Source organism: Chrysemys picta, chromosome 16 (assembly GCF_011386835.1).
Source record: "Chrysemys picta bellii isolate R12L10 chromosome 16, ASM1138683v2, whole genome shotgun sequence".
Lineage (NCBI taxonomy): Eukaryota > Metazoa > Chordata > Testudines > Emydidae > Chrysemys > Chrysemys picta.
The window spans coordinates 28,369,954-28,658,311 of record NC_088806.1 but is presented as its reverse complement, the minus strand read 5'-3'; the positions used below and the strand labels follow the sequence as shown (position 1 = coordinate 28,658,311).

The 288,358-nt window shown below is 47.3% G+C and overlaps 3 protein-coding genes and 6 long non-coding RNA genes across 12 annotated transcripts; 2 read left to right on the top strand and 7 right to left on the bottom strand.

Moving 5' to 3' along the window:
* Positions 1 to 4,540: 4,540 nt before the first annotated feature.
* TMPRSS5 (transmembrane serine protease 5) lies at positions 4,541 to 68,530 on the bottom strand. Of its 3 annotated transcripts, XM_065570653.1 has the most exons (13): positions 68,131 to 68,512; positions 66,376 to 66,502; positions 65,246 to 65,353; positions 64,546 to 64,668; positions 62,908 to 63,043; positions 60,221 to 60,334; positions 59,263 to 59,306; positions 57,108 to 57,270; positions 56,781 to 56,959; positions 56,141 to 56,239; positions 55,609 to 55,751; positions 54,362 to 54,514; positions 51,965 to 53,205 (listed from the first exon to the last, which is right to left on the bottom strand). In XM_065570653.1, exons 1-13 carry the CDS (start codon positions 68,131 to 68,133, stop codon positions 53,197 to 53,199), a joined length of 1,401 nt encoding a protein of 466 aa, XP_065426725.1. In that variant the 5' UTR covers positions 68,134 to 68,512; the 3' UTR covers positions 51,965 to 53,196. The 3 variants fall into 3 exon arrangements, with proteins under 3 accessions (XP_065426727.1, XP_065426726.1, XP_065426725.1); XM_065570655.1 differs by lacking the exons at positions 51,965 to 53,205; positions 54,362 to 54,514; positions 55,609 to 55,751; positions 56,141 to 56,239 and adding an exon at positions 4,541 to 4,989 and having other exon boundaries at positions 68,131 to 68,528; XM_065570654.1 differs by lacking the exons at positions 51,965 to 53,205; positions 54,362 to 54,514; positions 55,609 to 55,751; ... (1 more) ...; positions 56,781 to 56,959; positions 57,108 to 57,270 and adding exons at positions 4,860 to 5,626; positions 5,775 to 5,937 and having other exon boundaries at positions 68,131 to 68,530.
* Positions 8,757 to 17,152, bottom strand: LOC135976100 (uncharacterized). 2 transcript variants are annotated; one of them, XR_010593335.1, is made up of 3 exons: positions 17,005 to 17,152; positions 13,068 to 13,165; positions 8,757 to 9,056 (listed from the first exon to the last, which is right to left on the bottom strand). It is a non-coding gene; the product is annotated as an uncharacterized LOC135976100 (long non-coding RNA). The 2 variants fall into 2 exon arrangements; XR_010593334.1 differs by having other exon boundaries at positions 8,766 to 9,012.
* On the top strand, positions 17,205 to 35,486 carry ZW10 (zw10 kinetochore protein). Its single transcript, XM_065570651.1, has 16 exons — positions 17,205 to 17,468; positions 18,182 to 18,316; positions 19,824 to 19,925; positions 20,827 to 20,904; positions 21,058 to 21,217; positions 22,843 to 22,992; positions 24,118 to 24,309; positions 25,252 to 25,415; positions 26,584 to 26,766; positions 27,310 to 27,548; positions 28,922 to 28,993; positions 30,092 to 30,261; positions 31,471 to 31,601; positions 32,130 to 32,261; positions 33,764 to 33,966; positions 35,296 to 35,486. The coding sequence occupies exons 1-16, from the start codon at positions 17,352 to 17,354 to the stop codon at positions 35,414 to 35,416; spliced, it is 2,349 nt and encodes a 782-aa protein (XP_065426723.1). The 5' UTR covers positions 17,205 to 17,351; the 3' UTR covers positions 35,417 to 35,486.
* On the bottom strand, positions 33,885 to 35,383 carry LOC135976099 (uncharacterized). The gene is made up of 2 exons (XR_010593333.1): positions 35,248 to 35,383; positions 33,885 to 34,875 (listed from the first exon to the last, which is right to left on the bottom strand). It is a non-coding gene; the product is annotated as an uncharacterized LOC135976099 (long non-coding RNA).
* On the bottom strand, positions 41,603 to 46,875 carry LOC135976098 (uncharacterized). The gene is made up of 4 exons (XR_010593332.1): positions 46,735 to 46,875; positions 45,778 to 45,846; positions 44,114 to 44,215; positions 41,603 to 43,523 (listed from the first exon to the last, which is right to left on the bottom strand). It is a non-coding gene; the product is annotated as an uncharacterized LOC135976098 (long non-coding RNA).
* A 70,176-nt stretch (positions 68,531 to 138,706) lies between the features above and the next one.
* LOC135976079 (uncharacterized) lies at positions 138,707 to 205,511 on the bottom strand. Its single transcript, XR_010593297.1, has 3 exons — positions 205,028 to 205,511; positions 191,261 to 191,335; positions 138,707 to 143,957 (listed from the first exon to the last, which is right to left on the bottom strand). It is a non-coding gene; the product is annotated as an uncharacterized LOC135976079 (long non-coding RNA).
* A 3,298-nt stretch (positions 205,512 to 208,809) lies between these two features.
* On the bottom strand, positions 208,810 to 213,868 carry LOC135976084 (uncharacterized). The gene is made up of 3 exons (XR_010593304.1): positions 213,805 to 213,868; positions 212,159 to 212,226; positions 208,810 to 210,703 (listed from the first exon to the last, which is right to left on the bottom strand). It is a non-coding gene; the product is annotated as an uncharacterized LOC135976084 (long non-coding RNA).
* Positions 213,869 to 216,384: 2,516 nt separating this feature from the next.
* DRD2 (dopamine receptor D2) lies at positions 216,385 to 288,111 on the top strand. Its single transcript, XM_005291348.5, has 8 exons — positions 216,385 to 217,173; positions 266,560 to 266,872; positions 280,346 to 280,455; positions 280,899 to 281,035; positions 282,130 to 282,320; positions 283,936 to 284,022; positions 285,827 to 286,166; positions 287,173 to 288,111. Exons 2-8 carry the CDS (start codon positions 266,591 to 266,593, stop codon positions 287,364 to 287,366), a joined length of 1,341 nt encoding a protein of 446 aa, XP_005291405.1. The 5' UTR covers positions 216,385 to 217,173; positions 266,560 to 266,590; the 3' UTR covers positions 287,367 to 288,111.
* LOC135975924 (uncharacterized) lies at positions 217,409 to 249,205 on the bottom strand. The gene is made up of 3 exons (XR_010593126.1): positions 248,941 to 249,205; positions 222,975 to 223,084; positions 217,409 to 220,185 (listed from the first exon to the last, which is right to left on the bottom strand). It is a non-coding gene; the product is annotated as an uncharacterized LOC135975924 (long non-coding RNA).
* Positions 288,112 to 288,358: the final 247 nt, after the last annotated feature.

Here is a 288,358-nt window from a genome sequence, read left to right as displayed (position 1 = left end):
TCTATGTGGGGAAACCCCCACTTCTGGAAGACGGAATGTATAATGTCCGGACGGATAGACCACTCGTGCGTTTGAAAGGACCTGCTGAGCCGGTCCGCCAGAGTATTCTGGACTCCAGGGAGGAACGATGCCGTGAGATGGATTGAGTGGGCGATGCAGAAGTCCCACAGGCGAATGGCCTCTTGGCATAGAATTGACGAACGTGCTCCTCCTTGCTTGTTGATGTAAAACATGGCCGTGGTGTTGTCGGTGAGAACTAACACACAGCGGCCACGTAGGAGATTGAGAAATGCCTGGCACGCCAGGCGCACCGCCATTAGTTCCCGAACATTGATGTGTAGGGCTAGCTGAGGTGCAGTCCACAGGCCCTGGGTATGGTGCTCGTTGAGATGGGCGCCCCAACCCAGAGATGAAGCGTCTGTGACCAGGTGCAGAGAGGGTTGTGGGGCGTGAAACGGCATCCCCTCGCAAACCACATTGTGATCTAGCCACCATGTGAGGGAGGTCAGGACCGAGTTCGGGATTGTGACCACCATATTCAGGGTGTCCCGATGTGGGCGGTATATTGATGACACCCAGGTCTGGAGTGGGCGAAGCCGAAGTCTGGCATGCCTGGTTACGTACGTGCATGAAGCCATGTGACCCAGGAGGGTAAGGCACGACCTCACCGTGGTAGTTGGGAAGGCCTTGAGTCCCTGGACGAGGCTCGTGATGGTGCAAAAGCGATTGTCTGGCAGGACGGCTTGTGCGCGTCTGGAGTCTAGAACCGCACCGATGAATTCTATTCTCTGGGTAGGTTCTAGAGTGGATTTGTCCTTGTTGAGTAGGATACCCAACTTGTTGAATGTGCGCACTATTATGTGGATGTGAGCGCGAACTTGTTCCTTGGTACGACCGCGTACCAGCCAGTCGTCTAGGTACGGGAACACCTGTATCCCTTGCCGACGAAGGTACGCTGCCACAACAGCCATACATTTCGTGAACACTCTTGGGGCCGAGGATAGGCCGAAGGGAAGGACTGCAAATTGATAGTGCACTTTGTTTACTAGGAATCGCAGGAAGCGTCTGTGAGGCGGGTAAATTGCGATGTGAAAGTATGCGTCTTTCATGTCGAGGGCGGCAAACCAGTCTCCAGGATCGAGGGAAGGGATAATGGCCCCCAGAGAGACCATGCGGAACTTCAACTTTACTACGAATTTGTTGAGTCCGCGCAAGTCCAAGATGGGTCGCAGACCTCCTTTGGACTTGGGGATGAGGAAATAACGGGAGTAGAATCCCCTGCCCCTTAATTCCACTGGAACCTCCTCTATGGCCCCCATAGCGAGGAGCGTAGAAACTTCCTGTATAAGAAGTTGCTCGTGAGAAGGGTCCCTGAAGAGGGACGGGGAAGGGGGGGAGGAGGGGGGGGTAGAAGAAAACTGGATAGCGTATCCCCTCTCCACCGTGCGGAGGACCCAACGGTCCGAAGTTATAAGGGACCAAGCACGGTGGAAGTGGGAGAGGCGATCCCGAAAGGAGGGGGCTGGATCCTGGGGGATGACTGGGGCGCCGTCCTCGACCGCACCTTCAAAAGTTCTGCCTGGGGCCTGAAGGTGGTCGAGGTGGCCCCTGGTTCTGGCCGGGTTGAGGGCCGGTCCACCTTCTTCTACCACCTCGCCCTCGCCTCCGGGCCGAGTCTTGTCTCTGACGAGGCGGGGGGGGGGTAGAAGCGCTGAGGTTGCGGCCTAAATGGCCTGCGCTGGGGGCCCACAACATGCATCCCCAGGGAGCGCATGATTGTTCTCGAGTCCTTGAGGCTCTGCAGGCGGGAGTCCGTCTTATCCGAGAACAATCCATGCCCCTCAAAAGGCAGATCTTGTAGGGTTTGCTGCAGCTCCGGAGGCAAACCCGAAACCTGAAGCCAGGAGATCCTGCGCATAGCGATGCCCGAAGCCAGGGTCCTCGCCGCTGAATCTGCAATGTCCAAGGAGGCCTGCAAGGAGGTCCGAGCCACCTTCTTGCCCTCCTCTACCATGGCTCCAAACTCTTCCCTGGACTCTTGGGGAATCAACTCCTTAAACTTCCCCATAGAGTTCCAGGAGTTGAAATTGTAGCGGCTCAGTAACGCCTGTTGGTTCGCCGCTCTCAGTTGTAGCCCTCCGGCTGAGTAGACCTTACGGCCAAACAGGTCGAGCCGCTTAGCCTCTTTTGATTTAGGCGCTGCAGCCTGCTGGCCGTGGCGCTCTCGTGCATTCACTGATTCCACCACCAGTGAGCACGGTTGGGGGTGGGTGTACAAGTACCCATAGTCCTTAGAGGGGACAAAGTATTTTCTTTCCACCCCTCTCGCTGTGGGTGGAATGGAGGCAGGAGTTTGCCATATCGTATCCGCATTCGATTGGATCGTGCGGATCAGAGGTAACGCCACCCTCGATGGGGCATCTGCTCCAAGGATGTTCACGATCGGGTCGTGCACCTCCACTATCTCCTCCGCGTGCAGGTCCATATTACGGGCCATCCTACGCAGGAGATCCTGGTGAGCCCGAAGATCTATCGGAGGGGGACCCGTACATGAAGTGCCCGCCACTGCCTCGTCCGGAGAGGAGGAAGAGGATGCCTCCGGTGGTACCGGATCCAAGGGGGGGTCCTGATCCCCTTGCTCTTGGGCCGGGGCATCACCTGCACTTGGGTCCCTGGTGTCGGGTGGCGTGGACACCGAAGCCTCCATGCCTCCTGGCGGAGGCCGAGAGATGGTGGATTCTGGGGCCCTTCTAACCGAGTGACCCGAGCGAGAGGTCGATGGTATTGGAGCCCCTTGTTCTTGGTGGTATGCCCACGGGGTCCAAAACGACCAGTGAGATGGTCCATGAGATTGGTCCTCTGCCATCTCCTGCCAGTGGCCGAAATTTTGTTCATCGGCGCGCCCTTGAGGGGGGTATGCCGATCTCGACAAGTCCTCCGAGGAGCGAGACACCGATCTAGACGGCCATGGCGGTGCCGAGAGAGATGAAACCATCCCGGTGGGCTGCGGTGCCGCACGGTGCCGGTCCGGAGATGATCTATCTCTGCGCGGTGCCGGCGATCGGTGCCGGGACCGCGACCGGTGCCGATGACCTCGTCGGTGCCGGGAGTCGGATCTAGACCTCGACGAGGACCTGGAGTATGCCCGGTGCCGGGAGCGACCCCTCGACGTCGAGCGCCGACCGTAGCGGTGCCGAGAACTACGTCTCGACGTTGATCGGTGCCGACGATCATAGCGGTGCCGAGACGTAGAACGGTGCCGCGAAGTAGACCTTGGCCGCGAGTACGACCGGTGCCGAGACGATATTCGGCGCCGGGACTGCGAGCGGCGTGGGGACCTGCTTCGGGACCTGGACCGGTGCCGAGGTTCCAGCCCTTGTGATGGTGGGCGCATCAAAGCAGGTTTCCCCCTCGACTGGACCGGGCGAGTCAACGGTGCAGTCGGTGCCGGTGGCTGAGGCGGTGCCGGCTCCGTGAGAGCTATTAAGTCTCTCGCCGCCGCGAAGGTCTCTGGAGTCGACGGGAGGCACTGTATCACCGCCGGCCTGGGGGGAGACGCTATTTGCACCGGACTCAACGGCCTCGGCGCCGGAGTCGACGGTGCCGGAGGCAACTGTTTCCGTTGCTCCACCGGTGGACGCGGCTCTACCCCCGACACTGGGGGAGCTGGCGTCTTCGGCACTGATGTCCCCGTCTTATGGGCTTTTTTGTGCCCTGGGGATAAGGACCGGCGCCGAGGCACTTGCTGTGTCTGCGGTGCCGACGAGGTCCGGTGCCGGGGAGGCTTGTCTGACGCCACTCGCGTGGTCGTCGCAGCCGGTGCCGCCGGGGCACTGCGCACCGAGGTGCTAGGTGCCGGGGCCTTGCTCGTGGAAGGAGCGTCCGGGCTAAGAGCCGCCTTCATCAGAAGTTGCCTGAGCCGAAAGTCCCGCTCCTTCTTCGTTCTCGGACGAAAGGCCTTACAGATTTTACACTTGTCTGTCTGGTGTGACTCTCCCAGGCACTTCAGACAAGATTCGTGCGGGTCGCTCGTGGGCATAGGTTTAGCGCAGGAGGCGCACAGCTTGAAGCCGGGAGCGTTGGGCATGAGCCCGGCCCCGCGGCCGGGGGAGAAAGGGGGGAGACGACCCCCTTAACCCCCTGGACTATTTAGAACAACTTTAAAACTACTTAACTAACTTACAACAAACTCTAAAACTATAACTATAACTACAACTATGATACAACAAGAAAAGCTAGGGAAAGTGGAGAACAGCTAAGCAGCGCTCCACAGTTCCAACGACCGTCAGGGGCGGTAAGAAGGAACTGAGGGGGCGCCGGGTCGGCTGGGGTATATATTCAGCGCCATGAAGGCGCCACTCTAGGGGGCTCCACAGCCGACCCGCCGGTGTTGCTAGGGTAAAAATCTTCCGACGATCGTGCACGCGGCGCGCACACACCTAATGGAATGGATATGAGCAAGCACTCGAAGAAGAACAATAGCTTCCTTCAGCAACAGGAACTGGATGTGAGGAAAACAAACAAGAGAGACAGTTTAACCTGCAGCCCTGGTGGCTAGATGCTGGGGTTTGCACTCAAGGCACAGCGGGACATGGAGTATTACAGACACACTCTATCTCCAGGGCTCTGGGTGTTGGGAGGAGGAGAGGGGTCATTGGAATAGCAGTGGGGATTGGGGGGATCAGCAGAGCTGTGGGTGTGTAAGGGACCCCAGCCTGCAATAGCAGCAGGGGCTGGGGGTTGGGACTGAGGACTGCAGTAGGTTTGCAGATCAGAATTCAATACTCCCCTCTAGACTCAAACATCCCCTCGGTGAGATGCAGCCTTCGCTCGTCTTTCTTTTAAAAGGGAGCTACGAGAGAGCTCTCCGTGCCTCCTGGAGCTGCTCACCGTGTTCAGGTCTGGTGTAGCCCCAGCCGGAGATCCAGCAGTGGGTGCCGTGGGGGAAATCCTGCTGGTACAGCGGTAAACACACTGCACGGACGGCATCTGGGGAGAGAGACACGTGTTAGAGCAGCGCCAGCTGGGGACGCCCCTCCCAGTGCACAGCGCAAACAAATCGAGAGCGGCTCCCAGGAGCAGATGGCCTGGAGCAAGCAGGGGTGATCTAGTCCTGAGACGTGCAAGTGAAATACCCTTGCAGCTCTGCTCCCTCTGGCTCCAGGGGCCGGATTCTCCAAAGAGCTCGGCTCCCACTGTGACCTTTACAGCCAGATCCCAGCTCTTTACAAAATCTGCCCACTTATTTCACTGCATCCATGGGAGACAAGGTCTTGCGAGCGTTCTAGCCCATGTGCCATCAGAAGAGGCCCCGGGACTTGCCTGGGGAATGTTTTCTCTCTGCTGCCCCTTCCCTCCACAGCTGGACCAACCCCCATACTGGCACTGCCCCTGGGATCGACACAGGCCACCGGCGTGGGAATCAGACCGTTGGTGGGTGGTTCCCTTGCGAATGGAAGCCATGGGGCTGCTCTGGGGGGATCCTCTGTCCCCTCCAAGGGGGAGACGGCTGAAGAGAAGGGTCTCACCGGAGGAGTTCAAGAGCGCTGTGAGTTTCATCAGTGCGATGTCATAGTCATGACTCCTGTCGTCATAGCGGGGGTGGTAGACCTCAGGCTGCCTGTAACTGAGCAGAGACATGGCCAACCTGTTCCTCTGGGGCTGCAGTATTGCTGGGGCGGCCAATTCCCCCCTCCCTCCCCTGCTGGGGGAACAGCCGGGCTCTGCGCTAGACCCCCCGCTAAGGCCTCCGGCTCTGCCGTTCCCAGACTCACTTGTGCACGCAGTGAGCAGCCGTGACGATCCAGTCGTGCGCCACCATGGAGCCTCCGCAGACGTGTCTGGAGTTGAGGTACAGGCTGACCTGCCACGGCCAGCGTCCCAATGGGGCATCGCTTCCGCCCACGATCCGGGCTGCCCTGGAGCGCACGCTGCACTCTGCAAAGGGGGAGACATGTGAACCCGGTGCCCCCAAACACCACCTGAGAGTGGGGGAGGGATGGGCAGCAAAGGGTGTCCAAGAAACCCGGCCCTCTCCAGGAGCTGAGCAGAGCTTTGCCTTGGGGCCCAAAGGAGAGAGGGAAGGTCTTTGAGCACCAAGCCTACGGGAGCAGAAGAACAAAGAGGCTTTCTCCATTTCTTTTGCCACCTGTGCTGTTCCCCATGTGAAATAACAGAGAAACCCACTCTAACCCCTTCTGTGTGCTCCGAGCTAGTCCCAGGACCTCTGCCTGCCCACCCAGTGACATAAATCGAGTCTGCTTCCCAAGCCAGCACCACTAAGCCAGAGTGGAGAGGGAGCAAGAGAGAACAGCGAGGAAGGCAGGAGTCCCATCTCTCCACCTGGGCCTTCTCTGGGCTTGCCGCTTGCCCGGCAATAGCCCTGGGCCTCAGGGGGGAGTTCCGCCCCACAGCTGCCTTCCCTGACAAGAAGGGGCTGCTGAGAGCATTAGGGTTTTAGATACTGCGGGGGGGGCGGGGGCATTGATTGCATGTGCTGTTAATTACACAGTAGCTCCTATGCCATATGGACAGGGGGGATTTGGGAGCTGACTGTCATGTTGCTGCTGCCGCTGCAAACAGATCCCAGCGATATAATCACACGGACAAAGGGGCTGCTCCGGGGGCTTCAAAACCATATATATATTTTTTTGCTACTCAGCCGGCTGGGAAGCTAAATTTTCCTCCCACTCAGACCAGCTGGTTTGTGCTGGCTTATTACTGCAGGGTTGCTCAAGAGGGCTGGAGCTGCCTCACTGAGTAACGCTGCTGCTTGCAGACCACTGACACTGGGGCTGCTGGATGGGGGAAGAATGACACAGGCTTTGCGAAAGAACACCAGGGTTATGCTGAGGACAGGGCGCTCTGTGTCTAGCCGACCTGGGGCTTTTGCTAATTAACAGAGGATCTATAATAGCACAAGGAATGCAAGAGACCCCAGTGCAATGTGAGGACAGGATAAAGCACTTACCGGAGCACTTCAGAGCTGCTCCTGCACAAGAATAAAATCAGGGTTCGAAATAAAGCTCTCCCAGAACTCTGCAGCCAGGAAACACAGAGATGGCCCATCACAGGGTTCTATGGCAGCTCCCCTAGGAATGGCGACTGGCCAGATGCACCCAGGAGGCCCGGAAAGTGGATTCTGATAGGAATAATCATCGCGCCCACAGAAGGCTTTTCACCTTCCCAGCACTCTGCAAACATGAGCTGGTGCGGGGCAGAACGCTCACATGTGCAATGACCCTGGTTGTGTTGCTGCGACAGCAAAGCAGAGTTATTCTAAGAGGGCTAACGGGCCTGCCTGAAGGTCGGGAAGTCAGCTACCCTGTTGGCTCTGAGGGTATCTCTGCTCTGCAATCAGAGGTGTGATTGCAGCATGTGTAGACATACCCCAGTGCCTAGCTCAGGTACCATTAGCCGTGAAACACAGACTGTGCAAGCCCGTCTGGGACCCTCTTCTGGTTGGGCACAATCTGAACAAACTCTTGCGTATCATTCACCTTGACATCTGTCAGGTTCACTCCTTTGTGATGGGCGAGTCTGCAGAAGCAACAGCAAATATCATCACCTAAACAGAGAGAGAGAGAGAGATCAGAGAGCTCACCTGTGCTTCTGACATGATCACTTTCTAATGAGCACTTCCTTCCTCTCTTCTGCATAGAACCATTGTACTCTAGTTTATACATGCTAATTCTGGCCACTGCTCACAAGAGATGAAAGGGTTAAATATAATAGCCATCACCCACTGGGAGGACTAAACCTTTACCCTGCCATGTTTCATGGAATCACAGTCTTAAACAGGAGGGCTACCAACTACAGACACACAAAAGCAGGCTTCCACGCACACAACTTGAGTTCCAGTTTAGTCTCTCTCATTTACCAAGGGCAATGCCCTGTCTGGAACTGTACAGCACACAGGGACATCTAGTGGCTAAACAATAATACTGCAAATGAACATACCCCAGCCCTTACTTTACACTCTAACGCCAAAATCAGGAAATAGGTTTGCTTGCATCACAAAAGTATCTTTTCAGATGCTACCATCCCTTTGCTAGCCTTGCAATGTCGACATTGTATGAGTACAAAAGGATAAAGTAATAATAGGGTGTCCTTCGCTAACACCTTCCAAGTGCGGGTCTCAAAACACGCTCCAAACATGAACAAGTTCATCCTCCCCTGGGAAACAGGTGAATATTATGATCCTTGTTTGAAAGATGGGGGAAATGAGGCACAGAGAATAGAGGTCACAAGGGAGTAGAGGAGATACAATTAGAACCCAGGAGTCGTGCTTCTCATTTATGCCAGAAAACCATCCTCCTCATCTCTATGGTGATGTTCAGGGGAAATGCACAGCCACAGAACAGCAGTGGATAGGAGAACAGTGACATTATATCTGGGAGAGACTCTATAGACAGGGATGATATAAGGGCTTAACCCATCTTCTCGGGAAGCCGATGGAAAGATAATTCCACAGTCCATGATTCTGTAAGCTTGGGAAGCTGCTATAAAAGTTTCGTGAAATAAACCCAAGCTACAGTACATCTAGCGTGGGTCAAAAAAATGCTTTGTTTTTTCCCCCCACAGGAAATTTTTTCATTTAAAACAATATATCAGGTGAAAAAATTTAAATTTTGCAGTGAAAATTCCAACCCCCAAATGGTTTGATTTGGGGGGTTTCCTCCCTTTTCCAGTGGCAAAATAGAAAAGGGGTGAGAAATGGGACTGGCACAAGGGGACCCCATCCTCAGCTGAACCTAGGCCCCAGTATAATGCAAATAAATGTCAGTAACTCTACGGTCCCTGGCTCCCAGTCCTGTGCCCTGATCACATTACTTCTGCAAGATCTTCATAAAAATGGGAAATCAAAGACCTGTACCTGAGACTGGCCGACTAGGTCTAAGCTGAGAGGAGCATCACTTACTGGAGATATCCCAGCTGCCTACAGATCAGAGTCCCCAGGGAGAGATTCCACCGCTCGTGACATGCCAGGAGCCAGCCGGGCCTGCCTTCCACCTGCACTTCCAACAAGAAGTTTCCTGTGTTTATTTTGAAAGATACTAAAACCATTTTATTAAAAACGTCTGCAAGCGTCCTTGCGACCAGCTCTTTGCAAAGGCGAAAGCTAAACACAATAAAGTCCCAGTGACTAACGAGGGACGCAGGAAAGTCATTTACACCATCGTTGGCGTCACTGCTGAATTTGAACCACAGCTCACAATCTGCTCACCCCCACTTTAGGGGGGGTCAAAATCAGGGGGTCAGTAAGGAGGGGTCCAACTCCCTGCTCCTCTGCTCAGAATGGAGAGCGCGCGCCCCCTCCTTTCCCTGGCTTGGGTAATCAGCACTTCCCCCCCCACTGCTCTTCCGCCTCCTGCTTCGCTCCCCTTTAACCACTGGGCTCAGCTGTCAAGTTGCTACTGTGATGCCGCAGCCCCAGAGATTGGACCAGTCCACCCATCACTTGTACTGGGACCACCTGATGCTTCTCAGCCGAGCTGAACGATGTCCTGCAGAATGAGGGTCCCAGTGAGGAAACCCTGGCCAGGCTGGGCATCCCCAACATCACAGAGGAGGAAACGAGTGCCGAGTTCCAGAGCCAGATCGGTGTCTGAGCTCCTCCCCAACACAGAGTGACAGGAGACACCCCAGTGCAGCCACTTGTCTGCCCCAAGTACGAGTGCTGCTGCTTTGCATCCGGAGATGTCCCTGGTGCAAGCGGGGGGAGAGGCAAGGGGAAAGGGGCACTGCTGCTCTCCGGCCAACCTGAGCGTGCATTGATGTCTTCACCAGTGAGCTCTGTGGTGGAGCCATTGTGCTCTCTCTTTCTCCAATACAGGCAGTTGATGCTACCTTCCTATGGAGGAGGCGGTGGGGTTAGAGACCCCTGTAGCTCCCTTCTCCAGGTTGGGGTAAGGGACCAGGGAAATGTGGAACAAGGGCTTGGGCCACACAGCCAGGAGGCTCATCAGCCATTGACTGTTATGTGGAGGAAATGTCACCTTCCCTGTGCGTATAAGGTGCTGCCCCGGGGTAGGTCATAAGCAGCAGAGATCAACTTGAGACCTGTAGATCTTACGGCCTGTGCTAAATGACCAGCTCTGCTAGCTCAAGGGCTGTAGCAGAGAGTGACTGAGAGCCCCCCTGGGTGGGTGTGGGTCACATGACACAAGAATTAACAATCCCACCTTCAGACACCCCAGGGAGTGCCGCTCCAAGGGGGACAGGGAACCCCTCTCCACAGTCTCTGGTTCCCATTATGTCCACATCAGGCACTTTAGGGTTTGTGCAGCCCTTTTGGTTTCATACATTCTCCTGCCACCATGCCATGTCCTTCATGGACTGTAGGTACCCGGAGCTGGTGCTTCCCCCAGACGCAGCTCGGGCACTCACGTGGAAGTGTCTCCTACTGACAGTGCCATATGGAACTCTCTCTCTGTACGGCGTATCCCTCCCCCCTCCTTCTCTGCATCCTCTGACCGCTGTCCCTAACCTCTCAACACATCCCGCGTCTCCAGGTCAAGCTGCAGCTAAGTGGAATTACTTTTGCAAAGTCTTTTGTAATAAGGTCATGGAAAAACAAAATTCAGCAGGTGATTAAAATCTCAGAAACCCATAGAGAGCGGTATTTTGTGGGTGAGTATAGGCACTGGGCATGTATGTGTTTGCATATGCGGGCAGGTTCCTGCCCAGTCTACAGGGCCACTGCCTGTGCAGGGGGCTGAGAATGGGAACGGGAGCCTTTTACCAGTTGGATATTGTTTCAGATCTGAGCCCAAGTGCTCGAAAATATTAGGCACCTAACTCCCACTGAAATTAACAGAAGTTAGGTGTGTAAAGAGCCTGAAGCAGGGGTTCTCAGACTTCTGTACTGGTGACCCCTTTCACACAGCAAGCTGCTGAGTGCGACCCCCCCTTATAAACTAAAAACACTTTTTCATATATTTAACACTATTATAAATGCTGGAGGCAAAGTGAGGTTTGGGGAGGAGGCTGACAGCTCACAACCCCCCCATGTAATAACCTCATGGCCCCTTGAGGGGTCCCAAGCCCCAGTTTGAGAACCCCTGCCTTGGAGGATCTGGCCCTTAGTCCCTCACTCCCATTCTTAGGGGTGAACAGGCTGGAGCATGGACGGGGCATACCTGCAGGGCTTTGTGGGGGGGGGGAAGAGAAGCACTTCTGTAGCTGCTGTGCATGGTGCACCATTCTAGGAATACCAGAATCTGTTAGGCTCCAGCACTACAATCTGACACCTTTCACCAGCATTGTGAATTTGCTTGTGATCAACTCTGTGCACAACCCCAACTCAAAGATCTATGGGAAGCATTTTCTAGCCTCTCTCTCCATCTATTAATAGCAACAGGATTGCCCCCCCCCCCCCTCCAGTGAATTAAAAAGGAGCAAGTTAATCTGTATTGCCCCTTCCATCTGCCACCAGCCTCTCCAGGTCCTTGATCTTATATTACCAGTGGGAATGAGGTTACATTTTTCATCTTGTTTAATAACAATCTGGCTGTTCAGGCCAAATGTATAAAGCCAACAGGGAAAGCCATCAGCTGCCCAACTTTGTCTATTGCTTGGCAGCTAGGGCTGTAGACTGTTTTTCAGCTGGGGGTGATCCTGCTGCTAGAATACAGGGTTGGGAGATTAGCTCCTACCAGTTATTTAATGAAAGTTCAAGGGAGACAAAGATACCTGCTGATAAAATCTTACATGCCCAAAGCACGTGAGAAAGACGGCTGACGGCAGTATTAAGACTGGTGACTTCCCCCTCCAAGCAGTGTGGGAAGGCAAAGCAGCTGGGCTTGCCTGCTACTGCTTGTCTGGGCTGAGATACTTGGCCTCTCTGCACACTCAGTCTGGTAAATGCAGCAGGGTCACGGGCAGCTGTCCAGATTAACTCTCTGCCTCTCCTGCATCCATTGCAAAGCAGAAATGCAGGGGAGGGAAACTGCCAGCTGTTCTCGGGAGAGTTCCCTGCAGTTGCATAACAGAGCATGGAAAGTGGGTTAATCTGTTTCCTTTCCTGCTATTTCATAAAATGAGAGATTGCGAAGGGTATTATCTCAATCATATGTTCCTTGTTGTGATTAGCTCAAATACTATTCAATCAGCCAAAAAGAACCCCATTTACCACTCACTGATCCCAGGTTTATTTTGAGCTGTTTTTAGTATTTAATTGTAGTGAAGTCTGCAGGAAAAGAATTGCCAGTCTGTGATACAGCTACAATCGGTGCAGAGTCTAGCCAGTGGTCAGCTGGCTCTCTTACCTAATCCCCCCATTCAGCTCCCACTCCACCTGAATAATATACTCCCACCAGCTGTGTATTATTGCTTTACTGATAGACATGTGGGGGAGCAGATAAAATGCAGGTTAAAGACTTGCTAGATCTCACTACTTTTGAAAGGCAGTTTAGCAGCTCTTTTCTGCATCCAGGCATAGAATCACAGGCTTACAAGGGCTAAATTACTACACACACCTCCAGTGTAGTTATGGAAGGAGAAGACAAAAGGAACAAACTAACTGGGAATGGTCATCACATTATTTCACACTGGTTGATGGATTAGCTCCTATTTTGTGTGTCAGCAGATGAAGACAGCAGCAGGTTCTAATGCAAGCTTTTCTTCAGCAGACATGCTGTGTTGCTTCACCTCTCAGAGAGAGGTCTGAAGAAGGGTGAATGTTAGCTATATTTCTACCTTTACCATAAGGGTGCAGGGCCTATTCTCCCTTTCAGGATGTTCTGCAGAGAGGACCAGGCCAGTGCTGGCAGTTCACATGGGCCTTAGTTCCAAGCAGTCATAGTTTTGGATTACTGAGGTACAGGCCTCTTGCAGCTTGCCATCCTGAATCCATCTTTCTCTGCAGCTGTGTTAATAAGCATAGAGCAGCAGCCATTTGAGTTTAGAGGCTAGCAGTGTAATTTCCTTAGATGGTGGTGGCTTTGTGCAAGCAGAAAAGAAATGATATAATACAGGCTTAGCTATTTACAAGGAAAGTACTCAGGTTTCCTCCAGAAGTGCAAAAGGAGGGTACACATTCATTTATATAGCACCCAAACACCTACCTTAGGGTATTTGTGTTGTGGCAATGGTGGGGGACAAACCCACACAATGTTTCTGCTCTGAAGTGCAGATAATTTTAGATATGTCAGGAACACCAGACCTGGTGGGAGAGGGAGAACAGCTAGTGGTTATCCTAGGAGATCACTTTGGTAGAGGGCAGTAGAACTGATTTCTACTATCAAACAGGTAGTTCAACCCTAAGGCTTCCAACTCCTGCAGCCTCATGCTTAATGAGGTGTAGTCCAGTGACTTTGGGAAGGTCCATTTACTGGAGCCCCCTATCTTCCTGATGGCCTTGCAGGGTAGCAAGCCCATGCTCTTTGCTCAGCAATCTACTACTACTTGTCAAGTCTCCCCCACCCCTTCTCTGGGGCCCCATCAGCCCATAGCCCAGTTCTCTGCTCTCCCTGTGAGAGGCAAAGGTCAACCAGCATGTAAAGGTTACCTATAGAGAATCCTGCATCCTTCACTTGCAGGGTATACCATAGCCTCAAAAGTTTAGCTCTAGAGCAGCAATACTCAGAACTCAGTGGTTCAGAAGCCAAATTAGCAATCATTACTATAAAAAGCCCCAGTGGTGTGAATTCATTGTTTCATTTACTGAAAATTCATATTTAAACATTATGACATGGGAAAACTTTAGTTTTTCTATGTTCACAGCAACATCAATGGCTCTGTACAAATCAATATAGGAAAAGCATCCTGAGTGATTAATTAAATCCGTGTTGTAATAGGTGCTGCAAAGAGCTGCTTGCAGTCTGAGGATATCTGCTCTAGAGTTTGATGTCTCAGAACATTGCTTCCCTGACCCATGCTAGAGATCCAGGGGGACAGTGTTCTCAGGGAGGTTGGCCAAGCAGCTGGGAGGGATTTAAAATCAAGCTCCAACTCAGACCTTCATAAGCAATGGGAGAATCACCACATTATCCCAGGTTGGAAGTTTTGCTACAAGCTTCTCTCCCACCCCCCTCCCCTGCAAAAGAAAAATCCAACACACTTGTGATTAAGTGAAAGCTTTTATTGGAAAACCAAAGTCCCTCAAAAACCATTTATTCCTCTTGTTCTTGCCCTTTCAAAGAGTGAGAAACAGATGGGAAAATAAAGTTTGTCTGGAAGGTCCCACAGTAAGTCAGATACATTTCCCAACCAGATCCCCCAGAGAGCCAATCTTCTCCAGGCAAGAGGAAAGGAAGCAAACATTCAGGTCTCTGCCCCCTCCTGCAAAGAAAACAGGTGAGTGAGTCTTGGATGCAAAGCAGGAGTAGACCTGGCTGGGGCAGCCTCTGGAGCAGGTGCAAAGCGCTCCCCTGTCACAGACAGCTTTTCAGAAGCCTCCAAAGGGCTCTTCCCCCCGCTATGGCACCGGCACCAGCCCAGCTTCCCCCCCCCCACTATGGCACCGGCACCAGCCCAGCTCTCCCCCCCCCACCGCTATGGCACCAGCCCAGCTCTTTTCTTCCCCCCCCCGCTATGGCACCAGCACCAGCCCAGCTCTTTTCTTCCCCCCCCCCCGCTATGGCACCGGCACCAGCCCAGCTCTTTTCTTCCCCCCCCCCCCGCTATGGCACCGGCACCAGCCCAGCTCTTTTCTTCCCCCCCTACCGCTATGGCACCGGCACCAGCCCAGCTCTTTTCTTCCCCCCCACCGCTATGGCACCGGCACCAGCCCAGCTCTTTTCTTCCCCCCCACCGCTATGGCACCGGCACCAGCCCAGCTCTTTTCTTCCCCCCCACCGCTATGGCACCGGCACCAGCCCAGCTCTTTTCTTCCCCCCCCACCGCTATGGCACCGGCACCAGCCCAGCTCTTTTCTTCCCCCCCACCGCTATGGCACCGGCACCAGCCCTTCCCCCCCCCCCGCTATGGCACCGGCACCAGCCCAGCTCTTCCCCCCCCACCGCTATGGCACCGGCACCAGCCCAGCTCTTCCCCCCCACCCAGCTCTTCCCCCCCCCCCCACCGCTATGGCACCGGCACCAGCCCAGCTCTTCCCCCCCCCCCACCGCTATGGCACCGGCACCAGCCCAGCTCTTCCCCCCCCCCACCGCTATGGCACCGGCACCAGCTCCCCCCCCCCCACTATGGCACCGGCACCAGCCCAGCTCTTCCCCCCCCACCGCTATGGCACCGGCACCAGCCCAGCTCTTCCCCCCCACCCAGCTCTTCCCCCCCCCCCCCACCGCTATGGCACCGGCACCAGCCCAGCTCTTCCCCCCCCCCACCGCTATGGCACCGGCACCAGCCCAGCTCTTCCCCCCCCCCACCGCTATGGCACCGGCACCAGCTCCCCCCCCCCCACTATGGCACCGGCACCAGCTCCCCCCCCCCACCGCTATGGCACCGGCACCAGCCCAGCTCTTCCCCCGCCCCACCGCTATGGCACCGGCACCAGCCCAGCTCTTTTCTTCCCCCCCACCGCTATGGCACCGGCACCAGCCCTCCCCCCCCCCCCGCTATGGCACCGGCACCAGCCCAGCTCTTCCCCCCCCCCCCACCGCTATGGCACCGGCACCAACCCAGCTCTTCCCCCCCCCACCGCTATGGCACCGGCACCAGCCCAGCTCTTCCCCCCCCCCCCCACCCAGCTCTTCCCCCCCCCCCCACCGCTATGGCACCGGCACCAGCCCAGCTCTTCCCCCCCCCCCACCGCTATGGCACCGGCACCAGCCCAGCTCTTCCCCCCCCACCGCTATGGCACCGGCACCAGCTCTCCCCCCCCCCACTATGGCACCGGCACCAGCTCTTCCCCCGCCCCACCGCTATGGCACCGGCACCAGCCCAGCTCTTCCCCCCCCCCCCAGCTCTTCCCCCCCCCCCCCCACCGCTATGGCACCGGCACCAGCCCAGCTCTTCCCCCCCCCCCCCCCCCACCGCTATGGCACCGGCACCAGCCCAGCTCTTCCCCCCCCACCGCTACGGCACCGGCACCAGCTCCCCCCCCCCCCACCGCTACGGCACCGGCACCAGCTCCCCCCCCCCACCGCTACGGCACCGGCACCAGCTCCCCCCCCCCCACCGCTACGGCACCGGCACCAGCTCCCCCCCCCCCCCACCGCTACGGCACCGGCACCAGCTCCCCCCCCCCCCACCGCTACGGCACCGGCACCAGCTCCCCCCCCCCCCCCACCGCTACGGCACCGGCACCAGCTCTTCCCCCCCCCCACCGCTACGGCACCGGCACCAGCTCTTCCCCCCCCCCCCACCGCTACGGCACCGGCACCAGCTCTTCCCCCCCCCCCCCACCGCTACGGCACCGGCACCAGCTCTTCCCCCCCCCCCCCACCGCTACGGCACCGGCACCAGCTCTTCCCCCCCCCCCCCACCGCTACGGCACCGGCACCAGCCCAGCTCTCCCCCCCCCCCCCACCGCTACGGCACCGGCACCAGCTCTTCCCCCCCCCCCCCACCGCTACGGCACCGGCACCAGCCCAGCTCTCCCCCCCCCCCACCGCTACGGCACCGGCACCAGCCCAGCTCTTCCCCCCCCCCACCGCTACGGCACCGGCACCAGCCCAGCTCTTCCCCCCCCCCCCACCGCTACGGCACCGGCACCAGCCCAGCTCTTCCCCCCCCCCACCGCTACGGCACCGGCACCAGCCCAGCTCTCCCCCCCCCCCACCGCTACGGCACCGGCACCAGCCCAGCTCTCCCCCCCCCCCCCCCCCCCGCTACGGCACCGGCACCAGCCCAGCTCTCCCCCCCCCCCCCCGCTACGGCACCGGCACCAGCCCAGCTCTCCCCCCCCCACACACACCGCTATGGCACCGGCACCAGCCCAGCTCTTCCCCTTCTCTCCCTCCCCCTCGGGCCGCTCCGGCACCAGCCCAGCGCCCCTGCCCGAGCCCCCCTCCCCGCAGCCTCTGGGCGGCTCCGGCGTTCTAGCCCCAGCTGGCCCGCGGCACCCCCGGCCTGGGCCCCTCCCCCGTCCGCCCCACTTACCGCCTTCGCTGCGCGGCCCAGCGGCAGCCCCCGGGTCCCCCTGGCCGAGAGGCAGCAGGTCTGGGGGTCCCGGTTTATATTCCCCGCCCCGCGGCAGCGGACCAATCAGACGGGGAGCTCGTTCACTCGCTCGGCGGCTGCGGACCAATAGAATGGCGGGGAAACAGCAAAACGTTCGAAATAGGTTTGTCCCACGCCGCAGCTCGTAGGCCTGTCCTGCGTGGTGCACTCTGGGAGTTGGAGTCCCGCAGTAGCGGGCGGGCGGACTCACTTTCCCGTGGTGCCGCGCGGTGGCGGGCCGCTGATGAGGTGGTGGCCGGGGGTCTGTGACCGAGCGCTGGGTCCCCATGGCTGCCTCGTCCCCCTCGCTGGTGGCTGCGGTGCTGGCGCACTCGGGCCGGCTGGAGAAGGAGGATCTGGGCACGCGGATCGCCCGGCTCTCCCGCCGCGTGGAGGAGCTGAAGGTGGGCCCGGGGAGGAGATCGGGGGGCTGGATGTGGGGCGGGTCTGTGGGGTCAGGCGGGAGGCAGGGTAGAGGGGGGATCTAGAGGTCTGGGTGTTGGGGGGGCAGGGGCGATCCAGGCACTGGAGCATGGTGGGACCCCAGTGTGTGTGTGTGTGTCGATAGGGGCAGAACAGGGGGGCTGGGAAGGGGGGAGGAGAAAAGGGGACTCTGGACAGGGGGCTGCCTATGGGGACCCTGGACAGGGCGACTCCAGGGGGACAGGGAGCGCTGGGGGCAGGGGATGAATCTGGGATCATGGGCGGGGGGGGGGCAGTTGGGGAGTAAATGAAGGCGGGTTAGAAAGGCTGTCGGGGGGCCCGGAGAAGGGGAGGGACAGGGTGTGAGCATGGTGGGGGTGACACTGCCCATCTCAACCGTGTCGGGCTGCGATGGGGGTGGGAGGCTTTGGCCCCGTGGCCACGGCCTTGGGGTGTCTGTCTGTGGGTGTTTAGGGTTGCCAACCCTCCAGGATTGGCCTGGAGTCTCCCACAATCGGCATCAATCTCTTGGTGACTATTGAAAACAACCCGGGAGGTTTTAATAGGATATTTTAAGAACATGACATGACGTCATGGTGGGGGAAAAAAAATATCTCCCCGAATAGCTTCAGTCAGAGTTGGCAACCCTATGGGTGTTTGTTTTTCTGATCCCGAGTCCATCCCTTCTACCTAGGGCGAAGTCTGCAACATGATTAACAAGAAGTACAACGAGTTCCTCCCCAGCATGCAGAGCGCTGAGGACTTGGTGTCACAAGTGGACAGTCTGTCCGGCAACATCGACCTACTGAAATCCAGGATCGAAAATGAGGTGACGCAGCAGCGGTTTCACTTTATCTGTATCTAGCAGCTTTCATCCTGCATCATCCCAAAGCAGTGCAACTCCACTGATGTGCAGCCATGAGCATGCTGGCCAGGAAGGCAGGGGAGGAGGATCTTGGCTAAGGATTCCAGGATGAATCGCCGCCTCTTATAAAGAGTGCCCTTGATTGAAACATACCGATGTATGATGTATCAGACCTGGGATATAAATAAAGGCGGGCTATAACTTATTCAGTAATTATGTAGCTGAATGGTTTTCCGTGGTGCTCATCACAGTAGTTTCAGAGCCCCTTGTGTATATTAATGCATTTATCTTCTAAGCCTCACCGCATTGAGATAGGGAGGAATCATTCTTATTTTGCTGATGGGGAAACTGAGGCACGAAGAAGTGGCATGACTTGGCCAAGGTCACACGGAGATTCTGTGCAGAGCTGGGAACTGAGCCCAGATTTTCTGTATATTGATTGCAAGATTGTCCTTCCCGTGGCCTCCTTATATTTTTTGTGTGTGTCGTCCTTTCTATACCCCTGGACTAATTCTCTTAGCTGTCCTCTGCCTTGCCACTCTGGCTTTGAAATCTAAGTTAGAAAGGCTCTAATGCAGGTGGGATATAAATCTGGATTTTTTCTTTGCAAAGGAGAATGATCAACTCAAAAATTATACGATGTGAAAATAACTTTTACATCTGATACCAGTTATGCTATGTTAAAAGTGAAAGAATCTTAAACATCCACTTTACTTGTCTCTGTTTATTTGTTGCTGTGTATTTAATTTATGTTTCTCAGAGTATACAATAACAATCAGTGACGTCAGTTACACTTGTCTGTAGTCAATTTCAGCTTTGGGTTCCTAGTGCTGCAGTATTTAAGGTACAAATGATGCAGGAGATTGTTTGTTTATTTATTTAACAGTTTGGGGATCTTTTTTTAAAAAAAGGGAAACACATCTATTGATCTTGCATGCCTATGGAACCGTTTAAAATGTATACTTAAACTTTACTTTTGGTTAAGTTCAAATTGACATTTATCTAATTTAAAATTGGAGAACTGTTAAAAGCACTCTGGAATCTTTTGACTTGAATAATTTTTTTTTTTAAGATCTGCAATTTGATATCGCCATGTTCTACTTTTTTTCAAAAATTCCCGTACAATAATGCTTTTAATTTTTTTTTACGAGATTTTTTTCTCCTCTGCTTTTTAAAGGTGTCTTTCTAGTGAGATTAAAACAGTCTGATCATACAGAGAAACTGAATATATACACATTTCTGTCAACTGCACTAGGTAAATACACTGAGGAAATAGAACCTTTTTTTCTTTCTAATTTCTTTCCGTTATAATAACCTTAGGTGTTGTTTGTAACTTTTGGAGGTAGGTACGTTTCAGGCAGCACGCTGGTGTTGTCATGTCGGTGTTACTTTTGAAATAGAAATGGCTCTCCTAGCCTTTGGTTACTGTTAATGAACTGCTGAAGGCTTGATGTCTGTGCTGCTGTTCTAGGTCCGGCAAGATCTGAACGTGGCCATTGCGGAATTTACTGAACTGAAGCAGCAGCTGGAGCGAGACTCGTTGGTTCTGAGTGTGCTGAAACAGCTGCAAGAGGTGAGGAAGGAGTCTGGGAAAATGGCTTCAGATGGCGAAGTGTTTCTGTACTTTGTTCCACTGACCTCTTCCTGGCTCTCCATAGTGAATAAATAATCATGACTCTTCTATCTCTATTCATATCATGTTTTTAAAAAGAGCTCTGTAATCTTAGAGCTGAAACTTGTTTGTGTGTGATTACCGAATCATAGAAATGTAGGACTGGAAGAGACCTCAGTAGGTCATCTCATCCAGTTCCCTGCACTGAGGCAGGGCCAAGTATTATCTAGACCATCCCAGATAGGGGTTTGTCCAATCTGTTCTTAAGAACACTCCAATGACAGACGTTCCACAACCAGCTAAGGTAATTTGTTCCAATGCTTAACTATCTTTACAGTTAGGAATTTTTTCCTAATGTCCAACCTAAATCTCCCTTGCTGCAATTTAAGCCCATTGCTTCTTGTCCTGTCCCCCTTCAGCCTTCTCTTCTCCAGACTAACCAAACCCAGGGTTGGGTTTTTTTTTCCCAATCTTTTCTCATTGATCATGTTTTATTGACCTTTAATTATTTTTGTTGTTTTCTCCAAATTGTCCACATCTTTCCTGAAGTGTAGTGCCCTGAACTGGACACAGTACTCCAGTTGAGGCCTTATCAGTGCTGAGTAGAGCGGAGAATTACTTCTCGTGTCTTGCTTACAACACTCCTCCTAATACATCCCAAAATGATGTTCACTTTTTATTTGCAACTGTGTTACACTGCTGACTCATAGTTAGTTTCTGATCCACTATAGCCCACAGATCTCTTTCTGCAGTACTCCTTCCTTGGTAGTAATATCCCATTTTGTATTTGTGCAACTGATTATTCCTTCCTGAGTGTAGTACCTTGTATTTGTTTTATTTAACTTGTATTGAACTCTTTCAGTTTGATAGGGCTATTAAAGACTATAACACTGCATTACTGGAAAAGAAGTATGTTGCAGCAGCTCGCCATCTGGAAAAGGTAGTAACAAGCTTCTCAAATATATGTAAATATATCTCTTATGAATATCGTCAATAAATATCCCGTGATTCCCTTATGTTAGCACTTGCATGCCATCGGATCAATTTGCCTGGTCCCGTGCTCTGGGCATAACTGTCTTCCTCTTATTGCTAGGCACGAAGTAGTCTGAAAACGCTAGAATCCCGCAAAGGCTTTGAGCTGAAGGTTCTGAAGGCCCTAGGCACGGAGCTGACGGTACAGACACAGAACATGCTCTATCACCTGGGAGAAGAGTGGCGGCAAATGGTTTTGTGGAAGCTTCCTCCATCAAAAGGTGCTGAACATCTTAGTTTGGTTCAGTGACAGAAATGATCCTGGCTCGAAAAGCTCTTCAGAGCTAAGAAGTTAGTTAACATAGGTGAGCTAGGATGGATTCAGCTAGCCCTTCCTGCCCGCGGCATATTCCTAAGTGAGTAGGATTGACTGGAGGCAGCGCTCTTTGAATTTCACACCATATGGGGGTGGTTTGGAGCTATCCCAGGCAGCTTGATACATTCAGTGGCTCTTAAAATGTATTTGAAATGTTTCTTCTGGCGCATACAGCAGTATTTCCTAGTGAGTGAGACAGAGAAGCCCGGAGAGTTCTCAGCCTCTAGCTCCTTTCTCGGTCATGATGCAAAACCTGAGAGGTTGTAGGATTTCCCCATATCTAATGTGTTGCTCATCTGCTCCTGAGGAAACCAGTTTGAACAATATCAGATTGTGCGTTATTGAGAAACTGGCTTGGCCCATTACCTGGGTGAGGCTTCTGAAACCTTTCGTCAAGATGAACGTGCTCACCCAGCATAGACTCGTTTGGCAAGTTACACCCCCCTCTCCTGTTCCTTGGAGCCCGCTCTAGTCCCAGGGTGAGGAGGCAATGAGGGAATAATGAAGTGCTGTTTTGAATGAAAAAGTGTAGTTCTGTTGAGGAATAAAATAGAAAGGATTAGTTTCCTCTGACCTATTTATGATAGAGATTGGGTTTACCTGTGCAACAATCTGGCAAACTAATTGAAATGGAAAACTGTTGGTAATTGAAGCTATGTCTAAAGTGATACTGATTCTTTAATCCCTGTGGGGTGTTACAGCTTCCTCTGTGCCATGTAAGGATATCCCCTCCATACCCACATATTAGTGTCTCTGTTCGGAGCGAGCTGTGAGTGTGCAGCATGCCTGATGCACAAGGATTTTTCCAATTCGGTTTTCTGAGGAAGGTCTCATCAGTTGATCTTTCAAGTGACAGTTTCGTTTTCTTGTATATAACTATAGCTCCTTGAGCATATCAGGAAATCCAGACTGCTTTAGCTCAGCCTTGCAAATTCATCATGAATTCGTTCATCACCCACTCTTACCATGACAATTATGAACACACTAAGGATATTTGAATTCCGATGAGTAGAGTTTTGCCAAGCTGCTTTAGATATTTAGGAAGATGTAAACAACTGACACATAGCCAGTGCCCAAATGTATGTATCTCAGTACCCTCTGTACCACAGAAATTCCTCGTTTAAAAAACAAGCTCATGCCTCAGTTGAGTTTATAGTGGAGGAGGGAAAGTAATTATGGCCAAAATGTTCTTTACATCTTAAATTTGCACAGAACTTGAAATAGGGAAATTGCATCAAGACCCGTGTAAAAGACCAACGCAAGCAGTTTGCAATATGCTGACATTCAGAAGATAATGATTCCGGTGCCAACTCCCAAGGCCGGCAAGGGCTGATCATTAGATGGGGGCCAGGAGCGTGACACTGTATCCCAGCCACCCTTGAGATCTCCCTGGCTTATGGTCAGGGAAATGAGGTGAAGAAAGAAGAGCTTAATGGTTTGTTTTAGCGCCAATCCAAGAAGTCCTGTAGACTGTCAGCTCCTCTCTAGCCCAGTTCGCATTGTAATGGAGATGGTTATGCTCTCTCTTAGAAATCAGCAGTGCAGAGACAGTGATGCAGACGGAGTTGCACTTACGCACCATGCCATTGAAGGAAGATCAGATCGCTGGATCACCTGTTGCTTCTGTGCTCCAGGCATTTGCTGTCCTAGGAGAACTGCACACCAGGCTTAAACTTTTTGGTAAGACAGGCCTTTGTGTCCCATTAAAACGAGCTATAGAGAGGCCTGCTGTTAGATAGTGAATTTGTTTCAAGAATCTGCCAGCGTGGGACTGGGTCCCATTGTCAGTTCAAAATACGGAACAGAATGTGGGAAGAGGGAGGCATTTAGAGTCATAGACTTTAAGGTCAGAAGGGACCATTGTGATCGTCTAGTCTGACCTCCTGCATAACACAGGCCACGGAATCTCATTCACCCACATTTTGTTGATGGCCTTAGGCCTTGGTCAGATAATTCAGCCCTTCCCTTGTCACACTGGCCTCTTCCCAAGGTCTGGGTTGACTTTCAGCAGGCAGCACCTCTCCGAGGAGTCACTCTCTCAGGTAGGATGTATGTTTTGTTTTCTTCCTCTGTCACATTTTTATTGTCCCCCTCTCCCATCCCCTTGCCATTCTCTTTGTCCAGCGCTGCTGCTGGTGGTGGTAGCAGAAGTATTGCTACCCTAGTGTGACAGCCCTCTGGGCTGGGCAGAGTTGTGGAATTGCAGGTGCACAGGGATTCCCACACCGAAATGAAGCCCTCAGATAGAAGCATCCTTCCACATCCTCTAGGACCAGGTTACCCCATGGCACCTGAGAATGGAATCCCATGGCTCCTATTCATGTGCAATTGCCCTGAATTATTTATCCCTCCCTGTCAAGTTGGTTTATTACTTCATTTTGATCTGTGGTTTTGTGGCTCGATGGGCTTGTATATAAAACTGTTTCCTGGTTGTAGTCCCCTCCCAGCCAGGCGTTAATTTCAGGCTGTTCCAGGTGATTATAACCGCAGGTCGTAGTAAAGCAATTAGCGAGCTCTGCCAGTTGCCGGCATACAGTTTCACATGGCTGGTTTTGTAAAGAGTTTATCATTTGATTTATAAAATCATAGGCTCTATGCCTGAGTCCCCAGGCTTAAACCAAACACGCTGCCTCAAGAACACTCCTGATTTTACAGCTACCCCAGGGGAGTGTTCCTCATCCCGAATTTGGGCAATCCTAAAACCAAGGTGCCGCTCATAGCTAGTCCCTCTTGGGCTCTACTGGGGCAAACAGCCTACTTGACTGCATAGTGATGCTGAAGATCATCTTTCTCTTCCTTTGTCAGGCCAATTACTGCTGAAGTACATCCTCAAGCCACTGATTTCTTATCCCTCCCTTCGCCCCCTGCTGGAGGAGCAGCCTGACACCGTCGTCTTGCACTTTGAGTCTGCGGAGCCTAATCTGGAGCATCCATCCCCAATGGAGGTTTTTGGCAAGATCACGCTGGTGCTTGAAGTTCTTCACAAACACTTGCTGAGTAGGTAGTTCGTCCCCTGAGAATTAGCGTGAGATGCTGCTCTCCACAGCTGGCTCACCTAGCTGTTGTGGAGAGCTCTTGGAATGGTTAGCAGTAAAGCAGCACTGGTTTACGCCAGGGAGCCGCTGCTCTCTGTAATACTGCTGTGGCAGTGCCCTGGGATGGGCTGTTGTAGCTCAGTGAGGCTTTGCAATGCTTGGGCAGCTTTGAACACTGCAAAACTGCCCTTGGTTCCCTCTCCTTTGGGACCCTTTAATCTTCCCCGCTCTGTTGTGCTTCCTCACTGTGGCTCTGCAGACTGTCTTACCTCCTCTTTTCATGAGAAGTGTGTGATACTACAGGAAGATGGGAATTCCTGAGCGAGGAGTCACTTCTTGAAGGCTCATTTAATTTCCTGGTCTCTTTGAGGGAACAGCCAGCAGCACTGAAATGAGAAAGTGGGGTTTGAGTGACTCTGAGCATTCGGGAGAAACCCATACCATGAAAATGAAGCACAAAGAGTATTTAGCGTGTAGGCCATCGAAGAAATGCTTTATTTCTCTGTAGAAAGAGTTGTTCTCAGAGGACCAGTATTGCTAAATCATTGCTTTGTGAGAAGCTCTGGGGAACTTGAGGAAAAAAGCTAGAATGCATGATACAATCTGCGGGAAATTCTGTCTAGGACTAGTCACACTGGAGGATCTCTTCACAAAGCGTGAATGGGGCACATTCCAGGCACTGAGCAAACTCACTGGGGACACAGGTTCAGTCTCCATTTAAAATCGGTGAGTGGTTCAGGAGGCAGGGAATTCCTGTACGTGGCCCGAGACCAGAGACCATCTGCTGAAATGGAACCATTGACAGTTCCTGTTCTGAGCTCCCAATGGGGTGTGGAAGGGATCGAGAGCTTTGCCCCCGGGAGCATATTTCAAAACCCATTTGTGTTCTTTCTTTTGAATCCAGATGTGTCCCTCGATGAGTGTGGGGAAAATGACAAGGATTCCAGAGTGGTATTGGCAGAGATGCTGGGTGACATGGTCTGGGAGGAGGTATCTGGCTGCCTCATTCAGGAATGTCTGGTGTACTCGATTCCAGCAAACAGCAGCAAACTAGAGCAGTACGTCGAGGTAGGACTCAAAGCATTTAAAATCCATGCAACATAAAGCCTGGAAAGGCAGATTCTGCAATAACTGGAATTGTCTCTGATCTTTATCCTCTGCCACAATGGGAACTTTCAAAGTCAGTCTCTGCCTTAAGCCGTGTCTCATATTCCTGCGGTGCCAATAATGGTGCAATGTGTTTAACTATGTATTTTCTGCTACTCTGAAACCTATGTATTTTCTGTATCCCAGCATAAAAATCAGTCAGATGCAGTTGACGATAGCAGCACTGAGTCCGAACAGCAGCTCAAACTAGCTTAAGACCTCTTGCTTTTGCTAAACAAGCTGCAATCAGCACAAACATTCTCGTTATAAAGAAGAGAGGGTGGCAATGAGGGCTGGGACTTACTCCCTCCTTGGTCCAAAATAGACCAGATTTGGTGACTCGCAGGGCATGCTGCTGAGGGCATTCTTCCTAGACGATGAGGAATATCGGTAGCTGGCTGACTGGCCAGGTTCCTGTGGAACTGATTTCAGTGCTGCCGAGACTTAATTTAATTGTGTTTACTGTATGATTAATTGTGTTACAGCTCTTAAAGCCCTAGGCAAGGGTCGTTATTATTTTAAACCTAAATAAATAAAATAGAATTTGGTCCCAGTTCACAAATGGTATTTAGTGTCTAACTCGTGTTGAAATCAATGGGAGTTAGGCACCTAAATACCTTTGAGGTTCTGGGCCCTAGTGCTGGTGAAAGGTGCCAGACTGACAGCTGGACTTTGGAGTCTTTTTCCCAGAAGTGCCAGTAGCAGCAAAGCTTCTCCCAGGCCACTTTTCCACAGGGAGCCCCTCTCTTTTCCGTTTCGTTCACTCCTTGGCACTGCAGTTGAGATTGCCAACAAAGGGGGGGACAGTTAGTGTCCACTGTAATATTTTTGTTCTGGACACATGTTCATGGGCCCTCAACTGAAACAGACACCTCACAAGGGCCACTGAAGCGCTGTCGAGTGGTTACAGTTTGGGGTCATTACTGACTGGAACCAGATTTAAAGCTCTTCCAACCCTTGTACTTCCTTTGTATCCACTCTGTGCTTTCCGTTGAGCTGGAGAATGTCTAGCTGCTTTTGATCCTGCTTCTTGATGATTATAACTCCCAATAATAGCGTGGAAACGATTTATGTTTAACTCTCTTCTCAGGTGATTAAATCCACGGAGGAATTTGAAAAAAGCTTGAAGAACATGGGGTTTTTAAAAGGAGATGCCACGGACTTACTGAAATACGCCCGCAATGTCAATTCCCACTTCGCTAACAAAAAATGCCAGGACGTGATCGTGGCAGCCAGAAAGTTGATGACCTCAGAAATACACAACACTGTAAAGGTGCTAGAGATCGCAATTTACAATGCGTATTTGTAAGAAACCATCTAGCTATTGAAGGAGAACAGCTTAAAAACACTGAGTCTGGTTTTTATAGATTGGTTTGTTCTTGTTATCTGTGTGAACTCTGCAGGAAATGGTTGCTTCTTAAAACTTTGGGAGCCCTCAAGTGCATTTTCCGTAGGGCTGATATTCTAACTAACAAGCTGAATATGATTTTTAAAATAATGGAATGAAGCCTTCCTCAGAACAAGATAGCTGGTTTTATGCATTTTTCTGAGGATCATTATAACTAATAGAAACCTAAAGAGAAAAGATCCTTTAGATGGTGCTTAAGAATGAGATAGTTGCCTACTATGAATTACACATTCAGCTGTTATCATGCCATATACATTTGTGAGCTCCTCAGACTAGCTCCGGTGGAGTCCATGGAATTCACAGCCTGGTGTGCACATAGGGTCTGTGTAATTCACTGTTAAACTGCCTTATGCTGTCTCCATTCTCTGGGAACTGAGTTGTGATGTGTGCCTCTTGTTTCCTCCTTAGATCACACCTGATTCCTCGGTAGCGATACCAAAACTGCCTGACCCTGGGGCAGGTGATAATTTAAAAATGCAAAAAGCCTCCAAAATGCTGCACAACGAGCTGATAAATTTGGAGAATGAGACCAAACTGAGCCAGCAAACATTCTCTCTGCCTACCTGCCACATCAGTGTGTCTGTGGAGAAATTGATGGAGTTGGCTTATCAGACCCTGGTGGAGGCTACAACCAGCACAGATCAGTGGTAAGAACTCTGAATTGGTGGGTAGAGCCCAAGGGACGCTCTCAGTGTCAGGACACCTGATTACAGGCACAAATACTAGAAAGGGCAGAACATGTAATTCACTTAAAAATAATCAAGGTTAAATGGTTAATGAAAGCTGCTGATTTGCCACTTGGAGACTGAATCCCCGGATTAATCCAGCAAACAGGAACAGCTGCCATGCAGCCTTTCTGGCAGCCCTCATCACGCAACGTCTAGTGGTGATGGCCTCTAAGGGTGTGTTGAAATGGGCTTTATTTAGCTAACATGGTAATTGACACATGGTAAAATGCTAGTGTGGACGAGGCAGTTCGTAGTTTTCAATCATGTTAGCAGATCAGGATAAAAACCGGTGCCTTGTCCATGCTAAAATCTTACCATGTGTTAGCTGACAATTGGTGAAAAGCTTTTTTTTTCCCAGCCAAGACAAGGTGTAAGGGTGTCATTGCCAGGGAGGGTGAGTTGCCTGTTTTCCTACCACATCATCACCCGAGTGAAAGCAAAGAACCCGAGCTGTACATTTGGCAGGGATTTCGAGGAGCCAAGTGTCCAAGGCTGTATTTGTCTGGCCTGATAACTGGAGACCATGGCTCTGGTTGGGGAGGGAGGATTGCGTACAGAGTGCTCACCATACTGCTACAGCAGAGTGTTAATTTTTCAGGCGCGTGTGTGTGGGCAGGGGAGAGAAGGGAAATGCTGTCTCCCTGGTTAAAGATGGATTTCAGAGGTTCTTGGTGACTGCTCTTGAAATTAAATGTACAGCTAGGTCTCCAAGTGAAAAGGCAGAGCTAGTGAGGGCCAGGGGTTTACCATATCTGCCTTGACCAAGCATCTCAGTCATCTCCTCTTCGCAGCCTCAGGTGGGATTTTCAGAAGTGTCTCTGGGTGTGTCTACACTGGAGCTTGGGGTGTGAGTTCCAGTGCAAAGAAGCAGTCTCGCTTGAGTTCCGATTGAGTTAGTGCACTAAAAAGAGCAGTGTAGCCACAGTGGGACAGGCAAGCCGCCCGAGCACGTACCCAGAGTTTCAAAGGGAACGGCTAGCCCATCCTGTCACCTGTGCAGCTGTGATCAGCATGCTATCTTGATCAGCGCTGGCCCAGATGTGTCTCTCCAAGCTGGGAATTACACCTCCAGCACGACGCCCAATTGGCTTCCAGTGGAACTTGTGCTGCTAAGTTACTTAGGTACTTCTGAAAATCGTCCCTTAGTCTCTGCTGGTTGTATTTGACGTCAGGGTCCAAAACCCAGCCATTGAATTCTTTCTCCTTTCAGCACTGCATTAAGAATGCGCCGCTTGCTGCATGCATTAGTTCCAACTGGAAGATTGTTAACATGAACTTTATTTGCCTTGCAGTTGTATCCAGCTCTTTTACTCTGTGCGAAACATCTTCCATTTGTTCTATGACGTCGTGCCAATTTACCACAAGTAAGTGTGTGAGTGTTACACAGGGGCCTGCTTTTTTGGGTGGGGAGCCAAGCTATTTATTTATAATACTCCTACTCACTCCTGTGCTTGTCCTGGGTGGTCTTTGGTTTGGTGGACGGATACTCCCTTCTCCTTTGGGAAAAATAGCACTCCATCTCTTAAAAAAAACCCTCATATAATAATAATACATAGCTTTTATATAGTGCTTTTCATTAATAGAATCACTGCCCATAGCCTTTCAACCCAAGTGTGGCTTGTAAGACTGTTTCATGGTGTGCTTCCCTGCCCCCACTTGCTGGTGTCTTTCCCTTGGGGAGAAGCAGTGGTAGGAAAGGGTTAAAATCCAAGGCTACAACTGGATTTGAGGACCCTTAGCTCTGGTGGCCCTGCCACAACCCAGTGCTTTCCTCTCCTTTTGACACAGGTGAGAGTTTCTTGTCGCCTCCCTCTTGATTTCACCTTCCTGCTATTATCAAATGGCTTTCCTGCTTCTAAGTCTTCACATTAACGATCATTTGAATCTAGACATGGCTAGAGTGTGGGCATGACTACACTGAAAACACTACAGCCGCAGACCTGGGCCACTGCAGTGCTTCAGTGTGGACACTGCCTACCGGATGGGAGGGGTTCCCCTGTCGGCCTGGGTAATCCACCTCCTCGAGAGGTGGTAGCTAGGGTGATGGAAGAATTCAACCTAATGCTGTCTATATAAGGACTTAGGGCGACTTAACTACACTGCTCGGGCGTGTGGACTTTTAACCCCCCGAACATCGTAGCTATGCCGAGACCAGGCCTACAGAGGTGATGATGTTGTGCTACCCTCTCAACATGTAATGTCCATGGTGTGTGAGAGTCAAGAGGCCACATGCTTTTATTCTCGCTAACTGTCCCCCATGATGCATGTTGCTTTTGATTAGTTAGCAGCAGCATTGATCTAAGAGTGGAGGTAGCCTCTTGCCTATTGAGTGTCTGACCTGTGGAGCATTTCTGAAGTCTAGAACAATATTAGGATATTTATTTTATTTTTAGAGGCCCAGATCTGATTAAAAAAATGTCTCTTTATTTCTTCCCTTCTCTTCCTCCTCCTTCCTTGGGTAGAGAAAACCTTCAGAAACTACCCCAGCTCGCTGCCATTCATCACAACAACTGTATGTACATTGCCCACCACTTGCTGACCCTGGGGCATCAGTTCCGATACTGCCTTACCAACATACTGTATGATGGAGCAGCTACTTTCGTAGATCTGGTACCTGGCTTTAGGAGACTTGGTAATTTTACCTTTGAAACTGAAACATACTGACTAGCATCTCATCCCAGTATTTGTAACTGAGCGATTTATAATTTAAATCTGACTTGGTGGTAAAAGCAGTGGACTGGGCATTAGGAATCCTGGCACTGTGTGACCCTCAGCAAGTCACTTAACTTCTTTGTCCCTCCTTTCTGTTATCTGTGTAAGGAGGCAATGCTTCAATGAGAGAGGGGGCTGGCTCTGAGGTTTATAGAGCATTAGACGAAAGGTGCTACAGAAGTGCTGAGTATGATTAATGTTACACAGAGTAATATTGGTCATAACGTGGCTTATTCTACATCACTATCCAATGTGATTTGTTAGTCCTATTGATTTCAGTGGGAGTTTGCGTACCCACGTTTACATTTTCAGTTCCCTGATGCTGTCAGCAAGGAAGTTGCTGTGCCAGAGCCAACTTTCAGGTAGCATTTGAGATATAGTGGAGGAATTCCCAGAGTGCAGAATTCTAACGTGGTCTGTGGCCATTCCGGTAATGCCAAGGGGTGGTCTCCTGCTCTGCTCTGCTCTGGCTTGATTAGAGCAGCCTTCTTCATTGGCTACTGGTGGTATGAATCCTTATTCTGAGATTACATATTATACCCCCTGCATGTGATGAGAAGGCGGCTCTGTCTGCTAGAGCCCTCTGCCACTTCACAAGGTGGCAAGATAGCCTTGATTGTCCCTTTCTGTATAATGGTGCACAGTTCCCGGAATGATTTTTTGTACAGTGAAATCCCAAGCTCACATGGACACTCTGGAAGCTGCTGTCCTCTGTTCTGGGCATTTGCTAGATTGTTGTAAGAAGCCAAAGAAACAAAATGCAGGAAAAAACCTTTCAATGTGTTGATCTGACAAAAGCAGGGAATCCATAGTTAATGCTGCTGTTGTTTATTTTATCTTGCACTGTAGGAATCAGAAATGTGTGAGATCTCACATGCTGTGGGTGGGTGGATTACGGGTGCAGTTTCCTCTTCCCTGGCTGTGTGTGCCTGGCAGAATGGTGCCATGTGGCTGTTCTATGAAACTGGAAAAGGCAAATGTATTAGTCTTATCAAACTTGATCCTAATTTTACGGCAAGTTTATGATTCCAGTGCTGAATGTCTCAGAATAGGCAAATCAGATTTAATGCTGACATCATCTGAGGCTGTGGAATAAATGGCTTCTTCCTCCTCTCATTTGCTCCTGCAGGCCTGGAGTGTTTTCTGGCCCAGATGCGTGTGCAGAAAGGAGAGCTCCTGGAGAGATTGTCAAGTGCAAGGAATTTTTCCAATATGGACAATGAGGAAAACTATTCTGCAGCAAACAAAGCAGCAAGGCAGGTGAGTGATACCAACCAAAGGGCTGTACAGACCCTAGTGTAATGTATCTGTGTGGTTTTCCCCTTTTAGTAGCAGTAAGAATTCTTAGCACGGATATAATGCCTGGCATTCAAATACAGTGGAACCGAAATAACTTTTTATTTATTTATTTATTTTCTCCCCATGCTTTTTTTCCTTTTTATAAAAACTGAAAAATATTCATTTTGATTCCATTCACTTCAACTCAACATGAAAGATTTTTTTTTATTTGAATTGCTTTCTCAAAAAATTTGAGGATTTTGGTAAAATTTTCGATTTTATTTTTTTCATTTTGTTTGAAAATTTTCCGGGAAAAGAGCTTTTTTGGGGGGGTGGGCGGGGAACCACCTCTAGATCCAAGCTTAAAAATACTAGTTTTTTCTTAATATGATACCTTAAATTGCCTTCTCCTGCCTTTGAAAGCTAGTTTATAACTGTGTAATTGCCTTATCATCTTTACTGTCTATCTTCGTTTGTGATTCGGGATAAGATGGAGTTGTTATCTTCCAGGTTCTGCACCAGCTAAAGAGACTTGGCAAAGTATGGCAAGATGTGCTTCCAGTCAACATCTACTGCAAGGCCATGGGGACCTTACTGAACACAGCACTCAGTGAGATCATTAATAGAATCACTGCCCTGGAGGTAAGGGGGGATTGCATGGACTCTGCATACCAAGGATCAAATGTTGTTCTAAATAAGGCGCTTGTTTACTTTACAGATGAGCTTTCAAGAACCAACTTTCAGGGCCACTCTTGACTTTCACTGATATCTAGGATCCAGTGCAACAGAAATACTTCAAGCTTCCATCATCCAGAACCAACTGCGACCACACACACAAACAAGGTGAAATCCTGGCACCATTGCAGCCAATGGAAAAACTCCTATTCGCTTTAGTGGAGTAGCTGGATTTCACCTTTTAGTGTTGAACTGAGTGTGTGGTGCACCTTAGGACTTGGCAAAGTGTAGTAGGATGATGGCGTTTGCAACGTTTCAGGGTGGTTTATCTGAGTCTTGCTTAGAGCAGATTTAGTCATTTTGAAAGTTCCTGCAAACCAGGGAATCTGAAAATCTTTGGTCCAGAAACATCAAAAACACAAGGATTCCAAAATGAAATATACTTCTGGGATCTCCAGCAGCTGCTCAGAGAAATGGACATAAATCACGTCAGTTTCACTGCTGCCAACTATTGAATAGCAGCTGTTAATCTGATATGAATCGTATCAGCTACTGCTGGGTATCCCAGGGTCTGCTGGCTCCGGGGACCCCAGGGCTGCCAAACTCCCAGGCCAGCTGGGTCACCAGCTGCCCAACTCATGCAGGGTGGGGCGCCAGCTGGCCTGGGAGTCCTGCTCAGTGGCAACCCTGAGAGCCCCAGCTCCCTGCTGCAGTGCTCGGGGGCCATACATGAATCTATCTTCATCCTATCTAGGCACCGCATACTGCATGATCTCCATCCCAAATTTTGCTCTGCTTAAAAAATCTGGTTGTTTTTACCTCTTTTTCTCTCTTTATTTCCCTATTCTGTGTCTGTGAAGCGATTGGCAGGTTATGCTGGGACAGGTAGTAAAATGAACATATTAAATCGTTTAAAGGAAATACCATTTCATACCAAATGACTGAAATGTGTTCATCCATCTGATCCAATTGTGATCTGTACACAAGTCTACCAGAAAAGAATTAAACCGATAATGCATCTCTTCTTTGTATGAGCTTCTTTACAGGAAGACTGCTACGGCTGTGTCTGTCAATAAACATAAAGCTTACATTTATTAGGTCGGCATAGTCTGAGCGATTTCCCTATAACGTGTTCAAGCCTTTATAATAATGTTCCTTGCTTCTCAGCAAGATGTTCTGCATTCCATTAAGACATATGTGCTCCTTGAAGCAGACACAGATACTCTGCTGAGCAGACACCAAGAGCTTGTTGAAATGCACACATTCATAAACAAGTCCTTTCGGCCTAGGAAGAGTGGCAGATAGGAAGCTGAAGAAACCTAGTGTCTCCCGTGGTATGTTAAGTATGGTTCAGATCACTGATTTATCTTCACAAAGCTTTCTGGTCCTTTCATGTCACTTTCTGCTGTAAGCACCAGAAAATGCTTAATTGTTCCTTTGAATAGTGCTCCCCATTTGTGCAATTCCAGGATATCTCTGCTGAGGACGCCGACAGATTGCACTCCCTGTGCAGGATCATGCTGGAAGAAGGACCTCTGGTGTTCACTCCATTACTGGAAGAGAACAAAAATAAGAAATACCAAGAGGAGGTTCCAGTCTATGTGCAGAAATGGATGATGTTCAAAGAGCTGATGATTATCCTGCAGGCCAATCTCCAGGAAATAGTAGATCGGTAGGTGTCTTTCCTTTCTTCTAATACCCACAGGAATTCTTTCACAAATGTATGGGGTTGATAGGTAATGTCGTCACACCTGCAGTGTTCTCAGTTGAAGGAACGCTGTCCGCTTGAAATCGAGTTAGTTTTAATAAACACATGTAAAGTACTTTTGGATATTGCACCCGCCAATATTCCCCCCTTTTTGTTTTTTGTGATTTTTGTGCATTTTCCCTGTTTCTGTGCAAAAGACCAACCCAAATGGGAAAATGACAGACTGTACAGGAGAGGAGTGAAAGTGACTATCCACAAAATACTGCCCAGTGCCCAAAGGCAGAAAAGTGTAAAACCTGACCAATACGGTTCTCTCTATTCTCTCATAAGTCAGCGTAATCTTAGGCCTGCCTTGTGTGTCTCATTGGAGTCACCTTGGCGCTCTGCCCATCGCTTGTGATGTTATCTGTGCCTACTTGCTGTTTACTGCAGTTTTACCAAAGAGTCAGGCTTTCCTGTGTGGCCAGGCTTGCTCCATTAGACTGGCATGGGAGACTCGCATGAATTTTACATGAGGGTGGGGCCCACATACCTCTGAGTGCAACACTAACTGGCAGTAGATGTCTGGAACCAGACAGTCCCCGTCCACAATTGCGCTACGAGCACCTTTGAGGGGTGTGGATTGCTTACTGTCTTCGGCAGCCTTCGCTGAGAGGCCCAAAGCGTGTGGAGAGCAAACAGAAAAATCAGCTTCTCCCCTGTATCAAAGAGCTCTGTCACAGTCTGCACTGTGAGCTACTTACAGCTGCTGTCGGAACAACTGGAGATCTTTCAGAATTCTCTGGTTCCACCCCAAGCCTGGCAGTCCCAAGAGATGCTGACTTCGTTGGACCCAGTAAATAGATGCAGAGCAGGCTGTAAGTTTATTCTGAGCTAGATGCAAAGCAGAGAGAGCCCTGTCCGTAGTGAAAATCCCCAAGAGCAGGTCCTGCTGTTACATCAGTTGCTTTATAAATGTGACTGTTTTAATAGTGGACAGGTGGTTAGCGGGTCAGTAATCGGATACATTTGAAGCTGTTGGAGCAGACAGTGGCTCCTTGCCCTAGAATTAGTTGTAACAATACCCAAACTTCATATCACTGGAGTGAGAGGAAGTTATGCAGGCGAGAACTGTGCTTGTAAACTAAGCAGAGTTGAACTAGTCAGGAGTGTAGGACTGGTTGTGGGGAGCAAGCTCCGGAGAACTGCATTGGTTTCATTAAAGGGGTCAGAAGAGCTGTGGTAGAAATAGAGATTGGTATTAACCTGTAGCTGTACAGCTCAGTCAAACGATTGCCTTTTCCTCTCTTCCAGATGGGCGGACGGCAAAGGGCCCCTTGCCGCTGAATTCTCCCCCACTGAGGTAAAGAGTTTAATCCGAGCCTTGTTCCAGAACACCGAGAGGAGAGCGGCGGCCCTTGCGAAAATTAAATAGCCTTGTGTTTACTCCTGTACAATAGACCTTTTCCTGGAAAAGCAACAGTAAATCGGGTTTCAAACTGTTATTTGGAGTTAACCCTTTTTTCTAATACGTTTAGCTTTAAGAAAGCACTTCCTAAAGGCCTGGCCAATGGGGAAAAACTTCACCCAGCTCAGCATCCATACAAGAAATGGAGCAATGTAATGCAGCTTGGCCTCCAAAAGCAAAGGAGAGTAACTCCTTGGCACTCGCTGTTGCTCCTTCGTCCACTCCCCAGAGAAGTGCTGTGCTGTAAAACTCTGGCTCCGGACATGTAGTCTACCAGCCCGGACCCATGTTGGGCAATAAGGGGTAACTTATCAGCTAGGAAAATTTCATTGCTACCATGTAAAGCACATTTGTGGAGGTCATCACTGTGGTGGCGGTAGATTCTGGAAGTGGTGCCGTTTTTCTAGATCACACAATGTTTAAATGGGACCGGGCACCAAAGTTGAAAAAATCTGAAAATCACAAAAAGGGCCGTAACTCAGATGCATAGTTTAATTTTGACCAAAACCGTCAGTCTTCTCAATACAAATCATACTGTTTTGGAAGGTTTGGGAAACATTTAGCCCCAGGTGATCAGTTTTATGCATGTCCCTGTACTCTTTTACCTTTGGTTAAAGCAAGTCTGTAGTCACGCGACAGTAAGAGCTTGTTTGTACCATATAATACATCAAAATATTTGTCATTATTTGTAGAATAGACTGATCTGAGAAGTTCTTTCTGTCTGCTATTTTTATTAAGTTACACAGATGACAAGACCCCACCCTCTAATTATAAAACATAGATTGATGATGTTGTCTGCTCGGCCAGAGACATAAGCCTAGAGCACACATGGTAGATATAATTTCAATAATAATACATGTGAACTCCTTAGAGAACAGTAATGACTCTTAGTAGAAGGGCTGTAGAATGTGTTGTATGAATCTGTCGTGGAATAACACAGCATAGCCATGTGCTGTCAATGTAACCCCTACATCTAACAAGGGGCTATTGACTGGCTAATGCAGCACCCCTTCAAGCTCTATTTACTCACAAACAGTCTCAGTAATTTGCAGATAGTTAAAACATTTCTGCTCCCCCAGCAGAGTCTCTGCCGTGTTCAATACTCTGCTGCTACACTCGTGCCTGTCGCGGCTGCGTGCAGGGGAGCACAGCAAATCTTCCCTACGGCGGTCGCATCTCCTCGTTGCACGGGGGCTCTCTCAGCCACGCTGCACAAAGGGGAGGTGGCTTTTGGAGCCGGCGGCAGCACCACCATGGTAGGGACGAGACGTCCCCTGCTGTCTGTCACCCACAGGGAGTGCCCCAATCATTGGGTCCTGGGCTGCTCGATGGTGCCTGTTGAAGCTGTTCCACTTTATTTAAATAGCACTGGGGTGTGGTGAGGTGAAACATGAGGCTCCCTCTCTAATCCAGTGGTTGGGCTCCTCCTGCGGGCTGTGAGAGCTGCTTGTTCAAATCACCTTTTCTGCCACCCCCGGAAAGGGGTGTGCAGGAAGAGCGACCTGCTGCAGCAGCCCAGGTGTGTGTCCTGGTTATACAGCTAGAGCGCTGGAGGCTGTGTCGCTGTCATTAAAGAGCAACTGGGAAAGGTATTTACTATGAATCCCTCTGTAGTCCAGTGGTTTGGGTCCTTACCCAGCGTGTGGATGATGCAGGTTCAACTCCTTCCTCAGCTTGCTGAGAAGGGACTTGAAGAGCCATCTCCTGCCTCCAAGGTGAATGAACATGCAGCTGCTGGACTAAGAGGGGTTCTCATTGGGGCCTGGTGATGGCATCCAATTTTTCTGCTCCAGTTGTTCCACTTTCGTTACATATTCATTGGGTCGCAAGCTTAGCAAGCAGCTATGTGTGGTCTAGTGGTTTGTGGTTGTGGCTGCCCTGTGGGAGGTTGGGGTTCAAATCCCCTTTATGCTGGCTGAGATGGGATTTGAACCTTGATCTCTTACCTGGCAAGTGAATGGCTTAAGTGCTGGACTAGGCAGTATTCTGCGCCTGGGGCTCCCTTCCTCTTTTCTGGTGAAGGTGCTGCACTTTCATTACACAAGGGGAGTTCAAAACTCCCCTTGGTCTGTGATAAAACGGACTTTGGATGGATGTCAAATGGAATCTTGCTGCACGTCCTCTGTGGGGCTTCGTCTTTCTTGCTGGTTGAAGTTGTTCCACTTTAATTAAGTGCTGTTTTGGCCAGTGGTTTACTCAGAGTCTCTCGGTAGCCCAGCGGTTAGGCTATGGGCTTGGCCTGTGAAAGATGGGGGTTCAAGTCTGCTATGGTCCCTGTGCCTTCCGCTTTGGGGAATAGGGCTGGGCTTGCTCTCCTCTTGCCGGTTGAAGCTCTTCCACTTTAGTTAAATGTGCTCTGGGCCAGCCTCATGGCAACCCTCACTCTCTTGTCCAGTGGTTAGGATACTCGCCTGGGTTGTGGGAGATCCTGGTTCAAATCCCCCAGCTGCTTGTTCGGCAGGGATTTGCACAGGGATTTCCTGCCTCCTCGGCGACCGTCCTTTAGGGTGGGCCATCCTTGTCCGAACCCCCTCTCTTTCTCAAGAGGCCATTGTCTTCTTGGGCCGGAGAGGGGATTCGGACAGGGATCGCTCACCAGTGACTCTCCCCAGGAGGTGGAGGCCCCCAGTTCACACCCCTCAAAAGAGCAGGGGAGTGCCCTGGGGTCTGCCACAACCTGGGCGTGTATCCTGATCATGGTGGACAAGAGAGAGAGGGGGTTTTACTGCTCAGCAGCAAAGCCCCTTTAATTAAAAGAGCAAGAGGCCCAGTGACAGGCCTCTTGCTCAGCTAGGAGGGGTCTCCTCTCACACCTCAGAGGCCCTCCTGTCCCCCAGAGCGGGGAGTTGAACCAGGGTCACTCACAATCCAAGCGAGTACCCTAACCCCCGTACCATAGAGGGACTTGAAAAGTTCCCTTGCTCCGGTTAATATATAGTTAAAGTGGAAGGCTTGAGCGGTAAGAAATTGAGACGCCCATCCCATCTTAGGGAAGGGATTTGAACCAGCACCTCTTTGCTTCTTGGGGGAGTACCCAAACCACAGCACTACAGCAGGACTCACACACAGCCCTTGGCCCAATTCTCATGTAATATTTACTGAATGGGTCCTACCTTCAACAGAAAGGACTGAGCGAGACTCCTCAGCCCACTACCTCCTAGGCAGGCACTTAAGCCATTCGGTTGAGAGGCAGGCCATCAACCTGCAAATCCCTTCTCAGGGAGCATAAAGGGGATTTGAACCGGCATCTGCCCTTTTCTAAAGGCAGGTAGCCAAACCACTGTACCACAGATGGACTCACAATATAATAGGGGCCCAGTGACTATTTAATTACCTAATGACATTGGCCCACCTTCAATAGGAAACACTGAGGGAGCCAGCACATTGGAATACCTCCTAGCCCAGCACTTAGAGCATTCACTTGCCAGGTAAGAGATCAAGGTTCAAATCCCGTTTCAACCAGCATAAAGGAGATTTGAACCCCAGTATTCCACTCGCTGGGCACACAGCCCAACCACTAGACCACTCTAGGCTGCTTGTTTGGGTTTTGGCCCAATGAATATGTAATGAAAGTGCAGCGGCTTCAACAGAAAAGAGCAAGGGAGCCCCCGGGGCAGAATACTGCCTGGCCCAGCACTTAGAGCATTCACTTGCCAGGTAAGAGATGAAGGTTCAAATCCCGTCTCAGCCAGCATAAAGGGGATTTGAACCCTAAGCTCCCACAAGCTGACCCCAACCCCAAACCACTAGGCCACACAGGGCTAGTTGCTAGACTTGCTTCCCAATGAATATGTAATGAACGTGGAACAACTGCAGCAGAAAAATGAGACGCCATCGCCACCAGGTCCCAACTAGCACCCCTCTTAGTCCAGCAGCTGCATGTTCATTCACCTTGGAGGCAGGAAATGGCTCTTCAAGTCCCTTCTCAGCAAGCTGAGGAAGGAGTTGAACCTGCATCATCCACATGCTGGGTAAGTACCCAAGCCACTGGACTACAGAGGGATTCATAGTAATGTGTCTGCCCAACTGCTCTTTAATGACAGCGACACAGCCTCCAGCGCTCTAGCTGTATAACCAGGACACATACCTGGGCTGCTGCAGCAGATCGCTCTTCCCGCACACCCCTTTCGGGGGGTGGCAGAAAGGCTGATTTAAACCAGCAGCTCTCACAGCCCGCAGGAGGAGCCCAACCACTGGAGTAGAGGGAGCCTAGCGTTTCACCTCACCACACCCCAGTGCTATTTAAATAAAGTGGAACAGCTTCAACAGGCACCATTGAGCAGCCCAGGACCCAATGATTGGGGCACTGCCCGGGCGATAGGTGAGGCCTCTTCAAAGCCCTTCTCAGCAGGCAAGGAGGAAATTAAGACCATAAGAACGGCCAGACTGGGTCCGAGGCAATGAGCTGTCTCGCCCAGTCGCCTCTCTTTCCACAGTGGCAGATGTTTCAAAGGCAATGAACAGAAGAGGGCAATTAGCCAGTGAGCTATGCCACGCCCACCGTCTGGCAGTCCTGAGGTCTTGGGATGCCTGGCGCACTGGGCTGCGTCCCTGACCGTCTTGGCTAATAGCTGTTGGTGGAGCTATTCTCCACAAACTCGCTCATTCTTTTTGACCCCCACTTACAGTTTGGCCTTCACCACATCAACTGGCAACGAGCTCCACAGGCCGACCGCGCGTTGCGGGAAGACGTGCGGCCTTTCGTTTGGTTTAATGTCCTTGGGTCACCCCGACTCGGATATAAACTGGCCGTGGGGAAGTTTAGGCTTGAAATTAGATGAAGGTTTCTGACCATCAGAGGGGTGAAATATTGGATTGGCCTTCCGAGGGAAACGGTGGGGGCGAGGGACCTGTCTAGTTTTAAGATTAAGTTAGATAAGTTTATGGAGGGAATGGTTTAATGGTAAAACATATTAGCTGAGGAATACCTAGCAATGGTAGGTAAACAGTATAATGGCTAACAAGGGTCAGGCTGGAGACTCTTGCCTACATGCTCGGGGTCTTACTGATTGCCATATTTGGGGTCGGGAAGGAATTTTCCTCCAGGGTAGATTGGCTGAGGCCCTGGAGGTTTTTCGCCTTCCTCCGCAGCATGGGGCAGGGATCTCTAGCAGGAGGGTTCTCTGCCAATTGAAGTCACTAAGACACAGGATTTGGGGACTTCAACAGCAGAGTCAAGGAAGGGTAGGGACGGTTTTGTGGCCTGCAGCATGCAGGGGGTCAGACCAGATGATCATAATGGTCCCTTCTGACCTTAAAGTCTATGAGTCTCGTGTGCTACGTGCAGCGGTAACTAACACATCCTTAGTCACTTCACACCTTTTATAGAGCTCTGTCATCGCCCGCTTCGGCATGACTCATCCAAGCTGAAATGAGACCAGGGCCCCCTCCCACAATCAAAGGTGAGGCCCCTAACCACTAGGCTGAAGGTTACATGATAGGCCTCAGCCTCCTTCCCACTCTCTCTTCAGCTGTTTGGTGGGGCATTCGCAGGTACCGAACAAGCGCAAAGGAAACGGTTTAGTCCCGAGGGGTTCCTGGCCGTGGCTGGCAAGCAGCGTTGGTTACCGGGGTGGGGTAAACGCTGGTTCAATTTCCTTCTCCCTGCCCGATGAGATGGGATTTAAATAGGGCTCTGCATTGTTGCAAGAGTGAGCCCCAGTCAGGGCCGTAAGGGCTGGTCGGAGGTGGGTTGCCCTTTGTAGCAGCTTGAGGTTGTGCCACTTTCATCAAAGAGCAGTTGGGCAGAGGCGTTACTATGACTCCCTCTCTAGTCCAGTGGCTTGGGTGCTTACCCAGCATGTGGATGATGCAGGTTCAACTCCTTCCTCAGCTTGCTGAGAAGGGACTTGAAGAGCCATCTCCTGCCGCCAAGGTGAATGAACATGCAGCTGCTGGACTAAGAGGGGTGCTAGTTGGGACCTGGTGGTGATGGCGTCTCATTTTTCTGCTGCAGTTGTTCCACTTTCATTACATATTCATTGGGAAGCACGTCTAGCAACTAGTCTTGTGTGGCCTAGTGGTTTGGGGCTGTGGTCAGCTTGTAGGAGCTTAGGGTTCAAATCCCCTTTATGCTGGCTGAGACGGGATTTGAACTTCGATCTAAGTGCTGGGCCAGGCAGTATTCTGCCCCGGGGGCTCCCTTGCTCTTTTCTGTTGAAACCGCTGCACTTTCATTACATATTCATTGGGCCAAAACCCAAACAAGCAGCCTAGAGTGGTCTAGTGGTTGGGCTGTGTGCCCAGCGAGTGGAATACTGGGGTTCAAATCTCCTTTATGCTGGTTGAAACGGGATTTGAACCTTGATCTCTTACCTGGCAAGTGAATGCTCTAAGTGCTGGGCTAGGAGGTATTCCAATGTGCTGGCTCCCTCAGTGTTTCCTATTGAAGGTGGGCCAATGTCATTAGGTAATTAAACAGTCACTGGGCCCCTATTATATTGTGAGTCCATCTGTGGTACAGTGGTTTGGCTACCTGCCTTTAGAAAAGGGCAGATGCCGGTTCAAATCCCCTTTATGCTCCCTGAGAAGGGATTTGCAGGTTGATGGCCTGCCTCTCAACCGAATGGCTTAAGTGCCTGCCTAGGAGGTAGTGGGCTGAGGAGTCTCGCTCAGTCCTTTCTGTTGAAGGTAGGACCCATTCAGTAAATATTACATGAGAATTGGGCCAAGGGCTGTGTGTGAGTCCTGCTGTAGTGCTGTGGTTTGGGTACTCCCCCAAGAAGCAAAGAGGTGCTGGTTCAAATCCCTTCCCTAAGATGGGATGGGCGTCTCAATTTCTTACCGCTCAAGCGTTCCACTTTAACTATATATTAACCGGAGCAAGGGAACTTTTCAAGTCCCTCTATGGTACGGGGGTTAGGGTACTCGCTTGGATTGTGAGTGACCCTGGTTCAACTCCCCGCTCTGGGGGACAGGAGGGCCTCTGAGGTGTGAGAGGAGACCCCTCCTAGCTGAGCAAGAGGCCTGTCACTGGGCCTCTTGCTCTTTTAATTAAAGGGGCTTTGCTGCTGAGCAGTAAAACCCCCTCTCTCTCTTGTCCACCATGATCAGGATACACGCCCAGGTTGTGGCAGACCCCAGGGCACTCCCCTGCTCTTTTGAGGGGTGTGAACTGGGGGCCGCCACCTCCTGGGGAGAGTCACTGGTGAGCGATCCCTGTCCGAATCCCCTCTCCGGCCCAAGAAGACAATGGCCTCTTGAGAAAGAGAGGGGGTTCGGACAAGGATGGCCCACCCTAAAGGACGGTCGCCGAGGAGGCAGGAAATCCCTGTGCAAATCCCTGCCGAACAAGCAGCTGGGGGATTTGAACCAGGATCTCCCACAACCCAGGCGAGTATCCTAACCACTGGACAAGAGAGTGAGGGTTGCCATGAGGCTGGCCCAGAGCACATTTAACTAAAGTGGAAGAGCTTCAACCGGCAAGAGGAGAGCAAGCCCAGCCCTATTCCCCAAAGTGGAAGGCACAGGGACCATAGCAGACTTGAACCCCCATCTTTCACAGGCCAAGCCCATAGCCTAACCGCTGGGCTACCGAGAGACTCTGAGTAAAGTGCTGGCCTAAACAGCACTTAATTAAAGTGGAACAACTTCCACCAGCAAGAGAGATGAAACCCCCCATAGCTCAGGGGACGCGCAGGAAGATTCCATTTGACATCCATCCAACGTCCTTCTTAACACAAGCCGAGGGGAGATTTGAACGCCCCTTACGCACAGCCCAAGCATGGGGCTAATCCATTGCACGAGAGCAGGAGGACTGTAGCAGCCTTTGCCCAAACACTAGTTGTTTAATATGGATCAGCTGCAACAGGCAAAAGCAGCGAGGCTGCCCCTCACGCTACACCAGAGAACACACCTGGGCTGCTGGAGATGCCTCCTTAGAGGCCTTGGCAACAGGCAGGTTTGACGGCTCCCTCCGTCTTTTCAACTCATGCCGAGCCACTGTCACTACATATTAACTGGGACAAAGCTGCGTAGTGGGGATACATTTGTCCTGGACTCTTCTTTGCCTGGCATGTTACCCTGGGGATGGCTCTGCTCCTTCAGCTTGTCCCTTGCTTTGCTCCTAGTGGCTCTGTTTAAAGAACAGACAAAAAGCTGAATCAGTTCCCTGCTCTGGGACGGGAGATTCTCTCAGATCACAAGGGTGAATACTGTTGCTAATTTGGAAGCAAGAATAAAATCCTGTTACAGAAGGTTGGTTTGGGGGTTTTTTGGGTAAAGAATGGAAATGGAGGTCGATGGTCATCTCTGAAGCTCTGTGTAACCAGAGATCAATAGAAATATTTGCATTCAAATCAGAGAAATGAGCTGTTTTCATCCTAGGAAGATTGTGGAATCTCTGTCATTGGAGTGTTTCTAAGAACAGATTGGACAAACCCCTATCTGGGATGGTCTAGATAATACTTGGCCCTGCCTCAGTGCAGGGAACTGGATGAGATGACCTACTGAGGTCTCTTCCAGTCCTACATTTCTATGATTCGGTAATCACACACAAACAAGTTTCAGCTCTAAGATTACAGAGCTCTTTTTAAAAACACGATCTGAATAGAGACAGAAGAGTCATGATTATTTATTCACTATGGAGACCCAGGAAGAGGTCAGTGGAACAAAGTACAGAAACACTTTGCGATCTGAAGCCATTTTCCCAGCCTCCTTCCTCACCTCTTGCAGCTGTTTCAGCACACTCAGAACCAACGAATCTCGCTCCAGCTGCTGCTTCAGTTCAGTAAATTCCACAATGGCCACGTTCAGATCTTGCCGGACCTAGAACAGCAGCACAGACATCAAGCCTTCAGCAGTTCATTAACAGTAACCGAAGGCTAGGAGAGCCATTTCTATTTCAAAAGTAACACCGACATGACAACACCAGCGTGCTGCCTCAAACGTACCTACCTCCCAAAGTTACAAACAACACCTAAGGTTATTATAACGGAAACAAATTAGAAGGAAAAAAGGTTCTATTTACCTAGTGCAGTTGTCAGAAATGTGTATATATTCAGTTTCTCTGTGTGATCAGACTGTTTTAATCTCACTAGAAAGACACTTTTAAACAGCAGAGCAGAAAAAAATCTCGTAAAAAACCCCCCAAACAAACAAACAAACAAACAAACAAAAAAGCATTATTGTATGGGAAATTTTGAAAAAAAATAGAGCGTGGCGATATCAAATTGCAGATCTTTAAAAAAAAATTATTCAAGTCAAAAAATTCCAGAGTGCCTTGAACAGTTCTCTACTTTTAAATGAGATGTCAATTTGAACTTAGCCAAAAGTACAGTTTAACTATACATTTTAAAAGCTTCCATAGACATGCAAGATCAATAGATGTGCTTCCCTTTTTTTAAGAAAAGATCCCCAAACTGTTAAACAATCTCCTGCATTGTTTGTACCTTAAATACTGCAGCATTAGGAACCCAAAGCTGAAATTGACTATAGACAAGTGTAAGTGACGTCACTGATTGTTATTGTATACACTGAGAAACATAAATTAAATACACAGCAACAAATAAACAGAGACAAATAAAGTGGATGTTTCATAACTGGTATCAGATGTAAAAGTTATTTTCACATCATATGATTTTTGAGCTGATCATTCTTCTCTGCGAAGAAAAAATCCAGGTTTATATCCCACCTGCATTAGAGCCTTTCTAACTTACCTTTCAAAGCCAGAGTGGCAAGGCAGAATTAGTCCAGGGGTATAGAAAGGACGACACACACAAAAAATACAAGCAAGCCACGGGAAGGACAGTCTTGCAATCAATATACAGAAAATCTGGGCTCAGTTCCCAGCTCTGCACAGAATCTCCATGTGACCTTGGCCAACGTCATTCCACTTCTTTGTGCCACAGTTTTCCCACCAGCAAAATAAGAATGATTCCTCCCTATCTCAATGCGGTGAGGCTTAGAAGATAAATGCATTAATATACTCGAGGGGCTCCGAAACTACTGTGATGAGCACCATGGAAAACCATTCAGCTACACAATTATTGAACACCCATAGGGTTGCCAACTCTGACTGAAGCTATTCTGGGAGATATTTTGTTCCAACATGATGTAATGTCATTTTCTTAAAATATCCTATTAAAATCTCCCAGATTGCTTTCAATAGTCACCAAGACATTGATGCCGATTCTAGGAGACTCCAGGCCAATCCTGGAGGGTTGGCAACCCTAAACACCCACAGAGAGAAACCCCAAGGCCGTGGCCACGGAGCCAAAGCCTCCCACCCCCATTGCAGCCCTCTCTGCAATCTGACATCGTTGAGATGGGCAGAATGATTTCGCAGTTAGCGGGACAAAGAAAGTAACACAAAGCAAAACAAAGCAAACCTCTCACAGGCCAGGGTGGGAGCAGCATAGCTCCTCATCCACAGATCCGATTCCCCCATCACTGACAGCCTGCAAACATTAGCAGGAATCACTGGCCCAAAGCACCCCACCATCCAGATCCTCATGCACCACCTGTGAGTGTTACCCGCCCCCTAACGCCTGGTGTCCCCACACGCCAGTGTCATCCCCACCACGCTCACACCCTGTCCCTCCCCTTCTCCGGGCCCCCCGACAGCCTTTCTAACCCGCCTTAATTTACTCCCCAACTGCCCCCCCCCGCCCATGATCCCAGATTCATCCCCTGCCCCCAGTGCTCCCTGTCCCCCTGGAGTCGCCCTGTCCAGGGTCCCCATAGGCAGCCCCCTGTCCAGAGTCCCCTTTTCTCCTCCCCCCTTCCCAGCCCCCCTGTTCTGCCCCTATCAACACACACACACACACACACTGGGGTCCCCTCCATACTCCAGTCCCCGGATCCCCCCTTTGCCCCCCCACACCCAGATCTCTGGATCCCCCCTCTTCCCCCTGGATCCCCCCACACCCAGCTGCCCTGGATCCCCCCTCGGGTCGCCCCCACACCCAGCCCCCCGGGATCTCCCCTCTGCCCCCCGGATCCTCCTCCCCGACCCCTGGATCCCACTCATACCCAGACCCCTGTATCCCCCCTTTGCCCCCACACACACACCCAGACCTCTGGATCCCCCCTCTTCCCCCCGGGTTCCCCCACACCCAGCCCCCCGGGATCCCCCCTCGGGTCGCCCCCATACCCAGACCCCTGTATCCCCCCTCTGCTCCCCCCCACACCCAGCCCCCCTGTATGCCCCTTCTGCTCCCCGCATCCCCCATACCCAGCCCCCCCGGGACCCACCCCTGCCCTCCTCACGCCCCGTCCCCCGCATCCCACCTACCCCGGTAGACCCGCCCCGCACCCAGCCCCCCCATCACTCCCCCCGACCCCACCCTCAGCTCCTCCACGCGGCGGGAGAGCCGGGCGATCCGGGTGCCCAGATCCCCCTTCTCCAGCCCTGGCCCGAGTGCGCCAGACCCCCGTCCCCATCCTCATCAGCGGCCCGCCACCGCGCGGCACCACGGGAAAGTGAGTCCGCCCGCCCCCTACTGCGGGACTCCAATTCCCACGAACTACAATTCCCAGAGTGCAGCACGCAGGGCGGGCCTACGAGCTGCGGCGTGGGACAAACCTATTTCGAACGTTTTGCTGTTTCCCCGCCATTCTATTGGTCCGCAGCCGCCGAGCGAGTGAACGAGCTCCCCGTCTGATTGGTCCGCTGCCGCGGGGCGGGGAATATAAACCGGGACCCCCAGAACTGCTGCCTCTCGGCCAGGGGGACCCGGGGGCTGCCGCTGGGCCGCACTGCGAAGGCGGTAAGTGGGGCTCTGGGCCGGTGCGGGGGGAGGAGATTGGCGGGGCTGGGGCGGCTGCTCTCGGGCCGGGGCGCTGGGCTGGGCGGGGGGAGGGTCGGGGCCGGAGCGGGGCTGGGGTTGGAGCGGGGCTGCTCTCGGGTAGGGGCACTGGGGCGGGGGGGGCCGTTGGGGGGGGGGGGCTGGGGCCGGAGCGGGAATGGGGGGGCTGCTCTCGGGCAGGGGCGCTGGTCTTTGGCGGGGGGAGGGGCTGGGGGGGCGCTGGGCTGGTGCCGGAGCGGGGATGGGGGGGGGCTGCTCTCGGGCAGGGGCGCTGGGCTTTGGCGGGGGGAGGGGATGGGGGGGCGCTGGGCTGGTGCCGGAGCGGGGATGGGGGGGGGGGGCTGGGGCCGGAGCGGGGCAGGGGCGCTGGGCTTTGGCGGGGGGAGGGGCTGGGGGGGCGCTGGGCTGGTGCCGGAGCGGGGATGGGGGGGGGCTGCTCTCGGGCAGGGGCGCTGGGCTTTGGCGGGGGGAGGGGATGGGGGGGCGCTGGGCTGGTGCCGGAGCGGGGATTGGGGGGGGCTGTCGGGCAGGGGCGATGGGCTTTGGCGGGGGGAGGGGCTGGGGGGGCGCTGGGCTGGTGCCGGAGCGGGGATTGGGGGGGGCTGTCGGGCAGGGGCGATGGGCTTTGGCGGGGGGAGGGGCTGGGGGGGCGCTGGGCTGGTGCCGGAGCGGGGATGGGGGGGCTGCTCTCGGGCAGGGGCGCTGGGCTGGGGGAGGTTTGAGGGGGACGCTGGGCTGGGGCCGGAGCGGAGCTGGGGGGGGGCTGGGGCCGGAGCGGGGATGGGGGGGCTGTCGGGTAGGGGCGCTGGGCTTTGGCGGGGGGAGGGGCTGGGGGGGCTGTCTTTCGGGCAGGGGGGTTGGGCCGCTAGCGGAGGGGGGGGGACTCTCGGGCAGGGGTGAAAGGCCCCTTTGGAGGCTTCTGAAAAGCTGTCTGTGACGGGGGAGCGCTTTGCACCTGCTCCAGAGGCTGCCCCCAGCCAGGTCTACTCCTGCTTTGCATCCGAGACACCCACTCACCTGTCTTCTCTGCAGGAGGGGGCAGAGACCTGAATGTTAGCTTCCTTTCCTCTTGCCTGGAGGGGATTGGCTCTCCTGGGAGATCTCCATGGGGAATGTATCTGACTTACTGTGTGACCTTCCAAACAAACTTTAATTTCCTGTCAATTTCTCACTTTCTTAGAAAAGGCAAGAACAAGGGGAATAAATGGTTTTCTAGGGTCTTCAGTTTTCCAATAAAAACCTCTACTTAATTACAAGTGTGCTGGATTTTTCTTGGGGGCTGGGGGGGGGTGAGAAGCTAGTAGCTTCTCTCACAAACCAATAGTGTGGTGTTTCTCCCATTGCTTATGGGGGTCTGAGTTGGAGCTTGATTTAAAATCCCTCCCAGCTGCTTGGCCAACCTCCCTGAGAACACTGTCCCCCTGGTTCTCCAGCAAGGGTCAGGGAAGCCATGTTCTGAGACCTCAAACTCTAGAGCAGATATCCTCTGACTGCAAGTAGCTCTTTAATTTGTCTCCTGCAGCTCTTTGCAGCATCCTGAGTGATTAAATCCATGTTGTAATAGGTGCTTTTCCATATTGATTTACACAAAGCCATTGATGTTGCTGTGAACATAGAAAAACTAAAGATTTCCCATGTCATAATGTTTAAATATAGATCTGTAGTAAATGAAAATTAATTCACCCTACTAGGGCATGTTTGGGATAATGATTGCTAATTTGGCTTCTGAACCACTCAGGTCTGAGTATTGCTGCTCTAGAGCTAAACGTGAGGCTATTGGTATACCCTACAAGTGAAGGATGCAGGAGTCTTCTTAGGTGACCTTTACATGCTTCTTGACCTTAGCCTCCCACAGGGAGAGCAGAGAACTGAGCCATGGGTTGATGGGACCCCTGAGGAAAGGGGAGGGGGGAAGATTTGCCAAGTAGGAGATTGTTGAGCAAAGAGCATAGGCTTGCTACCCTGCAAGGCCATCAGGAAGATAAGGGGCTCCAGTAAATGGACCTTCCCAAAGAGTCAGACTGGACTACAGCCAATTAAGTATGAGGCTGCAGGAGTTGGAAGTGATCTCCTAGGATAACCACTAGCTGTTCTCCCTCTCCCACCAGGTCTGGTGTTAGAATCATAGAATATCAGGGTTGGAAGGGACCTCAGGAGGTCATCTAGTCTAACCCCCTGCTCAAAGCAGGACCACTTCCCAACTAAATCATTCAGATACTGACATATCTAAACCTGTCTGCACTTCAGAGCAGAAATATCTGTGGTTTGTCCCCGCACCATTGTGGCAACACACACCCTGTTTGGGTGCAGTATAAATTAATGTGTACCCACTTTCTGGGGGAGAGTTGAGTATTTTTCTTACAAGTGGTTAAGCCTGTACTGTTCTCTCTCCTTTCTGCTTGCACAAAGCCACCACCATTTAAGGAAACTACACTGCTAGCCTCTAAACTCAAAGGGCTGTTGCCCCATGCTTATTAACACAGCTGCAGAGAAAGATTCCCCAGGTTGGCTCAACTAGGGTTTAGGGGGGCAAGCTGCAAGAGGCTGGTACCTAAGTAATCCAAAACTATGACTGCTTGGAGCTAAGGCCCATGTGAACTGCCAGCACTGGCCTGGTCCTCTGCAGAACATCCTGAAAGGGAGAACAGGCCCTGCACCCATGTGGTAAAGCTAGAAATATAGCTAACATTCACCCTTCTTCAGACTCACTTCTCTCTGGGAGGTGAAGCAACACAGCTGTGGAGGAAAAGTTTGCATTATAACCTGCTGCTGTCCTCAGCTGCTAACACACACAACAGGAGCTAATCCATTAACCAGTGTGAAATAATGTGATGACCCTTCCCAGTTAATTTGTTCCTTTCATAACTACAGTGGAGGTGTTGCTTGTAGTAATTTAGCCCTTCTAAGCTTGTGATTCTATACCTGGATGCAGAAAAGGGTGGAGAAACTACATTTCAAAACTAGTGAGACCTACCCAGTCTTTAACCTGCATTTTATCTGCTCCCCCACACTTCTATCAGTAAATCAATCTCATGCAGCTGGTGGGAGTATAATTTTTAGGTGAGTGGGAGCTGAATAGGGGATTAGCTAAAGAGAGCCAGCTGACCACTGGCTAGACTCTGCACTGATTGTAGCTGTATCACAGACTGGCAATTCTTTTCCTGTAGACTTCAGTACAATTAAATACTAAAAACAGCTCAAAGTAAACCTGGGATCAGTGAGTGGTAAATGGGGTTCTTTTTAGCTGGTTGCATAATATTTGAGCTAATCACAACAAGGAACATATGACTGAGATAATACCCTTTGCAATCATTTTATGAAATAGCAGCAAAGGAAACAGATTAATCCACTTTCCATGCTCTGTTATGCGACTGCAGGGAACTCTCCTGAGAACAGCTGTCAGTTTCCCTCCTCTGCATTTCTGCTTTGCAATGGATGCAGGAGAGGCAGAGAGTTAATCTGGACAGCTGCCCGTGACCCTGCTGCGTTTACCAGACTGAGTGCGCAGAGAGGCCAAGTATCTCAGACCAGACAAGCAGTAGCAGGCAAGCCCAGCTGCTTTGCCTTCCCACACTGCTTGGAGGGGGAAGTCACCAGTCTTAATGCTGCTGTCAGCTGTCTTTCTCACGTGCTTTGGGCATGTAAGATTTTATCAGCAGGTATCTTTGTCTCCCCTGAACTTTCATTAAATAACTGGTAGGAGATAATCTCCCATCCCTGTATTCTAGCAGCAGGATCACCCCCAGCTGAAGAACAGTCTACAGCCCTACCTGCAAAGCAATAGTGAGTTTCTTTCAGACAAAGTTGGGCATCTGATGGCCTTCGCTGTTGGCTTTATACATTTGGCCTGAACAGCCAGATTGTTATTAAACAAGATGAAAAATATAACCTAATTCCCACTGATAATATAAGATCAAGGACCCGCAGAGGCAATACAGATGAACTTGCTCCTTTTTAATTCAGATGGTTGTGGCAGACCCCAGGGCCCTCCCCTGCTCTTTTGAGGGGTGTGAACTGGGGCCCGCCTCCTCCTGGGGAGAGTCACTGGTGAGCGATCCCTGTCCGAATCCCCTCTCTGGCCCAAGAAGACAATGGCCTCTTGAGAAAGAGAGGGGGTTCGGACAAGGATGGCCCACCCTAAAGGACGGTCGCCTAGGAGGCAGGAAATCCCTGTGCAAATCCCTGCCGAACAAGCAGCTGGGGGATTTGAACCAGGATCTCCCACAACCCAGGCGAGTATCCTACCCTGTTTCCCCGAAAATAAGACATCCTGTGAAAATAAGGCCTACTTACAGTTTTGCCTCTCGTTGTAATATAAGGCATCCCCCCCATAATAAGACCTCCCCGATAATAAGGCATCCACCGATAATAAGGCATTTTTCATTTCTGAAAAATAAGACATCCCCTGAAAATAAGACCTAGCGCATCTTTGGGAGCAAAAATTAATATAAGACACTGTCTTATTTTCGGGGAAACAGGGTAACCACTGGACAAGAGAGTGAGGGTTGCCGTGAGGCCGGCCCAGAGCACATTTAACTAAAGTGAAACAGCTTCAACCGGCAAGAGGAGAGCAAGGCCATCCCTATTCCCCAAAGGGCGGGGCACAGGCGCCACAGGAGACTTGACCCCCCCCATCTCTCACAGGCCAAGCCCATAGCCTAACCACTGGGCTACCGAGGGGACCTGAAGAAAGTGCTGACCTAAACAGCATTTAATTAAAGTGGAACAACTGTTGCACTTAAAGTACTACACAGGATCTTTTCAGGAGATAAAGGCAAAGCACCACATTTATTGGTAATACATGTCTCAATCAACACTGGAGCATATGCAGCTGATATATATTACACTCAGGCACTCTCACACACAAGCACACTCTGTCTTGTTCTTGTTACCACTTAGTTGCTCCCCTTAACTTCACTGGCCAGGTGAGTTAGATGGGGGAGGGGCGGAGCTGGGCTTTTGCTGATCCGGAGCGATGCTCTCATGTTGACAAGAAGAGACCCAGGGTCCTCTGCAAGACACCTCACATTTATAGCAGCTTCCCTCTCATGCAAATCTATACCAGATTCAAAATCTGTCTCAGTTGGTCCTTTTGTGCTGCTTCCTTCTGGGTGTTGTCCCAATGCTGTTCAAAGAGGGTGTTTCCAAAAGAAGGTGCTTGCTTCTAACTCCCAAGGCCATCAAGATGTCTGCTCTTCTTTAGTGAGCCCACTTGACAAGTTTTATTGTTCTTGGGTCTGGCTTCCATCCCCTCTCCAACAGTTGCAGCTGTCTGGAGGTGCTTTCCTTCCAGGCCTGGCTCATTCACACCTTGTTCATTCCATAGGGCAATTGATTAAAAGGAGGGAGGGGGAAGAGATCTTATTCTACTCCTAGCAAAAAGACATTTTTTTTACATTATACCAAGGCTTAATACAAATTTTCTATATAAGGATCTGATACAAAGTTGTATGAAAATAGAGGCGTAATACAAAGTCATATGAAAGTTATGTGAAGATGCTTAATGAAGAGATTTATCTACACAACTTCCACTGGCAAGAGAGCTGAAGCCCCCCCTAGCTCAAGGGACACACAGCACAATTACATTTGACATCCATCCAAAGTCCTTTTTAACACAGACACATGGGGGATGTAAACCCCTATTACACACAGCCCAAGCATGGGGCCAAACCATTGCAGGAGAGCAAGAGGACTGTAGCAGCCTTTGCCCAAACAGTAGTTGTTTAATATGGATCAGCTGCAACAGGCAAAAGCAGCGAGGCTGCCCCTCACGCTACACCAGAGAACACACCTGGGCTGCTGGAGATGCCTCCTTAGAGGCCTTGGCAACAGGCAGGTTTGACGGCTCCCTCGTCTTTTCAACTCATGCCGAGCCACTGTAACTACATATTAACTGGGACAAAGCTCCGTAGTGGGGATACATTTGTCCTGGACTCTTCTTTGCTTGGCATGTCACCCTGGGGATGGCTCTGCTCCTTCAGCCTGTCCCTTGCTTTGCTCCTAGTGGCTCTGTTTAAAGAACAGACAGAAAGTTGTATCAGTTCCATGCTCTGGGACGGGAGATGCTCTCAGATCACAAGGGTGAATACTGTTGCTAATTTGGAAGCAAGAATAAAATCCTGTTACAGAAGGTGGTTTGGGGGGTTTTTTGGGTAAAGAATGTAAATGGAGGTCAATAGTCATCTCTGAAGCTCTGTGTAACCAGAGATCAATAGAAATATTTGCATTCAAATCAGAAATGAGCTGTTTTCATGGCAATTTTCTCTTTAAAAACAAAAAACCTCCCCCTGCCCTGTCTTGCAGTCAAACACTTCAGGGTGTTGCTGCACAGTCCTGATATTGACTAGAAACAGACCACGGAAAAAAGAAACTGACTTGTGCTCCCTCTCCTCCCATACAGTAAAGAAACTTCCAACAATGAGCTGGTGAGTCAGAGAATAAACTTTCACAAGGCCCTGCTGTCAGTTACAATTGATGTAAGGAAACTGAGTGGGGGTTTTAGGCATTTTTTTTTTTTTAAGCTCAGAGTCTCCCCTTTAATCTAATGTTCCCTGTAGCTTCTGTTCCTTGTTCCTCTCCTTCCCGTGCCTTTGCTCTTTCTGGGGGAGGGAGGCAGGCTGAGATCTGAAGACCCCAAGCTGGTTGGAGGAGCACCGATGTGCTCAGGCTGTGGTGTATGGATGCACTGGCAGGTGTTTGTGCCTGCAAGAGCCCAGATGTCTCACCTACCTTTCCCACAGGGAGCAGGGCCTCTAGGCCTTTTGGAGTATTTTTACACCCCTCTGTATTTAGGTGCATGTTGTGCCGCTGATTGCCCTGCCTCTGTGCCTCTCAGCTCTCCGCTATCCAAAGCAGAGGAAGCCGGCTTGTGTCTCTGATTTCCTGCCTCTCGAAGGCTTTTGCTGCAGAGGACAGAGCTGTTGACTTTCTCCCAGGAGGTGCTCTAGATCTAGAATGGCAGGGGTATTTTAAAACCCACCTCCGTTCCCATCCCCCTATAAAGATTGTCACAGGGATCAGGAAGGAATGTACCCATTGAGCAGTGATGACCCAAGGGGCGGGTTGGGTGGTAGCCAGGATGACAGAGCTGATGAGCCAACACCCTGCTCTGTTCTAGCCTCTCCTTGGAGGTCCACCCAGGCCTGTGTCCATTTGCTCCCATTACCTCGATGATCTGATAAATCCAGTCCAGGAATTCGGCCACCTTGGTGTAAACCCCAGGGTAGTTGGGTTCAGCACACCCCATGCCCCAGCTCAGGATGCCCACTAAGCGCCAGGTGAGTTCATCTTGGCAAACCAGCGGCCCCCCGCTGTCTCCCTGCAAGACAGAGCGAGTGTCATGGTGGGGCAGTGCTTCTGTGAAGCTAGCAGGTGGGATTATGCACCGTAGGGCGTCTCCTACCCTGTGGGCCCTGTCAGCTTTGCGAGAGGCTGAAATGCAGGAAGGGCAGAGCTGAGCTGCCTGCTGCTAGTACGTCCCCTTGGCATGCAGATTGCTAAACCCAGCTCTGTTATATCGCTTTAGTTCTCATGATTTTCCTCTCGCCTCTCCCTCAGTCAGAGGATCTCAAAGTGCTTTACGGGCCATTTTCAATCCATGCACCCTGGCGCCACAGCGCCAGATCTTCAAAGGCATTTGAATAAATGGGAACTAAGCAGCAAAATACCTTTGTGAATCTGGGCCAAAACGCTGTAAAAAGAACAGGAGTACTTGTGGCACCTTAGAGACTAACAAATTTATTTGAGCATAAGCTTTCGTGGGCTACAGCCCACTTCTTCAGATGCATAGAGTGGAATATAGAGTGAGGAGATATATATATACAAACAGAACAGGAAAAGGTGGGAGTTGCCTCACTTTTTTTCTCCTGCTGATAATAGCTCATCTTAATTAATTAGCCTCTTAGAGTTGATAGGCCAACTCCCATCTTTTCATGTTCGCAGTATGTGTATATATGTTCCTTTCATCCAGGAGGAAGGGGGCCTGTGCATTAGCTCCAAGCACACCACTGCCATGCCCCCATCCCCACCTCTGACACCCCCTCCCTGGTTCGACGAAGGGTCTGAACAAACCCCGTCATGCCCCCGGCCTGATACCCACAGCCTCTCACTAGCTCTGCACAGGGCACCAGCATACCCCCAACGTGCCCCTGCTCTGCCCCTAAAACCCTCCCATCTCACCCTTCACATGCCCCTGCCCTGCCATGCCCTCTCCAGTAAGGGGCTATAGGGGGTACCCCTCTTCATTTAGATGGGGAGCCACGTTTCCCACCCTCTTCCCCGTTTTCATGTATGTGATAGACACCGTGTGGGATCCAGCCCACAGTAAGCAGCATCACACTGCTCCTCAGTGGGGGAAGGACTCGATCCCCCACGGCCTATTAACAACAGGGGCTATTTTCTCCCTGCTCTCACCTGGCAGGCATCTACTTTCCCATCCAGGTAGCCGGCACACAGCATCCTGGGGGTGAGCTCACCAGAGTACATGCAGGAGCTGTTGCATTTCTTCGTGCTGATTAAGGGAACAATAGCTTCCTTCAGCATCTCAGCAACAGGAACTGGATGTGAGGAAAACAAACAAGAGAGACAGTTTAACCTGCAGCCCTGGTGGCTAGATGCTGGGGTTTGCACTCAAGGCACAGCGGGACATGGAGTATTACAGACACACTCTATCTCCAGGGCTCTGGGTGATGGGACGAGGAGAGGGGTCATTGGAATAGCAGTGGGGATTGTGGGGATCAGCAGAGCTGTGGGTGTGTAAGGGACCCCAGCCTGCAATAGCAGCAGGGGCTGCGGGTTGGGACTGAGGACTGCAGTAGGTTTGCAGATCAGAATTCAATACTCCCCTCTAGACTCAAACATCCCCTCGGTGAGATGCAGCCTTCGCCCGTCTTTCTTTTAAAAGGGAGCTACGAGAGAGCTCTCCGTGCCTCCTGGAGCTGCTCACCGTGTTCAGGTCTGGTGTAGCCCCAGCCGGAGATCCAGCATCGGGTGCCGTGGGGGAAATCCTGCTGGTACAGCGGTAAACACACTGCACGGATGGCATCTGGGGAGAGAGACACATGTTAGAGCAGCGCCAGTTGGGGACACCCCTCTCAGTGCACAGCGCAAACAAATCGAGAGCGGCTCCCAGGAGCAGCCGGCCTGGAGCAAGCAGGGGTGATCTAGTCCTGAGAAGTTCAAGTGAAACACCCTTGCAGCTCCGCTCCCTCTGGCTCCAGGGGCCGGATTCTCCAAAGAGCTCGGCTCCCACTGTGACCTTTACAGCCAGATCCCAGCTCTTTACAAAATCTGCCCACTTATTTCACTACATCCATGGGAGACAAGGTCTTGTGAGTGTTTCTGTCCTCTGTGCCATCAGTAGAGGCCCCGGGATTTGCCTGGGGAATGTTTTCTCTCTGCTGCCCCCTCCCTCCACAGCTGGACCAACCCCCATACTGGCACTGCCCCTGGGATCGACACAGGCCACCGGCGTGGGAATCAGACCATTGGTGGGTGGCTCCCTTGCGAATGGAAGCCATGGGGCTGCTCTGGGGGGGATCCTTTGTCCCCTGCAAGAGGGAGATGGCTGAAGAGAAGGGTCTCACCAGAGAAGTTCAAGGGCGCTATGAGTTTCATCAGTGCGATGTCATAGTCATGACTCCTGTCGTCATAGCGGGGGTGGTAGATGATTTTCTCCACCGCCGCTCCGGCCTGCTGTAGGACTGACACCTGGGCGATAATCCCGGCAAAGACCAGCCAGCTGGAGACCTCAGGCCACCTGTAACTGAGCAGAGACATGGCCTACCTGTTCCTCGGGGGCTGCAGTATTGCTGGGGCTGCCAATTCCCCACTCCCTCCCCTGCTGGGGGAAGAGCTGGGCTCTGCGCTAGACCCCTCGCCAAGGCCTCCGGCTCTGCCGTTCCCAGACTCACTTGTGCACGCAGTGAGCAGCCGTGAGGATCCAGTCGTGCGCCACCACGGAGCCTCCGCAGACGTGTCTGGAGTTGAGGTACAGGCTGACCTGCCACGGCCAGCGTCCCAACGGGGCGTCGCTTCCGCCCACGATCCGGGCTGCCCTGGATCGCATACCGCACTCTGCAGAGGGGGAGACACGTGAACCCGGTGCCCCCAAACATAGGGTTACCATACGTCCGGATTTTCCCGGACATGTCCGGCTTTTGGGGGCTCAAATCCCCATCCGGGGGGGAAATCCCCAAAAGCCGGGCATGTCCGGGAAAATCGGGAGGGCCCGGCCGGGGCCTCTTTGGCCGGGGCCGGTGCGGGGCCGGGCCCGCGGGGCCGGGAGGGTCTGCTGGGCCGCGGGGCTGGGAGCCGGTCCGGGTCTGCTGGGCCGGGGGGTCCACGGGGCCGGGAGCCGGTCCGGGCCCGCGGGGCCGGGGGGTCCGCTGGGCCACGGGGCCGGGAGCCGGTCCGGGCCCGCGGGGCCGGGAGGTCCGCCGGTCCGGGGCCGGGGGGTCCGCTGGGCCGCGGGGCCGGGAGCCGGGCCGGGCCCGCGGGGCCGGGAGGTCCGCTGGGCCGTGGGGTCAGGAGCCGGGGGGGTCCGCTGGGCCGGGGGGTCCACGGGGCCGGGAGCCGGGGGGTCCGCCGGGCCGCTGGGGGCCGGCAGTGCTGGGCGGGCCGGGGGTGGTCGGCCGGGGGCCGGGGCCGGCACCCCAGGGCCCGAGCCGACCCAGGCTGGAGCCGCCGGGGGGCCAGCCTGGGCCGCGCCTCCTCCCCCCACACTCCCCCTTACCTGCTACAGGCTTCCCGCGAATTAAATATTCGCGGGAAGCAGGGGAGGGGGCGGAGACTTTGGGGAAGGGGCGGAGTTGGGGCGTGGGTGGGGCTGGGGGGCGGGGCCGGGGCCGGGGCCCGTGGAGTGTCCTCCATTTGGAGGCACAAAATATGGTAACCCTACCCAAACACCACCTGAGAGTGGAGGAGGGATGGGCAGCAAAGGGTGTCCAAGAAACCCGGCCCTCTCCAGAAGCTGAGCAGAGCTTTGCCTTGGGGCCCAAGGGAGAGAGAGAGAGAGAGAGAAGGTCTTTGAGCACCAAGCCTGCGGGAGCAGGAGAACAAAGAGGCAGGAATGGGAGGAAAGAAAGGGAAAGCAGGCAGCAGAGGGAAGCAGATGACAGGAGTCATTCCCCAGGCGTGCTCCTGCCTCCGGGCTGTGAGCCCCTGTTCGGCCCAAGTCCCTGGCTCACCCCCCACAGGACGTCAGGTATTCAGGGTGGCCCCAGCTTTCTCCCTTTCTTTTGCCACCTGTGCTGTTCCCCATGTGAAATAACAGAGAGAAACCCACTCTAACCCCTTCTGTGTGCTCCGAGCTAGTCCCAGGACCTCTGCCTGCCCACCCAGTGACAAACGGAGTCTCCTCCCCCAGCCAGTACCACTAAGCCGGAGCGGAGAAGGAGCAAGAGAGAACAGCGAGGAAGGCAGGAGTCCCACCTCTCCACCTGGGCCTTCTCTGGGCTTGCCGCTTGCCCGGCAATAGCCCTGGGCCTCAGGGGGAAGTTCCGGGCCACAGCTGCCTTCCCTGACAAGAAGGGGCTGCTGAGAGCATTAGGGTTTTAGATACTGCGGGGGGCAGGAGCATTGATTGCACGTGCTGTTAATTACACAGTAGCTCCTATGCCATATGGACAGGGGGGATTTGGGAGCTGACTGTCATGTTGCTGCTGCTGCTACAAACAGATCCCAGCTATGAAATCACACGGACAAAGGGGCTGCTCCGGCGGCTTCAAAACCACCTTTTTTTTTTTTTTGCTACTCAGCCGGCTGGGAAGCTAAATTTTCCTCCCACCCAGACCAGCTGGTTTGTGCTGGCTTGTTACTGCAGGGTTGCTCAAGAGGGCTGGAGCTCCCTCACTGAGTAACGCTGCTGCTTGCCGACCATCCGACACTGGGGCTGCTGGATGGGGGAAGAATGACACAGGCTTTGCAAAGAAACACCAGGGCTATGCTGAGGGCAGGGCGCTCTGTGTCTAGCCGACCTGGGGCTTTTGCTAATTAACAGAGGGTCTATAATAGCACAAGGAATGCAAGAGACCCCAGTGCAATGTGAGGACAGGGTAAAGCACTTACCGGAGCACTTCAGAGCCACAATTCGCCCTGAAGCACAGCTGCTCCTGCACAAGAATAAAATCAGGGTTCGAAATAAAGCTCTCCCAGAACTCTGCAGCCAGGAAACACAGAGATGGCCCATCACGGGGTTCTATGGCAGCTCCCCTAGGAATGGTGACGAGCCAGATGCACCCAGAATGCCCAGAAAATGGATTCTGATAGGAATAATCATCGCGCCTACAGAAGGCTTTTCACCTTCCCAGCACTTTGCAAACACGAGCTGGTGCGGGGCAGAACGCTCACATGTGCAACGACCCTGGTTGTGTTGCTGCGGCCGCAAAGCAGAGTTGTTCTAAGAGGGGTAATGGGCCTGCCTGAAGGTCGGGAAGTCAGCTATCCTGTTGGCACTGAGGGTATCTCTGCTCTGCAATCAGAGGTGTGATTGCAGCATGTGTAGACATACCCCAGTGCCTAGCTCAGGAACCATTAGCCGTGAAACACAGACTGTGCAAGCCCGTCTGGGACCCAGGGTCATTATTCTGGTGGCTAGTCTGTGCTGAAGTCCGCGCTGCCAAAGCTTTGCTGCTATAGGTACTCGCACTAGCTAGATCAAAGCTAGCTCGGATAGGCCCACACGTGCTGAGTGCAGTGCAGACATCCCCGCTGGGTAAGCATCAAGCTGGCTGCAGTCCTATTTTAGCAGCATGACCGACGCACCGAACTGTGACCCTCCCGGCAGTTGTGTCTCCTGCCAGTGCAGTCGCTGGGCTATGTGTGTTCCCATTTGGCGTCATCTAGTTGCCAGCTCAGATTTTCTCCCTCCCTCCATGTTTGCTGATCAGAGACGATGCCAGCTGTGCAGAGCCTGGCAGTCACCTCCAGAAACATGGAGATTTGTTCTCAGACAATATAGCAGTGAAGGGCCCTTCTGTTCAGTCCCCTCAATGCCAGTCCTGCTCTCCCCAGCTCCGTCACCCACCTGACCTGCCACACGTCTTCAATGCTGCTCTTCTGGTTGGGCACAATCTGAACAAACTCTTGCGTATCATTCACCTTGACATCCGTCAGGTTCACTCCTTTGTGATGGGCGAGTCTGCAGAAGCAACAGCAAATGTCATCACCTAAACACAGAGAGAGCTCACCCGTGCTTCTGACATGACGGCTTTCTAATGAGCACTTCCTTCCTCTCTTCTGCATAGAACCATTGTACTCTAGTTTATACATGCTAATTCTGGCCACTGCTCACAAGAGATGAAAGGGTTAAATATAATAGCCATCACCCACTGGAAGGACTAAACCTTTACCCTGCCATGTTTCATGGAATCACAGTCTTAAACAGGAGGGCTATCAACTACAGACACACAAAAACAGGCTTCCACACACTCAACTTGAGTTCCAGTTTTGTCTCTCTCATTTACCAAGGGCAATGTCCTGTCTGGAACTTTACAGCACACAGGGACATCTAGTGGCTAAATAATAATACTGCAAATGAACATAACCCAGCCCTTACTTTACACTGTTACACCAAAATCAGGAAATTGCTTGCATCACTAAAGTATATTTTCAGATGCCACTATTCCTTTGCTAGCCTTGCAGTGTCAACAGTGTATGAGTACAACAGGAGAAAGTAATAATACCGTGTCCTTCGCTAACACCTTCCAAGTGCGGATCTCAAAACACGCTCCAAACATGAACGAAAACAACAAATACAAACAGATACAAACATGAACAAGTTCATCCTCACTTGGGAAACAGGTGAATATTATGATCCTTGTGTGACGGGTTGGATCACAGAAACCCCCTTGGGAGCTGCCACCCGATGTGCAAAGACTACCCCTGCTTCTGTTTTCCCTGCCAGCTCAGGACTCCAGCACCCTGTCTTACTGAGCCTGACACTCCCGTCTGGTTCCAGCCACAGACCCAGGGCCTGAATCACTTGTCCCAGAGCTGCAAGTTTACCTGAAAACAGCTCACAGTAGTGTGCTTGTCTTTAACACTCAGATGCCCAACTCCCAATGGGGTCTAAACCCAGATAAATCCGTTTTACCCTGGATAAAGCTTATGCAGGGCAAACTCATAAATTGTTCGCCCTCTATAACACTGATAGAGAGAGAAGCACAGTTGTTTGCTCCCCCAGGTATTAATACATACTCTGAGTAAATTACTAAATAAAAAGTGATTTTATTAAATACAGACAGTAGGATTTAAGTGGTTCCAAGTAGTAACAGACAGAACAAAGTAAGTCACCAAGCAAAATAAAATAAAATGCGCAAATCTATGTCTAATCGAACTAAATACAGATAATCTCACCCTCAGAGATGCTTCAATAAGTTTTTTCTCAGACTGGACACCTTCCAGGCCTGGGCACAATTCTTTCCCCTGGTACAGCTCTTGTTGCAGCTCAGGTGATAGCTAGGGGATTCTTCATGATGGCTCCTCTCCCTCCTTGTTCTCTTCCACCCCTTTATATATCTTTTGCATAAGGCGGGAACCCTTTGTCTCTCTGGGCTTCCACCCCCCCCCCCCCCCCCACACACACACACACTGGAAAAGCATCAGGTTAAAGATGGATTCCAGTTCAGGTGACATGATCACATGTCACTGCAAGACTTCATTACTCACTTGCCAGCACACACATATACAGGAAGACTCACAGGTAAATATAGCCATCTGCAGATAATGGGAGTCATCAAGATTCCAAACCATCCTTAATGGCCCACACTTTACATAATTACAATAGGCCCTCAGAGTTCTGTTTTATATTTCTAGTTTCAGATACAAGAGTGGTACATTTCTACAAATAGGATGACCACACTCAGTAGATTATGAGCTTTGTAATGATACCTTACAAGAGACCTTTTGCATGAAGCATATCCCAGTTACATTACATTCACTTATATTTTTATAAAACCATATAGACTGCACAAGGTCACACCTTGTTTGAAAGATGGGGGAAATGAGGCACAGAGAATAGAGGTCACAAGGGAGTAGAGGAGGTACAATTAGAAGCCAGGAGTCCTGATGTTTTTCTGCTTCTCATTTATGCCAGAAAACCATCCTCCTCATCTCTATGGTGATGTTCAGGGGAAATGCACAGCCACAGAACAGCAGTGGATAGGAGAACAGTGACATTATATCTGGGAGTGACTCTATAGACAGGGATGATATAAGGGCTTAACTCAACTTCCAGGGAAGCCGATGGAAAGATAATTCCACAGTCCATGATTCTGTAAGCTTGGGAAGCTGCTATAAAAGTCTCGGGAAATAAACCCAAGCTACAGTACATCTAGCGTGGGTCAAAAAAATGCAGATTGTTTTTCCCCCCACAGGAAATTTTTTCATTTAAAACAATATATCAGGTGAAAATTTTTTAATTTTGCAGTGAAAATTCCCACCCCCAAATGGTTTGATTTGGAGGGTTTCCTCCCTTTTCCGGTGGCAAAATAGAAAAAGGGTGAGAAATGGGACTGGCACAAGGGGACCCCATTCTCAGCTGAATCTAGGCCCCAGTATAATGCAAATAAATGTCAGTAACTCTACGGTCCCTGGCTCCCAGTCCTGTGCCCTGATCACATTACTTCTGCAAGATCTTCATAAAAATGGGAAATCAAAGACCTGTACCTGAGACTGGCCGACTAGGTCTAAGCTGAGAGGAGCATCACTTACTGGAGATATCCCAGCTGCCTACAGATCAGAGTCCCCAGGGAGAGATTCCACCGCTCGTGACATGCCAGGAGCCAGCCGGGCCTGCCTTCCACCTGCACTTCCAACAAGAAGTTTCCCGTGTTTATTCTGAAAGATACTAAAACCATTTTATTAAAAACGTCTGCAAGCGTCCTTGCGACCAGCTCTTTACAAAGGCCAAAGCTAAACACAATAAAGTCCCCGTGACTAACGAGGGACGAACCCATCACCAAATCTGGCCCTGCAAAGTGCCCCAGAAAACCTTTGGGGCTATTGCAAACCACTCCTCGACCTTTCCATGTGCTCCCTGGGCTCAGGGGGTGGCACTGCTGGGTACTGGCAAAGCATTCTGGGTAGTGCTATGCAGAGGGCTCCAGCAAGCTTCCCCTTTGCTTCAGAATTGCTCCAGTGTCCCAAAAATAAAGCATGTTGGGGACTGGGTTTAAAGGCAGAAGCTGAGCAGGGCCTGTTTGAGTGAAAGAAAAGCTGCAAAATTAGTTGGAGGCTGAATCCGAGACACTTACTACTTACATAGCACTTTCCAGTTAGAAATCTCTAAACACTTTAAATAGCACCATTAACACTATCCCCATTGTAGAGTCAGGCCGAGGTTGGTGTCACAGAGCGATTGTGGTAGAGGCAAGCATAGAACCCACTGCCTGTCCTACACCCTGTCCAATGAACCACCCCGTCTCCTGCATTCAACAAGCAATTAGCATCTCAGGGACTTGATTAAAACTCCATTGCTGTGAAGTGGTGACTTTGTGAGACGCCCCATCCCAAGGGCTAGCTTCATGTGGGATTAAAACAGGGGCAGAGGTTACCTCTGGGGTGTGAGGGTCGGAAAAGGGGGACCAGTGGAGAACAGGAAGTGTGACATGTTGGGAGCACTGGTGCACCTGCACTGAACACCCGGTGGGTAAGAGGTTGTTGTCACCTCGCCTTTGCTTGCAAGATGGGAAACCCCCAGCCAAATGGGGCCCAGACACACTGTGATCTGTGGCGACCTCAGGAGATGGGTGCGGAGGGCTAACGCTGAGCCCTAGACAGCAGGAGGTGCAGGAAAGTCATTTACACCATCGTTGGCGTCACTGCTGAATTTGAACCACAGCTCACAATCTGCTCAGCTCCCACTTTAGGGGTGGGGGTCAAAATCAGGGGGTCAGTAAGGAGGAGTCCAGCTCCCTTCTCCTCTGCTCAGAACGGAGAGCGCGCTCCCCCTCCTCTCCCTGGCTTGGGTAAACAGCACTTCCCCCCCACTGCTCTTCCGCCTCCTGCTTCGCTCCCCTTTAACCACTGGGCTCAGCTGTCAAGTTGCTACTGTGATGCAAACATCCTCCGGGGAGGGAAGAGGCTTTTTACTGCAAAACTCAAGGAGAAAAACAGAACGCGGGGGAACTTTCTGGTCTGTGACAACGAGAAAGGGGCAGGCAAAGGCACAGAGACAGCCTCATTCTTTGCTTTGCCTTTGACCTTGTTCTTAGGTCAGGCTGGATTCCAGGGGGTTTCCACAGATCACTGTGAGTGAAAGGTCCAGCTGAAGGCACTAGGCGACACATCCTCTCCACAGGGATCCTGGCAGCGAGGAGAAAAGGGGCGTGGGGAGTAAAGATCTCAAACCTCTCCTGGGAGCCGTGGTGATGACGGGCTCGTCTTCCCTGGCGTCTGTGCAGATTGGGATCGACTCCACGTCCTGCAGGGGGCTGGGATCCTGGTCTGTCAGGGGCGCTGTCAGGAATTTCACTTCAGGAGGAAGCGCAGAGGAGTGAGATGTGATAGAACAGTCTAGACAAGGCCCCAGAACAACCCTGCACTGGCCCCGGGGGGGTTAGATATACCCTTAGGGCTTGATCCAAAGCCTGCTGAAGTCAACCAAGAGATTCCAGTTATTATGAGGCTGATCTATTATTTGCACTACAGTAGCACTTGGATCAACCCCCCATTGTGCACGGTGTTGTACAAACGCACAGCGAGAGATGGTCCCTGCCCTGAAGAGCTTACATTGAAACAGACACAACAGACGCAAGGTGAGAGGGGAAACAGGCTCCGAGTGGGGAAGGAACTTGCCCAGGGTCACGCAGCAGGTCATGGCAGACCAGGACTAGAACCCATTCCAGTGCCTGCTGCACTGTGCTGCCTCCGGTACTCTCCCTTCTTGGGCTTTGCAGCTGGGCTTTCCCACGCCTGGTGTCTGTGGCCCTGGGCCCCTGGTGACAATTCGCTCCATCACTTGCATGACCCCAAAGCCCTGCTGTCCGTTTCAGCCACTGGTCTAAGGGCGGTTTTGAGAGAGGTGAGGAATCCCCCAGGAGATACAGACCTAGAAGCCACATCCCGATGGCGGCCCCTGCCAGTAGCCCGATGGCCCCAAGCAACAGGAGGCATCTCTTGATGGGGCAGAGGTTTTCCAGGGATGTGTTGGCAGAATCTTTAAAAAAAACAGAGAGAGGTTGGATACTGAACAAGTTCTGGGTCTCATTGTCTTCTCCTCTGTGGCACAGTCTGGCCCCATCTAGCCCCTTGTAAACTCCCTAGCTCACCACAAACTCTCTTCTCTTCCTATGAGGATAAGCCCAGCGGTCCACCATGCGCCGTGGTTAGTGCCCAGGATGGGGCACCGGGTCTCAGTCCCTAACAAGACTCCCCAGGGTGCAAACATGAGAACTAAGGAGGGATCCTTCCCCTGGACATCTTCCATCTGGCCAGCCAAAGGCACCGGAGCCTTTTAATTAAAGAAGTCAGGCTAGCGGGACCAGGCAACCTGCTTACTTTACTAATAGCTGGCTGTGTCTCTGGAGAGGCAACATCTGCAGCATCTATACATCACAAGGGAGGCTCTGAGTCATTTACACGAGCACAAGAGGCGGTGATGTGGTGCTGCACTGTACAAACGCTTGTGAAGAGCACGTGATCTTCACGCCGGTGCACTGGAGAGCCTGTCCCACTTGGCTGCATTTAGCAATGCAGAATAGACTAGCTGGTTGGACATCTCCGACAAGGGGCAATTCCCAGTGACCTTCTCCGGGGCAGGCGATGGTAACAACCCGCACGGCTACTCCAGCACCCTCCATGCAGGGCTCTCTAGGCCCTGGACACTCGGGGCTGCTGGAGTGGGGGAGGAGTGGACAGATGTTTCAGGTTCAGGAGGGTATTTTTCTTTCCACAGGGAGGTGAGGGTTAGGGTTAGAAATGGCAAAGAAAGCGCCAGTTCTGGGGTGAGCACGAGGGACGGTTGCCCGAGATTCCCCTCAGCGTGGGATTCCCACGTGAGGAGCCCCAGTCTCTGACCGCTCATCTCCTAGGCGAGCTCAATGCAGCCACCTTGATGTGAGCAGGTGTTGTGGGGTTGCCAGTCCTGGGTTGATCTGGATCCTGTGGGTGCCAGGCGAAGCAGAGAAACCCCTTACGCCTCATGCTACCCCAACTGCCCAACCCCCATGAATAGCTCACCATGTCTGGCTGAGGTCTGTGTCCTTCCCACTTCTCCTCTTGGCTCCGTTGTCTTGGCCCTCTGGCTTTGACCAGCATCCCGAGGGCTCTGAAGGTCAATGGGGAACTGGGGAACTGATCCAAGATTCTAGAGGGAAAGAAACAAAGATCTGTACAAATCTGGGGCCACAGGGAAGTAATCAGGGGAATGGTCCAAATGCACTGGCGGAGGTGGTTCATGGCCCAGTCACTCATGTTGGGCCCAGATCTGAAAATCCACTTGGATAGACAGATAAATAGCCAATGCACTCTCTTCCCCCGTGCAACCAACCGCAAAGTCCCTATCCTGCAGGCACCAGGGTCCAACTGTCCTGCTGGCTCCCCGTGGTCAATGAAAACCTCACAATACCCCTTAGAGAGGGGATCCTAGTGGGCATGCTCAGAGAAGGAGCTCCACCAATGGGGTTCTGAACTGAGAAGATGGATCCCTGGCACAAGAGCCGGGATCCAGTCCCAGCTCATCCCAGGGGGAGAGGCACAAAGCCAGAGCAGTTTGGGAACAGGCATTCCCTTCGTTCTTAGTGGAAGCCTGAGATATGGGGGGTGGGATCCCAGGTCCTAGGGGGCAGGGTGGGAGAAAGGAGCACTCCCCTGGCAGCCCTGTGTGGGCTGGGTACAGCCGGTCAATACACAGGGGGACTCTCTGGGGGGGAATTCAAAAGCAACAAAACATTTTTGTTTCGTTTAAAAAATGTTCACCCAATTTTTTTTTTTTTTTAATGAAACTACATTAACCCCCTGGGGAGGAAAATGGGAAAACAAAACAACCACCCTACCCTGAGCACTGAAAACATCCTCGGTTTTCTTCAAAAACAGATTTTGACCAAAACAAAGCGTTTCCATGAAAATGCTCATTTTGCTCAAAAAATGTGTCCATGAAATGTTCTCCACCCGCTTCAGTGCAGGACAGCCCAAGCCTGTCCTCTAGAAGCTGTGCGGTAGGGCACCTCAAAGCTCGGTAAGAAGAGCTAAGAAACAAAACAAGGAACTTTATCCAGCAATCTGAGTGGGGCACTTTCTGCGTGTGCACGCACACACACACACACACACACAAATCTGATGCCTGCTGCAGAACCCAAGGTTCAGTTTCTTAGCTTTCCATTTTCTCCTTCAGTCACAGGCTCTTCACTAGTTTCCAACCCACAATTCCTCCCTCCCATTCGCCGGAACGGTCGGATGCACATGTTCGAGCGTATTAGAACCTCTAGCGCAGAGGTTCTCAACCAGGCATCCAAGGCCTCCTGGGGGGGGCCACAAGCCGGTTTCAGGGGGCCTGCCAAAATAAACCAGAGCTGGCGTAAGAGGTGCTGGGGCCCCGGGAAGAAAGCCCAACCCCCATCGCACGGGACTGAAGTCTGAACCCTGCCGCATGCGGCTGAAGCCAAAGATGGAGCAACTTAGCTTCGCAGGGCTCCCTGTGGTGTGGGGCCCTGGGCAATTGTCCTGCTTGTTACCCCCTACACCGGCCCTGGCTTTTAATGTACTGGACACGGAGAAAAACAGTTGTTGTGGCACAGGGGGCCCGTGGAGTTTTTATAGCATGTTGGGAGTGGGGGCTCAGAAAGAAAAAGGTTGAGAACCCTTGGTCTAGTGCATGAAAGGAACCCACAGAGCTCACCACTTCCATACCAAAGTGCAGGTGCTCTGAGACCACTTAGCTCCAGGCTGTGCACCACCAGACAGCGCGTGGTCGTACAGAAGGTAAAAGCTCCTTACCATGACAGCAGCACTCGGGGGAGAGCATGCGGCTAATTCACCATCACTGCTCCATGGGGCCAGCGGCTGCTCTCTGACAGGCACAGCACCCGGGCCTCCCGTTAAATAGCCTGGGTTTCACACCACACACGCATGCATGGGCTAAACAAAGCCAGCAGCTATGGTGTCACAGTGAATAGAGCTGTTGTTTTCCCAGAGAAGTCAGGAGGCTGCCAGACTGGTTTGCCCACCTCCCTACAATCTGCTAATTGGTGCCTGTAATAGATAAGGGGGCAGTCGCTTAGCAACGCCCCGCCCTCCTCCCCGTGCCCAAAAAGCATGCCACTCTCCTGGGCACCCCACCAGGAAACTCTGTCACTCCGCTGGATTGCGGGTGGAGAGTGACAGAGCGGTATTAGCCTTTGTTGAAATGTTTCAGACCTCAGCCCCCTGGTTCATTTTGATTCTGTTTGGACCAGACTTCTCTGCAGAGCAGCCATAATATTCCAGGTGATAAATACTGCAAGAGAGCAAGATCAGCTGCAGCCTCTCCGAGCCCCGTAAGGTTCAGTTCATCCATCATTTAGGAAGATGGGATCCTCTTACCTGACTCCTAGGGCAACAACTCCCAACAGTTTCTGCTCCAGTCGGTTTGTTGGCAAAAACTCCAGGAGTGCTGCCGAGGTTAACGTGGGGCATCTGGAGCTGTCTCTCGGGCAGGTTTCACAGCAGCCACGGAGCGTGATATCGCGTGTCCCTGGTGCAGAGCTGTCCTGTCCCTGGTGCAGAGCTGTCATACGCTACAAGGCCATTTCCATTGTCTCTTTCTTCCCTCAAAGTCAGCCAGCCCCTCCTCGGCCTTGGAGCCCAAAGGGGCCTGATGTAATGGTTTGACAAGGGGCCCTGGGTTTCCTTGAACCTGCCTGGCTCAGGGGGTGGAAACGAATGAGGCTATTTGCTGTGGAAATGGTTGTGATTGCCAGCAGGATCCTTTGCGCCGACCCTAGGGTTTTCTCTCCCTTTGCCCCATCTTCCTTCCTACCATCATGGTCTCTGAGTCCACAGACAGGGCTGGGGTACTGTGGTAAGATCCTTGGGACCCCCATACCCCCAATACACTCACACACAGCCGTGACTGAGATAGCTCACTGGCTGCCTGCGTCATTCCTGCCGACAGGGCATGGAGAGGCTCCTTGCAAGTCACTCCTGTCCCCGAAGCTGCCTGGTTGCAAGTCAGACTGGACTGAATTTACATCACGTAGAATGGTGCATTTTACCCACCTTGCTAATCGCACCTTGGGCTACAGCACAAAAGGAAGAGCCCCTTGAGATAATTAAGCCAGAGCAGACACAAAGGCATGTGCTGTTGGGCCATTAGTGCAGATCTCACGTGCATGAGGCTGGTGGCTACTCTCTTCACCTGAGCAGTGTATTAATGGCCCATACTTACCAGCCCGGAGTAGTATAGTGCAGAGAGAAGTGGCAAAGGTATGTTTCATTGATGCAGGTCAGGACTGAGCTGAACTGGCCGAGGTGGGTGCTGCAGCATTGAACTGTATTACTGGTCTGCGGTGCTGAGAAACCTCAGCTGATTGAGAGGTGTCGACAGAGCTGTGGGTGGGGACCCCAGGGCTGGAAGAGCTGTGGGGGCTGAGGATCAGAAAACCAGCAAGGTGCTGCAGTTTGACTGCAGATTACTCCTGAGAGTCCCCACGTCTCAGCAAGCCCTTGCGAGCCGGGGGGCTTTGACATTTCAAGGTAACTTTCACAGGCATTATGTGCATTATCTGCCGGCCAGGTGACAGTTACTCAGCACTCGTCACTCAGCCCTAAAGCCTGCCTTCCCGTTACACCTGTGCACTTGTCTGTCACACGGCCGGCTTAAAACAAACAGAGGGCTGGGTAATTCTCCAGGAACGTGTGCCCGACCCTCAGCTCCCAGCGCGCCCCCCTGGCCTTTTGGATGCAGAGTGCAAAGAATAAAGGTCAGAATGGCAGGTGCCACCGTTTCGTTTCTGTGGGTGCTGCAGCATTGAACTGTATTACTGGTCTGCGGTGCTGAGAAACCTCAGCTGATTGAGAGGTGTCGACAGAGCTGTGGGTGGGGACCCCAGGGCTGGAAGAGCTGTGGGGGCTGAGGATCAGAAAACCAGCAAGGTGCTGCAGTTTGACTGCAGATTACTCCTGAGAGTCCCCACGTCTCAGCAAGCCCTTGCGAGCCGGGGGGCTTTGACATTTCAAGGTAACTTTCACAGGCATTATGTGCATTATCTGCCGGCCAGGTGACAGTTACTCAGCACTCGTCACTCAGCCCTAAAGCCTGCCTTCCCGTTACACCTGTGCACTTGTCTGTCACACGGCCGGCTTAAAACAAACAGAGGGCTGGGTAATTCTCCAGGAACGTGTGCCCGACCCTCAGCTCCCAGCGCGCCCCCCTGGCCTTTTGGATGCAGAGTGCAAAGAATAAAGGTCAGAATGGCAGGTGCCACCGTTTCGTTTCTGTTTTGATTTCCCATGTTAATTCCATGCTGGTGAAAGGTGCCTGGTTAATATCCCCAGAGGATGAAAGTCTTTTATCCACAGCATGTTCCCCTTCCCCCTCTACCCCACAGCATGGCTCACTCTGCCAGGAGGACTCAGCACCAGGAATCCATCAGTCTTTCTCCTCTCTGCAGACTCAGCCACTGGGAGGAAGCGGGGTAATGAGTGCCGGCTCCGAAAGTGGGAGATTCGAGGATATAAGTGACTTCCCGCTGTGGCAATGGACTGGTTCATTGGACCTAGGCTGGGGCCTTTGGGTGCAAGAAGCAGGGAAGGGTTTAGACTTTCTGTGGAGAATGCAGGAAATCTCAGTATTATTTTTTGGGAAACGTATGTATGCCTCAGCTGCCCCACTCCCTTCGGGATTGTTACCCACTGGGGGTGAAGCGCTTTTTTTCTTTCCTGGGGCAGAGCATAAGTGAGGCAGTGACTGGGTGAGAGTCACGTGTCTGGGTTGGCCTGACTGGTCGAGGAAGAACGGGAGTTACCTTGGAGAGACCATGGAAGACCATCAACCGGACCATTAACTATTAACTACTGCCAGCCAAGAGGGGCCTGAAAACAGGTGGCTGGATTGGAGTCAAAGCCCTGAGGGGTGAACAGACTGTGACAAGATCCCGCTGTATTGGGGCAGGGCAAGGGGGAAGGTCAATCCTGGGCATTTGGGGTAAGGCGGGCAGGTTGTGCTGCCAGCATGCACATGCATGTAGGGTTTGTGTTACCTCTCTAACCTCATGGCCCTAAATGCTGGATTCCAGCTGGGTCTCGTCCTGCGTCTCTGTAAACGTTTGCCAGTTGCATCGCTCCCAAGAGGGGCAGTATCCAACAGGCGCCAAGCTCTTTTGGACCTGTTGCAGGAACTCTGGTGAGAAACAGAGGTGCTGGAGCCAGGGACACAGTATCCGAGCGCAGGGATCCCCTTTGCAAAAAGTGGAAGTCAGGGCCTACCACTAAAAAGGCATCAGCATCTGACTCCATGGCACCTTTCCTCACAACAGGGGCACTAGACTTGGAGAAGAGGGGTTTAGACCGTCGTGAGGGGCGTAAAGCATCCAAGTCATCTTTCACCTAAGAAGACAAAAGAACTGAGCACTTTGGGGGAGATCCTGACCAGCGGGGCAGTCACCCATCTTGCCGGAAAAAGATGTTGTAAGAATCTTAACAAAACTACAGTCTCGGCTGAAGGGAAGTCTTAGTCACTAGACCGTGTTTTTCACTTTTATTCCTTTTTGACCATTTCTGACTTTATCCCTGGTACCTGCACTCAGTTCAAAGCTCTCTCCTTCTGGTTAAATACACTTGTGTTACTTGTATTCTAAATGCGTGCTGTGTTGCACTGGGAGTGATTATTCACTCCAGTTAAAGCAACAAGCCACTAGGCATTTGTCTCTTTCAAGGAGCAGCGGCCCCTTATGACACCTCTGAATGTTCCAGGAGAAGGCTGGACAGTGGTGGGGAAATTCAGGACTGGGGTCACTTGGCTGGTCGTAACCAAGGCGGGCCGAGACCAGAGTGTGGCTGGGGTAACAAGCAGGCGGGCTGGAGTCAGTGCTGCTGAACCAGGGCAGCTTAACACACAGATAGTGCGTGCTTGTGTGCTGGTGGGGGGCACCCAGACAGGCAGTTCCAGCAGCAGGGCCTTGCAAGGCATCCAGAATTACAGGCAGGCGGTGACCCAGCCTCTCGCTGGGCGGCCCTTCTCTGAGCCTGAAGAGAATGTGTATTTAGATTTCCCCCCTTTGAAATCTCTCTGTCATTTCCAGTCTCTCCGAGACGGAAAGAGAATGAAAGTGTTGAAGGCGGCTACCTTGATGTGGATGCCCAGCCGTCACCTGCTTGGGCATTACACCAGCCCCGACGTCCCTTAGTGCTGGGACAGCAGACGCGCCCCCTGCAGTGATGTGGGGCTGGGTCTCAACTGGTCCTTCTGTCTCAAAGACAAAGCGCAAGTGAAGCAAACACCAACCACTTGTGCCTCTTTCCTGGTGCAGCAAGAGCGCTCTTTTCCTGTCAAGAGGGACCCACGCGCCCTCTCCAACCAGAAAGAAGCAGCTGACATCTTGTTGCTTACAACCACAGTGAATTCGTAATGATACTCACCCAAGGAAAGCGCTGGGGATATTTTACGATCACCCTGGCCTGCGTGTTCTGGCTGAGATTTGGTGCAACAAATCGACAAGCGTGTGCACTAAACAGCAAGTGCTTTGAGTCGCAAGCATTCCACAGCAGCGGCTGTTGATACTGGCACCCAACATTGGCTCTTGGCACCCCTGCGGGAGGAGCTGCACATTGCTACACCGACTGCAGGACCAGTGCTGACGTGGTTGTGATTCTCAGGACGGACCCAGCCAGCTCAGAGAGGCTTCCAGTCACAACCACTTTATATATTAGATTGAGAGCTGTGCAATGGGGAAGAGCAAAAGGAATATCAAAGAAAGAGCAAGTGTGTGTCTCCCCTCTTGCAGTCTGCCCTCAGCTGAACACAAAGCGGCTGCCTGTGTCTGCACCCGGCAGAGTCCTTGGAGGTTTGCAGGGACAGCACGCAGAAAACAATGGCAGATCAGTTAAAATGGCTAAATGCACCACAGCAAATGACCAGCCAATCCCTCCCACACTGCTGCAGGTCTCCTATAACAGAAAGGCACGGGTTTCATTTTTGCACACGATGCTGGCTCGATCTTCTCTCTTTGAGCTGTGGATCCACGCCAGTGAGATCTCTCTCTTTCCAGACAGGTTCCCTCCTCACAGGATGGGATTTTCCCCCTTCCATCGTCTCTCCTTTGCTCCATGAAAGTGCTGACTGGAGCAGTGAGTAGATCAAGAGCCCCTGAGACAGCAGGCTGAAGATGCAGCCCTCTGGGGCTCCTGGGAGTGACATGCTGTTGGGGGAGTGTTGCATTCACACTCCTGCCTTGTGCAAGGCCAATGAGAGTGGGCGGCCCTCAGGGTGTCCTTAGTGTAACAGATGGCAGTTGAATGAGGACTTCATAGCTACAGGCAACACCATGGGGCTGGGCGACTTGTCTGTCCACACCAGGTAGGCAGAGGCTTTGGGGTTTGCCGACTGAAAGCCAGGTTTGCTTCTGGTTTCCAAAGCTGGAGCTTTGCCTTGCTCACAAGAGATGAGTTTGTTCTGCTGGACTGATTGTCTCGCTTCACAGTGTGTTGGCAACATACCACCGACCCCCAGACCTGTGCAGCGCTACAGCCAAATGTCTCCACCCTCCCACCCCCTCACTCTTCAGCTAGACTTACTCTCAGAAGCGCAGGCCTGAGCACCCACTGGGATGGCAGGAGGTGAGAGGATCGTCCAAGAGGAGGATGGGGACCAGGAGCAGGTGCTGTGAGCGTGGGAGGCTGGCTGTGGAGCTGGGCCTAGCCCAGTGCGCTGCATTCACAGTTAGTGGTGGGGCTTCACATCGCTGGGCCATGCTCGAGTGTGCTAAAGGACCAAGTCCCCAAGCTCGCACTTGTAGCGGACTCCTGTCCATTGTGGATAGGGCAGAGGGGGACCCATGACACACCCCACAATAGTGAGTTACACAAACATTGTGGAGGTGTCAGTGGCACATCCCTGCTGTGTCCATATTGCCCAGCCTGGGAGCAAATTACTGGGGAGTTTCCTCTCCATTTTCACATGCATCTAAATCTATGAGCCCTTGATTTCAATGGCTCTCTCGGGATTCACCTCATGCAGCCTCACCGATCTTCCTGCTCATCCATGTCGTCTCTGCCTCACCCCTCTCATCTCCTGTCTCCCCTCCCCTATCGGCTCATTCCACTTCTCCCCTCCATCCTTCAAAGCCAGAGTTTCTCCTTCACTTTGCTGCCAGATGTTTTCCCTTGTAGCATCACTGAGTCCCTTCCCTTCAAATTGTCCTTTCCCCTCTGCTTTATGGCCAACCCCATCTCCAGGCAGACACGTGGCTGCCTCAGGCTCTGTGCTGGGTTAACGACAGTACAGGTGTCTCATTTTCTCTTACTCCCATTCCCAGACAGCAGATGGTGCTGAAGGACTAGTGAGCCGTGAGTGGGACTCTCAGATGTACAGGACTGCAGCTGGTGGGTGCTGAGTCAGACGCGTCTTTGCTTGATTCACCATCTCCTTTTCCAGTCTACTCGGAAAACAACTGGGGAATCACCGTCCTGTTTTCTGGGGCTGTCCCAAATGGAACAGTTCCCAGTGGTCTGCAGGTAGAAAATTGTGGCAAGAATTAATTCAGCCATATAGCCCCAAATTCCTACGGCTATGGGGCTAGGGAAATGCCTGGATTTGCTGACGATCAAAGTTTTGTGACTGCGGCCAATAAACAAAATGTTTATTGGCCGCAAAATGTTGCTCCATTTTGGTGCAAAACAAAACAAAAAAACACCTCTACAGAAATGCTGTTGACCAGAATATAAGAATGAAGAGAGATGGAACAATTTACTGGTTGTATGAGATTAACAGCTGAGGGGTTTGAAGAAAGATGAACTGAACGGGGTAAACTGTAAAAAACTAAAACACAAATCACTGCTATCATTTTAGAAAGATGGGACGAATACTGAATGTAAGTCATAACTAGGCTTGCAAGGATTAGATTTTTGTCAATACGTTTATATTTCACCGTACACACACAACCCGATGAAAAACTATTTCCTTCGATAATCATCAAAATTTACTGTTAGGCAAAGTAAGAAAAATACTGATTGAGAACTTATTAGGGTTTGATTTAAGGATACTTACTTTGTACATTTTGACACAGGATGTTGACAATTTATGTTTTAACAGCGACAAAGCTTTAACTTTTTGAATGTCAGCATTTACTGTCATGAAATAACTATTGTCTGAGCCCCTATTGTCCAACCTCCCCCCCCCCCCCCCCGCCAAATTTCCCACAATTAGGAACATTTTAATTAAGAAAAAAAGAGAACAAAGGCTTCAAAATAAACACTGAGCTTATCCATCACAATTAGCAACGTAAAAGAAATGAATTCTGCCAAGCCTACTCAGAGCCTAAACTGCCTCGATCCTGTTCTGTTCCTTTATCTTTTGTAGCTCTTTGTACTTATGTAAGAAAATAAAGTGTACTGTCTACAACGCTGTTTACCTTCATTAAAATGCTAGTGACTAAGACAGAGCTGGTCAAACGTTTTGTAAATTAATAATTCTGATGAAAAAAAGAAGAGGGAGGAGGGGACTGTCATGGCATTTTTAACCTATTTTTGACCAGTTCCACTCCATTTTTTTAATGTAGCTATTACAAAATACAAATGCAGGACAGAAACAAACAGCAGGAGACTGCAAACATCAATCCCGATGCTGAAATATTCCTTCGTGTATTACATCAATACTGACTGACAGCTGCGGTTATGAAGGATACAATGTTTTCTTAGTCATTTTCATTTAGGAAACCGCTTCCTGGGTTCTGTACAATACGATCTATTTCTAACTTATTCTCTCGGGAACAAAACAATCTCTCGCTTCTGAAAGTCCCAAGCAGGGCAGGTGGAATACAGAAAGCTGCACAGCTTCATCACAGCCAATCAATATATGTCCATTTACACCCTCTGGGGAGCTGGCCCATGGTTTGTCAAATAAGGTACTTAGTTAATTTTGCACCATATTTGCAAATAAAACATGAACAAATACTTCTGCCCATTAATCAACCGGGTCTGCTGAGTCTAATCACAAAGGGGTTATTTATTAGCAGATGTGACCATGTTCTTTGACATGTGTGCTCCTGCCTGCGATTCGCTGGTCTCCCAGCTCATTTCACACAAGCTTCGGGGCATTTCCAAACTGGGTCAGATTTGAACCAGTGTCTGCTCCAAAATCTGCTCTTCCCCTGAGCCAGCAAGTCCTCGCGGTCTTGAACCCTCCATTTAGCAGGGGAGAAGGCGATTCACGGTATTTGCCATTTACAGTCGGCCCCCACAATGAGCCTTGCAGAACAGAGGGTTGGACACATTCCCTGCCCTGCAAATCTTACGGCCTGATGTGGGCATGTCACCTCCTCAGCGTGTGAGCTAGTGGCAGACAATGTAGAGGCTGGAGATTGGCAATGCATTGCTGCAAAGGAGAAGGGGTTCCAAGGCAAGCAAGCGGGCTGCTGACCCAGAGGACGCAACGGTCGCTGGGGCTGGGATTGGAATGGCTGGGACCTCTGGTCTGAAAATGGAGGAATCTCCCAGGCAAATGTCTCTTCCTTTAAGGGAGGGAGTGGGCAGCAGATAATTCTGAACAACTCCTACCCTAATGTGTCACTCCTTCAAGCCAGGCAGTAGAGATGCCAAAATTTAATCTCTGCACAGAACTTCAGTGTCTGGACAGCAACCTTGTTTTCAGCTCCACATTGTGTTGTGCAGAGTATGTTTCCTGGGTGTTTGATCAACCCTTCCAAGATTTCCCATCAGTCAGGATGAAGTCCACATTCCTTCATATCTTGCTTACATGTGTTTTTATAGCAAAGCTTGGGATGTCCTATTATTCTTGTTCCCTCTGATAGCTCCCCATATTGCCTGTCCTTGGGTATGCATCTGTCTTCAAACCTACCCAGATGGCCCAACCAGAAATCTTGGCAAGTGATCGTAACAAGTGCCACCATCGTCTCCATCAGGGCATCAAAGTCCATGACAGGAGCTGGCTCCTACAGCTTGAAGAGAAAAAAGCCCGTAGGAAGCAAGCTGCTCCCAACCAAGATATATACATTTGCAATGTTTCAAAGTAGCAGCCGTGTTAGTCTGTATCCGCAAAAAGAACAGGAGTACTTGTGGCACCTTAGAGACTAACATTTATTTGAGCATAAGCTTTCATGGGCTACAGCCCACTTCTTCAGATGCATAGACTGGAACATATATTGAGGAGATATATAGACACATACAGAGAGCATGAAAAGGTGGGAGTTGTCTTACCAACTCTGAGAGGCCAATTAAGTAAGAGAAAAAACTTTTGAAGTGATAATCAAGATAGCCCAGTACAGACAGTTTGATAAGAAGTACACCACAAGAACAAGCCCCTAGAAAGCCAGCCTCATGGCTTGGGGAATCATCAGGCTGTTTTTCAAATCTCTCCCTCTTGTGATGAAGGATTTTGCTGCACGTCTTTACAAGACATTTTAAATCCCTCTTGTAGTAGTGTCCTGAGTGCTTTCATTCAGCCTGTCACAGCTGGACAGCCCCAGGAGGGAACAGTATGGGATTTCAGTTAATTAATCTTACAAACCCTCCGCAATGCTTGTCCGATTAAAGCCTTGGACCTCACCCAAGCCAAGATGCCAGTTGCTAGTCGTCCTCAAAACGAGTTTGCCTTTTGAAAAGCAAAATCTTAGCTGCTGTTTCAGGCTCTGAGGCAGATCCAGTGTTTGGATCCCTGCACATGACGGTAGTGAGCCCAGACAAGTCTAGTAATGCAAAACCCACGTCAGCCCAGAGATCACTGCTCAGGGGGAGACACATTCTGAGAGCTCAGATGTCCCAGTGGGCCGGGGGAGCCCAGAAGATCTAAACACCAAGCAAAGGAGTCAGCATCAAACAATGCAGGGTTCATTTTCTCTGGGATGAAATGGCATTCAGTCGCCTGATCCAGAATTCCCAAGGCAATTAGCTCAGTCCGAGGGAGGAAACAGAAGGGACAGTGAGCTGGGAGAGCACGTAGTCGATGTTCGCACGGGGGGAAATTCAGCAGTTACCGTTCACAGGGTTCTCTGCTCAAAGCTTGGTTCTTTCAGCTTTGATCTGAGTAGCATTTGCATGAATGAGCCCAAGGAAATCTCAGCGCAAAGCCACCATGTTATGAATGGATTCCCCCGAAACCCTCTAAACCAGCCCAGGGGCACTCAAACCCAGACGTGCAGAACTCGGCACAGTTCAGCCAAGGATTTTTTTTTTGTGAAGAAATCCAAAAACTAGTGAGCTCCACCGGTATTAGGGTTGTGCTCTGAGAGCCCAGCACACAGCGCTACTGCCAGCAATGACAATGCCGTGTGGACACTATCTGTTTGGCTGTTGAATTTGAAGAATTGGTGATGTCCAGTCAGGGTTCTGCTGCCTGGTACCCGGCGTGCGAGAGGAGGGGTGAAAAATAAGATTGATTCTTTAAGCATAGGCTCCAGGAGAGTGGAACAGCTGAGCATCTTGCACCTTTTGCCACCAGACCCGTTCCCCAGGGTGAGCGCGGGAGGCGTGCGGTGTGCACACTACATCACTTACCAGTCCTCTGCAGCGTGAATGTGTGGAGCTCTCCATATCCTTGCTGGAGATTCAGAGCTTTCACCCATTCCCTTGAGGCTCTCCCTGGCCGTCACTGTCTTGATGTTTGAAGTCTGGGCAGGAATTCAAAGCCTGTTAATGTGGAACCAACAGCCGGGATGATTGCTGCTTAGGGTCTGTCTACACTGCACAGTTGACCCAGGTAATTGGCACCCGGGTCTGAGCACCTGGGTTAGCCATACCCGCGCGTGTGTGTCCTCACTGTTTTTGCACTCGCCCATGCGTCTGTGGGCATATCCCCTGGTTCTTTGTGCTGAGATGCTCTAGGATTCTTTCCCTCAATTGTGTCGATTGCAGGAGAACATGTTTGTTCTTTGGGGGAAATTATGGGAAGGCAATGGAGGACTATCAGCATTTGAGAGATTTTACCTGCGCTTTCACTGGAAAGTGGGTACGTTCTAGCTCGAGTTAAAGTGGGGGTCAGGATCTAACCCATCTCCCCAGCCAGGTCAGCTAGCCTGGGCTTAAAGCACCTCCAAACCCAGGTCAGAGATTCTTCTGTGTGGATGGTAGGAAGCTAAGGTTAAAACCTGCATAAGAGCCTGGGTTAACTCTGCAGTGGAGACATACCCTGGCACAGAACTCCTTTGCTCCAGGGACTGAGCATACTGCCTTCTGTAGGCTCTACCAGCCCACGGGGATAGAGACCAGAGCTGGGAATTGGCCCTGGATTTCCCATGAGCAGTGCCCAACTCACGTCTCTCTTCAGGCAGGACGGAACGAGGGCTAGCAGAAAAGCATCCTCTTTTTTCCCTGGCATCTTTCTTTTCAGAGATTCCCACTCCGCTGCTGAATTTCTCTTGGGACGATACTGCGTGCAGTGAGTGGCTATTGCTCCTATCAGCTGACTTAGGGACTATGCAAAAACCAGAGGAGCACTTATAAAAGCCCATCAGACAGTTCCCTTATCTGACTTCTTCACCTGGTGCTGAGAGCTGCTGCTAGGACTAGACACATATGTGTATTTTACCTGCTTTGGTTTTTCTGATTTAATGGGGAAAAAATCCCGTGGAAGCTAAAGAAGAAACCCTTTTTCTGATTCGAGCTAAAAATGAAGCTGTGCTGGGCTGGGGGTTGAGAATTCAAGGGCCCTGTTATTCACACACTGACTAAGCTGGTGCCCTCAGCCTCGAGCCACTGCTCTCTCCACAGAGGGCGAAGGTTCTGCCTGTGCAGCAGAAACCCTCTCGGAGTTAGATGAATGCTGCTGGGAATGAATTTGGGGCCAGATCCGAAGCCCGTTGAAAGTGACAGGAATCTTTGCATTGCCTCCAATGGGATTTGGATCGGGCCCTTTGAGCGGGCTAAGGATGCACCCCCAGAGTCTGAAATCCTCTCTCCAGGGAAAAATATTGGAGGAGAAGAGTGACAAAACTTCTAGCAAAACTACACCAGACCCCAGGATAGTTTGTCCAATCCCAGCCCTTTCCCACTCCCTGTTCACTCCCGGCATCTCTTGGGGTGTGTCTACACTGCAGCTGGAGGCGAGCTCCCGGCCTGGGTAGGCAGAGGCATGCTAGTGGGGCTAAAAATAGCTGTGTGGATATTGTGGCTCCAGCAGGGACTTGCGCTAGCCACCGGAGCTCAGACCTAGGAAGTCAGGTGAGCTTGAAAGCCCGAGCTGCCGCCCGAGCCGCACTGTCCACACTGCTCTTTGCAGCATGCTAGCTCCAGCCCCGCTAGCATGGGACTCGCTCCCAGCTGCAGTGTAGACATGCCCGTGGAGGCTCACATTTGAGAAGGGAATTTATTGCAAAGGTCCCTGACTCTCCCCCTGCTGGGCTTGTGAACGTTCCATGAGGCCCTTTGGTGGCGGACGGGTCTCGCTGCCCGGCATCCATCGCTGGGAACGTGTACCAGCATCTGCCCAGAGATGTTACAAGAGAGGCCCAGGTCGGCGTGGGGGGAGGGGGTCGAGTAACATTTTAAACATCTCCACACTTTCACAACAGTAACATTGCACTTTTCCCCAAGGCCGTAACTTCTCTGCTTCCACCCCTACCTCTCCTCTCACCTTATTCCCATGGACTTTCAGCTTCAGAAATGCTGCTGTGTTGTTGCTGTTGTTGAAATGCACCGAGTGGGAGGTGTATTATTGATCACTCTGCTTTGCTGGCTTTGGTTTACATTCACTTCCCTGGGACTGATCCCTTGGACAAACAGGAGCAACCAACTTTTATGCAACTTGACTGGAAGAAGCAAAGTTTCCTTCAGTTCTCGGGGCTGAAATGTAAAGGAAAAGCACAGTCTGGTTAATTTGGTCTAATTAGAGATTAGTTCCTTCCACAGAGGCAAACAGCAGAGTTTAAATCTGACACTTTCAGCCCCAAAGCACAGATCTCTAATGCTTGAACGAAAGGAGTAACTCCGTTACCTGGCAGCAATAGTAGGCTGCTATCCTCCATGTGGCCCAGTCAGACACTGTGTAAGTATGTAACACTGAGAAATGCAAAGGGGCAGTGCAAGGAACACGAGAGTTTCCTGGCTATTTATACCACAGGCTGTGTTTCCTCCCTAGTTCCAAATAAGTTCTGACCTATTTCTGATGTCAGTTGGGAATAATTTCCTAGTGTTGTGCCGGCATGATCCTCCCAGTACAGTGCCTTCTGAGATTGGGGGAAGTCTTTATTTGAAGAGAATTTTTCCTCCATTTGAGGCAACTGCAGAAGTCCCTTGAATGCATCTCCTGAATGAACAGACATGAAAGCAAAGACAAAAGGTGCATCAAAGACCCCTTAGGAAGTATTCCAATGATATCCCCTGGGTCAGAAAGCTGAAAGCCCCATCGCCACATACAGCTCACTCGAAAAGCACATACATCTCTCCTCAGATGAGCAATACTAAGGTTCCATTCTCTGAATGCTTTGACCCACTGCTTTGTCAGTTTCCACCTCCACTTTGTCAGTTCCCACCTCTGTCCTGCTTTACTCACCACTAACTGTTCCAGACATCAGGTGCAGAGCAGAAGACACTTCATCAAACATCTTCGGCGATCAGAATCCATTTTCACCATGGGAGGCGCGATCCTTTGAAGGCGTGAAACTCTGCCCTGTCTCCACGCTGTTGATGGGAGCAGAACGCAGCCTGATGTGAACCCGTAATCACAGAGGGAGCTGTGCCTTTAGTCAAGGAGTTTGCACTGTACTTACTGAATCTGCTGGCAGCTGCATGTTACAAACAGCCATTACTGGGAAGTGCTTTATGATTGAAGTTTACACAGAGGAATTCAGCTCCATTTGTTCTGAAATATTACAGATGGGAAATATTCATTAGGTCCTAAGTAGCATGTAGAATTGCTACCTAGAATGTTTCCCAGTCTAGATTTAAGTGACTCAAGTGGTGCTGTTAAAACTGCAGTGTGCTGCAGTGACTCTGTTTCCATTGTAAACCCTCAGCAAGGCCATAAGCATTAACACTGTTAATCACCCAGGGCTGGAGGTTCAAAAGATGGTGGCCAACTTATTTTGTGTTTTAGAAATGCAGCTCCACCCAGTTAAAAGATCCCAGCCACCTGGATGTGCCGAGACGCCATAGGCTTGGGGGCATATTACTCTTGATTTACATGCAATAATCCTAGTGAGGTCAAGCATGGGACTTCTCCCCCTCAGCAAGTGGGGAAAAAAGATGAAATAAAAATAATTAAAACAAAACACAAGAAAAAGAACGGCCATACTGGGTCAGATCAATGGTCCATCTAGCCCAGTATCCTGTCTTCTGACAGTGGCCAATGCCAGGTGCCCCAGAGGGAATGAACAGAACAGGTAATCATCAAGTGATCCATTCCCTGTTTCTCATTCCCAGCCTCTGGCAAACAGAGGCAAAGGACACCATCCTGGCAAATAGCCATTGATGGACCTATCCTCCATGACTTTATCTAGTTCTTTTTTTGAACCCTGTTATAGTCTTGGCCTTCACAACATCCTCTGGCAAAGATGTTGTGCGTTGTGCGAAGAAATACTTCCTTTTGTTTGTTTTAAACCTGCTGCCTATTAATTTCATTTTGTGACCCCTAGTTCTTGTGTTATGAGAAGGAGTAAATAAAACTTCCTTATTTACTTTCTCCATAACAGTCATGATTTTATAGACCTCTATCATATCCCCCCTTAGTCGTCTCTTTCCCAAGCTGAAAAGTCCCAATCTTATTAATCCCTCCTCACACAGAATCCATTCCATACCCCTCATCATTTTTGTTGCCCCTTTCTGAACCTTTTCCAATTCCAATATATCTTTATTGAGATGGGGCGACCACATCTGCAAGCCGTATTCAGGATGTGGGCGTACCATGGATTTATATAGAGGCAACATGATTTTTTCTGTTTTATTATCTATCCCTTTCTTAATGATGCCCAACGTTAGCTTTTTTGACTGCCGCTGCACATTGAGTGGCTGTTTTCAGAGAACTATCCGCAATGACGCCAAGATCTCTTTCTTGAGTGGTAACACCAAATGCAGAGCTGGCTGACAATCGCTGCTAGGCCATAGGAGTTGGTCCTCTAGCTACTGGCTACAGTTTGTCCTAGGCTCTGGGACTATCCATCCAGGACTGTCTGAGTTGTCACACTGGCCCACTCTGCAATGCATATAGACCCTGGAAAGACTGCACTGAGTCTGCCTTAGTGAGGTGACAAGCTGCGTACAACCGCTATAGACAGAATTTTTCACTCACTGCTCCTGACTGCGTGGATGACCCTATGAATAAATGAAGGGCGTGTGATTTACTGTCCCAATCACTCTGGAATACAGCACAGCCACTCAAGCTACAGAAGGGAGCAAGAACGGGGGTTGGAGGAGAAGCAGCAGTAAGAGGGAAAGGACCTTTCAAACTCCTCCAGCCCCCCTGTGCTGGAGTCAGGGGAGCATTTCTGCTCTCAGATAGCCTGGTGTAAATCCACAGTAACTGAGCTCAGTGAGCTGCTCCAGATTTACACCATAGTGAAGGGAGAATGGGTCTGAGGGTCTTGCAATGACTCGTGCAACATAATGAAAAGGCAACTCCTTAGCAACAGGCTGAAGCAGGTGTTGGCTTCAGAAGCAGGTTCGGGCTTTCCCATGCAGGGGAAGGGGTTCCTGAAGTTTTAGTGCACTTGAAGATGAGAAGAAACATTTAGAGAAAGTGGAAAACTCGCCCGCTGACTCACATTCCCGGCGCCAATTCTTATCCCTTCAGTCAGCGTCTGTCCGGAGTACTGCTCGGCACCTCCAAGTAGCTAGACACAGATGGCTAGAGACAGAGAGCAGTCTCCTGCAAAGGGCTAAGTGGGCTTTCAGCTCCCACTGATGTCAATGAGCGTTGAGGGCTCTCGGAACCGGGCCAACAGAGAGTTGCAGGTTCGGAATATGCATTGAGATGTTCCCACACAGCTCCTACCCCACAGCACACAGGGTCTCACAGTGCTAATCAGATCCACAAGCAAGGGTCCTTCTGTAACTCAGAGGCTGCCCAACCCAGCAAGCCTCTCCTTGGAAGGAAATATCGATTTCTTTCTAATGGAGACCATGGGCCTAAATCGCTGAGATCGAATCATGAGAATATCATTTCCTTTCGGCCCAAATGAAGGGTAATTTAAAGACCCTTTAAAAAGCCCCAGAGAGATGCTGTAAGGAGCAATGAGCAGAAATTGATGGGAACAGAATATTTTGCTCCTGTGCATGGAAGTAGATCATCTCTTTGTCTGGGCCAGCTACAGACCAAGGCATCTGGGAACAGCAAAAGCCATGGAATGGAGTTTTGTGCCAGAGAGCACCAGGCATCCAGGGCACAGGCGACTGCGGAGACAGTTCAGCATTTGGGATTCAATCCAATTCCCAGTGAAGCCTGATCCGAAGGCCAGTCAAATCAATGAACAGGTTTCCCATTGACTTCAATGGGATCTGGCCCAAACCCTTTAATGAGAGCTGGCACGTGCCCCGATGAGCATGAGGCGAATGTGGGAAGGCAGAGAAGCCGGATGCGTCGTGATTGTTCATCAGCAAGTCCCCGCATTGGTTTGACACATCCTGCAGTAGCCTCTTTGCGGCCACACTGCCCAGGAAGAGCAAACTCTGCTAATTCATCTCACCACAAAGCCACTGCAGCAGTGTGGCATGTCTGTGCCTCCTTTTAGAAGCTTTTATTCTTTACCTTTGGGGGCCCCTATCTCTGGCAGCACTCCTGGAGCCTCTTCCCCCCTCTGCTTCCCTCTGAGACCCTCCCTGGGGGTTTGCAGGGCTGGGAGGCACCTCACTACCAGTTGCCTTTAGTGTGAGGAAGCCTTTCCATGCCTGCAGGAGGGTCAGCTCCCCAACTCCACCGGCCATGGTCAACACAAGCACCCCCCCCACACACACAAGAGCTACGCAGGCCCCACAATCTCTCCACGGATATAGGCACATTACAACCCAGGACCCCTCCAAGCATCCCCCTGGTGTGCCAAGTATCCCCCTGGACAGTCACCCCAGCTTACCTGTTACATCTCAGGTCACCATGCCTCTTAGCACACAGCACATTGATGAGGTTATAGTGAAAACAAGTAAAAGTTCATTTAACAAAGTATAGCGATTTGAGTGCTAGCAAGTAGGAGTATTGGAAGCAAATGGTTACATATAAAACAAAATCATAACCTGCATTCTAGACCCTGGACTTAATTAGATACTCTCCTGTTTAATAAAATATTGCTCACCAGTGCTTTCCAGCAGGCAGGCTGTGATCCCTTTTTCACGAGACAAAACATGTTGTCCATTTGTCTCGAAGGTGTAGGGTGCTGTGTGTTTCCTGGCATTATCTGATATACCAGACTAATCCTTTAAATTTAGGCTACATCTACACTACAGGGGGGAGTCGATTTAAGATACGCAAATTCAGCTACGTGAATAGCGTAACTGAATTCGACGTATCGCAGCCGACTTACCCCGCTGTGAGGACAGCGGCAAAATCGACTTCTGCGGCTTCCTGTCGACGGCGCTTACTCCCACCTCCGCTGGTGGAGTAAGAGCGTCGATTCGGGGATCGATTGTCGCGTCCCGACGGGACGCGATAAATCGATCCCCAAGAGGTCGATTTCTACCCGCCGATTCAGGCGGGTAGTGTAGACCTAGCCTTAGTCAGAAACAGGACACCGCCCCGTGGATTGTTTTTTCCTGTAGGTTTTCTCTCTTGTTGAGTTCACAATCTGATGCCTGGTGTCTGGCTTGGCACGCAAATAGGCACCCATCGCAAGACATACAATGCACAAGACACACATCACCAGATGGGGAGAGAAGCACCTGCTACCTCCTGTCTGAAAAGAACATTTTGTCACCTCCTGGTGACCTGGCTTAATGCCCCTACTATAAGAACATAATTTTCAGTGTAGAGCTATAACTCCTGAAATATTACCCGTACACACATTTTGCAATGATTATGATGACCATTGGGCTACTAGCTCTCAGTAGACACCTCATATGCCACCCTTTAATGAATTATTATGCATTTATCCAACCCAAGGGGATCCCCGTAAAACTCCATGTGCCCTTCATGCCCCCTGCCTTAGGTTCCTGAGTCACACGCTCCCTGTTTCAATCTGCAGTACAGAGGTTCAAGCAGCGCGGGACTCAGCCCCGGCCTCATTCTAGAGTCTTTCCTGAAGCAATTTGCTTCATGAAGGTCATAGAGTGAGTGGAGACAATTTCAGGGAAACACGTTTCTCTCTACGGAGATTGAGGAGAAAAGCAATCATCATAACCTACTGCAATCCGTTATTTCGAGAGCAGCTGGCACCTCATAGAACAAAACAAAGGAGAATTCAGAGGCAATTCTGCCCATGCCAGAGAGATCGTCTGCACTTCTCCTCCCTGTTCTGGAGAATAAGCAGAAAGTTAGAGCAACCTGAGTGCCCCTGTCTTTGCAAACCATAGTAGCCAGAAGCCGGCGCTACCACACAGCAAGCATTAAGAAGGTTCCATAAGACAGGAGCAGCACAATTAACACCCCAGGCAAACCTTCACCCCAAACTCAAAGGGCCAGATTTCAAAAGTGTCTACCACCCGCAGCTCCTCCTGGAACAATGAGAGAAACATTTAGGGGCCTAAATGGGAACTGAGCTCTTTGAAAAGCTGGAACAAAACGTGCACTGATTAATACTCAGAAAATTTCATTGCCTTTTTTTTTTTATTTTCTCATATTCTGCTCCTCTGTGCTTCCTGGATCAGGGGCTAGGAGAGGACATGGAATTACTGGAATTCAGCACGAAATCCCAGCAGAACCAGGAATCTGCCCACGGCCTTTTCTTGTGCTCTTGCAGGACATTCAGAGCCAAGGTAGGGATAAGCAGCGGGCAGACTTGGTCAGTCATCCCTGGGATGTGATTGACACCGAGAATTACCTCAATTGTGTTTGACATTTCCAGAACGGGACTGGCTAAGATCCTTTCCTCATGTGACAGATTATACTCTTTGGAATCATTAAGATAAAGCTCTTTTGCCAATTAACTGGATTTTAATTGCTACAGCTCATTGCTTCTTGTCTCGGGCAGTTAGAGCTTGAACTGAGAATGTGGCATTTTAGAACTTAATGATGAGAAGCGTGTTTTAGCCTTTGGGATGAGCCCTGACCAGAAAGATGGTTTGTTTTCTTACTCTTTTGCTCTCTTCGCTTCTTTTCTTTTTCTGAAGTTGCACCAGAGAATCTTAGGCTCCTTTGCCTCCATGTTAAACCAGAGTCACTGGCCCTTGTGATCAGAGCATGGGGTAGTGGGGTACAAAGATGCTGAGCCTTCAAACTGCTCTACATCCTGCACTGGCTTTGATCCTCAGGTAACGCACATCAGGAGGGTGAGATGACCGTGTTCTTTTCCTATCAGCATGCATGGCTGAGAATCCATGTGGCGATCTGAAGCATTCCAGTGGATATTCAGTGGGTGTTTTGTTCCTGACATTCACCAGAGATGACATGTCTTCTTTTTATTTACTGTAGGACCATATTCTTAACTGGTGTAAAAGAGCGATGCCTTCAGCAATCAGGATCTGTCCTCGGTACCGTGTCCGAAGTTACTATTCTAAGGAACAGCTCTATTTTTTGTACTGTTATTAGGTAAACCAAAGACAGGAGAAACTAATCAAGCCAACCCCTCCCCATCCTTCACCCCACTTTAACATGGGAGATACTTTACATTTGGAAGGGAACCATTCTGGTGGGTGCCACACCCCTCGAAAAATAAATCCTCAGGTGTTTGGGAAATTCAGGATGTTGGGAAAGTCTTAAGCCATACAAAATGACCCCGTTTGGTCCAGTCCACTTGGCGTAAGAGATGTTCCTTCCAGTTCCATGAAAGCTGAACTCTTAATGGAAGACAAGAATGTGTCTGTTGTGGGGAGCAGATGATTGGGGAGCAGAATCACTCTCTGTGTGATTTTAGTTTCTTCTGCTGAATCAGCAGTGGAGAGTTTCAAGAAGGCAGAAGATGGTTGGAATCTGGCCAGGGCACTTAGGTTAAAAACACCTAAACTCCTTCAAAGAGGATGTGATGAGATCTTTAAGGAGCACAAGCGGCCAGGAGCGCTACATTCACTAGGGCTGGACACACCCATTTAAATTAGCTTCTTCAGTCTAACAAAGCCCAGCTGACTTATTGACATTCAAGACTTATACTATTAACCGAAAGCAGACTCACGGGAACTTATTTTAAATTCTAGCTAGTGTAGGCCCTTGAGAACGGGGCCGGAGGGGAAGCAACAACCCACAACTTGAGAATTATAGTCCTGGGAAGTGTGCCACATTAAATGATCCTGGGATATGACCTTGTTGGGATGGTATAAATTAAAGAAAATGCCCTCAGGGTTGGCACGTGAGCTATATAGATCACACATGACCAAGGAATCTCTGTGTACATATAGATCACACATGACCAAGGAATAGCTATCTAAATGTGAGTTTTATTGGTCTCCTTTCCTGAGGATAAAGCAACTTCCAGTCAAAGGGGCTGGAACTAGAGGTCCGGGGGGTGCTGCAGCACCCCCTGATTTGAAGTGATTTCCATTATATACAGGATTTAGAGTTTGGTTCAATGGCTCTCAGCACCTCTCCTATACAAATTGTTCCAGCAGCCCTGCTTCCTGGTGTTGCAAAATGAGTGAAGAGAAATGGAAGTGTAGGAACGTGTGTGGAGGGGAAGAATGTGGATCTGTTTGGTGTGACAGTTCAGATGCCTTTATAGACACACATGTGAGGGAAGATCAGATAGTGCCTTAGACAACTCTCCCTGGTCCAGGTTTCACAGCTGACACGACTGTATTCAATATCGCCTGGAAGAGAAGTCTGCTGTGTTTCAGACAGATGGGAGGGTAGTTGCCTTTACTGCTGATGCCTCTATTAAATGCTCTTCGAGGCATGGCCAGGGTCAAATTCAAGCCTTAAACCACACAGAAAACTAAACAACATATCAAGTCTGTGAGTGCATGAGTGACATGTGCCAGGGTACGTCGGATTGTCTGATTTTGTGTGTACGTAAACGAGAGAGAGAAATGACATCCCAGGGCACTGTGACCCAGAGAAGCACAAAAACAGGTGCACTTGAGCCAGACCTGTTGCTTCTTCTACTGCTCAAAAGGTGTTTCAATCACCCCGAGGGGTATTAAGAGGATAAAAGATTGGGAAGCGTTGTGACATCTACTGATGAAAAGTGCTCGAAGAGCTAGGTATTATTACTGATAACATTGCCCAAACCACAACCCTGAATAATAAATACTGTCTGTTGGCTGCAGTGTTAGATTGGGGGGAAACCCAATAACCCAATGCTCTACATATCTAGGACCCAGAGGACTTTCTCAGTCAGGACGAGGTTGCTCTTGAGTACTACATGCATCAGCACGCTCTATCAGTTGGGTAAGTGGGCTAGGTATTTTAAGATCTAATACCTATAAGGCCAAATCTGCTGGTGTAAACTGGTAAAAGTCCATTGAAGTATTCTTCCCAAATCCTGTTATTGCCTATCCATCCATCCATCGATGAGCTTATCTGCCCTATCGTCACGTTATTCCTAACGGCCTCTGCTCAGGCTGAACATGAGTCTAGGTCACTACTGGAACAGAACAGGAACCTTTTCCCTGAGTCCAGCTCATGTCACCATCTGATTCTTTAGATCAGCCTTGTGTTCACAGCTAGCAGAAAAACCCAGCCATTCCACAGCTGTACGGGGTCTTGAGCGAAGAGACAGACTTTTCCGTTCTAGCGGCAGTCAAGAGCCAGGCTGCTGCCAGTCAGACATCCCAGCAGCTGATCATTTATTGAAAAGCCGCAGGATAGGAAGCTGCAACATACCCTTAAACTCTTGGAGCCAGATGGGGTCACCACACTGTTTACTGACCAGATCTTACAGCTGCGATGGGTTTGCTGAGCAGGGGGTGGGTCTCTGGAGCATATTACCTGTTGAAGGTTGGTGACCTTTGGAGAACTCAAGGAGCAAATCTTCCCTGAACTTTACTGCTTCGCCCAAGGGAATTCGCTTGCAAGTGCATTTTTTACACATAGCTGATGTGGCGGCTGGTTTGCTTCTGAAAACGGACATGAAATGGGGACTTAGCACTGTGCCCTATAAAATGACACCGAGGGAGTAATTCCGTACGCTGGGGGATGCAGCTGTGTGTGTGTGAGACGAGGGACAATGAGCGCGGCAGGTGTGGTGGGGAAGGCTGGGAGGAGACGGTGGCAGAGGAGCAATGCAAGCAGACAGACACTTTATAAAGTCTCAGTTGCAGCATGGTCCAGCAGCCAGGGCCCAGGGCCAGCAGTCAGGAGAGATGGATTGTACCCTCAGCTCTGCTGCTGACTCACTGTGGGACTTTGAGTGAGTCCCTCTGTGCCTCAGCTTCCCAGTCTATAAAATGGGCATTCTACTGCCTGTCCAGCCTTTGTGGAGCCTAGGGATGGAAAGGTCCACATAGCTGCTAAGTGTTACTGTTTCACCACTGCAGAGGCAAGACATCAAGGTGGCCCCCTCTGCAGTGCTCTGGCTGGGAAAGGATTTACTCTGCTTTGTCCCTCCCTCCCTTAAGCTGAGTTTTAGTGCTGGTGGAGGGTGCTGGACTGATGGGGCTGGAGAGCAGCCGCCAAAGAGTAAGTCTCCTTCCACCCCATCCTCAGACTTTCCTCATGCCTGACCTGGTGGGAAGGGGGGTCCATGAGAGCTTGGGGACTGGGAAATCGAGTTCATTGGCCATCCCTCCATTTAATTCTCAAAAATACGAACTAGTATTTCCTCTGGATGTTACTGTAAATAAAACAACTGCCTCCCCTGGTCTGAGTGCATTGAATCCCCCAATGGCACAGCCCGGATTCTAGAACCAACAGCCTGCAACAACAACAAACAACAACAACACACACACAGCAGCTGTCCATGTCCAAGCAAGAGCCTTTCTCCCATGGGGACGTAGGATTCTGGGTCACGTACGAGGCACTGAGGGTTGGGCTGGGATGCTCACATGGAGTGAGGTGCCCTGCACGCTCCTCAGAAGGGGCTAGGAGTCCGGACTCCAGAATTCTAATTCTGGGTGAGCACTGCCCCTGGGAAAGTCCCTTCTGCTCTCTGCCTCAGTTTCCCCTTTTGTGAAGTAGGCCTGATAATGATTTTTGGGGTCCGGGAAGGGTTTGCAGAGTGCTTTGAGAACTCAATGACTGATGTTATTTTTCACCCCTTAAGTCCCATTTTGCAGTGATTTCTGCCTGCTAACCCCCGCCCCTCCCTCCCAGGCCCAGCACCACCTCTCCTGTGCTGCAAAAAGTGGTTGTACTAGGAATCTGCACTCAGGTCCCCTGGGGCCTGACCCTTAAGAATCTCCACTGACTGACATGAAAATGAGATGCTGATTCTCTGCAGGGCTTTGTATCACCACTCCTGACGGAGCAAGGCCATTGTGATGGTCTGAGCTCCTGGAAATCCCAGCCTGGAGGACTTTCTTTTTCCTGTCTGAGCTGTTTTTGCCCCAGGGTAGCTTGCAGAGAGACGTGTTTGTTTTGCTGCTCTTGAAACCAGCAGCCTGTATTAGAGGGGCTGCCAGAGTATTCGAAAGGAGCCCCACATGCGAGCCTTTTCCCATGCTCAGCCGCGTGGGAATTCTCTCCTGCCTGGGAAACAGAGGAATGCACACTTGGCGGATGCATGCAGTGGACGGCAGTTTTTGCATGCTAACAGCTCTTGCATTAAAGCAATGGCCCAGCCAAGCACCCCCAGCCCTCCTGTCTGTTGCTGTCTTTGGAGGCATTTAATGGGTGCACTTTCTGCGTGGACAGCGATTAGCCCAAAGACACATGCCAAGCATATGGCACATCACTGAGCGTGGCTGCTGGCTTCAGCTTCCGTACCGATTAACGTCATCAAAGCAGCCGCTAGTGACATGATCTCTTATTCCGCTAAAGGCAGCAATAAGTCCTGATGGGAAACTCCTGGGGGGGGGGGGGGGGGGCTGCTGAGGCCTTAGGAAACCTTTGGATTTGTGTCTCTCTCCTACCTCTGCCTTTTATCACGAGTGGGACCATCCTCCTCACAAATGGAGCTTTGCTCCTTACCCGTCTCATCTGCTCCTGCTGATTTCCCACCCCTGAAGTGATAATCCTCCGAATAGTATGCTGTCATCACTTCTCAGCAGCAGGTTGTGATGTCACAGATGGGAGCCGAGAGCTGGCAACAGACGTTCCCGTGGAGGCAAATTTAGCGGGGTCACGGCCCTTTCATTCAGCAGGCCACAACGGATCGAGCTTCAGTGCATTACAAGCTCATACCCCAGTCCCCACCTGTGGAGCACACATATCCATGGAAACCAGCATACCGCACTGAGAGGGCCTGGCCAGAAAGAGCGGAGTTAAAAACAAACAGACAAACAAACTCACACGCGAACAGGGAAAGCGTACAGCCCAAGAAGCTCTCATTGCAGCCTGCTTGCCCACCCAGGGCAGGGAGCTCTCGCTCTCTTTCTCTGCAACCTAAACAGCAGCAGCAAAACCCAATCAACAAACCCCCTCCCTGTCCTCCTGGCTCTAACCCCTCCGCTCCATGAGCACTATGCTGTCTCTAGCAGGAACCCCTGGCTAAGCATTGGAAAGGCAGGGGGTGGTAGGATTTAAACGAGCTTTATCAGAGCCTGACGCTCCAGCAGATGCTTTTCGGAACCTCTGGCCCTGCTCCTCTCCTCCCTGACACTGGTTTATTCCATAGATTCTAGGGCTGGAAGGGACCTCGAGAGGTCATCGAGTCCAGTCCCCTGCCCGCATGGCAGGACCAAATACTGTCTAGACCATCCCTGACAGACATTTATCTAGGGGCTTAGTTGGTGAAGCATCATCCTGGGGTGTTTGGATTTTTTTTTTACTATTTGCTAAATTGTTTCCATTATTAAACAGACGCCGTTCCTAATTTCCTTCAGAAATCACTCACCTCTCCAGCAGGTCTAATTGGAGACATAAACATGCTTAATGAAGATGGCATCCGCTGAATATAAATGCTGGTCTGTGGCAGGCTGGCCAAGTCACCAAAGACCAACTTCTACCTGCCTGGAATACACATCTCCCTCCAGAACAGATTCCACCCACCTCTCACCTCTAAGTGAAACGTCTCTGAGCTCTGCCGTTTGCTGTTTCGCTCTCCTTACTGAAGAGACTGTACGCGGCTTCTGCTCTGCAGCAGGGGAAGAATTTGGCAGCCGTATCATTTGATTACAGGGTTCCACAGGTGTTCTTAGCACTTTGCAGCTCATTCTAATGCTCACTGGGGGCCTTTCCATTTAATTCAGTGGGCTTTCAATCAGGCTCTTGGAGACCATTCCTTGTTCTATTTAGAGAACACATACAAAGGCAAGGGCTTAGCGGTTGATAGTCCTAGATGTTGAGCATATACTGAAGTCACTGGGATTCGTAGGTCCTTGAATAACAGGCCCTATTACCGTCTCACTCAAACAAATGCCACACTCCGGGTTCAGGCGTGGAAGTGCTGTCAGCGAGTGGATCGCTGCAGAAGGTTCTGTGAAAGAAGGGGGGCTTTAAGGAATGATTTGATTGAGAAGAAGGACTCATTGAGTGAAATCAACCTGTCTTCAGAGGCCAGTGCACAGCCCATGCACCACTTAAGTCCTACCTTGTGGACTTTAATGGTAGAGGCAGAGCAGGGAGCTCCCCTTCACAGCATGTTATTTAGAAGAACTTCACGTGTGTGCTGCTGCACATGAAAAATGTTTGTGCAATTGCACGTCTAAGGGGACTTGATCCATCTCTGTCAGAGAATTTCTTTCTGACCCAAATGGACTTTAACTGCATCTCCATTTGTTTTCCCTTTGATTTCCTTACCCCTCTCCTTTCAGCCTTGGGTGATAACTTGAAGAGGTGACTCATGGTGCAGAACTATTGAAACTGACTTCATTTTTATTCATTTCCCCTGCAACTTGCTTAAAAGCTGTGGAGGACAGGGAAAAAAAAAGTCTTTCCTATAAAATTACATCATCTATCTCAGTCTCTGCAGCTCCCAGGAAGTCATTACAGATGGAAATTAAAGCCCATTATTGCATTTAATTACCCACCAAATGAACTGCATATATAATGAATATTGTAATCCCCAAACATATATAAAGTTTCCAAGTTCATACCTCTCCTGCTGTGTGGCAAAATAATTCCAAAGTGCTTGATCCCAAGTCCAGTGAATTCAAAGGAAAGACTCTCTCAGTCCAGCAAAGCATTTAAGAACATGCTGAATATTAACCATGTGGGTAGTCCCACTGTCCCAGTGGGTCTATCCACGAGCGTAAGGGCCTTGCTGAATTGGGACCTGAATGTGGATGTGTTAAATCACAAGGACAAGGAAAGAGTGAGAAAACCTGGTGGAACTAGGGAAGATGTGGGCACCGTGTCCATTGCAGATAGGGATACAGGATGCCCACAGGCAGGACTGCATTTCACAGCGTGTCTCCATGACTTACATGTAGACGTGAAGTTAGAAAACACAAACAAACACTCTTGCACTCTAAGGCTTCCAAAGGTTTTACAAGCATTTATCCAATGCCTCTTTTGGCCCACTCCTGAAATGCAGCCTCCTCTAGGGAGGAACACGGCAGCTGGACATTTTATTTTGCTACCCACTTTGGAATAGTGCCCTGGGAACTGATACCGTGCCAAAACTGACCTGGCTTTAGTACAGGTGTTGGAACGATGCTCACCCTCTAAAATGGCCATACCCTGTTAGGTAGAAAGATCTCACGGCTATATTCCTGTATAATGTCTCTCTAAACAAGAGCAAACTGTTGTAATGATTGTTTTGTTTCTGATATTTACATGGCAAGGATTTGTAACTGGATAAAACTTCCTAAACATGGCATGGCTTGAAATTATACTTCATCCATGGGGATAGGAGATTTTCCCAGGCTACATGGAAGTGAACTCAAATCCTTGGCTCTTCCATGGGGATGGACACCTTCTTTTGCATGTATAGTCTAGCAATGAACTATACAAATGCATTAGAAAACTACCCTACGGTTTATACTATTCAGAGTGTGCTTGATCCAAAAGCGGCTGAAGTCAATGGAAAGACTCACACTGTTTTGAATGGGCTTTGGATCAGGCCCAGTTAACTTTGTCTGGTGTGTGGAAGCTATGTCTGTAACTGCCCCAGAGGAAAACTTTAGCCTAGACATGATGTGCAGAAGTGCAGCACGCCTCGGTTTCTGCACCAGTTCAAATTCTGCTGCCCTATTGCAAACCCTGAACACAGCCGGGGTTTTCACTGGGGCAGCTTGGCTCGTGGGAGTAAGGGAGGCCACGTGAAGACAAACTCTAAAGATGAATGGGACTAGGCTGGGTGTTTTTGGGTGAATTCCACCTGTCACTTCAATCCTGAAACATACCTACTCTTAGCTCAGAGAAAAGTGTTTTGTTCCCGCAGCATTTATGGATTTTTTTTTAAGGAAATGTATTTAACCATTTAACCAGTCTCTGTTAAACAGGATACATTTCACTCTAGGTCAAACATCACTGGAGCAACTGCCATCCTGAGATGTGAATACGATTTTATGCTCTTTTTTTCTCTACCTTCCGCTGGGCACTGGCAAATCCAGCACTGTCGCTGCTGCAGGATTTCTGAGCGCCCTCAGGGCCACAAGCAGACATGAAACTTTAGTTGAGTCTATTTATTTTTGGTAGAAAATCAATCTTCAGATGCAGCCTCCCTGACCCTGCCTCGGATGCGTGGATTTCTTACTTCTTGTTATCTAGAAACTGTATTTCTTCCGCCTTGAAGCTCAGCCTGGGCTGTGTGGAGATAAAGGAGCCACATCTACCCACCTCCTTTTCAGTGGCAAAGGGGAATATGGAAGAAAGTGGAAATCGTCTCTTTCATGTTATTCCATAGAGTAGATTACCCTTGGGAATTCTCCAGGGCTCTGGCCTATTTACAGCCCAAGTGCTACCAATCAGGGTAGGGAGATTCATTTCCTTCGTTAGAACAGCTCAACGCTCCGGAGTTTCTTTGCTTCGTTCTTTTCAACTGGTACATTTTTCCCCCAAATAAATGTCATGGTATCACGATAGGGCTTCCATGGAGCTACGCCAGTTTGCACCAGCTCAGGATTTGCCGCCTCCTCCTCCGTTCTCTCATCCCCTCCCGCGGCTATTACAAGGGCTGGTACATACATTGTAAAAGTTGGTTCCAGTTCACAGATTTTGCAGCCAGACCCATTTCCCAACGTTTTTCTACATTTCTCACCGCATCTATCGCTTTAAAAAAAAAAAATCTCTCAAAATCAACTTCCACTGGCCATTTTTCATTGGATGGGAAAATCGGGCTTCTGACAAACAAAGGATTCCAATACAGCTCTGATAAAAAGCAGCGTGGGCATTTTCTAAATAGTTGGCAACTTTGGCTAAACTTTGGTAGGGGCAAGGGCGTGGTCTGCTCTTGGAATGGTTCACCTAGAGATGAGGAAATGTCATGACAGGCCTGTTGGATGTGGCTTCACAAACATACAGCCAAGCGGGCAGCACCCAGAGAGGACCACCACCACCATCAGAAGGAATGAGCATGTTGTTTAGGAATCCACCCCAGGGCTGTTATTCCTTCAGGGCTTTAGCAGCTCTGTCAGGAGTGGAAAAATCAACATGCTTCCAAGCAGCATCAACAGCAAGAGGGCTCTTGCCCTCAAGCCAGAATCCTGCTCTTGGAATCCCAGAGACGGATCTCAGCTCTGATAATCAGCTCTCAGACTACAGCTCTGGAGCCACCATCTGATGGGTGAAGGAGAGAGGAGGATTGGTGCACAGCTGGTAGATCAAACAACAAGAAGCATTACATTTGCAGAGCCTTTTGGTATGTGCACTTTGCTACAGGCAAATCCTTGGTAGGTCCTCGGATCTCCAGGGCACAAAATCTATTTGGAATCAATGTTCTGCCAGCAAGACACCCACCTGGGAAGACAGCTGGTGCTTTGGGTTCTTGTTAGATCCTACTCAGCACCTGATAAAATTCACTCCGTGCACTCATAGGGAACTTGTACCTCTTCTACACAGTTAACTTTGCAACATTCCCCATAAGACTCTCATTGTTCAGGTTTGCAGCTTCTCACTCAGAAAGGCACAGGGTGTTTCCAGGAATCATCAGATACGCTTGCCAGTTGTATCTTGGCAGAACAACTGAGCTCAGAGGCTGCTGAGCTGACTTGGTTCTCGGGAGTGTTTCTTCCCTGTGCAGTTCAGACTGCACTCTGAATTCTGTAGCATCAGCATCTCTGCCATACACTCCGGATGGGCTCTTTCCTTCCAGCAAAGAGACATGAAAACACAGGCCAACACCAAGAACTCGGACAACACCCTTTGCTGCCTGGGGAAGCCATTTGCTTCCTGAAGGAGTTTTGTACACTGTTTTTTTATTTTAATCCACATATTTACATATCCTAATTACCTAATTACACGGTTAATTAGAATGTAATTATAGCCCTACTTATGTAAATAAATGTACATGCTGTAATTACATACCTATGAAAGGCAATTAACAAGCAAAGTTGTACTTAAAAGAAAACTCAACTTTAGGGAACTTTCACTCTACTCCCACACCGTGGTCCATGCATTAGAAACTGGAAATCCAGGGAGATACAAGACACACTGAAATAGTGTTGATGGGTGCGTCTTTCTTCCTGGAGTAGCCAGTGAGCTAAGCAGACATTATTCAGAAGGCAAGTGTGGGCATGGATAGGGGTGGTGAAAATGGAACCTAGGGAGTTAACAGGAAGAATGGGCTGTAATTCATTGTGCTTCATGCACCACTAAGATCATCCACCACTCCCGTCCAAAGCCAGAATCTTTACAGCTGGGCAGAGTAGAAAGAACCCAGCAGGACTGCCGTGTGCCAGGCTGAGCTGGCCTTAGTGGCTGGGTGAGCCCACTGGGGTTATCTTCTAAAATGAGCCAAGTTAGGATGAGGATCAAATGCACCCAGAATCATTTCAACACTTGCTTTTCCAACTCAGAACATGCTAAGAAGGAGTAACTCCTAGAAGGTTACTGCTAACGGGGGGACGGGGAGGAGGGAAGAGTGCCCCACACAGTGAGTGCCCTGTACTAGCTTTGTGAAGGAGGAGCACTTTCACCGACCAAAGTCCATCGCTGCTTTGGGCTTGGTATATCCGGCTGGAGTTGGACTGCTGGAAGGAGTGAGCTCCACATTCAGTGATGTGCCTTGGAGCTTGGTCCCCAAAAGGTGCCACCTGGGGGCACTTCAGGTCATCTTAGCTGTTATGATGGGCAAAAAGACAGATGACCCCTAAGGCAGCCAGGTCCCAGACCACGTAAGGCCTTATAGATTCAAACCATCACCTGGAATTTAACCTGGGAACCCATTGACGTTCACAGAGCGCAGGTGCAGTGAGCTCCCACAGACCCCTCCTACCATGTTTTGCACTCTCTGGAGCTCCCCAATGGTCACCAGGAGGAGCAGTCAGAGGCCCACAACTCCAACTCTCGCTAAATCCATCCTACAGGACATGCGCCAAACGCTCCACCCAGACCCGCTTACAGAAAGACTGTCTTCCGACTATGCACCCAGATTCCAACAGGGAGGAGCTGTTTGCACATCCTTCAGTGTTTGTTTGTAGTCATTAAGCAAGTCCTTGAAATGCTGGCTGCACAGCCGTATAATCCTTCCATTTCACAAGGTCATGTTTAAAGGGATTAGGGAAGCCTAATTTACAGATTAATGACTCGCTCCCAATAAATTGCTTCTGATATGTGCCCACAGTGCAGAAACAGCTTGCAGAGGCTCTCTGGCTCCAGAGCGGGAAACGATCCATTGCTTGAAAAATTAGAGAGGTCAAATAGTCTCTCAATGGCTCTTCAAGCTTTTTATAGGCAGAGTGGCTCTCGAAAGACAGCTCTATTTGATTGGGTTCAGTTAGTTGGAAAATTAAAAAAAACCATCAGAGCCACAATTATAATAGACTCCTTCTTCCCACCGCAATACAATTCTTAGCAGCATTAGTTCTAGTGCCAGCCTGGCCCTCCGTGCTAGGGTATCACCTGACTTCCAGTAAGTCAGGGCTGGATATGTTATTCACAGTCCTGAAGAAGTTAGCCACTCTGGGATCTGGTCATGACGATACGTATCAAACTGAACAAGGACAAGGAGGATGCTTACCTGGCATCTCATAATATATCCGGGGGATACCTGCTGAAAGCTGGTTCACCTGCAAACAGCAGGGAGCTTATAGATTCATAGATTCATACCCTGTTTCCCCGAAAATAAGACAGTGTCTTATATTAATTTTTGCTCCCAAAGATGCGCTAGGTCTTATTTTCAGGGGATGTCTTATTTTTCAATGAAGAAGAATACGGTACACATTTTTTTGCCTTATTATCGGGGAGGTCTTATTATCGGGGGGATGCCTTATATTACAACGAGAGGCAAAACTGTAAGTAGGCCTTATTTTCGGAGGATGTCTTATTTTCGGGGAAACAGGGTAGATTCTAGGACTGGAAGGGACCTCGAGAGGTCATCGAGTCCAGTCCCCTGCCCGCATGGCAGGACCAAATACTGTCTAGACCATCCCTGATAGACATTTATCTAACCTACTCTTAAATATCTCCAGAGATGGAGATTCCACAACTTCCCTAGGCAATTTATTCCAGTGTTAAACCACCCTGACAGTTAGGAACTTTTTCCTAATGTCCAACCTAGACCTCCCTTGCTGCAGTTTAAACCCATTGCTTCTGGTTCTAACCTTAGAGGCTAAGGTGAACAAGTTTTCTCCCTCCTCCTTATGACACCCTTTTAGATACCTGAAAACTGCTATCATGTCCCCTCTCAGTCTTCTCTTTTGCAAACTAAACAAACCCAATTCTTTCAGCCTTCCTTCATAGGTCATGTTCTCAAGACCTTTAATCATTCTTGTTGCTCTTCTCTGGACCCTTTCCAATTTCTCCACATCTTTTTTAAAATGCGGCGCCCAGAACTGGACACAATACTCCAGCTGAGGCCTAACCAGAGCAGAGTAGAGCGGAAGAATGACTTGTCGTGTCTTGCTCACAACACACCTGTTAATACATCCCAGGATCATGTTTGCTTTTTTTGCAACAGCATCACACTGTTGACTCATATTTAGCTTGTGGTCCACTATAACCCCTAGATCCCTTTCTGCCGTACTCCTTCCTAGACAGTCTCTTCCCATTCTGTATGTGTGAAACTGATTGTTTCTTCCTAAGTGGAGCACTTTGCATTTGTCTTTGTTAAACTTCATCAAACTTTGTTTAAACTTCATTTGTCTTTGTTAAACTTCATCCACTTTGCATTTGTCTTTGTTAAACTTCATCCACTTTGCATTTGTCTTTGTTAAACTTCATCCTTCAGACCATTTCTCCAATTTGTCCAGATCATTTTGAATTATGACCCTGTCCTCCAAAGCAGTTGCAATCCCTCCCAGTTTGGTATCATCCGCAAACTTAATAAGCGTACTTTCTATGCCAATATCTAAGTCGTTGATGAAGATATTGAACAGAGCCGGTCCCAAAACAGACCCCTGCGGTACCCCACTCGTTACGCCTTTCCAGCAGGATTGGGAACTGTTAATAACAACTCTCTGAGTACGGTTATCCAGCCAGTTATGCACCCACCTTATAGTAGCCCCATCTAAATTGTATTTGCCTAGTTTATCGATAAGAATATCATGCGAGACTGTATCAAATGCCTTACTAAAGTCTAGGTATACCACATCCACCACTTCACCCTTATCCACAAGGCTCGTTATCCTATCAAAGAAAGCTATCAGATTGGGTTGACATGATTTGTTCTTCACAAATCCATGCTGGCTGTTCCCTATCACCTTACCACCTTCCAAGTGTTTGCAGATGATTTCCTTAATTACTTGCTCCATTATCTTCCCTGGCACAGAAGTTAAACTAACTGGTCTGTAGTTTCTTGGGTTGTTTTTATTTCCCTTTTTATAGATGGGCACTATATTTGCCCTTTTCCAGTCTTCTGGAATCTCTCCCGTCTCCCATGACTTTCCAAAGATAATAGCTAGAGCTTAGGACTGATAAAAGAGACATCACTGATTTATACCAGCCCACGTGTATCCCTCTAACCTAGAAGGGAGAAGTTCAGTGAGTGGATGGGATCATGCGATGGTCAGTAATACAGGGCCCTTCCTTGGGGAGATAAATACAGAAACATTGTAATGTCCAGCACCCCCGTGCCTTCTAGTGCCATACTGGACTCAGGGGATTGGGGAATTCAATAAGTCAGCAGCACCATAGTTGTGCCTGACACTTTGTTGCCAACTCTGATACCAGTCTTAGCAGCTCCAAGTTCAGGGAAGTAACCAGCATGACCCATCAGCAATGACCAAGTGTGAGCCCAGGCAGAGGGTTCTTGGAGAGGACCGAGTTGACCAAATTCAAGAGTTCCAAGCAATCCTGCAGGTGTCAGCTCCAGCCAAACCAAAGGCAGGGGTTCCCCCCTCCCCATGGGAACTGCATTCACTTTAGGAACAACCCCTTGGTATGTTTCCTTGAAAACAAGCCCTTCCCACTTGCAGTCAGTTTGTGAGTTTGGGGCTAGGTTGTATCTTCAGGCCCAGCTGTCAGTGAGGGATGACATACAGGCGCAGAAACAGCTCCGAGTCACAGTTCCTCCAGAACTCCCTGGCTCAGCTATGCAAGGAGTAGTTTGCTACAACGCTCCTCCCCAGTGCCCCACATGCATCGGTGCCATGGTTCCCCCTCCTACCCATCCGTCCCTGACATACAGCCCCTGATGTTCCCCAGAGAGGTGATGGAAGCAGCCTGAATGCATCCATGCATTGGGGATTCTTTCCCCTTTCTCCAGTGCACAGGGCTGTGTTAGGGCTAGTGAAAATCTCACCCTGGAATATTTATGTTGTTAGTAAAACTTACAAAGTGACTTTTCCCCTCCTCTCATGTTTATTTTCCCTTCCTGACGCTCACATCGGCTAATTACCAACCGCCTTGCGCTGAAGCAGAGACCTCACTTTATTCTGGGGGAGAACGCCTAGTGCTCCAGTACTGGAAAGTTACCTTTCTCTCTTGATGGTTTCTCAATGTACCCAGTGAATTTCATAAACACAACATCCCTCTGCGAGAGGAGTCTTTCTTCTGCTCCAGCATTAATGGATTTGCAGAACAGTGGATGCCAACTAGGAGAGAAAAGAAAAGGGATTTCAGGGCATCAGCAAGGAATTGCTACAGTATAGAACTATTAAATTAGATGCTTTCATCTCAATTTGCACCCATGAAACAAGGGGCCCTGCTGTTTTCCTAAGGAAATGCTTTTCAAAAGGCAGGTCCCTCACTGGGGCAGACTTGAAGCAAACAAGGACATTTACACATAACAAAAAGTGCTTGTTGAGTGTTTTTTCTCAGGTTCCCGAGTTATTTGCTGCACATGTTTTCCTTTGCTTGTTAGTGAAAGATCTTTTGCATTGGTGTCCCCTGGAGCCTGGGACTTGCTTCTGGCTGATCTACCCACCATTCCCTGCTTTTAAATACATATTGGAAGCATTAATTTTTCAGAGGGGAAACCATATCAGATTCTATTCTGCACTTCCTTTAATGAGGCCTCTCCTGGGCCACTTTGGGACTGGCACTGAGATGGCTGATGGGGCTGGTTGAAAGTTTTCTGTCGAAATGTTGGGGTTTTTTTCAGATCGGGCCCAGGGAGCAGTACACATCACACACATAAAGGGCTCAAGGTGGGGCGTACACTCATCATTGCAGGGTTCCAGCAGGAGCAGACCACAAGCTGGGATGGAGTAAAGAACCCAATTCCTCTTAGGGTTACCATATTTAGTGCCTCCAAAAGGAGGACACTTTAAAGGGGCCCCAGCCCCGCCCCCAGCCCTGCCCCAACCCCGCCCCCTCCCCAAAGTCTCCGCCCCCTCCCCTGCTTCCCGCGAACATTTGAGTCGCGGGAAGCCTGAAGCAGGTAAGGGGGTGTGTGTGTGTGTGAGGGGGTGGGGGGGGGAGGAGGCGCGGCCCACCCCCGGCACCGCAGGTCCCCAGCCCGTCCCCCGAGCCCCCGGCCCGGCCCGGCACCGCCGACCGAGCTCCCGGCCCGGCACCCGGCCCCCCCGAGCACCGCCGGCACCCGGCCCGGCACCCGGCACACGAGCCGCCGGCCGAGCCCCCCGGCCCGGCCCGGCACCGGCCCCCCCCCGAGCACCGCCGGCACCCGGCCCGGCACCCGAGCCGCCGGCCGAGCCCCCCGGCCCGGTCCGGCACCGGGCCCCCCCAGCACCGCCGGCCGAGCCCCCGGCCCGGCACCCGGCACCCGAGCCGCCGGCTGAGCCGCCCGGCCCCGGCCCCCCCCCCGAGCACCGCCGGCCGAGCCGCCCGGCCCCGGGCCCCCCCCCGAGCACCGCCGGCCGAGCCGCCCGGCCCCGGGCCCCCCCCCCCGAGCACCGCCGGCCGAGCCCCCGGCCCGGCACCCGGCACCCGAGCCGCCGGCCGAGCCGCCCGGCCCCGGGCCCCCCCCCCGAGCACCGCCGGCCGAGCCCCCGGCCCGGCACCCGAGCCGCCGGCCGAGCCGCCCGGCCCCGGGCCCCCCCCGAGCACCGCCGGCCGAGCCCCCGGCCCGGCACCGCCGGCCAGGCCCCCGAGCCCCCGGCCAGATGTCCGATTTTCCCGGACATGTCCGGCTTTTTGGGATTTCCCCCCGGACGGGGATTTGGAGTCCAAAAAGCCGGACATGTCCGGGAAAATCCGGACGTATGGTAACCCTAGTTCCTCTGCCTTGTCTCAAGCAAAGCTCTGACGACTTCAGCCAGAGATTGGTCTGAGCCTTGGCTACTGAACAGGGCCCAAAGCATTTGGAGAAGTATCATCACTTGATGAAAAAAAAAATGATTTAAAGAGAAAATCAACTGAAAGGTAAAAGGATTTGTGCCTTTAACCTGACATATTTCTCCAGCCTGGAAATCTCCCATGAAGATGCATTACAGATATAGAGATTGAAGCGTTGGTGAAATTGCTCTAAATTGCAATCCCAGGTGACAGAAAAACTCATAAAAGATTTGTGGGGCGTCTGGATCACTGAGATAACCATTTATACATTCAGAGTAGGCACCAAACCCCAGATGCCATTCCAGCCTCCTTGAACACGGGGAGTCAGAGGAAAAAGTTTGATCTTCATAGAGGGCAGGTGATAGTCAGAAATTCATTAGAACATAAGAACGGCCACTCTGGGTCAGACCAATGGTCCTTCTAGTCCAGCATCCCGTCTTCTAACAGTAGCCGGTACCAAATGCTTCAGAGGGAGTGAACAGAACAGGGGAATTATCGAGTGATCCATCCCCTGTCGTCCAGTCCCAGCATCTGGCAGTCAGAGGCTTAGGGACACCCAGAGCATGGGGTTGCATCCCTGACCATCTTGGCTGTTAGCTGTTGATACACCCATCCTCCATGAACTTATCTAGTTCTTTTTTTAACCCAGTTATACTTTTTGCCTTCACAACATCCCCAGGCAATGAGTTCCACAGGTGAATAAGGTGCCTAATGTTTGTTTTAAATCTGCTGCCTATCTCACTGTAATTTTTCTCCAGCCCTCATATAATTTTTGGCTCTTCTTTTCTTTTTTGATTCAGGTTCAAAAAAAGAACGAGATCCTGATACACTAAGAACTCCCACTAACCTGGCCATCCAGTGCCACATATGCAGCATGCACAAGATTGGGCCCAGAAACAGGAAAATGCTGCCATGTCAGGCAGACACCTTGCTGAGTCAGAACAAGATCATTAGAGCTGTTCTCTCTCATCAATGCAACATCAACTAACCATTTAAAATCAGCATTTACCTAATAAACAAGGAGCAAAACATGACTCAGGTCCCTTGCGTCTACCAATCTGATAAAAGTTCAGGCTCAGACATCAAACTGAGTTATATCTAGTTTGCATCTGAATGTAGCAAATGGGAATACCAGGTCCCCTTCACAGCTGTTACTGTTTGTATTACAGTGATGCCTGGAAGTGCTGATCAGGGCCCCACTGGGCACGGCATTACAAACAGGCATAGGAAAAGAGATAGCCAAAGCGCTTACAGTCATCGAAAGAAGAGGACAGATGCTCTTGTAGTTAAGGCACTGGTCTGGGACAGCAGAGCTGGATTCAATTCCCTGCTCTGCCACAGACATCCTGAGTCACCTTGACCAAGTCACTCAGGCTAGGTCTACACTACCCGCCTGAATCGGCGGGTAGAAATCGACCTCTTGGGGATCGATTTATCGCGTCCCGTCGGGACGCGACAATCGATCCCCGAATCGGCGCTCTTACTCCACCAGCGGAGGTGGGAGTAAGCGCCGCTGACAGAAAGCCGCAGAAGTCGATTTTGCCGCCGTCCTCACAACGGGGTAAGTCGGCTGCGATACGTCGAATTCAGCTACGCTATTCACGTAGCTGAATTTGCATATCTTAAATCGACTCCCCCCTGTAGTGTAGATGTACCCTCAGTCTTTTTATGCCTCAGTTTCTTACCTGATGATAAAGCTCCCTTTGTCTGTTTTATATATGTTGATTGGAAGCTCTTTGACAGAGGGACTGGGTCAAACTATGTGTATGCATGGTGTCTAGCCATGGAGTCCTGACCTTGGTTGGAGGAGCCTCCAGGAGCCACCATAAATCAAATGATAACAATAAAATAATAATAATACAAGTCGTTCATAATTCTGAAGGCAGGGTTGACAAGAGAAGGAGTAAGGGGGGGTGACAATTGTACCAGAGTCCTGAGCTCAGGTTTCCCCCCCGCAAACATCTGTAATGGGGGTGAAATAAGGTGCAATGGGAGGAGGTGGGACACCAGTGAACATGATGTACCCGCGCCCCAAAGTTCTCTCAACAGCCCTACCCGGAGGAATAGACACAGCCTAAGGTTGGTAAATTTTTAGGAGTCAGGGACTTATTTTTTGCAGTGTTTAAGAATGAAAATTGAAGCAGCGTCAACCAGCCTCATTTAGTGACAGTTTTAAGGCCCTGAGCCCATGTTTCCTGTTCCATCTGAGTGAAGTACAGTGTCACTGCATAATCGGCCTTTGCTATTATTGCTGGCACTAGATGGTGCTGGAACAAAGACTTAACTTGGGCAGACAGGGTCATCCCCTTCCTTCTCCTCTTGCTATTGTAAAGAGGTAGAAATAAAGTGTTCTTCCCGCAACACAAGCAGGTAACAGGGACATAGAAACAGCCTCCAGGGATAAGAATTCACTTGATTCTATTGAAGGAAGAACAACTGAACTCTGCCAGTTGGAAACTTTCAGGCTATTCAGATAATAAATGGGTTGTGAAGGAGACAAGAGAGACTTGGCTGAAGTATGTGATGTGAATCGTTCGCCCCCAAATTCACCCACACCAGGTGTAGTGGGTGGAGGCAGGTGGGTATTTATTTAGAAACGGAAAGGACTGATGCAGAGATGGGTCTGAGCCAACAGCTTCAATCTGGATCCAGGTCTTGACTTCCCCAAAGTCTGGGTTATCCAGATCCAGGTTGGTACAGCCTGTTATAGGGATATACCATAAAACATAGATCCCCATCCTGCCTGACAGCTCTGCTCATTCCGAAGCCACCTTATTCATATTAAAGAGCATTTTCTGTGTTTCTCTCCAGAAACAGAAAAGCAGCAATTTTTGCAGGCGCCACACTGCTAATCCAACTTCTCAGCCAAAATGAAAGTTTTGACCTGGTGGGGAGTCACATGGCTGGCTGGGACACTGTCTTCTTCTCTAGCACCTGCAGAGACCCAGAACCATGTAAGGTTCAGCTTTTTTGTATCTATAGCTGTGACACAGGGCAAGAACCATCCCACGTGATTCCCATAATGGCATCCTCATTAATTTGGTGGTGGTTGTTTTTGAGAGGGGATGACAACCCGGGGGATATCTGTAGCATTCTTATACTGTGTGAGATTCTGTTTCCCTGCTCAATTTTGTATTGATGCCTACTTGAATTCAAAGGGGTAAGTCAGACCAGAGCCTGGCCCAGGCATGAAAGGAATCAAGAACTAAGAGATAAGACAACCTCAGGAACACACCTTCAAAGCAGCTAAGAGAACAATGGGACTAGTAAAAGGAGATGTTACTTCCACAAAGGCAACAGGAGCTGTTTTGCAAGGCTGAGACCCTACAGATCAAGAGACCCTGGATGGTTAAAAGGTGGCCTGGCAGAAAGGCAGGAGGGAAGTGGTCAGCAAGCTCTAAGACTGAAAGACACACAGACTGAAAGAAAGGTAGTAGCTAGTCTGACCTCCTCTAAAACACAGGCCATAGAACCTTCCCCACAATAATTCCTAAAGCCAAGGTTTTAGAAAAACATCCCATCTTGATTTAAACATACTCAGTGATGGAGAATCCACCACAGCCCTTGGTAAACTGTTCCAGTGGTTAATTACATTTATACCCTATTTCCAGTCTGAATTTGTCTAACTTCAATTTCCAGCCATTAGATCGTGTTCCACCTTTCTCTGCTAGATTGAAGAGCCCGTTATTAAATATTTGGTCCCCACGTAGATACTTATAGACTGTGATCAAGTTTATAACCTTTTTGTTCAAACAAATAGATCGAGCTCCTTGAGTCTCTCACTAGAATTCATGTTTTCAAATTGTGGCTCTTCTGCGAACTCTCTCCAATTTATCAACATCCTTCTTGAATTGCAGGCACCAGAACTGGACACAGGATTCCAGCAGCAGTCGCACAAGTACCAAATACAGAGGTAAAATAACCTCTCTGCTCTTACTTGAGATTCCTTTCTTTATGCGTCCAGTGATGACATCAGCTCTTTTGGCCACACCTTGCACAGGGAGCTCATGTTCACCTGATTACCCACCACTACAACAAAATCTTTTTCAGAGTCTCTGCTTCCCAGGCTAGAGTCCCGCAACATGTAAGTATGGCCTTCATTCTTTGTTCCTAGATGTAGACACATACAGTTAGCTGTATTAAAATGCATATTGTTAGCTTACACCCAGTTTCCCAAGCTCCCCAGATCACTCTGACCTGTCCTTTACAGTACTTACCTCTCCCCCAACTTTTGTATCATCTGAAAACTTTATCAGGGATGATTTTATGTTCTCCTCAAGGTCATTAATAAAACATTAAATAGTGTAGGACCCAGGACCGATCCCTGCGGGATCTCACTCGAAACACACCTGCTCAAGGATGAGTTCCCATTTACAATTACATTTAGAGACCTATCAGTTAGCCAGATTTTAGTCCATTTAATATGTGCCATGGAAACTGTGCATTGTTCTAGTTTTCTAATCAAAATGTCGCGCAGTACCAAGTCAAGCGCCTTACAAAAGTCTGAAGATGAGCTCTGTGTAAGCTCAAAAGCTTGCTTCTCTCACCAAGCGAATGAAAGATATTACCTCACCCACCTTGTCTTTGTAATACCCTGGGACCAGCACAGCTCCAACAACACTGCACAGTACAGACGTCTAAGTATATTACATCAACACTATTACCTTATCAATCAAACTTATCATCTCATGAATAAAAGATATCGAGTGAGTTGCCTGCAGGCAGGCAGGCTGTCTCTAAGCAGGGCTTACACATATAGGCCAGGAGCAGCTAATAGGCTAGGAAAGCTCCCAGTGGGATAGACCTCTTGTGCTTTTTTGAAGCCCTGTCTCTGAACGCTGTTCCTACCGTTAATGTTAAACCACACTGTTTGAGAGGGCTGTGTGGGCCCTGGGCGCTAACCACTAGTCACCACTCCCAGGGAGATGTCAACGGCAGGGCCCAAACCCAGCTGGACCTGCGGAAGTAACCATGATTGGTATTAGGAAGCTGTAACCCAGGCCCTGGGCTGAGAGTGGGCAGATTATTGAACTCTGCCCCAGGAGAGGTAAAGGCCGGAGGCCTAGCAACTGAGGGGGCTCTCCAGGAGACCCTGAGAAGCAGCGGTGGTGCAGTCAGCCCAATCACCATGACAGGGGAACGACAATCCCATTAGAAAGAAGAAAGTCTCTCCTTGATACATCCTCCTGCCCCTGCCTTGTGGGCAGGATTTCCAGAGAGAAAGAGACAGGCATGACCTTTATGTGCACGTGCTTTGGGAGCCAATGACAGGCAGCTCTGTGGCAGGTGTAATTACAGTAATCACAGCTTCTACAGGATGTCATTTCCATGGGGACATTCTCTGTGGAAGCACAGGTAGATACAGACACTTCCTGAAAGTGACCACAGCCTGCAGCTTCATTAACTCCCCTGGCTCCCAGCAAGACACTCTTCCCTGCCTAGCTGCTCTTCCGTCTCTGGCAGGAAAAACTACCCAGAAAACCGAGCAGGGCTCCATCTCCTGCGCTACTCGATCTGTTCAAAGGAACTGGAATAGGCAAGAACAGGGAGGGAGATTCCGGCTCTTCTGCACAGGGAGTTAATGTAGCTCCCTTGCCTGTGATGATCCTAAAAATATGCCAGGCCATTTGGTGTTGTCCGTGCAGACAAGGACGTTAGATGAACCGATCTAGCCCATGCTTTTGCCAATCCACGATTGTTCCCAGAGCACAGCTTCTACTGCTCTGTCCATTCAACTTTTAAAAAGCCCGAGGGCGGGGTCCCCTTGTGAAACTAGCTAAACTATCTCGCTGGTTGAAATAAACCACTTTGCAAAGGGCTCAGATAGGTCCTTCTTTGGAGTCTTATGTGGAGCTTAAGTGGTGAACAGGCTCAGTGCGCTGGAGTGAACTTCATTCTTATTGACTAACAGAAGTATTGGGAGCATAAGCTTTCGTGGATAAGAACCTCACTTCTTCAGATGCAAGAAGTGAGGTTCTTACCCACGAAAGCTTATGCTCCCAATACTTCTGTTAGTCTCAAAGGTGCCACAGGACCCTCTGTTGCTTTTTACAGATTCAGACTAACACGGCTACTCCTCTGATACTTCATTCTTATTGCAACCCGCTTGGTCCAACTTGCGGGGCTGTAGCAACTCAGTAATGGAAACAAACTTCCTCTGTAGCTGAGGCCAGGAACCAGAGACACTGATTCTGCTACAATGCGAGTCCTCAACCAGATGAGGAGGAACATATAGCATAAGTAATAGTTAATTCCTATTTACTTAAATGCATGCATTTCAAATGAACAATATTTAATGAAACACGTTTGCTGAGTTTAATCAAAATCTGATTTCTGCTATTTGAAATCATTTGAGATCCAATTAGTCATGATTACATCAGGCTGGCTGGAAGGAGAAAAGCCTGCGTTACCTTGAACACCATGCAAATGACTGAAGTTAGCAGGAGGAGCAGAGTGTCATGGGTTTGCTTTGTACCTTGTGCATACATTATTCTGTGGCTTTCCTTGCATAATTCTCTGATGTGGAAAGGGAATGCAAAATGTAAATAATATATTAGCCTTTCTCCTTGGCATTTTTTTCACAACTATTGGTTATAGCAGCATAATTATGGTTGTATATATCGTGTCAGCACTTTTAATACCAATAGATTGAATTTCTTTTAATAATTACTGGAAAGGGGACTCAATTAAGAAAAACGCACGTAACTCCCTGAGGTAGGGATGGTCGTTTTTACTATTTGTTTGTACAGTGTCTAGCACAAAGGGCTCTGATCCTTAACTGAGGTCCCTATGTGCTAATATAATATGTTTAGATTGGGCTTTCTTTTTGTTCTGCGTTTATACAGCACCTAATACAATGGGGTCTTGGTCTGGGACTGGGGCTCCTAGATGCTACTAATAAATACTACTAATAATAAGCCCAGTGGTTGAGATTTGCCAAGCAGAACAGGGGATTCAGTTATGCATCTTCCCGTTAAAATTAATGGAACGTATACATGGCACATATCCCTAGCCCAAACAAGGCCAGAGCCTGTAGCTACAAGTTATATTGAATTATCCACCAGATTCAGAGTATTTCAGGGAAGAGATGAATGACTGAGGGTAATCAATAAAAATGTTTGTATGTACATATGGGTGTGTGTTTATCTCCTCTCAATTTCCCTGAGTGTGGATGGCATATATGGTACATATACTCAACCAGCAGTCCATGGGTTAAGGGATAAAGAGAAGGGAACAGTTTTATGGCGGTTGGTTCATTCGATGGAAAGATACAAAAATAGTCCATATATGTGCAATCATCCGTCATAGTCAGCTGAGAGTTCACATGGCAATTGAATTTTCAATGTTGTCCAGGGTGAAGGCTTCTCCAGAGCTTAGAGCAGCCAACTGGGAACCAGGACATGTGCCTGGGTTTCCCCATTGGTTCAGAGGGAATAATGATATTTCCCCACCCCCAGGAGTGTGGTGAAATCTCAGACTGGCGGTGTAGGAAGGACTGAAGTTATTCTGCCTTGTTCTGCTACCATTTAGCTACCTGCAGAAGGAACTGACTGTGGGAGCCGTGAGGCTGAGTCCCCTCATAGACTCTGAACATCACAACAAATATCTCTACATAAAACTGGTATTTGTGAGACTGGCGGAACGGAACCGCTAACTGCATTACTGAGGATGCCATAAATCACTCTCCACCCTCGGAGGTGGATGTGTGGCATGAGACTGCAGGGAAATCCAGCACGTAGCTTGAATCTAATGAGAGTTGGTGGAAATTCTCTGAGTCCAATATTAGTCTTTCCCAGGGAGACACTGAACTTCTGAGCTAGCAGTTTATTTTCTTCGTTTCTGAATCTCTGCCAGGCGATCTGCAGACAGGGAGTGGAAGGTGGGGAGATGAACACCACGGGGCTCTCTAGGAAGAGCCAGGATCCTGGTGCACCTGTTTTGCAGTTTCAGGGCAAAGCTCTGGCAGTTTTCTCTTCAGGCTGGGCTACGTAGGTGTTGTTAGGGTGCACTCCATCCCCAGCACATAGCTGGCTTGCATTTCTACAGTGACCCAAAGTCATGAGCAAATGCATCATAGGGTTGGAGGTGATGCAGATCCCTTTCTGGGGAGGTCAGAGTGTCCTTTTCAGGACATTGTGAGAACAGTCACAAGTAGAATGTCTTGCCAATTCTGTACTAAGCCTCAGACAGGTAAAGGACTTGCGATCTGTTCACTCATATTTCCCCCTGTGGGAGCTTGAGATGGGGTGTTCAACCCACACCAAGTGTCCTGACAGGGTTAAGGTAGTTATATGGGCCAATTAACTGCATAGGTTACACCCGGAGGGCTCAATAAGGCTTAATGAAGGAGGAAGTTCCCTTGGGCAGGAAGAGGCAGAGCTTCTGTCAAGCTAAGACGCTGAGAACAGAAGGGGGCTGTGAGGGGAATCAGTCTGCAGTCACCCCCTGACAGGGTGGAGGTGTGTTGGGGCTGGTAAGACGCCAAAGGGGGAAGTAGCCACAGGGAGCGGAGGAAGCTCAGATGGGTGGTAAACTCAAAGGTGCCAGAGGATAGGAGGAGGAACTACGCCAGAGCTCAGGGAAGTAGCAACCAGGACCGGGAATAAGTAGACCACAGTTGCAGAGCATAGGGACCCTGGGCTGGAAACCGGAGTGGTGGGCAGGCCTGGGTTCCCCCAGCAGCCGCTGTGGCATGGCACAGCCTTGGACATAGAGCCTGGAACAGCAGAGGGACAGCTTGTCCAGAGACACTGGAAGGGGAGAGCTAATGGGACCAGTCCAGAGGACTGAGTCACAAAGACTGCATCTACCTTAAGTCCCGGAGGGTGAGATGATACAAGAGGGTGAGCGACCGCAGGAAGGGGCGTCGGAGCAGCGGTGAGCTTATCCCCACATGAGTCACCAGGAGCCACGCCAGCGGTGAGCAGCGCACCCTTTTACAGAGCTGCATGTAAAGCCACGAGGAGGTTCCCCAGAAAGAACCTGTAGGAGGTCCCTGCCTCCACTTACCCCATGCACACGCCATGGCTCTGCCAGCCTAAGGCCCACTGCGAACGACTGGAACATTTCCATTAGATGGCAGAGCAGGATCAATGAAAGTTCAGAACTGGACATCCAGCAGTGTTACAGGCTCTTGCTGCAGTGAAAGCGTCAGTCATTGAGCAAATACGCCCCTTCTGAGACTGAACGTTACACGCTGAAATGCCAACTCCTCCAAGGCTCATGTTTTTCATCAGCAGATGTGACTCTTTGTAGCCCATGGATAACCCCTTGCATTCTGTGCTTTTCTGAGTCTATCAACAGACCAGGCGAAAGTCTTTCCATCCAATTTCCCACTTTATTAAAGGTCTCTGCAGAACATGGTCTTCAAAAGTGCATCTTTCCATTTGTGGTGCCTTATGCCTGAAGCATGCACGTGTGTGTGTGTGTGGGTGGGTGTGTGTGTAGGCCATAATCTTCTTCCCAGCTCACACGATCGTGTGCTTTGCTGCAGAAAATCACACTACCCTTCAGAGCTGTATCTCATGCTATTATAAAGTTCCAGGTTAGCAGTCTCTACCCATCCTTGGCAGATAACATTCAGTGTCATCGTAAGTTCAGTTTCCCTGAGCATCTGCCACTCTTCATTTAGGAGCAGTTCAGCCTCAGAGAAAAAAACAGCTGGGATGGAAAGCAGATTTGAATGGCAGGCTGACAGCTGACACACTGATTAACTGCAGTGTTCAATTTTTCCAGCAATTCGATCTTTAAAACAAACCTTTGCCAGATCCGCTGACAACACCTGATAAGACTTACACTGTACTTACGTGTAATGTAATGAGATACTAATGAAACTGATGGCAAAGAGTTGAAAAGCCAGAATTGTCATTCACCAGTACAGGAACATTCCTGCTAATATAAACACCTCATAAAACAATTGAAGTGCAATTTTTGGCTTTGATGCAATGTTTATTAGGTCTATTATTCTTCAATAGTCTTATTTCAGGTAAAATGTGTACAAAGCTATACCTGGGGGATATTAAATGTTCTGGCTATTTAAATAATGAAATTGACACTAATTACAAAAGGAACACCAACTGTGTAACTGGAAGTGCAATTTACAAAATCCATTTCACATGGACAGTGTTGCCAATGCGTCTGGTTTCCTTGGTGGAACCATTCGGTTTGTGAAGAGTGACTTGTTAAAGGAGAGCAAAACGAAACAGCAATGAAGACCAGGGGGTCTGAATTGATGGGAGCTTTGAAAACATCCCAAGACTCAGCACAAAGGTGGCTTTCCTCTTGTTACAAAAAGCAAAAGAGCTGGAATTTTGCAGAGAGAAGGATTTTTTATTTGCTTGGGGGTTTTTTTTGCAAAACTTTGCATAAGATTTCAAATCTTGTGCCACTAAAGTCCATGTGACTTTTGCCTTTGACAACAGTGAGCTCAAGATTTGGCCCATATTCACTGAGAGAGAGCAATCTCTCTTTATAGGCACACTTTGCAGTTTTGGGTGGGGCTTTGATTCCATGGTGAAGGATGAAAAATAAGAACCTAGATAGGTAGATAAAAGGAGGACTGAGACGTTGTGAACCTCACAGCCCCGCACTGTCACTTGCCAGAGGGCCTACTGTACTGTACCTTATATCAGGCCTGAGACGCTCACTACACCTAACACATTGCTGTCATCGTATTTATCTGTAAAGAGTGTTGTGTGAAGTAGCAAATGAAAGCGGGTGACACACCAGTCATTTATATCATTGCACGATGTACGTACAGATGGTGCATAAAGAGTTCTGTATGTGTACTGGAAATATGTTCCTAAAATACATTTTGGAGGCAGAGTTGGTAAACAAGTTTATCCTAGACAAAGGAATGTTGATTTGCCTGTGTCCTGAATGTAAATTAAGCAGGGTAAGCCAGAGACAACGGGCAGTTCATTTGCATCGAAGGTAAACACCAGTTACCAGGAGGATGAGGAAACAACATGCCATCAGCCCACAAGAGGATACCCCAAAGTTTGAGCCCCAGAGGGTCAGCCTGACTCTTGAGACAAAGACAATGAACTTTGGGTAATACAAGGAGATGCAAAAGGGCATCTTGTTACCCATCAAAAGGGCATCTTGTTACCCATCAAAAGAGCATCTTGTTACCCATCACTTAGAAGACTAAGAGGCCAGCGGTGTCTGTATCTCTGAATGGCGGCTCCCCTATCACGTGGAAGTTTGCTTTAGGTAACAAATTTAACTGAACAGGCTATGTACAATTTAGGCTATATTTCCCTAGTTTGTTTATGAGAAGGTCATGTGAGACAGTATCAAAAGCCTTACTAAAGTCAAGATATACCACATCTCCCACTTCCCCTCTATCCACAAGGCTCATTACCCTGTCAAAGAAAGCTACCTAGGTTGGTTTGACATAATGTGTTCTTGACAAATCCATGCTGACTGTTACTTATCACTGTATTATCTTCTATGTGTCCTGAGGAAGTAAGTTTTAGACTCAGTTTATGAGCCCTTTCATGGTGCTGGGAACAGATCTGGGTTTGGGTTTTGAACCCATCAAAGCCAGGAGGTATTTTGGACCTATGATTGCATTTCAGTTTTACACAAATTTATAAAACACAGAATTTAATAGATGGAGGCAAATGAATAAAGAATCCTGACATTCGCTATGTTTGTTGTGCACAGGAGTTTGCTTTTATTCTTTTCAAGTATTTGTGCAGCAACCAGGGGCTTAGGGGAAGCAGATGGCGTAGACCTACAATCATTATTACTCTCCAATTCCACCCAGAGAGACAGATTTCCATAGGGCTGGGATCGATCTGCAGAAATATGCAGCTGTGCGCTTTGCGAAGTTAAGTTGCCTTCAGACACGGAAGCAGTTCTTTAATATAACAATAACTCTCCAGATGGAGAAAGCCGTCCTTTTATGGGGATGAACAAACCTCACATCTACCCTGGCTGCTCTCAATCCAAGCCCTCATGCAAAGCCAGTGCTGCGCTGGGTATAGAGACAAACAAGAAATGGGAGGGAAGCGGCTTTACTTAAAGGAAATCAGAACAAAGTCTTTCTACAGGCTGGAGGGGAACGCACCAGAAGAAGGGTCAAAGTGGTTGCTGGGGCTTTAGAAAAATCCACCTCTTCTCTCTCATTGCTTTAATGGCACCCATCCCTGTGATACATGAGCTTCTTGTTAATGACTTTATCCTCACGACCCGGTGTGAGCTAGGGGACACAAACCCTAGTTTACAGATGAAGAACGGAGAGATTAAAGGATTTTCCCATGGTTCCACCAGGAGTCTAGCAGAGTCAGGAACTGACCTCCGCAATCTTCACATTCCCAGGGCAGTGCCACAGCCTCAAGGTCAACCTGCCTCCCATTCAGTAGGCCACCCGGACTCTTCCTCACCTCCTCAGACTTCCCTTCACACCTTTTTGGCCTCCTCGCTATGCCTCCCTGTTTCAAAGCACTTTATAAGCTACCTGTTCTGCAAGCAGAAGCATGTGCCCAGGCCAGCTTCACATCAGAGCATCCTAGCAGGCAGAGCTGGAAAAGACAGATTGTCCTCCAGGTAGATCAGGCTGTTCCCAGTGGTGTATTTTCCAGTCTATTCCAATGCAATTAAAGCAATACAACCCTCCCCGCAGCATAGATTCAGGTATATCAGTTTCAATGTGCCTATACCAGTATAGTATCAGAGGGGTAGCCGTGTTAGTCTGGATCTGTAAAAAGCAACAGAAAGTCCTGTGGCACCTTTAAGACTAACAGATGTATTGGAGCATAAGCTTTCATGGGTGAATACCCACTTTGTCAGACGCATGTGTAGATAGATAGATTCTTGTGAGGGAATGGGGATAAGCTATCCTGCTATCAGGCATCTTTATTCCAATGTAACTGCATCCACACCAAGGTTGCCCTGGGATAACTCCTTTAGTAACAAGTCACACCCTTGACATAGTCACATGGGGACTCAATCCAGATACAACTGCTCAGGGAGGTGGAGGCAGGTCCAGGCACATTAGCAAGCAGAAACGGTGGCTTCTTAACGAAATAGTCACACTCCTTTAAACCCCATTGCTAGTATAAGGCTGGATTGTTCCCTTCCCTGGGGATAGAGATCTGGCAGATCTCAGTGAGGAAGAAAAAGCGTCAATCCCACCGTGTAGTTTCCCTTACTGCAGCTGCTCTGCAAGGATCAGGATCTGGGACTGGACAAGGTCTCATGTTTTCAAGCTTTTCTCTATACCCACAAGAGTCAGAAAGTAATTTATTTAAAAAAATAAAAGCTGAGAGTCTGTCATAATCCCATGGCTCCAGGAGCTGTGGCTTCAAGAAAAACAGCAACTATTGCAAGAATTGGCAACAGTGCAGTGGTGTCAGCTGCTTGGGAATGGAAATCGCCTCCTGGGGCCATTAGGGGGATTAGTTCGTTAATAAGTAGTGCTTTGAAGATGCAAAGTGCTAAGTATTATGAAACACATGTCCTCTATCCCTTTCCCTCCTGCTTTGTTGGAAAGATCCCATGCTGAGCATCAGACTAAACCCTGCTGAAACATTCAAAGCAAATCCAACTTGGAAAAAAAGACCCCACGTATTTACAAGGAAAGTGAAAGGATGCAGCATTTCTTGCTGGGGATTGCTCTGCGGTGTCGTCTCAGAAGCTGCACAGCACCAGAGAAAGAGGCAGACGATAAAAATAACCCCAGCCTGGTCTGGAACCAGAGCTCCAGCGAGAGGGAGAGGCAGAGGGTGGTTTTGCTGCTGTTGGAGTGGAGTGGAATCTGAGCCTTTTCCCTTTCACCTGACACCTACTGGTCCCTCCCAGATTCTACCCCATTCTCATCAGACTAGTTCATTCACCATTCATGATTGCACCCAGCTTGGCATGGTATAAAGAACAGGAGTATTTGTGGCACCTTAGAGACTAACAAATTTATTAGAGCGTAAGCTTTCGTGGGCTACAGCACACTTCTTCGGATGATATATGCATCCGAAGAAGTGGGCAGTAGCCCACGAAAGCTTACGCTCTAATAAATTTGTTAGTCTCTAAGGTGCCACAAGTACTCCTGTTCTTTTTGCGGATACAGACTAACACGGCTGCTACTCTGAAAACAGCCTGGTATGATCCTCATTTGCAAGCATCCGAGGCTGCAGCATGAAAGACAAGAGGGAAACCAACGGAGGCTGTTTTGGGGGGGCTGAATCAGCATGTGCTCAGGCTGTCTCCCCTCCTTAGCAAGCCAGGGGTTGAGCAATGAGCACCCCCTGGCACCCCAGTGGCAAATAACCCAGACAGCCATTCCGCCGTCTCCTCTTAATTCCAATTTCCCTTTGTTCCACAGAGCGAATCGGCAGACTGAACACGGTCAAAATGGCAGGGCTGCCTCCCGTGCGTTAAGTAGGGGGACATTAATGAGGCGATAAAAACATCCTTTGATGATGATGTTTTATTAGGCTCTGATGAGAGGCGACGCTCGGCTGTGGAGACACATTACACCACAGATTACGTTTGTGGGCAGACAAGGGGCCTGATCCAAAGCCCAGAGAACTCAGTGGAAAGACCCGAGACGGCTGCATTGTGTCAGAACTACGGATGGACTAAGATGCAAAGAGCTGGAGACAAGAGGCAGTTTAGATGGATCTTCAAACTCTCTCCCGACCCTTCACTCTGCAGCTCTGGCCAGAATAGGGGTTCCCCCCCCCCCCAGGATTCTCACGGAGCATTGGCTAGGCAAGCGGTAGCTAAGGCTTGATCTATGCTACAGATTTGTATCGGTATCACTACAGATTTGTATGCGATTATCACACAGGAAAATCCACATCCCTGAGTGACGCAGTTATAATGACGGAACTCCCAGTGTAGAGGGCTTCTCCCATCGACACAGCTACCAGATCTGGGGGAAGTGGAGTATCTACACCAATGGGAGAAGCCCTGTCCTCAGTCTAGGGAGTGACTTCACTGAGTGCAGCAACTTCTGTGTTCCTGTTTAACTCTGTTATCTTTATTGGCACCTCACCCTCTAACCCACCCACTTTGTCTTGTCCGAGGTGGCTCCAGGCACTAGCGCACCAAGCGCGTGCCTGGGGCGGCAAGCCGTGGGGGGCGGCCTGCCGGTCGCTGGGAGGGCGGCAGTCAGGCGGCTTTTGGTGGCATGCCTGCGGGAGGTCCTCTGGTCCCGCGGCTTTGGCGGCAATTCGGCGGCAGGTGCCGAAGGTGCGGGACCGGCGGACTTCCCACAGGCGCGCCGCTGAAAGCCGCCTGACTGCCGTGCTTGGGGCGGCAAAATACATAGAGCTGCCCCTGGACTTGTCCACCTGTTGCATCCTGCATGACACCTAGACTGTATGTCCTCTGGGGCAGGGGCTGGCTGCTTTGGTACTGGTCTGTACCAGACCTGGGTAACATTTTTCAGCCAAAACTTTTTTTTTAAGAAAAAAATACAGACTTGGCAACACCAAAACATTTCAGGGTCAGTTAGGCTGAATTGTTTGTGTCAGAAAAAGAACCAAAAAGAACATTTTGAAAAAGGGAAAATGTTTCGTTTTACATTTTTGAAATGAAACGTTTTGATTTTTCAGTTCAAAATGATGGTTTGTTTTGAAATTTCCTTTATATTTCTTTTTTAAAATTAAAAACAAATGCTTGAAAGCAAAATGAAACACTTCATTTTAGCTCAAATGAAACATTTGGTTTGATCTGAAATGATTTTTTCCCAACTTTTTGAAGGGCAGAAAATTTAAAAAAAATGTCATTTCAGTTTGACCCCAAACGAAGTTTTTCATTGATTATTCAGAAGTGCCAGTGACCCAACAAAATCTATTATTGTCACAGCTCAGGGTTGTACAGGACCTACCGCAATGGGGCCCGGAGCCTTTACTGGGGTTCTTCTTAGGTGCTACCGTACTTAAAATAATTTCAACACTTCCTACTCTGTTTTCCTCTATAAGCTGCAAGCACAACAGCCTGGGGAAAAAATGACAATATTATCTGAACATTTACACCTCTGCCCTCTGCTTTCACTGGGTGAAACTTCCCCAGGGCAGAAAGTCAGCGCAAGACCTGTGCGTTTCCGAAGTCTCAAGACACCCTTTCTTTCTGGAGATCTGACGACGGGCTGGATGTCATCGCCTTCACCCAGAACTGGCCACGTCCACAAAGAAAGAGCACCCCGCTCAAGGAAGGGACGTCTGTCAGATTTCTCTAGCTTCTGGTACAAACGCTTGGAGAAGAAAGAAAAGCCCTTGGCAGTTGGTAACTGCCAAATAGAAACAGCTTCTGGAGAGGAGCTGATGGAGACCAACCCATACATCACATAGCTAACTGGGCACTTATAAAACAGGAAGGAAACATCCTCTGGGGCTTACTTAAAGTACTGCAAGAAATTCTGGCACTGAGGGATTCCCATAAGGGCCACCCAGACATGATAGAAGGATACTTGTCATTGTTCAATTCACATTTCCCTTGTAATAACAACGTCCCACGGGCCACCCCACAGAACAGGAGGGAGATCATTAGTAGGCAAGGAACAGCTAAAACAGGCAACCTGCTGTTTCCAGGGCCCAGCTCTCTGGATGGATCTGCTGCCCGAGAGACCTTTTGTCCTTCGGGAGAAAAATATATCAAGACTTCTGGACACAAAGATGCAAAAGGAAGAGTCATTTCATGCTGCTGTTCTCTGACCTCAGCAAATTCTGCTCTTTTGTTTTGCTTTTCAGGGGTTCTTATCCTGAGATTGGATGCGTGTGAGCAGACCCCTGCCCTGCGGTTGACTGGACCAAGGGTCTGTACAGGCCCAGGGGCCTGTTCACGCAGAACTGATTGCAGGATCAGGGTCCAAGGAGAAATTTAAACAAAAAGAGTCTCTCCCCACCTTTCTTCCACCCACCCACCTACCCTCCCACGCTGAGTGGAGACCAGCACAGTAGTGAGCTTAAGGGCGATAAAACATAATTTGTTGGGCCGTCCATGCTAGATTAACTGGCGGCTTTTCTGAGACTTCCAAGTCCCACGACATGGCTCCTTCCTTGTTCTTTATTCTGTCTCTTTCAGATGTCCTCTGTAAAGCTCCACTAACATTCGCCCCCATCTCCAGCACCATCCTACGATGCTGTCAACTGCCGCAGACAAATATTTATCAGAATGTATTAGGAGGCCTGAAAATCAGCTTCTGCAGCAGAAAGGGTGGGAGCTTGGCTGACATGCGGCTTTTACTGGCCCAAATCCTACCCCCCTCCCTTAAAGATGTTTTGATAAATGAAGGCTGTCAGGACATTGCAGCCGCTCCTTCCATGGCTAATACTGTTTAAATGGACTTTGCAAAGGTAAACGGACGTGAAGAATGGCCCAGTGCCCAAGACCAGCAGCAGAAGGCATGGGAAGCAGCAGTCTAGGCAATGTCACGTGGGGGTGTATTTATGATGCATCATAATGCTGGAAACTATTAATCTCTTCCCACAAAGGTTTCGGAGGCCTCCTGGGAAATCCAGTTTGTGACACGCTTGCCATGCAATGAGCTCAGGACATCGGCGATGCTCCCCTCTGAGACAGGAGCATTTGGGATATTATTTCTCGGTATTTCTCTGAATCCTCATTAACATCACTGCCCCGTCTCCCAAGCCCACCACTTGCTGCTCCCAGTCCCCAGCATTCCAGCTTCGCTTCTGTTCCCAGCCACAGAGCTCTCCCAGGTCCTCAGAGCTTTCTCCTGCTCTGTCCAAGCCCCAATGTCCCAGCTGCATTCTTCCCACCAGGCCACGCCTAGGCAAGTCCAGCCACGGGGCACCCAGGTAAGCGGATGCCACAACCTCAGGCCCCAGGACTAGCTTTGTGATCAGAGTCCTGAGCGCACTCCGTGTCCCAGTAGACCGAGCGGGGAGACACAACGTGCTGCTAGCCTTTAATTTCCACCCGTGAAAGGAACAAGTTCCAAAGGACGCCGATGAAGCTGGTGCATTTTACATGGTACCAGGTATCAAATGTGTGTGTTTTTCAGCAAGAAAACAAAGCTCTTCAATATTGCAACACAGTTAAAAACGATACGAATCATGCGTCCTTAGGGGAATGAAAACGCCAGCAAGCAAACATGATTGTCAGCGGCTAAGGGAAAAGTCTGCCAGAACCTCCTCCAAAGTGGTGCTGTAAGAGAGTCTCTCGGGGGCACCTCACCCCGCTCAGGCTCTTAGTCCTGGTGGGTTCCCGCCCTGGTGGGCCTGCTTACTTTACTTCTGGGTGGGGGAAAGGCAAAAGATCAGGTTAACACAAACCGAGCCCCTCCTGGACTCAGTAACAAAGCAACAACAAGTCAGAGGCACCACCTTGCCTGGGTCGCAGCTTTGTTGGGGTCCTTATGGCCGGGTAGCTGAGTCAGCCCCTCCCTATCGGGCTTATCCCTGGGGGTTGCTGGACTCCTTGCCCAGCCTGGGGGCTTTCTGGCATGAGGGTTCCTCCCGCTGCACCAGGAGCTATTCAAGCCATTGCCTTCTCAGGCCTCCCCCCGGCATACTGCAGCTTCCACCTTCCAAAGCTCTTCGCCGTACCATGCGTGATTGACAGGGCCAGAGGGGGCAGGCTACGTTAGCACACACAGCCTCCCAAACCCCCTCCCTCGGTCACAAGTGTCTCTGCCCTAGACAACACAAGAATGGATGGCTGAAGGTCGGCGCCAAGAACTGTCTGATGAACTAGCCTGCCCTCCACAATGGACCTTATCACGTGGGAAAAGAGCCTTGCCCCGAGGGTTAATTCTGAGCACTGCTAGTCCAGAGCTTTGTGCCGAAGCAAATCCAGTAACAAAGGGTCTCCCTTAGTGCAGTTGGTGCTTAATAATAAAACAAGGTCAGTCATTAAGAGGTCGTTTCACCCTTTCTGCGGGTGATAGCTAATTCAGAGAACACAATGAAACTCATCCCTCTTGGAATTGGGGGACAGAGAGAGTGAGATTCTAATTATATTCTAATTATTACCACATTACTGTATTCTGATTATAATAGAAAGTAGAGATGGGTCCAAGGCTATGGAGTTTGAAGGGAGGCAGGACTCAAAGTTTCTCAAAGTTCAGGAGGTTTTGGGCCTGCAGATCTGATCCAGGCTCATCTCTGCAGGAAAATTACATGCAGTCACTGTAACTCACTGTTGTCTTCCACAGCCCCATGGGGAATCAGCCAGCAGACTCACTGTGCAGTCGTTATGGTGCACTATAGGATGTGGTTTCCAGAACACAGGACGAGAGACCTGAGGAGTTATGCAGAGCAACAGGCTTCTTTCTCTGTTCTGCTGCATACTTTGGGTCTCATACTTTAGGTCTGATATGTATGCAGGCATGAGAGGCCTGGAAAAGCTCTCATATGGAGACTGGAAAGATTGTGCTTGTTCAGCTTGGAGAGGAGATGAATAACGAAGTATCAGACAAAAGGATACAAAATAATGATTGGAATAGAGAAGGTAGATCAGGAACTTCTATTCACTTTTTCTCATAATACACGAACCAAGGTAACAGTCAAATTGAAAAGTGGAAAATGCAACACAGATGAAAAGTAACATTCTTTCTCACAATGCAATTAACCTGTGGAACTCCCTGCCACAAGATGTCACTGTGGCCAAGAGCTGAGCAGGATTTGGATAATGAGGACATCCAGAGTTGTTACAGATGGGAACATAGGGGTGGTAGAGTTGCCATCCAATAGAAAGACTTACATTGACCTTATGGGCATTGGAGTGAATGGGTTCGTTGTATAATCATCACTGTATCTGCCCAGAGACAGATGTGCCAACTCTCCAACTAGTACAGCCCTGAGCTTGTGTTCCACCTGACTTATCCATAGGCAAGGGGGCTTGGATCAAGTCTGTTCCACCAGACTTCCTAGGTGATCTTGGGCTAGTCTCTTAGCCTCTCCGTGCCTCAGTTTCCCATCTGTACAATAGGGATAATAGCATTGCCCTGCCCTAGAGGGGTTTTGTGCGATTAAAGATAGATAAAGATATTAATAATAGATTAAAGATTGTGAGGTGCTCAGATACTCTAGTAATGCGGGCCATATAAGTAACTAAGATACATCAATAGATAGGGTTTACCTTGACCTGCTAACTTGTGTTAAAACTACAACTGCCCTGTCTTCGGTAGGATTTTAATTCATGGAAACGTCATGCAATAGGAAGTACGAACACACCTTCATTCCTACCGAAGACAAGGCCAAAGAAAATAAAAAAGGGGTTAAGATTTCCCCCTGCCCAGTCATTTATATTTACATTACTGCAAACCACTAGAGTGACGACACGTTCACATTTTGGACCGGATAGAAAATCCCATTGAGATCTAAGCCTTTGGATCAGCCCTTACCAAGCAGCAGCTTCCCCATAAAGAGAAAAACTTTAAAGCTTTATATCGCCTCCCGATGTTGTTTGCTTTCTCATTAATGACGCTCCTTCCCAAGCTGTTTCCTTCCAGGCTCTCACCTGACCCCTGTTCTGAGAGACACGTGGTTCATCTCTCATGAATTCTGGGGTGAGACAGCTGCATTCTTTCCACCCCTTCCACTGAGACAAGTTTCTCTCTTTCAGTTCATCCAAGGGGTGATACTTTGAAGCCAAGACAAGGAACGGAGGGGGACATCAAATCGATGAACCGCCCCCCCCCAGCATGATACCGGTCGCACTTAGGAAACTGGTGAGAACACCAGCCAGCATCATTGAAGCATTATCACGTCTAAAGGATGTTTGCAGGTTTTCAAGCAAAACAAGTAATTTTCCTCAGACGAATGTGGCCTGGGCAACGTAATCAATACCGGATTGCTGAGCTATTATTACGGGGATGCTTAAGTTTCATTTGTAAGATAGCTGCATTGATTGCGACAGATAATTTGCCTGTCAATAATGTCATTCCTGACAAATAGCTCCTTACATGAAATTTTCTGCTGTGCCTTTGTCACTCTTGCATTGTTGAGGGCTGCAGAGTCTGGCAAGAAATTGCTACTGAAAGCTCAACTGTTGTTTAAAATTGCTGGGGGTGGTGGGGTGGATTTGAAGGGATGTTATCTTGCAAACCTTTATTGGGGGATTGAAACATCATTTAATTCCACCCCCTTATAAGTGGCGGCTCAGTAAATATGGGCCTGGTTCACAAGGGAGAAAGTGCAGCTACTGAATTGTTGCAGTGAGCTTGTGTTTTTTGGCTCCAGTGGGCACTGGATGGCTCAGGTGGTCAGGTATGGGAGGGATTGGAAACTTTAGGTTCCCAAGTCAATAGTGGGCCAAGCTGGTGGCGGGCTCAGCCACGCATTACGTGTCTTGAAGGGGCTGGTGGGTCTCCGCAGTTCAGTTCCCAGCGGAAGGGCATCTACATCACACACAAAACAACCCACCAACACAGCTGATGCTAGCAAGACTAGCTACTTTATGGCTACTTCTGCCTTTTCATGTTCTGTATGTATATATATCTCCTCACTCTGTGTTCCAGTCTATGCATCCAAAGAAGTGGGCTGTAGCCCACGAAAGCTTATGCTCAAATAAATGTGTTAGTCTCTAAGGTGCCACAAGTCCTCCTGTTCTTCTTGAAGAAAAAAAGTAAATCTGGTTTATGTACCCCTACGAGTGCACTCTGTGTACCACAGCTCTTTGCTCCTTGCATATGGCATTCTGTACTCAGGCGGACTGCAGTGGCACCAAAATACACTTTGTTGCCACTCCCAAAGAAAAGAAAAAAGAAGAAAGGAAGAAAAGGAAATGTACGGCAAGAGAGAGATAGAAAGATAAGTTTACTAAAACTCAATATCTAGCTACAGCCCTTTATAAATAACAAATAATAAGGAGAAATAATAACAGCACAATATTGAAAGGCAGCCCAGCCATTAAACTTTAAATTAATATTTAATATGATTTGGATGAAGGAAAAAAGCCCACCAATCCCAACCCAACAACTTTATAATTGGAGTCTGAAGCTGCAGCTAGTAATAACAGATTATGTTGCGTCAAAAAGAGATTTATGAGTGTCCAAGACAAAATAATCTCTCTTTGGGTGTTATCTGCCCAAAGCAGTGCGGTGCAGAGGAAGGACCAAATTAATCAACTGCAATGCGCTGCCCCCCTTTCTAATAAAACCAGTCAGTTCATGCAGGGCAACCTACTCTGATCATTCGGGCCTCTGATTGTCCAGCAAAGAAACTGGAGCATCTGTCTGCATGGAACCCACTGAGCCTTTTTGGGGAAACGTTTACAAAGATCAGCCCCCAAGCAAATATTCTAATATGCTTATCTTCGGCTGCCTATTGCCTAAAAAGTGGATGGGGGGCAGGGGTCAGTTGCAGGAAGATAACTGACACATGACAGCTATCTTGCTGTGAAATCCTAGTGGAGTGAAGGCACCTGTGGTTTTACCATGAGGTAGTTATGTGAGACCAGCACTAATCCTCCGCCAGTTGTTGATCCCACCTTGTTTACCTTCAGGTAAAACTACCGAGCTTTCTCCCCAGTAGGACTGTAAAGCGGGATGGCTCACATGCGTTAGTTAACCCATAGTAAACACCTGCCTTTCTTTAGCAGTGAAGACAGACACACACAGGTATGCACACAGGTGGACAAGTTGGAGAGAGTCCAGCAGAGGGCAATGAAAATGACTAGGGGACTGGGGCATATGACTTACCAGGAGAGACTGAGGGAACTGGGGTTATTTAGTCTGCAGAAGAGAAGAGTGAGGGGGGGATGTGATAGCAGCCTTCAACTACCTAAAGGGGGGTTCCAAAGAGGATGGAGCTCAACTGTTTTCAGTGGTGGTAGATGACAGAACAAGGAGTAATGGTCTCAAGTTGCAGTGGGGGAGGTTTAGGTTGGATAGTAGGAAACACTATTTCACTAGGAGGGTGGTGAAGCACTGGAATGGGTCACCTAGGGAGGTGGTGGAATCTCCCTTCTTAGAGGTTTTTAAGGCCCAGCTTGATGAAGCCCGGGCTGGGATGATTTCGTTTGTGTTGGTCCTGCTTTGAGCAGGGGGTTGGACTAGATGAAACTCCTGAGGTCTCTTCCAACCCTGATCTTCTATGATTCTATGCCCTTATCTGCCAACTGAACAGATGAATCAGTCACTTTGTGCTGTGATGATGACTAACGTCTCCTCCTTTGTGTGGAGATGGCAATTGGCAGGCGGCTGCTGGAAACTGCCAGTGGGCTTTCACTTCAGCCTAACTGGACATGGTTGTCAGGGGGCATTCTGGATTCAGTTCAACAGCTATTTAGACAATTTCACTGGCATAAAGAGAATTTTTATGGAGCATAATAGCCCAGGTCCCGCCAAGTCCAAGCTCTTGGGAGGAGATTCTATGTTCTCCAGGTGTGCTAGGGCCAGTTAAGGATTTCTCAGTGTTTCCTTCTTTTGCTCCATTCTCCATCATACTGTTCCCAATTCCAGAGGCCCTTGCTGATCTCTCCCTTTCCTTCTCTGACTTCCAACCATGACCACACGTGACACTCCGTGAGCAGGCTCTGGAGTGGATGGACTGTGGGTCTGGTCTAGTCCAGCCATTCCCATGTTCCCAAATTATTTAGTCTTTGTATTACAGTTACACTCAGAGGCACCAACCAACATCGGGGCCTCTCTGTGCTGGGAGTGGCACAGACATACAATGAGAAATACTGAAGTGCTCCCTGTCTACATCATATTTATGCTTTTCATTCATTGACCCCCCCCTGAAATGAGTGGGGAGCCTTTCTATGGAGGCCAATGGCATCAGCAGATCGGATGGTCTATAAATGAATTGTGAGGGGCAGTGAGGGAGACAGAAACGGGGGAAGCCTCTAAGTGAGCCCCTCCTTGCATCGCATCTAGGTCTGCTTTTTGAGACGTGAGCCTACAAGCCACATTCCTAGAACCTGGTGGGACGCACATTAGGCGTGTAGACTGATCCTGTGAATTAGGGCTGTAGGGTTCTCTGCCCTAGACTGGAAATCTCCAGAGGACAGAACTGACTTTGTCCGAGTCTTGCACAGAACCAAGCAGTTTGATGAAAATCTTCTCTCCCCGCCCCTTTTAATATTTGTGTTACCCACCTAACTGGGTCTTGTCTTCAGCTGAGAATGTAAACTCTTTGGGGGTGGGGCTTGCCTTTTATTAATGTTTGTGCAGTGCCCAGCACAATGGGGTTTCATTTAGATAGGAGCCTTGGTTTTCTACCATAACACAAATAAATGATCATGTATGTTGTCCTCCTTGTTTTCAGGCTCTTCGCCGTGTCTGAGTTACTGCTCTCAGACAGCTACTGCTGCCATGAATTTCACACTCTTTAATATGTTTCCAGAACGCCAGGTGCCCTGGTCAGGTTAAGAAGTGTTTGATGTTTGTTCCTATTCATTTTTAAGCTTCTCCATCACCTAAGTAAACTCTTGATTTTATCTCAGTTGGAGCCCTACCGCAAGTTTGTTGAAACAGAATGAATTACAAATTAAAATACTAAGAGTGCTTGCTCAGACGACATCTCATAATATTGCAGTGCACGCTGCACAAGTATTAAGATTAGTCTGCTGCTGGGCTGCTAAAGCCAATCTTCTGTGTATTTAACTGATCTTGAAAACTGAAGACTAGCAACAAATAATCTCACAGTAGCTTTCACACCCTATTCAAAATGAAAATCGACATTGCCTAGAATTTCCAAACTTTCTATATCCCCGTAGCTGATCCCCACCGCAGCTGAGATTTCTCATTCCCCTATACGCATGGAAAAGTCATTAGCAGCAACAAATGGGATTTGATATGAATCAGAATTACAGCTGTAGCCATAGAGGGGACGGGGGCTATTTTTTAGCTATGACAGTGTGGCTTAGCATGTAGGGTGCTAAAATAGGAATCTGGAAACCTGGATTCTACTCCCAGCTGTGCTATGTGACCAGGGGAAAGTAGTTTTCCTGCTCTGTGCCTCTGTTTCCCCTTCTGACCGTTGTCTGTCTTGTCTATTTGGCCTATAAACTCTCCAGGGGAGGGGCTGTCTCTTATTCTGTAGATGCAGAACACGTAGCACAATGGGACCCTAAGCTTGAGTAGCGTCTCTACTACAACCATAATGCAAACAATCATTACCGTTCTCACATGCAGTTTGATAAGAACCGAAAGTGACAACGGACGTTACAAACAGCGGAACACAAAGCCATGGGGCCAATGCCAGTCTCCAGCAGTCACTCCACTGACTACAGAGATAAATGGGGGCCACTGCTTTTAATTAAGGGCCAGATGCTGCTGCTGACCCACACCGGCTCTTTGACCTCAGTGGGGGGCCAGAGGGGCTCCCTGTACAGATCAGACTGCAGGATCGAGGCCACAGTCTGGATTTATGTTCACTCCCTTGCTGAAGGCTCACCCTCAGGTAACAGTACAACTAGCAGATCACACGAAATGCCCTGGAGCACGGCTTTGTGGAGCAGACAAAGACAGCCAGCGCTGCCCCCCCACCCCACATTGACTTTAACATTAACTGGCACCATCTCCCCAGGACATCACTGCCTGAATCCTCTCGCCAGACTCTGCATGTGCAAGGGGACTATGGTCAGTTTATTAAGAACCCTCTTCTTAGGGGTGGGGCTCAGATACATCCATCTAGAGGGCTATACCAAGGCAGTCACAGAGCCATCCCTAAGGGATTCCGCTGAGGCAGCTTAAGGCAGCGTGTGAATCCACCCCAAAGAAGTCTCCCACGCAGGCCGAATTCCCACAATGTGTGATGGGCCGCTTGTGTACAATTAGTTCCCGCAGCTCTCTACCCAGCGGGGTAAAGGAGCCCTTGATGCTGGCCAGACTAGTGGTAAAGCCACAGCTTCCCTAAATTTGCAACGACAAACTAGGAGGGAGAAGAGCTATCTAAGCCAAAGGCCAATGTTAGCACAAGAACAAATGGGCATTAACGGCTTAGGAGTAAGTTTAGGCTGGAAATTAGAAGGTGGTTTCTGAGAGAGACAAGGAAGGGGAGGTAATATCTTTTATTGGAATGACGTCTGTTAGTGAAAGAGTTGAGTTTTTGCGCTCCACCAAACTCTCCTTCAGGGCTGGGCCTATGGGTGTTTTATTCACCCGTCTCATCTCTCTCATATCCTGGGACCAACATGACTATACACCACCACAAACAAGGTGGTGTCTAACTCTCAGAGGAAGGAGGTTTTGGAACAACCTCACAAAGGAGTAGCATGGTCCAACACCCTAACTGGAGATGTAGCTTGATTCCTTTTACAAAGGGGTTGTCTGCAAGAGCAGAACTTGGCTCGATGACCCAGAGTCCCCTTATTATCCTATGCCCTGTGTTCTTACACAGTTCCTGCTCTTGTGTGCATTTTTAATTTTTCTCTGGGGAAAATGGTGAATCTCCACTAAGGACAATAAAGTCCCTATTTTTTGCAGTGGAGTAGTGAGTGTCTGTGTTGTGAACATTTCCCATTTCATGCAAACACTAATGGAAACCGCCGTTATAGCCCCCTCAATAGTGCGGAGACAGAAACACAGCCCTTGAATAGTTCCAGAGGGAGTCTCAGTGGGTCCAAGAATGAGAGCAAAACCTCAGAGAAAGGCCCCTGCTATTTAAATTATTCTATTAGCTGGAGATTTAATTAACTTCTCTCACAGCCCCAAAGATCAGAGACTGCATATTTTTTCCTTGACAGAGAAAGCTTTGCTGCCAGCCGCGCTTTCTTGAACTCTCAGACTTCTAATAAAAAAACATCCCTCTGGAAATATGGTAAACATCTCTTCAACCGAATGTGAATTTGTTACTGAAGCAATTAATGTCCCCTTGTTTATTAAGCTAATGTAAGGAAGTCAGTTAATGTGAGCAATGGCGGGTCATTATTATCTTAATGGAGCCGTCCCCAGTCAACCTGTCCGTGCTTTGGCTTATAAATACCAATAGAAACTTCAACCCAACACATCAGCCAACCTAAGAACTGGAGGGTGGGGTGGGGGAGAGAGAGAGAATCTACAAGTGCAAAGAGAGAGAATGTATGTAGGGGCAGGGCTGCCCAGAGGATTCAGGGGGCCTGGGGCAAAGCAATGTCAGGGGCCCCTTCCATAAAAAAAAAGTTGCAATACTATAGAATAGTATATTCTCATGGGGGCTCCTGTGGGGCCTGGGGCAAATTGCCCCACTTGCCCCCCCTCCCCCAGGCAGCCCTGTGTAGGGCTATCCTGAGGATTGGAGATAAGAAGGGCTGGACTTGGCTAGAAAGTCTCATGCTACATATCAGCAGAGGGGGAGTGTTGCTCTCATATTCGCCTCATTCCCTTCAGAGACTGTTGACGGGAAAACCTCGATCTTGCTCAGCTGTAAGCACAAAACCAGGAACAGTCAGCTACAAGCAGCATAAACCCAGCTAGCCCAACTGTCACCTACAGCCCAATACAACCTGTAGAATCCCACCCTATGGCCCCAAACTGGCCTCATGTGTTACCAGGAGGTGCAACTCCCAGCACACACCGCTGAAATTCACTGCTGGGATAACCTGACCTTGCACCATTGCTCCCAGCCTGTAAAGCTCTACCAGGGCCTCGAGGGAAGATGGAGCACTGCAGGCTGGGCATGTCTGCAGACTGTCTCTCATTCGTTAAGGATGAAATCAGCTCCAGGCTCCAGAGAATCAAGCTCTGAGGCATGGCCAGTTCCTGCATCCCCCCCCCCCCCCCAAGAAGCATAATAGCCCTCTGGGGGTGTTCCCTGTCTTCTTTTGCAGAAGCCATCAGACCCCTACTGGAGCAGCAGCATAGAGAGGCAGCTGGGGCTTGTATGGTTAAACACTGATCTGGAGATCAATTGTGCACCAGTGCGGTTTCCCCATATTTCTAATGTTGCATAGAGAGCAAAGACCCAGCCCCCTCCTTCATGCAAAGCCAGAGTAGAAGCACGTTGCAGGGCGAGTAAGAGGAGGATTTCAGGTCAGGCATCCTCTTGGAACCAATGTCTTGGTGCAAAACAGCCGCACAGCCTCTCTGCCCCTGCTGCTGTTCAGGGGCTGTAGAATACAGCAGGGAGGTTATGCTTGCTGTCAAGGTAGGCAATGAGGGTTCACTGGATACTCTCCCACTCCGCCGCCTGTCACGGTAGAAACAAGCTCCATAGACCAGAACTCTGCAGGGCCTGGGGGTCTCTTGACACTGCCTCTCTGCACTCCATCCCTTCTTCCCTGACTAGTGCTACAGCAGTTACACTGTGCAGAGAGAGGTGTGATGTTATCAGATTAAAATGACCATGTAGATCATTGTTGCAACCCCTCTATATTTACAACAAATCCTGTACAAACCGTGGCATGTAAGAGGTCTATGGAAAGGTTATGATTTGCTGAAGATGATTATGCTATTTGTATGCATGTATCATTTTTGTATTTGAAGTTATGAGTATTGGCTGCATACTTGGATTTCAAATGTCTGTTCCTGGGGCAACACCCCCACCGTAGCTAACCAGCACATCTTGGAGGGTGTAAGGGTTTGGACTCACCCTGCAGCGCCTCCTACTGGTCGTCCATGGGAATTGGCTCTTCCAGCATCCTGGAGCTCCCCCTGCAGGCTGATGATCCACCTTACCTGCTGGGCCCCCGTGTCCCTCCCCGGACTCCAGTGCCCCTTTCTCCGGATTGCTGCCCCCCCGACAGTACCCCCACACTCTGGGTCTCTTTGGCCAGGGGAACCCCCACCCACTAACCCCACCTCACCTCAGTGTACGACTACTGCCAGTCACCATCTAGCCCCACTCCCTGGGGTGGGCTGCAGTATAAGCCACTCCTCACAGGCAAGGTTGGGTTGGACCTGCTGCCTCTCTCTATAGCTGGGCTGCCCCTCTGCAGCCCCGGTACTGGTCCTAGGCCCGCAGCCTGGGAGTTTTCCAGGCTGGAGCTCCCCAGCTCCTCTAGCCTTCTGCCAGCCCTGCTCCACTCCCAGTACCCTGCTCAGCTCCCTTGCAGCCAAGCCCTTCTCTCTCTCTACAAGCAGAGAGACACTGACTGGGCTTCTGGCTCACAGCCTCTTATAGGGGCCAGCTGAGCCTACTTTCCCCAATCAGCCCAGGCTTCTTGCCCCACCCACAGCCCTCTCCCGGGCTGTTTCAAAACCAACAGGGCAGGAGCAGGTTCAGGCCCTGTGGAGCCCCCCATTAGGCTGCGGGGGACCCTTTAGCAGTGGCCTGCCCACTTCCTGAAGCCCAATAGGTATAGAGGGACTATTCAAATTGAGTGGCTTATCAAAAGAACATTTAACTGACAGTGGACCATGGGAGACACCTATCTAAAGTTAACGGGATTTCCTGCTAGGACTAAAAGAAATCAGGCATTGAGAGGGGACTTGCCTATGTGACTCCAAACTGCTCCTCTTTTACCTGGAATTTTCCACTAGCTGTGCAGAGGGCTGTGTTTGAAACCATGAGTTTCCCTCCACATGGCAGAAGCTATAAAAGGCCCTGAAAACACCTCGATTTTGCCTCTTTCCTGCTCAAGCCTCTGGATTTATACTAATAGGCACATTCTAACCACGGAATTGAGGACCTTCCAATGATTTGGAATCAGCCAGAAACTTGACTTACGCCAGGAGTTTATTCTATCACTGCTGCAAGCCTGAACTAAGAACTTTATGTATTTGATTCCTTTAGCCAATTTTAACTCTTTTTTTAAATATAAAAACCACCTTTAGATTTTAGATAAAGGATTGGCAACAGCACGATATGTGGGTAAGAGCTGAGTTGTACAGTGAGCTGGGTGTGGGGCTGGTCCTTGGGGATCACAACCACCTTTTACTTGAGGAGACTAATTTTAAAGAACCACTCATCTTTAAGTCTAGTGTTTTGGGGGGGAGTGGAGGGGAAGGGGGACTGATACAAGGACTGGAATTGATAAGGAAACTGCTTTTATAATGTGTTAGCCAATTTCGTGAGAGAGAGAGAGAGAGAAGTTAACTTTTGTGGCTGGTTTGGTGTATATCTTATGGAGGAATAACCACCAGTTTGGGGTATGTCTGCCCTAGTTCTCAGCAGCTTATTCTGAATTTGGTATTCTCAGTTGTGACCCACGAAGGCACAGTGACCACAGGGTACAGAGAAAAGCTGCAAAAACTATTTGAGTGCTGGAAAAAATGTCTTACAGTGAGAGACTGAAGAAACGCTAGCTGTTTAGCTTATCAGAAAGGTCACAAGATGACTTGATTACAGAGCACGAGGTACTCTCTAATCTATCCAAAAAGAAAGTAACAAGAACGCAGACGTTAAAGCCAGACCAATTGAATTTAGAAATAAGGTACAATTTTTTAAACCATGAGGGTGATGAACCATTGGAACGAATTACTAATGAGAATGGTGAATTCTCTATCTTTTGAAATCTTTATGTCAAGACTGGATGCCTTTCTAGAAGAGATGCTTCAAACAAAAGTTAATGGGTTCAATCACCCATTTATTACCCGTTTAATGCTGCAGATCAAACTAGATGATTTAATGGCCTTAAAAAAAAAACCAACTCTGAATCAATGCATCTATGAAAGGTAGCAGAGTATCATTTCACTGGCAGATTTCATTCAAACCAAGGTACAAGTTGAAAACGTAAGAACGGCTATACTGGGTCAGACCAATGGCCCATCTCGCCCAATATCCTGTCTGACAGTGGCCAATGCCAGAGGCTTCAAAGGGAATGAACAGAACAGGGCAATTCTCACGTGATCTGTTCCCTGTTGTCCAGTCCCAGCTTCCGGCAGTCAGAAGCTTAGGGACACCCAGAGCACAGGGTTGCATAATATACAGAATGTGGAAGGGCAAACTAGAGCTAAATCATATTCTTTCCATCACTGCTTTGTTACTCTGAGTTTGAAACATGAATTCCCAGCTGAGATTCAGGGAAACCTCCCTCTCCAGATTGGTTATTCATAAACAAACAAATCCAGTAAGCAAACAACAGGAAAAAACATGTCTACCTGTCTTAGCACTGTCACCAGATCAAAGTCAGTTTTCTAACTCACCACGTTGCCATTAAAATGGAAGAGGCTGTTTTATTTCCTATCTAAAAAGCTAGTCTGAAAAAGCTCAAGAGTTGTGAACTGCCTAGTCTCTCAAGAGTGAAAAGGAAGGGAAAATTCACTGTGCCAGATCTTCAGCTGTGGTAAATCCAAGTAGTTCTGTTGACTTCAAGGCACCCATACTGTTTATGCCAACTGAGGATGTGTCCAACTCTTTCCACTCCTCTTCACGCAGCCAGTATCACATGTCCCCACCCCTCCTCTTCCCCAAGAATACGACGTGTGGAAGAAGACGTGGCTTAAATAAGCTGTGTTCTGTCAAGGTGACAAAACACGGCAGCACTCTAGCAGGCTGTGCAGTGCGGCGAGAAGTTGCGCTGCATCTCATCAGCTCCGCGAAGGCTTGGATGGTGCCCAAGTTGGAGAACGTCCTGTGAATGACTCATCTGAAAGTGAGAAAAATGTGAAAAGGAGAAATAGGAAGAGGAGACTGGAGATAGAGCTCCATGGCTCTTGCAAAATAAAAGGTAGTTTGAAGCATCCGGAAGGGAGCATATTGTTAGAATCATAGAACTGCTGGGCTGGAACGGATCTCAAGAGGTCATCTTAGTCCATTCCCCAACACCGAGGCAGGATTAAGTATATGCTAATCCTGGTAGGAAAGAGCCAAATGAGTTGGAAAAATTAAGAACCCTCCAAAACTTCAGCCATTTCTTATAGCAGTACCTTGAACTGAACCATCTGAAGATGGATGGTCCTGTCAACGCCACAGCATTTTCAGCTGCGGTGGGGACTGGACGTTCCCAGATAGTTGGAAATGCCATTCCGTAGGCTGTGACCAGAAGCAGGACAGCTCATTAGCAAGTCTGTTCCTTTGAAACTTCCAGCTAAATTTGGCAGCATCGCATGGATAGCTTGGACAAGATCCCCCTCCTGTTTCAACATCCTTTAACCATTTGCCAGATGTGACCGTTTGCCAATGTTTGCCGATTGGCTCCAAGGCGAATCATCTATTGTCCCATGCCAAGAACATGCCGCCTCCAACACAATATGCAGCATTTGACAGCTATACCCCAACAGAACTGGGCAGAGGTCGTTTTTCCACGGTGAAGGGACATTTTTCCATCTCTGCTTATTATTTAGATGGAAAAAATGGAGGCCAAAAGGAAACCTTTTGCTTTCCATGAACCTGGAAAAAATTTTTTTGTCCGTTTCCCAGGCATAGGAGCCTTTGTCTGCACAGATCTAGTTCTGATGGAAGCACAAGCATGACATACCCATACTATGGAATTTGACGATATATGAAGAGCTCAAATATCCCTCTGTAGTTCTGGTCCTGCCCTATTGAAATTAATGGGATTTTTGAAGGTGGATTTCTAACTCACACTAGCACAAGCCTGCATCTTTGTCCCTTTATCAGCTGGTCCACATAAGAAGATAAGTCTACTACTACTGCCAGCTAGTGGAGTTATTCCTTTAGCAGTAGAGCAGTGGCTCTCCAACTTTTTTTTACTGGTGACCCCTTTCACATAGCAAACCTGAGTGCGACCCCCTTTATAAATTAAAAACACCTTTAAATATATTTAACCCCATTATAAATGCTAGAGGCAAAGCGGGATTTGCGGTGGAGGTTGACAGCTCGCAACCCCCATGTAATAACCTCATGACCCCCTGAGGGGTCCCGACCCCCCAGTTTGAGAACCCCTGCAGTAGTGCCTCCTGCTTTTAAGTTGTAAAGGGCCTGGGTTCTAATCCTGCTGACGCCAAGCAGATAACGGACCGAAAAACCGAGTTGCCAGATCGTACATATGTAGTATGCAGAGAACTTTATTGCCACTTCTATAGACATATTGGACCTGATTCTAGGCCTGTGTAAACTCCATTCCAATCAGTGGAGTTGCACCAGTGTCAAACCAGTGGAATGCAGAGTCAGGCCATTTCAGCGTTCAAAGCTTTCCCCTGGGAGCTGTGCGCTTTGATTATAAACAGGCTATAACCAACTCTGCATCTTATCAAATAACTAGCCAGGTTCTCTGCTCACTTCCACACGATTTACACAAGTGGTAATTCCACTGATAGCAGTGGTATTATTCCTGATTTGCACCCACGTGAGCAGAATCAAGCCCAATGAATTTGAGTTTTCACAGCCTTACAGGTTTTGGTAAGACACATAGGCACACTTGTAGTGCTTCTTGATTATAGACAAGATTGCAGGGATGCAATATGGGAAATTCTGTAGCCAGAGTACTTGTCCCAAGCAAAACCAGGAAGAGCAGTTACTGTCCTGGGCATGTCGGACCAGTCTAGATGTCCATATCAAAATGAGTGGGATACAGTGTCGTCATCTCTTGAGATATTACTAGCTTCATGATATTTTATTTTTTTTTAAAGCCCCAGCTTCTGGAGTCCTGTGATTATATGAGTGTCTTGCTTTTTTTTTTTTTTTTTTTTTTTAAAGTAGATCTTAATTCTAGCCCTCATTTGTGGAGAAAAGGTGAATCCTAAAGGCTTAAAAACCAGAATGCAAATAAACCTCCCAAATTTTGGTGGTCCTGGCTCGTGATTTTTGAGCACAAAAGGTTGGCCATACAGGGGACAGTTCTGCATCTTCCATGCTGATCTAGTCAAACAAGCTGTCTGAGCAGCATGGACTAAGGAGTCCCAGCCTGCCTTCAATGGAAGGAACTGATTAAACAAAGCAGCTACTACTGCTACTGAGAAAAATTGGAAACCACCTAGGTTGACTGCAGGCTTGTCCCCTGGCATCTTGTCTACCAGAGATCACATCCAGCCTCCAACCCTCAGAAACACCAACTTGCTGAATACTATACTGCAACTAAGGCTATGTCTATGCTACACACCTTACAGCAGCACACCTGTTAAGGTTTCCTGTGTAGTCTCTCTATGCTGGGGGGCGGGGGGGGGGAAGAGAAGAACTCCCCCACTGGCATCATTAAACCACCAACGAGCAGCAGTAGCTATGTCACCAGGACAGCATCTCCCACTGACCTAGCGCTGTCCACACCAGCACTTTTGTTGGTGTGTTGTTTCACACCTTTGACCGACAAAAGTGCGAGTGTGGACAAAGCCTAGGTATAGCATGGTGGTGCATTCGACCGCTCATTGTTTCCAATGACTTGTTCCCCTATACTGGGAAATTCAGCGAACTCTCCCCACTGTTGCTCCAGCAGAGAAACTCCATCAGAGCCGTCAAAGCAGGCTCTGAGCAGGGAGAGGAGTTAAAACACCAGCAGCCCATTTATGGCACAATGACTATCCTGGGTAGGACTGTCCCTGTGCATGAGAAACCGAAGGAGAATCCCCTAAATTGTGCAGAAAAGCCATTGAGCCTTGCAGTGGACATGGGTGTTGGTTTTTATTCTTGGGAGCTGCTTGGATGCCTTAGTGATGGGCCCCAATTCAAGAGCGTAGACAGAGATGGGCAGATCAGGAACTGGAATTTCCATTCTATGGGAAATTCCAACATCGCAAAAAAAAATGTTCTAAACGTAAAGAAAGGCAAAAATTGGCATTTTCCATAATTTTTTTTTTGGAAAAAACAGTTGAAACCTCATTTCAATAAAATCAGAATGTTGTTTTGATTTTGACTTGATTATAAATTAGAATATACAATTAAATACATTTCAAACTGAAAAGTGGCTTTGAAACCAACTCAGAACATTCCATTCCAATAATTTTGACTTTGAAACATTCTACAAATTGGCATTTTTGATGGAAAAATGTTCCACTGGAAAATATTCAGATAGCATGCATGGATAGATAGGGTATTTTCATTTGCAATGTAAACAGCTGCCTGTTTTACATCCTCATAACACCCAAAAACGGTCTCCATAGCTTACTAAAGACCCTTTCATGACAGAAACTAAACGGAGCTTGTCGACCTATGTAATTAAATCTGTTCCTATCTACAGTGTGTTAGCGCCATTATTTTCCCATCATAAATGCTGTGTTAATAACGTTGTCTGCTTGATCTTTGGTGCGTGCTGATATTTTATTTAAGCGAATCTGCCTTGGAGTCACTCTGATGCCAGACAGGTCAGAGGAAGAGAGATTTATGAGTGGCAATTAAGTTTTTTAATATTTAAACAGACTTCAGAAAAAGTTATCACTATCTGGTTATGGCTTCCATATGAGCTGGAACAGCTGGCTCCACTCAACAAGGTAGCAAGCACTAAATTCTGTTGGAGATAAATAAAGTTGCCATGGCCAAACACTAATCACCACACTTATGGGAGCTCTGTTAATTAAAATGCCTATGCAAATATACCTGCTAAAAGCACAATGGCCCCATTTTGTATGCAAAAGACAGTAGATACGTATGCAGGTCATTTGCATCATGGAAAAAATTGGGAATTTTTAATTTGAGTGGAAACTTGAAATTCATGGGCTTTGCGTTGGGGTCTCTGCACCTTTGAGTTACCACTCACGGGTGGACTCAGTTGCATTTTTACATACACACACACTTATATAACCATGGCAACTAAGTATATAAAAATAAAATTTAAAAAGATTTAAAATCTCACAAGGTTAGTAAGTCACCATAAACTATGGCCTTGAAACCTCCTGTCCCCCGTTCGCCTTATCACACATACATAGCATCAATTATACAGTGCAAATCACTGCAGTAGTGGGGTATGACAGTGCCTGGGGGCAGCTTTCCTGTCCCAGTAGAGATCTGTAGAGTCTCAAGGAATGAGGATACCATCAAGCTGGAAAATTGCAGCATCCTTAAAACAATCCCAGTTCTCAGCAGATAGTGCTGGAATCAGCCTTCTGTGTCTGGCACTTGCAGAAATCAGATTCTCACACACTGCTTTCATCAGTTCTACAGAACTTAATGTCACTGCACCAAGCAGGGACAACTACACACTGGGAAATTGCGTTCCTCTCCAGGCCTGCATCTTGCTGTTATCTCCTAACTTCAACTTCCCAGAGCTAGGGCAAAGGGAGTTGAATGTAATTGCATGGATGGCTCTGCTTGAATCAAGTCTATGGGCTGGAAAGAAAGAATAAGCAGTCAAAAGGCTGTTGAATGGGCACTTAGAAAGTGGGTATAATGAGTGAGTATGGGCAGAGAATGGGAATCTACACAAACACTAGAGGTTTCTGAGAACGACATCAAGGGCTGGCAAAGGAGGAGTGAATAGAGCTAATTGGGAATTATTTAATGAAATCTCTTCATTAAAGAAGTGACAGTTTGTCAAAACTGAAGCTGTTCATGAACCAGGTTTGGATTCAATGACTTTCCCGCCTCAAAATGATATTGAAAAAAGCTGGAATTGTCAGAACAGCTCACATCTACATTTTCTAAAGGAAAAATTCTATTTTCCTGATTCAGAATGAGTTTTTGTTTAGAAATTTAAATTAGACTAAAAAAAGATTTAAAAAGGTAAGAAAAAAGTCAAACTCCAAACCATATTTTGATGAACCTGAATTGAATTTTGTTTGGTTCATGAATATTTCAACTCTTCATCCCAATTCAAGATGGAAAATAATTTTGAACTCTCAAAAATATTCAAGGGGCAGGAAACCCGTTTCCCAGCCAGCTCTAGGAGTGAGACCTCTAGCGGATGAGGTAATCAGTCTCCCATCTAAACCCTTCAGATACTTGCAGACATTCCTCCCTTGGTTGCTACATTGCGTAGTCAAGCTATGCCTATTTCAGGAGAGGGGAGTAAACCACTCCTGACCTTTCATCCTTCTAATCACTCCGTGCATCTCTGTTCCTCAGGTGCTTGGAACAGAATCTTCTGGGTTTGTTTCTCCTCTCATACCAATTTTACACTGGGTACGTTCGTTGACTTCACTGAGTTACTCCTGCTTTATGCTGGAGTACACGAGTGGGGAAATCGCATCCGATAACCCAGGTGTGTTCTCACCAGCATAACGCAGATAGGGCCTATCAGAACAGTGCTCTGATGTCGGGTAACCATTATACAGCCCAAAGCTATGCAGGCTTATATTGGCTTTATTATTGCATGGCAAGCGAATAGCAAATTCACAGCCCATTATCACCATTCCTCTCGTTTGTCATTTACTACATTGTAAGTAGCTTCTCTGTGAACACGTGTGGTGGATATTCAACTCGTTCTTTTAGTCTGAATAAGAGCTGCTTCCTGCAGTGCGCATCACTAAATTGTGGAGTATGTTTGCAAGTGAGGGGGTGGAAGTCACATGACTGAGTTAACTTTGACTAGCCCTGCCTAGATGAGTGCCCAAATCTCATTGAAAATCAACTACATTAGGCCACTTTGAAAATGCATGCATGAGCAACATGCTGGGCAAAGTGTATCCCCTATCTCCCTCCAGTCAACTGGACACTAGAGGATAATAGCTTACCAATGCTACCTGCTAACAGAGTCATCCCTTTATCCCAAACAGTAGAAGTTTCTAGGTTCAAAAACCTGCCAGTAACCCTTGGCTAGGATTGTTACACATACAGTAGACTGTATGATCTAATTAGCCTCCATCCCTGTTTATGCTTTGATTCATATCAGAGTTTAAGGCCAGAAGGTGCTATTAGATCATATAGTCTGACCTCCTGTATGTCACTGAATTTCACCCACTTACCCCTGTATTGAGCCCACTAACTTGTTTGCCTAAAACAATGTGTGTTTGGCAAATGCAGATCTTCCTGAAAGGCATCTAGTCTTGAACTATCATCAAAAGATGGAGAATCCACCACTTCGCTCTGTAGTTTGTTCCACCGATTAATCACCCTCACTGTTAAAAATGTGGGCTGTATTTCTAATTGGAATTATCTGCACCTCTATAGTTCCATACCGCTGCCTCTTTGCCAGATGCGTATCACTCCTCCACAGGGCACTGAAGTAGTTAACATTAGCTACCCAGGCAGACAGATGCTTTCCACGGAGCCAGTGGTGGGCTTCCACCGAACTTTATTCTGTGCTTGACAGGTGCCTACTACTAGTGTCTGGGTTTCATTCTATTGTCGTCACTGTCAACATTTGCCAGGTTGACTCAGTTTGGAAGGTGCATATTTATTTTTGGGGAACCTGGTCACTACTCAGTCCATTAGGTTAAGCGCTTGCATCGTTAGCCTGTTCCAGCTGTCAACACTATTTCAGACAGCCCAATTCTTCTTCAATTATACTGTAAGTGAAAAAAGTCTAGATTTTTTAAAAACATGATTCATTTGGCAACACCAGGGAGGTTCTGTTTGAACAAAACTGCATTTTAATTTGTCAGCTGCCCTTGAAGCGTTAGATTTATTTAGCAAGGAACTGATAAGGAGAGAAGAAAAATGGGTAGCAACTCTGGCTTAAGCAGAGACCCAGCTGTTATTCACAGGTTATTGATTCCTATTGACATCAGGAGACATTTAGATTCTAACCACAAGTGATGAGAGTTACTAGGATTTTGTCAAATGCACAAGATCTAAATTTTTATGAGGTCTTTTAAGGGCCCCTGGGGCAAGACACATTAAGGGTATTTTGCTGAGACTGGGGTATAGATGGGAAAAGTTCTCTAAAGCCAAGTCTGCCACATGCAAGGGGCTGTCCTGTCATTCCCACCATATGTCCGACACATCACGGCCATGTGGCTGTGCATTCTGGATCTGCTAATGAAAGCGATATTGTATCATGGGGCCACAGTTTGCTCACTGAAGTCAATAGGAGAGGGTGTGTGTGTGCGCGCGCGCGTGCAAGAGATCAGAATTTGCCTTTGGAATGGAGAGATGGAATTTCTCGGTGAATTAGAGGAGAGGCTTGCTTGGTTGTGCATTACTCCAGTTATATGCCCCATCTGATTTCAATGGAATTACCCTGACATAAAACCAGAGTAATGCAGTGAAGACACAGATCCCTAAGCTGTGATTAGGATCAGGTGATCTGCCTTTAAAGCACAGGATCTACTCATGCTTAAAGCTCAGTCTGTACTTAAATGCTTTGTTGGATCAGGATTTTCGTCAACCACCTCGCTGCAGGATGCCTGCTTGTGGCCTGCAAAACCACAGTGAGGCAGGAACCGGTCTCTTCCAACTCAGATCCACAGGCAGGAGCACTGGTACTAGAACACTGATGGACAGACCGGGGCTAGGTAGTATGGGGCAAACTTCTGTGCAAATCCTTTTTTCCACTGAAAAACGCACATTCAGGTTGACCAAAGAAATTAGTAAATTCAGGTAGATTTCAGTGAATTGTTTTGGTAAAATAAGGAAAATTCAGAAATTTCCAAACAGGTTTGTTTTGGCCTTTCCAAAATGAAAGGTTTTGGCAAGACATTTCTCTTCAGAATTTCACTAAATTTAATAAAAAAAGCTTGTTAAAGGTGAAAAGAAACCATCAAATTAAATGAAATTGCTTCAGGTTGAACAAAACATTGTATTTGACCCAAACATGTTTTGTTTCTCGCGGGGGAGGGGGGGAAGGAGGGAGGGAGGTGTAGTTTCATGTTGACCTGAACCAATTATTTTTTTGGTTCAGCCAAATGGGTTATTTGCACAGCTTTAGTGATAAGCTTCCTTCACCTGGGCCATGCAGTCCCTCGCACATGCAACACAAGATTAATTTAGCACCAATCCATTACTAGGGAAGACTCGTGTCATTTCTTTGTTCCATTAGCTTTAGTGGCGTCTCGTGCTCCCTGCTGTACGTTTTAAGGTTAGCGGGAAGCTCCCAGAGTAGCTTGAAATTCAAGCGTTGCATCTGAGGCTCAATCCAAAATTCACTGACACCCCTGGGAGCGCTTTTGTTGACTTCAGTAAGCACCGGACTAGGCACAACACTCCAAGACGCTATGCTGGATGCTTATTTTGTGATGTGCTCTCCAAACAACACAGACGACACGCCAAGCCCCTCTGTTGTATGTAATCCAACTCACCTGAAACAGAAAGATTCATCACAGGGAGGAGGAACTGAAGTTGGGTCAGGCAGCCTATTGCAATGCCCCCTCCTCAACATTGTCAGGGATAGAATATGCACAAAGGACCATTTAATACATTTCAAGATGATCTTTCAAACCAAACCGCCATGGGAAGGGTTGCAAGCCATTTTCTTTTGTCAATCACTCTACATTGTGGGAAGAGCCTTTTGTATGGCCTTCCCTCGGACTCAAAGCCAGATTGGTACTTCAGTCTTTTATCTGCCTTTTCCATATGAAAGAGAGTGCATAGATTCCATTTAGTAATGAAGGGGACATTTTGCTCTAATGTTTTCCAGCATCTTAATGTTACGCTGGAGCCCAATTCATCATTGCCTTGAATCCTTAGTCATCCTCTACACCACTAAAACACTATCAAATCCGCTTCCTTCCAGCTCTGCACTCCTTTCGGCTGGTGAAAATAACTCCCAAGATGCAGGGGAATAGTGAATCGAGCCCATACATCCTTTTTCCTCTTCCATAAACCAGAGAAGATGCACCCTGAAACCGCACCTCCCCCTTACACTGCAGGAACGTATTTCATTGCAGCCCTTCGCCAGGATTGTTAATGTCTACCCACCAGAGCTCAGCCCTGTGGTATGTATAGCTACAGGGCTGGGTTCTGATCCCACACCCATAGACAGGCACAGAGCTAAATCCACAATGGGGATTTAAGACTGTGTAGCAATACATAATGCGAGGACACATCCAGGTTTGCGCATGCCCATCAATGGAAACATAGACACCATGGGGACAAGAAGGTGAGGTGATAGCTGAGTGGGGAGGGACTGAATATCTAAAATTCTGACTTTGGGACCTCGATCTTCTTGTATATCTAGCCCAGAGAGATTTAGGGTATATCTACGTGATGGATTTATTTGTATGACAGTCGTGCCTAAGAGCCCCAGTCCTGGATCAGCACCCCATTGGGCTAGGTACTATACAGACAATAAAAATGATGGCCCTTGCCCCTACAAAAACTATGTGTACCCCAACCATCAGTGACTTGCCCAGAGTCAAACAGGAAGTACATGGCAGAACCAGGAATTGGACCTCAGTCCTAGGCTAAGGCCATAACCCCAATGGCCATCCTTCCCCTGCTATTGATGAAACTGGTCCCCCAGAATCAGTCTAGGCTTTGGCGACCAGATTATATTTTCTTTGAAGGTTGACAATGTTAGTGCTCCATCTTTGACTTCAGTAGGAGTTGATGGTGCTTCTGCACTCTGGTCCTTAAAAGATAGGCAAGCACCGTGAATAGCCTTCCCATTCCAGTGGGACTCAGCACTCTTCTTGTGCCTTTTTCTTGCTGCATTTTCTCTCATTTCCTCAGAGCTGGGCAAGATTTCAGATAAACTCTGCTTGACATTTTAAAATATGAAGATTGTGTTCTCTGTAATTACTCCTTTGTTCTCCAAATCTCCGAGAGGCCCTAAGGCAGCTTTCTGTATGAACTTCTCGGGCAAGCTGGAATCCCAGGCTTTTCTGCAGGAAAGGCGGTACCACGTACTCACCAATTCCCCAGGGATTTGAGCTTCAAGTGGATGCTTCCGAGTTCTTCCACTCAGGTGCCCAGCTGTCAAGAGGAATATAAGCAAATGCAAGAAGAGGGAGGCGGAGGCTGCTTAGGAGGTGAAATGAGAAGCAGCGGTCACTCAGTGGGGTGAAATGGTGGGTTTATATTTAGAATAAACCAAAGGAAGTCCTGTTTTATACAGTGCAAGGGCAAGCTCTTGGAATCCACAGCTCGGCGGGGCATAGAGTTAAATATAGTAGCTGTGACTTGCCCTTTAAAAGAGCGGCATGTGCAAAGAGCAGCATTACTGGTATATAGTATTGACACATTTTGAGTCAACTTACTGGGCTGAGCAAACCAAACCCACACCCTGTCTTTTATAATGAACCAAAGCTAAATCTCCAAGACTTGTAAGAACGGGTTCACACCCTACTCTAAGCTGGAGCATTCCAAAAAGCCACCAGGAGCTCACAGTAATAAGGCAGTGAGGCTCAGGAGAGGACGAGCAACAGAAAGGAGATGGAAGCAATCAATTGAAGTAAAAAATACCCTTCAAGTGACAGGCCACCAGGTGAGAGACTTAGCCGGGGACCGAGAGTGAGGAATACAATTTGCCAAAATGCCAGCAAGTCGCTAGTTACTAAAGGATTCAGCTGTAAGATTTAATAATGAAAGCCAGACTCAGTGAGTTCTGGCTGTGACTCTTCTGCCCCTCCATCTGTCTGAAACTAAATACAAAGCAGAGTGGGGAGTCGATTCAGGTAAAATTGAAGTAAGGACAACGTGTGCTGGGGAAAACTCCCTGACAGAGGTATTGGGCTGTATACAGCGTCCCAAAGGAAAGGGTGAAAGTCCCAGGGTTTGGGGTATTCGTTCCTGAATTGAGGGAAACCCTGGAGCACACACTGTAGGAAGCTCTGCCTGGCCATCTCATTTCTCATCTTGTTCTGCTCTCTGATGTTCCAAGACTAGCGCCAATCAAACGGATAGTCGTTCAAAGCCTTTGTCAATCACTACAATTCACTCAGGCTGATAGGAGGGAGCAGCACAGGGTAGCAAGAAGCAAGAGGCGTGACTGCTGCTCTCCAGGAAGATAAAAAGGAAGTTTGATCAGCAAAAGACTGGAAGGACAAGAGCAGGGCTGGACAGGACGGCAGAGCGTAGCCAGTAGGAAAAACCTGCCAGTCACCACCGAGGTGAAGGATCGGGGCAGACTTTCAAAGCAGGTACAGGCTTTCCAGAGATGGGCATGGAAGAGGTACACAGACGGGCAGCTGGCTTTCCAGCAAGGGAGACCTCCACTCATGCACACTCAATAGACGTCCAGGGAAAGTCAACGTTGAGACCAGGCAAAAGAAATTCTGATCTTAGCAGAGCTGTTACAAAACTTTCTAGATATTCTAAATAAAGCAGAGTAGGTGTGTGGTTAGTATATATAAAGGTTGCTATGTAACTAGAAACTGGTCAGAAAATAGTCGTTCCCCCCATGGAAAGCTTTTAAAGAAATTTTTTTTAGTTTTGTTTTCATCAAAATATCCAAAACTTCAGACAAAAGTCAAAATATTGCAGGTTTTGGCCAAAGTTCATTAGGTTTTTGGGTATTCATCTTTTTCACACACACACACACACACACACACACACACACACACACGAGCAGAGCTGCTTGAAATGGTGCTTGTGAATTCCACCCTATTTTGAGTGTGCTAATGGCTCACAGAACAGAGCTGATTCCCACAAATGGTCCAGGGTTTCTTAACCATTAGACAATTTAGGCTGCCCGTGGGTTGTTTGCAGACTGTCTCATTCGTTGTCCCTTCATTAATACCTGGATATTTGCATCCAAACTCTCTGCCGTTGTAAGTGAGCACAGCTCCACAGAGTCCAGTCAATCTCTGGGTGTTTACATCCACAGAGAATTTGGTGCATCAAACCCATTCTCACCTCGTCCCTTTACCTGGGGCCATTTGTAGCCCTGAGACCCACCTCTGTTTGTCTGATCCCCTCTTCCCCATATAATCCTTTTGGCTTTTCTTGGGTGAGTGACAAGAGCTGCATGTTGGAAGGAAGCCTGGCTCATTAACTGATGAGGTTCCGCTGGTGAGAACATTTGCTAGAACATCCTCATTAACTTGACACGCAGCTGGAGAGCAGCGGCTGGAAGCTGTGATTTACAATACGACGTGAGGCCTCCAGTAACACACAGGCAGAGACTTAGGCCTGTCCCACTCAACTCAACAAATGGAGCCAGAAGGCAATGTGCTTCAACACCATTAGAAGGGTGGAATTAAAATCTCCTCTTCCAGACTAGAGCCTGGTTTTGGTTTCACAAATTGTCAGGCTGCCTCTGGCAGGGTGAAGAGTTCCCAATCGCTCTAACACTGTAATTTGATAGAACCAGTATTCACGTCACAGCAGCATGGTATACCAGGTGTTTGCTTCCACAATAGCATCTAGAGGGTCAGGGACTGTGCATCTCTGGGACAGATGCAGAGAAGATCCCAGCAATTAAAAGTAACGAATGACTTAAGACATCGAGAGTGTGAATAAAATGCTTAAGGAAAAGGGTTGGCACTCTCTTAAATATCACACAGCAAGACAGAAATCCAGATTCTGGTTCATGCGATGACTAATCGGGTAGCTCTCCAGAGGCCACCCCCCACCACAACATCACTGGCCCTTACACAGGGCTATTCGTCCAGCAAAGCACAGAACAGGCATCATTTTAAGTATGTGACCAATTCCACTGAAGTTACACATGTGCTTAAATGTAATGCTTTGCTGGATCAGGGTCAAAGTGACTGGAGAAGAGGGTGGGTACTGAATGCATCAGTCCCAACAAATAAATCTATCCAACGGATGCTCACCTTTTTCTGTTTGGTATTATCCAAAATCACATCATGAAATGCTCCCATTATCGGATTTCTTTAATGGTCTGCAGATCATGCAGATTTTGAATACTTTAATCGAATCTACAGTTTGCCATTCACACTAATTTATGTGACTATATTAATCAGCCCTGTGTACTGCATATTCAGTTGTGACAGTCACCATTCACAGCGAGTCAGTTATGTAATTCAGCCAGTCAAGAAAGAGGAATGATATCACATGACCTATGTCATGACCACCACACAAACTGAATTTTACAGTCACATACAATATGACATTTGCTTTCAGCAAATACTTGTGCATGCAAGCGAAAAGTGTTGCTGTACACAAGTATGCATGTTAAAGATTACACTCTCCAATGTTTGCAGAAAGCAAACAACAACAATTGTGGCTACAATCAAATGAAATTCGATTTTAAATGCAAATGGGTATTTGTGCAATATTATCTCCCCTCTTTGCTCATACACACTGAATTCCCTAGGCTTTCCAGCAAGCCAGGCTAGATCTTTAGCTGTCAATTGGTATAGATTCATTGATTTCACTGACTACAAAGACCACAGTAGAACTCTGCTGTCCTACAACAGGTGAGAATCTGGCCCACTGCATCCCCTTATTTGCAGACATACCGAGAGACATGATCAGAAAAGCATCCTCAAAAGTACGAGATGTTTCTTCTTCTTCCAAGCTAGATAACTCCACACAGTTCAGTGCTTCAAACAGGATTTAGCCAAGGACAGAATAATGGGTTTATTCTTAGAAAAAACTGATCAGACGACGGTTAATTCTCTTTCCTGGTTGGCTGCCGAAGGCCACAGAAAAGGGAGCTGCAGGAAATGTGACATTAGCTTCCATTAACTGAATTCATGAAATTGCATAACTACAGGTGAGTTTAATGGCTATTAGTTTCTGTATGATCAGAAATTGTATCGTCTCATTCCATGGGGGCATAGGTGAAAGGAATTAATCCAAACCAACCACACACTCAGGGTCTCCCGATCTCGATTCGATCACCGATCTTTGCTGACAGAGGAGGAATTAACTGGATTTAAACTGAGACGGAAAAAAACACTTGTTTCCCTTTACTGGAGGGCTATCAAGTTGGAGTGGTGTGACAACAACTCCCCCAAACCCTAGGAAATTCTTTGCACTTCTTAGTGCGTAATCCTGGGGCTTACTGGTTTCATGAAAAATTAAAACCTGGCAGGTTTTTCTTATTTTGTTTTGAGTTGCTGTCCCCACCCCCTACTGTAGATTTGGTAAAATAAAGGGAAATTTTCTCAGCCTCAAAAATATGCTCTCCCCACGAATCCGGCAGGGAAAAATAATTGGACTCAGTGAAATGAAACTTCTTCAATCAATCATCATCTTTGCTCTTGTTATTAACACATATTGCTCTGACGTCTGGAATCATATCCAGCTACTCAGGAATGTGTCTGTAGGCCGACACCATTTCCTGTCTATCGGGGTATTTATATGGCTCACCAATATGAATTAAGGCAGGGAAGTACAGATAATAAATTATTATTCCTATTCTTCAGAAGGGGAAAGAGTGACTTGCCCATGATCACACAGGAAAGCTATGGCAGAATAGCGACTGACTAAGTCCCAGTCCTCTTCATTTGTAATTCTAATGGGTCACCAATTTAATCATGCAAGACATTTGGTCAATATGTTGATAAATTTCAGAGTAACAGCCGTGTTAGTCTGTATCCGCAAAAAGAAGAACAGGAGTACTTGTGGCACCTTAGAGACTAACAAATGTATTAGAGCATAAGCTTTCGTGGACTACAGCCCACTTCTTCGGATGTATATAGAATGGAACATATATTGAGGAGATATATATACACACATACAGAGAGCATAAACAGGTGGGAGTTGTCTTACCAACTCTGAGAGGCCAATTAATTAAGAAAAAAAACTTTTGAAGTGATAATCAAGCTAGCCGAGTACAGACAGTGTGATAAGAAGTGTGAGAGTACTTACAAGGGGAGATAGAGTCAATGTTTGTAATGGCTCAGCCATTCCCAGTCCTTATTCAAACCGGAGTTGATTGTGTCTAGTTTGCATATCAATTCTAGCTCTGCAGACTGCAGAGCTAGAATTGATATGCAAACTAGACACAATCAACTCCGGTTTGAATAAGGACTGGGAATGGCTGAGCCATTGCAGTCTGCAGAGCTAGAATTGATATGCAAACTAGACACAATCAACTCCGGTTTGAATAAGGACTGGGAATGGCTGAGCCATTGCAGTCTGCAGAGCTAGAATTGATATGCAAACTAGACACAATCAACTCCGGTTTGAATAAGGACTGGGAATGGCTGAGCCATTACAAACATTGACTCTATCTCCCCTTGTAAGTACTCTCACACTTCTTATCACACTGTCTGTACTCGGCTAGCTTGATTATCACTTCAAAAGTTTTTTTTCTTAATTAATTGGCCTCTCAGAGTTGGTAAGACAACTCCCACCTGTTTATGCTCTCTGTATGTGTGTATATATATCTCCTCATTATATGTTCCATTCTATATGCATCCGAAGAAGTGGGCTGTAGTCCACGAAAGCTTATGCCCTAATACATTTGTTAGTCTCTAAGGTGCCACAAGTACTCCTGTTCTTCTTTATGTTGATAAAGGGGAGCGTCCCTCTCTGCATAACTGAGACAGCACCTGTTCAGTTTGGGGCCCCTCAAGACCAGAAAGATCTTGATAAACTGGAGGGAATTGAGAGAAGAGCAACAGAAGTGATCAGCAAACTTGAGGGCCTGGTTTATGAGGGAAGAAAAATTTCCTATGGAGGAAAGGGTGGCCTCAATGTTAAAACTCTGGATTGGGAAAGTCATTTCTTGTCCAATCCAATCAAGATTTGAGATTTGGAAAAAATTTCCCATTCATGAACCAACCAAAAAGTGTTAAATCAAACAAAACTTTTCATTTTGCTTTTAGTTTTCTCTTTAAGCTTTTAAAAATCTAAATTTACTATAATTTCAAAATGAAGTCATTTTGATGTGGTAAACAAACTTTCTAGCTTGAAATGTTCAAAATGGAACGTGCGGACAATTTCAAAGCTGTTTAGTCAGGAGCCCTGTTTTATGAACAGTTTCAGTTTTGATTAATCAGCTTTTTTGGCGAAAAATGGGGCATTGAAAAAAACTCCTGACCAGCTTGACTCAAGATTTCTGAGTTCAAATCCTGGCTCTGCCACATACATTCTATTTGATTTTGGGCAAATAATTAGTCTCTGGGCTAAATCATGCCACCCTTACTCACAAGGGCGAGCAGCACTTATAGGACTATGGGGGTAACTCCTCTCTAACGTGAGAGATTCTCAACCAGGCCTGCTGGGCCTCACTTCCTCATCCATAAAAGGGAAAGGAAGAGGGTTTTGTTTTCTTCATTCAGGTTGTAAGTTTTGGGGTGGGGACTGTCTCTTATCCTATGTACAGCACCTGCACAATGGGGCCCTGATTTTAGTCAGGGCTGCTAGGTGCTAGTGCAATAATTATAATTATTAAAATTGTAATAAAACTAAATCTAACCAGCCGGATGAGGGTGCCAATTCAGCACAGTGCTGAGAGTTGTGCCCAACTTTAAGCATGTGAATAGTAATTGCATTCAAGTCCATGGGACAGTTACGTGCTGTGTATTCTCCTACCTTGCTGAATTGGAACCTAAGTAAAGGCTCCTGAGAAGCATTTACAGGGTGTGGAACTAGGATGACAAGCAACAAAGAGTCCTGTGGCACCTTATAGACTAACGGATGACAGGATGACAAGGAAATTCAGTCTGGACACTTATTCCAGACTGAGGTCTGTGGAGCTGGGAAATAATGTAAGCATCAATCACTTCTTTCCTAATCAACCCACGCCATGAGCTTACACAACAATCACCTTCTAATTTGACTTCAAAAAGGGAAACAACAAGGATGAGGAGATCTTCATTAATTAACAGAAGCGGTGCTGTGGAGATCACCCGCCTTTCATTTCCGCTGCATCACGCGAGGGTGAACTTTACACAGATAGGGAATTTTAATACACTTTTTAATGTTATTCTGATCTCTTTTTTTTTAAGCTTCTGTAATGTCAAATAACTGGAGAAAGATTTATTATATATTTGAGCTGGAAATGAAAAGAAACCCTCACAAACTGCTTCATGGCTGCTATATAAAAGTAAGTTGAAATCTCAACCCTGTGCCTGGGTAGAATAGTGCTAATCTATTTGGAAATGGGCACTCAATTATGGGTCAGTGTTTCTGGAAACAAGGCGGGCTATCTGCTAGGCATGGGGCAAGAGATGTGCAAACTTCCCCGTCTTGTAAAACTTCTGAATAGCAGGACCACTAGCCAGCACTGTGCAGACATCCTTCCGCATAGCTCAGCTAATGCATCTCCAACCTGACCTACAACATCATGTGCTCTTCCAGTCGTAGGCGCCCAAACAGATCTGATTCACGTCAATTGTGATCTGCAGCACCCCCTACTAGTCCATCCTAAGTCTCCCAACAACTCTGCTGATGTGTCTCTCTCCACACCCAGAACTACCCTCTGCTACTCCAGTCCTAGGCGTCCAGATAGTCCTATGCGTACCAATCAGTCTTGCACCAACATGAGTGAGGCCCCTTGGTGGTTCACTACTCTATGTCAGTAATTCTTGTGAGGCTAGACATACTCATTACACCCAACACTAGTGGCATGTTCTACGTCATTGGGAAACTAGTAACTCACGGATTAATATTCTTGCGGGATGTATGTATGGCATCTTTTCAAGAAGCTGTAATATGTGCTAGAACTATGTTCTTAAAATGTGTTTGGCATAAGCCTCATTTGCCACATGCAAAGGAACGTGTACTTGCTTGTGTGACCACCCTGGTCATCAGGCAGGACCAAAGAAGGCCCATTTACATGCAAGGCAAACAAAGCCATCATGAGATGAAGTAGGGAAAGATGACCACTTAATCTCCAAAGCGGATACAAAGAATGCCCCCAGGAAGCTTCCTGCCTCTTGAAGCAGGCAGAACGAACTTTGGGCAGATATAAGGAGAGAGAAAAAGCCATTCGGGCTCCTTCACCTGAAGAGACCAAGGAACCGAGATCTGTGAAGTTTCCTGGCTACAGAGTCTGATCAACCATAATAGAAGAGAGAGTTGGTGAGAAACAGGTCTGTACAAGAGAGCCATGTTTTAGTCTTAAGTGTATGTTTTACTTTTGTTTGCTTGTAACCCTTTCTATCTTTATTCCTTGTACTTGGTATCACTTAATCTTATGTCCTTTTGTTAATGAAGGATTTGACTTTTACTATAAACCAATTCAGGGCACTGACAGAAGGGAAGGGGGCGTGAACCCCAGTTAAGCTAACTGGCTGCAGCTTACTCTCTCTTTAAAGGAGTAATGAAGTTAATGTCAGAGTGTTCAGCAAGAGGGCTGGACACTGCAGGAAGACGTGTCTGTGGAAATCAGGCGTTCCAGTTCCCTGTTTCTTACCTGCACAGCAAGGTTTGGACTGGCTGAGTCCTGAAGAGTTTGCTGGCATGGCAGACAAGCTGGCACGTCAGGGAGTGGTCACACAGGTGAGTAATACCTCGGGCACCAGAATGGGGTGGCTGGGGGGCCATGGTCCCACCACTTTCCTATGCCCTCCCACTTATTACAGGCAGAAGTGTGAGCAACAGGGGGGAGGAGGTGGAGAGAAGCAAGCGAGGGCAGAAGCAGCACAGGAATGGGCCTCGGGGGGAAGAGGTGGCATGAGAGGGCGGGGTCATGGTTCAGCTGCCTGTAGGGCCCTCCCCCACACACTTTTAGGAACCTTCTGTCACCCCTGGTAGTACCAAACTCACTTGCTGAGACACAGAGGGATAACAGTAACTCATAAGTCATTACCAAACCAGCAAATCTTGAGGGTGCCATCCACTGCTCACCACCTTGCTGGCCAGAGTATGCATCAGAACCTCATGATGCAATGGGAAGACTAAGGAAGGAGAATCTGCTTCAATGAAGGCAACCATCCCCCCTGGGATACGATGAGGACAACACAGCTATGCTTCTATACTGGCCAAACTGTACTGAGAAATCCCTCACAATGCTGCCAGTGCTAATGTGCGTCAAAGGCATAGGAGTTCTCTTAACCGTTAGTGAATACAGACGCTCCCAGACTTACGCCAGCGTTCCGTTACGTCTTGCATCACTCTGATTTTGTTTAAGTCGGAAACATATCTCCGACCATTACGCCAAAAAACCCCAAACTCTATTTCTAGCTTACGGAACTTTTTCAGTAAGCTCGGATTTGCGTACGTCGGGTTTACGTAACTCGAGGAGCATCTGTACGTTTGACACATCAGGTCACTACATCCCAATAACTGGAAACTTTACGTTGGTCAGGACGGTCCCCTTCTTCCCTAAGGGCTGTTTTATAAACCGTTACTGAAAGGTTACTAGCCTTGGAATCCATTCAAAGGAATGAAGCTGATTGGGTGCTTTATATGTTGCACATGGCTGGGGAGCGTGCTACTTCCTCTTCCTGCACATCTCTGGCACAGCCAGCAGCAAGGATATTTCCACGGGGCTCTAGCTAGGAGAAGGGTTTGGAAAGAATCCAGGGAAGCAGTTCATAATGTCACAGGCAAGGTAGGGGAGAAAAGTTCCCTCCTCCAGGGACAGAAGAGCAGAGGGGGAAAGCGGTCTTTTATTAGGTGTTTGCTCTTGGCTGGGCTGCTAGGTTCCAATACAAATAAATGATGCTGAGGGAGGTAGTGGAGATTTCTGCGCATGAGGCCGATGCTGGTAGAACAGCAGTGTCTACGGTTAATTGGAGGTATTGAAGGCTCTGGAGGTATCCGCTAGTTACATCAGTGCTAGGGTATTAAAAAATCATCACACGAGGTTTAAAAGGCTACGTCCAAAGAGCAGCAATGCTCCGTTAATATGCTGAAGTGCTGACAGAGTTCCAGGGATTTTAATGATCTGAGTACACATGCAGGAAATAGTTTCCCCTTGCTTTCCAGCCAAGCCCCAGAACAGACATCACTGGAGGAGTTAGGCTCTTGCACTAACGGTGCAAAGGGCATTCACTAGGGTGGGTGCTCCAATCTTTGATCAGTAGACAGTGGGGCCTAGTGGATGAAACGCTGGCTGGGGATGCAGGAGACCTGGGTTTATTCACAGCTCTGCCATTGATGCGCTGGGTGACCTTGGGAAAGTCATTTCATATGTTTCTCAGTTTCCCCACTGCTAAGAGTTAACACGGCTGACCTCCCTTAGTAATGTACTTTGAGACCTACTGATGGAGTGTTACGTAAGAGCTAGTGATTAGTATTATTGCTATTACAGCTTTTGGTAGTAGGCACTATTTCTATTGTCTTCCTAGCAAGAAAAAAAAAAAAAAAAAAAAAAAAAAGACTAGGTTTTATCTCAACCCCTACCAAGGTTTAAACTAGTTCATAACATTAAACTAGCTGTTTTATTTACACAGCTCCCATCACCCTAGTATATGAGGACCTCACAATCTTTAATATGATTATCCTCAGAGCACTCCTGTGCTGAAGGGCAGTGCTATTATCCCCACATTACAGATGGGAAACTGAGGCACTCAGACACTAAATGACAACATACCCGAGATCTCAGTCTGACGGAGCAGGGAATGTAACTAGAGTGACCAGATAGCAACTGTGAAAAAACAGGACAGGGGCTGGGGAATAATAGGCACCTATATAAGAGTCCCCAAAAACAGGGCTGTCCCTATAAAAATGGGACATCTGGTCATCTTAAATGTAACCCAGGCCTCTGAAGCCCATGCTTCAATCCCCAGACCAGGCTTCCTCTCCAAGAATTAGCAATGTCAGGGTTATAGGATTTAGAACACTAGAACCAAGATGGTCACTCTCCACCCTATTTCTCTGATGCAACTCCATTGAAGCTAAACGCTCTGTGCTTTGCTATTTGTACCTATTCTTTAAGGGCTCGAGTGGGATCCTAATCACAGCTTTGAACAAGGGGTTGTGTAAGCTGCAACACCCCAGGAACAGCCCTGGGAGGCCTTTGAATTGGAGACACCCCGAGTCACACTTCAGTCCAACAGGGCAGAAGATTACTGCTGACCTATCCCCACCACGAAGGGCTACAGCTCACACCAGCACAACTACCAGGTGTGGAGACCAGGTTCCACCCAATTTTCCACCTCTCCATCTACTCTCCTCCTCCCTCCCCCGAACACACACTCCAGGAGAGAGTTGGAAACAGTCCTCTTTACCCAGTCTGCACAGAAGCATAGGGATGTTTTTACAGGGTGTGCTGGTGCAGAGACCAAATCCAAGTCACAAGCCTAAATGTGTGATTGACATTTGTGGAAGGGGCTTATGGGGAGTCTGCACCAGCTGTGGGCGGCTGCCTGTTTGTTCTCAACTCCATTTCCAGTGAAGTTAGTGCTCCTGGGAGGAGTCCTTGATTTGCCTCCTACATGAGTGCTGACCATTTTGATATCCTGCCCGGGGCCAAAGCCAGAAGGAAAGCTTTTCTCCTCCACGGTCGGCCAACGAATCTCAGACTTGGAACGACAAAGCTGTGGTTTCTGGGAAGGCACAGGTTAGCCATGATGTGGAGACAAACAGTGGGCCTCGTAAATTTCGGTCATTAAGTGAGAGGATTGTATTTATAGTGTCACCTGATATTTATTACTTTCCATAAAAAATTTAGTAACTAAAAACCCTTTGGCTTTTTTCCAACGTCCAACTCCAGTAACTGCCTTCTGCCCCCTTAACTCCTTTAACATTACAGGTGGAGTCTCACCATTCTTCACTTTCTCTCCTAAGCCACTGCTTGCTGTTGCAGTGTGTTGACAAACAGCTGTCACATTCCACCCCAATCGATGGCTGCATGCCCATGATGAACAGAGCTAGACTCTCATCCAGGACCTGATCACGTAAGTGATTCTTTTCTATGCACGTCCTCCCCCTTTGCGGCCTGCAAGTTGTGGGATCAGGGCCTGTGGTGTCATTTGCTCGTGATACAACATACAGATCCACACTGGCATGCTGAAGTATGACTAATCCTGTCAGGCCCCGCTCCATACACATCTTCCTTTGGCAAGGTTCTGATGTCTTGTGAAATAAGAGACTGTATTGAAAAGGATACTGCCCAGTTCCTATAAACTACAGGGCTATGATCTGTACATCAGTATGTAAAGCATATAGAAAAGGCATATAGGCACAATAGAAAAGTGTTGTCTGTTACTGTGATGTCTGCTCACTCTTCCCCTGTTGAGTATCTGACTTCAGTTGTAATTGACCTGCAGATGGGGTCATCCCACATAGTTCCTTTGGACTGCACATCACTCCAAGCCCTTTACTGGAACCAGGCTTTTGCGAACAAGTCAAAGGAGTCCGAGCAAAGTACTTAAGGCAGGTGTATAACTTTAAGCACATGACTGGGACTGCTGAAGAGAGACTACTTATGTTTAAAGCAATGGGCATGCTGAAGTGATTTGCTAGTCTGGGGCCACAGTGTGTCATCTAGAACTGCAATGTGTAGGTTAGTGACTGGAGCACGTGCTAAGAATAGCAGATGAAATTCACCACATACAGTAGGCCAATCTAGCACAATTTAAGCTTCTCGTGAGCACTTATTTGTCATTTAAGCCCTACTTTGAGGATTTAAGTGCTGTAGATGCTTGGTGCTGGCCCTTTGATAATGCATGGAATTCATGTGTGCAAACCATGCTCCCCCCACGCCAGTGGCCACTGTGGCTTGAAAAGGCTTGTGAAGTAGAAATTGATGCAGTGGTGGTAGCTTGAGTTTACTAAGCAAAAACATACTAGCTGAGCTAAAATCTTAAATTGAGTAAAGTGCATGCATCTTGGAAAATAGCAGAACTTTCAGGGGTCAGATGTCTCCCTTAGAGTACACACTAACAACAGTATAGCAAGTATCCCACTAATACTACAGCCTGTCTCTCATTCAGTCCATCTGGTTAAAAGCTGCAGTCCCTGCTACTCCAAAATGCAGCTTGTTACTTCAATTGTAAGCTTGCTGGGGCAGGGACCATCTTTTTATCCTGTGTTTGTACAGTGCCTAGCACAATGGGGTCACTACCATGACACAGAACCTTCAACCATGTATTCACTGGGCTGTGGATCAGGTCCATAGGGGCATCATCTTGTACTATTAACACATCCCGAGCCACATTCAGTCTGAATTTTCCATCCTAGCAGCTCAGGGGGAAATTCCTAGATGAAGGTCCCACACTTTAAACACAAGGAGAAAGGGGAGGGAGGGGGAGTTTTAAGAACCTGGAATTCTTCATAAAGTACCAGATCCTATTAGTATTTGGAATAGACGAGCATGCTGTGAGCCAGAAAAGTTTAGGGTCAACTCCATCGAAAGGTTCATACATATTTTATTATGGGGTGAAAACCTAATAAAACTGCAGAATAATAAGGGTCCTCCAAAGAACTTTTAGTCCTGCAAATTAATCCTTAAATTTAAGGATTCTGGTTGTTCAATCTACCTTACAGCAGGGAAGAAACTGGCTTGCATTGGTGTCTGAAACTGACATCACACGGAGAAGCTCTCAGCTAGAATTGGAGATTGAAATCTGGCACTGTCAGGTTTTCTGGAGATATTTGGATTTCAGATGGATCAACATGACAGAATAACTTTCTGCATTGTGTTTGGGGCCTGCCACTTGTATCCTAAGCCAGATCCAAGACCAGTCACCTGTTCATTACAAAGCTGCAAGTGTGGTTTAGTCCTCCATACTGATGCTGAAATTCACCACATGTAAATGCTTCCCACAGATAAACGCTCAGTGAAATAGAAACGTGTAATTCCGTAACACTGGGTTCATTTAACAGACTAATTTCCTTTCCTGGGCAGCCACCATAAGTGCTATGGGAATGATGCATGTTCAGCCAGGGGGAAGTGAATGCTAGAATGAGTGGATTCAAGCAGGAGGGTATTCATTATTATTTGTATAAAGCTATTTTATATTACCATTATCTATCTATCTGTCTATCTAAGCCATGGGCTGGGACATGCAGAATAGGTCATTTAGTCATTTGTTATTTTAATCTGTTAGAGAACAGCTGTTTCCTCTGATCTTTTGGCACTAGCAGTTCTACACAAGCTACTCCCTGTCCTTGTATTGGGCTTATCTCATCAAGGTGGCTACAAATAAAGTCAATGCTGAACAAGACAGTCTAAAGAGTGAGGATGCAAAATTGTAAGTAAGCAGCCTCACAGGGTCTCTTCCAAGTCTACATTCTGCGTCTTGGTCATTTTATTAGAATTCCTTAATGTATTCAGCTTGTCAAGCTTGAAATGTCAGCTTTAAAGCCGGTCGGCTAAATCAAATGCCTGATGCGGTCATGTGAATCTGGAATAAAGAAAGCATCTTCCCTAGTCAGATTACATCAGTGGCACTTCATGCTCATGCCAAGTACACAATGTAGTTCAGGGCAGAGTTCAGCCCTACAAGCTCTCAATTTACAGCCTAGTCCTGAGTACTACAGAGAAATTTAGTGTCATGCTTGTTTGCTAATGGACTCCAGGGGAGAGGACTCGGCTCAGTGTTATACAGGACTGGAGCACTTTCCCCGTACGACAAGCCCAATAGAATTGGAAACAAACAGTCAATCTGCTGCATTAACTTAGTATAGTTCTCTAATTGTGTAACAGTAGTGCCACGGGAAACCAGTTGAGCTGGAGGCACTATTGTGCTAGGCAGACATAGCTCGAGTCTCTGCCCTGAAGAGGAAAGATGCCTAGATCCTCAGGAGGTATTAAGGCACCTAACTTCTATCCAATCAAATGGTCTTCAGAGCAAATATCGAACTTTAGTCACCCACACCCCACAAGTGTCCTGACCCCTCCCCCCCAGGCTTTTAACACTCCGAGCAGACTTTAGAAATCTTTCCAGGCAAATTTTCATCAAAACCAAATCAAATTTTCATGTCAACCAAAACAATGTTTTATTTACACAGACAAAGTTGTCAATTTGTTGATTGACTGTCCTGTAAGACTTTTTGCAAGAACACGTTAGCACAGGACAAAACTGAAATAAATGAGACGGTCCAACTCGGCTCAAAGTGGAGATCCAGAAGCAAGTAGAGTGAAGAATAGGTTGAAGATCTATGTTCAGCTCTCCTTTAATGGTAGGAGTTAAGGAAATGGGGGCAGGGGGAGGAGATGGATATCTTCAAGGCTTGGAAGATCAGGGAGAGTGGGGAGAAAGTTCATGTAAATTGCTTGCACTTAATTCTACAATGATAAATGCCTCAAACAACTACGATGATATTGCTTAGGCTCAGGCTATTTTGCAAAGTTATTGAGTAGAAAGTTTGCTTATCTCTATGTTTGTCTGAAAGGCTAGTTTCCCACAGCAGCTCCTGGGAGCTCAAGGTGATATTTATGTTCTTATCTACCGGCTGCTATCCAAAGCCTTCAGAGACCTTGCATAAAACCAAATACAATTAAACTTTGATACACAAAAACATCCTGCAGATCAGTGTGTTCATCCAGGAGAAAGGAAAACAACCTCCTGGGCACGGACAGACCAATGAGGAGAGCAATGACAGCAGATGCCATTTGCTCAATGATACCAACAATGTTCCACACAGTGGACCAAATTCTGGTATCCTATTCCCATGTAAATACTAAGTGACGAAACCATTAATCATATGTGAGACAATCTGGATTAACACCAACTGAGAGCAGAATTGGGTGCACAGACTGGAAGAGAGTCTGAACACAGGCCTAAAGACTAGAAATTACTGAATTTAGTATCTACTTTAAACTGCCTTCTGTGCCACCTTGGACAGCTCCCTTCCCATACCCTCAGTTACCCCCATCTTTAAAATAAGGGATGATAAAACTGACCATAAGCCCCCTCACAGGCAGACTTAATCTTGTGAATAGCTCTTACCTTAAAAGCTTTATAGACAAGTATTATTAGATCTACACAGCTTAATCACTGACCACCAGAATTCAGTCCCTTTTAAAACACTCCTCCTCTACTTCCATATAGTAATATTCTCATTGCCTCAAAACAAGGGTTGAGCAGCCAAGTGGCAGGTCCACAAGAGCATAGCAGCCTGTTTATAAATGCAGAGTAACGCACATTGGAAAACAATCCCAACTATATATAAAATGATGGGGTCTAAATTAGCTGTTACCACTCAAGATAGATCTTGGAGTCATTGTGGATAGTTCTCTGAAAACATCCACTCAATGTGCAGTGGAGTCAAAAAAGCAAACAATGTTGGGCATCATTAAGAAAGGGATAGATGAGACAGAAAATATATTGCCTCTATATAAATCCATGGTATGCCCACATCTTGAATGCTGCATGCAGATGTGGTCGCCCCATCTCAAAAAAAGATATATTGGAATTGGAAAAGGTTCAGAAAAAGGCAACAAAAATGATTGGGGTATGGAATGGCTTCCATATTAATCTCTCCTCATAAGACTAGGACTTTACAGCTTGGAAAAGAGAATTAAGGAAGGATATGATTGAGGTTTATAAAATCATGACTGGGTGGAGAAAGGAAATAAGGAAGTGCTATTTACTCCTTCTCATAACACAAGAACCCAGGGTCACCAAATGAAAATAGGCAGTAGGTTTTAAACAAAAGGAATTATTTCTTCACACAATGCAGTCAACCTGTGGAACTCTTTGCCAGAGAATGTTGTGAAGGCCAAGACAACAACAAGGTTAAAAAAAAGAACTACGTAAGTTCATGGAGGATAGGTCCATCAATGGCTATTAGCCAGGATGATGTCCCTAGCTTCTGTTTGCCAGAAGTTGGAAATGGGCAACAGGGGATGGATCCCTTGATTACCTGTTCTGTTCATTCTCTCTGGGGCACCTGGCATCGCCCACTGTTGGAAGACAGGATACTGGGCTAGATGGACCTTCGGTCTGACCCTGTATAGCCATTCTTATGTACTACTGCTAACAGCTATTGGTGTTTCTCTAACTCAGATAGTAGAGTGGTGTTGACATATGTTTGAACCCTGCTGGCCACCCACAAAGGAGATAATGGCAGTTAGTCAAATCTTGGCAGTTTTGCCTTTGCAAGAAGAAAACATTGCTGTGGTATTCATGGAATCCCCTAGTTCGAGAGAGGGAAGACTGCTATGGTAGCCCTAGTGCTTTGAAAGGCATTCGTAAAGATTAATGTGACCACTATACCCAGATACATCCCACAATGGGAAACACACAAGTTTGTCAGGTTTCCTTGTTTTGTTTAAGGCATTTTTCAGCTTGGAAAACCTGCCTTTTGCTTTTGGAACCATTCCAGCAGAGAGGGCTAAACCTTTTCCAATTGCCAACTCTGCTTCTTGCCCTCTGGTTTTGGCCAAAAGGCGACTATTCAGGGCCTTCAATTGCACTCCATAACCTCTCAGGAGGCATCACCTTTCATCCCAGAAATCTGACAACAGTCTATGCGTGCCAGATTTCTAGCCTGCCCACTGGAGACTCAAGCAATATGGGGAAGCTTATTACTACTGTAACACTGAGAAGCCCTGGTCATGAACAAGCAATGCATAGCAGTAAGCACTGTGTAAACAAAAATGAGGTTCTTTTGAAGCTCCATCATGCTTTCAGAGGGTCTCTGAACAGTCTGAGGTTTGCCTGTCCCTTATTTTGAAGTTCAGAGAAGGAAAAATATTTGCAATTTTGATCATTTGAATTTTAACTCTATGACTGACAACCCCACGCCCCCCCAAGGTTTCTACTTTAAAATTCTTTTTAAAATTATACTAGCAGAAGCCAAACTGCACTTTCCATCCCCAAGCACAGCGATAAAAACAATCAGCAGGGAGCTGATGAAGGCAACGGGGTCATAATTAACAGTTCCACTGCATTGTGTTTATCATGCCAACAGCAACTAGCAGCTAAGAACACCACGTTGGAGTCAGGCTCTGGCAGAACACAAGTACTTTCCAGTCATGGCGCCGGTGGTGGGTGTTGCATGGAAAGGAAACAAAGGAAAATATTTTTATGCAGGACAACTAGTAAATAATAAACACTTGTATTTTGGTTACTCTCAGGGTTCCCAGTAAAAAGATTGGAAGCCCAATGGGCTTCCAGCTACACATTCTTACAGTACCCTTGCTCTGCCACCTGTAGTTCCAGCCACTAGGAATGCTATAATCTGTTATTTTCAGTCCTTTTGAGGCCCGTCCTGCCAGCATGGTCTCGGTGGGGGAGGGAGGACAGGAGGTAGCTCAACATCAGCTCAATGCACATCATGAGAACGAGGTGGGAGAGGCTCTGGTTTGCGAGAATGAGAATTCAAATCCCCCCCCTCCAATCCAAATTAGGACAAAGTTAAAATTTCAAAATTTTTGCAAAGTGAAAAAAAAGTTTTGAATCAATTGAAACGTTTCGAACATTTCAAAATGTTGTTTGGATTTCAAGCTTCGGTTCTATTGCTTTAACCTTTTTAGTATAAAACGTTTGTTTTTAAATGTGAGTCACAAAAACAAAGCGTTCTTTTGGAAATGGTCTAACGGGCCATTTTGACAATTTCAAAACTTATTCCCAACTTTTTTCAAGTCAGGAAATTAATCAAAACTGATTCGTCCTTGCAAAGATTTCGGTTACAAGTCAGCATTTTTCAGGAAAAAAATATCTTCAAATTCCCAGCCACCCATAGAATATCAAGGTTGGAAGGGACCTCAGGTGGTCATTTAGTCCAACCCCCTGCTCAAAGCAGAACCAATCCCCAGCTATTTTTTTCTGCCTCAGAGCCCTAGCTGGCCCCCTCAAGGATTGAACTCACAACCCTGGGTTTAGCAGGCCAATGCTCAAACCACTGAGCTATCCCTCCCCCCCAGAGGTTTCAAAATGCAGCACTTATAAATGTGCAGACGCCATGTAACAGCACCTGCTTGATGAGCAGAGGGGTTCCTGAGAAGCCAAGCCCCCAGAGACTCATGCAGAGGCATAGGTCTCCAAGCAGCAGGGTCAGGGACAGCTCCAGCTTTTTTGCCGCCCCAAGCAGCAGGGGGGGGGGGAGAGGGGGAGAAGAGGAAGAAAACCTGATTGAGCTCCCACCAAAGTGCTGCCGAAGAGATGTGAAGGACCTGCTGCCAAATTGCTGCCGAAGACCCGGACGTGCCGCCCCACTAACGGACGAAGTGCCGCCCCTTTCTATTGGCCGCCTCAGGTACCTGCTTCCTTCGCTGTGCCAGCTCTGAGCAGGGGTCTGAAAATCTGCAATGAACATGACAGTTGAACAGACACCCAACAAGCATTACTCATGTACCTGGGTCAGACCAAGATAATGGCATAAGCAGCAATATTTAAGAGCTCTGTGTGGCTCAAAAACTTGTTGGTCCAATAAAAGATAATCCCTCACCCACCTTCCCTCTAATACCCTGGACCAATACAGCTACAACTACATTGCATATGGCAGTTAGCATGTAGGATGCAATGCAGAGATACATTAACATGGATTTTCCTTTAATTTGTGGATAAATGTACAGCTGAATGTCCCTGAATAGCAGCCTATACCGAAGAGCGTTAGAGCAACAGAGCAAGCACTTTCTGAATGCCACACCAGCCTCCCTCAAGAATACACTTGGGTGAGAGGAAAGGTCAGTCTCCCTGTTGATGTTTGTTGGGATGTGGATGCCTGTTCCAAAGGGCTTGGACTGAGAAACCCATGTAGGGAAGAAACAAATTTGCATAAGAACTCAAATGCTGAAGATGTACAGTTTGATTCTTGACAGAAGAATCAGAAAAAGGGGATCAGGAGATCTGGTCTATGGACATATTGCTAATTATTTTCTTAAGCTCTTTGATAAGGAAGTACATCATCCTCCGATCTAGTGGAATGCAGAATTTGGGTGCTGTCAGTATTTTGCAAGGACTTAACTGAGCTGCTTAAAACCCATGGATTTAAATTTTTTTTCCTGCACTCTCAGTTGCTAATTAGTGGTAATTACACTGGGAGGGTTTCCCTGTCATCAGAATCACCTTATTAATTAGGATTTTGATTAGTGCGCTTCCCTCTTGCACTTTCCCTTGCACCATCCTTCTCTTGAAGAGCACCTCAACGGAAAAACTAAATTGCTGAAGCGGTTTAGGTCACAGTATGCAAATCCATCCCCAGAATCTTTAGCGACCATGCAAGATGGGAACCAGCCCACACCATGAAATGAACCCAAAGAATGTGGGATGTTTGGGTAGACAATGCCTCTTGCTGTTGGGATTCAAAGAGGGAACAGTGGGGCTCGGAAGATAACAGAATCAGAAATGTCAGGATAAAAGGAACCTTAGAGGTCACCTAGTCCAGCATTCTGCACTGAGGCAGCATCAAATATACCTAGGTGTTAGACCAGTTCTTAAAAACACTCCAGTGACAGATTCCACAGCCTCCCTTGGAAGCCTATTCCAGATTTTAGCTACCCTTAGAGTTAGAAAGTTTTTCCTAGTATCTAACCTAAATCTCCTTTGTATATCCCTCGCTGTGCCATGGACAGTAAATTATAAAGTATTTCCACATGTAAGTATTTGGGAAGGGAAAAGAACCCTCAATCTTCAAGTATAAGTCAACTGCTAACTGATGGGGGGCTCAGGAAGAAACATCCCCGGGGCAGGATATCCCATAACTGTTGGGTTTCTTGCCCTTTCCTCTAAAGCAGTTCATGCTGGCCACTGTGAGCCGGATACTGCATTAGATGGACCATAGGTCTGATCCAGTCTGGCAATTGGTACGTTCCGGAGGAACCACACATTGTATCTGGCTGGAAGAGGTTTGCCAATGGCTTCTCTGTGCGTAAGCCAAATGAAGTCATTAAGCAGGGTCACCCAAGTTAAATTTTCATGCCCATCCTGGCGCCTCAGTTTATCACGGCTACAAACCAATGGAGACTGACTGTGTGGAATGAGCAGGCTGCCATAAAAGTGGCTAGGCTTACAAAGGAGATGCAGGCCGTGCTAAATCTAATGAAAGTTGCTGTGGCTCAGCCCTGGGACAAGTTAAGCCCTGGATGCAGGCCAGCTCCAACAGAAATGGTGTCCCTGGCTACTGCACTTTACTGTGGCAGCCCCAGAGGAAGATACCCATGTTAATGGCTGTAAAGCAAACAGAGGTGTATTTTACCCAATATTCTGGTGGGGCAGTAGGAGATAGGCTGCTTTGAACTGTGGTTCTTCCATTCATACTTCGAATTAAGTAATAAATGTTACTTTTATGGTTATTATGGAGATGCCCATTGTGTCTACAGTCAACGTTACATTTTACGTTTTCTGTTTCTGTGTTATCCTCCCAACTAGCGCAGTACTTTGACAAAGAATACAAAGCCTGATCCAGAGCCCATTAAGTCAACGGGAGGCCTTCCACTCACTGGAGTTTGAACCAGTGACTAACAGTGTTTTCACAATCAGAATGAGGAAACCTGAGACTCTTCCTCCTTTACGGCTGAAGATTGCTGCCTGGGAAAGAAGGGTAGTCGTCTGAATGCTGCAACCGTGTGTGCCGCCATGTTCCAACACCAAAACCCATTTCTTTCCTAACAGTTCCCTAGTCTTCCTTCGCCCACGTTTGGTCAGGGGCTCAGCAGAAAAACATACCGGTAAGATTCTGTAATGCTGTAGAATCATCTTAACTATGTCTGATCTGCTGAATTATGGCTTCACACTTCAACAAATACAATTAGAGCCAATTATAGTGTTAGTTTAATGGGTTGATTTTTCCAACATCTACTCATGGCTGGCGAATGGAGAGGCACTGCGACAGTTCTAATGAAAGTCCATACTTTAGATTCTTAATGGAGTCCTTTAGAGCAAGGCTCCCTTCTAATTAGATTAACTGACACCTATCATTGCTCATCTAGGTCTCATATTACCTGCACTTGATTGTGCAACGTTAATGACATGGTGTATCGCTAATGAGCAAAATTCAGCATAGACTAGACTCCCATTACCTATCCCCTAGTAATCTGAAAGGCAGTCCTCTCCCAAGAAATATATTCAAATACTTATCAGCGATAAAGCAATTTTCATGCATCTACAGTACTTACACGCCCCCCTGTCCCCATCACCATGGCATCTGAGCACTTGACAATCTTTAAGGTCTTTATTCTCACAATACCCCCACCCCGAGAGGCCAGCCAGGGCTGTTAGTTCTCAGCTGTAAAACTGGGCTAAGACACAGGGAGACTAAGATACACAAAAGAAGTTTGTGGTGGAGGGATAGCTCAGTGGTAAAAGAAGTTAGCCACCTATGCCCCCATTTTAGGCACCTATAGCCTAGTTTCGGCACCGAGATGCACAAAACTCCTGCTGAACCCTGTAGCCCTAAACCCACTCCGCACCTAAAATTTTTTTGGACGGGGTTGTAAAAGGTCCCTCAATCCTTATGTTTCTGCCTCAGGAGCACTGCTGCCTCCATCTAGGCATACAGGTGCCTATCTCCACTCTAAGTCCCAGACAACTCATGAAGTAGGGCAAAGACAGGCATTCAACTATTACTTTGCCTGCAGGGCCCAATCCAGTAAATGTGCTCAGAAAGGGCCAACCAGATTGGGCCCCTCAATTGAGTACACAAGGTGGGCTGCAGAGGGAAGGGGACCTCCTTCGTAACTTCTCCCAGTGGTTTGGGTACTCACCTCGGATGTGGGAAATCCCCAATTAGAGTCCCTCCTCCACCTGCGGGATTGCCGTTTCTCAAGTGAGTGCGTCAACTACTGGGTAATGGGATATGTGGGGTTTCTTCAATCTCTCTCATTGAAGCTCTTACTCTTGCTAAAGAATTCAAGTGTCACTGGGGCCAGAAAAGAGCAAGCAAAACCAAGGACGATGCCCGCTGGTTAGAGCATTCCCCCATGCTGTGGGAGAGGCAGGAGCCGGTCCGCCTTACTCCCATGACTGACTTGTTTCTGGGATGCTGGACTAAGACACCCTAGCTGGTTGAGTCACAGATGGAGGGACAATCTATGCTGTACACCACTTCTGCTCTGCCTCAATCCTGGCCCAGACTGAGCACTCTTGGGATTGATTTCTGACTGCACAACAAATGGATTCTCCCATTTCAGTGTTTGCCAGAATTTCTCCCCCACCCCCCACCCTGCTGAATCACTGGTCTCAGAGCAAGCACCACCTCTCCAAGTTGTACCGAAATCAACATATGCTAATCAGCCTTTCTGCAATTGACAGCCCAGGACACTGATGGGAATCGGGAAAGAGGATAGCGAGGCAAAGCAGCAGGGGAAGGATTAATTTTTCAAAGGCTTCTCTTTTGATCCGATTGAACAAGCCAACCCAAAGGGTTATAGATGGAGACTATCTAAATATAGATTGGGTGAGAGGAAGTTATTCAGCAGAACCTCAGCTTTTGCTGATTATACCCCAGCAGCGTGGCAGGGACGCCACTTGGAAAGATCTTGTGTCATAATGATCATGAGCAAACAGCCAGTTAAGCACCACCATGAGTTTTTAATAGTGAGGCAGAATGACACCAAAGGAACCAGCTTCTCATGGAGTTGGGAAATAATTTCCCTGTGAAACTGGTGGTTCACATTGAACTATTTACAGTTATTTCACAGTAGTGGCCAGAGGCCACAGGGGAGATTGGCCCCCATTGTGAAGTCTGGATTTGATGGCACCCACAGGACTTCCCATAATGCATTGCTTCATTCCCGCTAAGCCTTAACACTACTAAGCCACAGCAATACAAATGCTGCCATATTGGGAGAATAGATGGCAGCCGGGAAATCGTTTTCACAGCAAAGAGACATGTTTGCAGGTGGCAACTGACAACAGCATTTCCCCCTCACTAGCGGTTTTGGCTCCTTGCCTGAGAATCTCTGTTCCAGCAGGTGGGTCTCTGCAGAGCCAACCCTCGTTGTTCCCCGCAGCTTTGCTGCCAGCTCCAAAAGACAGGGCTTTCTTGTTTGTTGGTTCAATAAAAGCAACATGTTATCCAATTTGTCTGCTGATTTTGTCTAAATTGCATGTGGGATTCACACTGCAGAATGTCTGTGTGTGTAATTAACAGACGAAAATCCTTCTCTTTTTAAAATATAAGAGTTCTGATTGCCACAGAGATAGGTTTAATAGATTAGCTGGTTAAACCTGCAATTAATGCATATTGACAGCCAAATGTGAAGCTAATATGCAAGTACTAATCTGTCTAGACATTTATATTTCAAGGGATTTAGTTCCTTACATTCCACACTCTTTCGATGAAATTACATATGCTGTAGCTCAAATGTTTCATGGCGATGTACTGGTTTCAATTACATTTTCATCAGAAAGGGGGAGAGACTCGTGCTGTACTGTATGGTGGTTAGGACATTGGTCTGAGGTGTGGAGACCTGGGTTAGCACATCTCCTGGCCAAATCCTTACGAGTTCCAATTTAAATATTCTGGCATACTGCATTGACCTTTACTCGCTTTTGTTTAAGAGGAACAAGACTGAAGGATTGGAAGCTTGGGCACATCACTGCTGGCGAGCCGTGTGTGCAAACAGAGAAGCAAGTCTGCTCCTGAACTTTGCAGAGGCTTCCCTCCCACCCCCGAGAGCCAAGAGCACACATTAGTGATGAGCATCCAGCTTCTGTAACCCCTTCATGCATGCGTGGGGAAGGCATGGTCCTGAGCCAATGCTGCCGCTTCTACACTGCTCCCTTCAGAGGGAGCAATCAGCCACGAGGAAAGAGGGAAGGAGGTTTCCATTGCTCAATGACATTCAAACCTTGCCCTCTCCCATCTTGTCAGCCACTCCAGGAGTGAGGAATCTTGGACGGCTCAAGCCATGGGGGGAAGGAATGAGCCGAAGGAAAAAAAAAACAAGCTTAGTTTGTCTACCCCATCATTTCTGGGCTCCTACAAAGCATTCACTTGCATCCCTAGAATCTATTTCTTCCCCTCCCCTAAATAGGAATGCAGGTACAAAGATGCATCAATGTAGCTAGATTCTGGGACTGCCTGAGGTGCCAGAAGAAACCGTCACCTTCCTAAGCAGTATTTATACACTGTATAGTGAAAGAGGTGCCCAGGAGCTGCCCTGATGTGGACTCAGAACAGTCTCAAAGCTTACAGCAGCCTGGGACCTTCCTGCCAAGTCTGAGCTCCTCAGCTCCTAAATGTATCCGCTCCAAATGGGAGCTTCCTCTCCCTCATGGACTGAAGGCTGACCCCGATTCCCACTGGCCCTTCATGGAATTCTGATCCCCCTCTTCCTAACTAAGGTGCCGCCCCAACAGGCAAAATTCCCCTTTGCTCCACTCCAATCTGGAGAAGCAGTGGACAGCTTTTTGCCTGGGGCCTACATTTGACCTGATCAGCTTTTGGGATCCTACCAGGAGTTCAAACTCTCGCTGACACTCAGATCATTGGAACACACCATCCTCCCCATCACAGCAAGGGGCAGTCCCCAGGGAAGGAATCAGTGTACTAGGGACCCTTAAATCTGACCTCAGGCCCCTCTATGCCCTTGGGTGAAATTGTGTTTTCAGATACAGAGTAGAGCCTACCTCAGGAATTGCTCTCCCCTGATATACAACCTTCTCTCCAAATGGGAGAATATTCTGGTAACTCTGCTAGTTAGCCCTGGATAAAACATGTACCTGAGTTAAAACTAGATGACTATTTAGTATCTCCATATCTGAAAACAGAATTTTGCCTTTAATTTGACTGAGCCATCCATCCGTCCCTATGGCCCATTTGAGTTCCATCCAGGGCCGGTGCTACCATTAAGGCAAACTAGGCAGTTGCCTAGGGCACCAAGATTTGGAGTGCCAAATTTTATTTATTTACAGCGTTCCTACGCCCCCTCCCCTAGTGCACGGTCACCGCTCCACTTCTCCCGCCTCCCAGGCTTGTGACGCCAATCAGCTGTTTGGCACCACAAGCCTGGGAGGGGAGGAGAATTAGAGCGGGGGCAGCGTGTTCGGTGAGGAGGCGGAGCAGAGGTGTGCTGGGGTGGGGAGCTGCCTCAGAGTGGGGGGGAGCTGCCGCAGGGCTGGGAGGGGGGTGCAAGGTGGAAGTTTCACCTAGGGCACGAAACTTCCTTGCACCAGCCCTGGTTCCATCTCTGGTCACCCTGATGAACAATGGCATGGGACAATTTGCATCTCATTGGCAAAAACCTCTCAGCCGCAAATGTGCCCTTGTGTTTTGGAGATGCTTCTTCCTTGGTTTGGCAATTGATATTAACTACTCTAAATTAGTGGGTGTTTAGTCATTTTCTATCCACCCATGTCAGCCTTGTCCCAAACAAAACCTCACATGGAATACATTTACACTGCACGGTCTGACATTGTGCTTGTTCAAATGGAGGGAAAAGACCTAGTAGTTAATCCAGTGAATACACACAACTGTGTAGAGAGTGCTGCACATGGTCACCACCCTGCTGGGAAATTTGCTGTAAATACACTGGCAAGTGCCTTCCAGCAGTCACTGCCCACATTAAACAGGTCTCTGGGAATCTCAGAACAACTGTCTGGGTCAGCATTTGACCCGGAGTCCAGAGAAGTCTAAACTAGATGCTGATTAAAGGAAAGCTTCCATTTGCTCTTGTAAGCTTCAGAGACAAATAAATCCTCCACATCAGCCAGATGCAGACAAGGCCAGCCCAGGTCTTCAACAGCAGCCAGAACACATTGTAGAGCCAGGTGCACTTGTGAAGTGGATTCATCGGGAGCATCAAAGGCCAAGCAGAGCTGTAGTTAAGACTGTTTTTCCATTGACAGAGCCCCTTTTCCGTTTTTAAACTACACATACAGACACCATAAGTGACTTATCTCGTCAGTGATGAATCAGTCGGGGGGGGGGGGGGGGGAGAAGGAGAGGAATTGGTTTCATGTCTTTCACTTTGAATTCTTCCTGCTCCGAGCTTCTCCCACACCCCAGCAGGTATTTTGCATTTCACATGCCGTGCTTGAACAATGAGACTCTGGATATTATTCAGGAACAATTTTTTTTAAAAAGGGGACAGTGAGCATTAATAGTGTTTCACATTTGCAACAATTCAAAGGTGTAATCCCTGTGAGCGACTTTGTTTTTAATTAGAAGTGTAATTAAAAACGATGTTTTCATATGTCCTCTAAAGCCTTTGAAGATCAGTTTAAAAGCAAGCATGCTGGTAAGGGACGAGGCTTCACAAGTGAACTGGAAATAGAGATCTAGCCAAGCGAATGCCATCTTGAGCAATCAAATGACAGGTGTGGTCCAAGGTTAAGTTATATAATTTTTATGGCTTTGAGTATTTGCCTTTTATTTCTCTTCAAAAGAAACCCACAAAGTGACTGCAAATGAGAGAAATCAGGGAAGGTTTGTGTGCAGCATCTGGAGCTTAGAACTACAAGGCTAGACTCTTGAATTTGCACCTGACCTCAGTAGTGACCGCACAATTGAATGCAGGTCACTTAACCTCCTTGCACTCCAATGTATCCCTCTGTAAAATGGAGATATGATCACAGTGAACCCTTCTGGCCTGCCTTGCAATCTATGAATAAGAGTCATTGCTTATATAGTGAGCTGATTAATTCCCACACCACTTCTGGGAGATTAAAATGGGGTGTGAGAGATCTTGGTTAAAGACAGAAAAGCAGACAGCATACAGAAGTTAAGGCCACATTGTCTATTAAGGACCATTGCACCAGCCAGAGATGCCACAATTGATGGTGTTGTACCAGGCATTGTGTAGTGAAATTCCCAGATCCGGCTCATTCCTCCAAATCCACTCAAGGGCTACCACTGATTCTGAACACCTGCATTTTGGGTGCTTGCCCTGATACAGCTTGTATCTGATTTTTAGAGGGGCCAATCAGCTGCAGCTCTAGCCACCCAGCACCTTGGGAAAATCAAATGCAAAGGATCCAACGCTGAATAACTCAAAAATTTCTGCTCTGCTTTTGGAAAGGTGGCTGCAGTTCACTTGCTCAAGGCCAGACGGAATCTGTGATGGAGACAGTCCTAGAAAACTTGAATTCCTGGCTTTCAAGCATGTGCTTGTACCACTAGACTCAGTACCAGCAACAATGCTCACCTACCTTCTTGGGAGTCTTAGCTAATGACTATTGGTGGGAAGGCAAAGAATTAGTGGCATAAGACTACAGTAACTCTCCATATGGGTGCTTCAGCCAGATTTCTTCACCTGGGTCCTTTTTCCTGGTGTCCATGTGTCTTAGCATCTGCAACCAGGAGCTTTCTATTAAGGGCTTGAACCTGCACTTTGTGTGTACACAGGTGCCAAATCAACTTTTCATCTGTATGTGTTTAATAGTCATCCATTCTCTACCTAGAGAGAGCCTTGCTAATCCAGAGGGAATTCTGACTTGTACTTCCACCACCAGTCCAGTTTCACTGAAAAGCCCAAGGGGATTCAGCCATAAACTAGTCATGCTGCCCTTCTTGCAGACTGTTGGGAGCCTTTTGTCCAATCACAGATGGGAGAGATACTCTGAGCACATATGTAGCCAGGATAATTATCAGTTACATGGAAACTGACTCACTGAAGAGTGGGTAAATGCTTTGACAGCGCCTTGGGGAAGCTTCTCTGATAAAAGGAACTTGCACTGACCTCAAGCAAAATATACCAAGGAGCCACTTAACATCTATGCTGTTTAGCCAAGCAAGGAAGAGACAAGCACCTCACACGGACGTCTGCAGCAAGAGAAACCCCTTCCATGAGACTATGCAAGGCGGAGTTCGAGCAAAAGGCAACAACTATTTCTCTAGCAATTTTAATTGCAGCTGTGGTGTTGGGATAAGGAGACCCTTCAATATGCATGTTTCAGATACTTCCCTGCTCTGACAGCCTCATGTCCTTGGGCTGTATCCTCCTCTCACCCACAAATCCCGAGGGACTCCATAAGCCAATGGAATTGATTCGGCCATTGCAAACAGGGTTTTGACTTCAGATAGGGAATGTGTAGCAGGGAGCAGATACTCAGGGGAGCAAACATCCTGTCTTCAGGGAAATACCTTCAGGCAGTAAATAAAGGCAAGAAAATCATGGGGAGGGGGCACAAGTGTTTTAAGACTTTAAACATTCTGTTTAGAAGCTACCCTTTTCAGTGAAGTTGACTGATCTAAATGTCATAGGCACAAATAGAATCTGCAATCAGGGATTCAAGATTCTCATACAAGTTTGTTCTCTCCTCCCATCCCAGAGAAAGAACAAAGAAACTAAGCCCTCAATTTGATTCACAGCTACCACAGCCAGGGTCTCCACCCCGGGAATATTTTGGTGATCATTTCTTTGCCTGTAACTGTCTTAGGCAACACATGCTCATGAAACCAAGGAGGGAAAACTTGGAGTCCTCTAGTCAAGAGAAAAAACCCACAGATGTTTAAATGGAAACAACCCAATTTAGTCCCTGACAGGCAGAGCTATTCAGAACATTCAACTAATTATAAGGTGAGGAAACTGTCAATATAAAACTGGTGTCAAAGGCACGTGGAAACTGCTGGTGTCGTTTTTTCCTGTACAGAGCTACAAGGCTCAGAAATGTCAAGTCAAAATTTCGTTTTGAAACAATTCCCAGCTATTTTATCTAGTGACAAGTACTTTTGTCTCCTCAGAAACCTGTGCTGAATGAGCAGGTTTCTTTTATAAAAGCTCCTTTCTTCTTCACCCCAGGAGTCAGACCACACTACCAATCTGACACTGCCCCCCCACCCCCCTCTTTTAAAGGGAGACCTGAATATTTAAATATTCAAAAGAAATGGTTGAATACAGCATAGAGTTTTCCCAGATGGGATGCCCATTCTCTATTCCGTTTAGATTTTATACCATGGCAATGACCATAGTACTAGACTCTTCACAGTTAAAATAAATTGGCCTCCATTTTCAGAAGGCAGATGAAGTCATCTCTTATTAGACCAACTTCTGGTGAGACAAGCATTTCAGTTTGCAGATCTCTTCAGGTCTGGGAAAGGTATTCAGAGCATCACAACTAAATACAAGGTGGAAGAGAATGCTTCCTACTCGTGATAAACAATCTAAGGGACCATCCAAGTCAAAGAGGCCTATTGAGAGGAAGTATGGTCTAATGGTTACAGTACTATCTGGGACTTGGGAGACCTGGATTTAATTCCCTGCTCTGTCACAGACTCCTTGTGAACCCTGGACAAGTTGCCTACTTACTCTGTGCCCCAGTTTCTGATCTGTACAATGGGGATAACAGCTCTGCCTTACCTCCTAAGGGTGCTGTGAGGATAAATACCTTAAACCCTGAGCCACTCAGATACTATAGCAAAGGGGCCACAGAGGAGAGTGCTTCAGTGTTGGGGTGCTCATCTGAAGACACTTTAGAAAAGCCTTTTTCCAGAGGGTGGCTGCTCAGCTCTTTTGGCAAAATCAGGGTTCTTTCAGGTGTCTGAAGTTGGGCACCTGAAAATGAGGAACCCTCAAAATCCCTAGTCAATTTTAAAAACGTAGGCTTATGTCTGGAGATGAACATGAATCCTTTTCCCTTCCTCCCACAGCAAGCAAGTTGCATGTGTTCTCATTATGGCAGGTAACTGCCAAAGAAGGGCACTTTGCATTTGGACAGGAGACATGCAAGGCTGGTAGCAATTCTTGGCTTGGCAGGTGCCATCTGTAAAGTCCCTTCTCTGAATCTATGGAACCAAAACCAAATCCTCTTGGTTGTCACAACATTACAGGAACTATATTCGATTACATCATATCCCAATGTCACTGATACCTCAAGGTGCCATGTGAGCTGGTGTCTAATTGAAAAGAAGTGGTATTGTACATCACCCCAGTCCTTCCAGCCAACTGTATAGATGGCACAACAATCCCTTTGGCCTTTGCAGGACAAATGGAGAAGGCAATTTTAAATCATGTGGAATTAAGTTCTCAGACAAACATCCCTTCTTCTAAACTTAATCTCATTCTTCAGCATGTTTGCTGAAAATCATGACCAGTAACAGTGAGATTGAAACAGGTTTGAATGGGATGGATTGACACTGCCTCCCAAAGAACAAGGGGGAAATGGAAGGTGGGAAGTAAAGGTTTTACTCTTTGCAGACAATACTTCACTCACTCAGGATACTGGCCCCCACTGTACTAGAGGAAAGGGTGTAACAATTAGCATTTTTGCTTAGTTTTAGGGGTCTCAAAGCACAAATTCAGCCTCACAACAACCTTATGTAGATTGTGTTTGATTCCCATTTTGCAGAAAGGTAAACTGAGTCCCAAAGCCATGATGTAACTTGCTTGAAGTCACATGGCATGCCCCTGACAAAGGAATGAAAGCCAGGATTCCTTAGTCACAGGCCCAGGTCAAGATGAAGCATGGCAAGCCATGGAGATGCAAATGGGACTGCTAAATGTCTCATCCCAGTGTCTATCAGGTGGAGCAGAGATATCTTTGCATATAGCCAAACCCTTGGATGTCATCCTGCCACTGAATCAATAATGAAATCTAAATGACCTGTGACTTGATACAGAATTCTAGGAGCTACAGCCCCTATGCTCCATCACCAAATTAAAAGTCCCAGATCTATTGTACCACACCACATTTTGCACTTAGCAAGATCTGTATATTCCTAGTGCTTAGTTCTGTGTCCCCACCATAGGAAAATGCTGGCTCATTGACCACCAGTGGAACATTTTGCTTTAGTCTAATACTTTGTGCTTTTCCCCAGTGCCAATTCATAGAGAAATAGTTTAAAGTTCCACAATTCACTACTCAGTTGTGTCTTCTTCACATCAGCTGAGCTGCAAGTGCCCCTCAAATGGCATCTCTAACTCCTTAAAAGATACACATTCAGTACATTTAGCAGGAAATGACCATCCTGTGTTTTCAGGCACACTTTGTAGGTTTCCAACAATAGATTATGAACAAACAAGGTCCGTAGAGCTAAGAATTCAGCTGTTATGTAAGGAAACAGTGGATCACAAGCTTTTAATCTCCCCCATACAAGTTACGTCATGGGGCAAGTGGTGATATATGCAAACGGAACAGCACTTCAATGAAAGGGTGTCAAATGCCTCAAATCTGCTGTGCTCTGCTGGCACTCAGCTCCCAGGCAAACGTGGTCAAGGGGCTTTCACACAGGCATCAACAAGTCATCCAGGAGATGGAGATAACTGGTAGCCAGGCTCAAACTGGAGAAGAGGTGCCCGCAACATCGGATACCAGAAGAAACAATCTCCCACCTGAGAATAGCTTATTGATTGCAAAGTGAATCATAGCTACCAAGACATTTTTAAAAGCTTATAGAAAACAGCTCTTCTGCACTACAGTAACTTACGGATCACACACTCCGCTGGTGTAAGTCATAGCTCTTTTGAAGCCGATGTAAAACAGTAGCTCCATCACTTGATGATCTGGCCCCATGTGTGCAATTACCACCTACGCTATGAGAAACAGCCAGAGCCCTCAGCAGGTTCACATCAGCACAATTCTGATTTCTACTGTAAATTGTGTAGCTACATCAGCTGAGGAACTGACTCCATAGTTAGTGTTGATTGAGCCTGAAAAGTCACCATGAACAATGGCATTTAACATTGCTATTTAAAATTGTATTTTTAATTCCCCTTCTCCCTCCCACACACCGTGTTTAATTTCAGAGACACAACAGAACTTGAGACCCTTTGGCAAGTCCAGATGGGAAATGGTTCAAATGCATTGCTTTCCAGGATTTAATTCCCTGTTATCATATCATAGGCTAGATTTCGGGGTTCTCAACCAATTTTGAGGCCTCACAGTACGGCCACCACCTCTTGCCGGCGGCCACTGACAATTTTTCCTAATACTTAACTTTAGGGAAAAAATAAATATGGACTTAAATTCTAATAACTTGGATATGTTTATTTATATAGGGTTTTGCAGACTCCGTAACAAAAATAATGTACAATTGTCTATTCTTTACTGGACCTAAACAGAATCAAAACAAATAAGGTGCTTTGCACCTTCGTGTCTTTTTTTGTTTCTTTTGCTTTTGGTTTAAGACATGCCAGCTAGTAAGCAATGTCAAGAAAATTGCATAGAAAATTCAACCTTCATTTGTACATAGCCACTGAAATATCCTGTATAGATATATACACAAACAGCATACCTCAGGTAACAGGGAGCTAAGGCTATAGACAGACTCATCAGGCATTACTGTTAACCCTGATTAGGCACGATACAAAACACTTAGGGCCTGAGCCAAAACAAATAGGAAGATTTCCAGTGACTTCAGTGGACTCTGAATCAGGGGACTCTGAATCAGAAACCTTTCCCCTGAAGAGCCTACACCTTAGACAAGACAGATGAAGGATTAGAGGGGGGGAAAAACTAAAGTGATTTGCTTAAGGTTGCAGATCAGTGGCAGTGCCAACAGAACCCAGGTCTACTAGTTCAATACCCAGCCCTCTGGAGCCTACCTTCTCCCCTAAAGGACACAAGAAGTTGTGCTGACTCAAGGTTGAAGCCCAAGTGGTTTTCCAAAGCCCAGGATATCTATGGTCTTGGCTGCAGTTTTCCCAATGCAATTGTCCCCCCTCAACACAAGTCCTTGCCAAGACAAAGGACTTTTCCCTGTTTCTCAAGGCAGATGTGAACAAGCATATGCAAACTAGTTCTCATTATGCTTTGTTAATTGGGGCCCAAGATAGAAAGTGAGCTAAAAACTACACCATGCAAAAGCAAGGCATTGTAATTTTCCACTAAGGCCTTCTTGGAGAACCTCTTGTCAAGCCTACAGGAAATGTCCTTAACAATAAGACTTCATCACTATCTGGGACAGATCAATAGGAGGTTTTCCTCATCTTCAGGCTAATGTTTTATTTTCTTATGCCGAAAATATTTGAAGGAGACATTCACTGTACAGATGGGGTAGCTCTTTGGGCTTGATTGTCACTGTGGAATTTGACTTTGGGTTTGATTTAGTTTAATCCTTTAATTTCTCTTGTTTCTTGTAGACATTTCAGTTCATAGCAACAAAAAAACAGGTGAAAAGCTAATCTCCTATGAATCAACAACTTGAAAGAACACTTGATATTTTCTATTGCATGTTCTATTCAACAAATTGTACTTGACCTTCCACAAAAAAGCCAAATATTGCTGCTCAAGTGAGAAGAAAACCTCCCTCAATCCCTGGAAGAGTGATTTTTCTAAATTTAAAGTTAAGGCTGCTGTTTTAGGGTCACTGTGCCCAGTACCATAAATGAGAGGCTGTCTCAGAAATAAGGATCAGTGCAGACTAATGTAGAATTTGCAGGCAGCTTAGCAATCATGATTATTCCAATCACATGCCATTCTCCTCTATAGACCTCTAATCTTAAAGAGGAACACTATTGTCTTAATGTTACAGATGTGCTTCAGTTTCCCCAAGAGGTGATGAGACTTACCCAAGGTCATTCAGTAGGTCAGTGGTAGAACCAAGAATAAAACTTAGGTCTCCTGGCTCCAACCCCATTGGTCCATGCAGCTAGACAGAATGCATACCAATAACCATGCAGCTGAAGGTCTCTCCTGACTCAAGACTGGAGTCTATTGGATTACTGAGCTTGTCTCCACAAAACAGTCTCTAGGTTGTGTGAAAGGTCATTCCACCTACCAAATCACATCTCCAGACTTTGGAAAGTTAAGCAATGTAGTACAATGCCTAATTGAATAATTCATCAAACCTGCAATTAAGGTTTTAGCACCATCTCCATTGCTAACATGATATTTCAAACAATTTGATTTTTAAAAAATTAAAAGTAATTTTTCTGGTTAACTTTGTATATATAATCTTAAACCCATTCAGGGCATGCTTAATAGTTAGATTAATTCTATTGCTCAGAAGACTACACCTCTGCTGTGTTGTGTTCAGTGGCTCGAAAGATTTTGCAAAGTATGTGTAGGAACAGGGTAATATCAGTTTAAATAGTCAGCGAGCCCTCTAGTGGTGCTCACTGTTTTAGAAGCCCCCCAGAACCCAGCCAGGAGAGCAGGGTACATGTAGCTAATTCTTGAGTAACATTCAAGAGTGAAAGTTGCTCTTGCATGTTCCGTATTGTCAGCAAACCTGATTATCTGAAACCCACTGCACCAGTGTGGTTTGCATATAATGTTTGTAGTATAAGAGCAAGACAAAGCATGCTTTGGGTAGAAGCTGCTGGCCCCACAACCTGAAATCCTGTGTATCCAGAGCAATTAAAGCAAAAGGCCTGATCCAACACAGTCACTAGGAAGATCCCCATTGACGAGAGCAGACTCCCAATACACACTGCCCATGTTATCTAGACCCACCTCCTTTAGTTTGGTTTTGGCCTTATTGGAGATTAGGGAACAGTTTTGCCTCTGGACTGGTTATCCCCTAATTGCTAGATTACATCTTTCTGAAACAGGTGGATATTGGACTAGCATCCCCTGGGCTGATCCAGCCTGACAATTCTTATTTCCCACAGGAGAAACAACAACTGCCATTCTTAGAAAGGCCTTGAGTTCTCCTTTTGCTACAAAAACGGTCAAAGAATGGACCCAATTCTACATGCAGTGACCTAAATGACCACTTAAGTCAATCGAGACACCTATGGAAAGAAGACAGCTACCTTCTGTGCATTACTTCAACAAGCTAGTCTAGATATTTTGCCCATCCAGCCCATATCACATCTGAATCTATAATTAATCCCTGCCTGAGCCTTTCACATCTGGAGAGTTCAAAGGAAGGACTGTGGCAGGTTGTGCAACTCCACTCAAGAATAAATCTGAACCGCATTTCTGAAAGGAACAGAAAGCACCTATTTGCATATAGGGATTCATTAGATCACAGGCAACTAGTTCTTCCCTCTTCACTAAGGTGAAATGAAGGCAGGGAAACGTACTGCAAATCCAAGTCCTGTGCAGACAAGGAGATTGCTGACTAGTCGCTTAGCAGACAGTGTCCTGAACTCAGTCTTCTGCTGTATTTAAAGCTGTGTGGGGCTTAGAAAGTTTTTGGCTTTATTTGCTGCACTGAGCCCAGGATACAGAAGGGCAGCAAGCGGCGCCCCTTTGGGCTGCCATCAGACAAAACAGGGGAGATTTAACTGGGGTTGTATTTTAAAGCAGTCCATGAGTTAATTATATTGGTCCCAGCCTGGCCCAAACCACTTGCAGGATGGTTGCTAGCCCCAAAATAATGAGAAAATGCCTAAGGAAGATTAAAGCACAACTCACTCCCATCTGTGCAGAGACCAACTTTGGTCCACAGGTCCCAGTGAGGGCCTCCAACGCTGTAGATTGTTTTGGGGAGGCAGGAGTGATTTGGTAATAAGGAAAGCATGCCATCAGCAAGGGCCCCTCTGGGCTGTAAATTAGTTATACTGGGCTCTGGGCAAGAATTTCCAATATAGACAAGGGAAAACTAGGCTATGGTGATTGACATTCCCTCCTTATGCTCCTCCATGAATCCTGATTAAGGAGAGTGAATGCCTCTGGTGCTACTCAGAAACCAGTCAGGCGAGCAGTGTCCAGGGGAAAAGGGGAAATGATAAAATTGGATTTAGGGAGCAGATTGTGCCAGATATTGATGGCACGTTTTGAGAATGTAGTGTCTGGTCAAGATGACGCATGGAGCAGGGGAAGGATCCTTACCTTATGTTCATCTCCATCAAGGGCAGAGGGAGAGTAATCAAAGTGAAGACCGCCTGTAGCATCTGATCTTCAGTATCAAAGTAGTATTTCCCCACCCTACTACACACTGCCCAGTCATGCAGGCTAAAGGAACCCCCCCCCCCAATAATGTCAAGTTATTTATATAGGCAGGAGCCAGATTTTACTACAGGAGACCCTCCCTACTCTGTACTGTAGGGATGGCACCAAGATTGGGTGATTCAGACACAGATCACAACAGATTTCAATCCAAAATCTTCACCCCATCATTAGACCTACTTCAGCGTAGGATGGTGTCCAATTAACCAGCATGGGAAAATCATGGCAGAGGAAGTGCTCTGGAGGGGCACTGGTATCCCTGTTCTCCTCTACACTTATGTCCGTCACCTCAGTGGCTGAGGCTAGATTGCCTCTAGCCTTCCCAATGGGAGGAACTTAGTGACATTCACATTCAATTCCACCTTCCACTATATGCTACAGACTGGCAGTTACTGGAGCTCTTGTAGAGAGAATCAGGCAACACAGCTGAGCTAAGCAAACAGGATGGTAAATTAAAGTCAGAAGGGACCATTTAGATAATCCTGTCTGATGTTCTGTATAACAGGCCAGAGAATTTCATCCAGTAATTCCTGTAGTGAGGAAATCACTGCATGGAATTCATGAAAACAAGGAGAAAGTGGTAGATTGTGCTTTGCAACAGCCATTTTCAGAAACTTTTTAAAGCAGCATGTCTTTCAAGCACAAAGAACCCACAAAGACATGAATGCATGGCCAGAACAGGGAACAACAAGTCTCAATTGTTGTCCCCCCCCCCAAAAAAATCATGCCTATATTCTGAAACAAAAATCCATGGCTTTAGCAGCCTAGTACACTTGTGAACAGCAACCCTAAAAGGGAAGGAGGATCATTGTGATTAATGCACTGGACTGGACTCTGGAGATCGGACTCTGCAGTAAGCTTCCTATTTGACCTTGGGCAAGTCACTGAAACTTCTGTTTCTCATCTGAGAAGCAGGGATGACACTTTCTCCCAACCTTTGTCTTGCCAATTTACGTTGTAAACTCTACAAGGCAGGGACTGCTTCTCCCTAGGTGTCTGTACAGCACCTAGCACAGTGGGGCCCTGATCTTGATTGCAGTCCTCCAGGTGCTACCTTCATACAAGAAAGTTATTCATAGTCAGTATTAGTGCTGAGAACCACAATTTGTTTCACAGGAAACTGCAATGTCAAAATTTGAACTATAAACCAGTCAGTCTAATATTGGAAAGATGCTGGCACCAAAACAATTTGTAAACACCTACAGGATAATAGGGTGATAAAGAATTGTCAACATGGACTTGTCAAGAATAAATGATCCCAAACCAACTCAATTTCCTTCTTTGACAGGGTTACTGGCCTAGTCAATAGGGGGAAAGTAGGTATATTATCTGATTTTAAACAGATTTTTCAAACAGTCCCACACATGAGCAAGCTAGGGAAATATGGGCTAGATGAAGTTACTATACAGTGGGTGCAAAACTGGTTGAAAAACCAGAGTTATCTATGGTTTGCTGTCAAAGTGGAAGGAGATATCTAGGTTGGTCCTTAAGAGGCAGGACTGGGTATGGTACTATTCTGATTAATGACTTAGACACAGTGAAGAGTGGGCTTTAAAGTGTGTAGATGACACCAAGTTGTGAGGGCCTGCAAGTATTTTGGAGGACAGTGCTAGTGTCTAAAAGGGCCTTGATAAAATTGGAGATTTGGTCTGAAATCAACTTGCTGAAACTGTAAAGACAAAGGCAAAATTCTTCACTTGAGGAAAAAAATCAGACATAAAATGGGGAGTAACTCGCTAGGTGTTAACTCGCTGCTGGAAAGGATCTGGGGTTATAGTGGATCAAATGGACAATGTGACCCAGTTGAAAAAGATGCAGAATTCTGGGGTATTAACAAGAGCAGTAAGAGACCTGGGAAGTAACTGTCCCACTCTGCTCAGCACTTGTGAAGTTTCAGCTGAAGTATTTGTCCAGTTCTTGGTGCCACACTTTAAAGACGCAGACAAATTGGAGAAAGTCCCGAGGAGCAACAAAAATTATAGAAGATTTAGCCTTTCCTCACAGGTCAGGTTTTTCTAAAAGAACTGGGCATGTTTAATCTGGAGAAAAGGTCTTAATAGGGACCTGACAGGGGAGTCTTCAAATACATTAAGGGTGGTTATAAAGAGAACAATGACCAACTGTTCTCCTTGCCCATTGAAGGCAGAAGTAGTAGTAATGGGCTGAATCAGCAACAAGGTAGATTTCGGTTAAAAGTTAGGGGGGAAGTTTAAGCTTTGGAATAGGTTACCAAGGAAGGTTGTGGATGTTGGGATTCCCTCAGATCTTAACCCAAGAATTCAGCCTGACTCCAAACTTGTCCCTCTGGTTTCTTTATTGGCATATGGTAGAACTACATGGAGCTAGCTGATCAAACAATACGAGGTGGATACAGGGCATACCATAAATCAAAAATATATACAAGAATTGGTTACTTTATAGACAAGTTTAACCCTATGCTGACGCATGCATCTGCCATTCTGAACTATATCATGCACTTTATGATTGGCCAGGTTGTTTTCCAGGACCAATCCCTTAGAGATCATGCTGTCTCCTCATGCCACACTGCACAGTATTTTTAGTTTCCTCCATCCACAAATTAAGCCATTTCTATTGACATGTGTTCCTTGCACCTGTTTTTACCTAGGTTCTTTCCTTGTCCTTGAGTACTGGGGCCCAACAAGTTAGACCTACAGTGGAATCCCCATGTCTAACAGCTTAGACAAACGCCTGCCACAGATGCTTTAGGTGTGCTTGGCCCTGCCTCGGGGCAGGGGGCTGTTTAGTGTAGGGCTGGAAGAGACATACAGGTCATCTATTCTGTGAAGCAAAATGGAGCATTTCAACTTTAATTAAATGAAATATTTTGAGGGGTTTTTGGAAGCAACTTTTAGATATATATCATTATAAATCATTCCAAATGAAGAATAAAATTTATAAGAAAAGCATTAACAAAATCATTTTGGGTCAACAAGGTTGTTTCACTGGAAATTTTGAAATTCACCATCCCGCCCCCCAACAAAATTCAGTTGAAATGGATGCTCATAAAATATTTTGATTTCAACAAGTTGGCATTTTTCAACAGCAAACTGGATGGAAAGTTTTTGAACCGTTGTACTCATACCACCTACCTTACCAAACCAGAGCATACCTCAACGAGAAGCATAGGTACAAATCAGTACAAAAGTAGGTTATATTCAGGGTTTAAAGGCTTTATGCCATCTGGCACAAGAGGAGAAACTCAGGATTTATACACTTTTGAAATAGACCTTTCAGTAGTCAGTTTTTCAGATTCTCTTGTGATGTAAACTGGCACCACTCCTTCGAACTCAGTAAAGTTAACAGAGAATCTGGCCCATAATTGAGGTAATGCACCACTCCAGTTTTCCCCACTGATAGCCATGGGATCACACCAGCATGAGAATGGAATAAAGCAAGGTAGAATCAAGATTACTGTGCATTCAGAGATTCTATATGAGCAGATGTAAGATTAAAAAGAGCAGCATTCCCTTTGTCTGCACTTTGCAGAGACTGCAAGAGACCCTCATAATTATCTTGAAACAAACACGTCCTTTTGCTTGTTTCAGATCACAAAGTACCTTCCATAGACACAGCTTAATTATCTCTACATTTCATGCAACTGGAAAATTAGATTTTCCAAACAATGAAAGGAATTAAATGCAAAGCACCAATTAGAAGACATTATTAAAAAAAGCACAATGACTGAACAGAAATTCAGTCTGGTGTTTATAAAGCTCTCATGAGCTTATTCTATTTGACCGGAAGGTACCATTGCAATAGAACAAATTAAATGGAAAAAAGTTAGACCGGCAAATCTGTCAGCAAATTGTGGTCAGCAGTGAATCATTTTATTAATATAGGGCTCAAGAAGTCAGGATATATTATGCAAAAAACATAAGGCAAAACATTATGCAAAAACATGTTTAGAGTTCAGCATTCAGTGGGGTATTCAAGCAATTTGATTGTGCTGCCTACAGATTCCCCTCCAGCAGCCTGAAAAAGGTGAGCCAGGGCCACCAAACTCTAGAGAAATCCAAGAACTTGAGCTTTAAAAGAGTGAAATTAGCTCATTTGCAGAGGAACAGAACTAGGGCTTAAGTTACAAGGCCTAAGCCTCGATGTCCCTCTGCTGAGAGGGGAATTTCACCCTAGAGGACCAACCTGTCCAGATTCTCACGGGGTCTGTAGATTGAAAGCTATTATGGTTTGTTTTTTCTAGGTATTGCACCTTTCTAAGAGTCCTGCCTGGGTGAAGATAAACCAGCTGTTTCGAGGAAGGATGGGGTGTGGTGATGACAGCACTAACCCGGGCACACAAGGTCAGCGTATTTTGGGAGCAGGGATTGTCCTTTTGTGGTGTTCGCCCGTGACTGGGGCTCTTCAGCACTGTGGTAATTCACAACACAATTCTATTAAGAGCAGGATTCAGTTCCTGGCTCTGCCAGACTCCCCTGTGTGATCTTGAAACAGTCATTTGGGCCTGGACCCACCAGACTTGTGTTGCAACACTCACCACTGAGCACACCTGTCAGAGCCAGCCCTGCAGACAGGACAGGAGGGCAAGCTCCTATCTTGACCTGGTTTGTGGGACTTGGGCATCTGGATGCCTAGAATGAGGCAGCAATGCACACAGGCGCTAGGGCCCCTAGTGAACTTTTACAGCAGAAGTGGGGCACTGAGTGAGTTCAGGGACCTACACAGCTAGGCAGCAGCCAACCAGGGGTTGCATCTAAAACTGAGACTTTGCAACCTAAATCTGGGTTTGAAGTGCCTAACTCCCTTTGGTCCTTATGCTGTCTGTTCCCTACTTGTAAAATGAGGATAAGAGGTCTCTTCTCCCACCCCTTTGTTCATTTGTTAGATAAGCTCCGTTGTGTAGGGACTGTTCCTATGTGTCTGCATGCAGAACAGTGAGGCTCTGAACTCATTTGGGGCCTGGAAGCACTACTGGAATTCAAGTAATAAACTATCAGAATTGCAGTGTCCTGAAATCAGTTGGGCTACTCGTGAAGTAAAGGAGTTAAAGCTTAAAGCTTAAGTCTGGCACTTGTGTTAACTAGCTAGTGATATATTAAAGTGATTCTAATATCTCCATTTTGCTTTAATGAGCATGGAGAGATGTGTTGTGTTATGTCACTAGGTTTTCCTTTCAATCCTAATTTTTATTCTTCTATCATTCTCTGCTGCTCTGCACAGGAAATGTACTTGGTTGGCAAGATCACCTCACTGAAAATAGCCAATAAATGATAAATCGGTAGCTCTGGACCATGGGCAGGAACCAGAGCAGAAACTCATCTGAAAGAGTTCAGGGAAGGGAGGCAGATAGGCATGCATTCAGGACAAGTGGAGCAAGAAATACTTCTGCCAAGACCAAAATAAGCTAGCAAATCAAATTGTTTCAAGCTAAGGAGCATTTTGATAAGCAGGAGGAAGTTTTTGAACCAGTCATGCTGGTGCCATAAGCGGCTACCCCAATGAGATCAGACTCCTTCCTTCTGTCCTTCCATGTCTGATGCCAGCATGGCTCTTCATTACCTTAGAGCTTAACTGTCGTCAGATTGTAGGCCCACACAATAGCAGTAGCATTGAAGGTGTGTAGTAATAAAGAGGAAGGAAAGTGCACCTCTTGGAAGAAGAAATGTTCCTTGAGTTGCCAGGTGCTACCTCTCCATCAGATCCTTGAATTATACTGCCCAAGCCAATGATCAGTCTCCACCCAGCCAAACCCATGCACCAGCCAAAAGCCTCATTGAAGTCAAGACTCCAGATATGTGCTGAGTCTGCACTGACCTGGACAAATTCTATCTGTGTCAATGCCATGCCTTCCCTGCCTGGGCAGGCACCTCAGAGGATCAAAGCAGGTGAATCTTACTGGATAATGGGGTTTCTGCACTGCCTCTTTTGCCAGATGGGAAGCTGGTACCTGGAGAGTGGCTGGCAGTAGGTGGCTTGATTGTACCTTCTTTGGCCTCCAAGCCATTGTTGATGCAGGTTCTTCACCCAGCGCACAGTCAACTTGTGAAACTCCTTGCCTGAGGAGGTTGTGAAGGCTATGACTATAACAGCATTTAAAAGAACTGGATAAATTCATGGAGGTTATGTCCATTAACGGCTATTAGCCAGGATGGGTAAGGAATGGTGTCCCTAGCCTCTGCTTGTCAGAGGGTGGAGATGGATGGCAGGAGAGAGATCACTTGATCATTACCTGTTAGGTTCACTCCCTCTGGGGCACCTGGCATTGGCCACTGTCAGTAGACAGGATACTGGGCTAGATGGACCTTTGGTCTGACCCAGTACAGCCGTTCTTATGTACGTTCTTATGTTCAGGTTGGCATTGTCAGGATGAGGATGGTGAAGTAGCTTCAGGCCTGCGGAGTGATTCACACTATTGATGGGATTGTGGACTGTACACTAGAATTGTGTAGAAATTAGACAGAAAGCCCTTTGATTCAATAAGCTCTTCATGCCCAGATCCATCTTTCACACATTCTCCACCCAGAATCAAGCTCCATGTGGCCCAGAGCTCACTCTTGGGTGCTACAGCATACAGATAAATTAAAAGCATCAACTTCTCTCTAGCTGGGCTTTTCCTGTGTCTCCATGTGCCTAGGATATTGAATGGACTAAGCTGGTTACTGTCTCCCAACTCCAGCAACTGAATTCCATGCACGTTACTACAGCCTGGACTGGAACAGGAATACTTCTGGCCTGTAGGCAGCAACTGAGATTATGGGAGACAAAGGTTTCCTCATGGCCAGGCTGGTAGGAGTTGCACTGACCAGTGTCTCAAAAGTTGCTCTAGAGCAGTGATTTTCAGAGTGAGGCTAGCTCTTTAATGCGTCTCCTGTAGCTCTTTGCAGCGCAGGATAGTTAAAGCATTAATTAACCTAAGTTATTAACCAATCATGGTGCTTTTACTGTGTTGACCAACTGTAGTTGATAAAATACTTGGTCATTTTACTGTGAGAATATCTGCAAACTAAATATTTCCCAGTCATACTGCTTATGTATGAATATATAGTACTGTAGTGAATGGAATAATGAATTCATGCTACTGTGGCTCTTTCATGTAATGTCTATCACTAATTTGGCTCCTGAAACACTGCAGTCTGAGTATCACAGCTCTGGGATATTTGATGTCTGACTAACCATCCAGCTACCCTGAGGAGTCTCATCTTTTTCCTTCCCTCCAGAGTAGCCCCAAAGAAGGTTCTTGTGCCACCATCAAAAGAAGCATATAAATGGAATAAGTAGATGCATATAGCCATGCAAAAGCCTGCTGGATATTAGCTTCCTCTGCTGGAGATTTTATTAAACAAGATGATTACTGGATAGCACTGCGCCACAGCAAAATCAGATCTGAAATGGAGCAGGCAACTCACCATCCAAGCATCTCTAATGCTGATCTGCATGAGCTGTAAATGTAATTGCTTTCATGAATAAAAGCTTATTTCTCCCAAACTTAGAACATGGTAACACTTGCCACTTCTTTTCACCCCTTCTTTATACAAGTGGTAATTAAATGCATCAGTCAAAATTAATTAGCAAGAAAGCTTCACCACTATTCACTGCTGCCAGGGATAGTTTTTTTTTTTTAATATAATCTAAACCTTCTCTGCTTCATTTTCCCATTCAGATCTGGACATGCCTAGAAAACAAGCTCAAATGTTTGAAAAAGGGCTTTGGGATCCCAAACTTGCCTTGGAGAAGGGAACAGAGTGGGATCACTTAGTTCAAAAATAAGATGCCTTCAATTTCCTACACAAACAGACCTACATCTGCAGTAAGTTAATCAAGGCCAATGATCACCAGCTAACAGCTGTGATGTTCACTTCCTGTTCCTGATTACAACAACACACATCTCTGCATGAGATTTATGCTCATCTGCACCCAAACCAAAGGAGGAAACAGAAGGTTAAGTTTTCCCAAGATGAAACTGGAAAGAAGCCATTCCCTGCCTAATCAGAAAGCCTCTCTGTTCAGAGCCAGGCCATAAAAGGTAAAATTGCAAACAGCTGTTTGCTTGTATGGGACTTGTGCATTGGCCTGGGCATAGAGAAGCCCTGCTGTGGTCACCAGTATCTCCTCTGCTTCTAGCTAGTTACAGATACTACTTTTTGGCCAGACTGGAGCTTTTATCACACTTGCATTGGACCCGATCCTGCCCATTTTAATAGAGATTCTGACATTGTCTTCAGGAGCTGGCTTGAGCCTACTGAAGTAAAAGGGATGCCCAGCATATGAGTAAGTGTTTACCAGAGTAAGGATTCCCCAACCTGACCCTATGTTTCTGCCATTCCTAATGACAGCTCATTCTGCTGATGCTCTAGGAGGTGTTACTGAAACACTTCATATTTGTGTTACCTTAGCACCTATGGGACCCAGTCATGGACCAGAGCCCCACCATGGTAGGTGCTGGACAATCATAATGACAGTCCCTGCCCCAAAGAGACAATGGGAACACAGATAGGGAGGATGGGACTTGGACAAGGAGAGGATACCAGTCAGCATGAGAAGCAGCACCAGCTGCCTGGCCACTGTCAAATTTCCTCTGCCTATAGTCAACTTAATGAGGGATTTGAGGGAGGAAGAAGAGGTGGCTGTGTATATTCAGACATAGGGGCAGCATGAGAGCTTGTTTGACCATTGAACAATGCACGATGAAGATCTAGGGCTGCTGCCAAGAGGAGGAATGTTGTTGGCTACTGGCCTTCCATCTAGGGCCTCATCTTCATTCACAGACTACACCCATCACAGTAGCCCACCTCACTAGTACAGTCACTAGCCACCTGCCAGTCTCACCAGGGATTACACAGGGGTCCTTCTGCTTTGTGGCAGCACCTCACCGCAATCAGCCACTCTGATAGATTTGACTGTAGCCCTGTTAAAGTTACCTCCTACCCCTGCACTGAATTGGGACAGTGAATCTTTATGACCCTCTTCTGTGCTAGAACATGCTGGTTCTTTCCTCCCTTGCGAGTCTCTGCTCATGCTAAGTGAGCATGCAGGCTGGCATTAGACTTCAGGGCTTCCCCACAAGTGGCATCCTGGGACTATGATCTGTCAGTTTGTAATGCAGACATGCAGCTGATGAATACTCTTCCACTGTAGCAGTTTGGCTTTATATTGCTCTGATCTCCTCTTAACTCCAGAACTCTTATGAGTTCAACGGGACTGTACCAGAAAGCTTGAGTCCAAACCAAATCATTCTCCTCCAGCTATGCTACTGTACGTACCATAAGGCTTGGGGAGCTGGCTGTCCTTTCACTCAATGCCATCCAACCTTCAGTCCTGGATCGGTGATCACCATGCTGGGAAAATTGCATATATGGTGTTGCTCAGGAAAGATTTATTGCAATAGCTCAACTGCCTTCAGTAATTAAGTTGTCAAGAGACAACCCAACCCCTCCCCTCTGCACTCTGCCCCCAAATGATTCAAAGCAGCACATCTTTCCAAGTCACAAAATCTCCTCCTCACCCAAACACCTATATTCACTGTTAACAGTGAATCTGAGCACTAAGGCTATTTGGGGATTTACACAGAGGCGGTGGCAGAGCTGCCAGCATCTCATCAAAATATTTGCCATCTTGTCTCCTAACTGGATGGGTGTATCAACAGTAAGTACATGGTGACTGGTATCTCAGAACAGGCAGTGTCCCAAGGAGAGCCCTGGTACAGGCTTTCTGAGCAGATTTCAGCTGTTGAGTAGGATTCTCCACTCACTCCAGTTTCATCCTAGCACATCAGGGGAGCGAGTCCTTGATTTACACCAACAAAAGTGAGATCAGAACCCAACCTTTAATAGCCAGTGTTTTGACCCAGCAGAAAGTACAGCCCTAAGAATGAGCCCACCTTCAACTTTCCTACTGAGCAAGCTTTTATGATTGTATTTGAATGTGTTACCAACTTTCAGACACTTCTGAGACGGTCACTGAGTGGAAAAAACATTGAACGTGTCTGCCTAGAACTAGAGTTGGTTGGGAAACTTTCCCCTGTGAAAAAGGTCAATGAACATTTTAACCAGCTCTGGGCAGAAGGAGGAATTCAGACAGCACTAAGGAAACAAGATTGAACTTCAGATTTCCTCTTGGTGCTCTGGCCCCACTGCTTTTTCCACCCAGGCCCCCTACACAGGCAGGGCCGGCTCCAGGCACCAGACAAGAAAGCACATGCCTGGGGTGGCACATTGTATGGGGTGGCATTCTGGCCAATCTTGGGGCAGCCAGCCCAGCCCTGAAGAGGCACGGACCCTGACCCGGGGGAACAGGAACTAGTGATCCCTGCTGCTCATTGTGCCGCCAGGCTCCCTGGGATGCGCCACTCCCTGCCGCCTGCACCGGCCTCTGCCTCCCACGCCGCTGAGCCCGGCCCGGCCGAGCCGCCTTTAAAGGAGCGGCTGAGCCAGCACCTCTTGCAGCCCCCGGGCACTGGAAGGAGGGAGGGTTCTGTGGCGGCCTGTCAGGCAGCGGTGGCAGGGAGGGAGGGTTCTGCGGCAGCCCGGCAGGCAGCGGAGGGGTGGGCCCCACTGATCCCGGCGCCGTTTGCCTTGTGCCGAGCCCCGCTGCAATGCTGGCCCCACGTGGAGGTCGCAGACCCCAGCCAGCACTGCCTGTGTCGGTCCCCTTGGAGCCTGCCTGGCCAGGAGAGGCACTGCAAGGCCGGAAGGGGGAGCCCCTCTCGCCCGGCTGCAAGCAGACTGCAGTGCCTGGGTGCCGCCCTTCACCCCCCTGCAAGCCGCCTTGACCACCCTCCACGAGCTCCCTGCGGCTGCCTTTTTTTGGGGCCTGGGGTGGCAAAAAAGCTAGAGCAGGCCCTATGCACAGAGAGCAATAATGAATAGTGTAGGGTGACCATGCTGTGTTACCTTGAGACTCCTCCAGCTGGTTAGTTCAACCAGCTTTCCTAGCTTCTAGGGCCAGAAGGGACCACTGATCTAGTCTGACCTTCTGCCTAACAGGCCATTCAAAGTTTTGAGAAAGTCCTATTTTAACTAAAGCAGATTTTAGAAAAACATCCCATCTTAATTTAAAAATGGCTAGTGAGTGAGAATCCACCACATCCCTTGTTCAATTGTTCCCATATTAATTAACCTTGGTGTTAAACAGTGTACACATTATTTGCAGTCTAAGTTTGTCTAGCGTCAACTTCCAGCTATTGGAGCTTGTTAGAGTCCACTGAGGGGCCCTTTTATCAAATAGCTCCCCTCTTAGGTATTCATAGACTGATCAAGTCATCCCTTAACCTTTTGGTTAAGCTAAATGGATAGAGCTCCTGGAGTCTATCACTAGACAACACGTTTTCTAATCCCTCAGTCACTCACTGCTCTTCTCTGAACTGGCTCCAGTTTATCACCACCCTTCTTGAACTGTGGACACCAGAACTAGACAATATTTGCCAAGCCACCATCCCGGAATGGAGGACCTGGCCCAAGGAACACCAAGTTTTGGAGGGCAGCCTGCTAATCAAATGGGTTTATTGCTGCTTAGTCCAATCAAGCCAAGCCACAGAGATTGCTCATGATGTTTTCCAACATTTCAAACCCCAGACTCTTCCCAAGGCTGCGTCTGGAGTAGCATGTGCGCTCAGGTAATTAAAAAGCTAGCTGCAGTGGGAGCAGAAGAACCATTACTCACTGAAAGTCCTCAGTTAAGTCAGTATTTTTAGCAAGCAATTTCTCTTATTTGAAAACTGACCCTGCAAGATGTAGAAAAATAATTCTTTGAGCCCACTGCCAATATACATGCTAATTAATTGAATACCAATGTCATCATCATCCTCGGAGTTCAGACCAGAGGGAAGCTAGAGATGCAGCTGGAAATAATTAGGCACAGGAGGGCTTTAGAAGTTCATTAACTGTTTCATTTGCAAACCACTTGGTCCTTTGTGAGCACATCTAACCTTGGAGTCTGTTCATTCCTTTCCTATGGAGGCACCGGAGGGTTCCAGGATTACCAATATGATAACAACTGACTAACAGGTATGCCCAGCTCTTTGGAGTCCTGGCCAAATAACTTCCTCCAGTGAGATTTCAGGTTATCAAACTCAGAGGTCAGGCAGGCTGCTTGCAGAGCCGGGGAAACAGACCAAACATGCCATGAGCAGCAGGCTGAAAAAGGCTTTGAGCAGCCTGGGTTAGAAAGGGAGCCCGGACAGCTAAGCTTCCTTTTCCCCTAATCCTTGTTCAAACAGCCCAGAGCTTTACCCTCTTATCCATGTAAGTAATGAATGAGTTTTGTTAACCTCTCTGGGAGCAGGTGGGGTTCTTCCTGTGCTGGGGGCATTTTTTAAGTCAAGACAGCTGTCCCTGCCCTGACAGTCCCTGCACTTAGGGCATGCAGCTGTGGTCTTTCCTCCTCTTAGAGAGAGCTATAACCCTGTTTTGCTATCTTTGCACAAGGTTTGTCTACACCTTTAAAGGAGTCTTACTAGCACTGAATGCCCTTTGAAAACCAAGATTCATAGGGTGCAATCCTGAAGTTAGTAGCAAACCTCCAATTGATTACAGTGGGGCCAGGATTTCACATGCAGATTTTAAGGCCAAAAGGACCATCATGATCCATTCTGACCACCTGCAGAGTACAGGCCATGGAATTTCACCTCCCAATTCCTGATGAAGATCAGGAACTTGTGCTGGTTTGAGAGATGTATTTTCTGGGTTATATGCAGATGAACTGCATTTGAGCTCAGAGGGCCTCAGTTTAGGTTACTGGCTAGAAAATCTTAGGTAAGAGGGTTGAACTTTCATTGTTAAACTAGAACATTGGACATGTTTTTGCTGTGATAACCACTGCCATAGTGCAGAGCAGAAAACCCAAGAGAAACCTTCATTAGGAAAGCATGCCAAAAATTGGTATGAACCCCCTGAAAATATTCTGCTAATGCCTGAGGGCCTGTGAGCTCAGTCATTTAGCCATGACCAGCATGATGTAGGCCACACAGATAGATGGGGCACCACCACCACCAGGGACCATTTTCAAGGCCGATCAAGTGGCAACAGCACCATAAGACTGGCCTTGTTCCTATTGACACCACCAGCAGAGCTTCCATGGTGCACATTTAGGCTGTGTGGGCTAATTCCACAAAGTTAAAAACCTGAAACCCAATCAAAGAATTGAAGAAACTGAAAATCTTGTTTATTCAGACACCCAACTTTCCATAAAATAGAAATTCTGTGCAAACTAACCAACCAACTACACCTTTATTTGCTGGAAAGCATGATTGGCACCTCTGAAATTTCCAAACACTCCCTCCTCCCATGAATTTCTTCCAAAGATTAGCTGCATCCCTTTCAGGGCTCCTGAGGTTAACCAAACTCCTGCCAGACTGGATTGACAAATTATTCTAAACTAAATCAGAGAACAGACAGTGGAGTAGAGAAATTAACAGAATTGGGGTTTTTGGGTCAGGTATATCATGGGTTTTGCTCTCTGCTGAGCCCTTTCCAATCAGGGGTATAAAAATGCAAGTCATGGTTTGTATTAGTGCTGAAGAGATTCCTACAGATCCAAAGAAAAGCACAGAACTCCAGGATATAACATGGTATTAGAAAATCCCGACTGTCCCCAAGTACATTATGAAAGCACAATAGATTATATTCTCTTCATATTGAAACAGCCATCTGATTCAGCAGCAGCAAGCAGCATGCATCTGAATGTGCTCTGTCGCTTTAGAAGCTATTCAGACAATCTTGTATTGCTCTACAGGCCTTGCCAGTGCCCTGGAGAATATGTGAAAGGAGATGGGTATGACTCTGCAGTGGAGTCTCCAGCAGTGGGCCATTAAGGGGCTTTCCCCTACTTAAGGAAAGGAGAAAATAAATCCGTAAAATACATTTCACTCAGTCCCAATTCCATGCAGCACCCAGGACTTAATTACATGGAACAGTTCTTCCCTGGTGAAGGTTCCATATAGACATTTTTCTGTTCCCTAGGTAGCAGTGCACAAATTCTATGGTCCTGACCCCATTCATTACGGACAATAGGTGTCTTTTCATGGGTTATAATGGGAGTTTGATCAGGTCCTAAGGCAGCAGCATTCCCATGCTCTGTGGTTGCCAAGGGAGGGGCACTTTTGAAAGTGCCTTTAAGCAGAAAGCACTCAGGGTACACACTGCAGCTGGAGGTACATTTTCCAGCTCAGGTAGACACATGCCAGCTTCAATCTAGTGACCTAAAAATAGCCATGGACTCAGGCTAGCTGAACAAGTACATATTTAGGATCTTGGATGGGATTGCTCATTATAGGAGAAAGCCACTTCTGCTTCAGGCTAATAAGAATACCTAGCTCTTATATAGTGCTTTTCATCAGTAGATTTCAAAGTACTTTACAAAAGGAGGCCAGTACCATTATCCCCATTTCACAGATGGGGAACAGAGGCACCAAGAAGGGAAGTGACTTGTCCAAGATCACCAGCCAGTTGGGGCAGAGCCAAGAATAGATACCAGGTCTTCTGAATGCAAGTCCAGCATTCTATCTACTAGGCAATATTGTCTCCACAAGTAGGCTTCTGATGGCTCTGAAGGACACTAAATTGTGCAGACCTTTTATCAATCAGAAGGAAAAGGGGGAAGACACCCTCTAACATCTGCTAGCAGGAGTTGGAAAAGTTGGGCAATAACTAAGGAAGAAGAGCCAGGTGTTATGGTGCTGTGTGGTAGTCATGAGATTAAGTTCCTGGCTTTACAACAGACTTGTGACCACTGGGGAGGAGACCCAATTTCTCTGGGCCTCATTTCCCCATCCAATTCTCTGTCTTGGCCATTGAGACTAAACTCTTCAATGCAAGGACTCAGTGTTTGAACCGGGGGACACTATCTTGGTTGGGGCATCTAAGTGCAACCATCATAAAAACAGCTAAAACATCATATGGGATTCACTAGAAAAATCTGGTAAATTAAATAGCCAATACAGGCTGTGTGATGGATTAGCTTAAAGACAAAAGCATTCTTTAACAAGTGAATTGGGTTGATCAGATCCGTACTTCCACTGCAAGGTCAGAGGCTATCTTGAAATGTGCCACCACATAATTAGTCAGGGACTATGCTTGTGTTGGGGTGGTGTGGTTGTATTTATTTAAATGGTCACTTTAATGCAGCTGCAAAAAATCATTTCCACAGTGAATGCAGTGTTCACATAATAGCTGCCTACAGCAGCAAGTTACCAAGCAAGTGAAAGGTACAGTTCCTGAGATCGAACAGTATTATTGCTTACTGTAACACCCATTAATTTTATATGTGGGTTTGTTAGCGAATACAAATCCCCCATATTTCTACAGAGATTGTGCACTGTAAATCCTGCACCTCATGCTGGTCATTAATTACCAGTGCATTCTTTATTTCACCTCCAATCCACACACCACTTCTGTGATCCCATTTGATGTAAATTTAGAGCAGAAATTCTGAACCATGACAAAGATGGAACAAAGCTATTTTCGTGAATGGGAAAAATACCTTCTACATCATTTAACTCTCCCTGGACACTATTCTGCTTCTAGCATCCATCATTTTATGTCCTATCCCACATCTGGATTTGGCAGGTTGGAAGGTGCTGCTAAGACCTGGGCAAAACTCCCAGTTGCTGTTTCGAGTGATTTATTGGGACTTTTCATGTGCAAGAGAAACTCTCCTGAAACAACTTGGTCCCAGTTTGTCAGAAAGTTTGCAAAATTCAGGAACCGCCCTGAATTTCAGGTTTATGAAAACAATCCACAGAACTGGGGTTCTGTTTTGAAACCTTTACCTAGCTCAATTGCTAATAGGATTGCATGAAGACAGATGAGGCATTTCACTGTACCTGTTACATAGAGGCCCAATACAGTTCATTAGCAACTCACATTCAGGAAAATTCCCACCGCTAAGTGTTGGGAAGAAAGGCCTTTCTTCCCAATAGCAAGAAATTCTTGCTCTCCATATGTTCTAATGCATAAGTTTAGGGCACAGAATCAATGGGAATATTTGCTTCTACCTTTGTCTCACATGAGCTGCTCTTGCATCCCTTAATGGAGACAGCTCTGGGAATGCTTTTGTTCCTTTGCACCCTCACAGTGTTAACTTAGAGGATAGCTTATTAACTACTTGAGAAGGCAAAACAAATCAGGAGGCAGCCATTTGCTCTCACAAGGTATGTAATATGTTAATTGCTACTGGCTTGTTAGGGGCTTTGGAATTTGCTGGTAAGCAGTAATTCCACTTCCCCAGCTTTGTGTGCACTTGTATGGGTGGTCGGCACGTCACCCTCCCTGGAGTTATTGATTCACAAACAAGGACTTTTAAACAAACAGCAGCTGCCATTCATAGATTTCAACGCCAGAGGGGCCATTGCTAACGCCTAGTCTGACTTCCTGCATAACCCTGGCCACAGACCACCAAAATAATTTGTACATATTGCAGATCTTTTAGACTACATCCCATCTTGAGTTAACAGTTCTTCTTGATGCGGATTCCACCATGACCCTTATTAAGTTGTTCCAATGGTTAACTACACCTTATTTCCAGTCATTTTGTCTAGCTTCAGCTGCCAGCCATTGCATTGTGTTCTTCCTTGCTGATCGACTGAACAGCCCATTATTAAATATTTGTTCTCCCTTCTGGGCCAGCAACATAGCTGAACTTATGTGCCCCCCGGGGAAAATTAAGCTGCTAGAATGTCATTGACTAGGATGCTGAAGGATACTTATACCTTGCCTGTGAATGGCATTGCATGTCTCAGCACATCACACTACTCACTATTGTTTTGGAGATGACTCAGAGGGGAATGCTACCGACCTCCAGCTACTAGTGGGTGTGGTTGGCGAGGTCTCCTCGCCACCTACTGAGCGAGCCCAACCTTGCTCAGCTTCCCTAGCCCAGGTGGAATGCAGTTGTGTGGCACATTTTCGTGTCTTACCTTGTGACTGACTTTAAGGAGCTCTATCAGGCCTGTTCAGCTTGTAGCACTTCCATTAACCACTGTGGGAGTTGTGTATGCATTGAGGGGAGCAGACCCTCAGGCTGCAACTTCACTGCACAGAAAGGGGTGGTTAGACTTGTTACATCCGTCACTAGAAATGCTGCAGTAGCACTTCAAGGCAGACACTCACTACAGCGACAGGAGAGCGTCTCCCATCATGGTAGTTAAACCACTTCCCCAAGAGACAGTAGCTCTGTTGACCAAGTACTATCTACACCAGGGGATTGGGTCAGGTTAACTACCTGGCTTAGGGCCTGAGCAATTAGCTGAGTCAGCTTAATTTTTTGTTTAGTCCTGGCCTTAGGTGCTTTGCAGTTTGGCTGTCTTGATGTAAAACCCTAGTGGAGACAAGACACTGTAGTTTTTATCTTCATGTCGCTACTCAATGTAGACCCATGTGGAGGATTATAGCCTTGAGTAGTTACATGAAGGTAAAAAATGTACATGGCCATGGAACCTTTTTGGGGGGGTTAGGGTTGGGGGGAACCAAAGAAATACCACAGTAGTATTTCATTTCAAAAAGGGGAACTACACAACCACAGCTTCCTTAAGTGGAAGTTAAAAGCAACAGTCACAAGAGTAAAATGCTTGCAAACTGCATGGAAATTTTGTAAAAACTCCATAGTAGAGGCTCAAAATAAATGTACACCCCAAATAAAAAGGACCAAAAATGCCACTGGCTAAACTGTGTAAAAGAGGCTATTAGAGGCAAAAAGGCTTCCTTTGGAATGATAGGCAAGATTGGAAGTCAAATCCTACAGAGGAAAATGGAAAGGAACACACTTTTATATTTACAAGAGTTTAATTAGGCAAGACAAAAGAATTTGAAGAGGAACTAGCAAAAGACAAAATGTATTTTTTTTTTTAAAGTCAGAAATAGGAAACCTACCAAAGAGTTAGTGGGGCCACTGGATGACTGAGGTGCTAAAAGGAGCACTCAAGGAAGATAAAGTCCATTGCAGCGAGGTTAAATGAATTATTTGTGCCAGACTGAAGAGGATGTGAGCGGGATTCCCACACCTGACCCATTCTTTAGGTGAAACCTGAGGAACTGTCCTAGACTGAGGTTCAGTAAAGGTGGTTTGGAACCAACTGATAAATTAAACAGTATTATGTCACCAGTACTAGGTGGTATTCACCGAAGAGCTCTTAAGAAATTCATATCAAATTGCTCAAATGCTGTGGTATGTAACCTAATTACTTATATCAGTCACTGTATCGGATGTCTGGTAGATAGTTAATGTAATGTGGATTTTTTTTTTAAATAAAGGCTCCAGAGGGGATCATGGCAATTACAGGCTGGTAAACCTAACTTCAGTGCCAGGCAAATTGGTTAAACTTGAGTAAAGAACAGAATTATCAGACAAATTAACATGCTATACTGGAGAAGAGTCAACGTGGGGTTTTGTAAAGAGAAATTATGCCTCAAACTTTTAGAGTTGTTTTGAGGGTGTCAACCAGCATATGGACAAGGGTGGTTCAGTGGATATAGGGTACTTGGACTTTCAGCAAGCCTTTGACAAGGTCCCTCACCAAAGGCTCAAAAGATAGGAAACAAAGGATAGTACTAAATGGTCAATTTTCAGTGGAGAGAAGCAAATAGGGTCCTCCAAGGATAGTGGGACCAGTGCTATTCAACCTATTCATAAGAGATCTGGAAAAGGGGGTGAACAGTGAGGTGGCAAAGTTGGCAGAGGATTCATAGATTCTAGGACTGGAAGGGACCTCGAGAGGTCATCAAGTCCAGTCCCCTGCCCGCATGGCAGGACCAAATACTGTCTAGACCATCCCTGATGATAAATTACTTTAGATAATTAAGTACAAAGCTGACAGCAAAGAGCTACACAAAGCCATCTCAAACTGGATGACTGGGCAACAAAAAGGCAGATAAAATTCAGTGTTAATAAATGTGAAATAATGCACATTGGAAAAACAATCCTAGCTATACATATAAAATGATGGCGTCTAAATTACCTGTTATCCCTCAAGAAAGTGGTCTTGGAGTCTGGATAGTTTTCTAAAAACATCTTCTCAATGTGCAGTGGCAGTCAAAAAAGCCAACAGTGTTAGGTGCCATTAGGAAAAGAATAGACAAGAGAAAATAATGCCCTGATAAATCCATGGTACGCCCACCCCTTGAATACTATGTGCGGTTCTGGTTGCCCCATCTCAAAGATATTAGAATTGGAAAAGGTTCAGAGAAGGGCAACAAATTACTATGGGTATGGAACAGCTTCCATATGAGAAGAGATTAGAAGACTGGGAGTATTCATCTTAGAAAAGAGGACAGGAAATAGGATAGAGAGACCTATAAAAATCACAAAAGAGGTGGCTAAAGTGAATATTTACCCCTTCATGTAACAAATTAGGGGTCACCTAATGAAGTTAATAGGCAGCAGGTTTAACACACCTAAGGAATACTTCACATGTCCACAGGCTGACTTGTGCCCTCATTGCCAGGGGATCTTGTGAAGGCCAGAAGTATAACTGGGACCAAAAGAGAATGAGAGGTTCATGGAGAATAGGTCGATCAATGGCTATTAGCCAAGATAGTCAGGGACACAACCCCATGCTCTAGATATCCCTGAGCCACCAACTGCCAGATGCTGGGACTGGGCAACAGGGGAAGGATCACTCGATAATTGCCCTGTTCTGTTCATTCCCTCTGAAGTCTGACAGCTGCCACTGTCAGAAGACAGGTTACTGGGAAAGACAGACCATTGTCTGACCCAGTACAGCCATCCTTGTGTTCTAATCACAAGCTGATCTAACAATTGGTTTGCGTTTGTGAATTTTTCAAATGATTTTCCCCCACCCACTCTCCAATCAAAAAAGATTGTCCTTTTAAAAAAAACAAAGTATTCCAGGGAAAAATTGACATAGTAAAAATGTGGCTGTGTGTGAAAAATGACTCGTTTTATTGCTAAGAATTAGAAAATTAAAGACTTCCATAGAAGTTATGATAAAAGCAGGAGCACATCTCCAAGCCTTCCCAGTGAAAACAGCTTTCACATGTTTTGGCAGAATTCATTCCCCACCCCCCCACCCCCCAATGCTAGTTTGGTTGGTTGGGACACAAGGACCCCAGGCAGAACTAGTCTGCCTGGAACACAGGGGGTCTGCAAGCCTTGCCCGGGCTCCCCAAATCACCGCACTCCTGAAGACAAGTGTGCCCAATCTGCTCAAACAGGGTCTCCTGGTGCTGCAGGAGGAAGCCCAGGGACTGCCTCTGAAAATGCTTTTAAGACTGACGAACATCAGCATAGGACACCAGGAACATCTCTCCATATTAACATCACACACTTATTTAGTGGAAGACACCAAATTGGCGCTATAGGGTAAGTGATGTCTAGATTGTATTCAACACAAGTTGCAGGAAGCCCACATGCACTCTGGCCATCTGCTGACAGGATGCCCTTCTGTAAAAGCTCTGATCTTGATTATGTAAATATGGGAGATTATTCCATCCTTGAAACTCCAACAAGATAATTAACTAAACAATAAGTCACTGCAACTCAAGCAATGAATTTGAGCCATGCAATATCCTCCTTCTAACTGCAATTGTACTGTTATCTGAGCAGGATAAAGGACATGTGGCCCCAGAGATAATTTCCCCAACTGGTGGTGATTTAAATTAAGATGGTTGTGTGTTCCTTACCCTGACTGATGGCTGGAAAAGAGACTCTTGGCCGTCAATAAATCGACTCAGCCTCTCTACAAATATTATACCCACTAGACTGGTATGATGTGAGGTCTGACCGCAAACAAGTTTAAGATATTTTAAGGGCAAGATTCAAAACCTGTTGAAGTGAATGGGAGTCTTTGCACTGGATCAAGCCCAAAGTATCCTATTTGTTGCAATTAAGGGGAAGGACTACCCTCCTCTGACAGAGGGGCACTGGATTTATGGCTTAAGAATATCTGTAACCCACTAACCCCACTTTATCCTATGATTGCAGAGGTGTTAGTGGGCCACTTCACCTTGAATTGTCTTACAATAGGTCTTAGCTACTTATACTAAACAATATGCTCCTCCCTACAGTTAGCTGACACTGAATACCTTCCCTAGACCTGAAGAGATCTGTGTAGCTTGAAAGATTCTCTTTCACCAACAGAATTCAGTCCAATGAAAGGTATTACCTCACCCACCTTTGCAGGACTGAGGCCTAGGAGAGCAAAGTGCTGAGTCTGATCCAGAAAATACTTAAGCACGTGCTTAACTTTAACCATGTGCATACAGCCCCAACACATGGAAGTGCTCATTCTCTTGCTGGGTCAAGCTCCTCGCTCAACACAAGGGAAATAGAATTTCTCCTTTGTTTTTCCTTTTAAATGGTGCACAAAGTACTTGTGGTACCTTATAGGCTAACAAATTTATTTGAGCATAAGCTTTTGTGGGCTAAAACCCACTTCCTCAGATGCATGCAGTGGAAAATACTGTATATTGTGTGTGTATACACACACCATGAGAAAATGGGTGTTGCCATATCAACTGTAACAAGAGTAATTAAGGTGAGCTGGTAGGTGAGCTATTAGCAGGAGAAAAACTTTTGTCGTGATAATCAGGATGGCCCATTTCCAACAGTTGACAAGAAGGTCAGAGTAACGGGGGGGGGGGGGAATTAGCATGGGGAAACAGTTTTTACTTTGTAGAATGACCCATCCACATTACACATTCTCATTTAATTCTAGAGACTGACCCTGGAGTCCGAAATCCTTGGCCAAGCTAGCTTCCTTCACACACTTCCCCAAGTGCCCATCCAATTGCTCAAGTGGGTAACTTGAGAGGGGAGTTTGAGCTCCACATTCCTTGGCCTCTCCTGGACACTGCTATCAAGGGGCCAACTGTGAAATCAGAGCTACACTGATTCACACCAGTCCAGGGTCTTGACCCTCACATAATCATTATACCACACTGCACTGGTATAAACTTGGCACCATTCTGATGCAGCACAGGCCAGGAAAAAAGTAGAGTTGGGCTCACAGCATTTTTGTTCTGCAGTTTGCTGAAGGCCACTTTTGCATAATCCCCGTTTCACTTTTCTACAAACAGCCACCTAAATGAGTCAAAATCTGCCAGAGGGGCTTCAGTAATATTGCTAACAATCCTCAGACCACATCCCATTAAAAAACTACATTGAATGACACCTGCCCTGTAAGACACAGGCAGACCCATGGCCGGCTGCCTCTCAGATTCTGTTCTTTTGCAGCACTTCACACCCTGCCTTGACAGCCTCATGCACTGGCTGCTCTGTGCAGAACTTAACTTCTAAACAGGCCCATGGCCCAGCTGCTTGATTCAATTGCTTCATTATGTCATTGACACAGAATGCTTCCTACTGTCTACCTCACACCCCAGAGGGGTGGAAACAAGAGGACCATATGGAATTATTAAGCATGTTATGAGGGAATTCAGTGTACACACCAGCCCTTAATTAAATGCTCTTATTGGGGGACCTTTACAATTGCAAATACTTCAGGCACAGAAAGTTGCCACAGTCTCCCACTGCAGATATTTAAACCAATTTAACCTCCATCAGCTACTCTGAAAAGTGTGGTGTTTCACTGGCAATTAAATTAGTATTCAAGCCTAAATGGGTTATCTATACACAACTGGAGAACATAAATGTCTAATGTTTTGGAACTTTAGAGATATTGCAACAAGCATTTGATATCTAGATTAACTCAAAGCCCCAAATGGGTTGGGATTGTTTATACTGCTTCATTATTATTACAGGAGGATTTTATCAGCTGTCTTGCTGAGTAATAAATGAGCCCTAATCTATAGTTAAAACTACCATGGTTTTAAGCGCATTATATTGTCTAGAGTAATTGTTGCCCTAACTACATTGAGGATTCAGGTAACTCACAAGGCTCATAGCTGTAAGAGAGTCAGTAGAGCACCCCGTGGAAGATTTTGGGTAAGTCTGTCAAAGCATCCTTGTGCATAAATAAAATCAGGGCTTTTGAGCATGTATCACTAGGATGAACTCTGCACACTCAGAGAAGGGGAGCAGATCCCAATCAAGTCAGATTATTAATTACAGAGACTTACCTTTAGCATCATGTCACAGGACACTCACTGGCGGTGCTGGGGATTAGTTCTGGCCAGTCTAAAGCCCCCTTTCTATCATCACATGCTCACCACAGTGCCACACCCTCTCTGGGACTCTGGGCACTTCCTCCTGGTGACTCAGCCCTCCAGCCAGGTCACAGCACAGTCCTGCCCTATTGGGATATCCAAGCCCTGTTGTGGCAGCTGTTCTCATGCCCCCAGACAGTCTTCCAGGACAGGGCTGCGCCACTTTCCCAAGCTCTGGTAGGGGAACCCAGGCCTGTCCACTACTCCAGTTTCCAGTCCAGGGATCTTTCACATACAGCAGCTATGGTCTGCTTGCGCCAAGACCCTGTCGCTATTTCCCTGGATTCCTGTCCCACTTCACTGTAGCTTCTCCCTGCCCACCAGCTAGAACTTCCTCCACCCAGGGAGCAACTCCAAACCTGCCACCTTACTCCCTAACAACCACTACAGCCTACCTCCCCAGCCAACCTTTGGCTTGGCCAGCTTCCTGGCTTTATACCTGCCCCACTGTTCCTTCTCAGCTGGGTTCCATCATCAATCAGCCTTGCAAGCCCCGGCTCTCCCCCAGGTTCAGCCTCTCAGGTTAATTAACCAAAATTAACCTGCGCCGCCTCGTGTGGTGTGGTGACCTTATCATACCCCATAACAAAGAGGGAAAGCAGTTTTACTTTCAAAGTCTGGTCTATGCTGACCAGTGCTAATTCATGTAATAACCGCTGACTTTATGGTCGGAGAGGAAAATCCCTCAACAGTCATGCTGGGTAGCTACGCTTTGCCTGGGCTACAGTAAAATGCAATTAAAGGTTAACAGGGCCTAGGGAGCAATATTGCTTTCGTCAGATTGTATGAGAAACCAGTTATGGTCCAAATAAATCAATGACTTCCTGAGCCCATGGCAGACTCCATGAGCCACAAAAAACTCCAGCATCCATGTAGCTCAGCTGCTGTTTGATTCTGCTGAAGTTCAGTGCATGAACTGCTGTAATATTTTGTTAGAAGTGTAATACCCACACACCCCAGTTATCAGGGGGCAGGATTGAACTGGGGACCTTGGGAGCTTAATACAGGAGCCTCTACTCCATGAGCTAGAAGCCAACTGGCTGTTAATCAGATTCATTTTCTCTCTCTTTAAGTAGTCTCGGTGCCAGTAGCTGGAACAGAACATCACACCCAGACAGCATGTGGGTTAAATGCTTCCCCTAGCTGAGGAAACACATCCCAAGCTTCAGAGTCTTCCCAGCTGAAATCCTGGATGAGCCCCACTTGTAATGCCGATGACCGGTCAGTGGGATTGAACAGGGGATCTCTGGAGCTTAGTGCAGGAGCCTCTACCACATGAGCTAAAAGCCAAGGGCCTGCTAGTGAAGGCCGTAGAGCAGACTCATTTTAATCTCTCTCTCTCTAAGTGGTCTCAGTGCCACTAGATGGGACAGAACACTACGCTCAGGAGCTGTGTGGGTTACACAAGCAAAACATATCATCACTAGCTTTTGATCCCGGCCCTGCAGTGCCTAGCTCTAGGTTTGAATATTAAGGCATTTTTAATGCAGAATGGGGGTTTTTTTGGAAGCGGGGAGGTTTCAATCCTGGAAATTCTATGGGATTCACTTTCCCTCTTCTACTCCCCCTCCCTCTGCCCTTTCTAAGATTCTAACAGCCCAGCGTCCCATGTACCAAGGGATGGATTGGACGTTCATTAGTTGTGCACAAAGTACTCACACTAAGATGTCAGACTTCACCAGAATCAGGGCCTGATTCTCTTTTAACTCATGACTCTTGCCCCAGTCCAGCAGACTCTTGCCAGAGTGGTGTGAAGGGGCTTTAGCATACCTGAGACTCAGGCCATCAATGTTTTTCACATTGTGTAACAAAATCAAAATTGGGCCCATTTTTTTGAAGAAAATTTCATTAAGGAGCAAAAGTATTTCACGCAAATATCTTGCCCCTTCTGCCAGCGCAAACAAAGGTGCAAGTGCTCTGAGCCCTGAGTGTATTCTCTGCTGCATGGACTTGGGGTGAGCAAAGCCAAACTTTCAGATAGCTGCAGATTTGATCCATTGTGGAATCTGGCTATTTTTTAGCAGGGGACACTTGGGCTAACACAAGCCCATGTGACTCAGAAACACACTCATTTTCTAAGCAGTGATTCATTTTTCATTTTTAAAAATATGCAACATTTCATGCTTTTAGCATTTACTTGATGCAAAACTAACCCTTTCATCGAAACTGCAAATGAAATGAAATGTGGGATAGAAGAAAATTCTGTGAAATCATTTTGAAATGGCCTCTGTTCTAATTCTCCAAGGGTAGCCAGCTCCCCATCCAGGGGGACAGAAGGGGCATCATAAGAGAGCAATACAAGAGTCTTCCCAACATCTCTGTCCTTTAGAGCTGGTTGAGAAATGATTATTTTTTCCTACCAAAATAAAATCACTGAAAACGATTTGCTTTCTTTTTTAATCAAAATTTTTTGGTCATGCTTCAAAAATCCAGACCCCAAAATGTGGGGCTTTCATTGCCAAAAACTGGGGGTGGAGGAGAAACACTTTTCAGGTTTGTAGTTTTGTGACCAAAACCCAAAAGTGTTTTTAAAAAAAGATGTTTAGCGTGAATATTTCCATTTTGTCAAGACAGGCCATTTGCCATTGAATCTTTAGCCAGGTTCTTTGAATATTAACCGGGGCCCGGAGAAGTAAGAAGTAATGTACGGTGCAGTATGTTAATGCTTTAGTGTAAATTTGCCTTAAGGAAATGTTTCCCCCCCAAAAAAGTGTCAACTAAAAGTTTTGGACCCGTCCTGTGCACTACCAGAGAGGCCTGAGTGTGCTGCCACTGCAGATCTCATGGTCCCTTTGTCCTGGGGAGAGAGAGAGATTCACTGGAGTGAGGTTCCCTTTTATTCAGTCCACCATAAGCAGGCGTCTGCCCTGAAAAGGCTCCTTTCCCCTTTCTGGGCTGAATCTGCACCTCCATATCATGGTATATTGGGGAGTAATGTCCCCTTCCCCAATGGTTTGTCAGTCTGGGACTCATTTGCAGGAGAAGCTATAAGGGCAACTCTTGCTAACCCCGACTCAAGCCATAATGTGCTGAGAAAACTCAGTCTGTTCAAGGACTTGGATTTTGCTGTCTCTTTGATTTTAGAGTGACTGTGTTCTCCTTTCTGAATCAATTCCTGGCCTCTTAGCCAGCACTGACCCACTGCAGAGCATAATATCTCCTCCTGAAAATGCCTTTTCTATTGTTCTTAACCTCGCTCGCTATCGTCAAGTGTTTGGAAGAGACCCATTTGCTGTAAAACTATCCCTGTTTTTTCTCTCTGCTGCCCATGCGGCTCTGTGGCAGGGTTCTCAGCCCCAGCTTAATAACCCGCAGTCTCATTGTCTGCTTGTGGTAAGGTTTGCTTTTACTACCCACTTGAGGGCTTGTGTGTGGCAGTGCGGATGTATCTAGCTGCAGCTGCTGGCATGCCTGCAGGCAGTGTGCATCTCCTCCCCTGCTCCTGTCTAATGTGTGATGAGCTAAGGAGCCTGCACCTTCACAGATGGAGTGAGATCTGCCCAGGGCTGTGCGGATCCCTGCATTTGTCACCACTCATCTCCCAGTCAGGCGTAATCAATATATATATTCCAACCTCTCTTTCATTGACAAACTCTTATTGAAACTCTGTTTCCTACCTGGGAACCAGAGAACTAAAGCAAATGTTTCTTAAACAGCTATGACCATTTTTGTTTCTGTTTGAATATGTTCTGGTAGCAGTCCCCAGCCAGAGGTCCCTGGGGCTTTGAGCGGATGGACTTTTGAAAAACTGAAGGCAGCTATGAGTAATAATGAATGATTATCAGAGTAGCAATAGCATTTGTGTAGTGCTTTTTCATGTTTAAACCCTTTACAGATATTATCTAATTCATTAGTCTTCAAAGAGTCCTGTGCATTAAGATAGGTGTGTTAGCATTGCTATCCTCATGTTACAGAATGGGAAACCATGGCAGAAAGATTAAAGCCAGTCCTAGCCAAGTAGCTATTGATTCAGGGTGTTTCAGATTTGAGATAATGGGAGCCTGCTACTCTAAGGTGCTGAATATCTGCACCTCCCATTTGTTTAACCGTTTGTCATCTCAAGATGGGCACCCAAAAACTTTTGGCATAAATGACTTGATTAAGGCCACCAGACGAATCAGTGCCAGAACTGGGATTAATGGTCAGGAGTTCTTGGCTCCCTGTTCTGTGCTCAGATCTCTCTCTGAAGTGTGCTCATTCCTGGAAAGAAAATGTGGCACCAGTGTGTCCTTCCATTGAAGGTCTCCTCCCTGCCATGGGGCCATATGCAATGGCAGTGACATTCCATCAAAGGACCTTGCCTGATAGCTCTGCTTGTAGCATAGTGCTTAGTCATGGATTTTGCATTCTTCACGCTACCACCTTCTCTTGGTTGTTACAAATTCTGCATGTCCTGCAGACTGAAGCCCTCTGTTTATTGTTATGCTTTAACCCAACCGTCTTTGCAACTGAGGGGCAGGAACTACTGTCCTTCATTTAAGATAGTTGTAAGAAGCCATTAAGCTTCTATATGTAACCAGGTAGTTGAAACAATAGGAACAACGTCCAAAACACGAGCACTTGGCAAGGCTTGAGTAGAAGCTGATCCAAGGGGTTTCCCCAGGGACTGATACAGAAAACGCAGGGACATTGGGACAGTTTGCCTGGGTGTCTGTGAGGAAAACAGCAGAAAGGTGAGAAAAGCTTAGAGAGAAGGCAGCGAGGAAGCACCAGACCTTGCCCCAGAAGCACTGGGAGTGTGCTCCTCAGAAAAAACGGAGCGAGAGAGAGTGCTTTGGAGCAGAGGCTTGCAGCTGTGGGCAAAGAAACTATATCCTGTTGTTTGATTGTGTTCAGGAAAACAGGATTTTGTACATTCTTTGTAAATAAATAGGGTTGCATCAAACTCCTGCCTACATCAATTTCTCCTCCTAACGGAAACAACCCACAGGGCCCTGAACTTTGGCTAACCACTCAGGTCAAAAAGGGGGGTAACATTATTATCCTTAAAACAGCAGCACAACTTTCCCAAACCAACATTCCTGCATGAAATAGGCTTCAAACCAAACCTGGATGGACTATGCTCTCGTGAATTGGGACATTCAGTCTCCATGGCCCATGCAATCCTTGCCTTTGCTGGCAAACTCAGCATGAGCCATCAATTATTGCCAACTGGGGTTAATTTATGTGAGATTTGAAGACCTAAATAAATGGCCCTCTATTAGTAGCACTTAAACCGGTTGCCGTAATGTCTCGTCCCGGTCTGTTTCTCTAATGAAAGGTCATCCTCTTTACCATGGTGGGACATGGTGCGTTGCTGCATTCTCCCCATTACAGCTTTCCACTTGGTGTGTTAAGCTAAGTAGGTCTGAGATTAAACTGCCCCAGAGCATCCCGGCTCTGTTGTTGACATGAACTCATCTGATTTACAGCCAAATTAGTGCAAATAGCAAAGGCTAAAACTAGAAATTGGGGAAGCCCAGTGAACAGGGATCTTCCTGCCATCTTCAGTACACAAAACTGTTGTTCTCCTGCTTGGCCTCTTATTCCCCTGAGAGACACTCTCCATCATCTGCAACATGGTTAGTCTTCTAGGCTTAATTTATTCATCTAGAAATAAATGGAACAAAACAGACATGGCCCAAGTGCAAACAAGACACAGAAATAATGCTAAGGATCTTGGCCCAATGCTTGTCCTTCCTAAGCATCAGGTGTGTGTGACTGAAGAAATGTTTCCACAGATGAGCAGCCTCACAGTTTGCTCAGCAGTTCCAATGGCCACACAGGATTGCAGCTGCGTAAATGCTGAAGAGAGTTCAGTACCGGAGAGGCAATGAGTGAGCTTTGTATTAGAGCGAGGGCAACATTATCAAAAGCATCTACGTGACTTAGAAACCTAAGTCCCATTTCCAAAAGTGCCTTAGATGCTCAGGAGAATTTTCCAGTTCTCAAAAACCAGTTTGGGTAAAAAGTGTCCATTTTTGGTAAAAGTTTTCACTTTTCAAAAACAGAAACTTTCTACCAAAACCCAAAGGTTTTTAATCAATGATTTATTCTGGGCTTTCAATGGAAAATTTCAATCTAAACAGAATTTTTCCACAATAAAGCCTTTTTTTCATTCAAAAAATTCTTTTGACAAAAAAATGTGGATCATCTCAGCTTTGTAGGGAGCTTGGTTCAGCCAGAAGAGCAGGACATTCCCTGGCAAAAAATGAATGTGTTTTCATAATGGGCCAGAACCTCAGCTGGTGTCAATGGAGCAATACTGATTTATTCCACCTCAGATTCTGGCCCAGTGTTTCTATATTTCTCTTATCAGTACCGATGATAGCTTGTACTTCTCACCCCAAAGCCCTTGGGTCCAATCAATCTAAAAGTCCTTATTTAGACAGTGGAAGTTTTGTCTTCAGGACTGACCCACTAATGCAGTATATGAGAATCTCTTCAATACACTACCCAAGATCTGCTACTTCCCTTAATCTGATACTTGCAAAAGTTTCATCACCCTTGGAGTGGTGCTGGCTATTTGTATTTTACATAGCTGAGGGATGGAACCCATTACACAGCAAGATTTAAAGCAGCTACAGTTTTAGCTCCTTGGTAGGGTAAGCAGATGTCCCGATTTTATAGAGACAGTCCCAATTTTTGCGTCTTTTTCTTTTATAGGCTCCTATTACCCCCCACCCACTGTCCTGATTTTTCACATTTGCTGTCTGGTCACCCTACTCCTTAGCTCTCTCTAGTCAAATATCAAATCAATTCTTGATTGATCCTTGTAGCTGCTGCTTGTGTCTCATGTGGTTGTGTTCTGAATTTATGCTGTTTTATTCAATGTTTGTTTGGTTGTGTCACTCTTCTAACTAATGCCACACAGGGCAGGCTGAAGCCATGTAGTCCAAGTCAATAAATTAAATGAGAATATGTTTTCAGTCACTTCTGCTCATTGAAGATTTTAATTGTTTAAGCAGGTGGACGCTGCAGGTCAGACTGGACCTACGGTGGCCAGATCACACAACACCCTTGTGAGACGGTAGGTACTATTAGCCCGTGTTTTACATAACTCACCCAGTGCCACGTAGCAAGTCAGTGGCAGGGCCTCCATTGCTGACAATGACAAAATCTCTGTTTTTCCTCTGAAACAGAAGTGAGATATTAGTAGGAGTCCGGTAATGATACCATTTCTGCCAGAATATATGCAGGGCAATCGAGTTCACTGACTTCATGCAGGCTACCTGATGACTAATCTGCCTTCTTCCTGAGTTTATCCACCCTGAAACAGATCTAGCTCCACACCGAGGGGAAGCATCTTCTGTGATGAATTCTAATGTGCTATTGTATTTATTTTTAATAAAGGCTTCACAACTTCCAGCCAACCGGCCCTGCAATAATTACGGTGAATCAGAGCTGGGCACATGCTCCAAAAAAAAAAAAACCCTTCCCCCAGAATCCATTCATATTTCTGAACGGATTTGTTTTGACCTTTCTCTGTTCACATTCTCTGATTAGTCTACTAGTGGGAGCTGGTGGGATGTTGTTTAGGAGGCAGGTCCCGGGTCAGGGTGAGGGGATGTAGTGGGGCAGCAGGGGGGTTGTTGAATCTGGACTGGGACATGGGCTGCTGGGGTCTGGGGTAGAGAGAGAGGTTGCTGGGTTAAGTGGTGCTGGACTTCTGAGAAGTGGTGAAGGTGCTTCCCTCAACTCTTCCCCACAGCAGCACAGCACTCTTCTCTGGGGAAGCACCACTTCAAGAGCCTGCAGACCGGCTCCTGTTACAAGATCCTGAGTGCCTCCTGGGAGCTGCTGAGGCCCCTACACTCCCATCGGTCCCAGTGAGAGTTCTGTTCTATTCTGATACCATCCTCATCATCTTAGTATTTGAACACCTTCCAGCCGTACCTTAAGCAATGGGACTAGCACCAGTCAGGTGTTTATTGTGTCCTCCATTCCCCAGGAAGAGGGAGAAGTGTGTGCAGTGGAGTATTTTGTTTGGGAATTTTATTTGTGTCTCTGTGTGTGTGTGCACACAAAATTAACCAACAACATCACTGCAACACTGCGTACTTGCAGTGAAATGCTGATGAACAGTCTATAGACAAAGAGTTAGTCAGACAAACCGTTCAATGAGTAATGGCAAACCACAAATGGCTTGAAGAAAACTGGGTTTTGTCTGTGGACAAACCTCATCAAAGAGGTGAAAGTCACTCAATTCTTATGTGGGGGGAGGGGCGTTGTGGGGTAGGTACACCCCATCGGCCCTTGAGGGCAGTATGGCATCGCAGCCAGAGTCACTAAGGCGGGCCTGAGCTCCAGGGAAGGAAGGTCTAGTAGTCAAAGTCTAAGTAGCAGCCCTTCTTCTCAGGGCAGTATGGCCCAGTGGCCAGAGTCAATAGGGCTATTCTGGGGTTCAGGACAGTAAGGCCCAGTGGCCAGAGCCTATGTAATGACCTTTGGCAGCCTAATTCACCTCCTTGCCTGCCAGCAGTGTCTGCATCAGGTCGGATGGAGTAGGGGGCCTGCACTCACTCTTCTTCACTGGATCCTAACCCAGGGCCCTAGAGAACCAATACCGTGCTCAGGCTCAGTTACCCCTTGCTACCGTCCCATGCTCGGTCCCCTCCTACCCCATCTTCCAATGCAGGAGCTCCCTCAGCAATCGCTGCCTCGCCTCTGTCGGCCTTGATGGTTGGCAGGGATTCAGCAGAGGCACCAACCTGGCTGGTATCAGCGTCTGGAGTCTCCGGCAAGCTCCCAGCAGCACACATCTGCTCTCGTTGGGGCTCAGCCCAGACTGAGCTGAGCTGCTCCCTCTTATACTGTGGTTCCAGTTGGAGCATGCCCAGCAGGGGTGAGGGTGTGTGGCTTCCTCTGCCCATTGCATGGGGTTAACCCCCTCTAGCCCAGTGTGGGTTAGGTACACCCATTACAGGGGGGTTACAAATAATTCACCCCCATCTGTGGGGTGTATACTGAAATTCCTCATCGATAGCTCAAGACTAATGAATCTCACGATAAACTCTGTAGTACAGATCCCCAGCTGATATAAATCGGCTTACAGTTTACACCAGGGGAGGATCTATATATTGCTAGTTTGGAAAAGATGGCATGTATTATCAGCACAGACAAGGGCCCGTGGAAGCCAACCCTAAGTCTTTCATGAGGTCAACCATTGTTTAAATTCATGTCTTGCCACTGGACAAAATAAAAGTTTTCTTTAATCAGAGTGAAAAATGTAATGACAGCAAACACAAATAAGACCATTAGATGCAGTTCCAATATACCCCCATTGCTTTATTAAAGCCTGTAAATCAACCTGACTATATTGATTCACATGCAACACTTTGGCACATAATAAATAATCAATGCTACCCTGGGAGTTTGTCCATACACAGTGCTCCCTCCAGTTATGAGTTACCAAGTGATTGTTTTTCTGGAACTGAGGGTGGTTGCTTTGCCCTGAAATGAACAGATATACCGCATATTTGTGAGATTGGTGTAAAGCAGAAGAAGCTACAAAAGGACAAAATATTTCTTGGCCTTATGAGAAGCATAAAGATTCAAATAAATGATCTTGTTCTAAGTGCTGTTCATCTGGGAATTAAATACCTTTATTGTGAGGGAGGGCAAAAGGGTGGTAAAACTTGGAATCAAAATATAATAAGGTTTGACCTTGTTCAAGCAGAAATCAGATTGCTTTAGACATACTGAAATGACAATATATAAAGCCTCCTTTAATAGGAGTTAACTAGCAAAATTTTCCTAAGAAAAGGCAACTCGTTTAAGTGTTTCTGAGTTTTATGCTGAAGGTGCTGAAGGCTCTGTTATCAATTTGGCTACCTCCGCATTGCATACAGTGTATAATTATTTTAGTATAAAATGCACAAAGGGACAATATTTTAACCAAAGGCATAAAAACAAAAGCGTTCAGTTGAATTCAGTCTGAGGCTCGGTCAAGATCTAGATCCTCTCTTTGGTTGGCCACTTTACACAAAGCTGAATAAATACTTTTTAAATGCTGCATCAAAGAGGTAGGCAATGTCTTCAAAAGCAAGACACTTTAGTCTTTGAACATGTAGTTAATGCATATATTAAACTATTGCAACAAAAGGTTATCCTGGCAGCACTTTTATCACCCGGTCTTTGCATTTTAACAGAGCATCAAGCGGAAAAGTCTCTGGATCATCGGAAATAATTCCCCTTAATATTCATAGGATAAAAGGATCTATCTGTCTATCACCATGAGTATTGTTCTTCCTCTTCACCCAAGAAATTAGCCAGTAATCAGGGCCTAACTCGTTTCCCCCGTTAGTAGGAAAAATTGATGAGAGGAGTCAGGTATTTCTTTGGTGCGAACTAACATAGTGCTGTTTCTGTGAACACAGTAGAAACAGATCCCATGGCCTTGTTCAGAAACCCGCCTGGGCCTTTTCAGGTAGCACTTTGCTCAAAAGACTCTCTGCCCCAGGGCGTCAACCCAGGGCCATGCTCACAGCTCCTTCCGCCTCCTTCTCCTTGCTGTCCTGTTCCTTTCACACCTGGGGCTTGTCCCCACTGCAATGTTCGCTCATGGTGTAACTCCGCTTTTGCTCCTAACGTGACTCCGTCCTATCCAGACACAAACACCTGTCGCTGGCTCTAGTCAAGTGGTGCTTGCAGGTGGAGCTCGCGGGCTCGTTTGGCGGGCCTGGGGGGTAGGGGGGAATGAGACTGAAGCTCACATGCTGCCGAAACTTGAGCTCGTAACCCAGTGGGGCTGCAGCAGCTGGAGTGACACCCGCTCCTCAAGGGCCCTGCTTAGCTGTGGCGTCACTGTGGTGTGCTCACTATCACAGACGTGCAAGGGGCCTCAACAAGTCCCCTAGTCCAGTCCCCTGCACCCAAGGCAGGACTCGGTACTAACTAGACCATCCATTGCATGCACCGACAAGCCGCCGCCACCGGCAACCCGTCAGCTCCTCCACTCCTGCCTTCCCCAGCCTCCTGGGAGCGGGGGGACTCGTGCTTCTGCTCAGGCCTTGCCACGCTGGCCTTTGGGCTCTCACCGGGCGAAGGGGGCACTGACTTGCTCCCTTCCCTGGCTGAGGGGTGCTCAGCATTGGCATGGGCTGGGAGTGCCTTTAGCACCTGCCCGGCCCGGCCACTGTGCAGCTGTCTCTGGGGGCGAGCTCCAGCCAAAGGGGCTTGTGCTGCATGGCTCCAGCACGCTGCCTGGCGGCCGGGGCCGCTGCCCGGAGGGGTAGGGCGAGCCCCGAGCTCGGCTCCGCCTCCCGCCCCGGCTCGCCGCGGAGCTGTCCAGCGCGCAGTGCTGAATCCGCCGCTGGTCGCTGCCGGCTCAGCGCAACCCCGCCGCCGCCTCCTCCCCGCCCCGCTGCCCGGCCAGGCCACCCCCGGAACGGCCCGGGCCGAGGGCTTGGGAACGACCCCGGGTCCCGCAGCCGCGGCTCTGGCTGGGAGAGGAGCGGCCCAGGGGACTGCAGGCAGAGGAAGCCGGCGCGTGTGAGACCGAGCCCCCGAGCTGACCTCCAAGGGGGGGAACTTTGCTACTAGCCGCGAAAACCAGAAAAAGTGCGAGAGAGACTATTTACCAGGTCCTAGGGCAGGGGAGCAGGAGCTGACCCAAATCCCTTGCAGTCCTGGTTTATTTTAGTGTGTGTGTGTGGGAGAGACAAAGGACTGCTTTATTCCATAGATACTCCACGTCTGGGCTGTTGGAAATTGTCACCTTGCTTCAGCCTCTGCACAGCGCTTCACTGAGCCCTGGACAGCGACCGAGCTGCAGAAAAAAATCTTTGCTCCGAAGTCAGATTCCTTACAAAAAACCTGACACACCCCAGCGCGCGAAGCTCTGGCAATTGCTGACTCAAGTTTCGGTGGGCAATAACAGCGCGTTTCCCACCAGCGGTTCCTGGTTTGTTGGGGTTACACTGCTGCGCGTTCAGGGAAAGTGCCAAGGAACATGGGAAAGTCTGGTGGAAAGCTCTGAAAAGGGTGGGAGAAGCCCCGGTGAAGGGTGGTGCTGTTGTGGATATACAGGACAAGAAGTGTTGCCAGCTCTCTGCTCCAGTGAGTCGTATGGCTTGAAGGTAAGACTTCTTTTTTTCTCTTCTCCTCAAATAATATGGATGGTACAGATGCCATGGGGGAGGAGATGGACAGACGGAGCTAAGGTGTGGACTGGGTTTTTATTTTATTTCTCCAAATTTCAAAACTGCAGTGAAAATTCTCTTCTACAATTTGAATCAACCCCCCCCCAAAAACCTAATTTTTCATGATTCTCCCCACCCCCATTTTCAACCAACTCTATAGATAAACCACAGTAAGATGCATTTATTGTTGCCAAAGGAACACACTGTTTTCATTAGAAGTGTAATGCTTAATTTCTCTCTCTCACACACATACACACAGGAAACAAACCAACAGGGCAAACTCCCAATTAAAGCGTTTAGACAGAGGAGAACACATCTAGGGTTCACTCCGTTCCCCTGGATGCACTCAAATCAGGGAATCCAGCATATTGCTGCTGTCATATCCCAAGGATAAAAATCAGTCTTTAAGGACATTTTTTTCTTGTGCCACTTAGTATTTTACCTCAAGTCAGAGCCACATCAGCCCTTATTTATTTCTCAGCACAATCAATGAGGCAGATCTTTATGATAAATAATCTTTTTTAATGATGGAGGGGAATTTGTTATCTTCACCTTTTCCTGAATGAGGTTGGAAAGCAATCTTTAGGGCTATTTCCTCTAAACATTGCCAGTAGTAGTTGTGGACGATTTATAGTGACTTGTGGGGAATAAACAAATCTTCACTGTTACACTGATACTTGTGTCTCTGCTAGTCAGCAATGGGCTTCATCTGACTCCCACTGAAGTCAATGGGAATCTTGACAGTTGGATTGGGCCCTATCTGCATTCCTGATAGAGCATTTTTGTCCAAGTTGCTGGGTGCAAATGGCTTATACCCAGATGACCCTTGTACACTAAAATTAAATCTCAGTCCGGGTAGTCAAGATGTAAGATATGGAGGAAAAGTACAAACAGTATGTTAGGACGTGGATCATGCGCTGCTGTCCATGCAAATAAAGTTTAAAGTCATTTACAAGTAACCAACTAAGAAATGATACTATCCCTTGCTAACACACGTTACATGTGTAGTTCACTGCAGAAGATGTTTAATATGTTTTTAGCATCTACAGATTTGATTTAAGTGTGATTCTTTAATCACACAATGGTCTTAACCATGCACAGGCTTATACTAGGAATTTTTATTCTTTCCAAAGTCAATCTTTGTGGGTTGCTCCTAGCAACTCAAATTAAGTTGGCTAACTAGTGGAGCTACTGCTCTTTCCCTAAAAGAGGAGAGTGCTATGAGCAATTTCTGAGTACCATTAACCAAATTTGATTAGTTTATTTCTGGGGTGTATTCTTGTTCCATTCTGTCTGCTTCATTTTCATGTCTTTGGACATTCTGTTATCGTTAAATCTCCATTCTTCACCTTGCCTGCATCCTAATCAAAAACTGTTCACCTTAAAGCAAACTTCTTAAATTACTCCTGTGTTCATTTATGAACTAAGTGAATCTCCCTCACATGCACCATGCATATAGTGAAAGGCATATATGAGCTACAGAGAGTTTTTAATTCGCCAATCAATTACACTGGTGAAAATCAGGCAGAATAACTCTGTTAAAGTCATTGGAATTACACTGGTTTGTTTTGGCAGAATCCCTCTCATTTGAGTCAATATCTCTTTATATGATCCATATAGATCTCCCTTTCTACTCACAGCTGGGTTAACACATCTAAGTTTCCTGTGTGATGTATCACAAGATTCCATGACATGTCACACTAAGTGGCCTATATATATATATATATATATGCACACACATGGAGCATGCATATAGCATGCCATGATACCCATTTGCATGATGGTCTGAAATGTCAGACTATCTTCAGGCATATCTTTATGCCCACATGCACTGTGTGTATATGCACAACATGGCTTCAGCATGACATGCCACATTGTTCTAGGAAGTATCTCAAGATAATCTGTGTGACCCCTTTGTTAGCGTAAGGATTACTACAGTATCTTAGCTATTGTTCCATAATGAGGATAACATGTTACCACTTAAACGAAGAAGACAGGGGCTTTATGCCCAGCATATGTGATCAGCTGTTGTTTTAAGACCGTGTATGCTGTTACAATTTTTTAAATCACTGCTATCTTCTAAAAAGCAGATGATTTTTTTTCAGGCTTCAGCCAGATTCACATGAACCACCACAAAAGCTGAGTGACTCTGGGTTAATATTCAGTACCATTTATAGGGGGAGTGTCAATATATACACTGAAGCCAACAGCTCATGTTTTATTCGTATTACCCTTTAGTGTCATTTACAAGATAAGTGTTAAAGGCAGGATTGTGTGACATGGCCTAGATGCCTGTGCAAGAGAGCAGTCAGAGGGTATAAGGATCTTTGGCCCCCTTATACTCTTACATAGGCTACCCAGATCCAGGCACGTATGCATTTGCCAGGTTCCTCTTCTGCTTACTGTCCCCTGGGTGGGACAAGTGGGCAGGGGATGGGTGGAGCCTTGACTTCTGCCTTTTGGGTACTGGCTGGAGTAGTCAAGTCCACACGGAGGAAAATCGTAATCTTCTGCAGCTATAGACAAGTGGTGAACAACTAGTGCCTGGGACCAAGGAAAATGCAGGAGAGGAGCTGAGGCTGAGAAGGTTGCCACAGTCAATGCCTCCCAGAGCTACTCCTACAGTAATGCAACTTTGTGCAGGGCTTTGGCAAAAGCCACAATCTAACCCTACGCAATTCTATAATTGCCCCCCTTTTATGAACAGAGGCAGCAGGATTTCCAAGTCCTCTTTCCAAGGTGTCTCTTGGAATCAGAATTAGTCAACACAGGTGGCTTCCAGAGGTCCAAAAGTCTTGAAACTTCTCTCATTCACTTCCAATGGAGTTACAGCAGCATAGAATTGTGCCCAGTATCTTCAGTAACTCATTAGAGCAAAGAGGAACTTCCACATATACCCATCGATCTCACAAAGGCACCGTCACTTACCTCCTCTTCTGTCTTCGTACACTAGGAAGGAAGTAGGTAGAATAATTAAACAAAGCCTTTCCATCTTTGCTGTAACATCACACAACTGTAAATTCGCATCTGCATAGGACAATTCATTTGGCAGTTGGCTTCAGTGGGTCATTGTCACGGATGGTTAGCACAAGAATCATGACTGGGACCCTACCAAATTCACAGCCATGAAAAACGCACCATGGACTGAAATCTGGTCTCCCCCCGTGACATCTGGTCTTTTGTGTGCTTTTACCCTACACTATACAGATTTCACAGGGGAGACCAGCGCCCAGAGAATGGCGGCTGCTGAGTGAGGGCCCAGCTCTGCAGGCCACAGCACAGAAGTAAGGATGGCAATACCATACCATGCCATCCTTCCTTCTGCGCTGCTGCTGGTGGTGGCTCTGCCTTCAGAGCTGGGCTCCCGGCCAGCAGCCACCGCTCTCCAGCTGCCCAGCTCTGAAGACCGAGCCACCGCCAGCAGCAGCGCAGAAATAAGTACACCCCCACTTACACAATAACCCCACGACTCCCCCCTGCCTAACTCCTTTATACTGAAACCATGAAATTTACTATTTTAAAAATCCTATGACTGTGAAATTGACCAAAATGGACCGTGAATTTGGTAGGGCCCCAATTATGACTATTGAGCAATTACAACTAAATATGCCCTCCCTACTACTCCCTCAATCCAACAGAGTCAGTTTAGTCATTAGTGGTCTCATTCTCCACTGCCCTGCACTTTGTCCAGCCATTTGCACCTGAGCCAAGTGTAGACTCTTTTATTTAATGTAATTGCCAGTCTGTGTTAAACCACAGTGGGGATTCAGCTCCTGTTGTTACAGTTTCAAGCTCAGAGTGAAAAACCACCTCCAGTGCTTTTCTCAAATTGGGAGGCTCTGGGACCACACAAAGACCAAAGACAGTGACCACAATCACAGGTATAAACTCTAGTCTGTATTAACAGGTTTTATTAAGGAAATACACCTCTAGCCCGATATAACGCGACCCGATAGAACACAAATTCAGATATAACACAGTGAAGCAGCGCTCCGGAGGGGCAGGGCTGTGCGCTCCAGTGGATCAAAGCAAGTTCTATATAACACAGTTTCACCTATAACGCGGTAAGATTTTTTGGCTCCCGAGGACAGCGTTCTATCGGGGTAGAGGTTAATTAAAATGACAATTATCCATTGGTGTGAAATGCTACCAGATCAGCTTTTTTACATTCAGTTTGCATAGATGTAAATGATGAACTAGGGTGTAGAGCAACAGAAAATCAATCCCTCTATTTTCTCTAATAAAGCAGACATAATAGGAAAATTAAGGGACGTGTAGCATGTTCTCTTTTTTAAACTTTCACCTTCTATGAAAGAAGCTAAGGGACTCCCCTCCCTACTCAATTTTAAATATGGAACCCCAAACCTTCCTTTAAAGAGTCTGTAATATTCTGATTTCAGAGGCAGCTTGGAGTGTCATATCTTTCAATCCCTTTCCATTTAAGAAGGAACCAACACCTTACTCTCAGAAGCAGTTATTGTCTTGGATGCCTCAATTTTGATTCTTCAACATTTTATCCACGTGTGGTGGTCATACCATGAAATCTCAGGCTATTGGAAGGAAAATCTTTCATCCTATTGGACAGCTAACAGTCTCTCTATTTCAGATAACAACCCAGATGGTCCTTTGGGTGGAGGACTTAGATACACCCAGATATGGATTGACTTATGTCTAAGCTTCCTCAGTCTCTACCATTGGCATCAAAAAGTGTTCACAGGAAACTCTTTACTGTAGCCAACTTGAAATAGTTGGTTCCACAACACAGAGAACATCCAGTTATGGAAAAAAAATTAAAAATCCCCAGAAGAGAGACTAGAATATTATGAAGCTACATAGGAACCTATTTACAAACTTTGCAGAAATAGAGACTAGCACATGGAAGCCTGATCTCCTTGCTTCCTGGTACAGCATAGCTGCCAAAGCACGTTCTTGCTTTATCCTGCACATGCTAATGCTAAATCTACCCTTCTCTCTGACCCATCTCTTCACCTGAGCTACCTTGTTATTTTAAACTTAGTGGATGAACATTGCTTACTTGGGCCCTGATATAGCAAAGCATTTAAGCATGCACATAACATCAAATGCAGGAGTAGTTCTCTAGGCACTACCCTATAGGTAGAAGTGGGATGTGGAATGTGCATTGACCTTGTATTGGCCCTCTGAACAGGGGTGAATTTCAGTCCCTGTGCATTGATTTCTTATTAACAGTGTTGCAAAATCGGCAAGTGATACAGTATCTGTTTCTCACTTTGTGCGCAACAGACATTTAAACAAGTTTAAGAGGACAGAATAAGGGAGGGGATGCAGTAGATTGGACTGTAAACAAATTCAAGACAGCGTTTGGAGAATTTGGGTCTGCACTGGAGAGATTTGACTGGGGTCTGATTCTCCCCTGCACTGAAACTTACATGGAAAAGCTTTTAGCATCTACAGTTGTTCTGGCTAATTCTTCAGTAACACACAAATGAGCTTGATTAATTTGACTCTCCAGCATGTTGCTAACTAGATTCTAAAGGGAAAGGCAACTGTTTAAGTCTTATCAAAGGCGTCACTCCTTACGCCGTTACAAAACCAACCAATATTCTATCTAAAATGGTTGCTAATAAGTATTAACTCCTCTTTCAATTGTTCCACATCAGTCATGTTTTCTCTTGCTGTCCCTCATGTGCATATTTTTAGCTTCATTATTTCTTTGAAGATGTGCCTGAGTGATCTGTTACTTATCTGCTTGTACATACCTCCCAATTATCTTTGTGGGTATTTTTCTCTCCATCCCCCTGGAATGGGTTTATTTCTGGTTTACTCTTCTCCGATGCGTTCCATGTGGGTATGTGGGTGGCAGCATGTTCTTTATCAAAGCAGAGAGACATGATTAGTCCATTCAGAAAATGTAAATGCAGCTTTGTGTGTTATGCAGCATTTGGACAAAAAAAAAAAAAGGGGGGGGGCTGTAAGCGGCAACAAAGCCAGTCAATAATAAGACACAATGTTAAGCCTTATAGGTAGTCCAGAGTAATCATGAATTGAGTCACATTTTAAGTTCCCAGTGGCTTTAAATGAACATGCTGAATCCGTGTAAAAGTGTTCCATGACAGCTTATCAAAATGCAGTCCAAAACTAGCAGAATAAGTGAAATGCATTGTGAGTGTCCGTGCTTTGTAACCAATATTAATTTTGATTCATGGCTCCTTATCTGTGGTGTGTGGCTTCATTTATCCCGAACCTCAGTCCCACAATGGCAAATACTGCCGCTTTACAGGTTTCAAATGTGGGAAATATTTTTTCATTGAAAGATGTGTATTTTATTTTACTGCATATTTCAAGAGATTAAGAGCTAATACTATGGATGTGTAATTAAAATAAATTATACAGAAAGGTTGCAGTGAATCCGTCAGGGTTACAAAATGGAATTCTTACTTAACAACTAAGTAGTGTGAATGTGTTCATATTCCCTTGAATGCTAGAACTGAGATCTAGAATCACTCAAGTCCCATTTACTAACTCATATCACACTATCTAAATTACCATTGTGCATTGGTTATTCACCCCCAAAATACTTGGGATTCCTTATGATAATCAGAATTTATCAATTTAAGATTCTATTTATCTTGGGAACTTATCTTGCCTCTATTACTGCATTATCTGAGCACCTCAAGTCTTTAAGATACTTATCATGGTGAAGTACTGTTATTCCCATTGTAAAGATGGGAAACTGAGGCACAGAGAGGATAAGGAACTTACCCAAGGGGACACAGAAAACCTGTAGTGGAGCAGGGAACTGAAACTAGGTGTCCCATGTCCTAGATTAGTGCCTTGACCACTTTCTTTTCTGACATTCTCAGACTTGGATCCCTCACTCCCTATTTAGGGGCCCAAATAAAAGTGACCCAATTTTGAGGAGTAATGAGTTCTCACAAATCTCATTGCTATTAGTGGGAGCTACAGATGTCCTTCGCCATTCTGAAATGGGCCTAAATGTGGAGTTAGGACCTTAATTTTAGCCATCCACGCTTGAAAACGTTGGCCTATGAAAATTACACAAATTATGGTTAAATTTAAAGAAACAGTTGTAAGGGCACCATTCCTGTCCCCCATTTAAAATCAGCCGCATGCTGTTAAACAGCAAACGCCGCCTTTTTCCTATGACACAAGCATCCAGCTGAACCATTTGTATTCTCCCTGGGGTTAAGGGAGCTTGCAAAATGTGTTTGCAACTGTACAGAAATACTTCTTCAGCTCACAATGACACCAAATGAATGTGTAAGTGCCTTATTTACAGTTTCTGAATTACATATGGATAGGAATAATTAAAGCTTTTTAATTAGGGACATCAAAAAGTCAACACCAAAATCTCCACGTTAAGGAAGAGTTCTGCAGACTATTAACTATTATATTATTATGATTATTATTTTGTTCTGTGTTTGTAAAGCACCTAGCACCATGGGGTCCCGGTCCAAGACTGAGGTGCCTAGGCCCTATTGCAATGCAAATAAATAAATACTACTCCTTTAATAAAATTGTTATTTACAGTTGCACAGAGATAGCACCAGTCAACTATTAAGTACCCATTATCCTAGCTGCTGTGAAGACTTGGAGTAAAAACACTGTCTGCGATCCAAATGCTCACAAAATAATTTAAAATACTGCTTTAAAACGATTTGTTGTGGTAATGCTAGCATGGGGATTGGTGTAACCGGCAGAGATCAAGTTATTTAATGGAAATATTCCCATTGGCTTCACTGAATGTTGGACTAAGCCCTTAGAGATGTGGGGACAGATCCTCTGCACGTGTAAATCAGTGTAGTTGCACTGGCTTCAATAAAGATAGGCCCATTTAAACGAGATGAGGATCTGGCCCAAGCTTTGTAGGTTTCATTCACATCAGGTATTTCCCCAGCTCTGGATGGCTCCTAAAAGAGCTTTTCTTCACTTCACTGTCATGTTCTTTACAATGTTGCTTCATAGTCTATCCTTTATATTTCTCCAATTTCACAAATTGTTTTAAATTGCTGAGTGTAAAACAGCCCCCTGAGAGTCGCAATGATTGTTCATTTGGCATGTCGGTTTCCAGCAGGATATGTGCCAATTAAGAGGATTTGACTGTCCTTGTCAAAGACGGAAACATCCCTATGGGGCACATCTGGGATGTCAGAGGAGTCTCTGTTGTTATTTCCAAAGGCAATTTTGAAACTCTTGATCATAATGTTGTTCCTGAAGTGTTCTAACTATTCAGGCTGTTTGAAATTTTCTGTCAAAATATTTTTTCCCATGGAAAACTGGCTTTTGGCTAAATGAAAATTTTTAAGGAAAGTTTCTGCTTCCCCCCCAAAAATGTCATATTTAATTAGAAAACTGAAACCCCCACAGTCCCCCAGCCCCAGAAAATTTCAGCCAAACTCTTTTTGCTCTTTGGCAGTGTTGGGGTGACATTTTTCAGTTTTCATCCCTGGAATAGCTGGTTTTCTGGTTTCCAACCAGTTACTAAAAAGTCAAAATTTTTCTGCTGAAGATTTTTGGTTTCTATCGAAATTTTCTGCCGAAAAAAGCAAAACATTTTTTAGAATACAACACTGTCCATTTCCACTCGCAAGATACATCAGTTGTGGAAAATGCAGTCCATGCCACATTGATGAGTAATCATGAGGGGTGAAAGAGCATTTGCACATGTCGGGCTTTCATTTATCTGTGAATTCCTTATTCTTTGTATCCAGGAGATATTGTTTACATATCTGCAGGCAGCTCTTCCCACTGTCAATTAAGAATCTACACATACAGATGCTAAGAAGAACATTATTCTCCAATTGCTTCATTGATTCAAACAAAACTATTGAATGTTACCTACAGCACAATCAATCGACATTGCCAAGGTCCAGTCCTGTCCTTGTTACCTTCATTAAACGTAAGAGTGGTAGCTTTTAGGATATCCATCTCTGCAATGGATGTGACATTGGACAGATGTCCCAAGCTTCATCAGAACAAATATATATATGGAAAGCCCCTGGGGCCAAAACAAATATAGAGGCTTGAGGGGAGTATAACTGATGTGCTCACACAAATCGGTCTGGAGCCTGTGAACCAAGGCAGCGAAACAGGATACGTGGGGAACTGTGCGACTGTTTGGTTAATCACATATAAAGACTTTAACCTTTAGGTCAACTAGTTCCAAGTTGCTCCCATCTTGTGTCAGTTTGGTGCTACATACGATATTGTATGGAGACTCACTCCACTTACTACTGGGATACGTACCCACAACTGACCCCATTACTGGAAGTCTCAGCAAAGACACCAAGGGCTGAATAGCCCAGTGGAGTCAATGGAGCTAGGCGGATTTACACCAAACCAGGAATCTGGCTCATTGTCTAAACTTTCGTCCAAAACTTTTTCGCCCTCCTATTGTAACATTAACATTTAACATTTTCCAGACCAAGGAAGTGTTGCACTCAAGAGAGGAAACTCACCAGTAATTTTACAGCATTAAATAGCTGTACGTAAAGTTAGAAGATCATGAAACAATTCCTGTGGCTATCAACAGATGCATTACACTGCAAAAAAAATCCTAATCCTGGTAACTGCCCCATTATGTTTGTCAGGACTGTGAGCTCCAACGGGAAGATGCAGGGAGCCAGGAATGTAGTAAGATGTGTGAAGAGAAACACGTGCTTACCACACTGCTTTAATCTACTTTATCATCAGCTCTCAAGGAACATAAAGGTCTCCTGCTTGGAGCTTAGAGGTTTACCAATGTCCCCCCATGCTTAGGGTTGGGCTTCTATGTTGGAGTCACCCTCAGCAAATAGCAAAATGGGCCATGTTTATTCCTCATTTATGAGGATAATGAATAAAACAGCCAATGAAGACAGCATGGTCAGGGCATCAGTGGTTCATTTCTGCCTTATTTCCCCAATTACTCAAACCCAGCATTCAATAATTAAAAACATTACTGGGTCTTTATGGCATTTGAATCTGAAAGATTATATGCTCCCAAACATAATGGGATGGAAACATTCATGAATATATAGAGCTCTGTTAATGAGTTTTTGGAATAAAATGGATAAGGGAATAATACATATTTCATAACTAGAGCCAGTCCCAACTATTAGTCATAAATAATATTCATTATGATAGCCCTTAACTGAGATCAGGGCCTCATTGTAACACATACTATGAGACAGTCCGTGCCTTTAAGAGCTTATACTCCAAATCGACCTGACAGACAAAGGAAACAAAGAGGGACAAATTGACTTGTTCCTAGGTCACATTCAGGATTAGCCCCCCTCGCTCCTGGCTCTCAGTCTAGGACTCTATCCACTAGGTCATGCTATTCTCTGAGCCCTACTGAACCTCTCTCTCACTGACAGTGGGTTTACACCAATGTAACTGTACGGAGGCAATTGGAGTAACTCCTGATTTCCACTACTGGAAGTGGGTGGAGAAACAGGGTCTGATGTAATGCCCACGGAAGTCAGTGGAATCTCCGATCTCTGGGCTTTGGCTCAGACCTGATTAATGTAGCCTTTTTGATGGTTATCAAATCATCCCTGAACCGATCCTATATTTGTAAAACCATTTTGATGATTATGTGATGAAGGGGTTTGATTAATAGTTTTCAGCCTAGGGTTTGTTTACAACTGTTTGCTTCAGACACTCAGCATTCGCTATCCATCTTGTGACGGGTCACGTGGCACTGTTTCTGCTCCCTGACAGGATGAGTGGAAGTTTTAGAAAAGGAGAACAAATACGGAATAGTGAGCTGTCATGACAAATATTTTGTGCTATAAATGGTACAGCTTCCAGGATATGTGGACATTTCAAAAATGCCAGGCAATGATCTAAATACACACAAATAACATGACCTCAAGTGAACCAAACCGGGTGAGTTTAAAAGTGTTCATAAATCATTCTTTGTGAAATACTCAACTCACTACCAGTGCTAACTGCAGAGACAGCACAGTTCATGGAGACTTGAATGGGACGACAGGACACCCAAGTCCTGTTCATCATTTTAATGTTGATCTGCTGTTTTGTCTATTTAGACCAGTGGTGCCCAATCTTATTACACAGGAGGGCCACATAAACCCAAGCACAACCTTGTGTGGGCCAAACAGATACGGTTACATATGTATTTAGAAATAAACAATCTATGTACATTGTCTATTTAAAAACAAATAAAGAAAACAGTGCATAAAACGTGCATCAGAATGATAGAAAATGGAGAAAACCAGTAAACGCAACTAAACTAAAATGACATAAACATGATGACAACGCACTAATGAATCAGCCATTAGTCTATTGTGTTGAAGCAGGCTGCGGGCCCTATGAAATGCTCTGGTGGGCCGTGTATGACCTGTGGGCCCTAGGTTGGGCACCTCTGATTTAGCCTGTAAGCTCTTGGGAGCAGGGGCTGTCTTTTATGCTTTTACATAGCACCTGGCACAATGAGGTCCCAGGCTAGGAGTCACTGCAATGTCAACCCTAATAACTAATTGACCGACATTTCTTACTGCTTTGCATTTGGATTCCAGAAAATCTGCATAGAGCTTCTTTTTTTTTAAACTTTAAAACAAAAAAACCTTAGAAGTCCAACAGGGACAGTGTTTATTCACCTGGGGTGAAATTCACCTCTGTGGAGAGGATCAGCACAAGGCCCTGGCAGCATTTAAATCTGACTTAAACCAATTGTTTTTTGCCCCTCTGCACAGGGTCAATTTCATCCCAATACAGTTAGCTGAGTCTGTCGCTACAGTAGCAAGACCCATGACCCAGCCATTACTTCTAATGGCTCTTCAGCGCTGCGGCAGAACTCCTGTGCTTTGAAGCTGATCTGCTTCGCAAGGCATTGACACGTTGAACTTTATTTGAACACATACGGCTGGAATAACCTTTCCCATGTCTCAGGGCTTTGTCGGGATTGCTAGTGTTAAGTGATTTGCAGTAGGGTGAGAAGCAACAGATATTTCAAGGAAACAGGGAGCTAACCGCATTGCTGGGGTGTCTGCCACAGTTCTCAAAATGGGGAGTTCCTACCAGCCTGTAGTTTTGGGGCTACCTGCTGCCCTGCACAATCATCGCTGCCAGGGCCTGGATTCCTACAGGCCTAAATTCTGTCCGTATTTGAGGTCACCCTGCTCTCTCCATGTAGGCAGAAGCATTTCTCTGTAATTCCCCTTTTCCAGGAGAACTTGCCCAAACCCCCATCTCCTCTAGTTGCTGCTTAATCCCATGAAGCAGAAAGCAAATCAAGACAAGAGAAAAGAAGCAGTTAGTGTGACTGAGATCTCAGATAGTTTGGGATAGGAAAAGTTTGGGACGGACAAACGGCCAGCAACTTTGCTGGGACTAGCAGATAAGGAAGAACACAAAAGGAAAGAGCAGAGGGTGTGGAGTTTGTGTTCAGTCCTTAAGAAGTTCAGAAGAAAAGAAATGCAAGCATCCGAGAGTCACACAGCACAGAGAGCTGGGGCCTGAGTGTATTGGACTCGTGCCACTAGATACAAGATGCTTCCACAGAGATCTTGTGAGGGGATGTGGAGCCCAGGTTCGCAGTTTATAGCTGTAGTAATGGCAACAGATTATGGTGTGAGGATTAGGGTTACCATATTTTGTGCCTCCTAATGGAGGACACTCCCGGGGGGCCCGCCCCCGCCCCAACTCCGCCCCCTCCCAAAGTCTCCGCCCCCTCCCCTGCTTCCCGCGAACATTTAATTCGCGGGAAGCCTGAAGCAGGTAAGGGGGGTGTGTGGGGGGGGGAGGAGGCGCGGCCCCGGCCGACCACCCCCGGCTCCCGGCTCCCAGCCCCGCGGGCCCGGCCCGGCTCCCCGCCCGGCTCCCCGAGCCCGGCCCGGCTCCCCGAGCCCGGCTCCCCAACCCCGGCCCGGCTCCCCGAGCCCGCGGGCCCCAACCGGCCCCGCGCCCCCAGCCCCGCGGGACCGGCCCAGCACTGCGACCCTGGCCCGGCCTGGCCCCCGGCCCGGCACCGCGCGCCCGGCCCGGCTCCCGGCCCGGCACCATGCCCCCGGCCCCGCACAAAGAGGCCCCGGCCGAGCCTCCCGATTTTCCCGGACATGCCCGGCTTTTGGGGATTTCCCCCCGGACGGGGATTTGAGCCCCCAAAAGCCGGACATGTCCGGGAAAATCCGGACGTATGGTAACCCTAGTGAGGATGATTGCCTGTCATTGCTCTGTCACATGCTCCTGCCTCACTGGCCATTTCTCTCTAGTGGGAGACAGCCTCTGGATCTCAGCACCCTGAATGACAGGGCTACAACAGGCCTCACTGCAAGCCACTCCTTCTCCTCCTCTCAACATTTTTCTCTCCGACCAGCAGGAGTTTCTATTTTCAAAGCTGCCTGCTCTCTCTCGTGCCATAGGGCTCAGCTCAAAGAAGAGTGGAACCCAAAGGCAAACTGAATCCAAGACTTCTCACATGCTCAGAAAATCCTATTTGGTTCACTTCTCTCCCAACCCCCTTCTTTTTCATGCACATCACAAAACCCACAGTAGCTGATCCCAGATGAACGAGTTACAGGAGACATGGTTTCCAAGAGCCTAAGTTATTTGGTTTGAGTAAATCCGCCCCCCCGTTTCCTTTAACAGACCTTTTCCTTCAGGTTCAGTTCCCAGGTTAGGTGAAACCAAATACATCCACTAGTCTAGCTTACAAAGCATAACTAGAAATCCCTTACTACTTCCCACCACCCCCGTTGCTATTCCACTCTTTCTACAGAGCAGGTCTAGACTTACAACACTGCATCAGCACACCTCTGCCGCTGTAGCACTTAAGTGAACACGCTCCTGCGCTGACAGTAGGGTTACCATATTACAGGTTCCCCAAAAGAGGTCACTGCCAGAGGAGGTATGAGGGAGGTTACAGATGGGGGGCGTACCTGCAGCAGGGCTACTCACTGCAGGCAGGGGGCAGTGTTGATCCTTGTCATAGTGGCAGGGTGGTTGGGCCCAGGAACCAGCACCAGCCAATCAGCACCTCCCTGAGGGCCCCCCTTGCCAGGGCTGGCAGGATCCGGCAGCCGCAGGGAAATGGACCAATCAGGAAGCAGACCAATTGGGGCTCTTTCAGAGCTGCAGCATCTGCTCTGCAAAAGTCCTGGACATTGACTCTTATTTGAAAAATCCGCCTGGATGGAGGGCCAAAAAAGGCAATGTTCAAGGAGCTATTCCCCGTCAGCATAGTTCATCCACCTCCCCAGAAGGTGGTAGCTATATTGATGGGAGAAGCTCTCCCACTGACATAGCACTGTCTACACAGGGGGCGAGGTTGATATAACTACGTCGTTCAGGGGTGTGGATTTTTCACACCTCTGAGCAATATAATTCTACCAGTCTAGGTCTGTAGTGTAGACCTGGCCTTAGTCTGTGATTTAGAAAACATGGCCTTCAGCAACTGATAGTTAATTGTCAACAGCTGGATTTCACCTGTCCTGATTGCAAATGATTGGTGTACTTCTATTGTCTGGGCCAAATAGTGGTGTGAATGGGTGCAGCTCCCTTCACGTCAATGGATTTCTGCACATTTACACCTGCAGAGAATTTGTCCGTGTTTTCTGACCTATCACCCACTAGCAGGGAGGAGGAAGGCATCATTTCCATAAAAGAGTTAACCCTTAGCCTTCCAGCCTGGCAGGCTGTGTTCCAGCCACAATGTTTGCACTGACCCTTTATCCAGGCGAGAGATGTGCCAGACCTGCAAATGAGATCCACCGTTTCCCTTTCTGGCACATACTGGTACCTCTGGTGCAAACATCAGCTACATGCTGAAATAAGTCCCAAAAGGTCAGAACCTGAGCCAATTTCACCCTAATCATCCATAAAGGATAACCATCCATAAAGGATAACCAGTTATTTACATTTATCCCCATAGTAACTGGGATGTCAGAGGGATCTGTGAGCAATAAGTAGCCAATCAGATTACCTGTTTCCACACATAGGTCCCCGAAATTAAACCAAATCCCAGGAGTCAAGAAATCTAGAAAACTAATGGAAACAAGGCAGAGCAAAGCTGTCTCTAAAGAGGATGTTTCCTAAAGTTCTTCATAAAGCGTCCAATCATCTTTAAGGGAAAAATTAGCTGATGGCCCAAAATAGAGAACGAGCATGTCAGATTCTTCTCCAAATCGCCAGTGTCTGGAAAGGCTCTGGAAATCTCACAAGAGCAGGCTTCCTAGTAAGAGCGCCAGGAGAAAAATACAGCAAGAACATCCAGTAGTTCAGCTTCTAGTACCCACTGAAAGTTGGAAGTGCCAGGATGCAAGGAAATAAAAAGGAAAAGGAGAAATACCCCATGGAAGGGCAGTGTATTGACTGTGGTTTGATTCTGAGCTTTTGACAATGGTTTGAGTCACTCGTTGTCTGAACGGATGCACGGATGGAGTCTGATTGTTGGTCTGGCTCAAGGCTTTTGTCTGGTTTACGGAATGGTTTCTATATACTGTAGGGCCTGTTCCATGGAGAGCCAGATAATGATGGAGGCACCAGGCATCAGTCTGCATGCGCATTGCTTCAAGGGGAGCTGCAGTTGCTGCACTGTACAAATCGTTCTCTTCATCAAAAGCCAGTTTAAGTTTTGAGCGTGGAGTCCGTTCCTGTCATTACTCAGCACACAGTACGTGGAACAATGCTCACTGGGCGTTTTGCTTGTAGTAAGGATTGGACCTATAGCATGTAGTACAAGGCAGCTCCATTTCAGGTCTCCGCTCTGTTTTAGGTAAAACAGAGTAAAGAACAGAGTACTACGCTGGCTTTTCAGCCTCAGCATTGCTTCCGTTTGAGTTTCAGGGTTTGTGACAGACCTTTAGGGATAAATCCTGTTCTCACGTTCAGGCAGGTCCAATTTCCATCATTTCCCCCAGCATCACGGAGAGCAGGATTTTGCCCTTAGTGATTAGTGCAAATGGGATTTATTGGAGCTATAGAAAATATGTTGCCTCTGTTAATTTCTAGGCCAGATTTAAAAGGTCTGCCTGTGCGATCTCGTGCAGATGAGGAAGGGTCACTGTGATGCATCAGGTTACAAAAAGCCTTTGCTCCAAAAGGACAGGTAGTTTTCAGATTCACAAGCGTCTACTTTCCCCATGGAAGTATCATCCTGAAGCAGTTTGCTCTGTGCTGCCCAGGGGCCTTAGGCAATAGGCTGGAATCCTGGAAACGGACTCGGTTGTTAGGTTACGGTCTGCACAGGTACTGTAATTGGACTTCCGGATCCTAATGAGCTAGACTGAGAGTTGACGCAGTCATCGGGGAGACGGAAGCACTGAATGGGACAGCCACAAGATAGCACAGACACTGCAGAGCTCTCCCTCCATCTTAGCTTGGGAGGAGAGGAGGGGTGTTTGCAACCACTTGGAAAAACCCGTAGAAAACCAGCAGTTTCTAGCAGGGCTCTTCTGCTGTATTTATTTGTGCTACCCTAGCAAGCAGCGGGTGATGGGGAGTGGTTGCGCTGGAGAGAACTATCATGTCACCAACAAAGGGAAATGACCCCGAATGGGGAATGAGCAGCAGGAGCTGGTGGATTCTAAGGAACAAGTGTCCAATTTTACACTCCCAGTATATGGAATAGGGAGTTCAAGGCTGGCATTTTCAAAGAGCCTAAAACAATGAGGTGCCCAAGTCACCTTGGAAGTCAGTGAGAGTTGGGTGCCTAATTCCCTGGGTCTTCTTGGAAAATCCCATTCTAAAACACTGGCTGGATTAGCCCCCAGATGCTTTTCCTCCCCTGCTATCAACTGGATGTGCCTTCATAACCAATGGCCCTCAGAACACAGCTGTGAAGTAAGTCAGGGGAATAGTCAGTGGATTGCCACTGACCCAGGAATATTGTGGGTGCGGGGAGGTCAGGGGGTAGGGGTGGGAAGCTCTCCACCTATTCCATTCACTTTCTTAATGAGGGTTTTGTTGCAGCCTTGATGAGTCACACAGGGGCCATGCTCTGTGGAATTATGTGATCTAACATGGCACGTCCTGTCACATTGCATCTCGCAGTAACTCAGCTACGGGATGCCTCACTGCTTCACAGGCTGCCTCCCTGCTGTAGATTCAGATGGAGAAGATCTCTCCCAGGGTGCAGAATGGAAGGGAGTGTGAGTTAATTGCACCGTACTTTCGCACTGCCTTGCATGTGCATTTTCATTCCCCAGCCTTTGCAGTTTGGATGTCGCCAGGAAATGGATCCCTGTTGAATTTACACCGGGCTTGGATTGCTAATGGCAACACTAAATAATATGGGTCCCAATAGCAAGAGCTATGATACGCCATAGAACACTGCACCGTGTTAATGGTTACTCTCTGCTCCCTCTTGTAGTCTGTGCCCTGGCATGCTTCACCCAGTTGCTCTGGAAGCAGCAGTCTATTGAATGCCTGACTGAGATCCAAATAGATCTAGATTTCTGCTTCCCGTGCTAAGGGCCAGATCAAAACACCATTGATGACTTCAGTGGGAGGAAAGACAGGCCTGGTATCAGTAATTCTATTGGAGACGGCCTTCTCTTGTATCACAGCAGGATGAGAGGGATGCACAGTGGGTTAGGTTAGGCTGGTCCCCTCCATGAGATGAATAAAGTGAACAGAGAGGAAGAGTGGCCCAGTGGTTAGAGCACTAGCCTAGAGTTTGGCACAAATCCGTGCTTCACCCCATCTTCCTGTTCGACATGGGCAAGTCTCTGTGAGCTGTAGAATGGGGGAATAGCCCTCCCCTACCACCGAGGGGTGTTCTGAGGATAAATACTTGAATGACTGTGAGGGGGCCAGATAAGTTCCTTAGACAGACAGTGCACACTCCAAGCAGGGCCAGGCCCGGGCCCAGAAGTACTGTCAAGACATTGGTGCGCTAGGATAACCAAACAGCTTTGAGGGAAAATTGGGTTTCTGACCAAACTAAATATTTCTGCAAGAGCATCCTCCTTCTGCAGAAAATGTCAGTTTTTCCATCAAAAACCTGAACTGCCCCCAAAACCAAAATGTTTTCATCTTGTGGTTGAAAACTTCCAAAATGTCAGTTAAGAAACTACTGCCAGGATGCCTCATGAGAACTGCAGTTCAGCTGCCTTCGTCTCTGCTGTCATCCACTCCACATCTCCCATGATGCACTATGGCCAGGGATTCCCTTGCGGGGGCTCAGCAAGAGTTCGAGTGAAGCACCTGGGTAAGCACTTCTTCCAGAATAAGGATACGTTCCTGAACTGGGGCCCGTGGCAGGTCAGATCATTGCAGGTAATTTTAATGGAGAGCTACAAATCAAGAACGCAGGACTGTAGAGGCCGAGAACTGTGTAGGACAAATGAGCCAGATCGTAGCTGGTGAAAAACGACATATGTCTATTTACATAACAGGTTTACTCACTCAGTGCTGCCTCCGCATGGACGGATTGATTAGATGACCTCTTGAAGTCCCTTCCAGCCCTACATTTCTATGGTTAGACATGTGTAGACCAGGATGAGGGCATTGCAAGTCAGCATGAAGATGCAGTGGCGGAGCTAAGTGGGAACAATGATTATCAAAAAACATTAGAAATCAGGGTTGAAGAGCATTGGCAGATCTGCATGAGGTGAGGGGGGAATTGCACAGCACCCTACCTACTCTCTGTCAACATTTTTACTCACTCATCTTGAGAGACAAAGCACTGGGTCATGTAATGTTTACTTTTAGTTTCAAATGCAAGGAGCTAGCAGCCAGCCTAAAAAGCAGACACATAAATCCCAGGTTGATTGACACTCCATACATCAGGCCAGAAAGGATTTATTAAAAGAGGCTTCCCAGCAAACATTAGTCATGTGGGGTTCTGGGCAAAAACCTTCCAAAACATTTTCACACGTATTCACACAAACAAACAACATTAACTTGCTTCACGTCCCCCTTGCATTGGCTGCTTTGGCAAATAGTTTTAGAAAATGAGCTTATTGGCAGGAATGTTCACAGAATGATCAGATTTTAAATCAACAACAGATGTTACAAGTGAGAGGCAAATATTTGAACTTATAAATCTGAAGATTCATTTTTTTTATTACAACAGAACCTAGCAGAGCCAGTCACGGTCAGGACATACTGTGCTGTCTGCTGGACAAACATAGATGGAAGCTTGAGTCTAAAAGATATACTTATCCAATCAGAGAACAGAAGCAATACTATGTATCCAATCAAAATTAAGCAATATGGCTCAAAATGTTGGGTATCAAATATTTAAAATGAACAACCTACAGACAAGATCTAATAGAAAAATGTGGGAGAAGGGGAATTAAAGAAAATCTTTAATTTTTTTTCCTCCCATTCTCACCCCCAGCTGTTTTGAGGACATCATTCTTTAAAATTTCAATCAGTTCCACAGCCAGTGATTACAAAGGGCGACTGGGGGGGTGGCAGGAATGTCTCATTTGAATTTAAAAAAAATTCAGCAAGACGAGTACAGATAAAAAAAATTTTTTGGCAGAAATTATTCAGTGGAAAAACTCAAATTAATAAATTCCAGAACTCTTTAAATAGCTCAAGGAGAAGTCAAACAAAAAAGGAGGTTGAATTCATTCAATAAATTAATGGCTCAGCTCTGGTCATGTGGAATCCAGTGCATGGGCAATGTACTATAGTGTTAAGGAACAACAGGATCTTTGGATAACATTGGACATAAGCCCTTCGGAATTACCAGACTGGAGCAGAACCAAAGTTCACTAGACCAGTATCCCGTCTTGGGCAGTGACCAGCACCAGATGTTTCAGAGGAAGCTGTAGCAGCTGTGGGACAATCTGCACACACACCCATTAGGCCTCATCCTGGTCTCTAAAGATTAGAGATTGTTTTAAACCCTGAAGCATGAAGTTTAATGTCTGAAGCTGTATTCCCTTGTGGACCTTGCAGGTGCACTGCTGCAATCCTGCATCTCCCTGTGGGGAAGAAGTCTCTGTCTCATTGGCTAATTGCCCCTTCAGTCCCATTCTCTTTGGGGGGGGGGGGAAGGAAGGTGGTTGGAGGGCCTTAGACCCAACGTGTTCTAAAACAGGAAGCAAACCCAATTCAATACTGGGCTGCCCACCAGCCTTCCCCTGGGGTGTCCATGCCCTTTTCTTCCAGCTCAATTTACGAACATCCCTCACTCCCTGGTGTCTGTCTGCTCCTCCCCAGTGGCTGCTTTGGTTAGCAGGTCAGTCTCTCCTTAACTCAGCAAGCAAAGCTCCTTTCAGGCAGAGACAGCTCTCCGTTCTTCCTGGCCAATCAGCCCTGAACTGAAGTGAACCAGGCTGACTCCTTTTATTCCCCCTCCAGGCCTAACATTGGCTGCAGGTAGAGTGAGGTGGGGCTAACTGGGCTCATTGATTCTCCTTAACCCCTTAACTGCTGGCATTGCAGCTCAAGCTCTCCAGCCTAGGGAGGGGAGGTGGACTTGAGCCATCCACATTGCTATTTGTAGCATGCTAGCCTTAGCCCTGCTAGCGCAAGTCTGTCTACCCAGGCCGGGAGGCGCAAGTCTGTCCACAACGTAGCCACATGCCTACAGCCAACTGGATTTGGGATAGCTGCAGCTAAAGAAGGTTCTTAATCCCCCCTGTGTAATGCTGAAAGAGTGAAGCACCCCTATCCCCACATATTCTTCCAGAGAAAATGAATAGGTGTCTCTCCTTCAGCTGTCAGGCAGGAGCCAAATCTCTGTCTCTTTCTGAAAGGCAGGTGGGTTGTGAGAGTGACATGCTGTTCATTTGAAAGGGAAAATTGCTGGTGGAAGCTATATTGATTAACACCCAAAATTGCGGATTTCATGGATCACCCAGGTGTGGGCTCATAGAAAAGTCACCCCTCTCTGAAGGGGAAAGAGTGACTCACACAGCCACAGCTGCTGTTCCGAGTCTGCAAGGACTTTCCATGCACTTCTCAGGTTTCCTCAATGGAGGAGGGGTTTAAAATACATGTTTAAGTGATTTCTGGGTTGGGAGAAGATGTCAGCTTGGAAGTCCTGGAAATTACATGGGGGCAGGGGGAGAATGGTTGTCTTAGATTCATAGATTCCAAGGCCAGAAGGAACTGTTGTGAGCATTCTAGTCTGACTCCTACATAACACAGGCCAGGGACCTGCCCCAAATGAATTCCTGTTCGAACTAGAGCAGATCTTTTAGAAAAAAAATCCAGTCTTGATTTTTAAGTTGCCAGTGATGGAGAATCCACCATAACCCCTGGTAAATCGTTCCAATAATTATCCTCACTGTTAAAAATGTACATCTTATTTCCAGACTAACTTCATCTCAATTCAACTTCCAGCCACTGGGTCTTATCTCCCCATTCTGCATGAGTTCTTGAGATCTGAAAATTTTTCCTTCCCCAAAATTGAATGAAAAGTGAAAATCTCAATATTCTGGGGGGGAAGGAAAAAAAAATGAGGTCAATCAAAATGTTTTGTTTCAATTATTTCAAAATATTTCATTTTATTGTTGATCTATTTGTTTATACCTTTCGTGTAAACTAACTAACATTTTGAAACAAAAGTTGTTCCAAGAAGAAAAAAATATTTTGTTTAGAAAACATCAAAAATGGATGTTTCAACAACTTCAAAACTTTCAAATAAACATTTGAATTGAGAGTTTTCTTGAACTGTCTTTATGGCAAACAGTTTTGGTTTTGACAAATGGACATTTTCTGACCAAAAAAAAACAAAAACCAAACAACCCTCAGATTTCCACCAGCTACCGGAAACCAAAGCCCACAGAAAGGTTCAGCAGCATGGTCAGCAGATCAGTCATAAAAAAAGAGCTTCTTATTTGCTGACAATCTATTCACAAATTGCAATAGCATGAGGTTCTAGTGGTAAAGGCCAAATTTCTACATTTATAGGAAAGTACCACTGAATACCTTCCTTTATTTCTTATACAAAGCCTGGTACCTCCCATATAAGGGGTGGCCTGTTCAAAGGCCTACAGGCGTTAGATACCAAATCCCATTGAATTTCAATGGCTCCTTTGAAGTCCCAACCTTAATGAATGGCCTAGTCCAGTTCTTTTACTGGTTTTCAACAGCCCGACATGACTGATGAAAGCACAGCAGCACCCCGTGTTCTATTTGTGGCTAACCAGGTAATGCTATAGTCGTGCTGGGAGTTGTTTCCTCCATGTACTTTATCCCATTGTTCCCAGTGGAGGTGGGCAATTGATTTGGGAAGAGAGACCCTACTGATTCCCCCACCCTGCAAAAAAGAAAAACCCACCACTTATTCCCTCCCACACAAAAAATGTCAATAAAACTCAAGTGGAAATCTAGGGCCTGGTTAGGAGAAAGGAATTATTGATACCCCTATTCTACAGGCGGAATCAAGTAACTTGCCCAAGGCTGGGGTTAGTATGTAGGTGCGGGGTGGTGTTGGTGACCTGTGATATGCGAGGTCACACTAGACAAGTGGTTCTCAACCAGGGATACCCAGAGGTCTTCCAGGAGTGCATCAACTCATCTAGATATTTGCCTTGTTTTACAACAGGCTACAGAACACACACTAGCAAAGTCAGTACAAACTGAAATTTCATACACACCATGACTTGTTTATACTGCTCTGTGTATACGCTGAAATGTAAGTACAATAGTTTATGTTCTAATTTTTACCATACAATTATAAAATAAATTATATGGTAAAAATTAGAACATAAGCAATTTTTCAGTAATAGCGTGCTGTGTGACACTTTTGTATTTTTATGTCTGATTTTGTAGGCAAGTAGTTTTTAAGTGAGGGGGTACACAAGACAAATCAGACTCCTGAAAGGGGTACAGTAGCCTGGAAAAGTTGAGAGCCACTGCACTAGATGATCTGGTGTTTCCCTATAGCCTTGAACTCTGATTCTTTCAGACTCACAGGGAGTTTGTGGCAGAGCCAGGAATTAAATGCAGATCCTTCCATCCTCTCCCTCATGGAGATTTCAGAGAGCAGATTAGCGTTGTTCTGTTTCTACTCACACTCTGGTTTTCTGTGCCCTAACCTCTCCCTAGACTGCCATCGTGAAGATATGATTCATGTTACCGAATTAACACAGCGAGCGCTGAACAGTGCAATTATCAAGAAATAAACTGCTGTGAGTAGAAAATATTGTGGCACCAGCAAGAAGAATCATTAAAGGGAGTGACACAAAGGCCCATGAGGCGGGGAGCGGGGGAAAATGTTCCAAACCCAAACGACAGTGCTAATAGCAGTTCGGAGCACTTACAGGTGTAAGTGCTTGGTGCTTTATAGAACATACCTGGGGAACATGCACACACTTTCTAGCAAGAATATTCAATTAGACTCAAGGCACAGCAATACTACTGAACCAGGGGCCAGAGATCCTGGACATTAAAATGTCTTGTTCTTGTACCTGTGACTGACAAAGGGCCCAAATACCGTGGTGATGGGAACAATAGGATAGATTAGATAGATGCAGGCAGTATACCAAACAAAGACATGAATAATAAATAGATTTAAGTAGTTAAAAGGGTCTGGGAAAGCAACTTCTTTTAGAGAGGCAGTCAGTGCTTAGAGCTGTTTAAAGTTTACATGCTCCCTGCACTTAAACAAAACAGCTCCTGGATTTTGTGCTCTTTACTCCCACAGCTACCCAGTGCTTGGTTAGCCACTGGGTTATTTAAGGTCACTATGGAACTAGGGCTATGCCTGGCTAGTGTTTTACCTGCCAATGCTGAAATATCAAATGCTGAGTCAGATGGGGGTGGGATCTCTGCATCTGCGACAGCAGCGCTGGTGCATTGACATTTATCCTAGACTCAGAGGGCCAGCCCCTCAACTTGTGCATTGAAGTATATGGAGCTACGTTGAGGAACCGGCCCCCCAAGCCCTTGTTCTTACAGTTGGTGGCACCCCTGATATCCTCATGGGGGCGCTGTACCCGATCCTGACTCAAGACTGGGTCCTTTCTCCCCTTCATTCCTTCCCCTGTTGACCTCGTCTGCTCTCCCTCATCAATGCCTGTAAACAATGCCCTTATTCTCACTCTAGGAAAACAGATGGGAGGAGAGAATCTGGTGGCTTCCCTCCTCTCAGGCTAATGCTGCGCTTCAGGAATTCACAGCATGAAATATTCAAGCAATAAACATGTCTGTCTGTCACTCATCTTCTTGGCCCTGCTAGGCGCCTGTGGGTTGGGAGGTCAGAGCCCGTATGCTGCCCCAGAGTCTATTCTCCCTTTACATCACGTTTCTTACAATGCTGCTGGAGGAGGAGAAGTGGGGGACCTTCCTCTCCAAATGCCCCCAAAATAGTCTGTCTCTCCCAGCTAATGCACCAGTCTGCATTTTCAGAGGTGACCGGCGGCGTGATTCAGGGCGGTATTGCGGTGTGCAAGTATTGCTTAGGAATTTACTTCTGCAAGGCAGAAATGCCTTCAAGGTAAATCCATCTTTAAATAGCTTCCCCTAAGAGTCCTGGGAGGCTTGCTGTCATTAACAATGTGGGTGCATCTGGGTGTCAGCAATCAGAGGAAACATGGCAGCTGGCTAATGCTGCACGTGAGAAGTATCTTAGGAAAGGGAGGCAGGGCTGTTCTGAGAATGCAACTGCAGCCTCCGCTATGGCTTATGTTTGGGTAGGACTCCGTGGAGCCAAGTCACTGAGACAGCCTGTCGGCTGAATGTTCCCAGCAAACAGATGTGTCAGTGGCTGGACCCACGGCTGAGTAAGCCGTGAGTAATCAACTAGAATCATCACACTGAACTCCGAGAGCAGCCTTGAGTCAGTAACATCTGTATCTAGCATTAGCCCCCTTGCATCCCACGCAGCTGCTGTCTTACTCTATGGGAAAGGGTGGAATTCCAGCAGGTGTACCTCCCTCATGTGCTGCCTATTGGCAAAATGGCAACTGGCCTTGAGAGTTTTGTGGAACTGCCCAATGATTTATGTGAACGTCTTTGGGTTTGGTCCACTCCAATGCACATCCCTCTGCCCACCCCTCAGTCTGTTCGGAGTTCCATCTAGGGATTTAGCCGGTGATTTTCTTTAAAATTTGCAACAGGAGGAAAAGCCTGAAAGTGGGCAGTCTTAAAAGTTTGTCATTTTGAAAGGCAAAATGGGAAAGAAAAAAGGATAAGCAACCACAAAACCAGGAGCTTGTGGACAAGAACAGCAATGCCCCCTACTAGACTAAAGACAAGTCACAGAGCAGATCCAAGACCTTATTCGGATAAGAGTAAGATACAGGTGTGCATACTTACTAGGGCCTTTGGCTGGATTTCATGCTACATGTTGCCCAGTGAGATATCAGGGGTCAGCCCTCTGTGTGGCTGGGAAAGCTCCAGATATCTGCCTAATGAATGTATCATGACTCAGACTTTTGCTAGCACCTTGCCCGGAAGATGGAATGTTTCACTGTGAACAATATACATTTACCAGTGAGACAGCAGGGCTTGTTTGCCACAAATTTAATTAGAGTAGTAATACTGGCACTGCAAACAGATCCAGTTTTTTTAACTGGGAAGAGGGATTTGGTCATTAAGAAGTGAAGAACGCAGATGGCTTATCAGTTAGCAGACTAGCAAAGGCAGGCCCAGCAGAGATGAAGGTCCTACATTTGCAGAGATGCTGAAGGTGGGGCATTGAATGCTCTCTACTCAACATTAGGAATATACAGAAACCACAGAAACAGAGAGTTTCCACCGCATTTACTAACATATACAAGTCCTCTTACATGGGTGCATTCACTGCTGCTCTGGCAGGGGACTGGTGGCTACAGCAAGTGAAAACAAGGCGGCCCTCTCCAGAGCTTCCAAACTATTTAAAGGGCTACCAACCAACTCCTACACATTACAGTTCTGAGTTGTCTTCTGCATTAAAAAAAGCCTGCCAAATCTTCAGTCATCCTCAGATGCAGCACCACTAGAGACTGTTCTGTGCTCAGACATTCAGCACATCTATGGTGCTGTGTGTCTGCCACTACCAGTTTGGAATTATGCATGCAATACCATGGTCTGCTCTGCTAAATGTTCATGCAGCAAATGGCTGGGCAATTTACACATTCCAGTGCTAAACCGCTAAGCTTGTGCCTTTCCCAGTAATCAAAATGCTGCTTAAATATTTACAAGGAGGTTATGGGGAGCTGCTGAGTACAGCAGGATTGTAGGAACTGGCCTCTCCAATTGTTTGGTGTTTAATTAAGAAAGTACAAAAGATGTAGCCCAAAACTCCAAGGGGGGATTCAAATGTAACCAACAGTTTCTGATAAACATTGAGAGCTGCCTTAACATAAAACCCCACTGCTGTGCCTCTTGCTATAGACTAGGGGTCGGCAACGTTCGGCACGCGGCTCGCCAGGGTAAGCACCCTGGCGGGCCGGGCCAGTTTTATTTACCTGCTGACGCGGCAGGTTTGGCTGATCGCGGCCCCCACTGGCCGCGTTTCGCCATCCCGAGCCAATGGGGGCGGCGAGAAGCAGCGTGGGTGAGCGATGTGCTGGCCACGGCTTCTCGCCGCCCGCATTGGCCCGGGACGGCAAATCGCGGCCAGTGGGGGCCGCGATCGGCCGAACCTGCTCAGTCAGCAGGTAAATAAAACTGGCCCGGCCCGCCAGGGTGCTTACCCTGGCAAGCCGCGTGCCGAACGTTGCCGACCCCTGCTATAGACCCTGGTGTGCAATGCTAGTTCTTCTAACAAGCACGCTGAACTGGAGAGGGAAAGGGAGAGGGAGTGTGTGTGTGTGTGTGTGTGTGTAATGGTGAATCTCTTTATACCTCTGCAACCACCAACTATGTGTAACCCACACACCTCCTGGGTGTGGTGTTCTGTCCCATCTAGTGGCACCAAGACCACTTAGAGAGAGATTATGAGTCTGCTCTACAGCCTTGGCGAAGAGCCATTTGGCTTTCAGCTCATGCAATAGAGGCTCATGTACTAAGCTCCAGAGGTTCCCTGCTGCAATCCTGCCCGCCAGCGACCGGGGTCTGTCGACGTTACACATGCAGTCACTCTGAACTAGGTCCCTCAGATCTTTATGGCTGCTGCTTCAGTCTACACAACTGAGCACAACCGTAGAGACCAGGGCATGCTCAAGAAACTTCGTTCGCAACATTACCTGACTTAAGGTGTCACGCTCATGCGACTACTCCCTGCTGAAGCCCCACTATCCTGAAGATGTGCCTTATCCACTCGGTTTTCCAGTAGCATGGACAGAACATTGCTGAGTTATGTCAAGTGCTTTCGAAGCAATAGTCAAACGTTGGCTGACTCCATTGAATATAGCAAAGGTGTGGGAACTGGGTCAGCAGAAGTCTGTGGCAGTTGCCCCAGTGTACGGCATGAGGATGAGGATTTGTAGTGTGGGGGGAAATTACGCTGACCCTATCATTTTAATCCTTTCGGACCAAGGCCTGCCCAGTGGCTGGTAGGCCCAAGCCTGAACCATGCTAAGTGCAGTGCTCTCTGACTGTGGTAAGCGAAGGTTAGGACACAGACAGGGGGGTCTAAAGAAGAGGCAGTAAAAGGCCCCAGCATCAAGAATAGTTTGCAATATGTGTGTGTACTGCTGTTGAAATATAATAACCACTTGTGTGAAGCAATAAATGTAACCTACAAGTATAATGCAATTATCTAAAATGAGGAACCATGCCTCCCCTACTCCAACTGCATGACTATCCCCTTGTGTAACTGTATCCTATTAGGAATATTTGTGTAATAAGCACCCCACAAAAGGCAAAGTTGTAACATCGTTGGAAACCACCAAAAAGCTCTTAACTCAAATTGCACCCATCCTAGGCAAGGTTGCACAAGACCCTAACTCTCTTATTCCTAATAAGGTTGTAATTACTCAAATGTGTGAAATTCAATTCCTAATATGGCTATTATTACTTGAACTGTGCGTAATTTGTTTGCAGTTTTAAACTATAAAGGCTTCAGTGTGCTGTGTATTCGGGGGTGCGCAGTTTCCAAACTGCTACCCCCCAACGCATTGGTATGTATCAATAAACAGGCCTCAGGCTTGAGTCTTTGATCCAAAATCACTGCGTTGGTATATTTTTCCACAACAGTAGGATGGTAGCACAGAGCAGGGGTAGCTAACCTGTGGCTCCGGAGCCTAGGGTGACCAGATGTCCCGATTTTATAGGGACAGTCCCGATTTTTGGGTCTTTTTCTTATATAGGCTCCTATTACCCCCCACACCCGTCCTGATTTTTCACACTTGCTGTCTAGTCACCCTACCGGAGCCGCATGCGGCTCTTCCAAAGTTAATATGTGGCTCCTTCCATAGGCACCGACTCCAGGGCTGGAGGTACAGGCACCAACTTTCCAATGCTCATTGTTCAACCCCTTCCTCTGCCACAGGCCCTGCCTCCACTTCACCCCTTCCCCCAAGGCCCTGCCCCTTCCCTGAGTCTGCCGCGCCCTTGCTCTTCTCCTCATCCTCCAGAGCCTCCTGCATGGCGCATGAGGCACAGGGAGGGAGGGGAGGCACGGACCATTGGGGCAGCTGGCAGGTGGGGTGGGAGGAAGCTGATGGGGGCTGCTGACATAATCCTGTGGCTCTTTGGCAATGTACATTGGCAAATTCTGGCTCCTTCTCAGGCACAGGTTGGCCAGCCCTGACATAGAGGCCTCAATTAATACTGTGAGAATATTGCCCAGGCTTTGAAAAATGAAAAATCTGAAAACTTTCTGCTTTTCAGACACCAAGAAAGCAAAAAATATAGGGGCAAAAAAATGGGGGGGAGGGGTGGCAAATCTGTTTTAAGAGGAAAATGTGAGGTTTTCAGTTTTCTGATGGGGGAAAAATAATCAAAAATTTCAAAGTAAATAGACACTTTCTACTAAAAAAATGTTACACAAACTTAGTTTTCCATGAAAAATGTTTTAACAGAAAATTTTGGCCACCCCCCAATCCTGAGTCTCAGTCCATTGCTTTAACCACTAAACTATCTTATTTTTTTGAGGCCTCTGATGTCAGCAATACCATTCAAACCCAGGCACAAAGTTAATGATGAGCTGCCAGGCACAAAGAGGGTCTGAGCTGTAATTGGGTGGTTGTTTTCCCCCCCTTGTAACAATTCCTGTAGCAAAGTGCTCTGGCTAGCCAATTGCACTTAGTTTGTTCTGCAGTTACTGTCATTTCACCTGCTTTCAGAAAGGAAATGCAGGCACTTAGAAAACCTCTTGGTGCATTTGTCAAAGTGCTTCTTTGTCCTGTTGAAGCACTATTTATCAGCAATAAAAATGTTCCCTATAGCAATTTTTGTCCGTGATTCAAAACAGATATGTCATCACTCCTGTGCTTAACATTATGCTGTCAGAATCCCCTGATTAGAGAGACAAAGTAATATCTTTTATTGGACCCACTTCTGTTGAGGAGAGAGACAAGCTTTTGAGCCACACAGAGCTCTTCCTCAGGTTTGGGGGAAGAATTCCTCCAATGTCGATTCAGGTATAGCGTCTACAGAAATATAGACTCTCAAACTATGTGAAGGACATTATTAAGTTTACAAATCAAGCACTCAGAAGGTTGGAAATGCCAGTATTAAGGTTGCCCATGCAACCTTACGTTATCCCTCGTGTGTGCATTATGATACAAGTCTTTAGTTACATGATCACCTACTATTTTTTCCACAAGACCCCTGCCTCATCCAGGGCACAGGATGGACAGTGCTCAGTTAATGAGCAGCTATTCAATATTTTGTTGTTTTAATGCATGTAAAGCCTCCAGGGCGATGGACATCACTCTACACTGCTAAATAAATAGATCCCCAGCTATGATGCTCCAGGGAATCCTGAAATAAAGAGCTTTTTTTTTTATTGCTGTAAAAACACAATTTTTGCAAACGGCACCGAGGCACTTACAGAAGTCACACTGAAAAGCAAGAGAGAATCTTTCAGCCCATTTATCAAAGTGCCCTCAATTCCCACCTGCAGACAGGTGAGATGAGAATAAATTGATAGTTTAGACTAAAACAAGTTTGGTTCCTCTCATTCCTCAGCTGTATTGTGAGGGTTCTTGTAGGTAAAACAGGTGGTGACTCGGTTGGCTGGTTAGCCAAACCCTTCCTTGTCTCTGGCCGTTTTATGAACTGTCGTGCTTTACTGTAAAGCAGTGTGATTATCTGGGAGACACTGAGAAATATTTTCTCTTTGCAAAGTAATAAGGATGCAAATCTCCCTCCCTTTTTGGGAGTCAAGAGCACATTCTCATGCTTCCTTTCTGAAATTAAAAGAAAGGTCAAGTTCAAGGTAACATGGCCATCACACCACGGGAAGCAATGTGCAATCAAGTGCTGATCTGCTCTCTTTCCCACCTTCCATAACAGGCCAGGAAGGAAAATGAAAATAAACTGGCACATGGGTAACTTTTCATAAGATCTACTCTTTCAAAGCAAAAAGGCATAAGACAGACACAAATTACACCCTATAGGATATTCGCAAATTAGAATCTTTTAGCGCTTTAGGAAGTCATGGGGCTAGAACCCGCGGTTCATTGCACCGCAACTCCCTTTTGACAACACAAATTACTACACGACCCTGGGAAGAAGGACTGAAGCCCGAGCCCAACTGCCTTGGGAGGAGGCCGAACCCAAAGCTCAAGGACTGCAGCCCTGGGCGGGCAGTGGGGAGTAACCTGAGCCTTGCACCCAGGGCTGAAACCAAAGCCTGAGCGCTGCCGCACAGGGCTGAAGCCCTCAGGCTTCGGTTTCTGCCCTGGGCAGCAGGGCTCAGACTTTGGCTTCAGCCCCAGCAACTCTAACGCCAGCCCTGGTGACCCCATTAAAAGAGGATCACAACCCACAGTTTGAGAACCACTGGGCTACACTATGTCTCGCTAGATACACGCCCAAGCAAAGGAGATATGGAGAGTAGAGCCCCTGTACAATATACTTAAACCTTGGGTCCAGGCCTATAGTAGGAAGCAGACACTGTCCAATCTGTCCCCTGGAAATGGCAGGGGCAGGCAGAGAACGGGTGGAACTTTGGCTCCACCCCCCACATTCACACCAAAGTGACTGGGCCCAGGCAGGTGACATCCACGTACCAGCAGCAAATTGTTACTCCCGGTTGAGCAAGCAGGGAATTGTGCCTCTGAGTTACGCCTCCCCAGGGCTGCTCTTAGTGCATTCTGCTGCATCAGGATTGCTCAGGGTTGTGCCAAAAATGACAAACTAGCCCTTAATGTCAATGGCTACATTATGTTTGCAAATGGGTGTGTAGCCTTCCTGACCCTGTTCCAAAACCCATTAAAGTCAATGGAAGGCCTGCAGTGAGAGGACGCATGCAAACAGCATGTCATTGTCAGTGACTTGTTTTACAGATTTAGGGAATTTTGTTAAGGGCTTCTTTTTTTTTTTAAATGCATTTCACACAAGTTTCTGCCTTCTCTTAAGGTAGTTTTGCATTATCAAAGGGCAACAGGAGAATAGAAAAAGTGCTATTACTGCATTTAGCACTGATTTTTCTCTTCTTCACACTGAGTCACTTAAGCTAACATTTAATTAATTTGTGACACTTTGACAGTTTTCAAGAAGACATTTGTAGAGCTATCAAGCTGCATTGATAGGACTGTCAGACAAGCACCTTTTGAATTATCAGCTATTAAGGACCCATATGCAACAAATTTACAAGGTTTATCATACAAATTGTTCTCTGAATGAGCAAAGCACACAAAAAGCTCAGAGAAACACAAAATACCCCATTGTTCACAGGTGAGCTTGATATTTGCAAATGTTTTGCTATTTTGATCACTTACTTTGTTTAATAAATCAGGTTTGGCTTTGTCTTACCTTAAGGGAAGCAAAGAGGCCTTGTTGCAGCACTGCCTAGCCAGGCTGGCTTCAGTCTAGCCACTGTCTCAGATTCCCCTGACGGAGGTGGGGTCTCTCAACCTTCCCAGTTTGGATTCAATATCAGGCCCAAGCCTCCATAAAGGCTCACGAAAGCAGCTTCTCTGCCCACGTTGGCTTTCCCTCTTGCCACTCTCAGTGCTGAGTACTAAGATATAGGGACCGGACCATCTCCAGCCCAGCCTTCCCTTCCATCTTCTACTATAGCAACTCATCTCCCTCCTGCAGTCCTTCTGTCTCAGCCCTTTATAGAAAATACCTGACCACCCCACCCCAGCAGACCTGTCTAGCCCCAGGCTACCCGGCCCTTAAAGGAGCAGGCCACCTTGTTATAGGTCTGTTCTATAGGGATTTGCCAATATACCCAAGATTTTCAAGTGACTCGTGATTTGGGGTGTCCAACTTGAGACCCCATAGGAAGTGGTGAGCACTGCAAATCAGGCACCATTAAGACGTCTCAAGTTGGGCACCCAAAAATCGAGGCACCCAAAATAATCACTTTTGAAAAACCTCACCTTTAATTCATGAGATTCTCTTGTACCCGACCAATTTCTGGAGGGGGTGACGGCTTAACATTCAGTTGTAGATCTGTAGATCTGCGCCTTTAAACCCAACAGATCTCTTGTCAAACACCCAAAAGTCACCTCAGCACTTTCAGATGCTCGACACAAATGGATTCAGCCATGCAGTACCACTGAGCGAGAGATCAACACTGTTACCCCCATTGTATAACTAGGGAAAGTGAGACACAGGAGATCGAGTCCCTTGCCCAGTGTTACACAATGAGTCAGTCTCAGAGCTGGGAGCAGACCCCCAGAGTTCTAGCTCCCAGCCCCTTTGCTGTACCTACTAGACAATACTCCCTCTCCCTTACTTTGCAATGTTTGAAGTAGCCCATTTGCCTTGCTGACACCAGGGCAAGGCCAGCCAGGATGTAACTGACCTCAGTGACCAACTTCACTACAATGCACCAGGGCAGAACGGTATCATAATGTGTCTGGTTAGCACAAAGTCACGTGTTCAGCAAGTGCCCTGCTCCCAGATCGCAGCCTGTGAGGGAGAGCCCTCTTCATCCCTCACTCGGTCGTTAAAGTCCTAGTCAGCAGGCAGGCTTCACAACACATTAAGCAGCAATCTACGCAAACTACAGAGTTAAATGCCCTTGGGTTGTGCCCCATGCCACATGTGCCGTGACTGCCCTTGAAAGATGCGAGGCTAGTTCCTTTCCACTCACAGAGGAAATAGGTTTAACTTAGACACTGATGGGAAACAAGGCCATCCCTCCTGGGGCTGACTCTAGCATTTACCTGCCTCTGCTGCAAGCCAGAAACACATTCTTATAACCAGAATATTCTGCTTGCTGCTTCTGTAGAGCATCTGGCATTATCACTTCTGATAAGCTCAGGGCAGCTATTATTGCTTATATTAAAATTCAATACAGCATTCCTTTGTTATTTTTCTCTGCGGTTTGTTGAAGGAGGAGTTCAGGCATGCCCCCTGCTGGCTGTGAGGGCACTGAAATCTACCAGCACTGCAAGCACTTATAGGTACAGTACAGCCAATTCAGGCAACGGTGACCAAGACAGCATTGGTGCAAAACCAATGACACTTCATCCTGGGTAAAAATCGGGAGAATTCTTCATTTTATCAGGATTTCCAGAGTGAAATGTTGCATTTGCTGATTGAACAAATCCTCCCATTTTAGCCTAGATCAAATCTGCAAACACCCAGGAAATCATCAGGAACATCTCACTGTCTCTTTCACACACACACACACACACACACACACACACACACACACACACACACACACACAATCGACCAGTGTTGCACACAACTCTGCTTTCTGACCATCAATGCTTCCATGCCACCATTCAGAGGGAAACAATGCAGCGGCCTTTAGCTGTTGTAGGTAGGAAAGAACAGGCTGAATGTTTTTGCCTTATTAAAAAAATTACCTGCCTTAGTAAAAGCTAGAAGTAGTGAGGGTGGCGAGAGCTGGAAGGTTTGCAGCACAGCTGTTTGCAGAGGTTTAATTATTGCACAACAGTTGGCACCTGGTTGCTGAGGAAACCATTTAGCGATTCTATTGCAACTGTCACAACATTTTGTTTCCTTCTAGGGTTGTTTGCAGAGTTTTAACAACTCCTTAGTGCCTCTGCTGTCACTGCAGTCTCATAAGTAAGTCTTGCTATAGATAAAACCCAATCAGCCTATAGCCATGGGGTGCTGTCAAAGGAGACTGCTAGTGCACTGAGGAGTGAAAACTTGGCTGGGGTAAATCAGTCGATTACAGCTTCAGAGAAACTATGCTGATTTAAACAACAAGGAGTCCGGTGGCACCATAAAGACTAACAGATTTATTTGGGCATAAGCTTTCGTGGGTAAAAAACCCACTTCTTCAGATGCATGGAGTGAAAATGACAGATGCAGGCGTTATGTACTGACACACGAAGAGAAGGGAATTACCTCACAAGCGGAGAACCAGTGTTGACAGGGCCAATTCGAACAGGGCGGATGTAGTCCACTCCCAATAATAGATGAGGAGGTGTCAGTCAGGCTGATTTACGCCACCTGAGCATCTGGCCCCAAGATTACTAATGTTGCAAATCTGTCACTCTTCCGGGTGACGTTGTCCTCCGACCCTGGTTGTCTGGTGTCCGTCTGGTCCAATTTGTCATAATTCTAGATTGTGAGTTCTTCAGGGCAGGGATTATCTTTAGTTGACTTGTTTGTACAGTGCCGAGCACACTGGAGCTCTGATCACTGCCGTGCGTATTATAGTAATAATAAATTGAAAGGCACCCGGGGGAGGAGACGCAGCTGGGACGAGTTGAGGAAAAACAACAGGCCAGAGGGAGAGCCCCAGGTTGGAAAGAAATGCCCTGGACGGTTTCATGTTTGCAATGATGAACTGGGTAAGTTCAGGCATGTCTATTAAATGAAGGGAATAAGTGAACTAAACAGAAGAAAACAGAAGAGTTACCTGTCATCCTTAGGAGAAGAAAGAGAAAGGGGAAGTCCACAACAACAAACTAGATTCAAAGAAGGCCAGAGGCTGGCTAGTCACCTGAGAGCTGGCAAATCAGAGGGGCAGAAGCGTTTCCAGCTTTCTAGGAAAGACGCCAGGGCAGAAGTCAGTAAGGGGAGACCCATGTAATGTCTTCTTTCCGTTCCCCAGAGCTCTGGGGCTTGGGACGCTCAGCTAAGAGCAGCAGAGTATCGCTGTGCTCATATAAAAATGGCTGCGTTGCTCTGCGGCAGTCACTCAAAGGGGATAAGGAAACGGGAGCTGCATTAGCTTCTCACTTCTCTGTACTCTGCAATCCCAGTGGGACGGGACCTTGGGGTGTAAATACATCCAGCTGGCGCCAGACTTCACAGGTTCTCTCTGTGCCAGGCCTGGCCCTGCGACGGGAGATCTTCAATCAGCAAAGCTACATCTTTCAGCCTGCAGAGAATAGCCCGACACTCACAAAAATCAATCTCTCCTGCGTGCCAAGGGACAGCATACAAACCGACTCCCCAAACACAGGCTTCTGCTCTCAGAGGGTCTGTCTACACTGCAAACGGACACGCGCGGCTGGCCCAGGCCAGCTGACTCAGGCTTCTGGGGCTAGGGCTGGGGGGCTGTTTAATTGCAGTATAGATATCTGGGCTCAGGACGTTGCAAGGTGGAAGGTTCCCAGAGCTTGGGCTGCAGTTGGAGCCGGAACGTCTCCATCACAAATCAACAGCCCCGCAGCCCGAGCCCAGGCCAGCTGTCGGTGTCTGACTGCGGTGCAGACATACCCAAAGTGTTACCCCAGATGAGACTCCCCAAGGCAGCCTCTCAGTATCAGGCCCTGTGTGATAGGTTGTGTCTTTTAGCAAGATTATTAAACCTCACATATGTGTGTGTAACCCACACACCTCCTGGGTGTGGTGTTCTGTCCCATCTAGTGGCACCGAGACCACGTAGAGAGAGTTAAATGAGTATGCTCTACGGCCTTAGCTAAGGGCCAGTTGGCTTTTAGCTCATGCGGTAGAGGCTCATGCACTAAGCTCCAGAAGTCCCTGGTTTGATCCCGCCTGTCGACGACCGGGATCTCTCGGCGTTACATATGCATCTGAATGCCAGCGATTCAGCCTGCCAGAAGCTAGGACTGGACTACAGGGAGTGGATCGCTCACTTACCGCCCGGTTCTGTTCATTCCCTCTGAAGAATCTGGCACCCACCACTGTCAGAAGACAGGCTACTGGGCAAGATGGACCATTGGTCCGACCCTGTATGGCCGGTCTTATGTTCTTATGATACAGGGGTGAGATATACAGGCCTGGAGTATGAACCCAGCTCTCTATCCAAACAGATCAAGGCAGGACTGTAGAAGGGGGTTGATTTGGAGTAGCGTTTTGTAGAAAACACAGAATTTTTTATTTATCTGCAGCAATGGGCCCCTGGGATGTGCAAACTCCAAACCATCTTCTCTTCCTTAAGAGCCTGTGCCCAGCAAAGTCCAGTAGGAGCGTGAAGAATCCTTATTCCAAAGTATCAGAGGAAAGTTTGGAAAACCTAGGCACTCATTCTGCAATTAACAAGACCCTGTAAGAACAAGGGGTAGACCTGAACTTTCTGCATGAAGGACCACAGGAGGGTTTTTTTCCATGTGGACTTGATCCCTCATGAAACGAGTTGGAGACTAAGGAACAGCGGTCCTGTTGATGCGATGGCCCCAGCTTCAAGGGAAACTCCAAATGTGGCCCATATATCTACTGTGGTTAGGTGAAGAAGCTGGATATGATGCCCCTGTCCTGGCCCCGCTACCTTTCCCTGCCCACTGCAGCCTGACCCAGGCAGGATCTCAGAGTCATGCACAGTTCAGCCCTGACCCCGCTAATCTAAGCTGTTCTTGTCAACTGTCATTATGAGCACGAGCCATTTCAGGGTTATTTTTATTAATTATTATTATTGTTTATTTACTTATTTTCCTACTGAAAAATTAAACCCAAAGCCCCAAGCAGCAGATGAAGCAGGTCACGGGCACATCTGCTCTGAACTGTGTATGGAGAGTTCACTGATATGGAATATTAGCGGTGATGCAAGCCTGAATCAGCTGTAATAGAGTGACTCGTCTCTGAAGCAGACTTCCAGGCTGGAACGCAGATTCAAAATCAGCTTCTTTGCTTTAATTAACCCTTTTTACACCAGGCATTTAGGATCATAGCTAGTTGAACAATTATCCATCCGTTTCAGTGTTTGCTATAACATACATTGCCATAAAATCAAAGACCCACAAGCATTTACATGTTAGTAATCCCAGTTAATTCAGGGATACTGTTAGTACTCTGCAGTATTCATTACCAGTTTGTCCCTTTTGTTGATTGATGCATTTATGCATACACCAATCCTGATTTTCTCTAAATGCATTTGTCATTCCTGAATAGTTGCTGAAGAGTATAGACAGATAATTTTCCGACTATGGGTTATTCCAGAATAGCTATTCTGGAATAAGAGTGTGCACAGATGGAATTATTCCGGAATAGCCGTTCTGCTTTAAATTCACATCCTGCCTTATTCCAGAAAATCTTTCATGCATAGCCAAGCCCTCAGGAACATTTCCATGAATACCTAGCATTTGTCTGAATACTCATAGTGAATAATGTGACCGCACAAACCAGACCACTGAACTTAGCACGTTTATTCATGAAAATACTGATGAATGAGTTTTCTTCAACGATTTGACATGCTCTTTTTACTACTATTTGTGTGAATCAAAGAGCTGTTCCAAATTGCACCGGCACTTGAGGTGGAAGATTTGGGTTTTACATTCCTAGGAAGAATTTTTATAATCATAATGTCTAGGTCCTTAGTATAAAATTGTTACTTGGGATGGGTGAGAGGCAAAGGTCTGGTTAGGAGAAGTGTTATTTATTATTATTAATTATTATTATTATTATTATTTTATTACGTTAGTGCTGAGAGACCCCAGCCAACATCAGGACCCCATTGTGACAAATGCTGATCAAATAGGTACTCTGAGACAGACCCTACCTTCAAGAGCTTACACTTTAAATAAACAAGAGGTGCAGAGGAAACAGAAGCAGAGAGAGGTGAAGTGATTTTCCCAAGCTCCCATTTGTCCAAGCTGTGCACACACACAGTAAGAGAAAGCACTCCCCACTCAAAGAGTTTACAGTTGAAATAGGGCAGACAGAACAAGGAAGAGAGAAAGGAAATACTTTTATCATGGTTTTTACACATGGGAAACTCGGGCAAAGAGAAATTAAGTGACTTATACCTCATAAATCCACAGGACATCAGTCTGGAGCCAGAAATCAAACCTAGACCTCCTGACACCTAAGCCAGTCATGTAATCAGCCTCCCTCTTGAGGTCTGGGTCTTATTGACAGTTATCCAAACACCTTTAGGGTGGAAATTAGTCTGTGAAGGGAATCTCATGAGATTCCCAAGATTTGCAAGCTATGATCAGATTTTATATGGGTTATGCTTAAAATATTTGTGTCCTCCATCATGGTGCTAACACTAGGAAGTGCAGAGTTTCATGAAAATTAAGAAGTCACGTGCTAAACTTTTTAGACCTCAAGAAAGGTTTATGATGCGATTACCTGGAATTTTGGGCAACAGCAGTACAGGCCAGTTCTTCTTTTATCCAAACTAGTTTGCTTGCTGCTCTTTGAAAAAGTCCCCTGATGTTTTCCAACCTAGATCCATCACCATATGCAGCATGAGTTCCTCACCCCTCCAGGAAACTTCTAGGTTGCTCTGATTCCAGCTTACATTTTCACACTTGTTTCTGAAAGGTAAAAGTGGAGAACTCCATTTGCAAGAGAGATATCTATAAAAGAGCTCTCACTGTTTTCTAGGCTCTCTGCTCGCTCACACTACTAAGAGAAACAACAAAGCAGTCTCCCGGATTTTGGTTTTGATATTTTCATTTAAATGATACATGTATTTTTCACTCTTAACCGCTAGGCATTCAGGTCCCCAGTCACCAGGAAAAACAACAACCCATTCTTTTAGAACAAACTGCACTGGAAAGGGAGACTTCTAAGTTACTGGGGGGTTATGCATTAAGTGATATCTAATTTAGTTTCCTGAATTCTCAGTCTGAGGCCCTGAGTCATTTCTATCAGACACATTGACAGGCACTGCATAAATTAACATTATTTGTGTCAAAATACACTGATTGGGTAATTCAAAGGGTTGAGATTTGGTTATTCTTTTTTTTCCCCCTTTCTTTTTCCATCTTCCTGTAGCTTCATTGTCTTTCTAGGCAATGAGCAGCAACAAATTTGGTGGCACCCTTCAGGATTGGTTCCACCTGTCCTGATTCTCCAGGTCTGTCCCTTGTCCTACAAGGCTGTCTTACAAGCTGCATCAAAGCCCTAAATGTAATTCAGACCAGGGAGGAATTATAACATGACACCATCCCTTTGCAACATGTTTCCGCGACACAACATGGCAGTGTTGTGGTGGCACTGCCTCAGGATCTCACCAGCTGGACGGGATGTTTGCTATGAGTAAAAACAATACCCACACATCTTTGAGAAGGTCAGCTTTCTGAGTCCAATACAGAACCCAGCGCAATGGGCCCTTGATCCTGACTGGGGCCTCTGGACACGACCATAATGCAAAAGATTACTACTACTACTACTACTAATAAACCTGTGTGAGGTTCAGAGGGGGTAGGAGACAGAAATGGGGCTTAGATACAGTTGGGCAGTTGGAACAGGGGTAGGACCCCAGAGTTCAAGGAAAGCATTATAATATGGGAGGCCACTTGGAAGAAGGGTTTGGAGCATACACAGAAACCATCGCTGAAGAAAAGGGAGGGGATGAAAAGAAGAGACAAAAGAGAGGACCTGAGATGGAAAGGGAAGAGTGGTGGTGGGAAGAGATGGAAGCTGGGGTAGAAGATTTATTTAAATCATGCATTACAGTCCAGGAATGTATCCTAAGTGTACCTCAACAAAGGGACTGTAACTCCGAGTTGTGGTTCCAGAGACTTGAGCTTCACTGTCCTGTCTCCAGGAGCCCCCAGTGGAGTTAAGTATCAGAGGGGTAGCCGTGTTAGTCTGAATCTGTAAAAAGCAACAGAGGGTCCTGTGGCACCTTTAAGACTAACAGAAGTACTGGGAGCATAAGCTTTCGTGGGTAAGAACCTCACTTCTTCTTGCATCTGAAGAAGTGAGGTTCTTACCCAGTGGAGTTACAGAGGCATTGTACAAGATAAAAGAGAGGAGGGGGATTTTTCTGTACCTATTAAGATAGCTTCAAAAAGTTCAGCATCCAATGACGGGCAAGATGAGAGGTCTCAGCCTTCACATTCGCCGGCATGAAGAAGGGGCAAATACTTTTCTGAGCTACTTTCTGTCAGCTTTGTCATTTCTTGCTTCATGCGGGTGTCACCCACTGGGACAGCACTCAGCCAGAGAGTCTGCTTCTTTAGCTCCTGCTTTGAGCAAAGGAAGTCCTCCATTCAATCTCTGGTGTCAGCCAAGATGGCAGCCATCAGACCCGCTTTACGTCATCTTACCGGTGCTCACCGATTGTGATGGATGCAGATTTTACAAACCAGTCAAGTGAAGTGTTTTCCAGTCTGGCCAAGGCTACTAGCCCTAAATGCCCTCACCCTGTTGGTACTGGGGATGCGGGTGATGTGTTGAAAAATCTCCCTCTTCCCAAGTCAATAACTTTTGCAAAGGCCCTGACAGAAAGTGGTCTCGCATCTTTTGGAAATCAGACGTTTATGGGAGATTTATGCAGGACATCCATGGATACTACATGCCGCCCAACCAGCAAACCTCCACTTGATAGACATTGCAGGTAGAAGAACAACAAATTTGTCAGGTATTGAGCTCCTCCATGTTTGGAAGCACATCTCTAGTCCTACCCGCTTACCTTTTGAAATGCAAATTCAGTGTTTACACAGGAAATATGTAAAGGAGCTGAAAGGAAAAGAAAATGTTTGAGACAGAAGGAGCCTGGCAAGACATTTTTGGCTTTTGATTGGTTGGTTTAGGCTTTAATTAGACAAACTGATTCCCTCATATGCCACTTATGTCGAGACAAGACGGCACCGGAAAAGATCCTCAACTGGTGTAAACCAGTGTAGCTCACAGGCTTCAATGAAACTCCAGCTCAGGATCTGGCCAATTTTCTGTAGCACTAGACTGGAGTTCCCACTGCTACTCTTAAGAAGAGAAAGAATCTTTGTACATTTGACTAGTTCTAAGCCTGGCACAATTATTCCATTTGTAAAGCAGAATTTACAGCCTTTGAGTTATTTACAAATCACTGGATGCCGCCACATCCTCCCTGTCCAGCAATCCTTGCTCTGCTAGATGAAAGCCACATATGGGTAGCTCAGTGGGGCTTTCTATGGGGTTAGGACCAGTATTTCTTAGGTGTGAGTTGGAAGCTACACCTCTCCATTCATCAGATGAATGATAAAGCATGTCTTCGCCGAATACCGCATTTCTCAACATCTGTCTCTGAAGGTCCAGGAGTGAATGAAACTAGAGCAGAAGTCTGGCTGTCCTTGTCTGATAGCAATGTTGTTCTTGATGGATAGAGACGAGAAACAACACTAAAGACCTTGGCCATGAAAATCAATTTATGCAGGGAATCTTTCTCAAGTTTCTAGCTCCTGAGTCACACATCACTGAAGGCAAGAGTTTAGCAGGTTTTGAAAGAGGACTGGTGATTTCTATGGACAGCAAGAACATCCAGGGCTGTAAAAATAAAGATTGTTTTGGCGAGACCATGAACTCTCCTGTTACAAAGCACGAGTCAACCTCTAGCTAAAAGGGGTCAGGAGCAAACTTTCCCTGGGGATTGGTTATCCCATCACTTCAGGACTCCTTGTATCTTCCTCTGAAGCAGCTGGTGCCAGCCACTGTCAGAGGCAAGAAATTGGGCTAGATGGACCCTGGCCTGAATCAATGTGGTTCCTCCTGTTGTGGATCAAAACAGAAATGTTTTGGAGCAATGCATCCTCCACAATGCCTGTTCTCAAAGACTTCATGTCAAAACAGGGCCGGGGAGCTTGTTTGGGTATAATAGGAAATGACCCTCCACTTTCCCCAAAACTTGAATCCAGACTAAAACCTTGGAAAATTCTGCTAAGTTCATGTTTGTTTCTTTTTTCTCTTTTCGTTAAGTGCCACAGGAACGTTTATTCTGGCAGAATGTTCTGCCCCAAAGGAACCAATGAGTTCTGAGACTAGCAAACTTCCAATCCTGATTTCTAGGCCAAACAGGACAAGCTCCATTCCAATAGACTGTGGAAAAGCATCCAGAACTTGGGATCCTTATCTGAACTCCTTTGCCCATTGAGATTCTCTGCTTGTCACTCAGAAGGAAGTCTTAACTTTCTGTGTGTATCTGCATCCACATAGGACAATGAATGTGCTGGTGATAAAACTCCATTTGGAAATAAAGATGCATGGGATGAAGTAATTACAGCATAACCTTTTATCTGCTGGTTCCCCAGTGGTACCTGGTGTCCTGCTATCCATTTAAACTCAATAGTGATCAGTAGAACGTTAGCTTAGGTACATTCAGCAGCAAATCAGGTGAATTTAGCAGCAAGTGGGTTCTGCTTATGTTATGGCAGCAATTAGAGACCCCAACTGAGAAACAGGCTCCATTGTTCTAGGTACTGTCCATACACACAGCAAGAGACAACCTCTGCCTCAACAAGCTTACAATCTACATGGAAAAGACAATGGGCTGGAGATAGGAACTATTATCACCCCCATTTTACAGGTGGGGAACTGAGGCACAGAGTGATTAAGTGAATTGACCAAGGTCACAGAGGCAGTCTGTGACAGAATTGGGAACAGGACTCAGATCTCTTGCGTTCCAATCCAGCATCTTGACCACAAGTCCATCTTCTACCTGGCCATATAGGACCATTCAGCAGCACATCACATGCTTTCCACATGGAAGCCTGGCACATCAAGCAGAAGAGCATGTACATTTTGCCTATACATATCTGGCACTTTCAGCGGCACCACTAGGAAGTTCTTGGAGTATTCAGTACTAGCCGAGCAGCTAATGACTGTATTCAATAAGTGTTAAGCTCATGCTATTCCCTCCTTTTTAACAGACACTCCGAGAATAGAGTCATTCCTTACTACCCTTGGAGTTCTGTCCCAAGAATGCGGTAGCTGAAATTTCATGATCATACTTAAGAATTATGTGCACTGCCTTGCTTTGGCTGCAGTTTGATGCCCTGGTTCTTTCCACTTTGTGGCCTGTTTACAGTTTAATAAACCTCTGGGGACAAAATGGAATAGTCAGTCTGGCAAACAAAGCACTGGATAACCAAGCAGGACAGAGGAATATCTCGCAGTGTATATTTCATACACTGGGCAATGCACATTCTAGGTCTCATAAATCATCTTCAAGACAAAGGTTGTAATGAGAGATTGCTGATACTATGTAGGATGAGTCACATAACAAGATTATGTCGGAATGGACTAATTAGTTACATTGTGTCCAATTATGCCCGTCCTATCTTTCATCCCCCAAACCCAAAATTTTCCAAAAAGACATTCATATTTGTATGTTAATTTTCATACTTCTCTGTGTTTTGTCGTTTGCCCCGCAAAGGCAGATATTGAAATACAACAAGAAAGGCTCTTCTCGCGGTATTTCCAAATTGATTTTTATTCTCTAGAGGTTTAGATAAGTCCGGAAAAGCATCTGAACCAAACCTCTAAATCATCAGCGACTTGTCTATCAATAATGACAACTAGTGGTGATCAAACTATTTGGTAGAATACATTAAGAATTCAGCCCCTTTTTTTGTTCACAAATTGTGCGTGTAGTGATGAGTGTTTTAAAAATGTACCGTGATTGGTAAGCATTGTCTAAATATTTTCTATGAATAATTCTGTCTACCACAGACAAAGTATATGAGCCTAAGGAGAAAGGCTGACTGATTTTTTCAAGGATATTGTTTACAAACTTTTCATTCCCACCATCACAGTTTCAGGCTTAACTGCACCTTTGACACACACCCACCTTGCAGTCTTCCTCCAGGGTCTATAAAAGTGTACACTAGTTACCAACCAGCTTTCACAAAGCAAACATAAAAACAATGAAAGTTCCCATATATGTGCTAAAAGCTTACTAGAGGTCACCCCAACTAGGGCTCTGGTAGGTGTCAATCTTTCAAACCCCACAACTGGGTTTGCCCACTTGGTTACAAGTCCACGTCACCTTTTTAGATCAGGAACAAGAACCCCAACTGGACAGCTCAGGTCTTTGATCGCCAGTCTCCAGGAACAGGCAATCACCAGTCAAAGGCCTTCTGCTCAGGGTGTAGGGTCGAAAGAGTAGGTTTTTGCATAACCCAAAGTGAGGAATTTGCATTAACCACACCTCAGGGATTCCCCTACTTGACATTTATTATCCCAAAAGTCCAAGCCTGTCTTTCACATCCCAACATAGATTTTTGAACTCCTTACACTTCCCAGGACTCACCTCTGTCACACCTACTGTTTGCTATTTGTTACTCATATGTTGTGGTTGCTGATATAGGTCACATGGTAATGTTTCTGCTCTCTGATTGGATGACTGAAATATTCCATTCAGAGATTTGTTAACAACAATTAATGCTCTCTCCAGTACATGTGTTTGGCCTGATAATCATTTGTGCTAAAATTCTTGTTGTTTTCAGGATACACAAACTTCTTCACAAGCACCCAACGGTGGTCTGAATACTCATGAATAACTGCTCATTCTTGTAACACTTAGCTATGCATGCTGCTTTGCCATTATATGATTGCTTATAGTTACTCCACAGCGGTCATTCATTTTGTACTATAAAAACTGTCCTAAAACTTTTGTTTTCTAAAACAAAAAACCCCACAACAACCGACTTTGCCAACTGTTAAAAGAAAAGAAATGACTGGCAAATGTTGGGTTTAAGAACAGGCATTATTGCCTTTATTAGGGACACATTTTAATAACAATTGCCTGGCTCACCTATGCTTTATTCCTGGCTTATACTAATGGGCCACTGATTTAAATGCTTACATCAGAATAAAATCAGAGCAACACACTCCTGGATCAGACCCGGTATTTCAAGTTCACAAGCATGGGAAGGTAAATAGTAATGAAACCGGTGCAGAATTTTCTTTGCAACACCCCAAACTTGCTGGGCACCTCTAACCCCTCCTGTAATATAAATAATAAACAACAATAAAACAGCTCAAAAAACCCCTTTTACTGGAAAGCTCTTGGCTCTTCCCTGGACAGTCTGAACAATCCCTAGCCTGGACAATATTGCCAAGATGAGAACATCACTTTCCACTGATGATTCAGCAGCCCACTCATTGTATTAAGCCCCTCATTTTTAGTGGGAAGTGGGATGCGAGGGGCTGTGTCTGGAGCAACCTGGGACCATGCTGCCCTTTGTAAGGTGCCTTGTTCCCATAAAAGCCTTTTAGCAGATTTCTGCACTCCACAAGGTGCTCACAAGGGCTCCAGCTGGAAGAAAATGCCACTGGCAGCAGGATGTTAATTTGAAAACACCAGCATCGTCGGTGCAGTTGGGAACCCAGCAGCCAAGGGCTTCACTAAAAGCATTGGACTCAGAGCTAATCGAGGCTCCTTTTGATCCCTTTGTGAGTGATATTCGGCGGATTATAGAGTCTCCTCTGGAAATAAGGAGCTTGTCAAAGACCAGCTGATATCCGTAGTGTGAAGATCTTCTACTTAACCCTAAGATTGACCTACTTGCTTATCTCCTCTTGTTGGTTTTGAAATGATGCAGTCTGAGAAGGGGCCAGCCACTGAAGAAAACTCTCAGGATCTCAAAGAGCTTTGGCTGCTAGATTCAGGGAGCAATGGTAGAGCTCAGCATCTCTGAAAATCAGGGCCAAGTGGTAAAGAAAGCTCCATACAATGCGGGTTCTTTCTGCCATTTGTGTGTGTGTGTAAGATTCCCTCATCAACATTATCAGGCAGTTATGAATGTGCAGGAATATACGGAACTGTCCCTAACAGGGAAGGATTACTATGAGGCCTGGCTTTGGGGAGGGCAGGTCACGGACAAGTGGTATTTTACACCATAAGAACTGGACTCTGGGTCACATGTAAATTAAGATAGGTCAAGATTTTAAACTAACGCCCACTCTGGAGCGTGCCTTCTTTGATAAGTCAAACGTTAAGGAGCAGGGTTGCAAAGGTGATGAGAGTGCAGCATAGGTAACTGCTCAAGCCTGGGAGGTTAGGTCAAAAAGGTATCGCAACAGATAACAATCTTATCTTCCAGACTGTACGATGAGGACTATGAGATTCCAGTAGGCGGTCCCCATACTCCATGAATACACATTGCCTAACTGGTCCTGGTGCATAGATAGGAAGACAAGTTCTGGAGCACTTGGTGTAGGACACTGCATATGGTGGAATATGTAATTAAAGAGACTGATGAACTCCTCTTGTATTGGCAATTCCAAGCTCCCCAGATCTAAATGATAGACATTTTCTCGTCACACATTTCACACTAGATTCTACACTTGGGCCTGGTCTACACTGGGGCGGGGGGTGGGGGGGGAATCGACCTAAGATACGCAACTTCATCTACGAGAATAGCATAGCTGAAGTCGATGTATCTTAGTTCGACTTACCTCCCGTCCTCACGGCGCGGGATCGACAGCCGCCGCTCCCCCGTCAACTCCGCTTCCGCCTCTCGCCGTGGTGGAGTTCCGGAGTCAACGGCAGAGCAATCCCCAATAGATCGATCACTACCCGCCAATCCGGCAGGTAGTGAAGACGTACCCTTAATAACAACAAGCTGGCAAACAGAAGTACGACTCAACATTTTAGGACATAAATGTGACCGAGACTCCGTATCTAGGTGAAACTGCAGGGGGAATGTAGGGATGCAGAATGGAGTAATAAAACTAGAATTTCAGCACACTGGGGATTTTACACCGACTTTTATAGTTTTAAAAAAAAGTATCATAGGACATTAATAACCACAACTCCATCCATGCTACTGTTGAAGTCAATTGGAGTTTTGCCATTGACTTTAGCAGGGTGGGATCACATAGATACTATGTTGACAGGCACTATATAGGATCCTATGTCAGGGAGACAGATAGGATTCAGCGCCCACACATGGACAGGAGTGAGGACCGCAGGCTTATGTCACCTCAGTGAACATTAACTCAGCGCTGAACCAGGTCTGTCCAATAACAACTCAGGTACCATCCCCCGTAGCACCAATACGTCTTTCTGAAAGGTTTATCCTTGAAGGTCTCCCATTGAAACAGCGACCCATCCTGATCAGCTCAGGAGAACTGATGGGAGCGCTCAGTGGTCTGCCTGCAGTCTAGCTAAAATAATAAAGCACATAGGTCCAACCCAGAAGTCTCACGTCAAAGCAAGGCAAACAACTCCCAGCTTAGATTCCAGTGCATGCTGGAACAGCAGCTGTTTGTATCAAGAGAGAGCAGAGAATGTCAGGACCTGGGATTTTGTTGCAATTATGGTTGTTGCCAGCAGGTCAGCCGGAGCAGGACACCTTTTGAAGGAAAGAGACAGGGATTGGGAAAGTGATGCCCTATTTATATTTTCTCTGTTATCTTGTTCCCATTTTAACGAGCAGCAAGAAACCAATGTGAAGTGAAGGAAATCTCATTAAAAAGCATGAAAGGAAAAAAGACTCAGGAAAGATAATAGGAGCTTAATGCATTCGCTACGCTAGGAGTTGCTCTGATTGCATGCTGGGCTGGCGCTTTGACTGGGTTTGATGCCTCCTCCTTGTTCCGGTGCCAGCTGCTAGTCAGCCTTTCAAATGTCAGTCTTGTAACGGGATATTTTTGGTTTGATTTCCTCGCAGCCTTGAGTCCATCTGAATGAATGTTCACAGACCCTTAAATGCAGTTGTCATGGTTTATTTGGGTCCCTTTTCATTATAATGATGTAGCAATACGTTTGGGGAGCGTGGAAAGGAGTGGATGGAGGCTGTCAGGGTCAGCACTGCTAAGGGATGATGGACAATTCACTGCTTTAGATAGGAGAAGGGGGTCTAGGTATTGGATCAGGTTGGTCTGGCAAGAAGAGAGCAAATGCCTAGGGACTCAGCACTTCTGGCTCCCATGGGGAGTTCATGCGAGCAGTGGGGCTCAGAACCATGCAAATAAGGTAGCACGCCTCTGAATCTGGGCACGCAACAACGGAGGCGCTCAAAATTTATGTGCGCTTTGGAAAATCTGGGCCTGAATGCTCTCATCCTAATCTTCTGAGAGATATTTGTCCTCCTCAGAAGACCACAGTTTCACAGTGCATCTGCTTTGATAAGGTTGATCAATGGAATAACAAGGGATGCTGCAGGTCGGGATTGCAAAGCATTGGGGCTGAGTGCATTGGCAAGCTTGTGTGTGGGGAGCCAAGAACTGGATTACTTGTGGGCCCTGCATGTTAGATGATTGGTTCAGAAAGTTCAGCTACCTTTGTTTGCTTTGTAAAAAAAATCCGAGTGGTTGCATTTCCTGGGGTAAGACTGGTGGATAAATTACTGCAAGATAGAAAGGGTGATGTAAAAGTGTTTAAGATCTGAAAAAAGAACGAGGAGTACTTGTGGCACCTTAGAGACTAACAAATTTATTTGGGCATAAGCATTCATGGGCTAAAACTCACATCGGATGCATGCAGTGGAAAATTCAGTAGGATTGCCATACCGACTCTAATAAGACTACTCAATTAAGGTGGGCTATTATCAGCAGGAGAAAAACAACTTTTGTAGTGATAATCAGGATGGCCCATTTCAAACAGTTGACAAGAAGGTGTGAGTAACGGTAGGGGAAAAATTAGCATAGGAAATAGTTTTTAGTTTGTGTAATGACCCATCCACTCCCAGTCTTTATTCAAACCTAATTTAATGGTGTCCAGTTTGCAAATTAATTCCAGTTCTGCAGTTTCTCGTTGGAGTCTGTTTTTGAAGATCTGAGTTTCCCATCTTAAATAGGGATAGACAAGCCTGGGATCTGCCTCCAATACACTCATGCATCTGTCAAGGGAAACTCTGACCATATAGAGGTTCGCCCTTCACCTATTGCTGAAGGGACCATAACAACCGATTCCATTGGAACCCGGCAGTGAGTAAAAGTGATACACTTATTCACGTTCTATCTGCCTTGCAAAGTACTTTCACTGTAGGGTGTGAGCACCTCTCAGACCTAAAAGGATTTATCCTCACAATGTGTCTGTGAGGTAGCAAAGTATTATCTCCACTAAGGACCTGTGTAACTCAGGTTCAAGGAGACTGAAGCCCAGATCCTCAACGGTATTTAGGCACCTGACTCTCATTGAGGATTTTGGCCTAAGTGACTTGTCTGAGTGACCCAGACATAGCCAAGAGCTCCTGAGTCCTACTCCAATGGCTTGACCCTAAGACCAGTAAGTGTCATAGCCTCTGCAAGGTTTACTTGCGTATATGATAGAAACATGGAGCTGACCTCCATGATCTTATGTGTGCATGATGGATTCGTTACACTCTAGTCTTTGAGTATCATGTGGCTTCTTCTTTGTGGCAGGGTGGAGCTGGAACCTGGCATTGTTACCTTCATGGATCCCCTGAACGTGTCCTGGTACAATGACGACATTGGCAACAGGAACTGGAGCAAGCCTCTCAATGGGTCCACTGAAGACCAGAAGCCACACTACAACTACTACGCCATGCTTCTCACCCTTCTCATCTTCGTCATTGTCTTCGGCAACGTGTTGGTATGCATGGCCGTGTCCAGGGAAAAAGCCCTTCAGACCACCACTAACTACCTGATCGTGAGCCTGGCCGTGGCAGATCTCTTGGTGGCAACTCTGGTGATGCCCTGGGTAGTCTACTTAGAGGTAGGTGGCATTGCTTTGTAGCATATCCTCCGCAAGCCAAATATGTCTGGTGCCTATATCCAGAGAGTGGAAGATTAGTGGCTTGGGAATCAGCTATTTAAAGTGTGGCTCTACTCAGAAACAAATGTGCTCATTTTTCTAATTGCCAGCCCTATGAATGCAACCAAGAATCTGAGAGTCAGGCCAGCGCCTTCCTATCTCACACATCATAACCACCACAAACAAATTAGGTCCTCTGTGATACCCGGGGTACTCCACTGTCTTCAGATTATGTTCTCCGTGACATGTGCAGTCCCATTGTCTTCAATGGGTTTGCTCAGGTGTGTCTGGTGCTTAGTACACTAATCTACTGAGTATGCACAAGAAAGAAGAGAATCCAGATTATTTCCTCATAGATGTACTAGTTCTGCAAGGCTAACAGGAATTTAAAACTCAGACAACATTAATTTAGCCTGCAATTGTAACGCCGACAGACCCCGGTCGTCGGCGGGCGGGATCGAACCTGTGATCTTTAGAGCTTAGTGCATGAGCCTCTACAGCATGAGCTAAAAGCCAAGTGGCTGTTAGCTAAGGCTGTAGAACAGACTCATTTTGTCTCTCTCGCTAAGTAGTCTCAGTGCCACTAGATGGGACAGAACACCACACATGTTTGTTACTGTACTGCCTAATGCAAATGAAACAAATGCTAACAGAAAAAAGAAAAACAAAAGCAGAGGAACGTAGGCCTGGCTTGACATGAGTAACTGGACATAGGCGAGGCCTCAGTTCTTAGGAGACAGGATTAGGGAGGTAAAAGGATCAGCAGACTAGAAACAGAACGTCTGTACAAGCTAAGATAAGGGGAACACTCAGGGGACAATTTACAATGGACGAGATAACAATGGGCAAGATAAACCTGGAATGTAAGATGAGGCAAAGAGTAAATCAGGCATGGCCAGTGCATGCTATATTGGTTAGTACAAAGTGACCAGCCAGTCCCAAAACCTGGGATGCCATGTATAGTAAATGCAATGTAACATGTCAATGTATATAAAGGAAGAGGTTTGCGGTAAGACTTTGGACATGTGGTATGCACTATACCCACCCTCTACACTTGAGTCTCATCAGCTCAGTGTAGGTTTGCTGTATGCCAAATAAAGGAACCTGAGTCATGACACTGCAGGCATTCTGAATTCTTGGGGAACCAAGTGGAAGAGGTCTGAGGGAAACCCCAACGAGGACTAACCTTGAGTTGACACGGATTTTCCAAGATACACAGCCATGTGCAATGCATACCCAAGCAGAAGAACGGGCCCCTAACACTTCATTGGAGTTGTGTGAATAAACTATATAGACTATCGACCAAACACATAGGACCACGGAATATTTCTTAAAAACCACAGCAGTAGGGAAAATGTGCAATTGTATGTGCAAAATGTAAATGCAGAGCTACTGTGTCATAATATATAAGAGAAATAGAATCACAAGTGAGCTACTTGTCACATTACAGTAGTTAGAGTGTCACTTTGGTATAAAGGAATTTTGTGCCTCTGCATGTAGAGCCGTGTTTGAGTGGCACCGTGTTCTGTGAAAGCGGAATATTCCAAATCTGCCAAGCATTTAGCTGACATCAAATGATTCTTGAAATCGTAAATAGCTAGAAAGAGCAAAGTGCAATGTGTGGGAAAGGATAATAGAAAGTACAAGGTCCTTGTTCTTCAAATCTTTAGAAAAACTTGTGTGCACGCGCCTGAGAGACAGACACAAAGAGAGAGAAAATGTTACTTTCTTTGGAGACTGGTAGACTCAGGGAATAGCATACTAAGCAATTAACCTCTTGTGCAGAGAATGATCTCAAGTTTTATGTATCATGTAAGGGCTTAAGTGGTATTTAAGTTGTACTTGGGCCTTGTGCTAGCCTTCTACACAGGGATGAGTTGCTTCCACAATGCCTAAAGTACTGGGTAAAGTTCTACTTGGGTTGCCAAAAAGTTGTTACACATGTTACTATCTGATGACTATCTGTGACCTATGTGAAATGAGCTTTGAGGGGTCTCAATCTAATTCCTGGTGGATAGGTGTCCACATCACCTTCAAAATAATTACTAATTGGCCTCTGCTTGCTGGGTATCAGGAGAAGCCAAGGATTGAATAAACTATGGAGACTGAACATCCATCCATCCATCCATCTATCTCTGACCACCGAGAGAAGATCCCTTCAATTAAGGTTAAAGAACACTGGGTGAGAGGAAAGGAAGGATACTTACTCAGCTGCTGTAGTCTCTAAATAAGTAGTAGACATCAAGGGGTATCCATGTGGAACCATTTACCGGTGCTAAATTCATCTAACAAGAAAAATAAATAAATAAATAAATGACATTTCCTTCAATATTCTCTCTTTTAGATGGACCTGTAATTGGAGATAAACTGGAGGTTTTTTCCAGAGAACTCTACACATGCAAAATTACAAAGTGAAAATTAAATTGCAGTCAAAACAAGCAAGAAGTCAGGGCTGCAATCCAGCAAAGCGATTAAGCATGTGCTTAACTTTAAGCACATGATTAGTCTAACCGAAGTCATTGGAATTATTCACATGTTTAAAGTTAAGTACTCTGCTGGCTCAAGGTGCTACAGAAGTTTAGTTATTTACTTTACAGAGGTGACACAGAAATAATACTTACTGCCAAGAGTGCTGAATACACTCAGACTGCAAATGAAAAGTCCTTTGCTGAGACCTCTGTCTGATCTATGTTTCACAGCAGGGTTCTTGATTTTAATTTACTCACTGCTGAGTTATTGGCCTTTAATATACTCTACAGCCCTGAAGTCGATTGGAAGCATTTACATAGAGCATCCCCACTAGGTGGGGAAGAGGAGTTTGCTTTATAAGACAATTGGTTGCCACTTCACTAAGAGCAGACTGGGGTTGCCCAGGTATTTGACTACTTAGGTTTAGATTTAGGGTTACCATTAGTCCGGATTCCGCCGGACATGTCCGGCTTTTCTGAGTTAAAAATAGTGTCCGGGGGGAATTTGTAAATGTCCGGACTTCCCCCCCATGCAGAGCGCGCGCGGCTGACAGGGCAGCCAGCCAGATGGTGCCACTTGCACTGGGCTCCGGCAGCCAGAAAGAGCCCCTCCTCCGCTTCCCCCTCGTCTCCCCTGCAGCTGAGATCACTCCCTCCCTACATTCGCAGATCACCGGACATTCGGGCCTCCGGCAGTCTGGAGCTCCTTCCCCTGCCCAGCGCGCTGCTTAGCGGGAACCGGGTGGGAACCGGGCTATGCGCTCCGTGGGGGAGCGCGGCAGCATGTCGGGCTGCATGTGGAGCCCGACACGCTGTTCTGAGTGGCGCGTTAAGGGGACCAGGAGGTCGGAGAAGGGGCAGGGAGGTTCTGGAGGGGGCAGTCAAGAGACAGAGAGCAGGGTTGGATGGGTCGGGAGTTCAGGGCGGGGGGCTGTCTGGGGGTTGGGGGTGTAAGGTTTTGGGCAGTCAGAGGACAGGTAGGGGGTAGGGTCCTAGGGGGGCAGTTAGGGTGGGGGGGTCTCAGGAGGGGGCAGTTAGGGGACAAGGAACAGGGAGGCTTAGGTAGGGGGTGGGGTTCTGGAGAGCAGTTAGGAGCAGGGGTCCCAGGAAGGGGCAGTCAGGAGACAGGGAGCAGAAGGGTTTAGATGGGTCGGGAGTTCTGGGGGGGGCTGTCAGGGGGCGGAGAGTGGTTGGATGGGGCGGGGGAGGCTTGGGGGTCTGTCTGGGGGTGGGGGTGTGGATAAGGGTTGGGGCAGTCAGGGGACAGGTAGAGGATAGGGTCCTAGGGGGCCAGTTAGGATGAGGGGGAAGGTCTCAGGAGGGGGCAGTCAGGGGACAAGGAGCAGGGAGGCTTAGGTAGGGGGTGGAGTCCTGGGGGGCAGTTAGGTAGGGTTACCATACGTCCGGTTTTTCCCGGACATGTCTGGCTTTTTGGTCCTCAAATCCCCGTCCAGGAGGAATTGCCAAAAAGCCGAACATGTCTGGGAAAATAGCTTTGCTGGCATCCCTGCCTCAGTCCCCTGCTTACCTTGCGGCTCCGGCAGGCTGCGAGCTGCAGGCGGATTCCCCCGCGGCGGCTGCTGCTGCTCCCCCCAGACACCTCAGCTCCGTGTAGCTGAAGAGCCGAGCTGCCTGAGCGCTACCGGCTTCACGGTTTGCCGGGCAGCCCCCAGACCTCCAGATCCTGCGCCCCCAGCCGGGCACTTCCCCTGCGCAGCCAGAGCCCGGGAGGGGAAGCGCCTGGCCGGGGGCGCAGGGTCTGGAGGTCTGGGGGCTGCCCGGCAAACCGTGAAGCCGGTAGCACTCAGGCAGCTGTTTCACGGCTGGGAGGGAGGAGGGGGAATGCGGGGCGCTCAGGGGAGGGAGTGGAATTGGGGCGGGGAAGGGGGCGGGGAAGGGGCGGGGCCAGGGCCCCATGGAGTGTCCTCTTTTTTTAATGAGGAAATATGGTAACCCTAGTTAGATTGATTAAGGGGTGGTGCATAAACTGCCCCAGAGGAACAGCGCTGAGAAGCATTGTACTTCACAGGCACCCCACACACACCCTGAGTCACAAATCCTCCCTGTGCTTTCTCCTTGCTTTGAGAAGGAGTACCCATTTGCTGCTTGCCTACACCATCCCCACACAGAGCCGGCTTGCTCCTGTGTACCCGGACCGGAGACTCGGGTAACTGCACAGCGTTGTATGCAGGGTTCTTACTTCCCTTTACTCCCCTCCATGAGTAGGTAGTCCAAGGTACAATCTAGCTCTTAATCTTTATAGAGTGCTTTGAGCTCCTCAGATGAGAGATTCTGTACAAATTCCACTTGTAATTGAATGCTATATTAAACTATACAATTTCAGATAATATTCATTATTAATATTACCCATCTCATGCACATTTTGCAACTCTTTTAATGAAGATTGCACATATCTTCAATAGTTGTTGGCAGTTTTGTTGTAGCCCTCTTGGTCCCAGGATATGAAAAGAACAAGGCAGGGGAGGTAATATTTTTTATTGGACCAACTTCTGTTGGTGGAAGGTACAAACTTCTGAAGAAAAGCTCTGTGTAGCTTGAAAGCTTGTACCTTCCACCAACAGAAGTTGGTCCAATAAAAGATCTTACTGCCCCTGCCTTGTCTCAGACACATTTAAGAAAGTGGGGATGATAATGGATTCACAATCAGAATTTGTTAATTGCCATACAAATGCACCAAAACACTTAAGCACTTGCTTAATTTTGAGCATCTGAATAGTTCCAGTTACTTCAAGGGCTTGATGCTGCAAAGTGCTGAGTGCTCTAGTCCCAGTCCTACAAACCATTTAGCCATGTGCTTACCCTTAAGCGGGTGGGTAGTCCCTCTGAAGTCAATGGGAACATGAGTGTGCTTAAAATTAAGCACGCGCTTAAGTGCTTTGCTGGATCAGACACTTAGCAGCTTCCAGGATTAAGCCTTCAGAGAACTGTTCCCATACCTCAAGTTCCACGTGTGCTTTCTTGAATCAGGGCCTGCAAGATTTGTTTGTAAGAGTAATCTAGAGTAAAAGTAAGAGTAAAAAGATTGTTAAAGCAATTGATTTACATGGTGGAATTAGCGAGAAATTACTTGTTTTTTCCCTAACCATATCAGATGCCCCATACATGTCCAGCAATACCTTGTCACACCTCATACCTAATATTAAGGACAAATGTTTGGGGAGTTTAATATCCATGTTAGCATAGGTGTAGCCCATTGCCCCATCATAACTGTTTGAAAACACTCGTCACATTTATGCACTGCAGCTGGTGTTAATTGTGCCCCCAGGTTAGGCTGTGTGCGTTCTGGTTAACTGCAGAAATCAGTTTTAACGCATCTCGAGAGGGGAGGCGGGAAGAAGAAGAGACAGGATATTTGACTGCACATCAGGAAAACTGAAAAACCAAAATCAGCAGGACACAGAATCCGTAATGAAGATTAATTCACACTTTACGTCATGCGGCTTAAACTGCTCCCCAGAAGGTAGACATCATGTTGCTGTGGGGAGCTTTCTTCTGCAATTAGTAGAGAGAAAAATCTAATCGCAGTCATGGAAGTTAGCACTGGAACAGACCTACGCAGTCACCCAGTTCATCTCCCCTGGCAGTGTCTGTATCTTTCCCTACAGAACATCTATTAGTGATTGGTCGTCAACCACTACAAGGCTGGAGGCAAATGGAAGGGATTCCATTTCGGCTACATGTACATTACAAGCTAGTGGTGTGATTCCAAGCTTCTATACATGTACCCCACTCACATTAGCTCTCATCTGAGCTAGCGGGCAGCGACGGCAAGGGCTAGCCGTCCCAAGTACAAACCCACCCACATCCCGTGGGTACTTACTTGGGACTCCTAACCCATAGTTCCATTGCCACTGCCCATGCGATCACAGCGACATGACTACTGTTAGCATGCTAGCTCAGATGAGCACTAGTGCAAGGATCACGGCCACAGCGTGTAGTGTAGACATAGCCTTAGTCATCAGTTCAATTATAAGCAAACTGGAGTCGTTACCATAGCACGTGGGACTAACTACAGCACCTGCCTTGTCTTGGGTAGGCATAACAGCAACCTGGACAGAATTCCTTTCTCCTCCCTTAAATAGAAGGTCCATAGAATGCCAAGTGACGGGAGCCCTGGTGAGGAACGTACCAAGAAGATTTAGCACTGACTTAGCATTGCATCTTCCTAATGATCCAAATTAAAGGGATTCACCTACTGGTAGAGGGACCCTTTTATTCTTCCTCTTCTTCCTACCAACTCAGTGTGCTATTGATTTCTTGCTATTGGACAGAGCCAGTGCTGCTGAAGAAATTGATTAAACTCAGATGATCTCAGGAGGCATTCTCTGCAGCACAAATGAGACTTTGGGGCTACCTACTGATTCTAATAGCTTTGGTCTGGCCCTCTTATTTCCCACTGGATATGCATTAACCCTCCCGATGGATTTCAACCCAGTGCCTGCAGAGTCCTGAGTTAACACCGCGTAACCTCTCCTATTTAAATAGCAGCTCAGCTCTAAGGCAGTGAACAAACAGGAAAGAGGAGGACATGTTCCATAATGGGGTGGTTTTCCCTTTTAGGTTCTCTTGTAAAACAAGTCCTAAGAGCTTTGAAACTTTCTGGAGAGGGCATTCCACGCCTCTGCGGCGTGCTTTCTGGCCAGTGTACGAGCTACACTGATGGAGTAGTGTAGCAATAGTGTAGACATAGCCTAAATGGACACTCATGCAAGGTTTCAGCCGGCCTCCAGCAGAGTTCAGGAAGGGATACCCCCACACAAAATGTGTTCTGGGAAGGCTTTTTTTATCTCCTTCCTGAAGCACCAAGGGTGGCCTTGGCTGGAGATGGGACTTTGGATGGGGAAAGCCAAGATTTTGAGGTGGCACTGAGCATTCTCTCTCTCAGGGGCTTGACTGGCTGGTTCTTGCTCTCATGCTGAGGGTCTAACTGATCACCATAGGTGGGGCCGGGAAGGAATTTCCCCTCCCCTGCCCCCAGTGAGATTGGCAGTGACCTTGGGTGGGTTTCACTCCCTCTGCAGTGCGTGGGTGCAGGTCACATGCCGGAATTATCTGGGTATATCTCACTTCATCACTAGCATTACTGGTGCTCCTCAGTCCCTCCTGTTTTCTTCCTGTGGCACAGAACAGTCTAGTCTCCTCTGGGCTGCGATATTTTGGTCTAATTTCATTTGTAGGGTTTACTCTTTGGGCTCAGGGTGGTGCTGGTGGCCTATGATATACGGGAGGTCAGATTCGATGATTGCGTGGTACCTTCTGGCCTTAAACTCTATGATTCTATGAGGAAACTGAGAGGGGGATGCAGATTAGGTTGAAAAAAAATGAAGGTGATCATCAACAGAGGAGGTGAAAAGCTCTGCTTGCTTTCGCACAGGTTGCTGGGATTGAGCAGGGTTTCCCCCAGAACTAGCCGTCTCTGTGAATGCCCAGTGCCTTGAACTTCATGGAATCAATTCTGCTGGCCCTGAGTCAAGGAATGGGGAAGCTGCACAGGAAGGGGTTTGCCAGAACACTGTCATTCCTTTGTCTTATTAATTAAAGGTGGGCCATAGCCTCAAAATTCAGATCCTGAGTCAAACTTTTCAGTTTGGAGATGATAATCTGGGGACCGAGGTATTGGGTTCAGACCTATCTATGCTATCAGTATTTGAATAAAACTCAGCAGAGTGACTTCCACCCCCATATGACTGGTGTTCCAAGCTGCAGCAGGTACAGAGTTCCCATCTGCTTTGTGTGATGCGAAAGGCAAGCCTGAAAAAATCAGCTTTAGGGTTTACTGCCAGGTGGTCCTTATGCAATGTGGGTGTGTTATGCTCCCCTCGGCGTGAATGGAAAATTCAGCAGTTTGCACTCTCTTTGCACAGGAGTAACTGACACTCCAAAGTGCATGGCAGCGGTGATTCGGACTCAAATTCTTTCTATTTTCAGATATTCTGACCATATTTACTGTCAGTCCAAAGTTGCACTTTCCATTTGCCTTACTGGCTACCATGTTATCTGCAGGTGGATATGCAGGACTCTTTGGTGACTCCTTCCTGAAGCTCGAAGTCCTTTCCCCAAAAGCCAGGAATGCTGAAAAACAGACGTGGATTCTGAGAAGTGCAGCCCTTGGTAGGGGAGGTGGGGGTGGAAAGAGGTTGCTGGCAGCTTTGCTGAATTTGGATAGTTTTCAAAAAAGTGCCAATTCCTAATTCTCCCCATCTGATAGAATCAGTGGTGATGTCTCTGGACAGATCTAGGGTTTGCATTCTAATAGGTCAGGTTGCTGCAGGGAGCTTCAGTGCATGGGCGTCTGGAAACTTGATCTTGAGTTGTTATTCTTATGGCAACAAAGGATCGGTGAAAAGATATGGGTGGAAGGATAGTTCCGTACCCCAAAGAGGTGTTGTGTAGATCAAATCTACTGAAAACTGGGAGGCCCTCAGATACTACAGTGATTAAGGCCACATGAAGACCTAGAGTGATAACAAGAGTTGTGCAAAAAAGGGAGGAAAATGGCATTTTGATATATGCGAAGGAATAAAATGCTTTTCATTGCACTGGAGTAATCCACAGAGACCAGGGCTCAAGTGGAAACATGTTTGTTTCTCATGAGGCTGCTGATCAGCTCTCTGCTTTGTGGGGTGGGAGTCGGGAGCGTGCAGCCCAGAGAGTCTTGGTCATCTAAACATAGGAGATAAAACTCAAACTTGAGGTTAACTGGATGGTGAAAATTTGTTCTGAACTGTGTGGTGAACTGAAGCACTTTAAGAAGACTAGCTTACCTGTTCATCAAGAAGATAAAAGTATATGGGAGCCATAACATCATGTCCTGCTATATGGTGTCATGCTAAGAAGAGAGACAGTGTCAGGTTCATGCATTCAATTAGAGCCGATTGTAAGATTTTCACTGAAAGCTTTTTGTTTTTTTGGGGGGGATGGAAAATGCTATTTTTGTCTAAACTGAAATGCTTTAAAAAGTGTCCATTTCGATAAAATTTCATTTAGAAAACAAAACCGACTTGTTTCAATGATGTCCAAACATCCCATTTTGACATTTTTGGAAAAGAATGTTTTATTTTATTTCTTTTTTAAAATGACTTTTTGAAGTGAAATTCACTGTTTTATATTTTTAAAATGATTTAAATGTTTTAAAAGATAGAAATTGGAATGAAATTATATTATTTTATCAAAATGAAATATTTCAATTTATCTGAAACTATTTAAGGATTTTTTTCCCCCATGGGAAATTTTTTTTTTAATTATTTTTGTTCATTTTGGAATGGAAAAATTTTGAAGTTGCTGAAATTCATACAAAATGGAAAATCCAATCCTGCAACACTTGACATTCAATACAAGCAACAGTTCACTTTCTGCAGAGCTTTCAGATCCTATGGAGGATTCAGCTGCAGTGTGCCCTGTATTTCATTAAAAGATCAGTTTAATAATAACTGTGTCTGTTGGGAAAATTTCAAGATTGTATTTTCCCCCCAATCCCTATTTGTATTGATCCCCCGCAATGAGACAGTCTCTCTCAGTGCCGTACATCATGTTTACTTAGACCTGACAAGAAAACTTGAAAGAACAAGACCTTGCTCCAGAGTGTCCACACACAAAAATTTAAAAAAAATTTAAAAAATGAACAAATAAAGATTTGAGAAGTGAGTGGCTGTTGGCATGAATTTCAGCACTGAGCGACTGTGAATTTGTTTCACTTGGCGTTCATTTGCAACTGGTTATTTAAGAGGGGAAAAGATAAAATGGAGGGGGAAGGGGGGGGGAAGGCCAGACAAGAGAAGCCATAATTCACCTGTGAATGTGACAGCACAGAGCAGAACAAACTCACTGAGGGTTAAGAAGCCACATTATTAATTATCACCCTAGTTAATTAACGTTTGTATGGCACTTTGAAATGTAAAGCATTGTGCACGTGCTAAGCCTCATTAACATGACCACTGGCAGGCTGTGATTGTGGTTAATGCCCCTGGGATTGGTTTGTGCTGTTCTAAACCAGGTCCACAACAATCCACTATAAATGGAAGCTCATTCTGTGAGATCCCATCATTTCGGGCTTGGCTTATGAGTTTCTCACCCATCCTTTTCAATTGGAAGAACCAAGCAGAGCTGACATAAGACGGGGTATAAATCCTTTGCTTTCTATGAGCTCATGGATACATGGTTCCTGCTGGGAACCTCTGCTTCATAAATCTAGAGAGTAGACTGAAAGCAGGCCCGTGTGTATGCTGTAGCTGTGATTTGTTGTTGACACAATGACCCCTCTGCATCCCTCTAGCCATGTGACTCACCCTGATGCATTGGGATCTTCCAATGCTTTTCCTGTATGCCACAGTGACTGAATGTTTTTCTGATATTTGAACGGGGACAAGTGCATTCACCATGGATGCTGGGAATCCCCAGAGTCGCTTGTGTCCAACAGATAAAAGGGGCTGATGGCTTACGGTTTAAAGCTGCCAAAGAAGCAGATCCCAATATCCTTTACACCACTGCAGCTAGAACAGGGATCTCTCAAATACGACTCATAAACCCATCCCATCTCAGAGAGTCTCGGGAGACATTAGGCAAACTCCTGGAGCTCAGGCTGTGGGGCTCAGAGAAAGGATCGGAGACCCAAGAATCCAGAGCAAAAGAATTACCATGGTCACCAGAGCAGATGGGACCATCTCTGCAGTAGGTGCGGCTGTCAACAATTGGAGGCTAAGATTTTCAGTACCAACAAGAGGATCCAGATGCCTAATTCCCATTAAAAATAATGCAACCTCTCAGCTTTGGTTAGGGGATGTACCGGCATGTGTGGGATGGAAGGTAACTGGATCCAGGATGCAAGAGCAGAGAGATTCCTCTCCATACAGTCTTCATTCAGTGAAAATAACTGTCTAAGGCCAGATCCTCAGCTGCTGTCCTATAGGACCATTGCACCCAGAATAACATCAAACAGCCTTAAAGTGGCCCAGGATGTAGAGAACAGACTGATGATCCAGAGTGACATTCCTGGCTCCAGCTGCAAAGTATAAGCTCAGGGTAGCTGAAGATCTGACCGCAGATGATTATTTTCACGGGGTAAAATCAAAGACTCTTTGGAGAGAACTCTCCCCTCTTTGGAGCCCTCCAGCATTCTCCAAAAAGTTACAATCTTTCACCTTTCGTTCTGACTTGGGATAAGAACAAATGTTGACATGCTGGAAGTTACATTTTTCAATCATCTCTAATAGAAGCATATATCCCAGCCCTGCCAAACTTTTGAAGTTTTTCATCCATATGCAGCCTCACACTTCACTGTGTTGGAGGACAAACGCTGCACTAATCTCACAGCATCCTCAGTGAACTCAAATTCGTTTCGTTTTTTTGCAAGCAGCTGATTACAGCTCTGGGTTCTACCTGGCTGGCAAATCTTTGCCTTCAGGCAAATTCTAATCAAGCCAACTTATTTATATGACTGTGCCCTTTAAATGGTCTTTTTTTAAATGAGTGTTCATCTATCATTCAGCCTTTAATGCAGCCTCTATCTCTCCCTCCTTCACTTCATATTGCCTACGGTTATGGGTTAGAAAGCAGAAATCACTCTGAAGAATAGATATCTTATTCATTCCAGTTCCAAATGCAGTACGACTTATTTATTTATATTAAAGGGAAGTATGCTTTTCTATCTGCACATTGGATACAATAGTTCCACTACTCACCATGAAACTTAATTGCACAATTTGGTTTTAGTAACAAGAGAAAAGAGGAGAACAGAGCTGCTAGTGACTGGAAATATTATAATTAGTCCTCTGTCTTTGTTATGTAACATAATGTGTGTCAAAGATCTTTTGTTATGAATTTAATCCATCTTCATTCATAAGAATGTGTAATGTGTGAATTATTTCTTCTATTTTTATATATGCAGAAACAATAGGCTTTTCCTGTGCTATTTCCATTACTGCACTTTGTTGAGCACAAAAATAATCTTTTAAAAATGTTCACATTTTGCTAGCTTAATTTATTAATTAATTATTATGCATTAGTTACGATACAATTTTGTTGTAACATTTTAAGGCCCCAATTAAGTCCTTGCATAAGAATGGCCATAGTGGGTCAGACCAATGGTCCGTCTAGCCCAGTATCCTGTCTCTGACAGTGGCCAGTGCCAGGTGCTTCAGAGGGAATGACCAGAACAGACAATCTTCCAGTGATTCATCCCATCATCCACTCCCAGCTTCTGGCAAACCGAGGCTAGGGACACTCAGAGCATGGCGGTACGTCCAGGGCCGGCTCTAGGCATCAGCATTCCAAACATGTGCTTGGGGTGGCCCTTTTCAAGGGGTGGCATTCCGGCTTTTTTTTTTGGTTTTTTTTTGCGCTTGGGGCGGCAAAAAACCTGGAGCCAGCTCTGGTTACATCCCTGACCATCTTGGCTGATAGCCATTGGTGGACCTATCCTCCAGGAAGTTATCTAGTTCTTTTTTTTAAATCCTGTTATAGTTTTGGCCTTCACAGCATAACTGAGTCAACTCATAGGACATCAATGGAAGTAGCATTTTCTTCGGTCCTAGGTTTGTATCTGTCATGTGGGTTGCCTAATGGGAATGTAGAGCAACAGAATGGAATTAAGAAGGGTAAAATCAGGCTCAATCGCAGGGGAAATTACAAAGGATGAGATCCTACTGGCTCGCAGCTCAGTCTCCTGGTCAAACGCCATCACTTGGGACTTTTCAAGCTAGACAGGACAAAGCACTAGAAGATATAAATAGCAAAAAATCCTGCACTGGCTCAGTGGGGTATTGACAGGATGTGACCTGAATCCCTCTCTAACTTCTATGGCCCAAATTATGCTCTCATTTAAACCAGCACGACTTCACTGAAGCCAGCAAAATTAATCTCTACACTAAGAGCAGAATTGGCCCTTAGACTCCTTCGTCCTGGCTGCTTGAATGAATGCCTTTTTCCAATTTTCTCTCTCTTCTCCAAGGTGGTCGGTGAGTGGAGATTTAGCCGGATCCACTGTGACATCTTTGTCACCCTGGACGTTATGATGTGTACTGCCAGCATCCTCAACCTCTGTGCCATCAGCATTGACAGGTGAGATCTCTCTGGGGGCAGGAGGAAGGTCCTGTCCAGCTTGGTGTGGCTGGTAGGAAGGTGAATTGCACAAAATCACTTCTTAGTGAATGTGCGTCTGCTCACTTTTCAAAATGATGGAGCAGACACCAGTGGAGCAGCAATAATCTGGAGAAGGTGCATTAGGCCACAGCATCGCTGTCTTCTCTTCAGAGGAGGGGCATTGAAAACCACATCAAATGGTCTCCACCCTCAAGCCTTCCAAAGCAAGGGGCTGCAGAGACAAGAGAGCGGGTTCCTTCCAGCTTAGACATCTCAGTTCCTGGAGATCTTCTATAGCTGAACCTGCCCCTGTGATCTCTTGGGAGCAATTTTCCCGATTTACTAACTGTCCATTCGCAGATGGTCTCTCAGCACTGGCAGCGAAATAACATGCGGGATCTTTGTCTCCATGCGGCATGCAGGTACACCGCAGTAGCAATGCCCATGCTTTATAACACACGCTACAGCTCCAGGCGCAGAGTCACTGTCATGATCTCCGTGGTCTGGGTCCTGTCCTTCGCCATCTCCTGCCCACTTCTGTTTGGTCTCAACAACACAGGTGAGCATACTGTCATCTGCGGCTGGCTACTGTGTGCGTTTCATGCTCTCTTCTGCCTCACTGGGTCCCAGAGAACTTTGTGTTATAGGGAAGGAATTAACATGACTGAATAATGAACACTAGGAGTTAAGATTTAGGTGCATGCGCACCTCTGCCAATCAAACAGCCCTGAATCTGTTGCAACTCTTGCTCTGCCAGGCCTATATCCCCCAATCAATCAGGGTTGATGTTTGTCCTCAGGCTTCTGTAGAAGAAACGTGCATAGCACTAGCCAGCATCAGCACCCAAAAAGAAGAGATACCCTTGCGTCTTAAAATCTACCACAATGATGGGCACCTTACAAATAACCAGACAGCTCCACTGGCACAGCAGCATAAGACACACTCCTATTCAACAACCTTTATTTTAGGGAAACTGGATGGTCTATGGTATGGGAATGATGGAGCCTTTCACGTACAGGTCACTGCTCTGAGTTTGGCTCAGGTTGGTAGCAAATGATCACTCATCAGTTCTAGACTCACCTCTTGGTGATCCACTTAAAGGGAGCTGGTCTCAGCCCCGTTCCTGTTGGACAGATGTCCATAGCAGAACCCCTCCCGCTCCAATAATAGCTATTGGGCAGTCTTAAAAGAGAGCCCAAGGACTGACAGAGCTCTAGAGACTGCACTCCCCTCTCAATTCCTGCAGCTGGAGATGAGGCTCCTTGGTGGGGAGCAGTCTGGGAAGTTTGCACGGCTGCAATCGTGTGGCTAGCTAGAGAATTTCAGTCTCCAGCTCTCAATCCAGCACCTTATACCTGCACTAACTGTGTGAGAAATAAATCTATTTTCCCTTGGATTAGGGCTTGGCCTGTGATTTTCAGAGGAGCCTAGGGGGCAGAGACACCCAGCTCCCATGGACTTGCAGGCAGAGTTGGGTATATGACTCATTGTGACAATCCCTCTCTTGGTTTGGAAATTATTTCGGGAGAAAGATGGGAGAGCAGCTGTTCCCATGTTCTTGTGGCTCCAGTGGTGAGAGGGTGAGAGAGAGAAATGCTGGTTCTAGCTCCTAACAGTTGGGACGATGCTCCTGCAATCTCTTGTGTCTTCCAGCCAAGAATGAGTGTATCATTGCCAATCCTGCCTTTGTTGTGTATTCCTCTATCGTCTCCTTCTACGTTCCCTTCATTGTCACCCTGCTGGTATACGTACAGATTTACGTAGTGCTCCGGAAACGCAGGAAGCGCGTCAACACCAAGCGCAACATCCACGGCCTGGACTCTGACACGCAGGCACCTCTGAAGGTAACCAGACCCCATCCCCCTCTCCCAATCACCATCTTCTTTCCTTCCTGCTCACATTATTTTCCTGACACTTCCCCCATTCCCTCCCCAATGACACTGTTTGGTCTGAATGAAACGGTGGATTGTGAGGATGGATATTGTGTCTTATGCCTTTTGGGAGTCCTGGATGGACACAGGGGTACCCCAGGACACTGGCGGAAGCTTCCCAGATCTTTTCTGACCTCCAAGGATGTTTCATCAGCAAGTCTGTGGTCGGATCTGCTTCACCCAAGCAACCCATGTTTGCTTCAGCTTTGCAGAGTCTGAGTTGGGTTTAAGATATCCAGCAAGGGCTTGAAGCTAGGGTACTTTTATTCTTTCACTTTGAGTAGGTCCCTCTGCTCCATGACCACGTGGTGGACACAATCTTTCACCATCCTGTTGGAATTTATTCCTTCAAACTGTAGCCCGGAGAGCTAACTGAAAGAGATTTTATTTAGCACAACGCAAGAAACCTAGAGGCCTGAATCCTGTAAGAGAAAATTAAATATCTTTAAGCTAGCTCTGTGGGCTACAATAACAAGGGTTGGGCCTTTCAAAGCAGCCCAGGGAATTTAGTTTTAAAATTAATAGAAGATACAAGATTAGGTTAGAAGCAGGTTAGATGAGCACCTGTCAGGGATGGTCTAGATAATATTTAATCCTGCAGGCGACTGGACTAGATGACTCCTCGAGGTCCCTTCCAGTCCTATGATCAAAACCCCTATGTAGTTTTCAAAACTTCAATCAAGGACTTCAACAACCTCCCACTTCCTTCTTTCCCGGCCACCTTTTACATATAGGGCAGAGCTTGTTGACTCTTTCCTTTCTCTTCAAATGTGGCCGTGGTGGTAGCTGGTGTCTGCCCACATTACGGTACTGAGCAATAGATTGTTGTGCAGATGACTTGCCACTACTGTAGTATCCACAGGGACGGCTATTGCCCTCTTGCAGGGATGTCCACTAGCTAGCAACTTCAACATGGCTCCCGGACAAGGAAACCTTTGGGATGTGCTCTAGCACTACAGTGATGGCAGCCCCAGACAGACACATGTAAGAACACAGCTCTTGATACTTCACACACAGTGCACGAGTGTCTGTCCTGCACAGCGCATGGCTGGCATGACACACCCGCGACGGACGATGGTGCCTTGAGGCACACACGTTAGTAGAATCCTGCAAAGTGTGCGTGGGCTGTGAGGACACTTGTCACAAATTCCCATTTTAGTAGGAAGTGAGAAATGATTAATATGGACTTGTAACTGGAGAGGAGACATCTCCAAACTGTCTCTCAGCATTTCCCTCAAAAGCCAGGTTCTAGTCAAGCAGAGCAATATGGAGACAGAGAGGTGAGGTTGGCTTGAGGAGCTACAAAGGTCCTTAAAGTGTCTTTTTCATGGTGAGAAAAGAGCTGAGAGTCCCTGGGAAACACCATCATTCACTCCTCGGAGTAATTTTCCAGACTCCTTACCTTCGTAGTCACAGCTATGTGTTTCTGCTCAGTGCCCTGTGTTTAAATTGCCACATCCCTCTTGCCAGCTCCCCTTCTAATTCCCATCTGCTTGTGTGACCTGTGTGCTGATGTTTGCCCCCTTAGGACAAATGCACTCATCCAGAAGATGTGAAGCTCTGCACTGTCATTGTCAAGTCCAACGGGAGTTTCCCAGTTAATAAGCGGAAAGTGGTAAGTGTTACAGAGGACTGTCAACTCTCCAGCACAAGCACTTTCTCCCTTTGCCTTTGCATGGTGCAGAATGAATTTAGGGTGGGTTTTTTCCCCTAGCCTAAGAAAGAAAAGTTCTGTGTTAACAAAGGGAATTCCTATGCAGCATCAAAACTTAAAGGGCGCTGTACAAGAGTTTGCCAGGGCTCGACCCTCTCCGGGCGGCGGGGAGCCACACCGACTCACTACCCACTGGTGCTTGGGTACTTTGTCCGGCTGCAGGGTCTCCCTCGGCAGCCCTTGCAATCCTGGAAGACACAGTAAGACCGACCCTGGCTCAGAGCGGGCACCAATGCGATGTCAGGGCTCAGGCCCTCAGTCAGGGCTGAGCAGCAAGCAGGAGTATTTAGCCCAGGCCCTAGGTCAGGACGGGGCAACAAACGCTGAATCAGGGGCTCAGACCCTCAGTCAGGGTTGAGCAACAATAGTAGGCCTAAGCCTCAAAAGGTCTGGGAGAGGGGGAGACGGCCACCCATGGGTTGGGTGGCGGGGGGGACACAGGCCCTCCCACTCCACTGTGTCCCAGTCCGGGGCCCTAGCAGCGGCAGAAGACCCGCTGCGGTGTCAGTGGGGATCCTGGCCGCAACACACTGACATCGGCTTTGGCAGTGCTGCAGCCAGACTGGGGTCAGCTGCCCCCAGGCTACTTCCACACTCCCCCTCGGGGCCTACCTGGGGGCTGGTGTCGGCCTCGGGGAGATCCTGGACCATGGGTTTGTCAGGCCAGGGATCGTTCGGCAAGTCCGGCGGCTCCTCCGGGTGGCGGGCGCGGGGCAGGCCCGGCGGCTCCTGGCGGCCGCCCCGGGCCGCGGAGGTTTCCCAGCCCCGAGCTAGGCTGGAGAGGTCTGGTCTCTCCGGCAGCCGGGGCCTGACTGAGCGCTGAGGGCCAGCCTTTGTACTTCCGGGTCGCCGCCTGACCCCCTGAGGGGCGGGCTCAGAGCTCCCTAGCTCCGCCCACTCCGGCCTCCAGATGCACTCTTCCCCCTCCGGGGTGGCGGGGAGCCACACCGCCTCACTACCGGCGCTCTTCCCTTTCCCCAAAGGAAGCCAGCTATTTGAACTGCAGTATCGCCAACTCCAGAGTTAAAATACCAGGACTCAGTTCCTTCACCTCCCCCAAACACCATGAGATTGTTAAAAACATCATGATTTTGAAGGCAGTTATCAATTTGGGGTTCTTTTTATTTTCCTTCTAGGTGTTTTTTATATTTTGAGGCATGAATTCCTTTTGGTTTGTTATGAAAACCTGAATAAGATAATTGAAAATGGACATTCCCCAGGAATATTTCTGTTTAGGGGGGGGAAAAAAGCCATCTTCCATTTAAACGTCCTTCTGATAGAAAATCTTCAGCCAGCTCTAGATCGGAGGCTGGTAGGTTCTCCCCTTTGATAAGCCCTATAAGATAGCGGAACGACTCAGAAGAACCAAATAAGCATTATCAGAGTCAGAAAGGCCAGTTCCTTCCAGAATAATGTTCACAGAAAAGGGATACAAATAAGGGAACTTAAGCAAAGAAATGAGCCAACATAACACTCCCCCAGTTTGGAGCTTCCATCTTGTCCTATCACCCCAACCTTCCCCAAGGCATTCTCCCCTCTCTGCCTCCCACGCAGCCAATTTATAGCCCTTCCCCTGACCATCTCCGCAAAGGAGGAGATGGCGAGTTGAACTGAGGTTCATCTCTTCATCAAGTAGTACATCACTCCTTTGCCCCAATTACATATTTATCTATCTTTATGTTGGGGGGGTTTGATCCTTGTCCAGGAGGCAGTGAATCACGTGGAGGAGATGGAGATGGAGATGGTGTCCAGTACCAGCCCCCCTGAAAAAACCAAACACAAACCAGCCCTGCTGAGTAACCACCAATTGGTTATGCCAGCCACTTCCAACCAGTGCATCAATTCCACCCTGGATTTGCCCTTGGACAGCCCCACGAAAACGGAGAAGAATGGGCACGCCAAAGACAACCCAAAGACGGCCAAGGCCTTTGAGATCCAGTCCATGCCCAACGGCAAGACAAGGACTTCCCTCAAGACCCTGAGCAGGAGGAAACTCTCGCAGCAGAAGGAAAAGAAAGCCACCCAGATGCTAGCCATTGTGCTTGGTAAGATCTCAATTTGGCCTCCTTCGTGGCCCATTGGCTTCCCAGGACTGGTCTTTTAATGGGAATGTCCAGTGAGGACTATTTTGTTTGTCACATAGGCAGAGAGAAATGCATTTGCTGGTGGAACATGTGGGGAAATACAAGGAGCATAGTGGGCAATGCATGGAGGGAAGAAGGACGTGTCAAATAAGGACAAAATGCAAGGTGAAAGGAGGGGGGCTGAGGATACTTTAAAATGGTCTCAGGAGACAGAGTGTTGTGTACTGAAGGTGAGGGCCTTATTGCAGGTTTCCCTGGATAAGTTAGGGGAAACACCCATGCAACCAGGCAGGGCCGGCTCCAGGCACCCTCCGGAGAGGGGCGGCACGTCCAGCTATTCGGCGGCAATTCGGCAGACAGTCCCTCACTCCCGCTCGGAGCGAAGGACCTCCAGCCGAATTGCCGCCGCAGATCGCAATCGCAGCTTTTTTTTTTTTTTTTTGGGCTGCTTGGGGCGGCCAAAACCCTGGAGCCGGCCCTGCAGCCAGGCAGCATGCCACCAGTAGGAAGGCCAGCCAAGGTTCTCCCTCTCAGAGCAGCATAGGAGGACAACCTCATCTAACTCAGGGTGTTGCCCAACTCTGGGGAATAATAGATGCTGATTGGCAATGGCTGGCAAGGGGCTCATATGATTTACAATGCATCCCAATTACGTTCCAAATGGCAGGGAAGTCAGAAACAGGATTGACAACTCTGAGGGCCAGATTCTCTGCTGGCATAACTGCTTTGAAGTCAATCAACTTACAACAGCTGAGAAAACATATAGTGCTTAGATACTTAAGGGCCACGGCTTTAAAAATAGGATAGCAAGACACAAGACCTACACCCCTGCAGGAAGCAACTTTCTTTTACCACCATAAGGGGCTTAATTGTTGGATCTCAGAGAGTATTGAGCACCTGCACAAATCTTCCAGGGTTAAAATGACAGTTCAGTGCAATCAAACCCGATTCTTTCCTTATTTCCCAGGTGTTTTCATCATATGCTGGCTCCCCTTTTTCATCACCCACATCCTGAACATGCATTGCAACTGCATCATTCCACCGGCGATGTACAGTGCCTTCACATGGCTCGGGTATGTCAACAGCGCCGTCAACCCAATTATTTACACCACCTTCAACATTGAGTTCCGCAAGGCCTTCATGAAGATCCTCCATTGCTAAATAAAGCCTGAGAGCAAGATGATGCCATGCACACACCACATACACACACACAGGCGACTAGGGAGTCATGAGGAGGCCTATGGTGTTAAGACAGTGCCATGCCTACGCACCCTTATAGCTGGGACGTAATGGGTGGCTTCAAGTGGGATGCTCTCGCTTATTCTTAAGGTGACCTTGGACTCCGAGATCAACCCAAAGGGCAGTTTTAAGAGGTACTCTCACACTGTGTTTGAAGATACAGAAGCAAAAACTAAGACACACTCATTTGATACCTGCCTGTGGCCAACTGACCTCCAGTGCATTAATTGTGGACATTAGCAGAGCCAGCGGTGGACAGTGATTGGTCACTGTGCTGGTTGCTCACACGTTAACATCATTGATACAATTCTCACCAAAGACACCGACATCTTTTCTGCTTTGCAATAGGAGCCAGAAAGCCAGAGCTCACAGGAACTCCATGCAATGGCTTTGCCATAACCTCCAGCTGACCAGTCCAGTATCAAATGGCTGAAGCCTTCAGACAAAGACTTAGAGAGGTGCCAACTGGGCTAAGAAGGTTCTGCCATCATACAAGATCCGATATCTACAGACATATGGGTCCAGGGGAAGTGGGTGCAGGAGGAGAATGGAAACCTGTATCACATATGGTGTCATAACACAAATGTAAATATGAAAAAATAGGATGAATTGAACAGAAGCCCAAGCCAAAAAAAAAAAACATAAATAAAGAGAGAAAAAAAATAAATGACACCTTGTCTTGCATGGTACGTGCGTGCTATGATTCAAAGGGTACCCATCGTCACCATTCAAAGCCATGTCCACCTGCCAGGATTTTCATCTCCAAGTTACAAGTTATTGTACAAAGTTAGCTGCAGTGTGATGGTGTCATTCATATAGTGGCACAAGGACAAGGTGAAAGAGAAGGCCGCTGGAGCCATGTCCATCCCTGGTATAACTCCAGTGAAGTCATCAGAGTTAGACCTTCAGGTTGA

Excerpts from the sequence above, each read along its gene's own strand:
- TMPRSS5 (XM_065570653.1), bottom strand. Across the intron at positions 60,335-62,907 it reads AGGCAGCTGGGATATCTCCA|ACTCGCCCATCACAAAGGAG; the intron begins GTAAGTGATGCT and ends TTGCTTCTGCAG. Across the intron at positions 56,960-57,107 it reads GCTGCTCACTGCGTGCACAA|TTACAGGTGGCCTGAGGTCT; the intron begins GTGAGTCTGGGA and ends GTCTCTGCTCAG.
- ZW10 (XM_065570651.1), top strand. The coding sequence starts at position 17,352 with ATGGCTGCCTCGTCCCCCTCGCTGGTGGCTGCGGTGCTGGCGCACTCG. Across the intron at positions 21,218-22,842 it reads GAAGCTTCCTCCATCAAAAG|AAATCAGCAGTGCAGAGACA; the intron begins GTGCTGAACATC and ends GCTCTCTCTTAG. Across the intron at positions 33,967-35,295 it reads CTCCAGGAAATAGTAGATCG|ATGGGCGGACGGCAAAGGGC; the intron begins GTAGGTGTCTTT and ends CCTCTCTTCCAG.
- DRD2 (XM_005291348.5), top strand. The coding sequence starts at position 266,591 with ATGGATCCCCTGAACGTGTCCTGGTACAATGACGACATTGGCAACAGG. Across the intron at positions 281,036-282,129 it reads GTTTGGTCTCAACAACACAG|CCAAGAATGAGTGTATCATT; the intron begins GTGAGCATACTG and ends TGTGTCTTCCAG. Across the intron at positions 286,167-287,172 it reads GATGCTAGCCATTGTGCTTG|GTGTTTTCATCATATGCTGG; the intron begins GTAAGATCTCAA and ends CTTATTTCCCAG.